The 288358-nt window shown below is 46.4% G+C and overlaps 1 protein-coding gene across 3 annotated transcripts; it reads right to left on the bottom strand.

Moving 5' to 3' along the window:
• Positions 1–97273: 97273 nt before the first annotated feature.
• DYRK1A (dual specificity tyrosine phosphorylation regulated kinase 1A) lies at positions 97274–252880 on the bottom strand. Of its 3 annotated transcripts, none has more exons than XM_063956566.1 (12): positions 252521–252880; positions 161215–161286; positions 110223–110422; positions 109563–109655; positions 108807–108995; positions 107390–107537; positions 106006–106292; positions 105736–105882; positions 104233–104373; positions 101088–101394; positions 98699–98823; positions 97274–97913 (listed from the first exon to the last, which is right to left on the bottom strand). In XM_063956566.1, exons 2-12 carry the CDS (start codon positions 161222–161224, stop codon positions 97296–97298), a joined length of 2265 nt encoding a protein of 754 aa, XP_063812636.1. In that variant the 5' UTR covers positions 161225–161286; positions 252521–252880; the 3' UTR covers positions 97274–97295. The 3 variants fall into 3 exon arrangements, with proteins under 3 accessions (XP_063812636.1, XP_063812637.1, XP_063812638.1); XM_063956567.1 differs by lacking the exon at positions 252521–252880 and adding an exon at positions 252234–252462; XM_063956568.1 differs by lacking the exon at positions 252521–252880 and adding an exon at positions 218811–218831.
• Positions 252881–288358: the final 35478 nt, after the last annotated feature.

Below are 288358 nucleotides of genomic sequence, written 5' to 3'. Positions count from 1 at the left end.
TATGTCTGTATAGGGTGTAATAGATGTATTACGATCATGTCCAGTGGTCAGGTCATGTTGGGGTGTAGTGTCCTATGTCTGTATAGGGTGTAATAGATGTATTATGGTCATGGCCAGTGGTCAGGTCATGTTGGGGTGTAATGTGCTATGTCTGTATAGGGTGTAATAGATGTATTATGGTCATGTGCAGAGGTCAGGTCATGTTGGGGGTGTAGAGTGCTATGTCTGTATGGGGTGTAATAGATGTATTATGGCCATGTCCAGGGGTCAGGTTATATTGGGGGTGTAGTGTGCTATGTCTGTTTAGGGTGTAATAGATGTATTATGGTCATGGCCAGTGGTCAGGTCATGTTGGGGGTGTAGTGTCCTATGTCTGTATAGGGTGTAATAGATATATTATGGTCATGTCCAGTGGTCAGGTCATGTTGGGGTTGTAGTGTACTACATCTGTATAGGGTGTAATAGATGTATTATGGTCATTGCCAGTGGCCAGGTCATGTTGGGGGTGTAGTGTCCTATGTCTGTATAGGGTGTAATAGATGTATTATGGCCATGGCCAGTGGTCAGGTCATGTTGGGGTGTAGTGTCCTATGTCTGTATAGGGTGTAATAGATGTATTATAATCATGTCCAGTGGTCAGGTCACGTTGGGGGTGTAGTGTCCTATGTCTGTATAGGGTGTAATGGATGTATTATGATCATGTCCAGCGGTCAGGTCATGTTGGGGGTGTAGTGTCCTATGTCTGTATAAGGTGTAATAGATGTATTATGGTCATGTACAGTGGTCAGGTTATGTTAGGGTGTAGTGTCCTATGTCTGTATAGGGTGCAATAGATGTATTATGGTCATATCCAGTGGTCAGGTCATGTTAGGGTGTAGTGTCCTATGTCTGTATAGGGTGTAATAGATGTATTATTGTCATGTCCAGGGGTCAGGTCATGTTAGGGTGTAGTGTCCTATGTCTGTATAGGGTGTAATAGATGTATTATGGTCATGTCCAGTGGTCAGGTTATGTTGGGGGTGTAGTGTCCTATGTCTGTATATAGGGTGTAATAGATGTATTATGGTCACGGCCAGCGGTCAGGTCATGTTGGGGTGTAGTGTCCTATGTCTGTATAGGGTGTAATAGATGTATTATGGTCATGTCCAGTGGTCAGGTCATGTTGGGAGTGTAGCGTCATATGTTTGTATAGGGTGTAATCGATGTATTATGGTCATGGCCAGTGGTCAGGTCATGTTGGAGGTGTAGTGTCCTATGTCTTTATAGGGTGTAATAGATGTATTATGATCATGTCCAGCGGTCAGGTCATGTTGGGTGTGTAGTGTCCTAGGTCTCTATAGGGTGTAATAGATGTATTATGGCCATGGCCAGTGGTCAGGTCATGTTGGGGGTGTAGGGTCCTATGTCTGTATAGGGTGTAATAGATGTATTATGGTCATGTCCAGTGGTCAGGTCATGTTGGGGTGTAGTGTCCTATGTCTGTATAGGGTGTAATAGATGTATTATGGTCATGGCCAGTGGTCAGGTCATGTTGGAGGTGTAGTGTCCTATGTCTGTATAAAGTGTAATAGATGTATTATGGTCATGTCCAGTGGTCAGGTCATGTTGGGTGTGTAGTGTCCTAGGTCTCTATAGGGTGTAATAGATGTATTATGGCCATGGCCAGTGGTCAGGTCATGTGGTGGGTGTAGTGTCCTATGTCTGTATAGGGTGTAATAGAAGTATTATGGCCATGGCCAGTGGTCAGGTCATGTTGGGGTGTAGTGTCCTATGTCTGTATAGGGTGCAATAGATGTATTATGGTCATATCCAGTGGTCAGGTCATGTTAGGGTGTAGTGTCCTATGTCTGTATAGGGTGTAATAGATGTATTATTGTCATGTCCAGGGGTCAGGTCATGTTAGGGTGTAGTGTCCTATGTCTGTATAGGGTGTAATAGATGTATTATGGTCATGTCCAGTGGTCAGGTTATGTTGGGGGTGTAGTGTCCTATGTCTGTATATAGGGTGTAATAGATGTATTATGGTCATGGCCAGCGGTCAGGTCATGTTGGGGTGTAGTGTCCTATGTCTGTATAGGGTGTAATAGATGTATTATGGTCATGTCCAGTGGTCAGGTCATGTTGGGAGTGTAGCGTCATATGTTTGTATAGGGTGTAATAGATGTATTATGGTCATGGCCAGTGGTCAGGTCATGTTGGAGGTGTAGTGTCCTATGTCTTTATAGGGTGTAATAGATGTATTATGATCATGTCCAGCGGTCAGGTCATGTTGGGTGTGTAGTGTCCTAGGTCTCTATAGGGTGTAATAGATGTATTATGGCCATGGCCAGTGGTCAGGTCATGTTGGGGGTGTAGGGTCCTATGTCTGTATAGGGTGTAATAGATGTATTATGGTCATGTCCAGTGGTCAGGTCATGTTGGGGTGTAGTGTCCTATGTCTGTATAGGGTGTAATAGATGTATTATGGTCATGGCCAGTGGTCAGGTCATGTTGGAGGTGTAGTGTCCTATGTCTGTATAGAGTGTAATAGATGTATTATGGGTCATGTCCAGTGGTCAGGTCATGTTGGGTGTGTAGTGTCCTAGGTCTCTATAGGGTGTAATAGATGTATTATGGCCATGGCCAGTGGTCAGGTCATGTTGTGGGTGTAGTGTCCTATGTCTGTATAGGGTGTAATAGATGTATTATGGCCATGGCCAGTGGTCAGGTCATGTTGGGGTGTAGTGTCCCATATCTGTATAGGGTGTAATAGATGTATTATGGTCATGTCCAGTAGTCAGGTCATGTTCGGGGCATAGTGTCCTATGTCTGTATAGTGTGTAATAGATGTATTATGATCATGGCCAGTGGTCAGGTCATGTTGGGGTTGTAGTGTACTACATCTGTATAGGGTGCAATAGATGTATTATGGTTATGTCCAGTGGTCAGGTCATGTTGGGGGTGTAGTGTCCTATGTCTGAATAGGGTGTAATAGATGTATTATGGTCATGTCCAGTGGTCAGGTCATGTTGGGGGTGTAGTGTCCTATGTCTGTATAGGGTGTAATAGATGTATTATGGTTATGTATAGTGGTCAGGTCATGTTGGGGGTGTAGCAATGTTACTGCCGTCTCGGTAAATCCATACACATTTACATTTCTACCAACGGCGGGCTCTGAGAGACACATCAATATATTACACCGCCGGACAGATTGATAGCATTTCAACACATTTATAAGAGTGACTGCCTGTATTTAACAGTACCGGCATAGGCTAAATTTATAACATAGTGTGAGTTACACACAAGTGAATCTGTATGACGGTATATGCTGAGAAACGTGACAGTCAGTATTAAAATACCCATGTATGTACACATTCAAGATTATTATAAATCTATAATTAACTCAAGTAGGCTTCCATGCATGTGTTAAATGACATTCGCATAGAGAGATCGCTGGCTGCTTGTAGTGAACTACTGGTGTCCGGGCAGAATTAGACACACCAATAATTACTGATGGCGGGTGCTTTATTATACAACATTGCCTGATATAAATGTGTTATTTTGGTGACTATTCATACCTAACCGCCTGGATAGATGAATGTTTACACCACAGTGTGGGATACATACAAGCGGATCCAGGATGATTTATGCTTACTGACGTTGAGAGACGTGATACATAATAACAGTGGCCGCACATTTGAGACTATTATAATAACCTTATAATTAGTGATGAGCGGATTCGGTTTTACTCAGTTCTCAAAACGGCATCTTATTGGCTATCCAAAACACGTGACATCCGTGAGCCAATAAGATGCCGTTTTGAGAACCGAGTAAAACCGAATCCGCTCATCACTACCTATAATATGCCTAGGTGGGTTTGATATATCTTAAGGCTCAAATGATATATTATAATATTTGACAATCACCCATAAATGATAACAGTAGGTGGGTTATTATATCTTCAATGAATGTGTGATAATACATACAAACATACTCTACATTACTTCAGTTAACTATGGGGGTCATTCCGACCCAATCGCTCACTGCAGTATGTCGCAGCGCAGCGATCAGGTCGGAACTACGCATGCGCCGGTGTCACAGTGCGCCGATGCATGGCAGCTTTCGTTGCCTAGCGATCGCCTCTCAGACAGAGGCGGTCGCTGGGCGGGAGGGGGCTGAATGGCGGCGTTAAGCCGCCGTTTAGGGGGAGCGGTCCGGCCAACGCAGGCATGGCCAGACCATTGGGGGGGCATGCCGCGGCGGCTGCGTGACGTCTCACGCAGCTGCTGCGGCCAGCGGCGGTAACAATTCACTTCCGGCTAGCCGCAGAAGCTGCACTGGCGGGGGTGAGGGGGGGGGGGGGGGCGCTGACATGCAGGGCAGGCTAGCCCTGTGCTGGGCGTCCCCCGCATGTCAGGGAAGATGATCGTAGCTGTGCTAAATATAGCACAGCTACGATCAACTCGGAATGACCCCCTATATACGCGAATATACGTCTAGAGAGCCTCAGGGGTACGCAGTGCCCACGATTTCAGTCGGGAACATACCCAACGGTGTTAATATTAGGTCCCTATGAAATGTGATTAGATTCAAATGAGGAGGGGACCAATAATGTCTGCTGGATGGTGAAAACATATACATCCTACTGTGTGCATCAGCATATATGTCATACGTTGAAATGAAATTCAATCATCACCACTGACATTTTATTTGTATTAATTGAGAAGGCTCTATCCAACAGTGTATAACTGTATCAATAAATAAATTCAAGGTACCGTACATGAGAATACAGTATATACAATTGGGATACACACTATCGGTTGCAGACATGGAAATTAGTTGTGCCTGAGTCACAAGGGAATAATTATATGTAGGTGATGCGCACACCTCCATTGTGTCTCCCATATGACAATAGATGGCAGGCACAACAAGGAACATTGAGGTTTCTCTATTAAACAAATAGAAATCCATATCAGCTTAGCACCGATACAAATGTATCCTTTCTTAGTAACAGAAATTGTTACAGCATCTAATTCTATTCTATCCTAGTCACATTATACATACTCTCAATGGGAGAGTAAATACAGAACACACAAGAACAGTGGTTTAGCTTTTTAACTCACATCTTATTAGTACACTGGTTCATATTTTTCACAATCTTCACTTGCACATATTTCGTAAGCTATTAATGTATATTTAACAAAAGTTATATTTTAATCGATTAATGGTCATCTACCTTCTGGATGATGACTTAAAGTAATTTAAGTGAAACAACCTGTGTGTACCCTAAACAAGGAATACTCTCTCTTTTTCTGTTAATGCTGTATGTCAAACTATATTCCAGGAACACCCCCCGATGAATATATTGTGATATTTGATTTCTTTTACAAACGGGGAAAGGGCTGTTACACCCAACAAATTATAAAATCTTATTGCACGTCTGTGCGACGCTTATATATCTCTCTAGGGTGTAATACATGTATTATGGTCATGTCCAGGGGTCAGGTCATGTTGGGGGCATAGTGTCCTATGTCTGTATAGGGTGTAATAGATGTATTATGGCAGAGCCGGCCATAGGCATAGGCAAACTAGGCAATTGCATAGGGTATTTGATATGCCTAGGGGCATCAGCAGCTTCTGCTGATTAAAATGATATGCGGCATGCCTATATTCTGTGTGTAGCATTTCATATGCAGATACAGCCACAGTCTCACACAGTATATAGGCATGCTGCATATCATTGTAATCAGCAGAAGCTGCTTGTGCATCCTAGCCACATAGTAATGCAAATAAGATGCATTTTCATTAAAAAAATGTGCCCGACGTTAGCATTGAGGCAAGATTTATGAGGACACATCTGTATCCAAGCAGAGGCAGAGGTCACAGTGTTAGTTGCAGTGTGAGTGCTGTGTGCATGTGAGTGGGTTGGTTGTGCAGTAGTGTTCGGAATATGTGTACGGAGCATTATGTGTGTCATGTAAAAATGCATTAATAATGTGCAACATATGTGTAAGGGGCACTATGTGTGTCATTATGTGTATAAGGGCATTAATAATGTGCGGAATATGTGTAACAGGGTACTACTGTATGTGTGTCATTATGTGTATAGGGGCGCTAATAATGTGCAGCAAATGTGTAGGGGGGCACTATGTGTGTCATTATGTGTATAAGAGCATTAATAATGTGCAGCATATGTGTAAGGGACATTATGTGTAAAAGGGCATTAATAAAGGCTGTCACAATGTGTAAGGCGCATTATGTTTATAAGGACATTAATAATGTGTCTCATATGTGTAAGGGGCATTACTGTGTGGCATTATGTGTATAAGGTGCTCTACTATGTGGCATTGCATATAGAAAGGGCACTACTGTGTCGTGTAATGTGAATAAAGAGCATAAGGGTGTGGTGTAATGTGAATAAGGAGCAATTCAGTGTGATGTAATATTAATAAGGGGCTCTACTGTGAGGAGTAACATTTAAAAGGTAAAGTGATACTACTGTGGGATATTATATGAATTATGGATACTATTGCATGATCAAATGTGAATAAAGTTGCAGTACTGTGTGGCGTAATTGGAATTGGGGTTACTATTGTGTGGCCAGGCCCCTTGCCAGCAAAAACACACCCCTTTTTGGGCTGTGCGCCAGATGTGTGAACTGTTCCTATTTAAAATATAGGGGGTACAAACACCAAAATAAGGACTGCTATGGATGAGGGGTGGTGGTGCTAGGAAAGAGATGAAATGTCAGAGGCGGAACCAGCGGTGGTGCTAGGGGGCACCAGCCAAAATAATGCCTAGGGCATCATATTGGTTAGGGCCGGCTCTGTATTATGGTCATGTCCAGTGGTCAGGTCATGTTGGGGGTGTAGTGTCCTATGTCTGTACAGGGTGTAATAGATGTATTATGGTCATGGCCAGGGATCAGGTCATGTTGGGGGTGTAGTGTCCTATGTCTGTTTAGGGTGTAATAGATGTATTATGGTCATGTCCAGTGGTCAGGTCATGTTGGAGGTGTAGTGTCCTATGTCTGTATAGGGTGTAATAGATGTATTATGGTCATGTATAGTGGTCAGGTCATGTTGGGTGTGTAGTGTACTACATCTGTATAGGGTGTAATAGATGTATTATGGTCATGTCCAGTGGTCAGGTCATGATGAGGGTGTAGTGTCCTATGTCTGTATAGGGTGTAATAGATGTATTATGGTCATGCCCAGTGGTCAAGTCATGTTGGGGGTGTAGTGTCTTATGTCTGTATAGGGTGTAATAGATGTATTATGGTCATGGCGAGTGGTCAGGTCATGTTGGGGTGTAGTTTCCTATGTCTGTATAGGGTGTAATAGATGTATTATGATCATGTCCAGTGGTCAGGTCATGTTGGGGGTGTAGTGTCCTATGGGGGTGATTCCGAGTTGTTCGCTCGCTAGCTGCTTTTAGCAGCATTGCACACGCTAAGCCGCCGCCCTCTGGGAGTGTATCTTAGTATAGCAGAATTGCGAACGAAAGATTCGTAGAATAGTGAAAAGAAATTTCTTCGCAGTTTCTGAGTAGCTCCAGACCTACTCACAAATAGCGATCAGCTCAGGCCGTTTCGTTCCTGGTTTGACGTCACACACATGCCCAGCGTCCGGCCAGCCACTCCCCCATTTCTCCAGACACTCCCGCGTTTTTCCCTGGCACGCCTGCGTTTTTCCACACACTCCCAGAAAACGGCCAGTTTCCGCCCAGAAACACCCACTTCCTGTCAATCACACTCCAATCACTTCAACGATGAAAAATCTTCGTTCGGGCGTGAGTATATCTACTAAGTTTTGTGCTAAAATACTAACCGCATGCGCACTGCGAACCATGCGCATGTGCATTTTTGCCTTAATCGCTCCGTTGCGAAAATCGGCAACGAGCGAACAACTCGGAATGACCCCCTATGTCTGTATATTGTGTAATAGATGTATTGTGGTCATGGCCAGTGGTCAGGTCATGTTGGGGGTGTAGTGTCCTATGTCTGTATAGGGTGTAATAGATGTATTATGGTCATGTCCAGTGGTCAGGTCATGTTGGGGGTGTAGTGTCCTATGTCTGTATAGAGTGTAATAGATGTAGTATGGTCATGTCCAGTGGTCAGGTCATGTTGGGGGTGTAGTATCCTATTTCTGTACAGGGTGTAATAGATGTATTATGGTCATGGCCAGTGGTCAGGTCATGTTGGTGGTGTAGTGTCCTATGTCTGTATAGGGTGTAATAGATGTATTATGGTCATGGCCAGGGATCAGGTCATGTTGGGGGTGTAGTGTCCTATGTCTGTATAGGGTGTAATAGATGTATTACGATCATGTCCAGTGGTCAGGTCATGTTGGGGGTGTAGTGTCCTATGTCTGTATAGCGTGTAATAGATGTATTATGGTCATGGCCAGTGGTCAGGTCATGTTGGGGGTGTAGTGTCCTGTGTCTGTATAGGGTGTAATAGATATATTATGGTCATGGCCAGTGGTCAGGTCATGTTGTGGTGTAGTGTCTTATGTCTGTATAAGGTGTAATAGATGTATTATGGTCATGGCCAGTGGTCAGGTCATGTTGGGGGTGTAGTGTCCTATGTCTGTATAGAGTGTAATAGATGTATTATGGTAATGGCCAGTTGTCAGGTCATGTTGGTGTTGTAGTGTCCTATGTCTGTATAGAGTGTAATAGATGTATTATGGTCATGGCCAGTGGTCAGGTCATGTTGGGAGTGTAGTGTCCTATGTCTGTATAGAGTGTAATAGATGTATTATGATCATGTCCAGTGGTCAGGTCATGTTGGGGGTGTAGTGTTCTATGTATCTATAGGGTGTAATAGATGTATTATGGTCATGTCCAGTGGTCAGGTCATGTTGGGGGTGTAGTGTCCTATGTCTGTATAGGGTGTAATAGATGTATTATGGTCATTGCCAGTGGTCAGGTCATGTTGGGGGTGTAGTGTCCTATGTCTATATAGGGTGTAATAGATGTATTATGGTCATGTCCAGCGGTAAGGTCATGTTGGGGGTGTAGTGTCCTATGTCTGTATAGGGTATAATAGATGTATTATGGTCATGTCCAGTGGTCAGGTCATGTTGGGGGTGTAGTGTCCTATGTCTGTATAGAGTGTAATAGATGTATTATGGTCATGGCCAGAGGTCAGGTCATGTTGGGGGTGTAGTGTCCTATGTCTGTATAGGGTGTAATAGATGTATTATGATAATGTCCAGTGGTCAGGTCATGTTGGGGGTGTAGTGTCTTATGTCTGTATAGGGTGTAATAGATGTATTATGGTCATGGCCAGTGGTTAGGTCATGTTGGGGGTGTAGTGTCCTATGTCTGTATAGGGTGTAATAGATGTATTATGGTCATGGCCAGTGGTCAGGTCATGTTGGGTGTGTAGTGTCCTATGTCTGTATAGGGTGTAACAAATGTATTATGGTCATGGCCAGCGGTCAGGTCATGTTGGGGGTATAGTGTCCTATGTCTGTATAGGGTGTAATAGATGTATTATGGTCATGGCCAGGGATCAGGTCATGTTGGGGGTGTAGTGTCCTATGTCTGTATAGGGTGTAATAGATGTATTACGATCATGTCCAGTGGTCAGGTCATGTTGGGGGTGTAGTGTCTTATGTCTGTATAGCGTGTAATAGATGTATTATGGTCATGGCCAGTGGTCAGGTCATGTTGGGGGTGTAGTGTCATGTGTCTGTATAGGGTGTAATAGATATATTATGGTCATGGCCAGTGGTCAGGTCATGTTGGGGTGTAGTGTCTTATGTCTGTATAAGGTGTAATAGATGTATTATGGTCATGGTCAGTGGTCAGGTCATGTTGGGGGTGTAGTGTCCTATGTCTGTATAGAGTGTAATAGATGTATTATGGTAATGGCCAGTTGTCAGGTCATGTTGGTGTTGTAGTGTCCTATGTCTGTATAGAGTGTAATAGATGTATTATGGTCATGGCCAGTGGTCAGGTCATGTTGGGAGTGTAGTGTCCTATGTCTGTATAGAGTGTAATAGATGTATTATGATCATGTCCAGTGGTCAGGTCATGTTGGGGGTGTAGTGTCCTATGTATCTATAGGGTGTAATAGATGTATTATGGTCATGTCCAGTGGTCAGGTCATGTTGGGGGTGTAGTGTCCTATGTCTGTATAGGGTGTAATAGATGTATTATGGTCATTGCCAGTGGTCAGGTCATGTTGGGGGTGTAGTGTCCTATGTCTATATAGGGTGTAATAGATGTATTATGGTCATGTCCAGCGGTCAGGTCATGTTGGGGGTGTAGTGTCCTATGTCTGTATAGGGTATAATAGATGTATTATGGTCATGTCCAGTGGTCAGGTCATGTTGGGGGTGTAGTGTCCTATGTCTGTATAGAGTGTAATAGATGTATTATGGTCATGGCCAGAGGTCAGGTCATGTTGGGGGTGTAGTGTCCTATGTCTGTATAGGGTGTAATAGATGTATTATGATAATGTCCAGTGGTCAGGTCATGTTGGGGGTGTAGTGTCTTATGTCTGTATAGGGTGTAATAGATGTATTATGGTCATGGCCAGTGGTTAGGTCATGTTGGGGGTGTAGTGTCCTATGTCTGTATAGGGTGTAATAGATGTATTATGGTCATGGCCAGTGGTCAGGTCATGTTGGGTGTGTAGTGTCCTATGTCTGTATAGGGTGTAACAAATGTATTATGGTCATGGCCAGCGGTCAGGTCATGTTGGGGGTATAGTGTCCTATGTCTGTATAGGGTGTAATAGATGTATTATGATAATGTCCAGTGGTCAGGTCATGTTGGGGGTGTAGTGTCTTATGTCTGTATAGGGTGTAATAGATGTATTATGGTCATGGCCAGTGGTTAGGTCATGTTGGGGGTGTAGTGTCCTATGTCTGTATAGGGTGTAATAGATGTATTATGGTCATGGCCAGTGGTCAGGTCATGTTGGGTGTGTAGTGTCCTATGTCTGTATAGGGTGTAACAAATGTATTATGGTCATGGCCAGCGGTCAGGTCATGTTGGGGGTATAGTGTCCTATGTCTGTATAGGGTGTAATAGATGTATTATGGTCATGGCCAGTGGTCATGTCATGTTGGGTGAGTAGTGTCCTATGTCTGTATAGGGTGTAATAGATGTATTATGGTCATGGCCAGTGGTCAGGTCATGTTGGGTGAGTAGTGTCCTATGTCTGTATAGGGTGTAATAGATGTATTATGGTCATGGCCAGTGGTCAGGTTATGTTCGGGTGTAGTGTCCTATGTCTGTATAGTGTGTAATAGAAGTATTATGGTCATGTCCAGCGGTCAGGTCATGTTGGGTGAGTAGTGTCCTATGTCTGTATAGGGTGTAATAGATGTATTATGGTCATGTCCAGCGTTCAGGTCATGTTGGGGGTATAGTGTCCTATGTCTGTATACAGTGTAATAGAATATTATTATGATCACGTCCAGTGCGGAGGTCATGCTGGGTAAGAGAGATGTCTGTACAGAGCGTTCCGCGCACAGCTCACACAGATCACCTGCCCAACAGCAAAGTGTTATTAAATTCTTTTCCATTGCTGGCGTGTCGGCATAAGAAAGCCCTGGCACAATGACAGCAGTTCCAGCCTCCCGGGCAGCGCAGTGAAATGTAATCACAACCCTCCAGTAAGCTGCTTCCATACACAGTGTGCCAGGATCAGCACTCACTCCTGTAATCCCCATGGCTCTGCTGGAGTCCCAATCACTCCACACAGTGACAATCTACATATCAAGTGATTTCTTTGGGGTGAGCTTATGCAGAAATATCAGTGACTTGCAGAATGGTTTCTCTCGTCGCCGCAGAAAGACATCCCTGTAATAAATGCCGGGAGTTTGTGCTCTTTAACACTTTCCTAATGAGGAACCTCTTCCTGCTTATTCTAACCACAGGCAGCGTCGCTTGACACACGATTAAACCCTGTTATAATTCAAAATAACTACAGACTCAAACTCTGAGGGGAAGATCTGTAATTCATGTTATTTTATGCTGCAATAGGGGGTGACTGCAACAAAGAATTAGGTCTGCTCTGTTAGCAGCCAGAATTAGCTGGAGGTTTCATGTTCGTTATTTTCTATAATATCTGCACATTAACTACTTAGTGGCAGAGTGGCAGAGCTTGGGTTTTATTTTAAATATTTTTATTTATCCTAATTATTTCCTGTAATAACATATAATAAAAAAACTGAGTGTTTAATTTAATGTAACTGATGCAATAAATAATAAATGTTGAAACAGTAGGGAAGAAATAAGCCTGATATATCTGCTGAGGTACCTTCTAAGTACATTCCGGGAATACTTGTCTTTGCTGAAAATCCTCTGAAAGCTTTTTTCTGAATATATGCCATTTCCGTTTTATTTCCTGTTATCATTATTATTATTTTATGTATTTGAGGTACTGGGATGCATTCACTATAGCGACAATCGCAATGTTGACAGTCACTGCCACCGCAAGCTATTGCTGCCTGCATCAGGGTCTGAGTCTGGCTGCTGCTTAGGTGGACCTCTGCTTGACCCTGGAACTGGCTCCGGATCTCCATTGTCACCTAAGTTGTCTGCATTCAGAGCACAGGCAAGTGGGGCAACCACGCCACCATCTATACCAGCAGGGCCCAGCTGCATGTCCATACCTCCTCTTGGACTTTGCACCTTACTAGCCCTTAATCACCCTCTTGGTCTCAACGTCAGGACTTTGACTCTGCCTTCCAGGTCTTCCCACTATAATGATCAATGGAGCCACTTACAACTTCTTATCCACATCTCCATCAGCTGCTGACCCAAGTCCTTTGACTAGTATGACTAACATCTATCCTTCCCTACCACTACCTGGACTTTCCATTCTCCTTCTCCACTGCTCCCCTCCCTGCTTGTATCTGGTTTTGTATTTCTCCTATGACATATTATTTTTCCAATACTTACTATTGATTTGTTGAATTCCACCATAGTTGATCATGCCCAATGTATTTCTTATCCTCCCTCACTGTAGCCTATGTAGTGTGCCCAAGATGGCTGCCTCTCTTGGTATGATTGAGGGAGGGATGAACAACATGTGGAGATGATTCTGTGGGTTTTGGCTATTTAGCATCTTACTTTTTACCTTGCAGTTCCCCAATGTGTATCACATCTCCAGGGATTGGTTATCCCACCCACTATAACCTATGTGGTGCACCCAAGATGGCTGCCCAGCCTGATATCCTTGTGGATGGGCCGAACGATCCCTGTATTATAAATGTATAAATATGTAATGATTTTGTGGGTATTGATTTATTTTTATCATCAATAGTTTTTAGAAAGTTTTTGCAAAAAGAAATATAGAAGGGAAGGGGTACATAATGGAAAAAGCGAGGGGAAGGGAGGGAATCGTAAATCCCAATTGGTAAATACAATAATAGTAGAAATACAGTTCACAGTGGCAAACAAAGGCACAAAGTAGAAAATACAAAGAAGGCCAGCATTAAAGGCATAATCTTAACAGTAGTAATACCCAAGAGAAGGTTCATGGACTCCCAAGGGGCATCATGGCACCTTCTCCATGTGTGACAAATTCATGCCATTTAAACCATTTTACCAAGAGGGAGAAGGCAGAGCTTGAGCATGGTATTCCGCAAGTTTCCCTTTGGAAAAAGCATAGTGAATGCTGTACAGCATTCAAATCACAAATCTTTCTGGGTGAAGGATGAGAATAGAGATGTGCCAATCCTCCCACTTGACAAGAAGATGTGACTTACAGTCATTGTGTCCTGTACTTGAAGAGCTTTCTTCGCCCTTAAAATAGCCTCGATGTCGGTTATCAGCAGGGAACTTGTAGGCAGAAACAAATATCCTTGGTGACTGCCAGCCGAGAAGGTATTAGGGCATCTAAAGGTTATCCTCTGGAGGAGACAGAGCCATCTTAGTCTTTATCATTATAATTTACAATGAACATCTAAGAAACTTTAGTCCATAATTCATAATTGCAGAGTTCTTTATATGAAGCTATGACCAGCAGGAATAATTCCAGGACACGTGGAGCTTAAATGCTAGTCACTGCAGACCAAAGTAAGAACACTGTAGTATCTTCTGGTGTTATGGCCATATATAATAGTCATCATGTTTGATATGGATCTTTTAGTAAGTTGATGCTCTGTTGTAAAATTATATTGCTGGTATGTTCCCAAAAAGATATATTAATTTGAAGAATTATACTTTTATCTCAGATTGAGTTTTATACTTTACATCTTTTTTATTTTAAACTGCATGGCTTGCAACCTATTGTGTTCCATGTTATACTATTTTTACTGTACGAAAATTGATAGCTTTCTGTCCTTGTACTGCAATAGTAGAAGTGGTGGCAGTCATGAGTGGTGTGGGGGTGTAAATCAGCTAATCTGTAGTCTATAGATAGGGGGATGTAAAACATCCCACGTCAGGTGAGCACAGGTGGGGCGTGTCCTTTGCAGTTGGTTTTCAGTGGGGACAAAATTTTAACGTCACACCTCTGATATCATGATATTTTGGTGCTCAGTGGTGAAAAATAGGATAATAAAGTGTCATTTCTTAGCATTCTTACCATGACAGAGGGGCACAATTATGAAGCAGAAATATGTGCTGAGGAATAGATTATGCACAAAGTGCCTGTAATTTTCTCGATATGTTTAAAAAATGATGAAGATAAAGAAAATCCTGTTAGCTCCAGTGCAAAAAGTAGAAGTTTCCTATCAGCGCTACCATAGAGTTTGATGGTGGCCATACAGCATCACTTTAACGTTTCTCCAGGCAGTTAGAAAGTGTACAAAGTTTTTTTTTACTTATGTCCAGCTTCCTGGCTCTCTCACTCCATGCAATGGTTCCAGTCAAGATGCCCTAATTGTGGTGGGCAGTTGGGAGCTACATTTCTGTGCACCTACAGGCTACAGTATCATTGTGGGTGCAGTCTGCACTTATGCTGTCTAACGGGACAGCTACTCCCCTCGCATGATTCCACTCCCACATCTGGCTGTATGGTGGCTTTCACACTACTGGTCCACGTCTTTTTATTTTGACCAAGCCTACTGGCCACCCCAACAATGTGAGACCACTTTAAAAATATTCTCCAGAGCCACTTTAAATTCCCAGTCTGCCCCTGCTGTCCACACTATCCACTTTCCAGCCCCACACCCAATACATGTTTTGCTTCCAACTGTTGAGGTGTGAATGTGACAACATGATGTAGAGGACAAGAACAGAGCAGTCACACGGATCCTGGTCTTGGACTGAGAAGCGAAGACAAACAGAAACAAATCAAAGAAGCTAAGGAACAAAGCGGTTATGTTCTTCAACAGAGAGGTCAATGTTTCAGTATTGTACAGTATTTATTAAAAGGTTCTCTCTGTATTGTATGTTTGTCACTAGAATGCTTGTTGCATTGTCTATAACTAAAATGCTTCTTGTATTGCACAGAGGTCACTCGAGTGCGCCATGTATTGCATGTATGTACCAATTAAGCTATTCATTTGCGTACTGTATATCAGTCACTAGTACGAACTCTGTATTGTAAGATCACTACTTTGTTTCTTTATTGTACAGTTGAGACCAGGATGCTCTCTGTATTGGGTCCATTCCCACTGCCATCTATAAAAAGAAACAAAACACAAAACTGGGTTATGGTAATCAGAGCTCCACAGGAGCATAAGGCCTATGTCTCGTAGCAGAGAGGTTTTCCAGCCTGCTCTCGAACATGTGATGTCATGCTAAAGGGGAAGGGTCACCAGGACCAGGAAGTAGAGTAGAGCCTGCAGTAGCGCTACAGGATGCAAGGTGTGTTCCAGGCATCCTGTAAGCCAAATGCAGGTACCATGGGGCAGTGACAGTACCACTAGTTATGGCCCTGTAATTGCCTTGAGGATTATCTGACTATGATTGTGTTTCAATTATATATCTTTGACATAACATCTTTCACATATTTAATTAAAACAGTGGATATGAAAAAAAAAAAACCATACACACCAACATCAGTAGAGTGTGTTACAAAATGTCAACAACAAAATGTTGACCTGATGTATTTAAATACTGTAACATAGACTGTTGATACTGTGCTTGTCGCCATAATGACATTATGTCATTGGTGACATTCTAAATGTTGACGCTCAGACCTTGTCAACTAGTGATGGCCATCAAATTCTGTACCATCATTGATCAATGGTTTTAAACCCTTGGTAGAAACCAGAGAAGGTTCAACCATCGACGGCTAAGTGCTGTGCATGAGTAGACCTTGACCACTATCAAATCGGTGGCACAAAAAACCTTTACATTAGCCACAAACCATCGATGGTTGATGGCCATATCTACTGTTGACATTCTGAATATTAAAATAATGAGTGATAAATCCATTCCTATTTTGCTACACTGACCCCTTGCTTGTGATAGCTCTCCTTACACAGACAATGAAATAACATCTCTTAAGTCCATCTTTCTGTTTGATTTACTGATCAAATTCTGAAAGCCAACCTAAAACAAGGTAATGGGAGCTTGAACTCATGGGCAATATAATGCACAGCACCTATTGAAGATTCCGGTGTTCAGGACAGGAAATAAGTTGGAACCACAATATTCATTCTTATGAGGATGCCATTTTAATAGCCTATAATTGCCTTAAAAAGTATGGATCGTATAGTGGTATAAGTGTTTTTTTTCTCTAGTGAGACCTTCAGGAACTGAAAGCACAGAAGATGATCTCTCTTGTCTTTACCTTAAACTAGCATTGGGAACAGAAGCAAGGTGATAGACAGCTAAGTAATTCATATGAACACAACATGCCACCATGCTTACAATGCTGCTTAAGATAAGTTGCTCACCCTGCCTTCAAAACTGGCACTGGTCTACTTATAATGACCATCAAAATGATACAACTAGTAAAGGGACCCAGCATATGGGGTCACCACGGTCCACCCATGCTCTGTCCTGTGGCTATCCGCGTCCGGCTACTTCTCTGCCCACTCCCATCCCCCAAACCACCCCCTCACTGCTCATCTACCCAATTTGTCCCACAATGCCCATTGCTCTGTACACCCAGCTCCTTCTGTACCTGCTCCCTCTTTGCCCCCTCCTCCCCAAACTTGCCCACGCTCCACCCGGCCGTGGCTGCATACTTATCCCTTTGCCACGCTCATGTCAGCATTTGATGGAGGAGGCGTATCAAACTTTAGAGAGAAAAAGAGGAAAAGTTGCCATAGCAAACATCAGCTTCTAGCTATCATTTATCTATCACAGTCTATAAAATGACAGGTAGGATGTGATAGGTTGCTATGGACAACTTCTCCCCTTCTTATCTTTCCCAAATGTTTGAATCAACTTCTCCAATGTAACAAAGGTCTTAAATATATAGCGAATGTGTAATACCAGTTATATTGTATAACACTGACCTTTCTTACTGGAAGCTGCCATGACAGGATGGATGGATGGATGGATGGATGGATGGATGGATGGATGGATGGATGGATGGATGGATGGATGGATGGATGGATGGATGGATGGATGGATGGATAGATAGATAGATAGATAGATAGATAGATAGATACAGGATTGGACTGGCCCACAGAAGTACAGGGGAAACCACCGGTGGGCCCTCTTCTAGGAATCAGGTTCCAGACTGTGTGTTGTTACTAATCTAGTACATTATCTTGTATATCTTGTATATATTTATCTAGGGGACCAACACTTGCAAAATGGTTCAGGTAAACCAATGTGGTGGCTGGGCACACCCCCTCTAGAGACTGGCCACACCCCTAAACATGGGCCCCTACCACTGCATTCCCCCGGTGGGCCCTATATGCCCCAGTCCGACACTAGATAGATAGATAGATAGATAGATACTGACAAAGAAAATGAGGTGTGTGTGTGTGTGTGTGTGTGTGTGTGTGTGTGTGTGTGTGTGTGTGTGTGTGTGTGTGTGTGTGTGTGTGTGTGTGTGTGTGTGTGTGTGTGTGTGTGTGTGTGTGTGTACATGTGATAGGAAAATATGGCAGGGACTGATGTGAATGACCAAAGCATTGTGGAATATTACTGTGCTATACAAATAACTGGTAACAGATAGAATGAGAAATGGACAGATAAACCTTTCCCGGTTACCATGATCAGGAAGACATCCGCGATTGGTTGTAATAGTGTAATTAATCTTGTCCTCAAACAGATCCTGGTTACAGACATTACAGCAATAGCTCATTGCCTGCAGCAGTAATTACCCTGCACTTAACAGGAAATGCCAAAAGCTCACACAAAGGACAGAGACAGGGCGCTCTCCTAGCAACGGAAACACTCACTTTACAGTTCTAAGCTCATCATTTTTACATTTATATTTGAAGTATACGGAGCCTTCTCTGTTCCTAGAATAGCAGCTGAACGAGTAGGGATGAAGGTAAATTTGCATACTAAAAATAGAATTTCACTGTCAAGTAGAAATTTTAAACCGGGAAAATCAGCCTATATTTAGGCAATATCATTTTGCGAATTAAAGTATCGGTAAACTCCAAAGGTAGAATCTTTTTTTTTTTTTTTTTTGTCAGATGTCCTGAACATTTTGCAGCATGAAAATGAAAAAAAAAATAGTCCATTTATTATTCATATTTTGTGAACATGTGATGGGTATTTTTATTATACTGTATACGTGTCTGACCTTGTAATTAAATAAAATTTATTAAAAAAACTACATTAAAAAATCAAATAACATCACTGGTGCGATCCTCTTTACCTGATTGACAGGCAGAAGCGGTCGTGGAGCATACGAATGGCGTTAGTACGCCGTTGACAGGGCGTGGTCTGGATAACAGAGGCATGCCTGTACCAGCCACAGTGACCCGGAACGCGTCAAGTAGCGGCCTGCCAGTGTGCAGGAGCTGCGCTGGCAGGTAGCAACTCGCTAGGTACAAAAGCATTGCCGCTGTGCAATGCTTTTTTTACCTGAGCATGGGGGTGTCCTGCATGATATGTGGGGTGGACTAGCCCTGTGCTGGGCGTCCCCCCGCATGTCAGAATAAATGATCGTAGATGTGCTAAATTTAGCACATCTACAATCAGATCTGAATGACCCCCTCAGTAGCATGCTACTTACCACTGCATAGCAGAAATATCCCACATGACTGCTTTTTTGAAGATGCTGTGACCCAGGCATATAGCCATCACAATTTGGCCCTTGTCAAACTTGCTGAGAACCTTACGCTTGCTTATATTTACTGCTTCTAACACTTTCTGCGGGATGTAATGGTGTTTTTTTAAAGCGTCATTTACCAGGCAAAATGAAAATGATGTCTTGTAAATAACTGCCGCTTTTTTAAAAAATCAGAGTTCGGTCATCATCTCACACCTCCGGTAAACTTGGAAGCCATTACATCCCGCCGCATATCTTCAAGCACTGACTGCTCACTAGCTGCCTATTATATACCACACTTTATAGGTACCATTGTAACAAAGTATACATATATATATATATATATATATATATATATATACTGTAAGTGGTTAAATCAATATTTGGTGTGATCACTCTGTGGGGTATATTTACTAACATTCGTAATTCTCCCGATTTGGTGGGAGAATAATCACGAATGACATCGAAAGTGTAAAACTGCAACTTTTTGAATTTATTACGACTAATTTACTAAGCTGCCGTATTCTGCATTTTCGGGTTTTGCGATGTCGATGTCATTCGTTTTTTTAGGCAGTGTTTTACGTGAGTGACTTGTAAAACACTGCCGACTTTAATACAATGAATCTCGGACGGATCTGAGAGATCCGTGCTGGGCTTCATTGTGCACTTTGTTTAATCCATTGTAACCAATGGTGGGAACTTTCTGCTCAGCGGTTGACCGAAAGTGACCTCACCGCTGACCACAAAGTTCCCACCATTGGTTACAATGGAGCGCATAGGCGCTACATTGTAACACTGCCGTGTGCCGCCTGTCAGACAGTACAGGGGCACACAGCCGATCAGGAGGGTGCTACAACGTGGCGCTCCCTGATTGGCTGAAGAAACCCACTTAGACATCAGTCAGAGTGGGTTTCTGGCATTCGGGGAAAGGGGACCCATGTGAAAACATGGGTCCCCTTTCAGTGCGTGGCTCGGGTCTCCGTTTTATTTTTTTTAATCAAGTACGTGGATTGCAAAAGGATTATCCGAGGAGCCTGGTACCCTGGATCTGGTGAGTATAATTTATTCAACAGGTACCCCATGGATTCTACTGGAGAAGAGGACCGACCTGCGTGTGAACATAAGGTAAGTATGTATGTATGTTTGTGTGGATGGATGTAATAAAACTTTACTTTCAAGGTGTGTGCGTATTGTCTTTTTTTGGGTATTTTTTTAGTAGTAGTACTACAGGTACCAGCGGGCCCGTTTTTCCGCCGCATGCTGGTACTTGTGGTTCTCCAAGTACCAGCATGTGGGGGAGGCTTGCTGGGCCTTGTAGTACTGCTACTAAAAACAATATCTTACACTTTTACAAAAAGGCTATCAGCCCCCCATCCGCAGCCCATTGGATGGGGGGGACAGCCTCGGGCTTCACCCCTGGCCTTTGGGTGGCTGGGGGGGGGGGACCCCTTGATTGAAGGGGTCCCCACTCCCCCAGGGTACCCCGGCCAGGGGTGACTAGTTGGATATTTGATGCCACGGCCGCAGGGCACGGTATAAAAGTGACCCCCGGCTGTGGCATTATCTGTCCAGCTAGTGGAGCCCGGTGCTGGTTTTAAAAATACGGGGGACCCCTACGCTTTTTGTCCCCCGTATTTTTGGAAACAGGACCAGGCGCAGAGCCCGATGCTGGTTGCTTAAATATGGGGGAACCCCTGTCCATTTTTTTCCCATATTTCTGCAACCAGGATCGGCTCAAAGAGCCCGAGGCTGGTTTGCCTTAGGAGGGGGGACCCCACGCAATTTTTTTTTAACAAATTAACACTTTCCCACCCCTTCCCACTGATATACATGCACGGATCTCATGGATCCGTGCATGCCTATCCAATCACGGCTCAAAAAAGCAGGTCTGTTTTTTTTTAGCACTTTTTTACGAGTTGTATTTTTTCACGGCAGTGTTTTTTTTTTTTTTTTGCTTTGCACTTCTTAGTAAATGACCGAGATTCATACTTAAACAGCCGCGTTTTGACCGATGGTGTATTCATTCGTATTTTTTTTGTTGGACTTGCAAAAAAATACGAATGGCCTCATCACTGCCGTGATTTCTGCTTAGTAAATTACCGAGATGACACTTTGAAGAAAAAATGGCATCTCGGACAAAATCGGGACCTTAGTAAATATACCCCTTTGTCTTTAAAACAGTATAAATTCTTCTAGGTACACTTGCACACAGTTTTTGAAGGAACTCGGCAGGGAGGTTGTTCCAAACATCTTGGAGAACTAACCACAGATCTTCTGTGGATGTAGGCTTGCTCATATCCTTTTGTCTCTTCATGTAATCCCAGACAGACTCGATGTTGAGATCAGGGCTCTGTGGGGTCCATATCATCACTTGCAGGACTCCATGTTCTTTACACTGAAGATAGTTCTTAATGACATTGGCTGTATGTTTGGGGTCATTGTCCTGCTGCAGAATAAATTTGGAGCCAATCAGACGTCTCCCTGATTGTATTGCACGATGGATAAGTACCTGCCTGTGTTTCTCAGTATTGAAGCACAGAGAAACGGGCAACACTGAGGACCATAGATGCAGTGCTCGGCCAAGGAAACTTAGGGGATGATTCAGACCTGATCATAGATGAGCTAAATTTAGCACATTTACGATCAGTTTCTCTGACATGCAGGGGAACGACCAGCACCGGGCTAGTCCGCCCCACATGTCAGGCCCTACCACTACCCCCCCCCCCCCCCACACACACACACACACACACACAGGTGCGAAAGAATCACACGGCGGCGATGCTTTCACATCCACCAAGCAGCTCCCTACCTGCGCAGCCTAGCTGCGCTGGCAGGTGGCTACCTGCCGTGTTCTGGGTTGCAGCGGCTGCGTGTGACATAATGCAGCCACTGTGGCCCACCTCAGCAATGGTCTAGACATGTCTGCATTGTCCAGACCACGCCCCACCAATGGCGTTCTAACGCCATTGCGACCACCTCTGTCCGTCAATCAGGCAGAGGTGATCGCAGCCCTGAGAGGCTTTCGCATCTCACTGGGCCTCACGGGGTGCACGAGCGCACTCCCCAAAGGGCTTCAGACTGCGATTGCTGCTGTTGCAGTGATCGGGTCTGAATTAGACCCCTAGTGCATCAGATGGAAGACACATAATGCTTACTTCCCTTCGAAATTGGAAGATGTCCAGCAGTGCCACAAGCTCAGAACTGGCAGAAACCAGTGGTATCCAGGTATACCTATCTTTGATTCAGAGAAGTCTGTCCAGAAGTGGTCTTCATGGAAGAAATGCACCCTAAAATCCATACCTTCAACGTGGAAATAAGGCCAAGCAGTTCAACTATGTGCGAAAACATAGGAACTGGGGTGTAGAAAAATGTCAGCAGGTGCTCTGGACTGATGAGTCAAAATTTTAAATATTTGGCTGTAACAAAAAGCAGTTTGTTCACCAAAGGGTTGGACAGCGGCACAGTAATGAGTATCTGAAGGCAACAGCGAAGCATGGTGGAAGTTCCTTGAAAGTTTTGGGCTGCATTTCAGCAAATGGAGCTGGGGATTTGTTCAGGATTAATGGTGTCCTCAATGACGAGAAATACAGGCAGATACTTATTCATCATTCAATACCATCAGAGTCTGATTGGCTCCAAATGTATTAAACGGGGCAACAAGCCCAGATATATTTATTATGCAGGACAACAACCCCAGACATACAGGCAATGTCATTAAGTACTATTTTCAGAGTAAAGAAGAACAAGGATTACTGGAAACGATTATATGGTCCCACAGAGCCCTGATCTTAACATCATTGAGTTTGTCTGGGACTACATGAATAGACAATAGGATTAAAACAATTCCACATCCACAGATATATGGCTAGTTGTCCAAGATATTTGGAACAGCCTCCCTGCTGAGTCCTTTCAAAAACTGTGTGCAACTTACCTCAACATTTCAGTATCTTTTGACTTTTGAAAGAAGTACAGGACAAAACATAAAAGTCCTTCCCCTTATACATGAAATAACCCCATAAAGATGGGGCAATTGTCGGTCGACATCTGATGACATAACATACAGTAGCAACAAGTGTGATATCAGCAGCCTCAGGATAGTTGCCACCACAACACTATGCAAGTTGTATACTGGCAATATACAGTAAAAAAAATTCTCCACATATATACAGTACATCTGGAAAGTATTCACAGCGCTTCAGTTTTTCTGCATTTTGTTATGTTACAGCCTTATTCCAAAATGGAACAAGTTAATTTTTTCTCTCAAAGATCTACACACACTACCCCATAATGACAACTTGAAAAAAGTTTTTTTTAGATTTTTGCTAATTTATTAAAAATTAAAAAGTAATTATTAATTATTATTATTAATTTATTTTTACTTATTTATTAAAAATGAAAAAAACGAAGAAATCACATGTCTCATGTGCATCCTGTTTCCACTGATCATCCTTGAGATGTTCCTACAGCTTAATTGGAGTCCATGATTTGGAAAGGCACACAGCTGTCTATATAATGTATACCACACTTGACAGTGCATGTCTGAGCACAAACCAAGCGTGAAATCAAAGGAATTGTCTGTAGAGCTCTGAGACAGGATTGTCTCAAGGCACAAATCTAGGGAAGGGTATAGAAAAATATCTGCTGCTTTGAAGGTCCCAATAAGCACAGTGGCCTCCATCATCGTAAATGGAAAAAGTTCGGAACCACCAGGACTCTTCCTAGAGCTGGCCAGCTGTCTAAACTGAGCAATCAGGGGAAAAGGGCCCTAGTCAGGGAGGTGGCCAAGAACCCAATGGTCACTCTGTCAGAGTTACAGCATTCCTCTGTGGAGAGAGGAGAACCTTCCAGAAGGACAACCATCCCTGCAGCAATCCACAAATCAGGCCTGTATAGTAGAGTGGCCAGATGGAAGCCACTCCTTAGTAAAAAGCACATGGTAGCTAGCCTGGAGTTTGCCAAAATGCACCTGAAGGACTCTTAGACCATGAGATACAAAATTCTCTGGTCTGATGAGACAAAGATTGAACTCTTTGGCGTGAATGCCAGGCATCATGTTTGGAGGAAACCAGGCACCGCTCATCACTAGGTCAATACCATCTCTACAGTGAAGCATGTTGGTAGCAGCATCATGCTGTGGGGATGTTTTTCAGCGTCAGGATCTGGGAGACTAGTCAGGATAGAGGGAAAGATGAATGCAGCAATGTACAGAGACATCCTGGATGAAAACCTGCTCCAGAGCGCTCTTGACCTCAGACTGGGGCGATGGTTCATCTTTCAACAGGACAACAACCCTAAGCGCACAGCCAAGATATCAACAGAGTGGCTTCAGGACAACTCTGTGAATGTCCTTGAGTGGTCCATTCAGAGCCCAGACTTGAATCTGATTGAACATCTCTGGAGAGATCTGAAAATTACCATGTACCAACGCTTCCCATCCAACCTGATGGAGCTTGAGAGGTGCTGCAAAGAGTAATGGGCAAAACTGCCCAAAGATAGATGTGCCAAGCTTATGGCATCATATTAAAAAACATTTGTGGCTGTACAAAGGCTGTGATTACTTATGTACATGGGATTTCCTAGTTTTCTAGTTTTAATAAATTTGTAAAAATAAAAAATAAAACTTTTTTCATGTTGTCATTATGGGGTATTGTGTGTAGAATTTTGAGGGAAAAATTAATTTATTCAATTTTGGAATAAGGCTGTAACACAACAAAATGTGGAAAAAGTGAAGCGCTGTGAATACTTTCTGGATGCACTGTAAATACATTGTCACTTAATAGAAGAGTTAGTATACCAGAGCATATAAAACAAGCAGCAAAAATTGCACAATCCTTATAATAAACATGCTAATGGCAAATATTTAATGGCTGCACAGTATTTAGCTCATAAATCCATTTTGATTCAGCCTGCAATAATGTTCCAGCTCTGACTCCCCTGCCTGATATTTTCCTGAATATGGTCTATCATTTTATACCGTAAAGTAATTGAATTATGTCTAAATTCTCTAAAGTGCCTAGTGACAGGTTGCACGCTGCACTTTCCCTCTAAAGCTGATCTGATGGAAGACCAGTGAATGGCCATACGTTCTCTAAATTTAAGTATTGTATCCCTTACTATAAGAGTCCGGAAGGACATCTTATAATGTAGACAACAAATTGACTTTTAAACTTAAGCATATGCCTAATATTATATCTTCTCCCAGATTGCCGATGTACAAAAGTGCCCCAAATTTCAAGGAAGACACATGTTGAACACCTTAGGCATTTATACTTCAGTTGTTTTTTTGTTGTTAAAAAATGAGAAGCACCTGGAGATTTATGGTCACTGATATCCGTATGCACCAACCAATTTTTTCTGCATTTATAACACGGAAGTAGCAAAGAATTGCTTATCAGCGACAGAATTAATAAGGGGATAAAAACAGTTAGCAGTAAGGGTTAACTTTTTGCTGGAGGAGGTATAATTATTTACCCATACTACATAATTCTTTAATGATTTATGTTTTAGTTTAAGTCTTCTATCAACAACTTGTATGAATTTCCACTCTGTAAAATGTATCCGTCAAACTATTAATTTGCTGTTCTTCCACTCGGTCATTACATATTATATGGACCCTGAAAAATTGGGAATATGGTAGACTCCTTTTAAGAATACAGGATAATTACTAGACGCCAAAAATAGGTTATTACTCTCTTGTCTGCTTTTGATAAATAGAGGTATTCATTTCCCATCACATACTATTACGATCATGTCCAAATAATGTACCTCCATATTGCTAATGTCAAAAGTAATTTTGGTATTGGCTTCCTGTAAGTTCAACTCCTGCATCATATGTCATGATGTCATCCGCACTCAGATCGCTAGCTAAAATGGATGGTCATGACGGGTGATGTTTGCGGGTAACCTTATTACTAAAAACACAAATCCTGCCACCAGCAACAGTTAGACTGGGAGATGCACTTCCCACAGCAGTTCTTCGGTTCCGCTTTACCAGAAAAATATACCTCTCAATCAGTAGTTTATGGCATTAGGAGGTAGTGAGTGTAAAAATCCCAGATTATCAGAACTAAAAATTAGGTTTTAATCTTAAATTTTCACTTCAAAGTTTATGAACACAAAAAGTTACAAAAATTATAATAATTAGTAAAAGTTCACATAGTTATTATCTATTTCAAGAAAGAAAAAAAAAGGAGAAAACAGTTCAGATCACCTGGACAGGGTTAAACACTGGCGGAAGTGAGGACTCTTCTGAAAGTTATGATGCATTCTGACCGTTTGGTCTCCTCATGAAAATGTACTCTGGCTGATCCCTGGACTCAGCTCATATACTAGTTGGACCTCTGTTACACAGGGAAAGCTTCCCTCCTCTGGTTTGAGAGTATTGAGGGAGGGGAAAGTTTGGCTCTATAATGCGGGTCTCCCTGGTCAGAAAGGAGATTTAACACCTACTTAGACACAGTGTCTTCTCTGGCCTGTATGCATGACCTCCTGCTGTCCAACAAACAGACCTCTGTCCAAATAGCTATATGCCTTAGATCAGCATCTCAACACAGACTAAATACACACATTGAACATGTAAGGGCCTGGCTATTCAATCCAGATGACATACTCCCAAGCAGTTATTACAAACATGAATCATCCTGCAGCTCAAATTTTAAGTGTAAGTGGGTCCCCATTATCACGTGAAGAAATTACAGATTTGACCCTGTCCATACCAGAAACACATCATTAATGTGACATGTAAAAATTGTATTTTTTAACTCACCATAAAATCCCATCCTCGAAGTCTATCTCGGGGATACCATTACTCTGGGTTATGTATCTGACCTACGGGAACCTTGCACTATACCTTCCTCAGTCTATATTTAGCAAAGCCATCTGGAGGACGAAAGATACTAAAACACACAATCCACAATGATAATGTGCAAAGAAACTGGTACAAAGCAGACAAATAGGGAGGGACCTAAGTGTCCCCCCAGATGTGCTTCAAGGAAGGAATTTTAAGTTGAGTAAAATATCCAAATTCCTCTATCATCAATCTGGGGGACGCCAATACTCTGGCATCTCCCAAAGCAAAAAAGTATGGAAGCAATAACATTTTGTAAAGGTGTGTGCAGATGTCCAGGTATTTGCCCTGCACAACTGTTTTGCAGATGCACCATGTCACACAGCCCAGGAAGCACCAACAGCATGAGTTGAGTTAGCTCGAATGGAGTAAGGTACAGTCATATTTGAAGACACATGGGCCTGACAAATGGTTGAAGTGACCCATCTAGCAATAGATGCCTTAAAGGCTGGCCATCCACATTTTAATGCAACTACCAATACAAACAAGGAACCGTACGTTGAAGAGACATCATACGTTCCAACTGATTACATTAGGAATTGACTACATCTAAGAGAGATAAAGGTGAACCATCTTCAGAGACTGATGCCTGCTTAAATGCTGGAAGGACAATTTAGCTTGTTCATGTGATATTTGGACACTACCTTCGATATAAAAGACTGTTTTGTGCACAAAACCACTTTATCTGAATGGAAAATAATCAGTGGAGGATTAAAAGAAAGAGCTGCCAGATCTGAAACACTTCTGGCTGAGGAAGTAGCTAAAAGAAAAACCACCTTCAATGTAAGGTAACACAAATCAACTGACTCAAGAGGCTCAAAAGAGGCATTCTGTAAAGTCTCCAAGACTAATTTTAAGTCCCACCTGAGAACTGGGTGAACATAAAGAGGTTGAATGCATAAATCACCCTGGAGGAAAGTATGTACCTCCAGAATGTAATCCAACCTCCATTGAAAAAGGATAGATAAGGCTGATTTCTGACACTTAAGAGACAACAAGCAAAAACCCTTAGGCAAACTTTAGTTGAGAAAAGATAAAATTCGAGAGACACAAAAAATCTCTGATTGCCATTTATGACACTCAGACCTGGAAATATATTTTTTCCCATGCATAATGATACATCCTTAATGTAACTGGCTTTCTGTCCTGAATCATGGTTTCCACTACCTTACAGAAAAACCCTTTAGCTCACAGAATGTTGGATTCAATAACCAAGCCGTCAAATTCAATCGATCCAAACTGAGGTGAAGACATGGCCCTTAATGAAGAACATCTGGGTGTAATGGAAGATGGATTGGGTCCTCGGCCAATATGTGCTAAAGAATGGTGAACCATTGATGGTGCGACCAGTATGGTGCTATGACAATGACTGGCCGAACTTCCTGATGAATTCACTGAATCACCCAAGGAAGCATGGGCAGAGGAGAAAAGATGTATCCTAGCTGGCATGTCCAGGGGTTTGTTATGGCATCCACTAGAAATGCCTTTGGATCAATTGACCGAGCCTCACATACCAGAAGCTTCTTGTTCAGATGTGAGGCCATGGGGTTGATGTCTGGTAACCCCTGTCAAAGTCGGAAAAATATCATGCTACACCGTTGCCATATATTCACCCCATGCGCTTGCCCGCTGCACGTGCACATTCTCTCCCGTGCGTGCACATATTCGCAGTTGCGTGACGGCGCCTCCAAATAGTATGTTTTATAGGTAATGTTCCCCTTAATAATAACTGTAAGTTTGTTTATTGTAACTGGTCCCTGGACAGAGGAATTCCCCTTTGCATGATACGAAGGGTCAGATAGGGTCTGAGCGGTGGTGTTTGGTACCTAACTAAAGAACATTTTATTAGGAACAATCCAGTGCTGGTTAGGTAAAGATTAATCGCTCCTGCGTATAGTTATGTCTATTAGTAGTTTCTGGACATTTACTATATTTGCGGTTCATTATCCATGCGGCGGGAATCTTGAGATTCCCTCCCACCTGAGCAGTTCGATATAGTCACAGCCCACCTGTTCAAACCAACCTATGACCTTTTGTTTTAATGCGGAGAGACATTCTTGTGTCCAATGAACAATAAGATTGTAGGACCCTTTGTAGTGCACTGTATATTGTGTATATAAGGGTCACTGTCCCCAGACCGGCCAGTACGCTCTCTCATCAACATTTATCTCTGATAATTGGAGGACTGGATCCGGTTGCGCTAGCGCGTGTTCCCCGTATGGTATGTTTCTCTGTGGCCACTTTGTTCCCATGTAATGTTAGCCGTTCATTCTTAGTCTATGTATTTGTGTTTGCGATTGTGCCGCTATTGTATATTCACGTGTAGTTATTCTGTTAGATATTTATGTTAGCCTGTAGTGTATGAACTGTTAACTGTTTTCCCCTTTCTACATAGCTAAATATTGTTAGTAAAGGTGTTGGAACCTTAGCAAGGTATTGCGTGTTTATTACATTGCTGAGGGTAATCGGAGCGTCTCAATCGCTCAAGCAGCTTTTATATTAGCAAGGTTAAGCAGCGTTATATCGCTACAGTATTTCAGTAATAAGGTTTACAGTACAAACTCAATCTTTCAGTGTGTTGCATACAAGGTTTACTGAGTGTCATCCCGTGAGCGTCTGCGCCGCTCGTGTTCCCCTCGTGGTCACGAGCGTCCGCTACGCTATTTGCGTAGCATTACGGTAGTCGGCCGCCTATAGCGTGCTCGACACCAAGCGTTAAGCTGTGAGCGAGCGTGCCGCATGTGCATCTCGACCACGGCTAAGCGTCTGCTACGCTAAGTGCGTACCCTTACGGTACCCCATACGCCAATTGCGTACTGAGTCTCTTACCCATATATATAGAATGTTATAAGGTAATAAATCGGCATTATCAATTGGGGCCTCGTCCGTCCTCCACATATCCGCACTAGCGAACACAGACTTTATCTGTCAGCAAAGGGCGGGAAAGCAGTATCCTTTCGTATCCGTATTGGCGGTGAGGGATACAGTGGTGCTGACTAGATAAGCGTCTGTTACGCTACGCTGTAGAAGTGCTGGGGTGGAATCCGGAACCGGAAGGTAGGAAGGTAAGAACAATACGCTATTATCTTTTAAAACTGTTTATTTCTGTTTTGCGTACGCACGCACGCACGCACACACCTGCATTTCTTTTCATTTGTACATTGTTACATCTCACTCTCTTGTTGCCATTAGAATCGATTATTAGACACGTGCTGAGGAAATCTGGTGCTATTTAGTTGAGATTATAAAGGATAATTTTTAAGGGAATAATTGTAAAGGACACGCACACAGCATAGCAGATACTGTGTGGTGTACGGTAAGCGATTACAGTTGAACATCGTTTACATTTATAGAAACGTGTTAGTTGTGTATCTGTGGACATATCTGGCCTGCGTACACGTGTCCCTAACAAAGGGTGGGACTAGCGTACGTGACGCGAGGGTCGACGCACGGAGCGTATATTATGCAACGGAGCGTACGGATACGCCCACCGAAACTCAAATCACACAATAGCATTGTTTTGGTGTGGGCGGTATAGTATAGCCACCTGATAATAGCACAGGTTTGTTCAGTTTCCAAAAAAAGCTTAGTTAAAAGAGAACCTTTTTCTATTTGCAATACTCAGGGATTGGACTACTGCCTGTATGAAAGGAATTTCTGTACAGAAAGATCAGTGTGCATATGAGTGAATAGGAGTGAGTGTGGAAATAAAGGTATTATTTTGTGAACCCAGAAATCGGGATCCCGTCAGAGACCACATCAGGTGAGTGGACACTTGGTGGCGTGGGACTGGCTTGCCCGTGTTAACATTATATAAGGTAAAAGGAGCAAGTAGTATCCGCAGACAAAAGGACTGCGAAGGTTTAAGCGCAGCCCGGGGGGTTTTGCATAGTACCCATATAGATAAGTTGAGCTCCGGCTGAAGGTTTCGCAGCCTAAACAACCGATTCCGTTGGTCGTACAGCGTATAAATATTAAGTTACTTATGCGCAGTGCGACTGGACCGCACGTAATTGTGTGCATTAGTTTGTTACCTTGATACCCATTAAAATTTACTGTGGGATCATAAACGCTATTTGTACATTCTAACGTGATTTGTGTAGGTTTTTGTTATTTTAAGGGAGTTTCGCTGTTCACTCAGGAAATCTCCAACAACCAATACTTACTGGGGAGGGTAGCATACTCCCACACGCCCCAGTAAATAGAGGTTACAAACAGATCCCGCAAATTGGGTACGACCAGTGGTGGGCACATTGCTGGAACTCGTATTGGCCAATTGGGGCGTAAAGTGAGTGAAGGCACTAGTTGAACTTTCACCGTCGCCTTACCACGGGCAACTTGGTTTGTTTTGTAAGAATTCGCTGAGACAGCAATATCTGCAAACAATGGGGGCCAATTGCTCAAAGAAGGGACGTCCAACAAGGGTTCACGTTGGTATTTGTTGGCCCAAAGGGTCAGCACGGTATATAATGTGTGAAAAATACGGATCACACACCCAGGTATTATGCAAAGAATGGGAACGAATGACAGAGGATGATGGGGAACAGTTTCCCCGGGTAGGCAGTTTGAACCCTGAGATATTGCAAACTCTAAGAAGAAGGATAGGTCTAATAAAATCTGCAAAGCAGAGGATTAGACATTACGATTGTTTACAGGTATGGCAACAGGAAAGTGAAATACAACAGGAATTAGCTCAGAAAGTAAATTCGAATCCTGATAGAAGTCTGATAGCAACGGCACCACCACCGTATATAGTAGGGGAAAAAGTGGCTGCAGAGAATGGCATGCGGGTGTTCGATAAGGGTGCACTTAACCAATGTAGTAGCGATAGGAATAAAATGAAAGTTAATGCAAATGTTGATACTAACGCTAACCCATGCAAGTTGTATCCCATTTTAAACTTCCCCCAGGAATACGACCAGGAAGATGAGCCCACTACGATTTCAGCTCTCTCTCTAGCGGCCACCATAAACGATACTCCAGTGGGCACCGCCCAACCAGTAAGAGTGGTATCAAGGGCCCATAGTTCAGGGACAGGTTGCCTTATTGACAGATGGGAAGGACCATATCAAGTCTTATTGACCAGCACAACAGCATTGAAGGTTGCCGAGAGAGAGACTTGGGTCCATTCGTCTCATTGTAAAAAGGTCACTGACCCAGAGAGGTCCCGTGATAAAGAACAGATGGTAGAGGTCGTATCACTAGAGTGTCTGTTCAGGGAAGATTGAGACGACACCTGAGCGCTGAGAATAATAAGACCGGAGGCGTTTGTCGAGCCAGATTTCTTTTCCCCATTTGTTATTTTCTCCAGTTCCCATCTCCCTCCTATTTCCCTTCCCCCTTCTTATTTTTCTCCTTTACTCCTCTAAGATGGACTTGCCCCAAGAGACTGTGATCCGGATTTTCCTGTTGACCATGATGTTGACCAGAGCAGTCTGTTTCGGTGAAAGTACCATGGAGGTCGAGGAAGGATCGGGAATGGGTTTCCGATGACCAGGATGGAGGCGTAAATTTCCAAGAGCAACATAATCTCCGAGTAAAGGCGAGTATCAGAAAACGATCTGGTAGCATTGACAATAGAAGGAATTGTGAAGGATTGTTAGCTGAAGAGAACTGCATCTGTAAGCATTGTGACAATATAGTTGAGGATGGGTGCATCAAGAAATGCCAGTCCAGTTTTAATGTCCACATGGACCGGCATCCATTGAGTGACTATCACTCCTTAGTGGGTAAAGTGTTAAACCAGACAGACTGTTGGGTATGCTCTCAAGTACCTCAAGGTCATAGCAAATCAGGACTAGTACCATTCCCTTTAACTGTAGGAGAGGTACTTGAGCTAAGTGGTGGGAGGCCGGTGGACAAGAGGTTTAATATCTCTAGTCCTCCTAGTTTGAAGCTCCACCAATATCATGTGGATAGGTCCTTAGTATGCTTTAACATTTCCAATCCCCGAAAGCCGGGAAATTGGGAAGTGTCATGGAGTAATCAAACCATGACTTTTTCATACAGAGCCGACAGAATGCCCATAGACACAGAACTTATACGCCAGATAGCCGACCATGGAAGATTTTTCCGGTATAGGTACACTCTAGGAAGTAGGACCATGCGAGTTGGAGAAGTATCACCAGGATACTGTGCACATATCGTACAACCTGATAAGTGTACTAGACAGATGGGAGAGTTAGGGTTAGGAGATTTCACATGGAAAATTTGTAACATGGTAATGTCATACTCCGTCCCATATGTTCTCCCCGATGATGCATATTTCATATGCGGGAGAAAGGCGTATAAGTGGCTTGCCCCAAACTCAGAGGGATTGTGTTACATTGGAAAAGTACTGCCTGAAGTAATGACTGTAACCCATAACAAAATGAAAGATATTCACCGCAGTGCCCAAGCTCCTTATACTCACACTCATTATGAGCACATCGTTAAACGGCACCTGATAGAGAGGACAGAGCATTCGGCCTCTGATCTGATCCATGAATCCACCGGGATTCAATTCCTACTCGCGTTAGATATCACTCGTACCGCCAGAGGAGTGATAAATTATAAATATATATCTGCGCTTGCAAATTTGTTAGACAATATCACCGAAATGTATGACGACACGATCAGGTACACTGGGAAAGAGTTACAAGCCTACAAAACAGAACTGGTTCAGCATAGGATGATTCTCAATTACCTCACAGCTGTGACAGGCGGGTATTGTGTTACCCTAGCAACTCAATATGGAATAAAGTGCTGCACGTACATTACAAACAGCACTGAGGACCCGGCCGAGGTCATAAACCAAAAGATGGATGACATTTTACAATTAAAGTGGGAGTTCCGAAGGAGACATAATCTCACTCTCGCCGCTGTGGGCAATGAGCTGACCAGTTGGGTGTCATGGTTGAACCCACAAAATTGGTTCTCGGGCTTAGGAGAATGGGCCCAAGGTATTATTATGGATGTAGGGAAATTTCTTTTGTGTATTCTGGGAGTCGTCATATTTGTTGGCCTGATATTTAGATGCGTTCAGGCTTTGGCGAAGTGTAAAGGTAATACCAGAGTGATGAGTCTGAGGAGCGAGGACACTGTAATAACAACAACTAATTTGATTTATGACCCAACGATAGAGACAATGTTGTGATGAAAATGTGATTCCACGGTCCGTTTCTTTCACCCGTTTCTCCTTTGTTTTCCTCCAAGGTACAAAGACATCCGCTTGGAAGAAGAATTCAACAACCTCTTTTATACAGACCATTGATGAACTATGCTACAAGCCCCCAATATCCCTAGTGACTTTAACTTTTACGATAGCCCAATACTTTAGAGACTGTAATTTTATGGACAATGGAACAACGTTTGCTCGCTATTTATAGCAAAAGCACAGAGAGACATCAGACAACATGTACATCAAGACAAGACATCAGACAAGACCTCAATCGGCGAATGCATATTAAACTCACATAGTTTATGACTGCATTTATAATAATTGCTTCTTATCTTCACCTCTACAACCTTCAGGTAATGACACACATAGTCGATAGGGAATATAGACACAGATATCAGCACTCACATATCCCCCCATTCATGTATCATCAACTAAATGTGCTCCCCCATTTGTTGCAACCAAAAGCTGAAAAGAGCTCGGTAAAGTTTGACAGCCCATCCACAGACCCTTAATACGGGATAAGAAGGATTCAAATGTATACTTCGCAATACCTCGAAGCTTAATTTAAAACACGTACGGCACGATGATACATGACCCCTCAAACATGGATTCATACACACATGCTTCTACTATCTCACTAGGTCATACCTTTTTCCCACCTTCTCCTCTCCTCCCTTTACCCAATCATAAAAAGGTATTTACATGATGACATATATTTTTTCTTTTTTTGAACTGTTTTAGGAAGTGGCAGTTATTGATGACTGCCAAAGGGTGGACTGTCAAAGTCGGAAAAATATCATGCTACACGTTGCCATATATTCACCCCATGCGCTTGCCCGCTGCACGTGCACATTCTCTCCCGTGCGTGCACATATTCGCAGTTGCGTGACGGCGCCTCCACGGCCATGCGCTTTAGCGCGTGGTATGTGCATTTACAGTAGAGTTTGTGTGCGTCTAGCGGGCGACTCAATCGTTACATAATAAATCCAAATAGTATGTTTTATAGGTAATGTTCCCCTTAATAATAACTGTAAGTTTGTTTATTGTAACTGGTCCCTGGACAGAGGAATTCCCCTTTGCATGATACGAAGGGTCAGATAGGGTCTGAGCGGTGGTGTTTGGTACCTAACTAAAGAACATTTTATTAGAAACAATCCAGTGCTGGTTAGGTAAAGATTAATCGCTCCTGCGTATAGTTATGTCTATTAGTAGTTTCTGGACATTTACTATATTTGCGGTTCATTATCCATGCGGCGGGAATCTTGAGATTCCCTCCCACCTAAGCAGTTCGATATAGTCACAGCCCACCTGTTCAAACCAACCTATGACCTTTTGTTTTAATGCGGAGAGACATTCTTGTGTCCAATGAACAATAAGATTGTAGGACCCTTTGTAGTGCACTGTATATTGTGTATATAAGGGTCACTGTCCCCAGACCGGCCAGTACTCTCTCTCATCAACATTTATCTCTGATAATTGGAGGACTGGATCCGGTTGCGCTAGCGAGTGTTCCCCGTATGGTATGTTTCTCTGTGGCCACTTTGTTACCCATGTAATGTTAGCCGTTCATTCTTAGTCTATGTATTTGTGTTTGCGATTTGTGTTTGCTATTGTATATTCACGTGTAGTTATTCTGTTAGATATTTATGTTAGCCTGTAGTGTATGAACTGTTAACTGTTTTCCCCTTTCTACATAGCTAAATATTGTTAGTAAAGGTGTTGGAACCTTAGCAAGGTATTGCGTGTTTATTACATTGCTGAGGGTAATCGGAGCGTCTCAATCGCTCAAGCAGCTTTTATATTAGCAAGGTTAAGCAGCGTTATATCGCTACAGTATTTCAGTAATAAGGTTTACAGTACAAACTCAATCTTTCAGTGTGTTGCATACAAGGTTTACTGAGTGTCATCCCGTGAGCGTCTGCGCCGCTCGTGTTCCCCTCGTGGTCACGAGCGTCCGCTATGCTATTTGCATAGCATTACGGTAGTCGGCCGCCTATAGCGTGCTCGACACCAAGCGTTAAGCTGTGAGCGAGCGTGCCGCATGTGCGTCTCGACCACGGCTAAGCGTCTGCTACGCTAAGTGCGTACCCTTACGGTACCCCATACGCCAATTGCGTACTGAGTCTCTTACCCATATATATAGAATGCTATAAGGTAATAAATCGGCATTATCACCCCCATCTGGAAAAAAATCTCCAGAACACCACCTATGAATGTAATTCCCATTCTCCGAGGTGTATCTTGTGGCAACTTAGGAAAGTCTGCCTCCCAATTGTCCACCACTGGAATGTAAAATCTAGAGATTGCTGAAATCCAAATATCTGCCCAACTAAGGATGTGATAAACATCCTGCATTAACCGTCAGCTCCTTGTGCCACCTTGCTTGTTGATATAATCCACTGCCGTGGTATTGTCCATCTGAATCTGCACAGGTAAGTTCTGCAGAAAGTACTGGACATTTATCAATGTCAAACAAATTGCCCTCAATTCCAAAATGTTGCTGGGAAGTGTGGCTTCCTGAATTAACCATTGCCCTTGAAAATGTATGTTCTGTACCATGCGCCCCAGTAAGATTGGAATCTGTGGTAGCCCAATTCCAGATTGTCATCAGGAACCACTTGTTAAATTTGTACTGTCTAACCACCAATGCAGTGACTGATCAGTTTGTGTTGATAGTGTGAACATCTGATGTCAGTTTAGAGAACACATGGCTGTATACTGATAACAATCAGATTGGCTTTAGACATAACTTAGCTACTTTATGGTATAAAAAAATAGACCATATTCTGGAAAAAAGGAGGAAGGGAGACAGAGCTGAAACATTATTGCAGACTTAATCAAAATGATTTATGAGCTAGATACTGTGCAGACATTTGGTCTAAATGATCATTTGTAGTTAACACGTTTATTATAAGGATCGGGCTTTGTGCAATAGTTTCTCTTCATTTTATATGCTCTAGTACAGTAAGCCTATTAAGTGATTCTATTTTTATATATGTGGAGAATTTCTACTGCATATTGACAATATACAACTTTGCACAGCGCTGGGTTTGGGGATTAATATACTTATTTATGTTACTATAGCAACTGGCCTGAGGCTGCTGTCACACTCGCTGCACCATGATGATGTCAGATGCAGACCATACCGACGGCTGCACCAGTTTTATGTGGTGTTATATATGTATAAAGTTCTTTATGTTTTGTCTAATGCTTCTGCCAAAATTGGAAATATACTGAAATGTTAAAATACATCTAAGTCTTCTCACCTGTTATTTCTGTGTCTATTTGTGAGTGCCACCTTTGCCACTAAGACTATTTTATTTTTTATGTAAGGCTCCTGTATTTTATTTATATACTTCCTTTGAAATATGGAGTGCCAAGCAGGTGTACTGATTATATATAATTTGTTTAAGATGGTCCTCTTCTCCTCGCCAAATTATCAGAAGATTGTCGATGTAGTGGGTGTATAAGATAAGTTGACTAGTCATACTCTGCTCTGAAAAAAAGAACAGTTTCTCCTAGTGGAATGTTGTACTAATAAACTGCAATAGTTTATTGTTTTTTTAAGACCGGATGAGTGCCACCTTTCCTTTACAGGATATTGGTATTGTATATACACTTTTTTGGAGGGCACCCCGGCATTGCCACTTCTACATGTAAATATATATATATATAAATATATATATATAATTAAGTGAAATAAAAAAGTGCCTGCTAGTGTGGTGTACAAAGTGAATATAAAGAATAAATATAGAAGAGGATGTTAGAATCAGTTAAGTTTTGATCTGTGTTTCTTTAGTCTCATGATACTTTTATTATACAGTGTACATGAAAAAGAAAGTGATAAGAAACATGGGGGGTAATTCCAAGTTGATCGCAGCAGGAAATTTTTTAGCAGTTGGGCAAAACCATGTGCACTGCAGGGGAGGCATATATAACATGTGCGGAGAGAGTTAGATTTGGGTGTGGTGTGTTCAATCTGCAATCTAAATTGCAGTGTAAAAATAAAGCAGCCAGTATTTACCCTGCACAGAAACAAAATAACCCACCCAAATCTAACCCTCTCTGCAAATGTTATATATTTGCCCAACTGCTAAAAAAAATTCCTGCTGCGATCAACTTGGAATTACCCCCATGGTGTGTACTGTTTTATAAAACATTAGGATGTCATAAATAGGAACTGTGTTAAAACAATATGAACTTTTGCACAGTTGGAGAGAAGTTTTCAATATAAAAATAAAAAACACAGGTTTAATTCCAAGTGATAAAAAAAGAGGTATCATATAATATCAAGTGGATGAAGTCCACAACATAGGAGGAAATGCATTAAAACCTGTGTGTTTGGATCCCTGATATAGACAGAAAAGCTTATATTCGTTTTTTTATCTTGTACATTTGATACCTACTATTTATCACTTGGAAATAAATCTGTTTTTATATTTAAAAAAAACTGTCTCCAAGCATTAAAAGCCGTTATATTTATATTCAAATGCTAAGTGATTCTGACAGAGATCTTCTTTATTAATTCTTTATATTCACTTTGTACACCACATTAGCAGAAACTTTTTTTATTTCATATATTTGTTTAATCATTTGTGTGTTTAACCTACATATAACTATGTATTATATTTGAGCTGCTAATTATGCGACAGATGAGGAGTGTGAACATTTTTTGTGCACCAAGTGTTCGCAGTGTTCACATATACCAGTGATTCTATTTCCTTATTTTTTAAATAAATAAGTATATTCCATTTACAAAGACAGACACAGTAACCACTATCAATATCAAGAAATATTTTTGCCAAGTTTGAATTATATAAAAAACAAAAAACTGCTCGAATATAGAGGAAATGCTTACGTATTACCCTATTTTTTAAAAATAAATAAAAAATAATTGTATAGAAAATGGCACTCACATCCATTTACACAATAGTGTCAGATTATTTAAAAATAGAACACTTCCCACACTTAGCACAAGAGGCTGAAATTAATGTTTGACATAAGTGTGTAGATTTACAGAAACAATAATTGAATATGTACAAAGTATATTTATATGCTTTTGGTGTGGTACATGACTTTGGAGCATTCTGACTCTGCAATGTTCTAACATCAAATGGAAGCCTGACTGCACATAACAGCAGTTACAAACCCGTTTACAGCTCTGATGTTGCCTAAACAAATAGCAGTGATTAAATATTCCAATCATTTACCATAACAAAATACTTATCATGAAATGGGAAAACACAGCTGATGACAGAAAGAGGTTTTAGAGCTCCTGAAATTTGAATGTCAAGAATATTTATATGCTTTTGGTGTGGTACATGACTTTGGAGCATTCTGACTGCAACGTTCTTACATCAAATGGTACCTTTACAGCACATAACAGCAGCTACAAACCTGTTCACAGATCTGATGTTGCCTAAACAAATAGAAGTGATTAAATATACCAAGCATTTACCATAACAAAATACTTTAAATCAAATGGGAACCACAGAGCTGATGACAGAAAGAGGTTTTAGAGCTCCTGAATTTGAATATAATCTCTTATAACAGGAGGTTTGAAGATAGAAAAATAGGTGATATGTCACTAATGCACACAAATTGTGGCATAATGTTAAAACAATAGTAGATCCAAAGTAGCTCCTAAATGCACTGGCTGAACTTTCAAACAGATTAATCCACCTAGGCAAGTCAGGTATGTTAAGTATGCTAAAATCCTAAAGTATGCCACTGTATTTGCAAAATTCTGTGTAAAATACTGCAAGGACTGCATCATCTGCCTGAAGAGTAATCCAGGTAGACCAATACACAGAGAACCTTCTCATCTACTACCTATGAAAATGACTATTCAAGTTAAACAGATTAACTGTTTATAGTTCTATCCTATAGCTTTAGACATATAGTAAAACAAAGAAGTTGATGTTGGAAACTGTGTTTAGGTAAGAAACACTCCAATTTATTTCCTCTAATCAAGCGCCTTGAGTCCTGTTGGAGAAAGAGTGCTATATAAATAAAATTATTATTACCAAAATTACTTGACTTGTGAGAAAATCTAGTAGAAAGGATGAAGGATAAAATGAGACATTTAAATTAAGTTGGCCAGTTACTTAACAAAACAACTGTGTTATCTGCACTTTTTTGAGACACATGTCCTGATGAAAAGGCTGAAAGCCTTGAAACGTTGAGGACATATTATATGGCTATAATGTATTATTATTTTTTTAATAACATGTTTTTACTGAAAACCGTGGAGTCCCTCTAATTTACTTCTGGAGGGATTTGCTTGACTTTGTGTAATATACATGCCTAGAATTACTTCCAGAAGGGCACCCCAGCATCATATGTTCATACAGAGTGCCAATCCATCAGTGTGTATGTATATATATATATATATATATATATATACACAAACAGAAATCAGTCATTTGCGCTATAATCCTTGGATATCCAGAATAGTGTCCAAATGCGTTTCAATCCCCTCCGTGCCACCGGAGCAAAGTAGAAACTGGTAAACAAATTGGAGAGCGCAAATGAGTAATAAAAAGTATATAGTTTTACTTGTAAATTCTGCTTATACTTTTTATTACTCATTTGCGCTCTCCAATTTGTTTACCAATATATATATATATATATATATATACATATATACAGGTTGAGTATCCCATATCCATATATTCCGAAATACGGACTTTTTTGAGTGAGAGTGAGATAGTGAAATCTTTGTTTTTTGATGGCTCAATGTACACAAACTTTGTTTAATACACAAAGTTATTAATAATATTGTATTAAATGACCTTCAGGCTGTGTATACAAGGTGTATATGAAACATAATTGAATTGTGTGAATGTAGACACACTTTGTTTAATGCACAAAGTTATAAAAAATATTGGCAAAAATTACCTTCAGGCTGTGTGTATAAGGTGTATATGAAACATAAATGCATTCTGTGCTTAGATTTAGGTCCCATCACCATGATATCTCATTATGGTATCTAATTATTCCAAAATACGGAAAAATCCGTTATCCAAAATACCTCTGGTCCCAAGCGTTTTGGATAAGGGATACTCAACCTGTATATATATATATATATATATATATATATATATATATAGAACATGTATAATCCTGCACTTGCATCAAGAAAAATGACAACAGTGGGGTGCTCCTAGTGGGGTTCTCCAATGTCAGGTAGGCCCACAATATTCAAACAAGCGTCCAGAGATTTGGAGGTGCACTCATCCAATAAATGATATTCAGCGACTTTTCTTTATTCACAATATCTTTATTAGTAGAAATTCGGCCTATTTGGTCGACGTTTCGATCCTCAGTTGTAGGATCTTTATCAAGACAAGCTTCACTTTGTAAACAATGCTCAAAAGCATCATATATTGATTATCGACTAAATAAATATATGAGGTTCAGACAGTAACAAGGCTGCATGGCTAGTAAGGCCACATGCAGAGGTAGATTATGTGTGGTTATAAAACTCACACTAATGGAGACAGCTTAGACAACTCAGTAGTTCACGATGGTGGTCAGGTCCTCACAGCCTAAGCATGCGCACAGCGTCTATTCACTAGACAGAGGGAGAGGGGGCATGCCAGCAGCTCACAGAGCGCTGGGCATGCTCTCAAAGTGACAAAAACAAGGGGGTGGCTCACAATCGTGGCACTCCCACAAAGCCACTCCCCTTTCCTGAGGTTACACCTCCTTAATTCATGGCGGAGCATGGCTACGCCGCACCAATGTCCCTCCTCCTGCAACACCAAAGTTGGGAGGTATGATAGATATATATATATATAGATATATATTTTATATGTAGCAAGCAATACCACCATATCATGATGAATGAAAGTTGTGGCTAGATAAATACTACACTTTACCACCAAATATGTATTATGCATATTGTACTGATGGCTCCCTGATTGGTAGTTTGCAGTTTTATTGCCAGTTTGATCCCAAAAATTAGTTTGCAATCTAGTAAAGACTTACACTGGACCCCACAGAAATCTGCACCAGGGTACTGAAGGAGGTATACCAGCAGCCTTAAGCATGCTAAAGATCATATTCAACATGATACTATACAACAGCCTATGTTGGAACTTTCACTTCATGGACAACAGATTATTAACTATAGATTTATAGCAAAGCTTATTATTGATAAACATAACTAAAATCTATAACCAGACATTAAAATCAACAGGACAGAGTATTCCTCTACAGGAATCAGCAAATGAGAGGGTATTGTATGGTGTAAAAAGACGCATCTTAAAATGTAGTTTTGTAAAGATAATAACACCATCCGGATGGGGTGGATCTTGGGAATATTGCATACTGGTGCATTTCCTGTACATAGGGGTTGTTTAGCAGTACAAGCTCTGTGGGGTGTAATACAAATGGAACTCAGAGTAATATCACCATCAGATTATTTCTCATTGGGTAACAGAAACCAATCAACAGCCTACACAATGGTCATTGTAGACAGACTTGTCCTGTGTATTTTGCTTGGGATTGACTGCATTATTACTTGTGTTTGTGTTACGTTTTTATTTGTCCAGCAAAATTGTTATAATTAGAGGATGTGAAAAAGCAAACTATAGTAAACCTCTCAATCTTTTCACTGAGAGAGTGAAAGGACAACTACTCCTACATTGGTGTTGATAAAAAAAATATGGGCCCTCATTCCGAGTTGTTCGCTCGTTCTTTTTCATCGCATCGCAGTGAAAATCCGCTTAGTACGCATGCGCAAAGTTCGCACTGCGACTGCGCCAAGTAACTTTACTATGAAGAAAGTATTTTTACTCACGGCTTTTTCTTCGCTCCGGCGATCGTAATGTGATTGACAGGAAATGGGTGTTACTGGGCGGAAACACGGCGTTTCAGGGGCGTGTGGCTGAAAACGCTACCGTTTCCGGAAAAAACGCAGGAGTGGCCGGAGAAACGGTGGGAGTGCCTGGGCGAACGCTGGGTGTGTTTGTGACGTCAACCAGGAACGACAAGCACTGAACTGATCGCACAGGCAGAGTAAGTCTGGAGCTACTCTGAAACTGCTAAGTAGTTAGTAATCGCAATATTGCGAATACATCGGTCGCAATTTTAAGAAGCTAAGATTCACTCCCAGTAGGCGGCGGCTTAGCGTGTGTAACTCTGCTAAATTCGCCTTGCGACCGATCAACTCGGAATGAGGGCCCTGGTTAGAAGAGTCCATGTAGTGTTTTGCTTGGTAATATGGCTTTTCCAGTCCAGTGCAGTGAGTAATAGCTATTAGGTCATGTACAGAGTCTTTGCTGCCCTTAGTTAAACATTTTCCTAATTCTCTCCAGTTCTGACCACAGCATATTAACAAAAAGTTATTTCAAATATTAAGAAGTAACTTGAACCTGTTGACACTAAAGTGGGAGTTATTTGTGTGAGAATAGACTCATCAGAGGGAGGATTCATCCGAATTTTATCATCATAAATATTTACAATGTCATACATTCTACATATTGCAGATGCCGATCAAAAATGCAATTATGCGGACATCGATGATCTGTAGTCCGCTGGTGAAACCATCACATTACAGTATGCAAAAAATCTCAGACTTGCCGATCTAGTAATTTTTTTTGTCGGAATCTGCAAAATCGAGAACATCCAGCATGTTGGATTTCCCCAATCCCCTGATGCCTGTGCCCCTATAGACAAGAGAGTTGCATCCAGCTCTATTGTTGGAGCGAACTTTTTCAATTATTAAGAAGATTGTCTGAGACCAGTGAGTGTATCTGTCATGGGCCGTGTCTCCGGGAACATCCGGTCATTGCTAGGCAACCAGGACGCTTGCGTCCTTCTGCCCCGGCCACCGGCTCCATGGCAACTTGGATGGTGAGCCGATGCAGCGGGCGGGGGAAACTTCCGCCCGGTGGCTTAGGTGAGTTGCCTGGTTACGCAGACGCCAGGCACTCACAAGAGAGCAGGACGAGAAGTGGGGCAGATGCATGAATTCGGAATCAAGGGGAGGCTTGTTTTCACTGAAATGCAGATTGACTCAGGCACCCTTTATCTTCCTGGTCTGCCTCTCTTTGCTGGTCATAGTCCCTGGCTGCAGCGGGAGACCTTGTCTGTTGGTTTTAGTACTAACACGTGGATTCCGCTTCCTGGTTATCTTATGATCGTCCTCTGCACAGTTCCTGTGTGCAGCCCTGTCAGTTTCATAATCTATCATGTTGATTATTTGTAATCTCCGCTAATCTTACCCTTTGTCTATTAATTATAGTTTCACATGCTTTTTCTGTGTTCTCATTCTCCTGTACTCCCAGTTCCAATATTTTCACCTGCTGGTTCAGAGCTTTCACTGTTGAGAGCTCTTATTTCCTCATTACATTCTAGTCCATATTACTCCTGCGTCATCTTAGTCTGAGACACTCTTGTCTTTATATCTTTGGATCTTCCGGTTTTCCCCGACACTGTAGTGCATTCTCTTGTCTTTTATTTTGTGCTCTTCTTTGGGTCTTTTTTTTATCGGCATTGATTCGGGTCAATCGGGGTTAAGCTACTACCAGCAGTGGCGTAAGTCCTGGTGGCATCCCGGTAGGCACATCACACCTTACGGGAAAAGCGGCTATTATAGGCAAGATGACCTGCTGGTGAGTTCTGCAAGTCTTAAGCCGGGGTGTACAAGGTCACTGCCCAGAAGATCGCCAGAAACCACAGCCTCCTCGGAAAGAAGATTCTTCAGTTGTAACAGTATCCTGTGAGCATACAGCTGCTTTACAGATGGCTAACTTTTCACAAAATTATTTATTATTTATTAGCAGTTTCTTATATAGCGCAGCATATTCCGTTGCGCTTTACAATTAGAACAACAATTATAGAACAAAACTGGGCAAAGACAGACAGAGGTAGGAAGGCCCTGCTCGCAAGCTTACAATCTATAGGGAAATAGGCATTGATACACAAGGATAGATGCTACCTGTTACATAATGGTTCCCCAGGTTGCTAGGTTCTTAATGGGTTGTATGATATGATCACCCAACAATGTTGGAAGACAAAATGTGAGTTTATGTGGACTGTACAGAGGGGATGTAACTTGATAGGGAAGATGTGAAGGTTATGTGTGTGGGTCTGAAATTTGGTAGGCTTGTCAGAAGAGATGAGTTTTCAGAGAACGTTTAAAGGTTTGGAGACTAGAGGAGAGTCTTATTGTGCGTGGGAGGGCATTCCACAGAGTGGGTGAAGCCCGGGTAAAGTCCTGTAATTTTGAGTGGGAACAGGTAATACATGTGGATGAGAGACACAGATCTTGTACAGAGCGGAGAGGTCTGGTAGGGAGATATTTTGAGATGAGTGAGGAGATGTATGATGGTGCAGTTTGGTTAATAGCCTTGTATGTAAGTAAAAGTATTTTATATTTGACACGGTAGAATACCGGTAACCAATGGAGGGACTGACAGAGCGGATCAGCAGATGAAGAACATCTGGTGAGGAAGATTAGCCTCGCAGCTGCATTTAAAATGGATTGAAGTGGTGATAGCCTATGTTTGGGAAGACCAGTAAGGAGACTATTACAATAATCAATGCGGGAGATGATGAGTGCATGGATTAGAGTTTTTGCAGTGTCTTGTGTAAGATAAGGGCGTATTTTGGATATGTTTTTAAGGTGCATGTAACATGATTTAGAGACAGATTGAATGTGTGGAACAAAGGACAGTTCAGAGTCAAGGGTGACACCTAGGCAACGAGCTTGTGGGGTGGGGTGGATAGTTGCATTGTCAACAGTTATAGAGATATTAGGTTGGTAACTACTCTTAGCTGGTGGGAAAATAATTAATTCGGTTTTGGAAATGTTGAGATTGAGGTGGCGAGATGACATCCAGGATGAAATGGCAGACAGGCATCCAGTGACACGAGCCAATACTGGTGGTGACAAATCTGGGGAGGATAGGTAGATTTGAGTATCATCAGCATACAAATGATACTGAAATCCAAAGGAGCTGATTAGTTTACCAAGAGAGGAGGTATAGATTGAGAAAAGCAGAGGACCTAAGACTGAGCCTTGCGGTACACCAACTGATAGAGGTAGAGAAGAGGAGGTAGAATCAGAGAAGTGAACACTGAAAGAGCGATTAGATAGGTAGGATGAGAACCAAGAAAGGGCTGTGTCCTGAAGACCTAGGGATTGCAGTGTTTGTATGAGAAGAGAGTGGTCAACAGTGTCAAAAGCAGCAGAGAGATCTAGAAGAATAAGTAGTGTATAATGGCCTTTTGATCTAGCAGTGACTAGATCATTCACTACTTTGGTCAGTGCCGTCTCTGTGGAGTAGGCTGTTGTACAGGCATTAGATTTTTTTTGTCCACTGCCTCGTCCCCATCTGCTCTCTGCTGTGCTCCACAAAAAGAGATCTTTGTGATGATGTACATTTTATGTCTTCATATGTACAAAGAGTTATGTATGTTTTTCTGCAAATGTTCCACATTAAATCAAATTGTCTAGGTATTTCCTCAGATTCTTCACGCTTGTTACTAGAGGAATTCCTTTCTGAATGAAAAAGTACATTTTCTACATCAAAGCTGTACATACAAATTGTCCCTTAAATTGATATTAAATGTTGATTTGGGATGCTGGCAGTAGGTATTCTAACCCTCTCCCTAACACCGCCCACCCCCCTTTCCTAGCCCACACACAGCCTAACCCTCCCTGGCATACTTATGATCAGGATGTAGACAGACCATAGGCGTTTCTATAATGGGTGCAGTGTGTGCAGTGCACACTGGCTCCTGAATCCAGGGGAGCCCACACTGCACCCATAGAATATACTTAGCCCTTCCGAGTCCCGCGACAGAGGTCCTGCTGTGTGGGCACAGATCACTCTGAAATGGCCGCTGCATTATGCCAGAGTCTACTGCAGCCAGAGAGGAGAGGGCCCATGATGGAGGCTGCACGCAGGTACCCTCCTGTCTTAAAATGCCCCTGAGACAGACGGTATTCCGGAACTGGCATTGTGTTCAATTTCAGGATCAGGCGTCGGACTTCTGACCAGTGTTGGTATTCCGACTGCCGGCATCCCGAATGCTGTTATGCTAACTGTATGCCATTGATTTATTTTCTTAAGTTTTTGAATTGAGTGAATTATACTTAATTTTGTGTAAAAAAAACAGCTATCAAATTTAATTTTCCCAAATCACCTACTCTCGAGATATAGAATTGGATGACATTTTAAGACATTCCTAATATAGGGGCTTACTGTAGAAAAAACAAACTGCAACTTAAAGAAACTAAGGACAGATGACACAGGAGAATAGGAGCAATACATAGCACCCAGGGGGGTTGTCTTACATACCCGTCTATCTTAGAATTAACCTACTATTAGCCCTTTGATAAAGTTACGTTTGTAATGAAATGCGTTAGTGGACACCTTAAACACTGCTCTAGTATTGCTTCACCGCTAATTGGATATTTGAACTAACTCTACATCCGGTAATGTTATCAAGTGGAAAATTTCTGTCCTGATCACGGTAAGAGCCGAGTTGGGTCTCCGCTCATGGACTCCGATTGATCTGCACTTGTCAACACCGGGCTCTGGATACTTGCCAACCCTTCAACATACTTCAGCCAGCTGTGCTATTATCATGCTGGTGAGCTCCATGCAAACTAACCTATTAAGCATACAGAGTGTGGGCTCGCAACTCCGCTTTGATTTTCTGGTGTGACTGTGCTCACTACAAATATACTGTGGTGTCATTGAACGGTTTGGATGAAATGGAGAGCAAAAGAAACCAATTCTGTTGTAATAACATTTTGCAGACTCACTTCTGGTGATCTAGTTTGTGGAACATGTATTTGCAAATGGGAATATGCTGTGACTGTCAGGTCCATAAACATTGGGACATCAACACAATTCTCATATTTTGGGCTCTATACACCACCACAATGGATTTGAAATGAAACAAACAAGATGTGCTTTAACCGCAGACGTTCCGCTTTAATTTGAGGGTATTTACATCCAAATCAGGTGAACGGTGTAGGAATTACAACAGTTTCTATATGTGCCTCCCACTTTTTAAGGGACCAAAAGTAATGGGCCAAACTAAACAATCCTAAATCAAACTTTCACTTTTTAATACTTTGTTGCAAATCCTTTGCAGTCAATTACAGCCTGAAGTCTGGAACGCATAGACATCACCAGACGCGGGGTTTCATCCCTGGTGATGCTCTGCCAGGCCTCTACTGCAAATGTCTTCAGTTCCTGCTTATTCTTGGGGCATTTTCCCGTCAGTTTTGTCTTCAAGTGAAATGCATGCTCAATCGGATTCAGGTCAGGTAATTGACTTGGCCATTGCATAACATTCCACTTATTGCCTTAATAAACTCTATGGTTGCTTTCGCAGTATGCTTCGGGGTCATTGTCCATCTGCACTGTGAAGCGCCGTCCAATGAGTTCTGAAGCATTTAACTGAATATGAGCAGATAATATTGCCCGAAACACTTCAGAATTCATCCTGCTGCTTTTGTCAGCAGTCACATTATCAATAAATACAAGGGAACCAGTTCCATTGGCAGCCATACATGCCCACGCCATGATACTACCACTACCATGCTTCACTGAAGAGGTAGTAGGTTTTGGATCATGAGCAGTTCCTTTCCTTCTCCATACTCTTCTCTTCCCATCACTCTGGTACAAGTTGATCTTTGTCTCGTCTGTCCATAGGATGTTGTTCCAGAACTGTAAAGGCTTTTATAGATGTTGTCTGGCAAACTCTAATCTGGTCTTCCTGTTTTTGGCTCACCAATGGTTTACATCTTGTGGTGATCCCTTTATATTCACACTTGTGAAGTCTTCTCTTGATTGTTGACTTTGACACATATACAGCTACCTCCTGGAGATAGTTCTTGATCTGGGCAACTGTTGTGAAGGGGTTTATCTTCACCAGGAAAATAATTCTTCTGTCATCCACCATAATTGTTTTCCGTGGTCTTCCGAGTCTTTTGGTGTTGCTGAGCTTTCCGGTGCATTCTTTCTTTTTAAGAATGTTCCAAACAGTTGATTTGGCCACACCTAATGTTTTCGCTGTCTCTCTGATGGGTTTGTTTTCATTTTTCAGCCTAATGATGGCTTGCAACACTGATAGTGGCAGCTCTTTGGATCTCATATTGAGAGTCGACAGGAACAGATTCCAAATGCAAATGTCACACCTGGAATCTACTCCAGACCTTTTACCTGCTTCATTGATGATGAAATAATGAGGGAATAGCCCACTCCTGTCCATGAAATAGCTCTCTTGACTCGATTGTCCCATTACTTTTGGTCCCTTAAAAAGTGGGAGGCACATATAGAACCCGTTGTAATTCCTACACCGTTCACCTGATTTGGATGTAAATACCCTCATATTAAAGCAGAACGTGTGCAGTTAAAGCACATCTTGTTTGTTTCATTTCAAATCCATTGTGGTGGTGTATAGAGCCCAAAATATGAGAATTGTGTCAATCTCCCAATATTTATGGACCTGACTGTAATATGCTGCTGTGATTTAGCTTGAGCATTTAAGCAAGTTTATTATATGCTGAATCGTCTAGTAACAAAAGGAGCAGTGTATCAATCTTAAAATCACCTTTTTTTTTTTTTTTACTAGTGTGTTACATTGTTATAAGTCTGATTATAATACCAACCATTAATGTTGTGGCTACATAATGCTTCATGTTTACTGATTGCAACTTGTCATCAATGTATGTAATGTGGACATTTTTTAACAGTCTTTTTAGTACATTAACTTGTTTTCAACATTTTATTAAAACCATTATTTGAATCATCTGTTTTTGCATATTTTTTTATTTACAGCATGGATTTTTTTCTTTTAGTTGCTATTATAAGCCCTGGCATGGAGTACTAAGGGAGAAATAAAAGAGTACTTAAGGAGAAAATATATTTAACTAGAAAACAGAAGCTTATATTCTGTTTGGAGTAAAAAAGACAAAATCCTTTGTTCAGAGATTCTAAATAATTCTTTCAACTTCTATGAGGAATATTCCTATATTTTCTAAGATATTTAGGTTTCAATGTTATTTTATTCTTGTCTTGTAAACATTTAATTACTGTATGCAATTGTATATGAAGTGGCAAAGTAAATGACTTCCCATATGCCTTAGGAAAAGAATTAATCTATCTTCACTGCTGGCAGGCTGTAGGGTGGTGTTGAATGCAGCATGGCTCCATTCCCCATCCCTGCCGGCATCAGCAAGTGTGTATGTCGCTGACGGCATTGCATCGTTTGCGAGTCATCTAGAGCACAGGTTCTCAAACTCGGTCCTCAGGACCCCACACAGTGCATGTTTTGCAGGTCTCCTCACAGAATCACAAGTGAAATAATTACTCCACCTGTGGACCTTTTAAAATGTGTCAGTGAGTAATTAATACACCTGTGCACTTGCTGGGTTACCTGCAAACATGCACTGTGTGGGGTCCTGAGAACCGAGTTTGAGAACCACTGATCTAGAGCAGTGGTTCTCTACCTCGGTCCTTAAGTACCCCCAACAGGTCATGTTTTCCAGGTCTCCTCATAGGATTGCAAGTGAAATAATTTGCTCCACCTGTGGGTCTTTTAAAATGTGTCAGTGAGTAATGAATGTGCACCAACTAGGTGACCTGGAAAACATGAACTGTTGGGGGTACTTGAAGACCGAGGTTGAGAATCACTGATCTAGTGTGTACCCACCTTAAGTCAAGATTGCCTGTCACACATTTAAATATAAATGGCACAGTGTTGAATAACAATATAAACTTGCCTCAAACACCAACCAGTTCTATGAGTTGTTGACTTCATACTGGCGAACTCTAAAAGAAAATCTTTTCAGCTGGTACAAATGCTCTGCTCTTGAACCTCAGTTAATTTAGTAATGCAGTTATCTATGCTGCATTAAATAAATGGATTAAAAGGTTATTACTAAATCTAAAATAATTCAGGGAACCGCAATAGTACATTACACGGTAAATTCACATTTTGTACTTCATGGAAGGTAACTACGTGCTAGAGCCGGTCACCAGTCTTCTTTTCAATTCTGTCAGATCAAATATAATTAGCTAATAAGACAAAGTGCAATGTACACATTGTGTAAAAATATCAATATTTTTGCTAAACACTGGTGACAAACATAAGCTATTGGCTTACATCAATAAATTATACTTAATTTGTCCAGGAGGGTGTAGTATGGTATGTCGGCGGCTGGGATCCCGGCAGCCAGCATACTGGTGTCGGGATCTCGATCGCCAGCATACCGACAGCTGGGCGAGCGCAAATGAGCCCTTTGCGGGCTTGCTACACTAGCCACGCTGCGGGCACGGTGGAGCACCACGCTATTTATTCTCCCTCCAGGGAAGTCGTGGACCCCAAGAGGAAGAATAGTTGTCGGTATGAAGGGTGTTGGGATTCCCGGTATACTGAGCGCTGGGATCCCAACAGCCGGCATACTGAATACCACCCCTCCAGCATACTGTCTACAGGTCTGATGTTGTGGAAAGGATCCAGAGTTTCTAGGTCTTTACCGCACTGCAATGGGAATGATACAGGAGCAGTGCTAAGAAGGAAAAAGAAACAACATACAAATGGTTGTCTTGCAGGCTCCTATGTAAGAAATACTGTACTTTACACAGACCATGATACTTAAACATAGGAACCAATCCAACAAAAAGATGGATAGCGCAAATTCACTCTTATTTTAGGGTTAAATCTTTGCAGAGGTTTAGTAAATAACTAAATACTGCTTTTATCATAACCTTTTAAAGTACAACAAAACTGTAAATAAACTGATTATGATACATTGATCAAATAAGAAACAGGTTTTGTGTAGCAATTGCAAATACATATATAATGTTTTTCATACCATGACAGTGGGTCAGATATTGAAACGGAGGTTTAGTGGTCATTTGACAGAGCTACTGCGGAAAGCCAGAGTAAGATTGATCACTCCAATTATATATGAAAATGTTGCTTTCTTTCAGTTTACTTGACCTTCATTGTAACATTAATTATGCAAATGTGGTGAGAGCTTCCAACTACAAAAAACTAACAAATATGGAAGCCACCATACCGCACCAAACGCAACTACAATCCATCTTTGCTGCAGTACACTAAATAACCATGCAGCAGGTAATCTTAAGACTGCATGTTAGATGCCACTTTGCAGATACATTTTGAAGTCAATTTAATAATAAATTAGATAAAATATCATCATGAAACTATTAAATGTTACAATGCACCTGTCACTTAGACTCAGTTTAAATGACAATTTAGTGGTTTGAACCAATGAAATCACAAGAATGTAGCATATTGTATGTATTCCAAGAAACAATGACTTCAAGGAGTCCCAAAGTGACCCAGTGATGTCACATGTGCCCAGTAAGCGTTTATAATACATTCACCATGTCACACGCCAGAGGCGGCGTTCGCCGCGCTTACCCCTGCGTGCCTGCTGGTCTGTGTTGCGGCCTCCACCATCGGTGAGCCACGGGCTCCGGCGTCTGGCTGGCGCGGCTCCCGGCGGTTCTCCAGGGCAGGGGCACCGCCATGACACCCGGCATCACGTGGGCGGGGGGCAGGTGACGTCATCAGACTGTTCCGCCAATCCAGCGGTGGTGGGAGATTCAAAGTCAGACGCCGGACAGAGCCTCGGCGCCTGAGTATCGTCTTTCCCCTGAAGTGGATGCCAGTGCTCTTGTTCCCGGCGAGAATCTCTGAAGCTGTACTCCAGTGTCTCCGGCATTTCCAGGTGCCAGTTCGCTGCACAGGTTCCAGCGTTCCCAGCGGCTGGTGTGTCTCTCTGCGGTCCAGTCACCAGTGCTCCTAGGAATCAGCGTGGGCTGTGGGCCCTAGTCACCGTTCTCAAGTTCTACAAATCATCAGCGTCACAGTCACCGTTCACAAGTTCCACGAATCATCAGCGTCTTAAACCACTGCACTTAAGTTCTTCAAATCATCAGCGTCTCAGTCACCGTTCTCAAGTTCTACAAATCATCAGCGTCTTAAACCACTGCACTTAAGTTCTTCAAATCACCAGCATCTTAATCTACGTTCACAAGTTCTTTAAGTCATCTGTGTCTTTAACCACCGTTTACAAGTTCTTCTAATCATCAGTGTCTTTTGAAACATCGCTCACAATTTCTTCAGTCACCAGTATCTTTAACATTGCTCACAAACCCTTCAATGGGCCTGGACATTCCCTCATAAGTTCCCTTTATGCTTTTTGACTTTGAGTTGTTCTTTTCCTGCAATAAAGCTCTTCAATATTTCACCAAACCTTACTGTCAGAGTCCTGTATGAGGAGATCCTATATCAGGCCACCCCTGTTCCGGCCCAGTTGTGGTTCTTCTTCCCAACCATCGGAAGAATCCCGGAGTTCACAACACCCTCAATCTAGGTCAGTGACAGTATACTCAGGCCCCATGGACCCGGGGAATCGGAACCCAGAGGCAAGCACCATGCAGGACCTGGTTTCCCGAGTACAGAGTCAGGAAGCAGCACAGAATCAGGTGATGCATTATCTCCAGGAATTATCTGGCCGGCTGGATCAAATCCAAACTTCTCTGGCTTCAGTGGTTTCAGCTCCAGTTCCAGTATCCACTCCAGTGGTTGTCTCTAGCAATGTTCCGTTCTCGTCTGGAACCAGGTCACGCCTTCAGCTTCCTGCTCCTCCTCGTTATAACGGGAATCCAAAGAATTGCCGAGGTTTCCTCAATCAGTGTGAGGTACATTTCGAACTCCTTTCACATAACTTTCCTACTGATCGGTCTAAAGTGGCATACATTATCTCTTTGCTTGAGGGTTCAGCGTTGGAGTGGGTGTCAGAGTTATGGGAGCGATCAGATCCGTTGGTTTCTAGTTATAACAACTTCATCACGTCCTTCTGAAGGATCTTTGATGAGCCCGGCAGGACGACCGCTGCCTCTGCTGACTTGCTCTGTGTTCGACAAGGCTCTCGTTCAGTGGGACAGTATGTGATTCATTTTCAAACCATAGCTTCAGAACTGTGCTAGAATAATAATGCCCTTCGGGCTGCTTTTTGGAATGGGCTCTCGGATCGTTTAAAGAACGAGTTGATCACTAGAGATCTGTCAGATTCCTTGGAACAGTTGATCTCACTCTGTGTAAAGGTGGATCTTCGCATGCAGGAACGAGGTGGTGAACGTAGTCGGTCAGATTGGTCAAGATTCCGATCTCTTCCGTCTAAGCAAACAGTTATTCAGAGTCCAGACGAACCCATGCAGATTAATCGGTCTCGGCTGTCCCCAGAAGAACGTCAGCGTCGTCGTGAGGGTAGACTCTGCCTCTACTGTGGAGCTGCGGATCATTTCCTCAAGTTTTGCAAGTCTCGCCCGGGAAACGGGCAGTACTAGCTTGTTCTGGAGAAGTCGAGCTATAGGGGTTTCTTCTCAATCTTTTCCGGCAGTGGACTGTTTACTCTCTGTGTCTCTGTTTTCTGAGTCAGTAGTCAAAACCGTTAAGGCACTGTTGGACTCAGGGGCTGCAGGGAATTTTATTTCCCTTTCCTGTGCCTAGAATCTGGGTTTACGGTTACGGTCGGTCGAACGACCTATTACGTTGTCTGCTATTAATGGTACCCAAATTTCTAATGGTCTGATTTCAAGTTGTACAATGCCAATCAAGCTGCAAGTGGGAGCTTTGCATCAAGAACATCTGGAGTTCCTTGTGATTCGGAAGATGCCTACGATCTCGTTCTTGGTCTTCCTTGGCACAAGCTTCACAACCCTCACGTCGACTGGAGGTCGACACAGATAATTTCTTGGAGTCCATTTTGTCATTCAAATTGTCTCACTTCTGTCTACCCGCTCCGTGCATCTTCCAAGTCGGATGAAGGGCTTATTCCAGAGGCTTATCGGGAGTTTTCAGATGTGTTCTCGGAACAGGCGGCCGATCAATTGCCACCGCATAGACCCTGGGACTGTCCTATTGAGCTCATTCCGGGGGAAATGCCACCTCAGGGTCGCACTTATCCTTTATCTGTACCCAAGACTCAAGCTATGTCGGAATATATCAAGTCTAATCTGCAGAAAGGATTCATCCGCCCCTCTACTTCCCCGGCGGGAGCAGGTTTCTTTTTTGTGAAGAAAAAGGACGGAGGCCTGAGGCCATGTATCGACTATCGTGGTCTAAACGATGTCACCATTAAGAATAAGTATCCTTTGCCGCTCATCACGGAGCTTTTTGATAGAGTTCGCGGAGCCCGAGTCTTCACCAAGCTCGATTTAAGGGGAGCTTATAATTTGATACGTATCCGACAGGGGGACGAATGGAAGACGGCCTTCAATACTAGGGACGGGCATTATGAATATATGGTAATGCCATTCGGCCTCAGCAACGCCCCCGCCGTCTTCCAGGGATTCAGTAATGAAATCTTTCGGGATATGTTATACCTAAATGTAGTGGTATATTTGGATGACATTCTGATATTTTCTAAGAATCTCACTGAGCACAGAGTACAGGTTAAAGAGGTACTTCGATTGCGAGAAAATCATCTATACGGCAAGATTTCCAAGTGTACCTTTGAGGTCCCTTCTATCCCATTTCTTGGATACATCATTTCGGGCACAGAGCTTCGTATGGATCCGGAGAAACTCTCTGCCATTCGGGACTGGACAGCCTCTTTCCTTGAAAGCGGTGCAACAATTTCTGGGGTTTGCAAATTACTACCGGAAATTCATAAAGGGTTTCTCTACCATTGTGGCGCCTATTACTGCCCTAACCAAGAAGGGGGCAGACCCAAGCCATTGGTCCTCTGAAGCTGTAGCAGTGTTCGCTCAGTTGAAGGCAGCCTTTATGACCGCTCCAGTACTTCAGCAACCAGACTTTTTAAAACCATTCTTTTTGGAGGTTGATGCTTCTACGGTAGGCATTGGTGCCGTGCTTTCGCAGTATGCTCCAGATGGGAAGTTACATCCATGTAGTTTCCATTCTCGCAAGTTCTCTCCTGCTGAACGAAATTACACCATTGGAGACAAAGAGCTTTAGGCAACAAAATCTGCCTTGGAAGAATGGAGATATCTTTTGGAAGGTGCTAAACACCTAATTACGATTTTCACTGATCACAAGAATTTGCTGTATCTCAAGACGGCCCAGTGCTTGAATCCCCGTCAAGCTAGATGGGCGCTCTTCTTTGCCCGATTTTCGTTTGTCATTAAGTACCGGGCTGGAACTTTTAACACCAAGGCTGATGCCCTATCCCGTTCCTTAACGGCTTCGGATGAGGAGAATTCCGTTGAAAAGGCTTTGATTCTCAGTCCAGTTTCTATTTCAGCGGCTCCCACCGCGTTGGGCCCTCCTCCTGGAAGAATGTCTGTGCCAGCTAAATTTCGACCAAGATTGTTGCAGTGGGCTCACATTTCCAAGTTTTCCGGTCATCCTGGAGTACAAAAGATGTGGGAATTTCTACATAGGTCTTATTGGTGGGACACTATGAAGAAGGATGTTCAAGATTATGTCAACTCATGTCCTCAATGTGCTCAGCACAAAATTCTTCGTCTGCCTCCTGCGGGGTTGCTGCACCCATTGTCCATTCCTAAGAGGCCTTGGACCCATATCTCTATGGACTTTGTTACTGAACTGCCCCTCTCTAAGGGTCATAACACCGTCTGGGTAATTATTGACCGTTTCTCTAAGATGGCACATTTTGTTCCGTTGACCGGGTTACCATCAGCTTCTAAGTTGGCTTTGTTATTTATCCGGGAACACTTCCGCCTGCACGGGTTACCTCTGGAAATAGTCTCTGACCGGGGGGTACAGTTTACTGCAAGATTCTGGAGAGCCCTCTGTACGCCTTACAAATAAAACTCAAGTTTTCATCCGCTTACCATCCACAAACCAATGGGCAAACTGAACGCGTCAATCAAGATTTAGAGACTTTTCTCCGTGTTTACCTCTCCCCCTCGCAAGATAATTGGGTGGAGCTGTTGCCTTGGGCCGAGTTTGCCCATAATCATCTATACTACTCTTCGACTGGTGAGTCTCCATTTTTTATTAATTATGGATTTCATCCCCAAGTTCCAGAATTACCCATTTGTCCTCCGGAAGAAGTTCCTGCTGCAGCCTCTACGCTCCGGCACTTCAGTCAAATCTGGAGTCGAGTTCATGCTAACCTCAAGAGAGTCTCCGGCCGCTATAAGTTCTTTGCGGATAGGAAGCGACGGGCAGCTCCTCAATACAAGGTTGGTGACAGTGTATGGCTCTCTACCCGCAATCTCTGTTTAAAGGCGCCCACTATGAAATTCGCTCCGAGGTTCATTGGTCCTTACCCCGTGTTACAAGTCCTGAATCCGGTTGTTTGCAAATTGGGATTGCCTTCCCATCTCCGGATACCAAATTCCTTTCATGTCTCTCTTCTTCGCCCTCTTGTTTTGATCCGGTTTCTTTCCAAATCCCCAAGGCCAACCTCTGCAGAGGCTGAAGATGGTACGGACTTTGAAATCAAAGCTATTCTTGACTCTCGCTATCTTCACAAGAATCTACAGTATTTGGTGGAATGGAAAGGTTTTGGCCCGAGGAAAGGAGCTGGGTCAAGGCTACTGAAGTTACGGCTCCCCGACTGGTGCGGATCTTCCATTCCAGACATCCAACAAAACCTGGAAAGTGTCCAGGGGCCACTCCTGGAGGAGGGGGTACTGTCACACGCCAGAGGCGGCGTTCGCCGCGCTTACCCCTGCGTGCCTGCTGGTCTGTGTTGCGGCCTCCGCCTTCGGTGGGCCACGGGCTCCGGCATCTGGCTGGCGCGGCTCCCGGCTGTTCTCCAGGGCAGGGGCGCCGCCATGACACCCGGCATCACGTGGGCGGGGGGGCAGGTGATGTCATCAGACTGTTCCGCCAATCCAGCGGTGGCGGGAGATTCAAAGTCAGATGCCGGACAGAGCCTCGGCGCCTGAGTATCGTCTTTCCCCTGAAGTGGATGCCAGCGCTCTTGTTCCCGGCGAGAATCTCTGAAGCTGTACTCCAGCGTCTCCGGCATTTCCAGGTGCCAGTTCGCTGCACAGGTTCCAGCGTTCCCAGCGGCTGGTGTCTCTCTCTGCGGTCCAGTCACCAGTGCTCCTAGGAATCAGCGTGGGCTGTGGGCCCTAGTCACCATTCTCAAGTTCTACAAATCATCAGCGTCACAGTCACCGTTCACAAGTTCCACGAATCATCAGCGTCTTAAACCACTGCACTTAAGTTCTTCAAATCATCAGCGTCTCATTCACCGTTCTCAAGTTCTACAAATCATCAGCGTCACAGTCACCGTTCACAAGTTCCACGAATCATCAGCGTCTTAAACCACTGCACTTAAGTTCTTCAAATCATCAGCGTCTCATTCACCGTTCTCAAGTTCTTCAGATCATCAGCGTCTCAGTCACCGTTCTCAAGTTCTACAAATCATCAGCGTCTTAAACCACTGCACTTAAGTTCTTCAAATCACCAGCGTCTTAATCTACGTTCACAAGTTCTTTAAGTCATCTGTGTCTTTAACCACCATTTACAAGTTCTTCTAATCATCAGTGTCTTTTGAAACATCGCTCACAATTTCTTCAGTCACCAGTATCTTTAACATTGCTCACAAACCCTTCAATGGACCTGGACCTCATAAGTTCCCTTTATGCTTTTTGACTTTGAGTTGTTCTTTTCCTGCAATAAAGCTCTTCAATATTTCACCAAACCTTACTGTCAGAGTCCTGTATGAGGAGATCCTATATCAGGCCACCCCTGCTCCGGCCTAGTTGTGGTTCTTCTTCCCAACCATCGGAAGAATCCCCGAGTTCACAACACCCTCAATCTAGGTCAGTGACACACCATATAGTTCATATTTTGTTTAGCGAATAAACACGAGTGCCGATGAAAATGGTATTCAACAGTATAAGTAGTTTTGGAAAGTTTAAATTTGATTGTAATCTGTTGCCTTCATTTCTGCGATCCGAAGGACAGGTAGGGATGACCATCGGTGGGTTTTCCATTGATGGTCACCATTGATGGTACAATTGATGGATAACCTTTATGGTGTAAAACCATCTGTAAGGGAATCACTGATGGTTTTACCAATCGATGGTCACCCCTGCATTACTGTAAAATTAACTGCGAGTTAATCAGAGCCTGGGGGCATGGCTTCGCCATTGTCAGGTCTAAGATCCGTGCCATGACACTTTCAGGGGAACATTTTTTTCGGTAGCATTGAACCATCGATGGCGGGAAACCATCTGGTTCAACCCTATCGATGGTAAAATAAACGTTATGGTAAGAACTTACCATTGATAACGGTATTTCTCCTAAATCCACAGGTTCCACAGGATAACAATGGGATATGATGGAGCGACAGCGGATTGGCACCAAACGATCAAAAGCTTTCAGGCCTCCCAGGAAGCAACGGGCCCGTCCATAGATCTCCGACCACTGGCTCAGGCAAATCAGTTATATTCCAAAGCACTAGGCAGGAGCATCATGTAGAGCCCTAATCAGGCGAGAAGAACACACATGCACACCCTTCCACACAAGGAAGAGGTTAGTGAGTAGAAGGATCCTCAAATCAGGTGCGTCAGGGTGGGATCCCTGTGGAACCTGTGGACTTAAGAGAAATACTGTTATCAACGGTAAGTTCTTAACATAACGTATATTTATCCGGCAGGGTCCACAGGTTATCCACAGGATAACAATAAGATTTCCCAAAGCAATTTAGTGGTGGGGACGCTCCTGATTGGACAGGAGAACCTTGCGCCCGAATTCAGCGTCATGAGAGGCAAAAGTATCCAAGGAATAATGTCTAATGAATGTGTTAATGGAAGACCATGTGGCTGCCTTACATATCTGTTCTGCTGAAGCACCATGTTGTGCTGCCCATGAAGGACCTACCTTACGTGTAGTGAGCAGAGACATTAGCCAGAACAGGGAGATCAGCACGAGAATTTGCTTCTGAAATCGTCATTCGAAGCCATCTTGCCAGCGTCTGTTTAGTAGCAGGCCATCCTCTCTTGTGAAATCCGTAGAGAATGGAGAATCTGTCTTTCTGATGGCACTGGTACGATCCACATAGATCCTTAATGCCTGGACCACGTCCAGCGACGCATCTCCCGCAGAAAGCCCGATACCTGAAAAGCCGGGACTACAATTTCTTCATTTAGGTGGAATTTAGACACCACCTTAGGAAGATATCCAGACCTAGTTCTAAGAACTGCTTTATCTGGATAAAAAAAATCAGAAAAGGAGAACGACATGACACCACTCCTAAATCTGACACTCTTCTAGCTGATGCCATAGTTAGTAGAAAGAGAACTTGAGCTGTCAACCATTTAAGAGCCACTTTATTAAGTGGTTCAAACGGAGCAACTTGCAAAGCTTTGAGGACTAGACTTAAGTCCCAAGATGCTGTGGGAGGAACAAAAATAGGATTTTAATTACCTACAGGTAAATCCTTTTCTCGTAGTCCGTAGAGGATGCTGGGGTCCACTTTAGTACCATGGGGTATGGACAGTTCTGCAGGAGCCTTCGGCACTTTAAGACTTTTCAACAGTGTGAACTGGCTCCTCCCTCTATGCCCCTCCTCCAGACCTCAGTATAGGAACTGTGCCCGAGGAGACGGACAACTTCGAGAGAAGAATTTACATTAAGCTAGTGGCGAGATTCACACCAGCTCACACCTTACAAACCATGCCACACAACATGGCAATCAACATAAACCATGCCAACGCACATGAATAATGTAACAGCAACGGCTGTATAACGGCAGAACACATGAAAACCTGTGTAAAAGACAAAACATAATGCAGGAAAAAAGGAGCACTGGGTGGGCGCCCAGCATCCTCTGCGGACTACGAGAAAAGGATTTACCGGTAGGTAATTAAAATCCTATATCCTCTTACGTCCTAGAGGATGCTGGGGTCTACTTTAGTACCATGGGGATATACCAAAACTCCCAGTACGGGCAGGAAAGTGCTAATGTTCCTGCAGAACTGACTGACCAAAACGAAGGTGTCAAACCTGTAAAACTTAGCAAATGTGTTTGCACCCGACCAAGTAGCTGCTCGGCAAATCTGCAATGCCGAGACACCCTGGGCAGCTGCCCAGGACGAACCCACTTTCCTTGTAGAGTGGGCCTTCACCGAACTCGGTAACGGCAATCCTGCCGTGGAATGAGCGTGCTGAATGGTACCTCTGATCCAGCGCGCAATAGTCTGCTTAGAAGCAGGAGACCTAATCTTGTTGGAGTCATAAAGGACAAACAAAGCTTCCATTTTCCTAATCTGAGCCGTTCTTGCAACATAAATCCTCAACGCTCTGACGTCATCCAAGGACTTTGGAACGGCTGAGGTGTCAGAAGCCACTGGCACCACCACCGGTTAATTGATATGGAAAGAAGACACAACCTTTGGAAGAAAATGCTGACGCTTCCGCAGTTCAGCCCTATCTTCATGAAAAATCAAATAACAATGACAAAGACTTTTCAGTTGAAATGCGTTGGTGGTTAAGGAGGTACACCCCGATACCCAGGAGATCAGTACCTAGGAGTGTGGGAGTCCGGATTTACCGCACCCCAGGTCTGTGTTTTTTACAACTACCTCCCAGTATTGGGATGTTTCCCTCCATTGTATGCATAGTGATCTATGTCTTAAAAAACTTTTAGATGTTTTAAAAACGTTTTCTGTAATAAATGGATATAATAAGAATTTACTTACCGATAATTCTATTTCTCGTAGTCCGTAGTGGATGCTGGGGACTCCGTAAGGACCATGGGGAATAGCGGCTCCGCAGGAGACTGGGCACATCTAAAGAAAGCTTTAGGACTATCTGGTGTGCACTGGCTCCTCCCCCTATGACCCTCCTCCAAGCCTCAGTTAAGATACTGTGCCCGGACGAGCGTACACAATAAGGAAGGATTTTGAATCCCGGGTAAGACTCATACCAGCCACACCAATCACACCGTACAACTTGTGATCTGAACCCAGTTAACAGCATGATAACAGAGGAGCCTCTAGAAAAGATGGCTCACTACAGCAATAACCCGATTTTTTGGTAACAATAACTATGTACCAGTATTGCAGACAATCCGCACTTGGGATGGGCGCCCAGCATCCACTACGGACTACGAGAAATAGAATTATCGGTAAGTAAATTCTTATTTTCTCTAACGTCCTAAGTGGATGCTGGGGACTCCGTAAGGACCATGGGGATTATACCAAAGCTCCCAAACGGGCGGGAGAGTGCGGATGACTCTGCAGCACCAAATGAGAGAACTCCAGGTCCTCCTCAGCCAGGGTATCAATTTTGTAGAATTTTACAAACGTATTTGCTCCTGACCAAGTAGCTGCTCGGCAAAGTTGTAAAGCCGAGACCCCTCGGGCAGCCGCCCAAGATGAGCCCACCTTCCTTGTGGAGTGGGCATTTACAGATTTTTGGCTGTGGCAGGCCTGCCACAGAATGTGCAAGCTGAATTGTACTACAAATCCAACGAGCAATAGTCTGCTTAGAAGCAGGAGCACCCAGCTTGTTGGGTGCATACAGGATAAACAGCGATTCAGTTTTCCTGACTCCAGACGTCTTGGAAACATATATTTTCAGGGCCCTGACAACGTCTAGCAACTTGGAGTCCTCCAAGTCCCTAGTAGCCGCAGGCACCACAATAGGTTGGTTCAGGTGAAACGCTGAAACCACCTTAGGGAGAAACTGAGGACGAGTCCTCAATTCCGCCCTGTCCGAATGGAAAATCAGATAAGGGCTTTTACAGGATAAAGCCGCCAATTCTGACACGCGCCTGGCCCAGGCCAGGGCCAACAGCATGACCACTTTCCATGTGAGATATTTTAACTCCACAGATTTAAGTGGTTCAAACCAATGTGACTTTTGGAACCCAAAAACTACATTGAGATCCCAAAGTGCCACTGGAGGCACAAAAGGAGGCTGTATATGCAGTACCCCTTTTACAAACGTCTGAACTTCAGGGACTGAAGCTAGTTCTTTTTGGAAGAAAATTGACAGGGCCGAAATTTGAACCTTAATGGACCCCAATTTCAGGCCCATAGACACTCCTGTTTGCAGGAAATGTAGGAATCGACCCAGTTGAATTTCCTCCGTCGGGCCTTACTGCCTCGCACCACGCAACATATTTTCGCCAAATGCGGTGATAATGTTTTGCGGTTACATCCTTCCTGGCTTTGATCAGGATAGGGATGACTTCATCCGGAATGCCTTTTTTCCTTCAGGATCCGGCGTTCAACCGCCATGCCGTCAAACGCAGCCGCGGTAAGTCTTGGAACAGACAGGGTCCTTGCTGGAGCAGGTCCCTTCTTAGAGGTAGAGGCCACGGATCCTCCGTGAGCATCTCTTGAAGTTCCGGTTACCAAGTCCTTCTTGGCCAATCCGGAGCCACGAATATAGTGCTTACTCCTCTCCATCTTATCAATCTCAGTACCTTGGGTATGAGAGGCAGAGGAGGGAACACATACACTGACTGGTACACCCACGGTGTTACCAGAGCGTCTACAGCTATTGCCTGAGGGTCCCTTGACCTGGCGCAATACCTGTCGAGTTTTTCCCAACGGATTATAATCATGTGGAAGACTTCTGGGTGAAGTCCCCACTCTCCCGGGTGGAGGTCGTGCTGAGGAAGTCTGCTTCCCAGTTGTCCACTCCCGGAATGAATACTGCTGACAGTGCTATCACATGATTTTCCGCCCAGCGAAGAATCCTTGCAGCTTCTGCCATTGCCCTCCTGCTTCTTGTGCCACCCTGTCTGTTTACGTGGGTGACTGCCGTGATGTTGTCCGACTGGATCAACACCGGCTGACCTTGAAGCAGAGGTCTTGCTAAGCTTAGAGCATTGTAAATGGCCCTTAGCTTCAGGATATTTATGTGAAGTGATGTCTCCAGGCTTGACCATAAGCCCTGGATATTCCTTCCCTGTGTGACTGCTCCCCAGCCTCGCAGGCTGGCATCCGTGGTCACCAGGACCCAGTCCTGAATGCCGAATCTGCGGCCCTCTAGAAGATGAGCACTCTGCAACCACCACAGGAGGGACACCCTTGTCCTTGGTGACAGGGTTATCCGCTGATGCATCTGAAGATGCGACCCGGACCATTTGTCCAGCAGGTCCCACTGGAATGTTCTTGCGTGGAATCTGCCGAATGGGATTGCTTCGTAGGAAGCCACCATTTTACCCAGAACCCTTGTGCATTGATGCACTGAAACTTGGCTCGGTTTTAGGAGGTTCCTGACTAGCTCGGATAACTCCCTGGCTTTCTCCTCCGGGAGAAACACCTTTTTCTGGACTGTGTCCAGGATCATCCCTAGGAACAGAAGACAAGTCGTCGGAACCAGCTGCGATTTTGGAATATTGAGAATCCAATCGTGCTGCCGCAACACTACCTGAGATAGTGCTACACCGACCTCCAACTGTTCCCTGGATCTTACCCTTATCAGGGAATCGTCCAAGTAAGGGATAACTAAAATTCCCTTCCTTCGAAGGAATATCATCATTTCGGCCATTACCTTGGTAAAGACCCGGGGTGCCGTGGACCATCCATACGGCAGCGTCTGAACTGATAGTGACAGTTCTGTACCATAAACCTGAGGTACCCTTGATGAGAAGGGTAAATTTTGACATGAAGGTAAGCATTCTTGATGTCCCGAGACATCATGTAGTCCCCTTCTTCCAGGTTCGCAATCACTGCTCTGAGTGACTCAATCTTGAATTTGAACCTCTGTATGTAAGTGTTCAAAGATTTTAGATTTAGAATCGGTCTCACCGAGCCGTCCGGCTTCGGTACCACAACAGTGTGGAATAATACCCCGTTCCCTGTTGCAGGAGGGGTACCTTGATTATCACCTGCTGGGAATACAGCTTGTGAATGGCTTCCAAAACTGTCTCCCTGTCAGAAGGAGACATCGGTAAAGCCGACTTTAGGAAACGGCGAGGGGGAGACGTCTCGAATTCTAATTTGTACCCCTGAGATATCACCTGAAGGATCCAGGGGTCTACTTGCGAGTGAGCCCACTGCGCGCTGAAATTCATTGAGACGGGCCCCCCACCGTGCCTGATTCTGCTTGTAAAGCCCCAGCGTTATACTGAGGGCTTGGCAGAGGCGGGAGAGGGTTTCTGTTCCTGGGAACTGGCTGATTTCTGCAGCCTTTTTCCTCTCCCTCTGTCACGGGGCAGAAATGAGGAACCTTTTGCCCGCTTGTCCACGAAAAGACTGCGCCTGATAATACGGCGTCTTCTCATGTTGAGAGGCGACCTGGGGTACAAACGTGGATTTCCCAGCTGTTGCCGTGGCCACCAGGTCTGAAAGACCGACCCCAAATAACTCCTCCCTTTAATAAGGCAATACTTCCAAATGCCGTTTGGAATACGCATCACCTGACCACTGACGTGTCCATAACCTTCTACTGGTAGAAATGGACAACGCACTTAGACTTGATGCCAGTCGGCAAATATTCCGCTGTGCATCACGCATATATAGAAATGCATCTTTTAAATGCTCTATAGGCAAAAATATACTGTCCCTATCTAGGGTATCAATATTTTTAGTCAGGGAATCCGACCACGCCAACCCAGCACTGCACATCCAGGCTGAGGCGATTGCTGGTCGCAGTATAACACCAGTATGTGTGTAAATACATTTTAGGATACCCTCCTGCTTTCTATCAGCAGGATCCTTAAGGGCGGCCATCTCAGGAGAGGGTAGAGCCCTTACAAGCGTGTGAGCGCTTTATCCACCCTAGGGGGTGTTTCCCAACGCACCCTAACCTCTGGCAGGAAAGAATATAATGCCAATAACATTTTAGAAATTATCAGTTGTTATCGGGGGAAAACCACGCATCATCACACACCTCATTTAATTTCTCAGATTCAGGAAAACTACAGGTAGTTTTTCCTCACCGAACATAATACCCCTTTTTGGTGGTACTCGTATTATCAGAAATGTGTAAAACATTTTTCATTGCCTCAATCATGTAACGTGTGGCCCTACTGGAAGTCACATTTGTCTCTTCACCGTCGACACTGGAGTCAGTATCCGTGTCGGCGTCTATATCTGCCATCAGAGGTAACGGGCGCTTTAGAGCCCCTGACGGCCTATGAGACGTCTGGACAGGCCCAAGCTGAGTAGCCGGCTGTCTCATGTCAACCACTGTCTTTTATACAGAGCTGACACTGTCACGTAATTCCTTCCAACAGTTCATCCACTCAGGTGTCGACCCCCTAGGGGGTGACATCACTATTACAGGCAATCTGCTCCGTCTCCACATCATTTTTCTCCTCATACATGTCGACACAAACGTACCGACATATAGCACACACACAGGGAATGCTCTGATAGAGGACAGGACCCCACTAGCCCTTTGGGGAGACAGAGGGAGAGTTTGCCAGCACACACCAGAGCGCTATATATATACAGGGATAACCTTATATAAGTGTTTTTCCCCTTATAGCTGCTGTATCTTTAATACTGCGCATAATTAGTGCCCCCCTTCTCTTTTTTAACCCTTTCTGTAGTGTAGTGACTGCAGGGGAGAGACAGGGAGCTTCCCTCCAACGGAGCTGTGAGGGAAAATGGCGCCAGTGTGCTGAGGAGATAGGCTCCGCCCCCTTATCGGCGGCCTTATCTCCCGTTTTTCTATGTATTCTGGCAGGGGTTAAATGCATCCATATAGCCCAGGAGCTATGTGATGCATTTTTTGCCATCCAAGGTGTTTTTTATTGCGTCTCAGGGCGCCCCCCCCCCCCCAGCGCCCTGCACCCTCAGTGACCGGAGTGTGAAGTGTGCTGAGAGCAATGGCGCACAGCTGCAGTGCTGTGCGCTACCTTGTTGAAGACAGGACCTCTTCTGCCTTCTGGCTCTGTAAGGGGGCCGGCGGCGCGGCTCTGGGACCCATCCAGGCTGGGCCTGTGATCGTCCCTCTGGAGCTAATGTCCAGTAGCCTAAGAAGCCCAATCCACTCTGCACGCAGGTGAGTTCGCTTCTTCTCCCCTTAGTCCCTCGATGCAGTGAGCCTGTTGCCAGCAGGTCTCACTGAAAATAAAAAACCTAAACTAAAACTTTCACTAAGAAGCTCAGGAGAGCCCCTAGTGTGCACCCTTCTCGTTCGGGCACAAAGATCTAACTGAGGCTTGGAGGAGGGTCATAGGGGGAGGAGCCAGTGCACACCAGATAGTCCTAAAGCTTTCTTTAGATGTGCCCAGTCTCCTGCGGAGCCGCTATTCCCCATGGTCCTTACGGAGTCCCCAGCATCCACTTAGGACGTTAGAGAAATTATCATAAAACCTTCTTCTTTGTGCGTTTTATGTATCTTGTGGTCTTCGGTAGAGAAGTAGTGGACTATTCTCTAAAGAAACCTAGATGTGCCTTTACAACATCTGCAGAACGTGAGTTTGTGGTACGCATTACCCCCATATTATTTGAACCTTTGAAAGATACCTTTATAGGAGCATTTCATTTGTATTTATTTAAGTTCGGTACGTTCCTGATTAAAAATAGGATTTACATCGCCATCTTTTCAGACGGCAGTATATCGAACGTATTACACCATTGGGGTTTCCACACCCTTCTGTTCTTCTTTATTTTATGAGGGGAAACTGAAAAGAAAGAAGATCGACAGAATTCATTCCATTTATGGAGAAAGATACCTTAATGGACACTTTGCGCACATTGTACATGTGAGTACGGTGCGTACCTATAAGGAACTCTCCAATTACGCATTTACGATATACATCTGTCAACTACCGTCATTTGAGACTCTCAAACACCATTCACCCTGAATTAACTAAACTGTTGGTGGCTTTCTTTTTTGGGTTTTGAAGTTTGGGACTTCTAAACTACTTTTTGACAAACCATCATTATTCTTATTTGAGGACTTGCGGATAGCACAGCAGAAGGCGGACTCTTGTATTTGTTTTATGATTGTTTTGGTGGAGATAGAGTGACATCTCCTTGGATGCCCTCACCGCAGCTATCTGTGGGCGCAGTAGATACTCGACTTCCATTGTATGTATAAATCCGCAATGCTCTGACGTCATCCAAGGACTTTGGAACGGCTGAGGTGTCAGAAGCCACTGGCACCACCACCGGTTGGTTGATATGGAAAGAAGACACAACCTTTGGAAGAAAATGCTGACGCGTCCGCAGTTCAGCCCTATCTTCATGAAAAATAAAATAAGGACTCTTGAGAGACAGAGCCTCTAACTCAGACACTCGTCTGCCAGATGCCAAGGCCAACAGCATGACCACTTTCCAAGTGAGAAACTTCAACTCCACATCTTGCAGAGGCTCAAACCAGTCCGATTTAAGAAACTGCAACACCACATGAAGATCCATGGTGCCACAGGAGGCACAAAGGGAGGTTGAATGCTCAGAACTCCTTTCACGAACGTCTGAACCTCAGGAAGGGAAACCAATTGTTTCTGCAAGAAAATGGATAAAGACAAAATTTGGACCTTGATCGACCCTAGTCTCAAGCCAGCATCCACACCCGCCTGTAGAAATAGGAGAAGACGTCCTAATTGAAACTCCACTGCAGGAAACTTCTTGGATTCACACCAAGAAAGATATTTTCTCCAAATACTATGGTAATGCTTGGACGTTACCCCTTTCGTGGCCAGAATAAGTGTGGGAATGACTTCATTGGGAATACCCTTACGGGCTAGGATCCGGTGCTCAACAGCCATGCCGTCAAACGTAGCCACGGTAAGTCTTGATAAACTAACGGCCCTTGCTGAAGCAGGTCCTCGCGAAGAGGGAGGGGCCAAGGATCTTACAGCAGTAACTCCTGAAGATCTGGATACCAAGTTCTCCTTGGCCAGTCTGGGGCAATGAGAATTGCCAGAACCCTTGTTCTTCTGACGATCTTTAGAATTTTTGGTATTAGCGGAAGTGGAGGGAACAGATACACTGACTGGAACACCCACTGGGTCACCAGTGCATCCACTGCTACAGCTTGTGGGTCTCTGACCTGGAACAATATTTCTGAAGCTTCTTGTTGAGACGAGATGCCATCATGTCTATATGAGAAACGCCCCAACGATCTGCTATCTCTGCAAAGACTTCTGGGAGGAGTCTCCATTCTCCTGGATGGAGATCGTGTCTGCTGAGGAAGTCCGCTTCCCAGTTGTCCACTCCCGGAATGAAAATTGCTGACAGAGCTCTTGCATGTCTTTCTGCCCAGAGGAGTATTTTTGTCACCTCTGCCATTGCCGCTCAGCTTTTCATTCCTCCCTGATGGTTTATGTAAGCTACTGCGGTTACATTGTCCGACTGGATCTGTACGGGACGATCTTGAAGAAGATGCGCCGCTTGAAGAAGGCTGTTGTACACAGCTCTCAACTCCAGAATGTTTATATGAAGAAGCATTTCTTGACTTGACCATCTTCCTTGGAAGCTTTCCCCTTGCGTGACTGCTTCCCAACCTCGGAGACTTGCATCTGTGGTCACCAGGATCCAGGACTGAATCCCGAACCTGCGTCCCTCCAGGAGGTGAGAACTCTGTAGCCACCACAGGAGCGAAATTCTGGCTTTTGTCGACAGGATTATCCTCTGATGCATGTGTAGATGCGATCCTGACCACTTGTCTAGTAGGTCCCACTGGAAAACCCTGGCATGGAATCGCCCATATTGTAGAGCTTTGTAATCCGCTACCATCTTTTAGGTTTAAAATCGGTCTGACCAAGCCGTCCGGCTTCAGAACCACAAACAGACTTGAGAAAAAAAACTTTTTCCTGTTGTGGTACAGGAACTAAGAAAATTACTGTCTTGACGTCATTTCTGTATTGCGTTCAGTACTTTTGACCTGTCCGGGACAGCAACTGGCAAGGCTGATTTGAAAAATTGGCATGGGGGAAGGTCTGGAAATTCGAGCTTGTAACCTTGGGATACTATCTGTAATATCCAAGGATCCAGATCTGAGTGAACCCAGACTTGGCTGAAGAACAGTAGACGTGCCCCCCACCCGATCGCACTCCCGCAGGGGAGCTCCAGCGTCATGCTGTGGTTTTAGCAGAAGTAGTTGTGGACTTCTGCTCCTGCGAGCCTGATGGTGTTGCAGGTTTCCAACCTCTTCCCCGCCCTCTTCCTGCAAAGAAGAGGGTACCTTTTGCTTTTTTGTATTTGTTGGCCCGAAAGGACTGCATCGTATGAGAATGATACCCTTTTCTAGGTGGAGCAGGTGTGAAAGGCAGAAATGCCGACTTGCATTATGCAGTTGTTGAAATCATGGCATCCAGCTTTTCTCCAAAGAGGGCCTCCCCATTGTAAGGGAGCGCCTCAATATTCTTCTTTGATTCCGCATCAGCATTCCATTGGCGGATCCGTAGTGCCCTGCGGGCCGAAATCGCCATAGCAGAGGATCTTGAACCCAGCAAACCAATATCCTTCATGGCTTCAACTAAGTAACCGGCAGCATCTTTGATATGGCCGAGAATTAGGACCAACTCATCCTTGTCAACTGTGTCTATATTCACTAACAAGTTGTCTGACCATTTTTCCACAGCGTTACCCACCCACGCACAAGCAATGGTGGGCCTGAGCAACGTTCCGTTAGCCGTGTAGATGGACTTTAAGGTAGCCTCTAATTTACGGTCAGCAGGGTCCTTTAAGGAAGCTGACCCTGGGGCAGGCAAAATGATCTTTTTAGACAGCCTGGAAACTGAGGTGTCTACCATTGGAGGTGATTCCCATTTGCGCCTGTCTTCCTCAGGGAAAGGGTACGCTGCATTATTTGGGCCAGAGACCTTTTCTAGGAACTGGATGGGACCAGAGTAGATGATATGGAGGAATCAGCAAACAGTGCATCCTCCACAGACTGTCTCCAATATATAGTCTGTTGAGACTCAGAGAATTTCTGTGCAAGCATGGATATATTACTCTGCAACTTTCTCACCCACTCCGGCTCCTTCTGAGAGGGAAGAGATACCATATTACCCTCTTGTGCATCTAAAATGGGTTCTTCCGGAGAACCCCTCCCCCTAACCGATGTCTGACATGTTATAATCGTGTACACACACACCCCTATCCCACAGGAGAGCTAACGGGTACAGACACACACTGATATCTGTCAGAGAAGCACAGAGGGATTTGCCAGCCCACACACTGTGCCCTATATGAATGTGCAAATAACACAATTACAGCGCATATACCAATGCCTTCTGGGCCAAGCCGGAGCTATTAGAATCACGGCACCCTTTGCTTGCTTTATTTTCCACACCACCCTGGGTAACAGAGTGTTCGGGGGAAACAGATATGCCAGATGAAAGTCCCATTACACTGACAAGGCGTCCACAAAGCTTGCTTTGGGATCCTTTGTTCTTGACCCGTATGTGGGCACTTTGTTGTTCAGATGGGATGCCATGAGATCCATCTCTGGCAATCCCCACTTGTCTACTAGAGTCTGAAAGATCTCCGGGTGTAGAGCCCATTCGCTTGCCTGAATGGCGTTTCGACTGAGAAAGTCCGCTTCCCAGTTTAGGACTACCGGAACGAATACTGCGGACAAGGCTGTGAGATGGAGTTCTGCCCATTTTAGAATGTGACTAACCTCCTTCATTGCTGTTTAGCTGCGGGTTTTTCCATGATGGTTGAGGTACGCCACTGCCGTTGCATTGTCCGAGCGGATCTGGACCGGTTTTCCTTGAAGAGTGCCCTTTGCCTGAATCAGTGCCATGTATATGGCCCAGAGTTCTAACAGGTTTATTGGCAGGCAACTTTCTTCTGTGGTCCATTGTCCCTGGAACCATAATTTTCCAGACACTGCTCCCCAGCCCTGAAAACTGGCATCTGTTGTCAGGATCTCCCAATCTGATATTTAAAAGGGTCTACCCTTGTCTAGATGGGATGTCTGTAGCCACCAGGCTAATGACTTTCTTACCTTTACTGGAAGTACCATCGTCTGTTTCTTTATTGTCTGATGTACTCCATTCCATCTGGCCAGAATCAGACGCCGCAGAGGCCTCAAGTGGAATTGCGCATACTCCACCATGTCGAATGTTGACAACATCAAACCTATTACTCGCATTGCTGCATGAATTTAAACTGTTTGACTGTGTAATAACTCCTGAATCTTTGACTGTACCTAGGATATCTTGTTCCGAGGTAACATTACCTTCTGTAGACTTGAATCCAGTACAGCCCCCAAGTGAGTCATACGTTGTGATGGAACCAGAGTGCCCAATTTATGAGCCACCCGTGCCTCTGCAGACATGTTATTATCTGTTGGAGATGGCACAGGAGCAATTCCTGTGATTGTGCCAGGATTAACAGGTCGTTGAGGTATGGAAAGATTCTTATCCCCTGCTTGCCATAACCACCATGATCTTGGTAAAAACTCTGGGTGCTGTGGCTAACCCAAAGGGCAGGGCCTGGAACTGAAAATGCTGCTGGAAGATAGCAAACCTGAGATAACACTGATGGGACAGTGCTATAGGAACATGTAGGTATGCATCCTGTATATCCAGGGATACCATATAATCCCCTGGCTCCATGGCCAAAATTATGGAGCGTAAGGTCTCCATGTGGAATTTCGGCACCCAAATATATTTGTTTAGCCTTTTGAGATTGAGAATGGGCCGAAATGACCCATTTGGCTTCTGAACCAAAAATAGGTTGGAGTAAAAACCCAGCCCCCGTTGTGCCGGGGGTACTGGAATGACTACTCCTGACTGAAGCAATTTCTGAACTGCTTCTTGCAAAGCCTTGGCCTTTGTCTCTACCCGAGACGGGCTGGTGCAGAAGAACCTTCGAGGAGGATGCATCTTGAAGGGGAAAACATAACCTAGAGATACCGCTTCTTGCACCCAGGCATCTGTTGTGCAAACTGAAGAAGCCGGCCCCCTACCCTGGGCTCCCCCAGGTGGAGGCCCGCACCATCAGGCTGATGGCTTATCATCTGGTTTGGAAGCTGGCCCTCTGGTAGCCCAATGCTTTTTTTATTTACCAAACTTATTGCATTGGGGCTGTTTGTGATCAGTTTTTCTCTTTGGTTTTCCTTGAAACCGAAAGGGCCGGAAGCTTGGACCCCTAGGTTTGGGGCTGTATGTGGAAGGAAACTTGACCTTCTTGGAGTCTGCTTCTGACTCCAGAATATCTGTCAATTCTTTACCAAGCAGAATATTTCCCAAAAAAGGCAAAGATTCCAAAACTTTCTTGGATTCTGAATCAGCTTTCCATGTACGTAACCAAACTGCTCTGCGAGCAGCTATCGTTGCGGCTGATGCCCTAGAAGTAATAGTACCCATATCTAATGCAGCTTCTTCCAAGAATACTGCTGCTCGTTTAATATGGGCTATATAAGATTTTTGCTCTCTAGAAGCTGATGAAAAATCACTTTCCAATGCATCAGCCCAGGCAGTCACTGCCTTTGCTATCCAAGCTGAAGCCACAGCTGGCCTTATGACTGCTCCAGACAGGGAAAATAGTTTTTAGAAAACCATCCACTTACCTATCTGTGACATAATTTAAAGATGTTGATGGCAAAGGCAATATAGATTTTCGCACTAATCGAATCACGTGTGTATCTACCTTAGGAGCTACCTCCCTTTTTAAACAGTCCCCAGCTGGAAAAGGATAATTTGAATCCCATTTTTTGGGAATTCTATATTTCTTGTTGGGTGTTGCCCAAGCCTCTTCCATAATTTCCGTCAGCTGGTCTGACCATGGAAACTCAGTTTTTACTGTTTTGGGACGTTTAAACACAGGTGCCTTGGTTTTTAACACAGGCTCTGTAGAATCATCTAAGGACAGAATGACCTTCATCGCTCTAATTAATTCAGCTACATCCACTGGGCTGAGAACTTCTTCCTCATCTTCGTATATTGAAGTAGAGTAAATAGAGCTTTCATCATCCAATGAATCATCATGTGTAGCCTGTGAAGGTGAAGATTTACTTACCATCGGTTTAACAGCTTGTTTCATTTGAGAAGCTGCTGGGGGAAATATGCCGTAAGTAGGGAGCTGCATGTATGGGTACCCTATACCTGGTACCGAAGCTGTAGGAATTATCCGTTCAGCTATACTGGACAAAGTCTGTGCAAAACATCGCCCAAGGTGGATCCATCTGTACCTGATGATGTACATGGATCTGCCTTGTGTTCTGCTGAAAAGCAAAACAATTCGCACATAAACTATCCTGAACCAGATCCTGAGAGGATAATACAGTTTTGCAAGACAAACATGATGAGTGTTGCCGCAAGTGTACCTTCGTCACCTTTGCCGCTCTTAGACATGATAAATAATCAGCACTTTCATAGTATACTACATAATTTGTGACTGTCATCACTTTAACCTTCTAAAGTGATATCAATCTGACCCTACCCATGCACCAGCATTGAGGATCAGAAGAAAAAAACTGACAAACATATATTAAAGTCATCAATCACACTAGCAGTCACATTATATATTAGTCATATGAGCATATCAACTACAAACACTTTTTTAAAGTATGTATGCGAACATTTACTGAATCCTGTATAAACAGATCTAACGTATTCTGACGCAATGCAAAAAAGACCACAGTAAATGTACACAGATTCATATGCAATAGGCACTTAACTATTCGTACTTGACAAAGTAGATAGAAATTTAGTGCTGTATAGCCCGTACTCAGTAGAGTGACATACAGAGATACTCACCTCGCTTCCAGTGATCGATCAGTATGTTAGCAAACACTGAGTGGATCCAGACACTACTAGCGTACACTGCCGCTCCAGGAACCTATAGCGGATACAGACGTTCCGTGAACACAGACGCAGTGATCACACAGCCGCCTATGCTGCGACCGGATCTCTTGTGGTAGCGCTTAGTGAACACTGATGCAGCGGCCTATGCTGCGACCGAGTCCCCTCTGGTAGCGTCCGAGACGGAAGCGAGGAAACAGTTCATGGCGGGAGACTCGACGGAAACTGGTTATGAACCGGGGGGAGGGGCGACCAGGAGAGCGTCTGACTCCCCACCGCTGACATCAACCCTAGGGATCATAGCCTCATACTATTCCTGGTGCCTCTGATCCCTAAGGCCTAGCGCTGGAGCACCCGTGGTGCTGTTTGGTAGTCTCTGTTTGGGAGGTAGTCTCCTCCCAAAACAGTGTGGCTGTGTCCGTATTCCATCTACTAAACGGAATCGATGCCTTACCTTCCCTCGATGCTCCAGCCACAGCCTGGTTACGTCTGATGGACCTGCTAGTATATCCGACACAGACGCCCGCCGAAACAGCACTGTACTCATGGGTAAGCGTTGTTGCGATCCGCTGGAGACTTGTTGGAGCTACTCTTTCCAATATGCGTATAAGACGCTGTTTGGAAAGATCACTCAAAAAAAACCGTAAGACTGTAAAAATAAAATAAAAAAGCTTGGGCTGCTAGTGAAACAGCAGCCCTCTGACCATGGTCCGGCTCCTGCCACACCAAACAAAAAACTGATTTGCCTGAGCCAGTGGGCGGGGATATATGGATGGGCCCGTTGCATCCTGGGAGGCCTGAAAGCTTTTGACCATTTGGTGCCAATCCGCTGTCGCTCCATGATATCGTCATATTGTTATCCTGTGGATAACCTGTGGACCCTGCCAGAGAAAGTAATCATCATTGGTCATAGACAGTCGATGATTTCAAATCATCGATGGACATCCCTAAGGCCAGGGGCTCAAGTATTTGAACAACAAGCAGAGACCTCCACTAATGTAAAATGATCATTGATGCCAGCTGCTTCAGCAAGAGAACAGAAAAGGTCATTACAATAATTAAATTTGAGCTTTAATACACATGGGCTGACTCTAGGTAGAACATCAAAAAAGTGCAATTAATTTTGAGCCTTGCTAAAACCATGCCGGACTGCAGGTGTGAGAGATGTAAACAGGGGATTTTGGTACTTACCGGTAAATTCTTTTCTCCGATTCCACAGGGGACACTGGAACTACTACACTGGAGTATAGCGACATGGTTAGTGGTTGCTAGGCACTATAATAATTTGGAAGTGTTAAGCTCCTCCCCCACTACTACCCATAAGCCCTTCAGTTAGGAAATTGTAGACCGGGAGGAGAAGGAGAATAGTAGGATTAAAGAATGGAGAGTCACATAATAATAACATGTCAGAGACCTAAAACAAAAAATAAGATTTTACTCACCGGTAAATCTATTTCTCGTAGTCCGTAGTGGATGCTGGGTACTCCGTAAGGACCATGGGGAATAGCGGGCTCCGCAGGAGACTGGGCACTTCTTTAAAGAAAAGATTAGGTACTACATCTGGTGTGCACTGGCTCCTCCCTCTATGCCCCTCCTCCAGACCTCAGTTAGGGAAACTGTGCCCGGAAGAGCTGACATTACAAGGAAAGGATTTGGAATCCAGGGTAAGACTCATACCAGCCACACCAATCACACCGTACAACTCGTGATAACTATACCCAGTTAACAGTATGAACAACAACTGAGCCTCATTAAACTGATGGCTCAGAACAAAAAACCCTATAGTTAAGCAATAACTATATACAAGTATTGCAGAATTCCACACTTGGGACGGGCTCCCAGCATCCACTACGGACTACGAGAAATAGATTTACCGGTGAGTAAAATCTTATTTTCTCTGACGTCCTAGTGGATGCTGGGTACTCCGTAAGGACCATGGTGATTATACCAAAGCTCCCAAACGGGCGGTAGAGTGCGGATGACTCTGCAGCACGAATGAGCAAACTCAAGGTCCTCCTCAGCCAGGGTATCAAACCTGTAGAATTTTGCAAACGTGTTTGATCCCGACCAGGTAGCAGCTCGGCAAAGTTGTAAAGCCGAGACCCCTCGGGCAGCCGCCCAAGAAGAGCCCACCTTCCTCGTGGAATGGGCTTTGACTGATTTAGGATGCGGCAGTCCAGCCGCTGAATGTGCAAGGTGAATCGTGCTACAGATCCAGCGAGCAATAGTCTGCTTAGAAGCAGGAGCACCCAGCTTGTTGGGTGCATGCAGGATAAACAGCGAGTCAGTTTTTCTGACTCTAGCCGTCCTGGAAACATAGATTTTCAGGGCCCGGACTACATCCAGCAACTTGGAAGCCTCCAAGTCCCGTGTAGCCGCAGGCACCACAATAGGTTGGTTCAAATGAAACGCTGACACCACCTTAGGGAGAAATTGGGGACGAGTCCTCAATTCTGCCCTGTCCATATGGAAGATCAGATAGGGGCTTTTACATGACAAAGCCGCCAATTCTGACACACGCCTAGCCGAAGCCAAGGCCAAAAGCATGACCACTTTCCACGTGAGATATTTCAACTCCACGGTCTGAAGTGGCTCAAACCAATGTGATTTTAGGAAATCCAACACAACGTTGAGATCCCAAGGTGCCACTGGAGGCACAAAAGGGGGCTGAATATGCAGCACTCCCTTAACAAACGTCTGAACTTCAGGCAGTGAAGCCAGTTCTTTTTGAAAGAAAATAGACAGGGCCGAAATCTGGACTTTAATGGATCCCAATTTTAGGCCCATAGTCACTCCTGACTGTAGGAAGTGCAGAAATCGACCCAGCTGAAATTCTTCTGTTGGGGCCTTCATAGCCTCACACCAAGCAACATATTTTCGCCATATGCGGTGATAATGTTTTGCTGTCACATCCTTCCTAGCTTTTATCAGCGTAGGAATGACTTCAACCGGAATGCCCTTTTCCATCAGGATCCGGCGTTCAACCGCCATGCCGTCAAACGCAGCCGCGGTAAGTCTTGGAACAGACAGGGCCCCTGCTGTAGCAGGTCCTGTCTGAGAGGCAGAGGCCAAGGGTCCTCTGAGATCATTTCTTGTAGTTCCGGGTACCAAGTCCTTCTTGGCCAATCTGGAACGATGAGTATAGTTCTTACTCCTCTCTTTCTTATTATCCTCAGTACCTTTGGTATGAGAGGAAGAGGAGGGAACACATAAACCGACTGGTACACCCACGGTGTCACTAGAGCGTCCACAGCTATCGCCTGAGGGTCCCTTGACCTGGCGCAATATCTTTTTAGCTTTTTGTTGAGGTGGGACGCCATCATGTCCACCTGTGGCCTTTCCCAACGATTTACAATCAGCTGGAAGACTTCTGGATGAAGTCCCCACTCTCCCGGGTGGAGGTCGTGCCTGCTGAGGAAGTCTGCTTCCCAGTTGTCCACTCCCGGAATGAACACTGCTGACAGTGCTATCACGTGATTTTCCGCCCATCGGAGAATCCTTGTGGCTTCTGCCATCGCCATTCTGCTTCTTGTGCCGCCCTGTCGGTTTACATGGGCGACCGCCGTGATGTTGTCTGACTGAATCAGCACCGGCTGGTTTTGAAGCAGGGGTTTTGCCTGACTTAGGGCATTGTAAATGGCCCTTAGTTCCAGAATATTTATGTGTAGGGAAGCCTCCTGACTCGACCATTGTCCTTGGAAGTTTCTTCCCTGAGTGACTGCCCCCCAACCTCGGAGGCTTGCATCCGTGGTCACCAGGACCCAGTCCTGTATGCCGAATCTGCGGCCCTCGAGAAGATGAGCACTCTGCAGCCACCACAGCAGAGACACCCTGGCCCTCGGGGATAGGGTGATCAGTCGATGCATCTGAAGATGCGATCCGGACCACTTGTCTAACAGATCCCACTGAAAGATCCTTGCATGGAACCTGCCGAATGGAATTGCCTCGTAAGAAGCTACCATCTTTCCCAGGACTCGCGTGCAGTGATGCACCGACACCTGTTTTGGTTTTAGGAGGTCTCTGACCAGAGATGACAACTCCTTGGCCTTCTCCTCCGGGAGAAACACCTTCTTCTGTTCTGTGTCCAGAATCATACCCAGGAACAGCAGACGCGTCGTAGGAACCAGCTGCGACTTTGGGATATTCAGAATCCAGCCGTGCTGTTGTAGCACTTCCTGAGATAGTGCTACTCTGACCAACAACTGCTCCCTGGACCTCGCCTTTATAAGGAGATCGTCCAAGTACGGGATAATTATAACTCCCTTCTTTCAAAGGAGTATCATCATTTCGGCCATTACTTTGGTAAATACCCTCGGTGCCGTGGACAGACCAAACGGCAACGTCTGGAATTGGTAATGGCAGTCCTGTACCACAAAACGGAGGTACACCTGGTGAGGTGGATAAATGGGGACATGCAGGTAAGCATCCTTGATGTCCAGTGATACCATGTAATCCCCCTCTTCCAGGCTTGCAATAACCGCCCTGAGCGATTCCATTTTGAACTTGAACTTCCTTATATAAGTGTTCAAGGATTTCAAATTTAGAATGGGTCTCACCGAACCGTCAGGTTTCGGTACCACAAACATTGTGGAATAGTAACCCCGTCCCTGTTGAAGGAGGGGAACTTTGATTATCACCTGCTGGAGGTACAGCTTGTGAATTGCCGCCAGTACTACCTCCCTGTCCTGGGGAGTAGCTGGCAAGGCTGATTTGAGGTAACGGCGAGGGGGAGACGTCTCGAACTCCAGCTTGTATCCCTGAGATACCACTTGTAGAACCCAGAGATCCACCTGTGAGCGAACCCACTGGTCGCTGAAGTTCCGGAGACGGGCCCCCACCGCACCTGGCTCCACATGTGGAGCCCCAGCGTCATGCGGTGGACTTAGTAGAAGCAGGGGAGGATTTTTGTTCTTGGGAACTGGCTGTATGGTGCAGCTTTTTCCCTCTACCCCTGCCTCTGGGCAGAAAGGACGCACCTCTAACCCGCTTGCCTTTCTGAGGCCGAAAGGACTGTACTTGATAATACGGTGCTTTCTTAGGCTGTGAGGGAACCTGAGGTAAAAAAAGTCGACTTCCCAGCTGTTGCTGTGGATACGAGGTCCGAAAGACCGTCCCCAAACAATTCCTCACCCTTATAAGGCAAAATTTCCATGTGCCTTTTAGAATCAGCATCACCTGTCCACAGCCGAGTCCATAATACTCTCCTGGCAGAAATGGACATTGCATTAATTCTAGATGCCAGCAGGCAAATGTCCCTCTGTGCATCACTCATATATAAGACTACGTCTTTAATATGCTCTATGGTTAGCAATATAGTGTCCCTGTCAAGGGAATCAATGTTATCAGACAGGGAATCAGACCACGCTGCTGCAGCACTACACATCCATGCTGAAGCAATAGCAGGTCTCAGTATAGTACCTGAGTGTGTATACACAGACTTCAGGATAGCCTCCTGCTTTCTATCTACAGGCTCCTTTAAGGCGGCCGTATCCTGAGACAGCAGTGCCACCTTTTTTGATAAGCGTGTGAGCGCCTTGTCCACCTTAGGGGATGTCTCCCAGCGTAACCTATCCGTTGGCGGGAAAGGGTACGCCATTAGTAACCGCTTAGAAATTACTAGTTTCTTATCTGGGGAACCCCACGCTTCTTCACACAATTCATTTAACTCATCAGATGGGGGAAAAGTCACGGGCTGCTTTTTCTCCCCAAACATAATACCCTTTTTTGTGGTAACCGGGTTAATGTCAGAAATGTGCAACACATTTTACATTGCCGTAATCATGCATCGGATGGCCCTAGTGGATTGTATATTTGTCTCATCCTCGTCGACACTGGAGTCAGACTCCGTGTCGACATCTGTGTCTGCCATCTGATGTAGCGGGCGTTTTTGAGCCCCTGACGGCCTCTGAGATGCCTGGGCAGGCGCGGGCTGAGATGCCGGCTGTCCCAAAGCTGCGTCATCGAACCTTTTATGCAAGGAGTTGACACTGTCGGTTAATACCTTCCACATATCCATCCACTCAGGTGTCGGCCCCGCAGGGGGCGACATCACACTTATCGGCACCTGCTCCGCCTCCATGTAAGCGTCCTCATCAAACATGTCGAGACAGCCGTACCGACACACCGCACACACACACAGGGAATGCTCTGACTGAGGACAGGACCCCACAAAGTCCTTTGGCGAGACAGAGAGAGAGTATGCCAGCACACACCAGAGCGCTATATAACAGAGGGATAGACACTATACACAAAGTGAATTTTCCCCCTATAGCTGCTTATATCACAATTTGCGCCTAAATTTATGTGCCCCCCCTCTCTTTTTTACCCATTCTGTAGTGTATACTGCAGGGGAGAGCCTGGGGAGCGTCCTTCCAGCGGAGCTGTGAAGAGAAAATGGCGCTGGCTGTGCTGAGGGAGATAGCCCCGCCCCTTCAACGGCGGGCTTCTCCCGCTATTTATAACGTTAATGGCGGGGGTTTCTGCACATATACAGTGTTAAACACTGTATTATGTGCTTTTTATTGCCAAAAGGTATATTAATTGCAGCCCAGGGCGCCCCCCCCCCCCCCCCCCACCCCCAGCGCCCTGCACCCACCAGTGACCGGAGCGTGTGGTGTGCTGTGGGAGCAATGGCGCACAGCTGCAGTGCTGTGTGCTACCTTATTGAAGACCGAAGTCTTCAGCCGCCGATTTCCTCCGGTTTCTTCCGTCTTCTGGCTCTGCAATGGGGACGGCGGCGTGGCTCCGGGAACGGACTATCGAGGTCGAGCCCTGTGTTCGATCCCTCTGGAGCTAATGGTGTCCAGTAGCCTAGAAGCACAAGCTAGCTGCAAGCAGGTAGGTTTGCTTCTCTCCCCTAAGTCCCACGTAGCAGTGAGTCTGTTGCCAGCGGATCTCACTGAAAATAACAAACCTAACAAACACTTTTCTTTTTAGTGAACTCAGGAGAGCCCACTAAGTGCATCCAGCTCAGGCCGGGCACAGATTCTAACTGAGGTCTGGAGGAGGGGCATAGAGGGAGGAGCCAGTGCACACCAGATGTAGTACCTAATCTTTTCTTTAAAGAAGTGCCCAGTCTCCTGCGGAGCCCGCTATTCCCCATGGTCCTTACGGAGTACCCAGCATCCACTAGGACGTCAGAGAAAACTAAATACAAACAGGTAAGTGAAACAGTGTGGAGGTGGGCATCCAGTGTCCCCTGTGGAATCAGAGAAAAGGATTTGCTGGTAAGTACCAAAGACCCATTTTCTCTTTCATCCACTAGGGGACATTGGAACTACTACACTGGGGACGTCCCAAAGTTTCCCCACTGGGTGGGAGATCTCTGGGGAACCTGCAAAACAAGCTGACCAAAGCTTGAGGCCAAAGCCACAAAAGTGTCAAACTTGTAGAACTTGACAAAAGTATTTACCAAGAACCATGTGGCTACCCAGCAGAGTTGCATTGTGGATGCTGCATTTCATGTAAACCCCCATGAGGTATGGGGGTTTGCAGGAAAGCGCCCCCAATTCAAAAGACATAGCAAACCGAAGCCAACGCCAAAAGAAGACCTGTCTTTCATGATAAATACTTTATGTCCACCTCTGCCAACGGTTCAAAGATGGAAGACTGAAGGAAAGCTAGCACCAGATTAAAGTCCCACAGCTGGCTGTAATCTGAGCACTCCCTGAAGCAGGTAGAAGGGCTAGTCTACGAAGGAAAAACAATTGACAGGAGACCAGCATCCAGCCCATCTTGTATAAAGAGTAAAAGTAGGGAAAGACTAAATGTTCTGGATGGAAAACCCTTTCTGTCACACCATGCTACATTAGAACGCCAGATGCAGTAATAATGCTCAGCTGTGACAAGTTTTCTTGCATGTAGCATAGTGGGAATGACTGCTTCTGGAATTCACCTGTGTCTTAATAAAGCGGGCTCAACAGCTACCTCGTTAAATGTAGTCACGCTAAGTTGGGGTGCACGAACAGGCCCTGTTGCAGAAGATCCAGACGAAGTGGTGCGGTCCAAAGTTCATTCGCCAGTAGCATTCGAAGGTCTGAGAACCAACTTTGCCGATCACAGGCTGGAGCAATGAGAATGACTGACTCGCATTTTATGTGCCTGAGGAAGACATGAAATTGGTGGAAGTAGGTAGACTAGATCGTAAGGCCAGGTAACTGTGCGAGTGTCCACTTACTCCACTGCTGTTGGATCTCTTGTTCTTGACACATAACTTGGTAATTGATGGTTCAGCCGTGATGCAATAAGATCTGAGAACATCCCCACTGTTAAACTAGGGCCTGAAATACTTCTAGTTGCAGTGCCTATTCTCCAGGATGAAGGTCCTGGCGGCTGAGGTAGTCCACCTCCCAGTTGTCCATTCCTGGAATCAACACTGCTCAGAGGACTTTAGAATCCGCATTACCATGCACTGCGAGTTCCTCCTTGTCTGTTGATATATGCGACTGCTGTCATGTTGTCTGACTGCACTATCACTTGTTGAGAACGAAGTACAGTAGATGAGCAGCCTGTAAGCAATGCATTGTAAATCGCTCTGAGTTCCAATACATTTATGGGCAACCTGCTTTCTTGATTTGATCAATGTCCCTAGAAATGAGAGTCTAGGACTACTGCTCCCCATCCTCTTAGACTCACATTGGTCAGAATAATCTATTTCCAAATTCCGAACCTTTGACCTGCTGTCAGGTTGTTGATCTGAAGCCACCAAATGAGAAGACAACTGGGCCGTCCGATGCAGTTGTAGGTGAGAACCTAACCATTTTGAGAGCAGGTCTAGTTGAAATGGTCTGGAATGGAAGCGGCCTAATTGTAGGGCCTCAAAGGCAGCCATCTTCCTTAAAAGGCGAATGCAAAGATACCCTCTTCGGCTTGAAAACCATCTGACAAATGTCGTGTGCCTTGTTTCCCAGCAGAAACACGTTGTAACTTTGTATCTAAGATCAATTCCAAAAATAGAAGTCTTTGAGATGGTAAAAGGTTTGACTTGTTGAAATTGATTATTCATCCGTGTTGTATCAGTGTCTGGTACATCAGTAGGGCCTGCTCCAAAAGAATGGTTTCTGATGGTGCCATGAGTACTAGGTCGGCTATGTACGGAACTATGGTGAAATCCAAGGACCTAAGGTGTGCAATTATGACCTTGGTGAAGACACTGGGTGCTGGCGATAAGCCGAATGGCAGTGCCCCAAACTGATAATGATCCTGTAAAATTGCAAACCATAGGAACAACCGATGCAGTACCCAAACCGGGATGTGGAGATAAGCATCTTAGAAATACATGGAAATTAAGTACTCCGCTGGTTCTAAGTTCGCAATTCCTATCTCAATCGATTACATTTTGAATTGATAAAATGTGAGGTACTGGTTTAAGGACTTCCAAGTTTAGGATCGGTCTTAGTGATCTATCCGGTTTTGGCATTGCAAACAGGTTGGAGTAGTACCCCCGACCTCTTTGATGTATCGGAACAGGTATCAAAACCTCCGTTAGAAGGGACTGAATCACCTCCTGCTGTCCGGTTCTGGGAAACCGGCAGAGCCGTAGTAAAGAACCGGTCTGGCGGAGAAACTGCAAATTCTATTTTGTAACCTGTTAAAACTACAAATGGTGAATCCACGGATCTGCGAAGTCTGTCTCCAATTCTGCTGAAATGTCTGCAGCCGAGCAACCACCTGAGCCCCCTTCCCAAGTGGGCCAGGAGACCGTCATGCTACCTGTTTTTTTCAACTGACTTAGCATCCTGATGGCGTGCAGCAGCTTGTGGGCGACCTCTACCTCTGACTTGTGTGGTAGCACCCATGCTTCTGCCTCGAAAGAACTGCGCAGAGGACTGAAAAGAGGGATTGCATGTAGCCCTGTCTGGTAGGCGGAGCAGATGATGGTAAAAATTTAGACTTACCACCAGTGGCTTGGTAGATCCATTTATCCAAGTCAAGACCAAACAGAATTTCGCCTGTGAACAGCCCGTTTGGACTTTGGATCCACCTGACAGGAGCGAAACCAAAGCACTCTACAAACTGCAATAGCAGTCCTTATGTCCTTAGTGGCTTCTCCCAAATAATTTGCCAACTCACAAATGTGTTCAGCTAGTACTTGGAGTCCAGCCCTCGGAGTACCAGAGTCTAGTCCCTCTATCAACTGTTCTGCCCATTCCCCACTGCTCTGATCACCCACACACTCACAAGAGCTGGTCTGAGCTGAGCACCTGCAGCAGTATACATGATCTTAAGCATTGTTTCCAGTTTGCGTACCGAAGGGTCCTTAAGTGAAGTCGCTCCCGGAACAGGAAGAGTTGCCTTTTGTAACAATCTGGAAACAGATGCATCCAATAGGAGGGGGGAGTCTCCCACTTTTCCATCATGGGAGACTGAAAAGGGAAGATACACAAACAAGAAATTTGAAACACTGTCATACACCACGAGCGCTAAAACAGGATATCACCATAACGTTCCTTTTTGGGCCAGAAGATAGGTTCTATTCTTCTGAGTAGAATCTTCAATTTAATTCAATACAATATGGAGTTTCTCGAATGTTGATATCATAAAAGACAAAAATGGCGAGAACAGACCAATGTGTAGTACATACAATCAAGATTTGTTTTCATTCGTATAGTGTCATTAGATGGATAACACAAATTAAAAACGTACCCCACTAGTATTACACAATTAGGATATAGACCACCTCAAAATTTCTTTTTTAGGGGTCGATTACTTTTTCTATTTATATAGCCTCCCAAATGGTGCAATAGAGTCTCAATCAAGCTAGGGAAGGCCTTGTAACAGTTTTCTGGAAAAAGGCGAGTGATGCGTGTGATGCGTACCCCAACACTCACACTCTATGTGCTGATGACAAACGTATAAAGGTATCTTTCACTCTCTCAACCATAGAAGTAATCCACTGATCGCGTACCACAACTCACGATTTAAGGGACTTTATAACTCCTATAAAGGTATCTTTGGATATCTCCTCGGAGATCTCGATTAGAAGTCTCTGATGTAGTCTCCAGATATCGGTCACATGGGAAAAATAAAGAACAACCAATGTGTAGGAAGTTCCACTATTCTCAATGTAGTATGTAGGGTATCTCTAATGAATATTTAAATAGACATGGAGCGTACCCCACTTACACATGTATAGGGAACTCTAAACATATAATGGTATCTTTTCTGGTCAAACATACACCGATTTGAAACAAGATTTCAGGGATAAACGGTCAATGCGTACCCCAACACTCACACTCAGGAGGCAGGTTAAAAAGCTTATAAAGGTATCTTTTTCTTCTCTAGAAATCAATGGATAATTATTCAATTTGGCGTACCCCAACTCACAGTTTAGTATGATTGAAGACTCCTATCAAGGTATCTTTAGACTCCCAGTAGAGGATGAGGTTTGTGTATTGAATCAGGTTTAGTTCCATTAACCCCAGAAAGAGGAAAAAATAGCAGGGCTCATACCGGAGTTGGTAAAAAAAGAGTTTACAGATTTTATTTCACAATACAGGTGGAAAACTATATGCAGGAACAAACCCGCATGGTGATAATACAAGAAAAAATATGGATATAAAATTTAAATAAAAACGGCAGAGAGAGATGATCAAATCTTGCGAAGAAAAAAATCAACAATTTAAAAATGTAAAAAGTATCAGAAAATCCGGATAAAAATGGCTACTCACACTCCAGTTTGTCTGGAGTGTGAGTAGCCATTTTTATCCGGATTTTCTGATACTTTTTACATCTTCGCAAGATTTGATCATCTCTCTCTGCCGTTTTTATTTAAATTTTATATCCATATTTTTTCTTGTATTATCACCATGCGGGTTTGTTCCTGCATATAGTTTTCCACCTGTATTGTGAAATAAAATCTGTAAACTCTTTTTTTACCAACTCCGGTATGAGCCCTGCTATTTTTTCTTCTTTCTGGGGTTAATGGAACTAAACCTGATTCAATACACAAACCTCATCCTCTACTGGGAGTCTAAAGATACCTTGATAGGAGTCTTCAATCATACTAAACTGTGAGTTGGGGTACGCCAAATTGAATAATTATCCATTGATTTCTAGAGAAGAAAAAGATACCTTTATAAGCTTTTTAACCTGCCTCCTGAGTGTGAGTGTTGGGGTACGCATTGACCGTTTATCCCTGAACTCGTTTCAAATCGGTGTATGTTTGACCAGAAAAGATACCATTATATGTTTAGAGTTCCCTATACATGTGTAAGTGGGGTACGCTCCATGTCTATTTAAATATTCATTAGAGATACCCTACATACTACATTGAGAATAGTGGAACTTCCTACACATTGGTTGTTCTTTATTTTTCCCATGTGACCGATATCTGGAGACTACATCAGAGACTTCTAATCGAGATCTCCGAGGAGATATCCAAAGATACCTTTATAGGAGTTATAAAGTCCCTTAAATCGTGAGTTGTGGTACGCGATCAGTGGATTACTTCTATGGTTGAGAGAGTGAAAGATACCTTTATACGTTTGTCATCAGCACATAGAGTGTGAGTGTTGGGGTACGCATCACACGCATCACTCGCCTTTTTCCAGAAAACTGTTACAAGGCCTTCCCTAGCTTGATTGAGACTCTATTGCACCATTTGGGAGGCTATATAAATAGAAAAAGTAATCGACCCCTAAAAAAGAAATTTTGAGGTGGTCTATATCCTAATTGTGTAATACTAGTGGGGTACGTTTTTAATTTGTGTTATCCATCTAATGACACTATACGAATGAAAACAAATCTTGATTGTATGTACTACACATTGGTCTGTTCTCGCCATTTTTGTCTTTTATGATATCAACATTCGAGAAACTCCATATTGTATTGAATTAAATTGAAGATTCTACTCAGAAGAATAGAACCTATCTTCTGGCCCAAAAAGGAACGTTATGGTGATATCCTGTTTTAGCGCTTGTGGTGTATGACAGTGTTTCAAATTTCTTGTTTGTGTATTTTCGATCTAAATGTGGTGACATTTATTTAGAAACCTGTTACATCTGAGCAGTTTAGCGCCAGCTGAACCACCCCACAATTCTTGTCTGAAAAGGGAAGATGTAGAGGAATCTCCTGGGGACTTGGAAATGGTTTCCATGCTGTTGCCAGGTGGTCATGCATCTGTGGTGAAAAGGTAAAGACAATAGATGATTTTGCTGCTTACCGAATAATTGGAATTCCCGAGATTCAGGTACTGGCTCCTCCGGGAATCTAAGTACCTGTCTCACTGCAGTAATCAATGGCTCAACTCCATGTGTACTGGTTTCAGACACTTGTGCTGGATTTCCAGACTTTCCTCCCATTCAACTTCCTCCGCCTCCTCATGCAGAAAGTGTTCCTCGTCCGACTCACCAGACTGAAGAACAGTAGGTAGTGGACACTTTTGTCTAAGGGAAAGAACTGGTGGAGATCTATTAGAAGACCCCATAAAATTCACAAGTAGACTTCACCAAACCTTTTGCCCAGGCTGGTTCAGTCCTAAGGGCTCGGATAATTCTGAAGACAAAAGTAGCCATAGTTTCGGCCACGGACGAAGCCCAGATAGGGGCCGGGGAAAAATCCACAATGTAATCAGTGCCTGCCGTATTATAAGACTCACACAGTGTGGACTTCCCTTCAGGATTTGTCAGAGTAAATTTGGTACAGCATTTTGTTCAAACAAACAGCTTCTGAGAAGCCTTGGCGTTTGACCTGACAGTCATTGTAACACACTCACACAGGTAGCAATTTACAGTGAAGAGTGAGAAATAGTTAAAGACCAGAAGGTTATGTGAAATAGAGGGAGAGATCACACAAAGCCCTGCCAATAAAGGATATGTTGCCTCCACCAGACAGTACAACCCACCAGTGAATGCACAGCCCTTTGGAAGAATTGTAGATAGGATATCTACTTGTGGCAGGACAATCCCTTTTAGACTGCAGCCTTGTATTGGTCGCAGTGCTTGGTCTCTTCTTAAAATGGCACCCTGCAGTAGGGATGGCCATCGACCATCCCTAAGCATCGATGGTTTCCCTCCATCAATTGCATGGCAAAACCAAATATATATATATTTTTTAACTACAGATGAAGCCAAGCTAGTCGTGTCTCCGTCTGTGACTAGGTCTATCATTGAGTGCGTCCACACACGCCCGTGACGGAGACATGCCCCATTCACTTGATTAGTGAGCATCTACGTCCATGCGTGCGGAAAGAGACGCTCTGAATGGGGGCGTCTCTGTGCACTCCCGGCGTGACTAGGCGGACGGATCGCCTAGTCACGCCAGGAGTGCACATTTGCGATGGAGCTGCCTCAGATGAGCACGGCTCCATCTGTAGGTGTCCAGACAGAGCATAGCTCCACCCACGTAGTCACACCCCAGGCCATGATTGGCTCACTCAATACTAAAAGTAGGGGGTTACTATTGATGGCTGAAACCATCAATGGTTCCCTTACAGATGGTTTCCCACCATTGAGGTATCCATCAGTGGTACCATAAATGGTAACTATCGATGGATAACCCACCGATGGCCATCTCAAACCTGTAGTGAGTAGAAAAACAGGCATAGTGAGGGAGAACCAATGAGGAGCCAGCTGGGACAGAGACAAGCCTGCATTGGCTGAGGTGCCAGTAAGTAAATCTGCACCGTGTATGCTCCACCCCCTCCTCTCCAGTGTAAAGTGGCCACCACGCTATTAAAAACCAGCACCCCACTTTTTTAGTTTACATTACAGTGATGCGTTGGTTAAAATGTGCAGTAGCGATGTATGCCCGCATGTCTGATGTGCACTGCCGCATTAGACAGTAGCACTGAGCCAGACTATGTGAGCTCGCAAGGGGAGAGGAGGGGGAGGAAGTGGGCGGCTGAAGTGCCTCTGTTCTCTGTATGTATGTATGTATGTATGTATGTATGTATGTATGTATATATATATATATATATATATATACACACACACACAGTGTATATATCAGTGATCGCGCTGAGCCAAAAAAAAGAGTGGGTCCTAAGGACCCCTCATTTTCAAAAAATGGGGTCCTATCAGACTTTTCCTGGGTCCCATCAGAATGAAAGGGGGGAGAAACGGAACAGAGTGTGAAAGAGGGAGACGGAGAGTGAGGGGGGAGACGGAGAGCGAGAGGGGAGACGGAGAGTGAGAGACAGAGAGCGAGGGTGAGACGGAGTACGAGGGGGGAGACGGAGAGCGAGTGAGGGGGGAGACGGAGAGGGGGTTAATAGAGGGGAGACAGGGATAGGGGGGCAGAGAGAGAAGGGGGAGATGGAGAGAGAGAAGAGGGAGACAGACAGAGGGCGGATGGAAAGAGGGGGGGGAATGGATAGTGAGGTCACAGGGACAGAGAGGGGGAAGACAGAGCGGAGGGGGAGTCAGAGAGAGAGGGGATACGGAGAGAGGGAGATGGATAGAGGGGGATACATGGAGAGAAGGGGAGACGGAGAGAGGGGGGCAGAGTGAGGGAGTGACCGAGAGAGAGGCTGAGCAGCACTTTCCACTTGTACTACAATAGTATTGCTTTTCCTGCATGGCATCAGTAGCGCTTACCATCAGGGGCTTACTGTGCATGGAGATGGCCTCTGCATCCCTCCCATGAACTTTTGGCGCCGGTGACGATCAGCTATGTGTCCGTGTCAACAGCAATAGAGGGAGGGACTTGGAATAGTTAAACAAGTCGGGCACATGCAGGCTAGCATTTGAGTCTGGGGTGGAGGAGCTGAGAGGAGAGGTGAGAGCGTCTCCTCCTCCCCACTCCGGCCGAGAGACGGGACCCGAATCATTCATTGTGCAGTGGCCGTCTTAATGCACAGGGCTCTGGTGGTAGGCAGACAGGTGCAGCGCTGGTGGCGGCATTAGTTAGTGTAACGCCGGCAGCTCGGGTCCCTGAACCAGCCCCCACCGCGGGAACAGTTAGCCCCCCTGCCGCTGCTGATTTTAACAGCTCAGAGCTAAATCTGCATCAACACCCGGAGCTGGCCGCGGGATCACGGAGTACAAAATAACATCAACTTAAAATCTAAAGAATGCTGGAGCACCATCCAGCATGACCAACTCCCAAGGGCACATTTTTCTAACTGGGGGCTGATGGGTAGTAGCGGGGGGGAAGGAGCTTCTCACTTCTAAATTATTATAGTGCCCAGCTCTCACCCGCCACAACTCTATACCCCAGTGTCTCAAGTAGTTCTAGTGTACCCTAGTGGATGAAACAGAAATGTGTAAAGATTTCGAAGAGAGACGGAACATGCCCAAACCTGAATCTAGATTGCAGTGTGAAAATAAAGAAACCCAGCATTTGTGACTACATGCAAAAGCGCCAGTATTTACCCTGCATGCAAAATATAGATCATCTTTGGACCCCTTGCATTTTGTTTGGTTTGTCCAGGTGTAAAGTCACTTGCTTTGTTTTGTTCCCAACACAGAATGAGTCCCACAGTCTCAAGGTTTGAAAGACATCAGCGCTGTCTGTAGGTGGGGATGACAGATAAACGTCAACACCCGTCACCAACACAGTGGGCGCGACCATACTTGTGGGCTAAAGCCATATTCATGAAAATATTAGGAATGGACTAGTCACCAGTGATATCAAGGTGGAACTTTTTTACATAACTATGCAATGTCACCAGTCACTAGTCAATTCCAGCTTGGCGGCATTCACTGCGTGTAGGTGACTGAATAAATGTTCAGCAGAATGTTTTGCTAGTGTGTTTTGCTCACTGCTGTCTCTTCCTCAGGCTGCATGAACCACAACTTTTTGTGGAAGGCAGCGTGATATCATTTTACGTCTCCTTAAACTCTTCAAACCTTTGCTTTAGTCTAGATATATGGTGGTGGTGAGTGGGGGTGGCCTTGTGTCTCGCATTAAAATGACATCATTCTGCTTTCCAGGTCCCAATGCTTACTCTGCGAGGTCAAGGAGTAGTGAAGAAAACACAGTTGAGGAATAAACTGTACACTTATTTATTAAGCTGCTTTTATATACAGATTAAAAGGGAGTATGACAAAATACATTTTGTGGTGAACGTAATCCTTAAATCTACATTAAAGAATACAAAAATATGCCACTTTCCCAATGGCAAAAGCAATTGCCACGCAATTCCATTCCAAGGATTACAAACGTAATAATTTTGTGATACCTTTTAAAACACCAGAAAAAAAAATGACCTTCAATTTGGACACCTGCAAGTACTGAACTCTGATTCAGCAGACTAATAAAATCTAGAACACCTGTTGTTTATTTTCTTCCTCGCGAAATAATCCCTTTCCCCTCCCCCTTACAAAATACGATATTATTCAATTTTGCTATGGTCAGGGTATGTGACAAAACCATGAGAAGCTGTACTTGTAATGGGTGCTATCATGCCTGAAAATAACATGGTGTCCTGGACACGTCAAGTGCTCAGTGTGGTTTTAACTATAGCAAATAATTCATTGATAACGTAACATTGAAGTAAAGCTGGCTTTGGCATTCTATATACATATATTTATATATATATGTGAAGAACTAAGAAATATATTCTTTTAGAGATCTCCTTTCTGATGAGCAAAATATACGCTGTATATATTCGGTTTTATTCCATATAAATATATTTCAGATTTGTGTGTCAACAAATGGGCACGTCAACGTCTCTACTTGTCTACTGTTGTGAAATTGATGCTAAGTCAACTTTCAGTAAGGCAAAATAAAGGCAAACTTCTTGTAACCTAGCCAGCATCCTCAATATAAGATTGTAGCATTTCTACTAGACCAAGACATCACCACCAAAACCTACCCAGGCCTTCACTGAGCAACTGAAAATAAAGGCATTTGTGAGTAATCTAACTGACAGAGCACATCTCTTTAAAAAAAAAAAAAAAAATGTAGGTATTAAAAAAAAATATATATATATATATATATATTTTTTTTTTTTTTTGTACTGTATAGTGAAAAGATCAGTCCCAAGCCACCTTGTAGTAGAATTAGCTATACATCAATCGGAAATTCATGCCCCTCTCGACATTTTAAGTTTCACTTTAGACACAGGCTACAAAATGTTGCAGAAAAAAGAACTAACTGCATAGAAGTTTCATAAATTAAAAAAAAAAATGCAAAAGTAAAGAGTCTGAGCAGAAATTATTCAACTGTTTATCATACATAAGACTGCATGACTATAATACAAAGGGCGTTTCTTTTGTCATTTAACGTTACAATATACACAGCAAGTCCGGACTAGATCGTACAATCTGAACACAGGTATAGGTACCTTTTTTCCATGCTGTTTCTTTACAATGCACAGACGTCCTGTAACCAAACTGTGTAGTAAAGCAGACAAAACTGGACTGTAGCGTGAAAGCAGGGGAAGTGCAAGGAGTCAGTGGGGATGGAGAAATGCCATGTGTCTCTTAAAGCTGCCTACACACAATGGAGCCAATCATTTTATGGCCTGAAGCTACAGCCAATCAATTTCATATTTCCCTATTGAATTGATTAGCTTGAGTCTCTTGATATTGGTTCAATTCCCTACATAGATGCCCTGCAATGGCGCAGTCATTGGTATTTCATTAAAAAATAAAAGCTTCCAGATTATGCAGACTTGATCCTTTACCTTTACCAAATAACTTTATTAAAAATAGTATGGAAAAGCTAGAATCGCCAGATTTAAACAAAAACCTTTAAGTTAAAAAAGCAATATACAAATTTCTAAATATATATATATATATATATACCAAGCGTTGGGTCCACACTCACGTTCTCAAATTTCTTGCTGGGGTGCCTTCCAAAACTGGGGATCTAATTAGAATCACCAGTGTAATACACAGACGAAGAGAAATGGGAGCACTCACCAGTCTTCATTAGAGCAGAAGTTTTATTGTAAATTCATACCAGACAGAGCATCGACGTTTCGGTCCTCATCCTGACAAAGGTCCAAGTGAGGACCGAAACGTCGATGCTCTGTCTGGTATGAATTTACAATAAAACTTCTGCTCTAATGAAGACTGGTGAGTGCTCCCATTTCTCTTCGTCTGTATATATATATATAAAATTTGTTTAATGTTTTGTCTAATGGGATGTATACATTGGCGCACAGACCTTAAGACGACTTTTAACATGCACTTGCTTTAGGAATTAACCACTGAGCATTACCCCTGCCCAAACCTATCGCGGCACCTTAGAGCTCTAACCCAATATTGTCAGTATTTTCCATTTATGTTTGTCTAATGCAAGCATTAAGGAAAGTATATAGAAATTATTTATGCTTTACAGTGACCACTGTTTGACTTCTTTGCTCTGCAATCTCTTTCTCTCCTCCTACAGCCCACCTGTTAATCTTACTGAAGTGCAATAATACTCCCCCAATGAAACCACTGGGGAGTATGCTGTACAGGCACGGGATGTGTGAAATAATGGTCATCACAGTTTGCCGTCACTCATGGGAGGAAAGAAAGCGCACAGACAGGTTTAGAAAGAACCGAAAATATAAATGAGAGCAGACAAAGATAACCCGAGTTTGCTCAAGGCATATACAAGGCGATTCAATTGTTTGTTTTCGAGTCCGGTCTCCTGTCTAAATTGATGCTAGATCGGCGGGCGATTTATTTTTGTTTGTGCTAATGTGCTGCAAAAACAGCTAAACCCACCAAAAGTTCTGGGCTTGACTAAAAATGTTCTGTTTGGGCGCCGAAACAGCTGGCCTTTCCCACAGTTCAACCCTCCACCTCCGGGGGCTGAGAGATGAAATGCCGCTGTCAGCAGCTGTTCACGCCCAAACAGAGCAACAATAGAATTGCTCTGTCAGGTTCTCGGCACTGACAGCTGCTTGTGAAAACAACTGAATTACCCCCATAGAGAGGGATACCATAGAAACGAGTGGCATATACTTTCCCTTGCACTAAGTAAATATAGACAATGAGATTAGTCCACTGGAAACTGCATATGCAGTATTTTCAATGTGTTTGTGCTACACTGTGAGCAAGAGCCATTGTCACAGGGATTATTGATATCATAAGGGCGGTTTTTCTCAGGTGACCCCCTTCGAGCATCGTAATATAAATGGACCCATGTATGCATGTAATAAATAAAGGTTACAAATTATATTCAGGTAGATTCTAATTTATGGGGCATAATCCGACTGGAATAGTCTTTATATGAAAAATGTGTTAATAAAGTACAAATAGATTCAATACATGTCGGGTGCTTTCCGACGGAAAGGATCCGACAATTCGGTATTCAATTTTTTTTAAAGTCGGATTGACATTATCGAAAACAAGGCTAAAAACTGTTGGATTTGGTATCAAATAGGACAAAACACGTGGATCCGTGGCTAATCCACCGATCCACGTGTTTTCCGATAAGTCGGAATTGCCGACCTGTCGGAAAAACAGCAGCCCAATTGAATAGGTTGGAACACTATTCAACCTAAAAAAGTCGGAAACTGCCGTCTTTTTTCCGAAAAGACGGCAGTTCCGACTTGAATTGAAGATACCCCGTAATGGTCAAATACATACCCTGTATAAATGTGATAAATAAGAAAGGTTTGAATTTAGCGTACCTGTATACTGCACTTAGGGTCCTCCCATCAAAGTTGTGTTGTTTTTACAACTGGGACCAGCCTAAACGCCATATACAGAGTCATGTTGTTTTCAGATGTGGGAGTTCCCTAGAAGCTAAATTCAAACATTTCATGCTTTTATGTGCATCTGATCAGAGAACCTATTCTTATAGCGTTTCATTGGGTATTTAAAATCTTTATACTTAGGTCTGTATTTTGCATCACTTAAAAGTTTTTGTTTAATATCGGTAACCAGTCAGTTCCCTTACTGCCGCCACATAATTAAAAAAAAAAAAAAAAAAGATTCAAAAAGGATAGAATTTTTTAGCCAATAAACCTCTGATTTGATTTAGAGCTGTGACCACATTTAGACTGTTGTGGCGACAACAAAATCAAGTTGTGTTTTCACGTTCACTAGATAAAAGAACTAAAGATTTAGCTAATAGTATGAAAACAGATCCAGTTTTGTTTACGCTCTTACTATAGCCATAATTTTTTCAACTGATATTTAAAACCGGTCTAGTTACACCTTGTGTCAAAGTGCAGAACTGCTACATTATTGGTTACAGACATCTATGTGCTATAAAAACAGCTTTGGTACAATAAATTATCAAAAAAAAAAAAAAGTGTTTTTTTTTGTAAAATTCACAGCATAATTGTGAGGCAAAAATAAGCAGTCACATAAAATTCTGCATTTCTTTTTTTGTTTGTTTAAAAAAAAACATGTTCAAGATGAACAGAAGACATCTTTGTGCAGAAGTAATGGTGGAGATACCACGTGCTGAAAAAAAAAAAAAAAAAAAAAAAAGTAAAAAAAAAAATGGAACATGAAAATGGAGAGCGAAATAATGAAGCAGGAAGGGACACAGGTGTAGCTATTTCCATCAACGCAAACCACTACTTCTGTGACCTTCAACCATTAAGGAAGTCAGCTTTCTGACACACGCAAAGTGACCTTGAAAAACTACAATTAGTGGGTCACAAAAAAAGTCAATTTTTTTGTTTTAAATAAAGGCCTCTTGAATTACCCCATTCTGTTTTTCAGCATTAAGGACTGTCTGCAAAAAACATATCCAAAAGTGATTGCATCTGAAACGGCAGGCTCTTCTAACTTAGAGTCCAATTCCATAAGGCCAAAGGTTATCCCAAAGACCAACACTTAGACCTCCCCAGGACTGGCCATAACTGACCGCTTGATTGCTTTTCAGTGCACCTTATAATGAGACGGGTTGAATTTTCAGGTTTAGCTGACTGGTCTTCAACTTGCAAGACCCACAAATTCCCATTAAATGGCTGCTTTGATTCCCAGATTCACACTAGGAGTAGATGGTAACCGCCACTTTGCAATGTTGACTGTTCAGTACGACAACAAGTTAACCATCCCTTTAAAATGATACCTATAGTTTTGTCAAAGGTCCCTCCTACTTACAGTACTGCATGTCTGTGCCCACAATTTGTTGGACATATAAAGCCCCAAAAAGGACTTTTTAATTTTTTTATTTTTATAATGTTGCTTTTATCATGTTGGCAACTGACTATGTTCAGTATAACTTACTATGGTTAAAATATATAAATATATATATGTATGTACAAATACATATATAATTTTTATAAAATAATTGCAATAAGAGTGTACAGAGTTAAATGGGGAAAGGGGGGGGGGGGGGGTGGAGATTAGGAGAAAAAGGAGAGGCGATAACCTCGGAGCTTTCCAATAAGGTGGATTTGGACATAGCTCTAAAAAAATAAAAATAGTTTCAACTTCATTGTCCCTTTGCAATCATTTCAAGTTTAAAAAAATAGTCAGCTATTCCCTGTTGTAGCGGTTAAGTGTGTTTATCTCCTTCTGATTAAAGCAGCTTTTGCACTTTGTTTTTTTTTTCTTTTGTTTTTTTTTTGAAAAACAAAAAAAACAAAAACAAACAAAACGCAAAAACAAACAAAAAAATAAAACACCACGTCTTAAAAATAAAGAAAATAGGAAGAGGAAAAAATAAAATAAAAAACACACAAAAAAAAAAAACAATCCTAAATTGAATTTAGTCACGAGCTAGCCACAGGACTTTGCTGAACACAAACTCCTGTCATGGGAGACTCTTCTCTATCAATTCCTTGCCTCATTGTCAGATGTCCCTCATTTACATAGTGGGCAGGGCCTGTATTCGCAGAATATTGGTACGCTGGGTGGCCGGCAATGCCAGTCTCTTGGCGAGGATTTGAATAGACTGTTAAATTAACATCCATAGTTCCATTCTGTCCAAAGTCCAAGGTGTTAGCAGCCATGGGGCGATTTTGGTAGGCCTGATTGCCTTGGTTGCCAGTAGACGAGGAAGATGTTGAGGAAGAAGTAGTTGAGGAAGACAAGGATGTCATGGAGTGGTGGCTATGCCCAACATCCATAGAATCTTGGGTGGAGGAGCTATTTGACGGAGAGTTGTAGATCCTGGGCCTCGTCCGGCTACCCAATGATTGCTGTCCATGGTGGTGGTGGTGATGAAGATGGTGGTGATGGTGAGAACTATTCCCATGATGATGCGGTACATTTTGTTGTGAAGGGGGGACATGAAATGTAGTTTCTTGGACTGGGTGAGTTTCTATGGTGACTTGTGTGGGGGCTTCAGTGACAGTCCAACCCACCGGTGGAGGAAACGGTTGTCGAACCTGGAAAACAATGAAATGCATAAAAGCAGGTTCTAGTACATAAACCATAAAGAAATATCTATAATCGAACTGTATCACACACACACACACACACACACACACACAAAAAACAAAACAAAACGCATCATGCTGGTATTTTTGGATGTTTGATGCAAATTTCAGAGGAAAAATTTATTTTTCTATAATTAGCCAAGTTCAATAATTCTGTAATAAAATAAATTTTACACATTCAATGTAGTCAATATTTACCCATTTTTGGTGTGCATGGTGCTATTAACCTGCTATATATGAATGTTCTAAGACAGAGTGTCACTGCGGAGTGTAAGGGCAGGTTGTGCTATCACCTAGTGCCCACATATAGTTATGTCACATACTAGGGATGATCAGTAAAACCTACGGTTTGAGGTCAGGTCACTGCACATGGATCTTCAGTTCTCTGTGAACCTGCATTTAATTGCATTGGCCACAGATTGAGATGAAACAGCACCTCTAGTGGCCACATTATCATATTACACACAAAGGTGCAATGCTTTTCTTTTGCCAAACATTACATGCGACTCGCAAGAGGTGACTGAAAACTGAACACTTCTCTTCCCTCTGAAGTGTTTTTTGGACTCGTATCCCTTTTGGCCTCTGTGAATTCCCTGTTGCTACTGAGTAATAGAACGTTTCGCCCTGTGTGCTTCTGATGGTGTGAAAGAGACTGCTACACTCTCACAGCGACTACTCATCCTCCTGGAAAGAAGATGCTTGTAAGGAGTGATTAGCCAGTGACGGCAGCTCACCTGAGGACTGTGTGTCTCACAATCCATAGCTTGAACAGCAGCAGTAAAATGTCCTCCGCTATGTCTATGTTGGTGAGTAGGATCAGACCTTGCTCTTCCACTGTTACTTGTCCCAGAGGAGCCACCTTATAAATGAGAAAAGATTTATAATGCATCATATACTATTATAAATACACAATTAAAATGAAATGTGCTTTCATTGATGACAAGACAGATACAGGCTGCTTTCATGGTCACACTGATAGCATGGGTTCCACATAGGGGGGGCATTTAGGAAAATTGCTGCCAATTTTAGTGCAGTTTAGAAAACCTCTGGTTGCTACGATTTTCCGTTCTGCACAGTAATTTGTGAACCAGTTTGTCAGTGTAACTATGATTTCCATGGGGCAAGGTAACCTTTAAAATCTTGCAGAGGAGAGATCAGTATTCAATACTGTATGTGTTGCGTACGGCTAGTGTCAAAACAGGTTGCAGCTGCTCCCTGATATCTTGCTCATCCGTACGTGCCTAGTGTTGGACCAGCAGCCAATCACTCCATCAGAACGTTGTGTCCTGCCAGTGTGCAGTCGGATAGCGAAAGGACGGAGCTCTCTGACAGGACAGGGTAATGGTGTGAGGCTGTCAAACTGAAAAGTATATTTCCATATCTGCGTTTGCCAAACCAGCAGGATGTTTGTCTATGCATATACCTGTGCAACTGTTTTTTGCATTATACACGGCGGCCACAAATATGTTTGGCCTATTCAGAGCCATCTTTAGCTCGATCTAACAAATAATGTCACGAAATGTCTCCTAATTAGGGGATGCGGTCAATATGCCGCCGGCCGGAATCCCGGCGGTCGAAATACCGACGCCGGAATCCCGACCGCCACAATCCCGACATATTCTCCCTCCGTGGGTGTCCACGACACCCATAGAGGGAGAATATAATAGTGTGCCGAGCGTAGCGAGGCACCGTGCCCGTAGCGTGGCGAGCGAAGCGAGCCCGCAAGGGGCTGCGTTCCGCTCGCCACCCCTGTCGGGATTGTGTGGTCGGGATTCCGGCGTCGGTATTTCGACCGCCGGGATTCCGTCCGGCGGCATTTAGTACTGATCCCCTAATTAGGACTACAAAAAAAGTTTAGGGTATAAAAAAGTTTTTCATTTTTCTGACCACTACAGCTATAGCATTACTATGTGCTTCTGGTTATATTACACTGCTTTTCATTTCAAATTTTCCTTCATTTCTGTGCTTAGTATTTGTTATTACATTTCATTCTTAATGACATTTCACGACCAATGTTTGTTGCTATTTAAATCACTATTTACCATATTCATTATTACCTTTGGTCTTCCAATCGTTTTCTTTATCCTTTACAACAGCCTCTAGGTGTTCTGTTATTCTATTCCTAGTTCCAATATACATTGCATGCAGAACTCTACAACTCTTTGCTGAGTATCAACCACAAACTCTGTAGAATGCCCTCCCACGCACAATAAGACCCGCCTCTAGTCTCCAAACGTTCCCTGAAAACTCATCTCTTCAGACAAGTCTACCAAATTCCAGACCCACCCACATAACCGTCAATGCTTCCGTATCCAATTACATCCTATCTGTACAGCACACACAACCTCACATATTTTGTCCTCCAACATTGCTGGGTGATCATATCATACAACCCATTAAGAACCTAGCATTCTGGTGGACCATTATGCAATAGGTAGCATCTATCCTTCTGTATCAATGCCTATTTCCCTATAGATTGTAAGCTTACGAGCAGGGCCCTCCTACCTCTATGTCTGTCTGTCATTAACCAATTTTGTTCTATTACTGTTGTTCTAATTGTAAAGCGCAACGGAATATGCTGCGCTATATAAGAAACTGCTAATAATAAATAATCCTCCCTTTCTTTCATCTTTATTACGTTCATTTCTCCTAATCTTCGTACTTAGGCCCAGATTCATCAAGCCCTGGAGAGTGATAAATTGCACGGTGATAAAGTACCAACCAATCAGCTCCACTTAACTGTAATTTTTTCAAACCCAGCATGTAACATGGCAGTTAGGAGCCGATTGGTTGGTACTTTATCACCGTGCAATTGATCCCTCTTCAAGGCTTGATAAATCGGAGCTTTACTCAGCAACTTTCACGTCAGTCCTCCATAACTCCCTTTTCTTCTCATTGCCCTAATCATTGACAACATTCCACTGCTTTTCCTCACTAACCACATACGTACCCCACCACTCCTCCTATCCTGTGTGCCATACCACCCCCGGACATTCCGCTACTCCACGCAGCATCTTTATGTAACCAACAGATACACACATTACATGTGCCAAGTTACACTATGCATCGTTAAACAACCATTACTTTTTATAAAGCGTGCAGGCACTACAGTTATTAGGTTACCTGAGCTCGATGATGTGCTTGAGGTGGTTCCTGATGACTGTGACTGCTCCATAGCTGGGCTTGTAGATACACTATTACTTGTATTTGTACCTTCGTCAGCAGTCTTCTTAAAGAAACTATGTTGCAGGGCATAGTATGGTTGGATCCGGGTCTTGGGATCGTAATCTAACATCCTTAAAATCAGGTCCTTAAACTTTAAATAGTCCGCTACAGTGTGACCTGATTCCCCCGCTCGCCGACCTCCTGGTCCTCCAGTCTCCACTCCAATTAGGATATGAAGTTTTCTGGTTCCTGCTGGTTTGTACTCCTACAGGGACAAGGCAATAGGAATAAATGCAACACAACGTGTATTCCACGTCTTCATAGAACTCAGGACTGTAAATAACCAACCATGGGAGTTCATCTGCACCAGAAAACGAAGAATCCTGTAGGTACGTGATCTTTAGTCAGTACTAGCAGATATACCAGCTGAGAGAGTAACAAGACACTCAGGACTTGCTGAAATCATTGCTCTGACTCACAGGGTTAGCATGAGCTTGTTGTAACCTTGGGACAACTTACATGGTCACCCTGTGATCAAGGCGTCAAGTCTAGATTGCAAGCTCTCCTGTGCGCGTGAACTGTGCACGAACAATTTTGCACTGTACTGTATTGGATGGTATTCACTATACAACAAAGGAAGTAATACTGCAGACTTTAGCAACAATGGGGACGATTCAATTAGCATCGCGGGGATGTAGCTCCTAGGTACCTGGAGCTTTTCAATTCCTCCCACGGTAAACCCGCAACTAGCAGATATTTTTTTACATCCTCCTGAGGGTAGGAGCAGAAACCAGTGTTAACTAGTGCCTTGGGGCTTACCTGCGCGGTAACATCTTCGCACCCCGCACTTCTACCTGGAAATGCGGTTTACTGCGACTAAGCACCGGCCATTAGACTTGGTAAAGTGCACCACCCAAGCTAAGTGCCGGACGTGATGCCGTCAACTGAATAGCTCCCGGAACTTAACCCAGGGGGTACATCCCTGCAATGCTAATACAGTCCATCTGTTTCAGACCATGCAATGTCTGATACAGAGAGAATGAAAACAACGAGGGATCAGATACAGAAAGCAATATACTACTACGTCTTCCGCTCATTGGGGGTGATTCCGAGTTGTTCGCTAGCTAGCTGCTTTTAGCAGCATTGCACACGCTAGGCCGCCGCCCTCTGGGAGTGTATCTTAGCTTAGCAGAATTGCGAACGAAAGATTAGCATAATTGCGAATAGAAATTCTTAGCAATTTCTGAGTAGCTCCAGACCTACTCACAGATTGCGATCAGCTCAGGCCGTTTCGTTCCTGGTTTGACGTCACACACACGCCCAGCGTTCGGCCAGCCACTCCCCCGTTTCTCCAGACACTCCCGCGTTTTTCCCTGACACGCCTGCGTTTTTTAGCACACTCCCAGAAAACGGCCAGTTTCCGCCCAGAAACACCCACTTCCTGTCAATCACACTCCGATCACTTCAACGATGAAAAATCTTCGTTCGGGCGTGAGTAAATCTACTAAGTTTTGTGTTAAAATACTTAGCGCATGCGCACTGCGCACCATGCGTATTTTAGCCTTAATCGCTCCGTTGCGAAAATCGGCAACGAGCGATCAACTCGGAATGACCCCCATTACTCTGTGGAAAGTGTTAATTAGAAGCTCAGTGTTACCATGTTCAAATACTATTAGTAAAGAGGTCTGAACCACAATCAGGATACTAGACTGTTTGTTCCATAGGATAATTCCATTCTGCTTTATATTTAAGACAAGCCACCCAAACTCTCCAAGTGTAATCCTTCCCATGGGGTACACATTAAGGGGCTAATTCAGACCTGATCAGCTTCCCTGACATGCGGGGGGACGCCCAGCACAGGGCTAGTCCGCCCCGCCTGTCAGTCCCTGCCCCGTCGCACAAGGACAAAAGCATTGCACAGCGGTGATGCTTTTGTACTTGAAGAGTAGCTCCCTGGCAGCGCAGCTCCTGCGCGGTGGCAGGGAGCTTCCAGTTGCTGTGCTAGGCGTAGCGGCTGCATGTGACGTCATGCAGCTGCCACTGCCTGCCCCCCGCACAGTCCGGGCACGCCTGAGTTGCCCGGAGCGCGCCCCCTAAATGGCGGTCAAGCGCCGCCAGCCCGCCCCCTCCCGCCCAGCGACAGTCTCTGCCTGTCAATCAGACAAAGGAGATCGCAGGGCTAAGACAGCAGTCGGCTGTCTGGCATGCGCCGGCGCGCATGCGCAGTCCAGACCCGATTGCTGCTGTGCGTTTTTGCGCAGTTCAGACCTGATTGCTGCTGTGCGAAAACGCGCAGCGCCAACCAGGTCTGAATTAGGCCCTATGTGCAATGACTACGTAGAGCAGAGAATCACGAGTGACAAAGCAGAGACTGATGCAGAGGACCTGACCAATAGCGCAGTATTGGGGAAAAGGAAAAGTGGACCATAAAATAGTCATTCCCATAGATTAGCAGGGATCACGCTGGAAAATCCCATTACAGGTTGTGTGGCTAGGATTATCTGCAGCTTCACTCTTCTATGGGTCATTGGCCATGTGACAAGGAAGCCGCTGGAATCACACACAGGTCTATCAGTAAGTGGGATACTGCGCACAAACAACTTGGGTCGAGTCACGTGTGCCACAGCAAGCCTATGCGACTTTGAACTGCACAAGCGATTCACATGCATCTCAGCCGATTCCAACAAAAAGTGCGTTACTGAGTGCAACTGGATGCTGTCACTAATCCGCTGTTCTGTTCGGAGATGCCCAGTGCACGCCACGTTATGGGGGGATGGTCACACAGGTCATACGTTCACAATAGGCGCTCGGAATTGCAACCGGATTACGTGCAACTCAGAATCAGACCCATTGTGTTCAAGGACAGAATAAAGATTAATCTATTCCAAGACTATTAAAGTCTATTCTGACCAGGGGCACAAAGCTCAGAGAGAAGCTCAGCATCAGCCTGGGTCTACTCTAGGTATAAGGATACCTTCAGCATCTCCACAGTGTCTCTGTTCCTCAGCGCAACGGTTGAGAAATGCGTCATCTTATGCACATCTGCACCCTAAGAAACCAGATTTCAGACACGGCAAGGGTGCATTGACAGTGGCAGAATTACCTTTTTCCCGTCTTTGGTCTTCTTTAAGTTCCAAGTGCCATCTGGCGTCTTTTCGAAGAACTTTCTGGCTTTTGGTGCTTGGTCGAGGATGTGAGCAGTTGGTATCCCTAAAACTTCCACAATTTTGTTCATCTGGTCGACCTATCAAGAGATGCACAACTGAGCCACAATTCCAGTCACACTAGTCATATGGATGTATTGTCATTAACGGAAAGACATTTACAGGAACACACAATTTGCCATCATCTCTCTAAGATCTTGACATTCCCAAACCACAGTCCACTGGAGAGCGTTGGAAACCAGCTTTGAAATACAGGATGGGTAACAGTAATGGAGTAACTAATACCATCATTCACTAATTTTTTAAGCAATACACATATCCTAATGACTTTTGCTTTTTAAATGAAGTAAAAAAAAAAAAAATATGGTGCTTTGAGTTCAGTACAAAACAAACAAAAAACTGGAGGTTTGCTAAAGTGCTGCATAGTAAACAAACACCAAAAGGGCCCTACACACAGCGCGATCCACCGTTGAGCTGCCCGACGGCGGATACGGCCGACTCGGCGGCAGTGAAGTTACTTCACTCTCCCCGTCACTCGGCTCCATAGCAGTGCAGGCAAATATGGACGAGATCGTCCATACTGGCCTGCATGCACAAGCGATGGGGGACCAGCGATGAACGAGCGCGGGGCCGCGCATCGTTCGTCGCTGGTGCCTCCACACTGAAAGATATGAACAGTATCTCGTTCATTAATGAACGAGATCGTTCATATCTTTCAGTCATATCGCCCACTGTGCAGGGCCTATAAGACTTTACCTCTAGATGCATGAAAAACAATATTTATGGCACGGCTAGGGTAATCCAAATAGAATTTTAATACCAATAGGTTGCTTGTGTCTATGGTTTGTAGAATCAAAATGTTTTTACATTATTGAACAGCCCTCAACTCCACACTCTGCCTTAAAGCCCACATTCAGGCCCTCACCCAGTCTTGTCACATCCACCTTCGTATTATCTTCAGGATTTGCCCCTTTCCTCCCCCGGAGGCTACAAAGACCCACATTCACTACACTGTTCATCCCTCAGTTGGACTATTGTAACCTCCTCTTATTTGGCCTTCTAGACTTCCACTACTTTCAACTGTAATCCACCCTTAATGCTGCTCTCCAGCTCATCATCTTCTCCAACTGCTCAATCGTCTCACTGCCAGGTACTAATCAGGCTCCCTTACCCTTAACATATTTATTACCAGTTATTTATATAGCGCACACATATTCTGCAGCGCTTTACGGAGACTATTTGCCCATTCACATCGTCGTCCTTCCCCCTCTTCCCCTAATTTACATCTCTGGCCTCATCTCCCAACAGGTCTAGTTACGGCCCTGGGAACCAGTGACAGCGCCGACTTATGTCACCAATTCCTACCTCACCGATTAAGTATACAATTAGAAAATATTCAATTAAATAATGAAGCAACTGATAGTTGTGAACATTCTTCTTACTTCATTGGCTCCACTGAAGAGCGGCTCTCCAGTATGCATTTCTACCAAAATGCACCCAAGGGACCACATGTCAATCGCAAGGTCATAAGGCATTCCCAGCAAAACCTCTGGAGACCGATAAAAACGAGACTGAATATACTGGTATATCTGAAGGAGTAAAAAAAAAAAAGAGAGACATAAATAAGGCTGATGGCGGGCTTTAAAAACTAGCGATAAGTCTGCACTGGAACACGGCACATTAGACGCTGTAATGGCGCGTTAAACTCTTACCCTCTGCCCCAGCTGGCACGAGCTTCCAAAATCAACAATCTTGATGGCACTGCGCTTGGGATTGCACAGAAGGATATTCTCAGGCTTCAGGTCACAGTGAATGATACTAAGTTCGGGAGTCGCCAGGAATAGGAGTGCGGTGCACATCTGCTGGGCAAACTTTCGCGTGAGGTTCAGAGATACGCCGCGGAAGTTGGTGTTGCGCAGTAAGTCGTAGAGGTTGTAGGAGAGCATTTCGAAAACGAGGCAGAGGTGGTTTCTGAACATAAAGTGGCGCTTCAAATGCACTGCAGGACAGGGGAGAAGAAAACTGCATTAGTTAATGCTCTACATAACAAAGATTGGATATCACCCTTAATGTGTCCAGGCAGAGTTACTTATTTCCTTTGCGGATTAAATAACAGAAACCTCTATGTTCTTACACCCCACGTCCAGAACAGAAATAAGTAGTCCTATACGCGGGTCTAGGTCGACAATGTTTAGGCCAACCACTATAGGTCGACAGTCACTAGGTCGACAGGGTCAGAAGGTCGACATGAGTTTATGTTTTTTCGGTGTCGTTTTCTTCGTAGAGTGACAGGGAACCCCAATTAGTGCACCACGTCCCCTCGCATGGCAAGCGAGGTGCCTTCGCTCCGCTACCGCTTCGCTCGGCACAGATTGCCGTTCCAATCGTAGACCACGTGGATCGTTAAGTATGAAAAAGTAAAAAAAATATACATTTTTTTTATAAAAAAAACTCATGTCGACCTTTTGACCTGTCGACCTAGAACATGTCGACCTTCTGACCGTGTCGACCTATAGTGGTCGACCTAAACATTGTCGACCTAGACACTGTCAATCTTCAGACTGGATCCCCTATACGCAGAGAGAACAAAATCATACTTAACTCTGCATCATAAACATAAAAGCCCTCACGGGAGATCAGTCAGGGAATTGGCAAATTACAGCATGCAAAAAAATACCAGACTGGTGGATCCCGATCATTTTTTGGGTAGAATCAGCCAATCAGAGGATTTCCAACGTGTTGGATTTCCCCCGATCCCTGGTCCCACGCATTGAAAGAATGGGGAACTGCCCCCAATGGACAAAAAATAAATAATGAACAATAAGAAAGAAATAAACAAACAATGAACGGAAAGCATCTAGAAAACAAAAAAACAGTAGAACTGCAAAAAGTATTGTATTCTGTATCAACAAATCAGACTTTGGCTTTCATTTTCTAACCTGCAATAGAAAAATAGGAGTTTGAGTCTGACTGGCCGATATCGGTTACACCAGACTGCATAAATATACTGCATAGTATATACAATCACCCCCCTCACCCCAAGGAAAGAGTGGTCATAAACAGGTGGAGTAATAGCTCAGATGAAAGCAGCTTTACCAATATAGTATTTCATCTCTGTATCATGTTTGTTCATCAGCTCGAGAAGTCGGACTTCAATCTGCGCCTGATTTAGGAAAGCTTTCTTGTTCTTTATAATTTTAATTGCCACCCACTCCTGCTCGGCGCGATCGTACGCCTTTACAACCTAGAACAAAGAACAACGCCACCGTTACTATGCAGAACGCTACAGGTGCAAATTACGCTACTTTGCAAATGTTGTTGACAGACGGACTGTAAACGGACACCTAATAATCATCATCATCATCATCATCATCATATCATGGCATGCGTGGATGCATCAGTTTAACTGCAATGACTATCAGATCCTTGGAATTATATCTTCTACGCGGGATGCTGATGGTCATGTGAGGAACGCCGGAATCCCGACACCACTTGGAACCCCGGCGCCGGAACATCGACCACCGGCATCTGAAGTCAAGTATGTCACTGTTAGGTATTAGAGGGGGTGTTAGCCGTAGCCTACCCCCCGTGTATTAGCCGTAGCCGCCGGTGTATTAGCCTTAGTCGCCACTGCCGGTGTCTTAGCCCTAGCCGCCACCCCAGTCAGGTTAGGAGGACAGGTAAAATAATTACTCAGTCCCGTCGCCATTCTCAATAACTGCAGGGCATGAGATGTGCGGTATTAATCAACTGCATTATACAATGCATAAGCTCTGTACTGTCTGGCAGATTGCTGCTGAATTATATAAAGTATTAAAGGGAGCTGTCCCCATTCAGATAACATTAATACAATCCCTTGCACCTGCCCTTTATGCAACATTCATCATATATCCTGCTTTACTGCTCCTGCTTCCTTCACAACAGTCTTTATATAATCGGGGCACAGTCCTTTATGGAGGCTGTCCAGCTCTGTTGATACAACTGTATCTAATACTCAGAGTAGAATCCTAGAAAGGACACAATTCTGCACAGATCATACAAAGCCTTTGATGAAGAACACAACAGGAAGTCAGTACGCTGAAGCAATGTATTTAGTAAAAGCTGCAGAGTCATGTGAACACCAGTCATTTAGCAAGCTGTCTAAGGGGGGAAATCTCTTAATATTTAGATGGCGCACACATATTCTGCATCGCTTTCCAGAGAATATTTGACATTTCATGTAAACAGCAATCATCAATCAGAGGCTTCTAGGTGCGACCCGGAAGTAAATTCCCAGGTCGCACCATTTAAACTTAAGCCGGGTTGTCTACCCGGGATGAGAGTCCCAGGAAAAACCCTGGTCACCCGTGTTGGTGGCTTCCAGACAAACGTGAGACCCGGGTAGTATGAGTGAGCCGGGCTACAACTGAGCCAGGCTTGTTCACCAAGTACATGAACGACTGGTCACATTAGTGCAGGGTTTATGTTTGCACACCATTGTTCAACAAGCGCATGAGTCATGATCCGTTCCTACCTGGCCAAAGGAACCTTTTCCAATCAAAGAGTCGATTTCATAGCGGTCCATCCACTTCTCGCCATTTTTCACGATGTAATCGTAGTTGTCATCATCGTAACCGTCGTTGTAAACCTTCCTCTCCTTCTTATGACTGGAGTCATCTCCCTGTCCTTGCTGATGCCGCCGTTTCTTTTTTGCATAGTAGACCTAGAAAGATCAAAACGCGTTGTGAGGTAATGCAAAAAACATGGGGCAACCGTAGCGCAAAAACACATGGGGCAACCGTAGCGCAAAAACACATGGGGCAACCGTAGCGCAAAAACACATGGGGCAACCGTAGCGCAAAAACAATAAACGCGGGGCAACCTCAGCGCAATAAACGCGGGGCAACCTCAGCGCAATAAACGCGGGGCAACCTCAGCGCAATAAACGCGGGGCAACCTCAGCGCAATAAACGCGGGGCAACCTCAGCGCAATAAACGCGGGGCAACCTCAGCGCAATAAACGCGGGGCAACTTCAGCGCAATAAACGCGGGGCAACCTCAGCGCAATAAACGCGGGGCAACCTCAGCGCAATAAACGCGGGGCAACTTCAGCGCAATAAACGCGGGGCAACTTCAACGCAATAAACGCGGGGCAACTTCAGCGCAATAAACGCGGGGCACAGACAGAACACACCCTAGGTTCAAGTGTTTTAGAAGAGAGCAAATAAATAAAAAGCATTTACTGGAATTTCCTCATCCAAGCCGGAGAGCTGCAGTATAAAGGTCTCACCTCATTAATATGTTTGTATGTTTTGATCAAGTCAATTGACAGTTTCCGTAAAGGTGCTGCCGTCGGATCACGAAAGGTTTGGGGCATCCGCCGCTGCAGAAAGACAAAGTACATTGCTTCAACTCAAATGATAACAAAGACATCCGTACACAGACTGTACACCCACGGCGGCATTAATAGCCTCTTTTAATGAGCTCCCTTTAAAACAAAAGTGGAGGCAGTGATTGGTGGCTGAGCCAGCATTCACCAGCAGTCGGTCACCGGCTCCTAGAGAATGGATAGCCTGCAATCTGAAAAATATTAATTTAGCCCAACACATCACCACTTCCGTTAATAGACTCAAACAGTTACTGCCACATATTTCTGGCCAACCTCTGTGGTTCTGAAATCAACGTTGATCATTGCTTTTCAAGGCTGAGATTTCAGAACCGCTGACGTCAGTAAAGATGGCAGTGGAGGCTGGGAGTGTAAAGAAGAAATCATGCTATATTCCACCAATGGCAGAGAATGTTCTTCAGCTACCGCTAACATCACATACATCCTACTTGGGAAGAGCTAGGCATGGATTTGTTATTTGCAAACCTGGCCTATTAAGCTTCGTTTAGCATATTAAGCTTCTGTTGTGATTAGCAGAACAGAGCGTTGATGCGTAACTCCCACCTGGTTAGCCAGCGGTTGCTGAATCTGGTCATTGTAAGATAAGGCAGATACTTGTTGGTCATTTAGGTTCTGCTGGCGCCGGTCGCCGTACTGCTGATGCGAGTGCGGCATCTGTCCAGCCATCTGCAGACCGGCAGCATGGAATGAAAATGAGGGTGCAAGCCGTACAGACGACGGTTTGCATGCTGAAGTCTCTCCTCCTGAAAAAGAGAAGAGAGAGTTTTAAAAACTAAATACATACTCGCACCTGTATAACGCACATTACATGTTCATTAATTTAATAAAACAAATTCCTTATTCAATTACACAACAAGCTAAACTGTTAATCTGGTACCAGGTTCCCACACCGGTAATCCGGCTAACACCAAAACACATGGCACAACATGGTCCATTCACATCACTTATCCGGCAATACACATATCGGAAGCATTACTTGTTTTAGATCAAGGTTTGTTTGTCTTCTCGAATGATCCAGCCAATACTATCATTTTGTGTTTACTCCAATGTTATTTGCTTCCAACACAGAGCAAAGAGGTCAATCTAAAGGTGAAATAAAAAAAAAGAAAAAAAAAAAAAAGAAAGCACCACCGATATGCTACTGGATACTTACTGCCTGGCTATCGTACGTACCTTAAACCTAGACTATGAAAACATAGGATACAATACATTGATTTGATGGCAGTTTATCAACCAGACACTAGATGGCGCTATAAGACATCTTATAAGAAATTTAAGAGAGCAGCAAGTTTTGAAAATGTGTGGGAAAGAAATCTCAGAAATGCTTCTCCTATTCGGAACAAGATAGATAGATTGATTTGACTGATTAGATAGATAGCTAGATACATCCAATCTCACACTCCTCTTCGTCCACTTTGCCCCACAAATGAATGGCCCCTTTCCTCAACTCATTACTTCCTCCCACCTCCAAGATTTTGCCTGTACTGCTACTTACCTCTGGAACTCTCTCCCTCTCTACAAAATCTCTCAAGACCCACTTCTTTATTAAAGCCTTCCAGCTATCATTCTAGCCTGCTGCTACCTGCTCCTCGTTCACTTTCTCTCCCCTCTGTATCCCCAGTCTGTCACTCCCCTTCAGAATGTAAATTCTCACGAACAAGACCCTCTTTCCTCATGTGCTTTTACTTCCCTCATTTATACCATTGTCTCCTCCCCACTGCCTACGACGACCCAAAAGGGCCCTACACATTAGGCCAGGTGCCCGACGGTCGCCCCGGTGACGGGGGGGGGGGGGGTTTAGTGACAGGAGGAGTGAGGTTTCTTCACTCCCCTGTTACCCAGCTCCAAAGCAGTACATGCTAATATGGACGAGATTGTCCATATTGGCCTGCATGTATAAGCGACCCGGGGCACCAGCGATGAACGAGCGCGGGGCCGAGCATCATTCATCGTTGGTGCCTACACACTGAACGATATGAACGAGTTTTTGTTCATTAATGAACGAGAACGTTCATATCATTCAGTGAAACGTTCATATCGTTCAGTGAAATTGCCTAATGTGTAGGGCATAAAAGCCTCTGGGTTCTCCTGCTTATCTGGGTATTATGAATGTTTATAGGCAATGTCCATGCAGGGCCATCTTAACGGCACTGTAGGTCCAGGGCAAAGCAATGCACTGGGGTCTCTGTAAAGTGCTGCAAGACCCCTTATGGCACCATATAAAGAATAATAATCTACATTACAGTTTTGCAAGCTAAAAGAAATATGTATTAGGTTGCTATGGGTTACAGTACATCATCTGTGTGCCAACAGCAGTCCTTGATAAACGTAATCATTTATCAGCCTGTAACAGGGTAGCTGACTGCACTCGGGTCCCATTTCAAAAGGAGATTTTAGGAATGTAACGGAACAAGCCCATCACAGCGAAATCATCGCCACTTGCGCCCATTAGTCTGGGGCCATAGAAACGGGACACAAAGGCTGTGCGCCCGCATACTGTACAAGATCCAAGGGGACGGGATTACCTGTGGGGAGTCACAAGTCTTAGCATGACCTGTCTGAGTGACTGTGCTTGCTGGGATGTAGTGCCACACAATGCCTAGACCGGCTGCAATCTCATGGAATCAGGGGGATTATGTCACATGCACTAAAGCTTGGTCACCATTACATTCAATAGAGTGAAGGCAGCAGATCGTGGGCCAAATGCATAAAGCCTTAAAAAGTGATATCGTGGAGACGGATGAAGAGTGATAAAGTAGCAGCCAATCAGCTTCCTAACCGCAATGTCAGAGGCTGTCTTTGAAAAATGACAGGTATGAGCTGGTTGGCTGGTACTGTCTCTCTCCATCAGTCTCCACTTTATCACTTTTTAAGGCATTTACATTTGGGCCTATGTCCTTACAGTTTCCCTAGGTCTGCAATAGTATGACCAGGAATACTGCAACAAACTGATGCAATAGTAGACAAGTGAAATCTTATGTAGGGCGGCATGACCGGGGGAGGGGGGGAGGGGGGGGGGGGGAATTAGCAGCTATGGCTGCGTGGTGCTGTAGTTGTTTCTCCAGCCCCTAGCGGCCACAAGCATTGCAGATATTTCCTATTAACCCCCAAGAGTGATGTTGGGTGACCGCAAGAAGCGGTGGATGTGTGCAGTTACACACCGCCTCTAACTGAATACTGGCCTACGGTTTCCTGCTGGGTCTGACTGTGTGCAGGGAAAACACCAGACGAGCTTCTCCTCCAGGGGGTCAGGTTCCGGACTATCAGTAACTTGGTGGAGCAGGACCATGGGTGAACTTGGGTTTATGGAAACGACACCAATATTAGTTCTCCTGCCAATCAAAGCGGGCTGTCCTGACACACCCCTGTATATAAATGGGCTCTGTTCTTTGCTATATTGTATGTAAAGCTATGTCCTCTCTAATCCTAAAGCTATGTCCTCTCTTGGGAAGAGAAGAACTAGAGGCCTCAACAAGCTATGAGTACACTGAAGGTGTAACACAACAACCAAATACACCTGTGCCACACAACACGTCCAAAACCTCCAATCACTCACATGAGGCACCAAAGTATAGATCCAGGGGAAAAGGTAGAGACGTACGAACCACAACTGAAAGCCAAACCCTCTGCATGCCGCATACAGTAGCATTCATTCCAATGGGAGTACTCCTGAATAATCCACCAGGGAGACAATTTACCGCACCGGCCTTCTCGTTTACCGTATAAAAGTAGAAAATAATGTGCGTTGGTTTCCTGCAGTTTTTCTGAACTCACCTCCTCTTAACAACTACAATACCTGCATTATGTCCTCAGTATCTGTGTCAGAGAGGCACTATTTGTCCTTGGGATTGGCGTGCACAGCTTCAATACCACATCACTAAACCATTTAACAAAGAAAAAACCTGCAGATTTCCCCCTCCATCCTAGATACAGCCACGTTATTGGAGGTTGCTACATCGACAACCGTACTCTATTATAGGAAAGAGAGCAAACCCCCCCCCCCCCCCCTTCCGCCCAACAAGCGTCAATTATTAATCCCACAGAACAGGGCAAAAGGGGAGAGGAAATGAGAATTGGGACCGTCTGCATTATCACAGGCAGCGAGAACAGCTGATAAGTGAATGGCAACTTTTTTCCTCAAATCTATTTCTGACCTTTAACTAGTAGATTGGGACGTCCCACGGAACCATTTTTACATATAAAAAGAATGACACCCCTCTTATAATCCGATTTGAACAGAACACATTCAGCGGCTTACCCGACTGTTCAGCCCGGAGTTATGGGTCAATGGGATCCGGCAAAGCAATAAGTGGGATCATTTATTAAGTGGGGAACGCTAAAGACACCAGGACTGGAAAACACGTTCTAGGTTAAAGGCGGCATTTTGTGGCATCTTAACACCTCAGCCTTGAACCAACCACTGAAACTTTTAAAAATGCAAGGCAATCGTAGAACAAACAATAATTTGGTGTGTTGTGGACTTGGCTATGCCCTCTGCACACTTCCATATTTCTGTGAAAGTCTGTGGCTAAGCATTGTATCAGTGGATGCACTTGCCCATTATCAGCAATATCAGATATTACCTGATCATGAACAGTCTATGCATTATCAGGGCCAGGCAAGGTACCACACTCCTTTACAGTCTTTGCATAGTATAACGGAAGGAGGAAAAAAAATCCAGAAAACTTTGCCATTAGGGAAACCAGATTTACAGCCAGAGCGGACTGTTAGGGGTTACTATTATAAATTATATGGGTGTGGTATGAAAAGGCGGCAGTCAGACTGTCGACATAGCTTTAGGTAGTCATTCATAAATGTCAACATGGTTAAAAATGTCAACAAACTTTTTTTGCTTAATTCAGCCTAACCCTAACAATAACATAAACATTGTATTGTCGTCATTTTGGTGTCAACATAAGATGTTCACATTATGTACGTCGACAGAGAACCTAACGACATAGACCCAAAACCCATTTATGTACGCAGCGCCTCCAATTTATGCAGCGCTGTACAGAGAATCTTGGTTATTCATACCAGCCCCTTCCCCTTTGGAGCTTACAATCTACAGTCACGAACACACAAGCATGCACACACACACACACACACTAACCTACCAGTATGTTTTTGGAGTGTCGGTAAACCCATGATAACACAAAGCACATGCAAACTCCACTCATATAAGTCCCTGCTTGAGAAACAAACTCATGGCCTCAATGCTAATAGACAAAAATGCTAACCACTATGCCACTGTGCTGCCGGGTTTCCAGATGACTGGTGCAGTGAAACACTGTCCTAAAGTAACATATGTATTTGGTCCTGTAACGATCCACTGATCTGAATATTACGCCATCCTGCAACTTGATTTCCAAGTGAAATAAACCAGAGTCCGATTTGCTGACACGTGTAAGTTGGTCTGGCTGCATGGAGCTCAGGGCCAAGCACCCGGACCTCTTCCAGCATCATAGGAGGTCTTTGGTCTTCTGATCCTAGGGACCAATGGTCTTCTGATGATGATCCAATGCATTCTAAATGGGTTATCATAAGGTGAGGTGGTCATTCTGATGGCCACACACGGATACTGGGCCCAGTGCCTGATACCCCAGCATGCGGCCAGTATCGGAGCTCTTGCCTGGATGATGCTTCCACCCAAGCTTCCTCTTTAGATCTGGCTTCTATCAGGACACTAGAGAGGTGGGATGTGTCCATTCAACGACTGGATCTTGCCAGCGTGATCGGATACGTGGGAAACACAATGAAAATCTAGGATCTGAACTTAGTAGCGTAAAAGACCAAACGTTGGTGAAGCCAAGAGCGAAACGCAACCTTGTTTCATGGCATTTCACCTACACGGGCTCTTCCCACTGGGACCTTGCAATATGGTGCCCCGTGTACATATAGAAAGCTGCGCACCTGCTGCACACAAACGTTCCCTGGCGAGTGTGCATTACAGATTTCAGCAAGCACTCGGCTTACACAGCAGGTTTCAGGAAACCAGAGTCTCCAGATGTTGCTGTACTTATTACAGCACGACGCTGTGGGACTACAAGTCCCAGCACCCTGAGACTCACAGTACTATAGGCCACCTATTAGAGAGCACTGCAAACAGGGGGCCTTGGTCCAGACGCAGATCATTGCTTAGGAAGGGGAATATACTGTAAGTATGTGTATAATATATATATATATATATATATATATATATATATATATATACACACACACACATACACACACACACACACATACATACACCCACTCACATTAACACTTGTCCAGCATGAACCCCCCCCCACACACACACACACACACACACACACACACACACACACACACACACACACTCTCTCTTCATGCCTCTGATGGAGTTAAGTGCACAGAAAAAGAAATAACTAACCAAGGAAAGGGTTTGGGCAGGGAAAAGCATGTGACTGCGGACTAAAATTATCCGCCGGAGTCACCCCCAGTGCCCACCTGTTGCGGTGACACCAGCACATGCCTGGGCTGAATATTTTTAGAATGCAGGAACACGTTCCAGGTCATGCACCAAGCACTGATCACTGGGATGTGCAGATCAGCTTCAGCAGCACCTCTGCTGCATTCCATGGCATGCAATACCCACCACCATGCATGCTCATATTCCAGCACAGGACAACTCACTCACACCCCCAAAAAAATATGCAAAAAGAAAAAAAATTATATATATATATATATATATATATATATATATATATATTATTGTATATGGGATTAATAACAGCAGTGCATAGGTCTAAGTGGATTCGGGATAAAGGTATTTAAGATGTCCAGTTACATCCCTCTTTCTACTTTGCTCTCCCCAGAATGTGTGCCTGCCTGCAGTGAGCAGGAGCTGCTGCAGATCATTAAATACTCGTTTGTCAACGTCTCTGGCCAGGCAACACAATGCAGGAGCACAGGCGCCGGCCTCCCCAGCAACAGCGGCTAATTAGCATAGCCTGCCACTCTCACGGCACGGCCTGATTGGACGGGGCTCCGGCATCGGCGGGCCAATCGAGACGGCCCTATGCAAATCGACTTGCTGCGAGTTGCCAGGGCAGAGCCGCTTCCCGGCTGCCCAATAGGAAAACAAAACAATAAACAAGAAATGAAAATTGAGCATTGTCACATTTTTTTTTTTGTGAAGTTTGTCGTTAACACTTTTAAGTTTAATCTGGCGAGGGCGGGCGCAGGAAAAAAAAAAAAAAGAGGGGGGCATGGAGGAAGGGGGGGGGGGGGGGGGGTCAGTTGCAACTGATAGGAGATTATATATATATACTCATGCTTGTGCTGTTGCAAGCCATTGGAAAAGGGCAGGGCAATGCAGTGATGATACTGGGGGATTTACAGATAAATCCTGCAGCACTTAGCTGGACATGATGTTGGAGTCACAGAGACTATGCATTGGCTGGGGTGGGGGGGATTCAGTCCCCAGCCTTGTACCTGACATAGGGAATGTCCCTATTCAGCAATAGTGCACTGGGTGCTGGGGCTGCAGCCTTGCTATCTGCTGCTATACTACAGGCTCAGCTCACCGGGATAGAACAGGAATATTATACAGCAAATATTAGGAACAGGTCACCATGGGACTTGTAGTGCATCACGCTGATGTGCATCCAGGAGGTTCTAATCACTAGGAGTGTAAGCTCTTTGGGCAAGGCCTGATGTGAACGTCAAAAATATTCTCTGTAAAGCGCTGCGGCGTATGTGTGCGCTATACTGTACAGATAACCGTTAATAAATAAGCTCCGTCGGTACATTTGGCTGCCGACACAGAGTGACACTTCCACCACCAACCTTGTCAAAGGGAAACCCAAACTATAGTCAGGTTACGGGTTTTCAACTGTAAATGGGGGAATGTGTTCTGAAGCCTAAAAATGGCCTACAGCCTATGCTCCGTGACGGTTGTGTAACTACAAGTCCCAGCGTGGCTATAACTCCTGATGTGAAATTTATACCAGGTCAAAATTATTAATCTGCGTAAGAAACCTTCATAGAAGGTGCGGTGGCACAGAGGTTAGCATTACCACTGCCTAGGGCTAACACATGGGTCTTCAACCTACGGCCCTCCAGCTGCTATGGAACTACACATCCCAGCATGCCCTGCATCAGTTTTAGCATGCCGTAATAGCAAAACGGTGGAAGAGCATGCTGGGATGTGTAGTTCCACAGCAGTTGGAGGGCCGCAGGTTGAAGACCTATGGTATGTGTGTGGTAGAGAATTTAGATTGTGAGCTCTGCCGGGAGAATTTATTAAATATTTTTTGTAAAGTTTGGGGAGGATAATGAAAGGCCTCCTACTAAGTGTAATACTTTTATATCCAATATATAATATTCTACCAGAAAACACGCAGTGGAACCCAGAAGAAACCCGAATCTCCCCCCTCCTCCCAGTAGTGTAAAGGGCCCCATACGCTTGAACGATAATGCCCGATTTCATCCAATTTCTGCCCGATATATCGGATGAAATCGGGCATTTTGGAGGCGTTTCCGATACGATCTGCGTTCCCGTTAGCATCGGATCCACCAAATTGACCGTGCTGCACTAGCGCTCATGTCCGACCCCGCAGGTATGGCTGGTATCGCCCAAGATACACTGTAGGCCGCCCGGGAGGCTGCCGGGGTGATCGCCCGCGACATGACGGTCGGACATGTCGCATAAGTGTATGGGGCCCTTCAAGCTATAGAACTGGATGTAAATCTCATCGCCTTGCAGTACATCCATTAACACCATGGCTTGGAACTGGATTCAGAACCCACATCTCTCACACAGAAGTCGCTCACATTGTGACCCGGGCAACACACAGCTGGTAACGCGGTTTTACACTGCAAGCCTGACGGGCTCAAGGTCATGTTATCGCTGGCAGACGAAGAGTTAAGTGGTCACATAAGCACAATGCATGTCACCCGTCAGATGTTCTACAGAGAGACTGGAGATTGCTGCTGTTTCCTCTAGCAGCTGACAGCCCCAGATCTCCTGCTGCTTACAGAGAGGAATCCCAGCAGCTGCTCAATGAGGAGAACCCCGGCTCCCATCTGACCCATCAAAGTGAGCCCTGTGCAGCCCAGATCCTCTGCATGGGGAGCTCACAGAAATAGATAGATAGATAGATAGATAGATAGATAGATAGATAGATAGATAGATAGATAGATAGACAGACAGACAGACAGACAGACAGACAGACCTGGGTTGGAATCGGTATCTGACCATTTCACCATCACTGCTTTACACAAGGTCACAGTGAAACACCAACTAAAGTGTCTATGTACTAAGCATTGGTGTGAGAGAAGTAGAGAGAGAGAAAGTACCGACCAACCAGCGCCTAACTGCCATGTTACAAGCGGTGTTTGAAAAATGACAGCCAGGAGCTGATTGGCTGGTACTTCTATGTCTCTATTGGCTGGTATTAGTTCTAACCAAGGCTTGGTACATAGACCCCTTAACCCCCGGAAGGTATGTCCGGCTGCGCAGTCCTCTGTCCTGGGATGTTACTAGCTGCTAGCTCCTATCCGGCCATTGCTGGCAGATTCACATTTGAGATGAGCCTAGACCGAGGTAATATAAGTAGCTTATGCCCAATATGGAGCCTGTCTCTATAGGATACGGGTTCCAGGGAACTGCCCATCAGATTGCCATATGCAGCAGACAAAACAAGCGTTCCATATAGGTCAGTGGGGAAGGCTGGGCTTTACCGCTGCTGCCAGGAAATCCTGTGATGTCATAACAGTGACATCATCAGTGATTTGACATCTGGTAGGAAAACCCATAGACATATCCCCACACGTGTCAGCACCAACAGATCTGGTGTATGCTGGTTGGGACAGTGACAGAGTTGTTAGATGACCTCGGATATAGTTGACACTGAAGTAATGAGTGCTGGCAGCGGGAGAGGCCAGAGCCAGGAGAACTTCGTTAAAGCTATGTAAGAAAACACACACAAAAAAGTGCAAAACAAATATAAAAAGGACCAAAGTAAAATAAACAAACCATCGCTTCCTTCCCAGACCCTTAATTGCCATCATACCTTCCATAAAATACACAGATATCCCTAAGCGTAGGAGAATTCGATCATTTTTAGGGTCATGTTTTGGAGTTCCCCCACTTGCCAGGAGTCTTCTTGTGGTTTACTTTATTTAACCCAAAGTGTCTCTGAGAGATGCACTTAGTAACATATGTATTTGGGAATGATACCCAAGGGAAGCGGACCGTCAAAACAAGAGAGAATCATTTAGTAGTTTACAAAAGTATCTCATAATCACTTTGCAGTTTAATGCGCAGAAAAGGGCAGAATGCGGTACAGTAGTGACAATATCAAGCACCCTGGTCAGAAATGAGTAACCGTATTACTGCAAGCATGCATATACAGCTTCTGCCATAACACTTGCAGCACCCTTCCATTGGGATAAGTATGATTTGCCCATGGACGGTATGTCGGCTGTCAGTATACGGACAGTGGCATCCCAACCATCAGATTCCCGACAGCCCCCCCATTAAGGCCCCTATCCCTCACCTTTTCCCTACCCCAACCCTCCCTTCCCCACTGCCTAAACCTAATCCTCCCCGCTTGATGCCTAACCCCCCCCCCCCCTCTAACTGCCTAAACTTAACACCCCCACCCCTCCCCCCCAACCCCCGGTCTCTAAGCCTAATGTTCCCATCCCTACTCCCTTACGCTAACCCCCCTTTCTCCTGCCTAAACCTAACCTACACCCCCTCCCCCTGCACGGCAGGACGCTATTCCCGCTGTGAGGACGATCGGGATGCCGGCTGTCGGTAATGTGACGCTGGCATCCCAGGCGACGTCAGTATGTAGACGCCGGCATTGTGTCCTCCTTCGCGATCCTGGTGTCGGTATATTTGACTGCCGGGATCTCATCCGTCGGGAAGCTAACTGAATCCCCTTCCATTAACCTCCCACTTATACTAAATGTATTATCACTGCCTTAAGATATTACAACAAGTAATGTTCAGATATAAACGGTTTTAAAGTCAGAACTTTATCCCATTTGTTATTTTACGTTGTTCCACTGCTATTAGCTCCTGAAAGCGATGTGGGACCTGGAAAGACTTGTTTCTTGATAACGTAAAAGGCTTCCATACATCTATGAGGCGATTCCCCGTCCCTGCAGGAATCCGCTATCCGCCAACAGGATTCACCAATCGGCAGCGATCGATGATCCGTTATCCATTGGGGAATCGGGGACATTAACCATAATCATCGGGGGATCTGGCCATCGCCTCAATACATCGCTGGTGTATGGAGGCCGTGAGTCTTTCACAGTAAAGTTATTTAAATTCATTCATTTAATCAACATTCATTGATTGCATCAAATCTTACACTATTTTCCATGCATTTACCGTGTTTGCATTGTTTTTATTTATTCAATTATTTTTTCACATTTCTATAACCTCCTTTTCTCTTCATAATATTCATTATTTTTTTAAATTCAATATTCATTTCTATTTGCTATGATTAAAACGGTATAATCATATTGTTAGTTATTATTTTCAGTACCCAGTTCAGGTATTTATCCGCATCACCAGCACCATGCAATAATAAGAATTTACTTACCGATAATTCTATTTCTCGGAGTCCGTAGTGGATGCTGGGGTTCCTGAAAAGACCATGGGGAATAGCGGCTCCGCAGGAGACAGGGCACAAAAGTAAAGCTTTCCGATCAGGTGGTGTGCACTGGCTCCTCCCCCTATGACCCTCCTCCAAGCCAGTTAGGTACTGTGCCCGGACGAGCGTACACAATAAGGGAGGAATTTTGAATCCCGGGTAAGACTCATACCAGCCACACCAATCACACCGTACAACTTGTGATCTAAACCCAGTTAACAGTATGATAACAGCGGAGCCTCTGAAAAGATGGCTCACAACAATAATAACCCGATTTTTGTAACTATGTACAAGTATTGCAGATAATCCGCACTTGGGATGGGCGCCCAGCATCCACTACGGACTCCGAGAAATAGAATTATCGGTAAGTAAATTCTTATTTTCTCTATCGTCCTAGTGGATGCTGGGGTTCCTGAAAAGACCATGGGGATTATACCAAAGCTCCCAAACGGGCGGGAGAGTGCGGATGACTCTGCAGCACCGAATGAGAGAACTCCAGGTCCTCCTTAGCCAGGGTATCAAATTTGTAGAATTTAGCAAACGTGTTTGCCCCTGACCAAGTAGCTGCTCGGCAAAGTTGTAAAGCCGAGACCCCTCGGGCGGCCGCCCAAGATGAGCCCACCTTCCTTGTGGAATGGGCCTTCACATATTTTGGCTGTGGCAGGCCTGCCACAGAATGTGCAAGCTGAATTGTATTACACATCCAACTAGCAATAGTCCGCTTAGAAGCAAGAGCACCCAGTTTGTTGGGTGCATACAGGATAACAGCAAGTCAGTTTTCCTGACTCCAGCCGTCCTGGAACATATTTTCAGGGCCCTGACAACATCTAGCAACTTGGAGTCCTCCAAGTCCCTAGTAGGTGCAAGGCACCACAATAAGCTGGTTCAGGTGAAACACTGACACCACCTTAGGGAGAGAACTGGGGACGAGTCCGCAGCTCTGCCCTGTCCGAATGGACAAACAGATATGGGCTTTTTTTGAGAAAAAAAAAAAACCACCAATTTGACACTCGCCTGGTCCAGGCCAGGGCCAAGAGCATGGTCACTTTTCATGTGAGATGCTTCAAATCCACAGATTTGACTGGTTGTAAACCAATGTGATTTGAGGAATCCCAGAACTACGTTGAGATCCCACAGTGCCACTGGAGGCACAAAAGGGGGTTGTATATGCAATACTCCCTTGACAAACTTCTGGACTTCAGGAACTGAAGCCAATTATTTCTGGAAGAAAATCGACAGGGCCGAAATTTGAACCTTAATGGACCCCAATTTGAGGCCCATAGACACTCCTGTTTGCAGGAAATGCAGGAAACGACCGAGTTGAAATTTCTTTGTGGGGCCTTCCTGGCCTCACACCACGCAACATATTTTCGCCACCTTTGGTGATAATGTTGTGCGGTCACCTCCTTTCTGGCTTTGACCAGGGTAGGAATGACCTCTTCCGGAATGCCTTTTTCCTTTAGGATCCGGCTTTCCACCGCCATGCCGACAAACGCAGCCGCGGTAAGTCTTGGAACAGACATGGTACTTGCTGAAGCAAGTCCCTTCTTAGCGGCAGAGGCCATAAGACCTCTGTAAGCATCTCTTGAAGTTCCGGGTACCAAGTCCTTCTTGGCCAATCCGGAGCCATGAGTATAGTTCTTACTCCTCTACGTCTTATAATTCTCAGTACCTTAGGTATGAGAAGTAGAGGAGGGAACACATACACCGACTGGTACACCCACGGTGTTACCAGAACGTCCACAGCTATTGCCTGAGGGTCTCTTGACCTGGCGCAATACCTGTCCCGTTTTTTGTTCAGACGGGACGCCATCATGTCCACCTTTGGTATTTCCCAACGGTTTACAATCATGTGGAAAAAACTTCCCGATGAAGTTTCCACTCTCCCGGGTGGAGGTCGTGCCCGCTGAGGAAGTCTGCTTCCCAGCTTCCATTCCCGGGATGAAACACTGCTGACAGTGCTATCACATGATTTTCCGCCCAGCGAAAAGTCCTTGCAGTTTTTGCCATTGCCCTCCTGCTTCTTGTGTCGCCCTGTCTGTTTACGTGGGCGACTGCCGTGATGTTTTTCCCACTGGATCAATACCGGCTGACCTTGAAGCAGAGGTCTTGCTAAGCTTAGAGCATTATAAATTTACCCTTAGCTCCAGTATATTTATGTGGAGAAAAGTCTCCAGACTTGATCACACTCCCTGGAAATTTTTTCCTTGTGTGACTGCTCCCCAGCCTCTCGGGCTGGGCTCCGTGGTCACCAGCATCCAATCCTGAATGCCGAATCTGCGGCCCTCTAGAAGATGAGCACTCTATAACCACCACAGGAGAGACACCCTTGTCCTTGGATATAGGGTTATCCGCTGATGCATCTGAAGATGCGATCCGGACCATTTGTCCAGCAGATCCCACTGAAAAGTTCTTGCGTGAAATCTGCCGAATGGAATTGCTTCGTAGGAAGCCACCATTTTTACCAGGACCCTTGTGCAATGATGCACTGTTTTTAGGAGGTTCCTGACTAGCTCGGATAACTCCCTGGCTTTCTCTTCCGGGAGAAACACCTTTTTCTGGACTGTGTCCAGAATCATCCCTAGGCACAGCAGACGTGTCGTCGGGATCAGCTGCGATTTTGGAATATTTAGAATCCACCCGTGCTGTTGTAGCAGTATCCGAGATAGTGCTACTCCGACCTCCCACTGTTCCCTGGACTATGCCCTTATCAGGAGATCGTCCAAGTAAGGGATAATTAAGACGCCTTTCCTTCGAAGAAGAATCATCATTTCGGCCATTACCTTGGTAAAGACCCGGGGTGCCGTGGACAATCCAAACGGCAGCGTCTGAAACTGATAGTGACAGTTCTGCACCACGAACCTGAGGTACCCTTAGTGAGAAGGGCAAATTTGGGACATAGAGGTAAGCATCCCTGATGTCCCGGGACACTATATAGTCCCCTTCTTCCTGGTTCGTTATCACTGCTCTGAGTGACTCCATCTTGATTTGAACCTTTGTAAGTGTTCAAAAAAAAAAATTTTTAGAATAAGTCTCACCTAGCCTTCTGGCTTCAGTACCACAATATAGTGTGGAATAATACCCCTTTTCTTGTAGTAGGAGGGGTAATTTAATTATCACCTGCTGGGAATACAGCTTGTGAATTTTTTCCCATACTGCCTCCTTGTCGGAGGGAGACCTTGGTAAAGCAGACTTCAGGAGCCTGCGAAGGGGAAACGTCTCGACATTCCAATCTGTACCCCCGGGATACTACTTGTAGGATCCAGGGGTCCTGTACGGTCTCAGCGCCATGCTGAGAACTTGTCAGAAGCGGTGGAACGCTTCTGTTCCTGGGAATGGGCTGCCTGCTGCAGTCTTCTTCCCTTTCCTCTATCCCTGGGCAGATATGATCTTATAGGGACGAGAGGACTGAGGCTGAAAAGACGGTGTCTTTTTCTGCAGAGATGTGACTTAGGGTAAAAAACGGTGGATTTTCCAGCAGTTGCCGTGGCCACCAGGTCCGATGGACCGACCCCAAATAACTCCTCTTCCTTTATACGGCAATACACCCTTGTGCCGTTTGGAATCTGCATCACCTGACCACTGTCGTGTCCATAACATCTTCTGGCAGTTATGGACATCGCATTTACTCTTGATGCCAGAGTGCAAATATCCCTCTGTGCATCTCGCATATATAGAAATGCATCCTTTAAATGCTCTATAGTCAATAAAATACTGTCCCTGTCAAGGGTAACAATATTTTTAGTCAGGGAATCCGACCAAGCCACCCCAGCTCTGCACATCCAGGCTGAGGCGATCGCTGGTCGCAGTATAACACCAGTATGTGTGTATATACTTTTTATGATATTTTCCAGCCTCCTGTCAGCTGGTCCTTGAGGACGGCCCTATCTATAGACGGTACCGCCACTTGTTTTGATAAGCGTGTGAGCGCCTTATCCACCTTAAGGGGTGTTTCCCAACGCGCCCTAACTTCTGGCGGGAAAGGGTATACCGCCCATAATTTTCTATCGGGGGGAACCCACGCATCATCACACACTTTATTTAATTTATCTGATTCAGGAAAAACTATGGTAGTTTTTTCACATCCCACATAATACCCTCTTTTGTGGTACTTGTAGTATCAGAAATATGTAACACCTCCTTCATTGCCTTTAACGTGTGGCCCTAATAAGGAATACGTTTGTTTATTCACCGTCGACACTGGATTCAGTGTCCCTGTCTGTGTCTGTGTCGACCGACTAAAGTAAACGGGCGTTTTAAAACCCCTGACGGTGTTTTTGAGACGTCTGGACCGGTACTAATTGTTTGTCGGCCGTCTCATGTCGTCAACCGACCTTGCAGCGTGTTGACATTATCACGTAATTTCCTAAATAAGCCATCCATTCCGGTGTCGACTCCCTAGAGAGTGACATCACCATTACAGGCAATTGCTCCGCCTCCTCACCAACATCGTCCTCCTACATGTCGACACACACGTACCGACACACAGCACACACACAGGGAATGCTCTGATAGAGGACAGGACCCACTAGCCCTTTGGAGAGAGAGAGGGAGAGTTTGCCAGCACACACCAAAAACGCTATAATTATATAGGGACAACCTTATATAAGTGTTTTCCCTTATAGCATCTTAATATATAAGCATATCGCCAAATTAGTGCCCCCCCTCTCTGTTTTAACCCTGTTTCTGTAGTGCAGTGCAGGGGAGAGCCTGGGAGCCTTCCCTCCAGCCTTTCTGTGAGGGAAAATGGCGCTGTGTGCTGAGGAGATAGGCCCCGCCCCTTTTTCGGCGGCCTCGTCTCCCGCTCTTAACGGATTCTGGCAGGGGTTAAATATCTCCATATAGCCTCCGGAGGCTATATGTGAGGTATTTTTAGCCAAAATAGGTATTCATTTGCCTCCCAGGGCGCCCCCCTCCCAGCGCCCTGCACCCTCAGTGACTGCCGTGTGAAGTGTGCTGAGAGGAAAATGGCGCACAGCTGCAGTGCTGTGCGCTACCTTTAGAAGACTGAGGAGTCTTCTGCCGCCGATTCTGGACCTCTTCTTACTTCAGCATCTGCAAGGGGGCCGGCGGCAAGGCTCCGGTGACCATCCAGGCTGTACCTGTGATCGTCCCTCTGGAGCTAATGTCCAGTAGCCAAGAAGCCAATCCATCCTGCACGCAGGTGAGTTCACTTCTTCTCCCCTAAGTCCCTCGTTGCAGTGATCCTGTTGCCAGCAGGACTCACTGTAAAATAAAAAACCTAAGCTAAACTTTTCTAAGCAGCTCTTTAGGAGAGCCACCTAGATTGCACCCTTCTCGGCCGGGCACAAAAATCTAACTGGCTTGGAGGAGGGTCATAGGGGGAGGAGCCAGTGCACACCACCTGATCGGAAAGCTTTACTTTTGTGCCCTGTCTCCTGCGGAGCCGCTATTCCCCATGGTCTTTTCAGGAACCCCAGCATCCACTAGGACGATAGAGAAAAGGGGTTACCCACGGCACATAACTCGGCGCACAGCTCGCTAAATATCCATCTGGACTCACGTACGGATATCCTTAAAACCTGGACTGTAATGGCGAAGTTTGGGAAACTCTGGCTTAATGTAAGGCGCCTTCTGTCTCCATAATGCTATAGACCAGGGTTTCCTAACGCCGATCCTCAGGAACCCCAAACAATGCATGCTTTATACACCTCCTCAGTATCACAAGGGAACTAATTAGTGCCACCTGTGGATCCATTACAATGTGTCTACAAGTAATGAATACACCTGTGCACCAGCTAGGAGATCTAGAAAACATGCTCTGTTAGGGGTCCCTGAGGACTGTACTAGGGAAACACTGAAACGGACCTTACTACTGCTTTCCATGCCATAGAGGCACACATACTACACAAGTGTATATGTCAAAGTCAGGCTACAGGTTTTAACATTCTCCTTTCCAAAATCCAGAAAACATTGCAAGAGAGCTCAAGGGCATCCCAAAGGCACTCCACGCAAGACCAATCTGCCCCAAACGCCACAGATCCTGCAGAGCAACATCCCTGACATCAGAATAATATTTAACCTTGAACTTAACCTTAATCAAAAATGGGTTCTCGTTTGCGTCAAGTGTTAAATACCAATCGTTTAAAGAAGATAAAGTGGTAAAACATTGTTAATTACACTCATCTGGAATCCTCTTTCACATTTGAAATTTATTTTCTTAATAAAAAAAAGAAAAAGAAAAAAACACTATATTATATACGTAGACAGACCAAAAAAATGAGAAAGCGCTATTCACATTTGATGTGGATTTTATTTATCCTTAAAAATCAATTTTCACTAAAAAGCACATAGTATATATTCAATTTAAATGCCGGCCGGCAATGCACAAACAGTAAATATAAAAATATTACAATAAACTCAGTAATAATAATCTAGATATGTCCTTTCACCTATATATTGTAAGTTCAGTGACTCTGACTTACAATCTGTCTATATTATGACAGAGATTCACATGCATACAATGTATCCACCTTAGAAGCTTCTCATGTTAATATGTTGTTACTATTATAGCCAGGCAATTGCTGGCTATAATAGTAACAACATATTAACATGAGAAGCTTCTAAGGTGGATACATTGTATGCATGTGAATCTCTGTCATAATATAGACAGATTGTAAGTCAGAGTCACTGAACTTATAATATATAGGTGAAAGGACATATCTAGATTATTATTACTGAGTTTATTGTAATATTTTTATATTTACTGTTTGTGCATTGCCGGCCGGCATTTAAATTGAATATATACTATGTGCTTTTTAGTGAAAATTGATTTTTAAGGATAAATAAAATCCACATCAAATGTGAATAGCGCTTTCTCATTTTTTTGGTCTGTCTGTTTCTATTTCAGGGGCGAAATACCAATTGCCCCTGAGAGAGCTGCTTACGCACTTGTTTAAATCATAGCGCCTGGAATTTTTACATATTATATACGTGTGTGTGTGTTGTGAGTGTATGTATGTATGTATGTATGTATGTATGTATGTATGTATGTACATACAGGGTATAATGGGTTTCAAAGGCTGCGTGTATAGAGTGAGATGTATGTTGAGCCAATTTTGCAACATGCGTATATCGTTTTGAGGGGTGTCAACTCTGACGTTAACAATTTGTGCAATACGAGTTGATTTTACCACTCAATCCAATTCCAAACGTCATCTCATAGCTCATCTCACGTTAGTTCTGCAGTGCGGAATCTATACGAAGTGCGAGAAAGTGCCGGGAAACTGTCCTGAACTCAGAAAGAGTGGTAAATAGAAAAGAAAAACAGCCACAAAAGGAGACTGTAGGAGACTCTTAGGGTGATATATTCAATTGTGGTAAGCCCCGGCAGCCGCTAAATGGTGCCCAACGGAGTAATTCAATTGTTGCTCCGTTCGGGCACAATGGCTGCCGACGCCTGTATTTCAGATCGCACCCCCCCAGGGGTGGCGAGCTTAAATGAGCAAAGTGACCCGTTTGGGCACCCAAACTGCACTTTTCACGATTGCACCCGGCATGCTAAACCCGACCTCTATGGGTGCAATCGCCGCAAAGAAAACCCCACAAAATTGATTTGCACCATGCGATCTCCCATCACTTTAGATGGGTGATCGGGCTCGCAAAACAGTATCACCCTTAGTGTTGAATACTACATTTATTTATTAATACAATATAACCAGCAATTTTATTTCAGCTAATACATGTACATTTTTATGCATATAGGGGTATATTCAATTGAAGTTGGATCCATTCCGACATTCATTTGTCAGAATGGGTCTGACCTGGGCTATTCAATGACATCTCAATTCCACTTTTAAAAAAATTGAATTGAGATGCGGGAGGGGAGACGGGGGAGAGCCGCGGGCAGACGGGGGAGAGCAGCGCTACAGCAGCGGCTATATATCCACTGCTGTAGCGCTGCTCTCCCCTATCTGCCCGCTGCCCCCCCGTCTCTCTGCCCCTCGCCGTCCCTCCTCTCCCGCTCACGGCAGCATCCACCCGGCTCCAGCAATCGAGGTCTCGCTTGCTGGAGCCGGGTGGACGCTGCTGTGAGCGGCGGCTGTGACATCCTCCAGCGCTGTTGTCCCCGACGCGGCTCTCACCGTCTCACTTTGACTTTTTTTAAAAGTCGAATTGAGATGGTCGAAAAGGGAGAAAAAACCTGTCGGTTTTGGCCCAGTTTTCGACACAAGCGCGTGGACCAGCAGCTATTCCGCCGATCCACGTGTTTTTTGACAAGTCGAATTCCTCGACTTGTCAAAAAATTTGGGGTAAGACTGAATAGGTCGGAACCCCTTCCGACGTAAAAAAGTCGAAAACTGCAGTCTTTTCCACAGACGGCAGCTTTCGACTTCAATTGAATATATCCCATAGTGTGTTTTGCAAGTGTTTATATAAAAACGAGGAAAAACAAAGGAGAAAACCACCTGCAACTTAAATAAAAACGGTTCCAAAAATAAAACTTGTCCCATCCCTACAGCATACATGTTTCACATCATTCACACCTGTTTCTGCTTTATCAGAGTGAATAACATGGTAATGAGGGGTTTATTGTGCTTCCATTTCACTATTTAAAAGACATTATAATTCCTTAGGAGGTGAGTACCATGCATTTCCCTATATCCTGGCACTTTTACACTAAAGTGACTTGTAAACAGTTATTCCCAGATGTGAACTAAAGATCACAATCTCTCTCTCCAAATGAATGCCAGTCACCTAATTCACGGCTAATAGAATCTGCCCGTGAGCTGGTCAGTGTACGGGTGCAGCAGTGTCTCACAGGTGAGAACACTCCGTGCTCACAGATCTCACAGGTGAGAACACTCCGTGCTCACAGATCTCACAGGTGAGAACACTCCGTGCTCACAGATCTCACAGGTGAGAACACTCCGTGCTCACAGATCTCACAGGTGAGAACACTCCGTGCTCACAGATCTCACAGGTGAGAACACTCCGTGCTCACAGATCTCACAGGTGAGAACACTCCGTGCTCACAGATCTCACAGGTGAGAACACTCCGTGCTCACAGATCTCACAGGTGAGAACACTCCGTGCTCACAGATCTCACAGGTGAGAACACTCCGATCTCACAGGTGAGAACACTCCGTGCTCACAGATCTCACAGGTGAGAACACTCCGTGCTCACAGATCTCACAGGTGAGAACACTCCGTGCTCACAGATCTCACAGGTGAGAACACTCCGTGCTGGCACCCAGGCAATGTTTGGACCCAACTCAAACTCAATACCAACTTTTGCAATATGCCATTTTAATCTACTGCTCTATGCACTATAGGACAGAATACTTGCCACGTATACATGGCTTATAGTTTGAATCAAGTGGAATAAACTGCTACAACCAGGACTAATTTAATGCTTTTACTAAATCTGGAGATTTTTTTTATTGTCATATTTCTCAGTGTATACATATTACATATTTCTGTTAACATTTCTATTTGGTGTATGTTATCTGTAGTAAAACATCTCTAAAAATAAAATAAGATTTTACTTACCAGTAAATCTATTTCTCGTAGTCCGTAGTAAGGACCATGGGAATAGACGGGCTCCGCAGGAGACATGGGCACTTTAAGAAAGAATTTAGGTTCTGGTGTGCACTGGCTCCGCCCTCTATGCCCCTCCTCCAGACCTCAGTTAGAGAAACTGTGCCCAGAAGAGCTGACAGTACAAGGAAAGGATTTTGGTAATCCAGGGCAAGATTCATACCAGCCACACCAATCACACCGTATAACTTGTGAAAACAACCAGTTAACAGTATGACAAACAACAGAGCATCAGGTCAAACCCTGATGCAACCATAACATAACCCTTATTGAAGCAATAACTATATACAAGCATTGCAGAAGAAGTCTGTACTTGGGTGGTCATTCAGAGTTGTTCGCTCGGTAATTTTCTTCGCATCGCAGCGATTTTCCGCTAATTACGCATGCGCAATGTTCGCACTGCGACTGCGCCAAGTAAATTTGCTATGAAGTTTGGTATTTTACTCACGGCATTACAAGGTTTTTTCTTCGTTCTGGAGATCGGAGTGTGATTGACAGGAAGTGGGTGTTTCTGGGCGGAAACTGGCCGTTTTATGGGAGTGTGTGAAAAAACGCTACAGTTTCTGGGAAAAACGCGGGAGTGGCTGGAGAAACGGAGGAGTGTCTGGGCGAACGCTGGGTGTGTTTGTGACGTCAAACCAGGAACGACAAGCACTGAACTGATCGCACTGGAAGAGTAAGTCTCGAGCTACTCAGAAACTGCACAGAGAAGTCTTTTCGCAATATTGCGAATCTTTCGTTCGCAATTTTGCTAAGCTAAGATTCACTCCCAGTAGGCGGCAGCTTAGCGTGTGCAATGCTGCTAAAAGCAGCTTGCGAGCGAACAACTCGGAATGAGGGCCTTGGGACGGGCGCCCAGCATCCACTACGGACTACGAGAATTAGATTTACAGGTAAGTAAAATCTTATTTTCTCTAACGTCCTAGTGGGTGCTGGGGACTCCGTAAGGACCATGGGGATTATACCAAAGCTCCCAAACGGGCGGGAGAGTGCGGATGACTCTACAGCACCGATTGACCAAACAAGAGGTCCTCCTCAGCCAGGGTATCAAACTTGTAGAACTTTGAAAAAGTGTTTGAACCTGACCAAGTAGCCGCTCGGCAAAGTTGTAATGCCGAGACCCCTCGGGCAGCCGCCCAAGAAGAGCCCACCTTCCTAGTGGAATGGGCCTTAACTGATTTTGGCAGCGGCAATCCAGCCGCAGAATGAGCCTACTGAATCGTGTTACAGATCCAGCGAGCAATAGTTTGCTTTGAAGCAGGAGCACCAAGCTTGTTGGATGCATACAGGATAAACAACGACTCTGTTTTCCTGACCCTAGCCGTTCTGGCTACATAAACCTTCAAAGCCCTGACCACATCAAGCAACTCGGAATCCTCCAAGTCAGTAGTAGCTACAGGCACCACAATAGGTTGGTTTATATGAAAAGATGAAACCACTTTCGGCAGAAATTGTGGACGGGTCCGCAATTCTGCTCTATTCACATGAAAAACCAGATAGGGGATTTTATATGACAAAGCCGCCAACTCTGACACACGCCTAGCCGAAGCCAAGGCTAATAGCATGACCACCTTCCACGTGAGATATTTCAACTTCACCGTTTTAAGTGGTTCAAACCAGTGGGATTTCAGGAAACTTAACACCCACTGGTTTGAGATCCCAAGGTGCCATTGGAGGCACAAAAGGAGGCTGAATATGCAGCACCCCCTTTACAAACGTCTGAACTTCAGGTAGAAAAGCCAACTCCTTTTGAAAGAAAATGGATAGGGCCGAAATCTGGCCCTTAATGGATCCCAATTTTAGGCACAAATTCACTCCGGACTGTAGGAAGTGAAGGAAACGGCCCAGCTGGAAATCCTCCGTAGGAGCATTCCTGGCCTCACACCAAGCAACATATTTTCGCCATATACGGTGATAATGTTGAGCGGTCACGTCCTTCCTAGCCTTTATCAGCGTAGGAATGACCTCATCCGGAATGCCTTTCTCTGCTAGGATCCGGCGTTCAACCGCCATGCCGTCAAACGCAGCCGCGGTAAGTCTTGGAACAGACAGGGCCCCTGTTGCAACAAGTCCTATCTTAGAGGAAGAGGCCACGGGTCCTCTGTGAGCATTTCTTGCAGATCTGGATACCAAGTCCTTCGTGGCCAATCTGGAGCAATGAGGATTGTTCTCACTCCTCTTTTTCTTATTATCCTCAGCACCTTGGGTATGAGAGGAAGAGGAGGAAATACATAGACCGACTGGAACACCCACGGTGTCACCAGGGCGTCCACAGCTATCGCCTGAGGGTCTCTTGACCTGGCGCAATACCTCTGTAGCTTTTTGTTGAGGCGGGATGCCATCATGTCCACCTGTGGCAGTGCCCACCGACTTGTAATCTGTGCGAAGACTTCCTGATGAAGTCCCCACTCTCCCGGGTGGAGGTCGTGTCTGCTTCCCAGTTGTCCACTTCCGGGATGAACACTGCTGACAGGGCGCTTACGTGATTCTCCGCCCAGCGAAGAATTCTGGTGGCTTCCGCCATCGCCACCCTGCTCCTTGTCGGTTTACATGAGCCACTGCGGTGATGTTGTCTGACTGAATCAGAACTGGTTGGTCGCGAAGCAGGGTCTCCGCTTGACGTAGGGTGTTGTACATGGCCCTTAGTTCCAGGATGTTGATGTGAAGGCAAGTCTCTTGACTTGACCACAGACCTTGGAAATTTCTTCCCTGTGTGACTGCTCCCCAACCTTGGAGGCTTGCGTCCGTGGTCACCAGGACCCAGTCCTTAATGCCGAATCTGCGGCCCTCGAGAAGGTGAGCGCTCTGCAGCCACCACAGGAGTGACACCCTGGCCCTGGGGGATAGGGTGATTAACTGATGCATCTGAAGATGTGATCCGGACCACTTGTCCAGTAAGTCCCATTGAAAGGTCCTCACATGGAACCTGCCGAAGGAAATGGCCTTGTATGATGCCACCATCTTTCCCAGGACTCGGGTGCAGTGATGTACTGACACCTGTTTTGGTTTTAATAGGTTCCTGACCAGTGTCATGAGTTCCTGAGCTTTCTCTATCGGGAGATAAACCCTTTTCTGGTCTGTGACTAGAATCATGCCCAGGAAAGGCAGACGAGTCGTAGGAACAAACTGCGACTTTGGAATATTCAGAATCCAGCCGTGTTGCCGTAACACTTTCAGAGAAAGTGCGACGCTGTTCAGCAACTGCTCTCTTGATCTCGCTTTTATGAGATCGTCCAAGTACGGGATAATGGTGAACCCTTGCTTCCGCAGGAGTACCATCATTTCCGCCATTACCTTGGTAAATATTCTCGGTGCCGTGGAGAGACCAAACGGCAACGTCTGAAATTGGTAATGACAATCCTGTACCACAAATCTGAGGTACGCCTGATGAGGTGGATAAATGGGGACATGAAGGTATGCATCCTTTATGTCCAGAGACACCATAAAATACCCCCCTTCCAGGCTTGCGATGACCGCTCTCAGCGATTCCATCTTGAACTTGAACCTTTTCAGGTATATGTTCAGGGATTTTAAATTCCATATGGGTCTGACCGAACCGTCCGGTTTCGGGACTACAAACATGGTCGAATAATAACCCCTTCCCTGTTGAAGGAGGAGAACCTTGACCACCACCTGTTGAAGATACAATTTGTGAATTGCAGTTAACACTATTTCCCTCTCGTGGGGGGAAGCTGGTAGGGCCGATTTGAGGTATCGGTGAGGGGGCATCTCTTCGAATTCCAGCTTGTATCCCTGAGACACAATTTCTATCGCCCAGGGATCCACCTGGGAGTGAACCCACTTGTGGCTGAAATTTCGAAGACGTGCCCCCACCGGGCCTAGCTCCGCCTGTGGAGCCCCAGCGTCATGCAGTGAATTTTGTAGAGGCCGGGGAGGACTTCTGTTCCTGGGAACTAGCTGTGTTGTGCAGCTTCTTACCTCTGCCCCTGCCTCTGGCAAGAAAGGACGCACCTCGGACTTTCTTGTTTCTTTGTGATCGAAAGGACTGCATTTGATAATACGGTGCCTTCTTAGGCTGTAAGGGAATAAAAGGCAAAATATGTGACTTTCCAGCTGTAGCTGTGGAGACCAGGTCCGAGAGACCCTCCCCAAACAATTCCTCACCCTTTTAAGGTAAAACCTCCATATGCCTTTTTGAGTCGGCATCACCTGTCCATTGCCGAGTCCACAGGACCCTTCTGGCAGAAATCGACATAGCATTTATTCTAGAACCCAGTAGACTAATGTCTCTTTGAGCATCTCTCATATATAGGACAGCGTCTTTAATATGCCCCAGGGTCAACAATACAGTATCCTTGTCTAAGGTATCAATTTCCTCAGATAAGGTATCCGTCCATGCTGCTACAGCACTACACACCCAGGCCGACGCGATTGCCGGCCTCAGTAAGGTACCAGAATGTGTATAAATGGACTTCAGGGTAACCTCCTGTTTGCGATCCGCAGCATCTTTGAGGGTAGCCGTATCCTGTGACGGCAGGGCTACCTTCTTGGATAAGCGTGTCAAAGCTTTGTCCACCCTAGGGGAGGATTCCCAGCGTAACCTGTCCGTTGGCGGGAAAGGATACGCCATAAGAATCCTTTTGGAAATCTGCAGTTTTTTATCTGGAGATTCCCAAGCCTTTTCACATAACTCATTTAGCTCGTGTGAGGGGGGAAAGGTTACCTCCGGCTTCTTTTCCCCATACATATGCACCCTCTTGTCAGGGACTGGGGTTTCCTCTGTGATGTGCGACACATCCTTAATTGCTATAATCATATAACGGATGGATTTAGCAAATTTTGGCTGTAACTTTGCATAATCGTAATCGACACTGGAGTCAGAATCCATGTCGGTATCTGTGTCAACAGTTTGGGATGGTGGGCGCTTCTGAGACCCTGACGGCCTCTGCGACATAGGATCAGGCACGGGTTGGGACCCTGACTGTTCCGAGGCTTCAGCTTTTTCTAACTTTTTATGCAAGGAATTAACATTATCATTTAAAACCTTCCACATATCCATCCAATCAGGTGTCGGCGCCGTCGGCGGAGACACCACATTCATTTGCTCCCGCTCTGCTTCCACATAGCCTTCCTCATCAGACATGTCGACACAAGCGTACCAACACACCATACACACAGGGAATGCCCTCTCTGAAGACAGTTCCCCCACAAGGCCCTTTGGAGAGACAGAGAGAGAGTATGCCAGCACACACCCCAGCGCTATAAACCCAGGAATAACACAGTAACTTAATGTTAACCCAGTAGCTGCTGTTTATATTGCTTTTTGCGCCTAATTATGTGCCCCCCCTCTCTTTTTACCCTCTTCTACCTGCAGGGGAGAGCCTGGGGAGCTGCTCTTTTACCTGCTCTCTGCAGGGGAGAGCCTGGGGAGCTTCCTCTCAGTGGAGCTGTGGAGAAAAAATGGCGCTGGTGAGTGCTGAGGAAGAAGCCCCGCCCCCTCGGCGGCGGGCTTCTGTCCCGCTTAAATATGCAATTTTTTGGCGGGGGCTCATACATATATACAGTGCCCAGCTGTATATATGCTTAACTTTGCCAAAAGAGGTCCCAAATGCTGCCCAGGGCACCCCCCCCTGCGCCCTGCACCCTAACAGTGACCGGAGTATGTGTAGGTGTGTGGAGCAATGGCGCACAGCTGCAGTGCTGTGCGTTACCTCAGTGGAGAACACGGAGTCTTCTGCCGCCTGTGAAGTCTTCTTTGCTTCTCATAGTCACCCGGCTTCTGTCTTCCGGCTCTGCGAGGGGGACGGCGGCGCGGCTCCGGGACCGGACGGCGAGGGTGAGATCCTGCGTACCGATCCCTCTGGAGCTAATGGTGTCCAGTAGCCTAAGAAGCAGGACCTAGCTTCAGAGAGTAGGGCTGCTTCTCTCCCCTCTGTCCCACGATGCAGGGAGTCTGTTGCCAGCATCTCCCTGAAAATAAAAAACCTAACAAAATACTTTCTATCAGTAAACTCAGGAGAGCTCACTGAAAAGCACCCAGCTCGTCTGGGCACAGTATCAAACTGAGGTCTGGAGGAGGGGCATAGAGGGAGGAGCCAGTGCACACCAGAACCTAAAGTCTTTCTTAAAGTGCCCATGTCTCCTGCGGAGCCCGTCTATTCCCATGGTCCTTACGGAGTGTCAAAGTCAGAAAAATATCTCTATGCACACTGCCATATTTGCACCTCACGCTGGTCCGCGCTGCGCATGCGTGCGCTTTCCCGTGATAGCGCATACCCGCTGATGCGTGCACCCGCTCGCATCGGTATGCGTATTTACGGTAAAGAGTATGTAGTCGTAGCGTGCGACCCAATCGTTACATATTTCCACAATTAACGTAGTTTATAGATCATGGTCCCTTTGATAGATTCTGAAAGTTTGGTTAATATAGAATGTCCCTGAACGGAGGAATCCCTCTTTGTATTGTAGGAAGGGTCTAACAGGAGTCATACAGTAGTGTTTGGTACCCATCGGAAGAGGATTTAAATAGCAATATTCCGGTGTTGGTTTGGAGCGTATTAATCGCTCGTGCGAATAGTTATGGACATAAGGAGTTTATGTCCATTACTATTATTTACTCTTACTCAGGTATGCGGCGGGAAACCCAGTTTCCCACCCACCTGAGCTGTTTGAAATCGTCACAGCCCACCTGTATGAATTACCCAATGACCTTTTGTTATGATGCGAAGCCGAATTCCTGTGTCCAATGGACGACAAGATTGTAGGGACCATTGGATTGCATTGTGTGTGGAGCATAAAAGACGGGCCTGTGGCATCCAGCTTTCACTTCTCATCAAACGGTTCTCATTGCTGATAATCGGGAAGCTGGATGTCCAGAAGCGCTTGCGATCGCTACCCTTGTGCGTAAGTTTTTCTCCGTGATCATATTGTCTTACTGTGAGCCATTTCTCTCGTCTCTATCTCTCTCTCTCTCTCTACTCTTTCTCTCGTATTTTCCCTTGATTAGATTGTATTGTATTTTATTGTATTTATAGTGTAGTTATTTGGTTAGGAAGTCTCTGTTATATTGTAGTGTATCATTTGTACTGTGATTCTTTTTTTACAAGTATATTAGTTATAATACATTTAATAGGCTTTGGACCCTAAACAAGTATCTGTGTATTTTCTCATAGTGTTAAGTGTTCACAGAGCGTCGGTGACGCTAAAGCAGCTTTGTAGTTAATCAGGTTACACCAGGTTGCACTTACACACTGTCTCTACATAAAGGTATACTGTGTATCTCATTGTTATAGGTATAGATATCAAGGTATAGCGTTGTGAGCGTTTGCGCCGCTGGTGATCTCCTCGTGGTCTCGAGCGTCCGCTACGCCATAGCGAATCGTTACGTTTGCCTGTAGCCAATAGTGTGCCAGACTGTGATCTCTGGGCCGTGAGCGAACGCGACGCTTGAGCGTCTCGCCTACGGCTGAGCGATCGTTACGCAAGTAGCGTACCCTTACGGTACTTCTTACGTAGTCAGCGTATAGTGTTCTTAGACCTCTTAAAGGGATATTTATACGATAAATAGATTCAGCTTTATCAATTGGCGGCTCGTCCTGTCCTTCACATATCTGCACTAGGTAGATCAGCAGACATTATCCCCCAGCAAAGGGTGGGAGGTTGTCTCGCAGTGCTGACGGGATAAGCGTCTGCTTCTCTTAGATAAAGAGTGCTGAAGGAATCCGGGAACCGGAGGTAAGAACAAAACGCTTGTGTCTTTTAAAACTGTTTATTTGTCTTCTGTCTTGCGTACACACGCACGCATACATATATCTGCATTTCTTTTTCATTTTCGTATATCACTATCCTGTTTGCCAATTTTATAGTTGATAGAAAAGTGCTAAAAGAGACTTGCTGTTATTTTATAGTTTAAGAATAGAGGTAATAGTTAAAAGTGTAGAGAAACACACAGGTTTGCCTGGGAGATAAGGCAAAGCCAGTGGGGTACGCGGTAGATGATCAGGGATCGTCTACATTGATAAAAGTACATTGTGTTACGGTGGATCTTTGCATTGCGTACACGTGTCTCTAACAAAGACTAGCGTACGCAATCCAAAGGCCGACGCACGCAGCGTACATTACGCAACGGAGCGTCCGGTTACGCCCACGTAGCTCAAATCACGAAAAGTTGAATTTTAGCGCAAAGCGATAATTAACGCAAAGGCGATAGTTAGCGCTAAGCGGTAAATAGCGCAAAAGGCGATAAATAACGCAAGTCTATTTTTGGAAAATCTGAAATTTAGTTTAACAGATCCTGCTCCTAATTGGTAACACAGCTGGGCTGAAGAAAATTTCTGCGCAGAAATAGATATAGAAACGAAAGTATACATGTGTTGAGTGAGTGTGTTTTTTTATCACATAAGAGGTTGAACCAAAAAGAAATCGGGTACTCGTAAGGGACATACGTGTAAGTGACATATACGGTGGCTAGGGAGGCATCCCTGGTTAAACATAATATTTGAGCATTAGAGTATAGCGGACCAGTACAAGACCAGGAGGTCAGACCAGGAGGTCGTACAGACAAGACCAGGAGGTCATAAGGAGACAAAGAGGTCCGCTATAAAGGTAAGAGGCACAACCCCGGGGGTTGGTGCAGAACCCATATAGGCCATATAAGCTCTGGCTGAAGGAATTCGCAGCCGAAATTTTCGATTCCACTGATCTCTCAGTACATAACAGGTAGTGTTTATGTACTGAACGATTGTACCGCACGTCATTGTGTGCATTAGTAAACCTGACTAGTATCATTTTGCGTACAAAAGTCATAAACGCTAGTTGTACATTCTGACGTGATTTGTGTAATTTTTTATTTTTGAAGGGAAGTTCGCTGGTCACTCAGGAACTATCTAACAACCCCACCTTTACTGGAAAGAGTAAGTGTCCTGCGGGTAACCCTCATATGTTCCAGTAAACAGAAGGTTTCTGGTAGGGCCCTGTATCGAGTACGCCAGCACCATATCGGTGTGATCAGGTCGTATTGGTCGAGGTGGGCGAGTGAGTGGGGTACTCGGTAAACCGCCACCGCCGGCCTATTTTGAATAATTTGGTTTGCTGTAAGGGTTCGCTGAAGACCGTGATATAAAGATCAAAGGAGTAGTAAGCAACACCTGCAGATTATGGGGGCCAGTTGTTCAGGTAGGGGGCGATCAACCTCGGTTCGGGTTGATTCAGAGAACCGACCAGTCGGGTCGGCAAGGTACATCATGTGTGAGAAATACGGAAGTCACACAGAGGTTTTATGTGATGAATGGGAGAGAATGACTGTACAAGACAGGGAGAAATTCCCAAGAATAGGTAGCTTCAGTCCAGAAGTGTTACAAAATTTAAGGAGGAGGATATGTCTCATAAAATCAACAAAGAGACGAATCCAGCATCATGATTATTTACAGTTATGGCAACAGGAAGGTGAGATACAGAGAGGTTTGGCTCTGGCGGCGGGATCTGGGGCAGTCAGGAAACTGATAGCCACAGCCCCGCCTCCACCATACATTGCAGGAGAGAAGTTGATTGCGGAGAAAAACGCACCGGGGTGTAAAACACAAACTCTTAGCAACCCTGTAAATGTTAATGATGTTAACCAAGTAACCCATGCAATTATTGACCCGTGCAAGTTGTACCCTGTTCTGAACTTTCCTCAGGAGTGTGATCAAGAAGACGATTCGGCAACAATTTCAGCGCTCTCTCTAGCGGCCACCATATCAGAAACCACAGTAGGAACTGCACCACTCACGAGATTAGTGAAGGCCCCTAGCGGAGGGATAGGTGAGGTCGTGTCAACGGGTAAGTACGGCACCATGCATTATACCGAAACAATTTCACCACAAGTTGTAGAATCTACACAGAATGAGGTTGTTAGAGTTAACCCTGTTAGAGTAATAGCAGTTCCCAATGGGAAAACAGATGTATCAGGAGCCACTCCCATAAGGAACATTGCCATGTACACACCATTTTCCCGAATGGAATTAAGAACCATAGTGTCCGAATTTCCTGACCCCAGGAAAGACTTAGTTGCTAGCCAAAAATACATCAGGGATCTAGGGAACACTGTAGAGCCCAACAACAAAGATTGGCAGATACTGCTAAGAGCTTGTTTACCTTCAAATGTCGACTCAGTTCAATTCTTGGCTGATTGTGGACTAGATAAAGATGTACCGCTTTCAGATGTGTACAACAAAGATAACGTAAAAAGGATAAATTTACAGCTAAAGGAGTATTTCCCAGCCGTTGTTAAATGGAACAAAATATTCTCCATTAGACAAAAAGAGTCCGAAACGGCAGCAGAATATTTTCACCGGGCACTATTAGAAATGGCAAAATACACTGGTATAGAAGACATTAGGACCAACCCAAACCATCAAGAAGTAGCAGTATCTGTACTGATGGATGGTTTAAAGGAAACATTAAAGGCTAGGGTACAGACCACGCAACCATGTTGGCGAGGTCTGTCAGTGTCCACTTTGAGAGAGGCTGCTATTGATCACGACAGAAACATCACCAGGCACAGAGAATCGCAAAGTGATAAGTTAATGTCAGTAAGTATACAGGCGCTGACCACAAAGCAGCCTGCGTATGTACCATCGAATCCTGTAAGTAAGTCAACTGAAATAACTTGTTATTCCTGTAACAGACAGGGACACTATGCACGAGACTGTAGAATAAAGAGTGTACAAAGATCTTTTCAACCCCCTAGACAACGACACAACACAAGACATTGGGAGCAGGGTCCACAGAGGCGGAGTTTTGAGCCACATACAGGGGAAACAAAAAGATACCCCCCGAACAGAGATTGGCATGCCTCTGGTAGTTCCCAGCTAACTCCCTCACAAGTAGTTGCTGCCAGCGGGATTCAGGGAGGTCAGCATACCCAATAGGGGTGTGGCCATACCTGTAATCTGCAGCCGGTTAAATTGATTGCCAGTCTTGGAAGTGAACCAGAGATTGCAATCAATGTAGCTGGTAAAACTTTAAACTTTCTTGTAGACACAGGGGCGGCCAAGTCAGTGATAAATTCGACAGTGGGCATGAGAACCACTGGTAGGACAATTCCGGCCATGGGAGTAACAGGAGTAGTCCAGCATTACCCTGTTAGCAAACCAGCCGAGATTACAATAGGGCCTTTGCATACCAAGCATTCCTTCTTGCTGGCTGCATCGGCACCAACCAATCTCCTGGGAAGAGACTTACTATGTAAAATGGGGTGCGTCATTTATTGTACTTCTGAAGGTGTATTCTTGGACATACCTGAGAATCACGCTCAGGAAGTACGAGACATGTTAGACTCCCCATCAAAATTAATGTCACATTCCATTATGACAAATAGGAATCCATCCCAAGTAGAAGAGATGACATCTCAAATACCAGAGTCACTTTGGACAAAAGACGGACAGGACACTGGATTAATGGCAAACGTAGCTCCAGTAGTTGTACAAGTAAAAGATGGTAGGATAGCTCCAAAAATCCCACAGTATCCTCTGAAGCCAGAGGTGGAGTTAGGAGTTTTCCCAGTAATAGAGCGCTTGCTACAACAGGGCATTCTGGTAAGAACGTCCAGCACTGCCAATAGTCCCATCTTCCCTGTTAAAAAGAGTGGGGGGAGGGGTTACAGGCTAGTGCAGGATCTAAGGGGGATTAACAAAATAGTTGAGAGTCAGTTCCCCGTAGTGCCAAATCCAGCTGTCATCCTAATGCAAATTCCTCCCACTGCCAAATTTTTCACTGTTATTGACCTCTGCTCCGCTTTCTTTTCGGTACCTCTGCACCCTGACAGCCAATATTTGTTTGCATTCACATACAGAGGAGTCCAATACACGTGGACTCGACTACCCCAAGGTTTCATAGATAGTCCAAGTATATTTTCTCAGGCTTTGCATGATTGTTTACAGTCTTTCCAACCAGAGAGTGGATCAGTATTGATACAGTATGTGGATGATTTATTACTGTGTTCAGATTCACTGGAAGCATCCCTGAAGGATACGAAACAGCTCCTGTTTCATCTTTCAGACACAGGACATAAGGTTTCCAAAGACAAGTTGCAATTATGCCAAACTAAGGTAAAATATTTGGGACACTGTCTAACACAAGGACTGAGACACCTGACCGCTGATAGAATCCAAGCAATTAGAGACATGACACTGCCACAAACCCAGCAACAGATCAGAACGTTTTTAGGAATGTGTGGGTATTGCCGTAATTGGATCCCAGGGTTTTCCATATTGGCGTTACCTTTGCAGGTAATGGTCTCCTCAAACAAACCTGATAGGATTTCGCATACTGACGAATCCGAAACAGCATTTGAGAGACTCAAACAGTGCCTAACGCAGGCGCCAGCACTAGGTATGCCAGACTATGGGAAACCCTTTGAACTATACGGAACAGAAAGTGCTGGTTGCGCAGCAGGTGTACTAACCCAAAAACACGGTGATGCCAGCAGGCCAGTTGCATACTACAGCGCTCAGCTAGACACGGTAGCGCGATCCCTCCCCACATGCTTGCGAAGCGTTGCTGCAATAGCATTGCTAGTAACAAAAAGCGAAGATGTCGTGCTAGGCCACAACCTCACAATCCATACACCACATGCAGTGTCAGCCTTATTGAATTCTGCCCAAACCAGACACGTCTCATCAGCGAGGTTTACAAGATGGGAATTGGCACTAATGGCCCCAGTAAACATCACCATAAGGAGATGCAGTGCATTAAATCCTGCAACATATCTCCCAGGTGTGCCTGGTCACGCACAAAGGGTGGAAGGTGAGAGTGCTGGGGAAGGAGGATTTAATACAAAGGAAGATACACATGATTGTATGGAATATTTGACCCAAAATTTTACCGCAAGGCCTGACATCAGTGACAATCCACTGGAAGATGCAGAACTCACGTTCTACACGGACGGTAGTTGTCACAGACAGTCAGACTCGGGAGACTTGTGTACTGGATACGCAGTCGTAGATGACCAAGACACCATAGAAGCGGAACCGCTAGGCCCACCTCACTCAGCCCAGGTTGCTGAACTGGTCGCCCTAACCAGAGCATGTGAATTGGCTAAGGGTAAGTCAGCCAATATCTACACCGATTCTAGATACGCATTCGGGGTAGTCCATGATTTCGGAGCCCTATGGCGCCTCAGAAATTTCATGACGGCAGCTGGTACACCGATAGCGCATGCAGCTCACATAAAAAGGCTTCTAACAGCGATACAGGAACCCGACAGAGTGGCTGTTATCAAATGTAAAGCACATACATATAGTCAAGACCCAGTATCACTTGGTAACAGCCGAGCAGACGAAGCTGCTAAGTTAGCAGCTGCTACCCCCATACCGACAGACACCACACAACTGATGGTATTCAATACCATCAACACACAGAAGTTGTGTGAAATGCAGAATTTGTGTTCCGCACAGGAAAGAGCAGTCTGGAAGGCAAAGGGATATGGCCAGGAGTCCTCAGGGCTCTGGACGGATGGACATGGTAAACCAGTGGCCCCCAGGACATATCTTCCATGTCTGGCTGAAGCAGCTCACGGGCTGACTCATCTAGGCAAGGAGGGAATGTGCAAATTGGTAAGAGCATACTGGTGCGCCCCAGGATTCTCCTCTCATGCGAGTAAAAGAGCAATGTCATGCCTTACCTGTCTGAGAAAGAATATTGGAAAGGCAATACCTACAGAACCATCCCATATCCCACCTGCCGGCGGCCCTTTTCAGGTAATACAAATTGACTTCATTCAATTACCCCCATGTCGAAATTTGAAATATGTACTTGTTTGTATAGATGTTTTCTCGAATTGGGTCGAAGCATTTCCAGCGGCTACAAATACCGCTATGTTTACAGCTAAGAAAATTGTGCAGGAATTTGTATGTAGATATGGTATCCCTAGAATAATCGAAAGTGATAGGGGTACCCATTTTACAGGTGATGTCTTTCAAGGAATGTGTAAGTTGATGGGAATTGATAGCAAGCTGCACACTCCGTACCGTCCACAGGCGAGTGCGAAGGTCGAAAGAGTGAACAGCACTATTAAAAATAAATTGAGTAAAGTAATGGCAGAGACAGGATTGACATGGCCAGAAGCTTTACCCATTGTTTTGTATAGCATCAGAACCACTCCCAGGTCCCCTCTTAATCTGTCCCCTTTTGAAATCTTGTTTGGTCGACAACCGCATGTCATGATTAACCCTCAGGATGATTTGAAATGTAACAATGAAGTAACTGTAAAGTACTTAATTAACATGAGTAAACAGTTGAGGAATCAAAATGAGAATCTGAAGTTGGTGATTCCTTATCTACCTGATAGTAATTGTCATGACATTGAACCTGGGGATTATGTAATGATACGAAATTTTCTACGCTCAGGTTGTCTTATTGATAGATGGGAAGGACCATACCAGGTCTTATTGACTAGCACCACAGCATTGAAGGTTGCTGAGAGAGACTTGGGTCCATTCATCCCACTGCAAGAAGGTTGCTGATCCAGAGAAGTCCCGTGATAAGGAACAGACGGTAGAGGTTGTATCACTGGAGTGTCTGTTCCAGGAGGACTGAGGCGGCACCTGAGCCTTGAAGACCGAAAGCAGTTGTCGACTCCCCAATCCCTTTTATTGTTTTTCTCCACTTCCCATCCCCTCTCCCTTGAAATTTCTTTTTCCCCCTTCTCATTTTTCTCCATTTCCTCCTCAAAGATGGACTTGCCCCAAGAGACTGTGATCCGGATTTTCCTGTTGACCATGATGTTGACCAGAGCAGTCTGTTCCGGCGAGAGTACCATGGAGGTCGAGAGAGGTTCTGGAATGGGTTCCGATTATGATGATGAAGGCGTAGTTTTCCAAGATCAACCTAACCAACAAGCAAAGGCGAGTATCAGAAAACGATCCGATAGAAGAAATTGTGATGGATTGTTAGCTGAAGAAAACTGTATCTGTAGGCTCTGTGACAATTTGGTTGAGGATGGGTGCATAAAGAAATGCCAATCCAGTTTTAATATCCATATGGACCGGCATCCATTGAGTGATTATCACTCCTTAGTGGGTAATGTATTAAACAAAACAGATTGTTGGGTATGCTCTCAAGTACCTCAGGGTCATAGCAAATCAGGGCTAGTACCATTTCCTTTAACGATAGGGGAGGTACTTGAGTTAAATGGTGGGAGACCGGTGGACAGGAGGTTTAATATCTCCAGCCCTCCTAGTTTGAAGCTCCACCAATACCATGTGGATAGGTCCCTCTTATGTTTCAACATCTCCAATCCCCGACAGCCGGGAAATTGGGAAGTGTCATGGAGCAACCTGACCATGACCTTCTCGCATAGAGCAGATAGAATGCCTACAGATACAGAGCTTGTACGCCACATAGCCAGTAGAGGAAAATCTTTCAGGTATAGATATACCTTAGGAAATAGGATTACTAAAGTTGGAGAAGTATCACCAGGATACTGTGCACATATCGTACAACCTGATACGTGCATTAAGCAGATGGAAGAATTAGGGCTAGGAGATTTCACCTGGAAGGTGTGTAATATGGTAATGTCCTACTCCGTCCCATATGTTCTCCCCGATGATGCATATTTCATATGCGGGAGAAAGGCGTACAAGTGGCTTGCCCCAAACTCTGAAGGATTGTGTTATATTGGAAGAGTATTGCCTGAAGTAATGACTGTAACACATGATAAAATGAAAGACATACACCGTGGTGCCCAAGCTCCTTATACTCACACTCATTACGAGCACCGAGTTAAAAGACACCTGTCAGAAAGGTTAGAGCATCCGGCCTCTGATCTGATCCATGAATCCACCGGGATTCAGGTTCTGGTGGCGTTAGATTTCACTCGCACCGCTCGAGGAGTGATGAATTATAGATACATCTCTGCGCTTGCAAATTTGTTAGATAATATCACTGAAATGTATGATGACACGTTTAGATACACTGGAAGAGAACTCCAAGCTTATAAAACAGAACTGGTACAGCATAGAATGGTTCTTAATTACCTCACAGCAGTGACAGGCGGATATTGTGTTACATTGGCAACACAGTACGGCGTGAAGTGTTGCACGTACATCACAAATAGCACCGAGGATCCGGTCGAGGTCATAGACCAAAAGATGGACGATATTCTCCAATTGAAGTGGGAATTTCGCCGAAAACACAATCTCACTCTTGCTGCTGTAGGTAATGAGCTGACTGGTTGGGTGTCATGGTTGAACCCGCGAAATTGGTTCTCCGGTTTAGGAGACTGGGCTCAAGGAGTCATAATGGATGTTGGAAAGTTTCTCCTATGTATTTTAGGTGTTGTTATATCTATTGGATTGATATTTAGATGCGGGCAGGCTTTAATGAGGTGCAAACAAAGTACAAGAGTGATGAGTTTGAGGAGTGAGGAAACTGTAATTAACCTGGATTTGATTTATGACCCAATGATAGAAACCAGGATGTGATGAAAATGCGATTATACGGTCCGTTTCTTTCACCTGTTTTTCTGCTTTTCTCCAAGATAAAAAGACCCCCTTGGACGAGGAAGTTGACGAGACGCTATACAGACAACGGATGGACAAAAGAAAGAGTTTTGACCACTTGAGAAATGGACACTTGATGAACTTTGCCATGGATCCCCAGTTTCCCTAGTATTTTTAAACTCACGCTAGCCCAACATTTTTTGTAAATCTGATGGCACTGACAAAGCTTGTTGCTCATGCCTAAGGAGCAAAACAGCGCAAAGAAGACGACTTTCAACTGATACCGAACAAAACTTCGACGACAGATGTACATTTACCTGACATAGAATATCATTGCATTTTCCATAAGTGTTCTTCATCTTCATCTCTACAACCCTCAGGTAATAACACACATAGTATAGGGAATACAGGCACAGATATCAGCAATCACATATTCCCCCATTCATGTATCATCAACTAAAATGTGCTCCCCATTTTGTTCAAAAAAAAAAAAAAAACCGAAAAGAGCTCGGTAAAGTTTGACAGCCCATCCATAGACCTGTACCACAGGATAAGAAGGAATTCAAATGTATACTTCGCAATACCTCGAAGCTTGATTTACAACACGTACGGCACGATGATACATGACCCCCCAAACATGGACTCATACACACATGCTTCTGCTATCTCACTAGGTCATACCCTCTTCACACCTACTCCTCTCTCCTCCCCTACCCAACCATGGAAATGAATTAACCCCTGACATATATTTTTCTCCTTTTGAAATGTTTTAGAAGGTGGCAGTTATTATTGACTGCCAAAGGGTGGACTGTCAAAGTCAGAAAAATATCTCTATGCACACTGCCATATTTGCACCTCACGCTGGTCCGCGCTGCGCATGCGTGCGCTTTCCCGTGATAGCGCATACCCGCTGATGCGTGCACCCCCTCGCATCGGTATGCGTATTTACGGTAAAGAGTATGTAGTCGTAGCGTGCGACCCAATCGTTACATATTTCCACAATTAACGTAGTTTATAGATCATGGTCCCTTTGATAGATTCTGAAAGTTTGGTTAATATAGAATGTCCCTGAACGGAGGAATCCCTCTTTGTATTGTAGGAAGGGTCTAACAGGAGTCATACAGTAGTGTTTGGTACCCATCGGAAGAGGATTTAAATAGCAATATTCCGGTGTTGGTTTGGAGCGTATTAATCGCTCGTGCGAATAGTTATGGACATAAGGAGTTTATGTCCATTACTATTATTTACTCTTAACTCAGGTATGCGGCGGGAAACCCAGTTTCCCACCCACCTGAGCTGTTTGAAATCGTCACAGCCCACCTGTATGAATTACCCAATGACCTTTTGTTATGATGCGAAGCCGAATTCCTGTGTCCAATGGACGACAAGATTGTAGGGACCATTGGATTGCATTGTGTGTGGAGCATAAAAGACGGGCCTGTGGCATCCAGCTTTCACTTCTCATCAAACGGTTCTCATTGCTGATAATCGGGAAGCTGGATGTCCAGAAGCGCTTGCGATCGCTACCCTTGTGCGTAAGTTTTTCTCCGTGATCATATTGTCTTACTGTGAGCCATTTCTCTCGTCTCTATCTCTCTCTCTCTCTCTACTCTTTCTCTCGTATTTTCCCTTGATTAGATTGTATTGTATTTTATTGTATTTATAGTGTAGTTATTTGGTTAGGAAGTCTCTGTTATATTGTAGTGTATCATTTGTACTGTGATTCTTTTTTTACAAGTATATTAGTTATAATACATTTAATAGGCTTTGGACCCTAAACAAGTATCTGTGTATTTTCTCATAGTGTTAAGTGTTCACAGAGCGTCGGTGACGCTAAAGCAGCTTTGTAGTTAATCAGGTTACACCAGGTTGCACTTACACACTGTCTCTACATAAAGGTATACTGTGTATCTCATTGTTATAGGTATAGATATCAAGGTATAGCGTTGTGAGCGTCTGCGCCGCTGGTGATCTCCTCGTGGTCTCGAGCGTCCGCTACGCCATAGCGAATCGTTACGTTTGCCTGTAGCCAATAGTGTGCCAGACTGTGATCTCTGGGCCGTGAGCGAACGCGACGCTTGAGCGTCTCGCCTACGGCTGAGCGATCGTTACGCAAGTAGCGTACCCTTACGGTACTTCTTACGTAGTCAGCGTATAGTGTTCTTAGACCTCTTAAAGGGATATTTATACGATAAATAGATTCAGCTTTATCAGGAGTCCCCAGCATCCACTAGGACGTTAGAGAAATATACTTTTCAATATTTCTCACGGTTAATTTTCTTATATATCGGCCTTATGTCTAGGAAAAGCCCCCACCCATTTCCACTCACAGCTCTCACTGGCTTTCTGACAGGACACTGCCCCCTGCCATCTCCACTCACAGCTCTCACTGGCTTTCTGGCAGGACTCTGCCCCCTGCCACCTCCTCTCACAGCTCTCACTGGCTTTCTGACAGGACTCTGCCCCCTGCCACCTCCTCTCACTGGCTTTCTGACAGGACTCTGCCACCTCCACTCACAGCTCTCACTGGCTTTCTGACAGGACTCTGCCACCTCCACTAACAGCTCTCACTGGCTTTCTGACAGGACTCTGCCCCCTGCCATCTCCACTCACAGCTCTCACTGGCTTTCTGGCAGGACTCTGCCCCCTGCCACCTCCTCTCACAGCTCTCACTGGCTTTCTGACAGGACTCTGCCCCCTGCCATCTCCACTCACAGCTCTCACTGGCTTTCTGGCAGGACTCTGCCCCCTGCCACCTCCTCTCACAGCTCTCACTGGCTTTCTGACAGGACTCGGCCCCCTGCCACCTCCTCTCACAGCTCTCACTGGCTTTCTGACAGCACTCTGCCCCCTGCCATCTCCACTCGCAGCTCTCAATTGCTTTCTGACAGGACACTGCCCTCTGCCACCTCCCCTCACAGTTCTCACTGGCTGCCTGCCATGTCACAGCCTTCAGTCACCTCCCACCTCCTCTGAAACTACCCCTTGCCACCTTCTCTCGCAGCACTCAGTGGCTGCACCCCCCCCCCCCCCCGTCATTCACAGATCTCACTGGCTGACTGCCAGGTCACAGAGCTCCCTGCCACCTCTACTCACAGCTCTCACTGGCTGCCTGAAAGTACACAACCCCTTACCAGCTCCCATCACAGCTCTCACTGGCGGTCTGCCAGGTCACAGCCTTCTGTCACCTCCCACCTACTCTGAAACTATCCCTTGCTACCTTCTCTTGCAGCTCTCAGTGGCTGCCTGCCCCTGCCATTCACAGATCTCACTGGCTGACTGCCAGGTCACAGCGCTCCCTGCCACCTCTCCGCACAGCTCTCACTGGCTGCCTGAAAGTACACAACCCCTTACCAGCTCCCATCACAGCTCTCACTGGATGCTTTGAAAGTACACTGTCCCCAGCCTCTTCTACCTCCCAGCTGGCACTGACAAGTGGAAAGAGATGGGGGGGGGGGGGGGAGAGGAAGAAAAAAATGAAAAAGATCAGTAACACTTGCCACTACAGCTAGCAGACCCAGCGAATGACAGGTCCATTATACTAGTTTTACATAATTTGAGTCATTGTTGAGAATGTATGGATCTAAGTCTGCAAATGGTATGTTTTCCAAATCCGTTAATCAGGATCAAAAAGATATTGGAGGAGCGGTGGGGGGGGGGGGGGGGATTTTATATAGATACAGTAGACGGATAGAAATGTTTTATTACCCAACACCAGTGGGAGTCAGATGGGCTCCTCTTTCTCATTATATTAGATCTACTATAAGTTAAATAAAATGGCAATAAAGAAACGCTGTAGCTGACTCGGGTATCCTAGGCAAAGCTCCAGACCTGAAGTAGTGATGTAAATGTCATGGATAATAAAGAAGTTGCTATTACCTTAATATTGTTATGGCTTTATGAACATAAGATCCCTGTCTGGCACAACATACTAGAGCGATATTGGCACGATTTTCTGTAACGCATTGTATGCCCGATTGCACACTCCCGCGAGTCACATGCAACATCTTCTGGTCAGCCGTACTACACGGCCAACCAGACGATATCGTGCGGGGCCTGGTGTATTGTAGTGAAGGACAGATGTCGTTCTGTCCTTCATTACATCGGGCAGTGTGTACTTGCCATTTTGCATGGTCCAGTACCACAGGAATTCGTCCGATCATTGGCAAGATTGCCGGCCGGCCAGATGTGTACCCAGGCTTACCGTGTCAACTCCCAGCTACTTTTCCTCCACAAAGGGCGGGGTGTGGATGAGTCATACAATGCTGAATGCTCCTCACTACTGTCCACTCTGGTCACACTCTACTATAAATGACACAGGAAGTTGTGCTAGAAACAGGTAAAACGTGTGCTGCAGAATGCTCGCTGAACGCTTTGACGTGCGCCATTGTGGGAATACGCGGAACGTTTAGCATGTGTTGAACAAATGTGAATCATTGAAAGGGACCAAAAGCACTTTAATAGACTTTGGGGTCGATTCAATTCGGCAATTTATGAATAGCGCCGGGAATTAGCTCCCAACGCTATTCAATTCAGCTCCAGTTAAGTCGGCGATGGCCCGTTCTCGCCAACTAAACAGGTTGAATTGTCGGGAGAACGGGCATTCTCCGACTTAACTCCCCGGCGCGAGGCTGATTCCCGACAGAATCAGCCTCTTGCTGGCCGCGAGGCAGCACTTTTGTCGGGTTTCTTCTCTCATCCCCCGGGGATGAGAGAAGAATTCCCGACAATTGCGGGTAACTAGCAGCTGAATTGAATAGCGTCGGGAGCGAATTCCCGGCGCTATTCATAAGTTGCCGAATTGAATCGACCCCATGGAAATCACATGCAGAGAAATAAGGGACTCTACGGACAATTTACTAATTGAATTACGTGAAAATAAACCTCTGATAATTAGAGAAGACTTTATCTTTAGTAAATCTTAAATAAAATCCTTCCTCCCCCCCATGACTCACTTCCTCTCCCCGATCCCTCTACAGCCAAACTAAAATTAACAGTATCAGGATGGGAAGAGAGTGATCACATTCAGAGACACACGAGAAACGTTTAATATGTTGAACTCGCACCAATTAACAGGCTCCTGGTATTTGCAGTCACATGTGCGACACCGTTCTACCCAACAATTGGGCTATATTTAGAAGGTCTATTCCTGTTTCAGCTATTTGTGTGCGACTCACAACAGCGTGAAGACACAGACGCGTGAACATTCAACTACAGGTTGTGAAATATAAACAAATCTTCTTAAAGAGAAGCACTCGATAGCCTGATGATCCCAGACCCGACGCACATGAACCGCCTCGTTTTACGTCGTATCCCAGTTCATCTGTCCGTGCAAACAGTTGTTATTTTTTTCCATGTAAGTATATAATGGCGTTGTGTTTGTGCAGTTGTACGGCAGTGTGTCTGTATAAATCAGTATTAATGCAGGAAATTGCTAAAGGGGTGCGTGCTACTCCATGTATATAGTAAGAGAATACAGACATCTCGTGTGTGTGAATGTGGTACGGCGCCTGTGGCCCCCGTACGACAAGGGCAAAGCTATGAAACAATGGAAGTCAATCACACATATGGAGAAATATTATATAATAAGCGAGGACCATATAGAAAGCAATGCAAATAATCATAAATGCAGCAGCTGTCTCGTACATAAGAACGCCAATGTGCTGCGTTGGGAGAGATCCACCCGTTCACTCCTGGTTTCTGGTGTACCGGCCACTGGCACACAAATGCCATCGGCAATACCAAGCCACAACCAAAGTTTGAAAAGCATCAATAAGTCATTTGGCCAGATGAAAGTATTTCAGACTACTTCTCATCTGTTGCTAAATAACTTTATCCTGGCACAGTTATACGGTTATATACAGAGCCGGCCCTAACCAATATGATACCCTAGGCAAGATTTTAGCTGGAGCCCCCTAGCACCACCGCTAGTTTCCGCCTCTGACCATGCACCATCTCCCCTCACCCATAGCAGTCCTCATTTTGCTGCTCCTACCTCCTATATTTTAAATAGGAACAGTGCGCAACCCAAAAAGGGGCGCGTTCTTGCTGGGAAGGGGCCTGGCCACACAATACTACCCCCAATTCAAATTACATCACACAGTAGTGCAACTTCATTCACATTTTATCATGCGATAGTGTCCCTAATTCATGTTACATCACACAGTAGTACCGCTTTACCTTATATATGTTACTCCTCACAGTAGTGCCCCTTATTCATATTACATCACACTGAATTGCTCCTTATTTCACATTACATCACACTGAATTGCTCCTTATTCATATTACACCACACCATATTGATTATTATTCACATTAGACCACACAGTAGTGCCCTTTTTATACGTTACACAACACAGTAGAGCACCTTATACACATAATGCCACACATTAGTAATGCATTTATACACTTAATACCACAGAGCAATGCCCCTTACACATAGGACACACATTATTTATGTCCATATAAACATAATGAGGTTTATACAATATGCCAACCTTTATTAATGACCTTATACACATAACGTCCCTTACACATATGCCAAACACTATTGCACAACCAACCTACCCACATACAGAGCTCACACAGCTGCTAACACTGTGACCTCTGCCTCTGCTTGGATACAGATGTGTCCTTATACATCTTGCCTCAATGCGCCATGCAGCAGGAGATGCCTGGCGTGAGTCAGCTGGCAGATCAGCTAACGCTGGGTGCCTTTTTTGCCGAAAATGCATCTTATTTGCATTGCTATGTGGCTAGGATGCACAAGCAGCTTCTGATGATTTAAAGGATATGCAGCATGCCTATATTCTGTGTGCGACTGTGGCTGTATCTGCATATGAAGTGCTACATTACAGTGATTTCCAGGAATACACTGTAACGTAGCATTTTGTATGCAGATGCAGCCGCAATCACACACAGAATATAGGCATGCCGCATGTCATTTTAATTTGCTTATGCCCTAGGTATTTGCCTGGTTTGCCTATGCCTAAGGCCAGCTCTGGTTTTATTTATATTTATATATATATATATATATTATAAAATCATGAAATATCAATATTCAATTCCTTGTCCTGTGCCACAGAGCATTGCTGCGATGCCCTGCTGCACACGTATCAGACAATTACGGTAATGGAGAGTTCCTGGAAAACTTGCAATATCGGCAGATGCAATGAAGTTCGAGTTCAGCGGCTGTGCAGTATGCCGGACGAACTCGGACGTCTTTTTAAAGGGGAAATCATGTACAAGGAATGGTTAAGCCTTGTACACGATTGCCCCTTTAAAAAAAAAAAAACACGCCCGAGTTCGGCCGGCATTCCGCATGTCGGACAAACCCGGATATGCCTTGTAAATGACTGCCCCTTTAAAAAAACATCCAAAAGGTCGACTTGAAAATGTCGACATTATTTTTTTAGGTTTAAGTGTACCGCTTCACTCTATGCTTTTGACCATGTTGACCTAAGGCATGTCAGCCAATAGTGGTCGACCTATTCATGTCGACCTAAAGAGCGGAACCAGTATAAGCACAGGTCTCTACAGCTGTTGGCTCCTGGCTATCAGTCATTCCTGGGTTCCGCACAATCCCAGCATACCGCAGTTACTGTGACACGTTATTATAGAATAGCGCATTATATCCAGGCACGGATACACAGAGCCAGGACCTGTAGCATAAACCAAGGTCAGAAAGGGTTTTAGATACCAGTCATCTATCTGTATTACACGTGTATAACAGCACTGTATTCTCAGCAGGTAAACGGGATGCAGTTGAAATGCCAGGATCCCGGTGTTCAGGATACCGGCGCTGAAATCTCGCCAGCCAACACTGCCGCCAGCTGGAATCCAGGAGCACCAGGCCTATTCCCACTTGTGGGTGTCCACAACACCCATATAGATTCTGTGGCAAGCTCAGCGAGCCCGCCCGCAAGGTGACTCTTAGCGCTCGCCCTGCTACCGGCATTCTGGCGGGAGGGATGCTGCTGACGGGATATTGGCAGCCGGCATCCCGTCCGCCAGCAATTCGTATGTAATCCAGGTAAGCTGCCTTCTGTGTGTTATCCAGCAGGGCTCACAGATGTCTGTGCACCGGCGTCCACGTGCATTTTATAAAGGAGAGTTTTCAGCTATATTTTATTTCATTTATTACACTTTTGCATTTCTCAGTTTGAAGGATCACTAAACAAAATAATTACACATGGTCAGAAATGAACTGTGCGGGTAACATGTATTGCTCACTGTTACCTTGATATTATAATGCAGCTCTGAATAAAACCCCCAATATAAACAGCTGGAAAAGGGTCTTCAAGGGATGTCCTAAAGTAGAAAATGCAGCCTTTAGATTTAATGCGACACTGCGGCTCCCAACCATGGAGGTCATTCCGAGTTGTTCGCTCGCAAGGCGATTTTAGCAGTATTGCACACGCTAAGCCGCCGCCTACTGGGAGTGAATCTTAGCTTCTTAAAATTGCGAACGATGTATTCGCAATATTGCGATTACAAACTTCTTAACAGTTTCAGAGTAGCTTCAGACTTACTCGGCATCTGCGATCAGTTCAGTGCTTGTCGTTCCTGGGTTGACGTCACAAACACTCCCAGCGTTCGCCCAGACACTCCTCCGTTTCTCCAGCCACTCCCGCGTTTTTTCCGGAAACAATAGCGTTTTTTCCCACACGCCCATAAAACGGCCTGTTTCCGCCCAGTAACACCCATTTCCTGTCAATCACATTACGATCGCCGGAGCGAAGAAAAAGCCGTGAGTAAAAATACTATCTTCATTGCAAAATTACTTGGCGCAGTCGCAGTGCGGACATTACGCATGCGCACTAAGCGGAAAATCACTGCGATGCGATGAAATTTACCGAGCGAACGACTCGGAATGAGGGCCCATGTGTAGAAATCAACCAATATAACAATGCAATACTTATACAGCAAGTCTACAAAGCGGTCACTCTAACACTGCCTACTCCGAGCACTTCCTCCCTCCTGACAGGAGAGCAGTGGCAGAGGGGTGAAGGAGAGTGACAGAGGAGAAAGAACTTTATACTAGTTCAGTGGTATACATAGCCTTCATTAAAATTTGTTGTGATAAGTAAATCACTGTCCATCTCATATGGTGTTCCCCTTGTCCAGTCCTGACTGGTCTCCACAAATGCGCAGCTCAGTGCGAAACGCGCTTTAAACAGCGATTTACAAATTCAGCTTCTATCAATCGCAAGGTATATCCCAGGCACGTCTGAAATCTCAAAATGGCTTATATACTGTTCTGTAAGTAGTTCCAATAGTAAATATAACCAAGCCTGCTGTTTAATAACATGCTTCAAGCGTGACCCCAGACCTTACAGTGTGCATCTCCTGCTGGTCCGTTTGTCCCCAGGTCTGAAGTGGGTAGGGACAGGAAAGCTGTAGCTAATCAGATTATTTCCGGATATTCGTGTGCCGATCTGTAGGACGACGTCACCTGGTACCACCGAATGGTACGACCTTCGTACAACTTACTAGTTACATTTTCAAGCTGCCGTTTACTTTCTGCATGCAGTTTGGATGGTTTGTCCAGTTCTCATAAATAGCACCAGTGACCTCCGAAGGCATTGGTTTCCTCTAACCTAGCCAAAGCCAGTCTTGTGAGAACATAGACCGGTGCTACGTCTTTCCAATAACCGTTGCTCTTAAAGGCCCTACACACTGGCAAGTAATTCTGCACGATATGAACGTTCTCGTTCATTAATGAACGAGAACTCGTTCATATCGTGCAGTGTGTAGGCACAAACGATGAACGATGCGCGGCCCCGCGCTTGTTAATCATTGGTGCCCCGTCGCTTGTGCATGTAGGCCAATATGGACGAGATTGTCCACATTAGCATGCAGTGCTATGGAGCCGGGTGACGGGGGGAGTGAAGAAACTTACCTCCCCCCGTCGCCGGGTCGCCCGTTGGCCGTATCCGCCGTTTGGCAGCTCGGTGGCGGATCTGCCAGTGTGTAGGGCCCATTACACATTACTAATAGTGACACAGCAATAACCACATAACGTAACAACTCTCACCGCCTCATCCAACGCACACTCTAAATGCACCATCTAACGCCGATCACATAGACCACCAGTGGCCAAATGCTGGCCTATCGGAAAACACTTGTTGTCAAATCTGCCCAATCACAATGTCCCATGGTTTGCTGCAAGCTACTTGCAGGTGATTGAACCACCTTGGGAGGGGGGTATAAAACTCCAGACACTAACGCTATGTGATGTTCTGGAAAGGCACATCATAACAATTCCCTAGCACCCCATGTCAGCACAGCTGTAACAGGCCAATAACTGCGCAGCCATGGCACATTGCGCCAAACTGAATTCTACAATTAAAACAACTTTAACAAACTTTCACTTTGTTGGAAAAAACCCCAAACAATTTGGTAGAAATTAAAATATATCAAGAGACAAATTTCTATACACACAGATACAAGTTTACCAGTCAGAAGCGAAGAGGCGGGCGTGACGGATACAGCAGGCCAGCGAGAGAGCGCCATAGACACACATTCAGATTTAAGGTCCAACAGATAAGGATTGTACACGCGGCCAAGAAGCATTCACCTGCTTGTACTGCAGAGCGGAGTAGCCCAGTCCACAAACAAGGCAACCCGAAAACACAAAAAGCGTCACACGACCCACTTTATACAGTATGATCGCAGGCTGTGCTATATGGAACGTGGTAAAGATACCAACACCCGTGAAAATGTCGACGTCGGAATACCAACAGAGTCAGGAGACTGACACTGGAATGCTGACAGCTGGCATTCCGATTCCGTAAGTATAGCAGGTAGGTTTGGGGGGGGGGGGGGGGGGGGGTTTAGGTACCACGGAGGGGGGGGGGGGTTAGGTACCACGGAGGAAGGGGGGGGCCGGGGGGGTCCTGTATCCAAAATGCATTAGTTAAGAAGTATTTTTGGACACCAGATGTTTCCATATTTTAGGACTGTATAGCCAAACCTATGGATAGGTCCTTAAGGAATGGATCGTCCCAAAGTATTATGCGGTTTAGGTGACACAGTAGGTACCAGAGGCAGATATGGGCAAGGAATAATAGTAGTCAAAATATAAAAGAGCAAGAAAAATATTCCCAGCCCATTCTTCCCATGGCACAGGCATTTAAGCAAATTCAGTATGTATAAAGAAAAGATAAAGAAAAGCTTAACGTTAGGGGATTCCATTATACTGATAATGCCACAGATCGGCCGGGCACACCTCACGCTGGCGGTACACCTACAGACAGTCACCAAGGGGATGCACAGTACAGAGTTCGGGGTGAGGTGAGAGCCAGGGTATAGTAGTAACCACTTAGATCAGCGATAGGCAATACGACCTGACAAGTGGCTGCACATTAGCTCTGCGGCTCACATTACATTATTACACCAACTAAGTATTCACACAGCCCCGACAGCTGACTAGTGACAAGCCATCGCTACCCATCCAAGACCTGACCCCGGCACACAGGACTGAGAGCACTCTGACATCAGAAAGGGTACAGAGGACCGCAATGTATCTTCTAGGAATCTGGGGCTACCTGACCATGCACAACTAACTAGCGTTCTACACATTTATAAGACGCCAAGGATAAAGCACTCCGTGACCGCTACCATCTCACGGCTGTCATTGCCAGTGTCTGTAATCTTCTTCTTTCTCAGCTTAAACCATTATAGCTCACACAGAGCAGGACTGCCAGACCCCTGTGTAGATGTAGGGCCCATACAGACAGAAGAGGGAATGGGCAGACCATGGTGTAGTGTATATTTACAGGACTACAGCAAGGCCTGGTGGTGTTCTGGTCACCGCAGACTGAATGAAGCCAACGCGCATCTCTGCTGCAGATCACTTAAGGTGCGTACCCACGGAGCGGTGTTAGGCTAATTTCTAAGCAATCTGACTAAATTGCTTAGAAATTAGTTGAACATCGCTCCGTGTAGCGGTGCGGCCCCGCGCGTCGCTATCGCCGGTGCTAGATTGGCCTGCAAGCATAATCTAGCAGGTTGCTCATTTCACCACTGGGTGAAATGAGCGTTCTCCCCGCACCTCGCTCAGCGCATCGCGCCGTGCTGAGCGGGGAGAGAGATGTGTGCTGAGCGGTCTGTGCTAGATCACTCAGCACACATCTCTGGGGAAATCTCCCCGTCAGTACAGCCCATTAGGGTCAGGTGGGAATGGATCAAATCGATTCATTCAGTTATGCAACTATAGTCAAACAAATGTCAACTTAATCCTTTTTCTGACTTCATACAAGAAACGCAGTCTGTAAAACTCAAGCAATCTTTCATAGACCATCAAAAAAACAAAAGCCACCAATAATGCAGTTAGTAGCGCACTCTGATGCTTTTAACGGTAGCGCTAATCCAGCTTCAAAAGCGCCCAAGTCTAATTTTTATACTATATATATATATATATATATATATCTATCTATATATATATCTATCTATATATCTATATATCTATATATATATATATATATATATATATATATAGTTATTTATTATCATAGCTATAAGACACTTTGGGGTTTATTTACTACGCCTTGAATGGAGATAAGGGGCAGATGTATTAATAAGCCTGGATAAGTGATAAAGCTGTGATAAGTGGAAGGTGATAACGCACCAGCCAGTCAGCTCCTAACTGTCAATTTACATATTGGAGCTGATTGGCTGGTGCGTTATCACCTTGCACTTATCACTGCTTTATCACTTCTCCAGGCTTAATACATTTGCCTCCAAAGTAGCAGCCAATCAGCTCCTACCTGCCATGTCACGGGCTGGTTTGAAAAATGACAGTTAGGAAGTGGTTAGCCGGTGCTTTATCTCCATCCAATCTGCTCATGCTCAAGCGCTGAGAACGCCCGATGACAGGGTCATAACGTAAATCAACTGTTGAGAATGTCCACTAAGAGCTTGGGATACTGTTACTGGGGCCGCCACGTAGGTCATATATAAAGCAGCGGATGTAATCACTCTACCTTGAAATCATTAATTTCAGACAGGAAATCTAAGAGCACGTCACGCTGATTAAAGCATTTTTTTAAATACATTGCGAAAAAGCTCAGACGTGTCCTCTGTTTAAAACCCATTATGGGGTACATTCAATTGCTGTCGAAACTGCCGTCTTGTCGGAAAGACGTCAGTTTTCGACTTTTTCGAGTCGGAAGGGGTTCCGACCTATTTAATCCCCAGGTTTTTTCCCCGACAAATTGGGGAATTCAACTTGTCGGAGAGCACGTGGATCCGTGGAATAGCCGCCGATCCGCGTGCTTCTGTCAGTAACGGGACCATATTCGATAGGTTTTGGTCCCGTTTCCGACAATCTCAATCCGACTTTAAAGAAAGTCGGATTGAGGTGAGGAGATGGGGGAGCGGGGCAGGCAGCTACCTTATGCCGGGCGTCCCCCGGCCAGGCACCTCTCCCCAGCCGGCTCTGGGCTACACGGCTGAGTGCCGTGATGTGCTGCTTCCTCCAGCAGTTCCCTGTGATGTTAGACACGGGGAGCTGCTGACAGCAGCAGCATGAACGCCGGCCAAATCAGACAGTCGGATTTGGCCACTCAATTGAATAGGGCTTGTCGGATCCATTCTGACAAATGCATGTCGGAATGGATCCGACAGTAATTGAATATACCCGGTCACATGGTGCCTTGTGAGTGTTTAGCTTTTCCAGATGTGAAAAAAAAAAAAAAAGCTTCAGACACTGGAAAAGCTCCGGCATGAATGATATCCTCACACGTCTATGTTCCGCCTTCAACCATTAAGCAGACATGTTTTCAGGTTGTCTGACACCGTGAAAAGGCAGAGCGTGTTTATTAGTACATATGGATGGAGACATTGAGGCACACTTTGAATATTAGGGCTACAGAATGAATAAACCACATTTACCTGTATGCATCGTCTTCTTTCAAGTCTCATATCCTGTGAATGGAGGGGAGAGTCCAGCAGGAAACCGCAATGCTGGAAAAGAGAACAGTACATCACGGTCATTATCGTCATCTGCGCCCTAAACGATTATTTCCCAGATCTGGGACAACTATTACAAAGTTTGATTGTTTACCTACAATGACACTGTGCATGCGTGCAAGTAAGGCTGGCAAACAATAGAATGTACTTTCCATGAACTTGATAAACATACAAATCATTTTGCTTTGTCAATTTCAATTTGTGTGAATGGTAGAGTTCACAGAACGAGATGGGCTGCCCTCGGCTGAAGCTGTCCTCTTACAGGGATACAGTCAAGTCAGTTACGGTCTAGACAGGATCTGATACCAGCACCTTATTGCCTGCAAACCCCCAAATATATCAGCGCCTAACGCTACTTATAAGACACTGGAAGCACGCACAAGGGACTAGTGGGAAATTCCACAACATTTCCACTACGAAGCGGTTACAGCAATAAGAAGGGTGGTTGGATATTTGTCCATCTCCCAGGCTCCTTATTCCATAGCTCTAAGTCAGTGGTGAATAAGGATAACACATAGGGGGGTATTCAATTAGCCGCAAAATAGCGGCACCATTTTGCGCAAATTTTTCGCGTGGCAGTCGGACGTAAATTGCAGTGAAAACGGATTTTTGCGGGTATGTGCGCACCCGTTTTTCGACCTATTCAATTCCAAACGTGTTTCACACAAAAATTCTTGCAGTGAAAAGTGAAGGTGAAAATGGGGAAATCAGCCTATACCCTAAAAAATGCTTAACTAACATAGGATAACAGGAGAGAAGTTTATTAGAGATCACATAAAAAAGTTTTTGGGGACTTAAAGTGTGTGAAATGGATGTTATATGCATTTTTTTTTAAGATGAAAACAAATTATAGAAAGCTTTTTTGTGCAAAATAAATGCGCTCATTAAATTTGGGATACATGGAAATGGCTATAAGTATATATTTGGTTCATTTTAGAGTACTTAAAAAAAAAAAAAAAAGGGAAACAGACCAATTACTCCCACCTGCAAGCCTAAAAACACCCGTCCCACACCATGAACCCTAGTATCCATCACTTTGAACTTTTTCACCCCAAAAATTACATGTTATTATTGGGAAAGTAAAAATAATTAAAAACTGCAACGTGCCAAATTAGTCCTTAAACGGGGGTGTCCCAGGGGTTCTGTACCATAGCCAAACATTTTTAGCTTAAAATAGGGATTTTTTTCCCCAACTTTTCACCTGCTCAGAGTAGGTGAAGTGAAATTTGCGAAAAAATGTTCACCAATAAATTTTCCTGGATAATTCAATAGACTGTAATCGCAATTTGCGGGAAGAGTCAGTTTTTTGCATGAAATGTCCGTTATCGTGGCTAATTGAATACCCCTTTAAGAAATTGTTTAAATCACTGTTCATGCAACTACCATTTTATATAGTATGTGTTACCTAGAAGACTAATCACTTGGACCCATGAAACATTAGCCACCTTCGCAATGACCCCTACTCTTTTTCACTGCAGACAGTGCAGAGTGATACAAGATAGGATTCTTCCAATATAAACAGCTTCTGTAATATGTGTCTCCTCTCTTATTGGCTGCCTCCAGTGTGTGTAGGTGGCAGGTCCACTGTGACGAACACTGTGGTGGTCTGTTTAGGCGCAACATGCGCAATGTGCATGAGCACCCAAAACAAATTGAATTGTGAAAATTGTTTGGGCATCTAAACAGTCCCAAAACAATTGAATCAGCCCCCAGAATTCAATTGCATCGCACTCGATCTCCCAACTAACGTGACGGGAGTTCGTAGGGTGAGATTCAATTGATCGTTTTTAGCGCGACTATCACACCCATAGGTCGTGTTTAGCTGCGTAAAGTGGCTAATCCTGATCAAACTATTGGGTGTGATGCGAAAAGTCCCGTTTGGGCGCAGTAACAGGTCACTTTTTGTGCATTTCAGCTCGCCACCCCCTGGGGCAGACAGCTTGCACACAGTACTGGGCAGACACTTTCCAGTGTAATGTCAGGTTAATATTGAACAGTGCATTTTATCTTCATGGTTTGCATATGCGAATTCTAAATGTTGGGAGTTAGTGACCGTTTAATCGATATACCCTAAGTCAGTGCTGGGAAGTCTGCCAGGATGTGCATTACAGGGGTAATTGGCGGATGGTATGGCCAAATTACCATATTGGGAACCCAGACAACAAACAAAACATTAAGCCCATTCAGTTTGTACAAAAAGTTACACTACATAATCAGCATAAACAGCAATATACACCTTGGGGGTCGATTCAATTCAGTGCGAATTGAATAGCGTCGGGAAGTCGGAGCAATGCTGTTTGCACAGCGCTAGAGAACAATACAGCATTGACGCCCTAGTTTTGTCGGAGATAACATCTCACCGAATTGAATAGCTCCGGGTGCTCCCTCCTGGTGTTATTTAGTTGTCGCTCAATTGAATCGAACTCCAAAAGAGGTCCATCACCACCACTATATGGAGCAGTGTATACCGAGAGCTTGGCATCACTCTAATACACTATCATTCCCAGTATGTACAATAGGGCCCATTACAATACAAGCAGCGTATACAAGCAGCTTACACAGAGTGTACTGGTGTGGATTAATTGATCGACAATGTCTAGGTAGACAATCAATAGGTTGACACCACATGGTCGATATGCATTAAGTCGAGAGTATCAAAAGGTCGACAAATGAATGAAAACTGTTGAGACAAAAACGGTTGACACCTTTTTTTTGTTCTATTATCAGTTAATCCTCACCCTATCTAGTGCCCAACCCAAACCGTCCTCTCCCGCAGCCTAACTCTACCAATCCTCCTTGGTGCCTAACACTAACCTCCAACAGCCTAAGCCTCCCCCTACTGCCTAACCCTAACCGTCCTCTACTGTAGTCTAACCCTAACCCTAGTGCCTAACTCTAACCGTGCCGTCCAGCAGCCTAACCCTAATCCTCCCCCTAGTGCCTTACCGTAACCACTCTCTCCCGTAGCCTAACCCTACCCCTAATGCGCAACCTTAACCATCCCCTCCCGCAGCCTAACCCTAAAGCTCCCCCTAGTGTCCAACCCTAACCTCCCCTCCCGCAGCCTAATCCTAACCCTTCCCCCTCTCCCTCAGTCTAACCCAACCCTTAGTACCAAACTAACCATCCCCTTCCCTTCCCTAGCCTAACCCTCCCCCTAGTGTCCAACCCTAAACTATCCCCCTTGGTGGCTAACTCTAAAAATGCCCTCCGGCAGCCTAAACCTAATCGTCCCCTCCCACACCCGACTCTAACCCTAACCCTCTCCTCCTGCTCAACAACCCTCCCCTCCTGCAGCCTAACCATAACCGTACCCCATGATGCCCAACTCTAACCGTGTCCTCCGGCAGCCTAACCCTACCCCCCTCCCCCCTCCACCCAACCACCATCACCTCTACTGTCCAACCCTAACAATTTTGAAAAAACACGTGTTGACCTGTTGAATCTGTCAACCGTAAGCATGTCGACCTAGACATTGACGATCTTCCAATCGGATACCTACAATACATAAAACATTTAGGGCGGAATTCAATTGTTTTTCAGCTGGCAGCCAGTAGATGGCGCCCACACAGAGTTATTCAATTGTAGCTCCGTTCAGACATGATGGCATGCCGATGCATGTCAGCTCGCACCCACCCACCACCCCCAGGGGGACTGGCAGGCTGAAATAAGTAACCCTTTTGGGCGCCCAAACTTTTCGCGATCACGCCCAGCACTTTGATCGGTTTAGCTTTACACAACTAAATCTGACTTCTGTGGGCGTAAATGATATCCCTTTTCCACCACTAAGCACGGGTCACAGCCGGGAGCCTGACACGGGTGCTACCCGGCTGCGGCCCGTGCTCAGCCCCCTTTCCCACTGCGCTCACCAACGCGGCATATTGCTGGGTTGGTGACGCTGCTAGCGACGCGGCAGGGGCGGCCCTGGGAGATCACATGATCTCCCAGCGCCGCCCTTCCATAGACTGAACGGGAGCCGTGTCGCATCGACATGGCTTCCATTTACACTGCACAGCTTACCGAGTTGAACTCGTGTTCAACCCAGTAAGCTACCCGGGTAGGATTCCCGGAACACTTGATCCGGGTTGACCCTTTTCCACTAGCAAAAAACACGGGTATATGCGCGCCCCCGTGCATTTACCAGTGTTTTTTGAGCTAGTGGAAAAGGGGTATAAGAGATACAATTGAGTATCGCCCCCACGATCACCTGTCACTTTACACGGGCGCGAAAATCTATAAAATATAACCCACAGCAGCTAAAAACATTATTATACAAGCAGCAGATACGGTATGCCAGAAGTAGCACGGTATCCGGTCACATGGTTAACATTTACAATATCGACACTGTTCACGTTGATAGGCCCCAGGTCGACATCCTTGGAATGTCAGCAAGTTCACAATGTCGACATAGTAGCACATAATTGACTATAACATGCTAAACAAGAAAACAACAATTACTGTATATGAAAGCTAGGAGTCCAGGACACCCCACTAGCTGCACATGGAATATGCCATTGCTACAAAATTACAGCCAAGTTTACATATAATTTAAAACAAGAGACAATGTGGCAGATGCCCATATACACTGCAGAAGCGCATATAGTTGAAAACATCTCTAGGATGTATCCTGCTCTGCGACCGTGTCATGCACCAGATCTACTTACAGCACAGCAAGTCAGGAGCACAAGAAAAGTTCTCAAACATCGGTTTACACTGTGAATAACAAGTTCTCTATTCGGTCTGATTCAAACAAAAACAACATCTGTAATACAGCCGGTAGAACGCTCCTTCTCACTGGAAGTACAAATACGGAATCCTGAAATGCGGTGACACAACCACATAACATAGCATGCACGCAGCTCCTATCAGCTTCACAGGGAGGAAGGGGATGTAGTCATGTGACCGCTGGTCACAATACCGGCAGCTACATCCCGCCCCCTCACGATCGGCATGCCGACCAACAGGGACTAATCCGTCCACGACACCCATAGAGTGGGAACAGAACCTGTGGCAAGGGGCTTCACTGCGGTCGCTCAACCCCCACCCCCGCCGGCAACCTAACAGCCGGGATCTCGACGTCTGTATTGTGACCGGTCACACATACCCAACCTGGAGGAAGGCCTTATAAAGAGGGTGACCTGGTGGAATGAAGACACTAATGCACCTCTACACCGTACACACTTGCATCACATCTACAATTATGACTGAGGTACTAATTAAGTCACCTGTGCTCAGGCATGGATATCCTTCAAACCTGGACTGCTAGGGTGCCTTGAGGGCCGCGTGTGGGAGCCCCTGAGCTAGAGGATAAGCCAGATAAGGGGGAAGACAGAAACCACCCCCTCCCTCCATTGCTTTCTCTCACCTTTGCTCTCATGTTGTGTTTATGTTGGGATACGGTCGTTAGGTAGACACTCATTAGGTCGACCACTGAAGGTCGACATTGCCCTTAGGTCGACATGCACTAGGGCGACGTGACAAAAGATCGACATGAGTTTTTCACATTTGTTTTAATGGTTTTGATTTTTTTCATACTTAACGATCCACGTGGACTACGATTTGAACGGTAACCTTGCCCGAAGCATGGCGAGAGAAGCAAGCCATGCGAGGGAACACCGTGCACTAATTGGGGTTCCCCATCACTTTATGGAGAAAACGACACGAAAAACCGTCAAAAACCTCATGTCGACCTTTTGACTTAGTTCATGTTGACCTAACGGCCATATCGACCTAATGCATGTCGACCTAAGGGCAATGTCGACCTTCAGTGGTTGACCTAATGAGTGTGGACCCAAGTTGAGTCGACCCATACCGTTTCTGTTATATGTCACACATATAGGTACGCGGGGACAGCCTCAGTCCTGCTAATCTGTGCATCAATGACATAGCACTGTTCTACTGATCCCGCTTATATTACTGCAGAGCTGTGTGCATTCCCGCAGTATACAGGGGTCCTGTGATCCACACAAGCAGTTCCGCTCTTCTAGATGACAGGGATGTGAGCGCATTACATGTAATCAATCACATGCAGTGGGTGATATGATGAAGCATTTTAGTGGGAATAAGAAAACACAAGAGCAGGAAAAAATAGAATCTAGGAGGCCGTCACGCACATCAATGGACCACTGTGACCGTCAGCCGACAGAGCGCCCGCCGACACATCGAGCACTTTCCAAAAACAGCAAAGATAGTCAACAGTACTAAATGCTGGCGATGTATCTACGTAGAGTGTGGGATTTGCACCAGCACAGAACTACACTACTCCATCATATTATCCTCCACTTACAAATATAGATATATATACACACACACCTGCAGACACTGTACAGAGTCTGCCAGTACAACAGTTTCATTAGAACGGGATCAGTACGTGAAGCTGACTGAAGGAATACCGACCGCAGAGAAGCACCCCCCCCCCCCCACCCGCTGCCTAACCCTAACCTCCCCTTAGCGCATAACCCTAACCCTTCCTATCTGCAGCCTAACCACCGGAGGGAGTTCATATCCCCCCCGCCCTGCTTACCACCTCAGCGGAACAACCTGTAACAGAGAATCATGGATGCGATGAGCAGTTTCGGACCATCGCATCTCATCTACCTACGTCACAGGTTTTCCCTCGCACCCCAATATTGCGTCGCCCCTACCATAACTGGACGCTGTGTGTGCAGCCAGGCATCGCGGCAAACTGCGCACATTTCTTTTCCCTCATTGATGTTTGATGCCAGCATTACTACACGGAGACTATCACAAGAAGCTGCAACTAAGAGGTGATCAACATACCCAAATGTGCGTTTCCTTTCATCAACAGTACAAACTCTTTCCTAATGAATTTAAACACAAAAGAAGTAGGGACTCGTAAATGTACATACAGAAAATATGCACTGGTCAAACTATTTCATGTACTGCGACTACAGCAAAGTCCTAAACACCAAGGGGTCAATTCAATTTGCCGACAGTTGAATAGCGCCGGGAATTAGCTCCCGTTGCTATTCAATTGTGCTCATGTTAAGTCGGCGAATGCTCGTTCTCCCGGACTTAACAGGTTGATTTGTTGGGAGAACGGGCATTCTCCAACTTAACTGCGATGCTGATTCCCGCGCCAGCACTTTTGTCGGATTTCTGCTTGCAACCCCCCGGGGAGGGGGGGGGGGGGGGGGAGAATTCCCGACAAGTGTCATTTGGTGCTGTATTGAATAGCACCGGGAGCTAATTCCCGGCGCTACTCAACTGTCGGCATATTGAATTGACCCTAAAGGGAGAGAATGAAGTTCAGCAGAAGTGGCTTGATGGTATCGGGATCCAGGCACCTGGAAGGTAAGTATGCTAATCTACTCGCCCTGCCCCTCCAACCGCAGCCTGACCCTGAGGATTCCTGGGATACTTGCGCTCGGGATGCCGGCAGTTGGTATTCCGGTACCAGCATGTTGATCCATGTCGAGATCCCAATGTCAGCTTTCCGACCAGTGTCGATATTCTGACCGCCAGCATCGGAAATGCTAGTAAGCTGACCGGATCCCAGTTGGAGGTGCTTATTGGTGCTGCTTACATGGAAGCACTAATACCCCTTTCACATCGCAAACCCGGGTCAGATCTGGGATTTGAACACGGCTCGGCTCCAGCTCGGCTCTGACCCGGGTAAGAGACGTTCACATCACAATATTGACCTGGGTTATTCCCGGGTTATTGCCGTGTTGGTGTCTTTTTGCTCAACCCGGGTCACCCATGTTAAAACCAGTGTGATGTCATTTTAAAAGGACTTGATTGGTTCCCAATTTTCAACAAGAAAGGGAGGGGGCTGGGGAATGCTCACAGTGCAGCAATCATGGCCGACAGAGCCCATCCCAGCATAGAGCCTCATTAACCTTGTGAAATTGTTTCCCGAGTGCCTTCAACTTATTGACCACCTGCTGTTGGAACCTAATAAACCCTGATGCCGCAAGCATTTTACTGATGTTGCGATATGTTATCGCATCCCTGACTGCACCCGTTATCTGCCTACGTATTTCTTCTTCACCCCTGATCTGCAGCAACTCCCTGACTTCCTCATCACTCCAGTTTGCCATGGCTAATGAGGTCCAAAGGAGTGCAGAACTAGGTCCAAAGGAGTGCAGAACTAAGGTCCAAAGGAGTGCAGAAACTAAGGTCCAAAGGAGTGCAGAAACTAAGGTCCAAAAGGAGTGCAGAAACTAAGGTCCAAAAGGAGTGCAGAAACTAAGGTCCAAAGGAGTGCAGAAACTAAGGTCCAAAGGAGTGCAGAAACTAAGGTCCAAAGGAGTGCAGAAACTAAGGTCCAAAGGAGTGCAGAAACTAAGGTCCAAAGGAGTGCAGTAACTAAGGCCCTCATTCCGAGTTGTTCGCTCGCTAGCCGCTTTTCGCAGCAGTGCACACGCTAAGCCGCCGCCCTCTGGGAGTGAATCTTAGCTTAGCAGAATTGCGAACAAAGTATTCGCAATATTGCGAAAAGATTTTTCTTTGCAGTTTCTGAGTAGCTCGAGACTTACTCTTCCAGTGCGATCAGTTCAGTGCTCGTCGTTCCTGGTTTGACGTCACAAACACACCCAGCGTTCGCCCAGACACTCCCCCGTTTCTCCAGTCACTCCCGCGTTTTTCCCAGAAACGGCAGCGTTTTTTCACACACTCCCATAAAACGGCCAGTTTCTGCCCAGAAACACCCACTTCCTGTCAATCACATTACGAACACCAGAACGAAGAAAAAACCTCGTAATGCCGTGAGTAAAAAACCAAACTTCTTAGCAAATTTACTTGGCGCAGCCGCAGCGCGAACATTGCGCATGCGCAGTTAGCGGAAAATCGCACCGATGCGAAGGAAAAGAACGAGCGAACAACTCGGAATGAGGGCCTAAGGTCCAAAGGAGTGCAGAAACTAAGGTCCAAAGGAGTGCAGAACTAAGGTCCAAAGGAGTGCAGAACTAAGGTCCAAAGGAGTGCAGAACTAAGGTCCAAAGGAGTGCAGAACTAAGGTCCAAAGGAGTGCAGAACTAAGGTCCAAAGGAGTGCAGAACTAAGGTCCAAAGGAGTGCAGAACTAAGGTCCAAAGGAGTGCAGAACTGTGCAGCTTGCTTTCCAACACGTGTGCTCACAGTACAGTGCAGTACAGTAAACAGACCTCAGCTGACTGGAAACAGCCAATCAGCGCTATTTCTTCAGAGCCAGGTCGAATACCCAGGGACTGTAGCTTTTTAGTGCACAATAATCCGGGTCCGACATGTGTTCAACCCTTCTTTTAACCCGGGTTGAAATACCGGGCTGGACGTCTCGGGATATTCAGTTTGGCGCTTTCACACCGCACCTCGACCCGGGTCAACTTGGCAACAACCCGGTAAAAAGCCAGGTTATTTTGGTGATGTGAAAGGGGTATAATATGGGAATGCAGCAGGAGGAGTCATGCCTCCTGCATGAATTACTGGGTATAGCTGTGTCCTGGGACACCATCACATGTACTACAAAGAGCCAGGAATTCTCTTCCCTCCGACAGAGATCCTGGCCTCACCACTCCCCTACAATGTCGCCACCCCCATCAGCATCAGACTGTCAATCACTGCCAGTCGGATGCCGCTCTGCGTCCTACATCGCACTCATACTGCACGTGCACTCTAATAATAAAGTATTAATAATCTGTACTTTGCGACATGAAATGCACCTCCAACCACATCTCAATAACCCAATGTGCGGCAGTGCCCGGCGGCACACACATTGCCCAATTACACCAGTCCTGGCATTGCACATTTTCTTGTGCGCCTCCATGGGGTGCGAGGCAAAACTTCCAATGTAGATGGTTGAGTTTTACCGTTCCGGAATGGCGCATCTTGGCCAGTGCACTGAACTGAAAAAATAGTTATAAACAGATCAGTATACACCAAAAAGAAAATCCACAGAATTAGATCAGCTGCAGCTGTTGTGGAGCTACAAGTCCCAGCATGCCCTTACAGCCTGTGACTCAAAACGAGACTTGTAGTTCCGCAGCAGCTGGGCAGCCATAGGTTTCCAAATCGGCTATCATGTATCATGACAGAACAGCATCTCTGTGAATGCACATACCCAGCAGGTGTATGGAGAGATGGAGGGGCGCAGAGATTTGCTGCTGAACTGCATCCTGGGGATGAATGGTCTATGAATCATCACTTGTCTCTGTTCAATAGGTGACCTATATAAGAGATGTAACACTCCAAATGCACAGAGCCACAACTGACGCTCAGGCACAGACCAACAGTGACACAGCATTACAGGTGCTGGACAGCTCAAATAAAGGATTCTCTATATTGTAACCGTCACCAAGAGGGTTCCGGTATGAATGGTCGACCATGTTATGGTCGACCACTATTGGTCGACATTGACATAGTCGACATGGACACATGGTCGACACATGAAAAGGTCGACACGAGTTTAACTTTTTTTGGTGTCGTTTTTTGCGTAAAGTGACTGGGAACCCCAATTAGTGCACCGCGTCCGCTCGCCATGCTTCGGGCATGGTGCCTTCGCTTGGCACAGATTACCGTTCCAATCGTAGTCCACGTGGATCGTAAAGTATGGAAAAGTTCCCCAAAAGAAAAAAAAGTTAAAAAATGCATGTCGACCTTTTCATGTGTCGACCATGTGTCCATGTTGACCATGTCAATGTCGACCAATAGTGGTCGACCTAATAACTGTCGACCATCTGAACGGATACCCACCAAGAGACCATTTCCGTTGCATGGCAGGACCTGGGCCTCACAAACAGACACCGATTGGAAGCTCTCGATATTACACATTTTCTAGGGACACACATGAAGCACACTATATGGACAAAAGTATTAGGACACACCTGTTAATTACTGAATTCAGGTGTTTCAATCAGGTTCACTACGATATGCCGGCGGTCGGGCACCCGGCGACCAGCATACCGACGCCGGGAGGCCGACCGCCGGCTTACCGACAGTGTGGCGAGCGCAAATGAGCCCCTTGCGGGCTCGCTGCGCTCGCCACGCTACGGGCACGGTGGCGCGCTATTTTATTCTCCCTCTAGGGGGGTCGTGGACCCCCACGAGGGAGAATAAGTGTCGGTATGCCGGCTGTCGGGCTCCCGGCGCCGGTATGCTGGTCGCCAGGAGGCCGACCGTCGGCATACTGAAGACCACCCGTTTCAATCAGACCCGTGTATAAAATCAAGCACCTAGCCATGCAGTCTCCACTTGCAAACATGTGTGATACAAAATGGGTCGTTCTGAAGAGCTCAGGAACTTCAAGCGCGGTATGATGATAGGATGCCACCTTTGCAATAAGACGGTCCGTGAAGTTTCCTCCCTGCTGGACATTCCACGGTCATCTGTAAGTGATATTATTAGAAAGTGGAAGCGTTTAGGAACAACAGTAACTCAGCCCATGAAGCGGAAGGCCACGTAAAATCACAGAGCGGGGTCAATGACTGCTAAGGTGCACGGTGCGTAAAAGTCACCAACGCTCTGTGGATTCCACAGCTGAAGAATTCCAGACTTTCACTGGCATTAATGTACGCACAAAAACTGTACGGCGGGAGGATAATGGAATGGGTTTCCATGGCCGCGCAGCTGCATGCAAGCCTCACATCACCAAGTCCACTAAAAAGCATCGGGTGGAGTAGTGTAAAGCACATCGACACTGGGCTGTGGAGCAGTGGAAACGTGTTCTGTGGCGTGACGAATCACGCTTCTCTGTTTGGCAGTCAGATGGGCGAGTCTGAGTTTGGCAGATGCTGGGGAAAACGTTACCTGCCTGACTGCATTATGCCAACTGTGAAGTTTGGTGGAGGAGGGGAAATGGTATGGGACTGTTTTTCAGAGTTTGGGCTAGGCCCCTTATTTCCAGTGAAGGACAATCTTAATGCTCCAGCATACCAAGACATTTTGGACAATGCTATGCTTCCATCTTTGTGGCAACCGTTTGGGGAAGGCCCTTTTCTATTCCAACATGACTGTGCACAAAGCAAGGATTAGAAAGACATGATTTGAGGAATTCGGTGGTCCGTACAGAGCCCTGACCTCTACTCCATCGAGCACCTTTGGGAGGAACTGGAATGGAGATTGTGAGCCAGGCCTACTCATCCAACATCAGTGCCTGACCTCATAAATGCTCTACAGAATGAATGGGCACAAATTACCAAAGAAACACTCCAAAATCTTGTGGAAAGCCTTCCAAGATGAGAGGAAGCCGTTATAGCTGCAAAAGGGGGGCCAACTCCATATTAAAGTAAATGTATTTGAATACAATATCACTACAGTCCCTGTTGGTGTAATGGTCAGGCGTCCGAATACTTTTTTCCATATAGTACGTGTGTATATGAGCTTAGCACATTTAACATAAAGGATGAACGTATGTCAGTCAAACACAAATACAATAAACTTCTGCAATATACTAATACTACAAGAATTAGTAAGCATGGGAGTACAGTCCAGCACATACTATACCGCACAAATAAAATAAGAAGGCAAGTTTGGAAACCTCTACAAATACTTAATTACCCAACTAAGTGAGACTTTAACAAATCCACTCCCCTTTATCCTGAAGTAGCCAAACAGGCATGGAAATCCTGCAGGCGGATGGTAGACAAAAACTGCTGCACACAAGTCAGGGGTTCCAGAACTTCCCGGATTGTGGGGTTCCAGCATGGCCGATAGGAGGTTGAAGTGATATTTTAAAGGTCTACAATAACTCTATGTGGCCAATTGTATTGTCCTGGCTGCCAAAATTCCACAAATACACACCATCGTCTGCAAACTATGAAAAGACCAAACAAAAAACACACAGATGGATACATTACTGTGCCTCCGCTTCTTGGTGTGCTTTGCTTAAACGCAGCAAGCCGCAGTGGCAATTTACCATTCCCCTCCTCCTCCTCGGGCTTGACAACCACAAAAGTAAAACTTTTATGGGTACTCTCTGCAGATCTCACATATATACTTACTCCAAAATCTAACAAGTGGTTAGGATAGAGAAGTCACAACCATCTACAGCTAAATCATACCAAGGAGTAAAACACTTTTCTTTTTTTGCGTGGCTGTACGTAATGTGCGCCCGTCAGACCTATTTAACTGTTCCTATTGGTGGGCATGAATGTATGGCGATTTTGCAGACTCCTGAAGTGGCACACAGAAATTGCAGAAAATTCCTAACCAGGACTTTACCTGCACTACGTAGATAAACCTGCATTACAAAGCATCAGGGCATGATAAGAAATGCATTACATCCTCCTCGGCAGAAACAACGGAATAGGGCCGACGGGCGCCCATTACTTCTCAACGCCCAAAACACAATTAAATTCCCCCCCAAAAAAAAACTGTATGTAGGTTTCTGTTGTAACCTGGCAACAAAAAACTAAGATACTGGTGAATTAAAAATGCCTAAAGATCAGTGATTTCAGTAGCTTACTTAAAATCATTTTAAGACTGGTACGAAAAGATACATTTATATATAAATTTATATATATATATAATTTTTATTTAAAAGTAAAAAAGAAAAAGAAAAAAGGGTGTTCACAAGTAAAATTCATCCGTGTCTTTCCAAGCCAGAAAATGTTCCCCTGTTGCTACAAATTGTTCACATGTACCGAGGAGACAGCTGAAGGGATATGAAAGCGCTGTATGTTTCCATGGCAACATAAGATCAGGATGCCGGTGGAACATACACACTGTATCAAATAATAGCAAAACTTACCAACGCCGTTGCCTGGACCATTGTCCTGAACCAGTGTTAGAAAGAGAAGGGTTTCCGCTCAGGTTACCCAAACAGAAGATTTTCTGTTTAGATGAGCTTGTGCATTCATGGACAACCCTTATTAGAAGCTGCTCGCAAATAAAAACATACATAAAAAAATAAATAAATCATCAACTAGTATGCTGTAAAGTTGTCCATACATAGGTAAATCTGGCTCCCCAAGCGTCCAGTGTGGCCACCCAACATGTCACGGATCTTCCTCTTACGTTCCTGACCCCTGGAGCCAAATGTTCCGACAGCAGCAAGGGTCTTCAGATGTAATGTACCACAATGCTAGACGGGTGGGTCGTGAGTGGTTGGGAGTTGTTTTACAGTAGGATCCATCACAGTTACACCCAGGGACTGATCCCTCACTTAGGGGTAAATTTACTAAAGCTTCTGAAACAGAGAATTGGTGATGTTGCCCAAAGCAACCAACCAGACGATGTCCATCAGTTTTAGTAAGTTTACCCATTAGTCTGATCTACAAAAGCACTTTCAAAGAAGATCTATCTTCCAACAATGACCCATAGCATACAGCATATGGCACACTGGCATGGCAGAACATAAAGGTTAATGTCCTCAGATCTGTGGAGCATCTGCGGCAACATTTAACCGCTATCCACCAACATTCACCATCCAACCAGCCAAGAAGAAACCGCTCAAATTCCAGAGTCTAGACGAGCAAAACTTCTGCTGGGTACACACCTGGTCAACTTGTCTGCCAACCGATTGGTAAAGCTGTACACACTTATCAATCTGACGCCTGATAGGTCTGGCCAGCTGGGTGGGAATTTCAATTTGCCCCCCAATTGTGTTGTCAATGTTAGTCGGCCGTACACAGCGCCACATGTACCGATATATCTGTACACACGAGATGAGGCACTATATGACGATGTGTGTGTGTGTGTGTGTGTGTGTGTGTGTGTGTGTGTGTGTGTGTGTGTGTGTGTATATATGTATTAGTATAGTGTGTACCCAACATTAGACACTTAACCAAATATCACAAAGCTATAATTGCTGACAAAAGGTGGCTACTTCTCCAATTATTTATTTTCGTGCTTTAGTTCCTAATTAATTCTGACAAATGGCTAGACCAGGCCTGGCCAACCTGTGGCTCTCCAGCTGCTGTGAAACTACACATCCCAGCATGCCCTGCCACAGTTTTAGCATTCTATAATAGCAAAACTGTGGGAGGGCAAGCTGGGACGTGTAGTTTCACAACAGCTGGAGAGCCACAGGTTGGCCAGGCCCGGGCTAGACTGAAATTTTTGGGAGGCACTACAAGTTATAACACAGTAATATGTGTAAACAGTGTTCAATCAAGCACCCTGTACCTGTCACTAACTATGCAGATCCTCTTTCCTGCCTGGGGTGTTGCTCTCTGCTCTGGTGCTTCTAGCACACTCTGGTCTTTATATCAGCACTGAGATACAGACCAGAGTGTGCCAGAAGCACCAGAGCAGAGCGACACCCCAGGCAGGAAAGAGGAACTTCACAGGTTGTGACAGATGCAGGCGGCTAGAATGAACACAGTGAAAAAGCCCAAGGGGGTGAATAACATTTATAGCCATAGTACCCTAAAAAAGGGATACTCAGAAAAGCAGGGTGTTAGAGACCACAAGTACAACTCCACACTTCCCCTAGATATCCCGGAAGCCATAAGCCAACAAGAGTGGAAAAAATAGACATGATGGCCTCTCTTCTCAACAAGAAGCTTCGGCGGTATTGTTCCAGGTCAAGAGACCCGCAAGCCGTGGCGGTGGACGCCCTAGTGACTCCGTGGGTGTTCTAGTCGGTGTATGTGTTTCCTCCACTTCCACTCATTCCAAGAGTTCTAAAACTGATAAGGAGAACAAGAGTTCAGGCAATCCTCATTGCTCCGGACTGGCCAATAAGGGCTTGGTGTGCGTATCTTCTGGATCTACTGCTAGAAGAGCCGAGGCCTCTTCCTCTTCGGGAGGACCTGCTGCAGCAGGGGCCATTCGCTTATCAAGACTTACCGCGGCTACGTTTGACGTCATGGAGGTTGAACGCCAGATATTAGCTCAGAAGGGCATTCCGAACAAGGTTATTCCTACCCTGATACAGGCTAGGAAAGGAGTAACGTCTATTGTATTTGGAAAAAATATGTATCTTAGTGCGAGTCCAAGAAGTTTCCTACGGTGGAGTTTCAACTGGGACGGTTTCTCCTCTTCCTGCAAGCAGGTGTGGATATGGGCCTGAGGTTAGGATCCGTAAAGGTCCAGATTTCGGCCCTATTCATTTTCTTCCAGAAACAGTTAGCTTCCCTCTCTGAGGTTCAGACTTTTCTAAAAAGGGTTCTGCACATCCAGCCTCCATTTGTGCCGCCTACAGCGCCATGGGATCTTAACGTGGTGTTACAGTTCCTCCAATCAGATTGGTTCAAACCTCTACAGGAGGTTGAGGTCAAGTTTCTCACGTGGAAGGCTGTCACTTTGTTGGCCTTAGCTTCTGCTAGGCGTGTGTCGAAATTGGGGGTTTTGTCTTGTAAGAGCTCCTACTTGATCTTCCATGAAAATAGAGCTAAGCTCTGGACACGTCAGCAGTTCCTTCCGAAGGTTGTGTCGGCATTTCATATCAACCAACCTATTGTGGTGCCAGTTGCTACTGACTCCCCAAAGTCCTTGGATGTTGTTAGGGCTCTGAAAATCTATGTGACGAGGACTGCTCTTCACAGAAAATCGGACTCTCTGTTTGTACTGTATTGAAAATTGGGTGTCCTGCTTCTAAGCAGACGATCTCTCGCTGGATCAGGTTCACTATCCAGCATGCGTATTCTACGGCAGGTTTGCCATGTCCTATGTCTCTTAAGGCCCACTCTACTCACAAGGTGGGTTCTTCCTGGGCGGCTGCCCGAGGTGTCTCGGCTTTACAACTTTGCAGAGCGGCTACTTGGTCTGGGTCGAACACGTTTGCAAAGTTCTACAAGTTTGATACTTTGGCCTCTGAGGACCTGAAGTTTGGTCGTTCAGTTCTGCAGGAGCCTCCACGCTCTCCCTCCCGTTCTGGGAGCTTTGGTACATCCCCATGGAACTAATGTGGACCCCAGCATCCTCTAGGATGTAAGAGAAAATAGGATATTAATTACCTACTGGTAAATCCTTTTCTCGTAGTCCGTAGAGGATGCTGGCCGCCCGCCCAGCGCTTCGTGATCCTACAGTGGTTACCAGTACTGCTTATTTCTTGGTCAAGTACTGTTTGGTTACTTGGTTAAGTAATATTGTTCTGCCATTGCTGATTTTTCAAGCTGGTTAGCTTGGTTTGCCTTGTATGTGTGAGCTGGTGTGAATCTCACCACTATCTGTGTAATATCCTTCTCTCGAAGTTGTTCGTCTCCTCGGGCACAGTTTCTAGACTGAGTCTGGTAGGAGGGGCATGGAGGGAGGAGCCAGCCCACACTCTCAAACTCTTAAAGTGCCAGTGGCTCCTAGTGGACCTGTCTATACCCCATGGTACTAATGTGGACTCCAGTATCCTCTACGGACTACGAGAAAAGGATTTACCGGTAGGTAAATTAAAATACTATTTTTATCCATCCTCTAGGACGTAAGAGAAGAGAAAATAAAATAAAAAAACAGAAAAAAAGATGCAACCATCGACACACACAAAAGAAAAAAAAGAAAAGGTCAGAAAGTGGAAAATAAATATAACTGGTGCCCATATGGTCCCGGCATTTTAGTCGGCATTACAAATACTGCTTTCATCCCCTGCCAGAGTGCCAGGCCAAAGACAAAAGTGATTTGTGCCCTTTGGTGTCAATGCACCGGACCTCAGTTGGATTTTGTCTGCTATGTTTACTGACCCTTTCTACTAGCCGCAGCCTCACTGGAGTAATATGAGAAGATATTTTCAGACTAAGAGTAGTCTACATACATGTGTGTAAAATACATACATACATACATAGGTATTGCGTTAGACGCGGCACTCACTGGACTTGTAAAGAAATAAACACACTGTACTACTACCGTACAGTACCAATGTTTCAGAAATGTAATCCTTCATCAGAGTACTCTCTGATGAAGGATTAAAACTCTGAAACATGGGTACTGTACGGCGGTAGTACAGTGTGTTTATTTCTTTACAAGTCCAGTGAGAGCCGCCTCTGTCGCAATACCTATCTGAGTTATTGAGGATGGCACCGGGGCCACTCTATGGATTGTTGTAAGTGCCGGGAATTGCTGCTTCATACATACATACATACATACATACATACATACATACATACATACACATAAAAACAAACGTTTATTAAAGATCCAGGGTCTAGCGCTTTCAGGGGCAAAGCCCCTTCCTCAGGGCCACAGTTAGAACCACCTGGTTTGTTTGTTCAAACTGTGGTCCTGAAGAAGTGTGGTCCCCAAAAGTGCTAGACCCTGGATCTTTAATAAACGTTTGTTTGTTTGTTTGTTTATACAAGTCTCATGAGTGCGGGTTTATTGCTGGAGCTACATACAATTGATTTGAATTGTGCACCGGGAGCCATGTACGAATTACTGAGAGTGCAGACTGAGGTTGGAGGACAGATAGATAGATAGATAGATAGATAGATAGATAGATAGATAGATAGATAAACATAAAATGTACAGTGCATCAAGAAAGAGAAGTGAAGAGTCATCTTACGTATCTCCTCGATCTCTCCCTAGCCCAGTTCTCTCCCCACAGTGTGCAGTGGTATAGTTATCCTAAGTACTGGTGTACCATTGTATTGGTTACTCACTGTATGGAGCTGCCGACACTTTGTAGCACCATATTAAGAAAACCTATATACAGCCAATATCACGATACTTCAAGTCAATTCCTTTAACTTTCCATAAGGCAGTCACTGAGAACGGAGGCCTTACACAAGGAGTGAGTGCAGCAATAACTGGATTCCATGAACAGTGAGAATGAAAGGAAACAACTCCAAGAACAATGGGCCTAATTCAGACCTGATTGCTAGGCTGCGTTTTTGTACAGCCTGCGATCAGGTCTGACCTGCGCATGCGGCGCGTTGGTCCGCAGCGCCGGGGAGCGGCGGGATGGTGCGAGAAAAGCGATTGCACGGGCGATCGCAAGGTCACTGACAGGAAGAGGCCGTTTGTGGGTGGCAACTGGCCATTTTGTCCGGAAAAACGCAGGAGGGACCAGGTGTTTGGAGGGAGGGTTTCTGACGTCCGCTCCGGTCCCAATCATCGCACTGGAAGAGTAAGCCCTTGTCTGTGCAGTCTGCACATGCGATCGCACCCCTGCACAGCGATTTCCCCCTCCCCCTGTAGGCGGCGACTACCTGATCGCAGGGATGCAAAAAACGCACCCTAGCGATCGGGTCTGAATAAGGCCCATAAATAAGAGTATGTGAAACTTAAAACGAACCCTTTGCAAAGAAGGCAAAAGTTTGTTCAGTAGATAAACATATATACAGTGATGTAACGCAATACTATGAGGAACAGGGACGGGGACAAGTGATCCTGTGACACATGCTGTCATCTAGTCAACAAAACACAGATCTGAAGCCAATTTAGCATTACACGTTACTGACAAAGTGACTGGGCGCTCTGTGTGCTGGCCAACTGGGCCATGGACTGACATAAAGGTAACGGTGTAATCCTCACGTATGGTTTGTAACCTGCACAACTTGGTACACATACTGTGCTCATGGTGCCGGCGAGTTGTAGAAAATAACCCATAACAACCAGATTCCTTTAATATAGTTTAGCAAATGAAGCAGACATAAAACCAGAGCATTACATGAATTAAAGATTTCAATTCTATAAGCCAACTACAGGTTGAGTATCCCACATCCAAAATGCTTGGGACCAGAAGTATTTTGGATACCGGATTTTTCCGGATTTTGGAATATATCATGGTGATGGGACCCAAGTCTAAGCACAGAATGCATTTATGTTTCATATACACCTTATACACAGCGTGAAGGTAACTTTAGCCAATATTTTTAATAACTGTGAATTAAACAAAGTGTGTGTACACTGAGCCATCAGAAAATAAAAGGTTTCACCATATCAGCCTCACTCAAAAAATTCTGTATCAGTGATCACAAAAACTTGCGCTATGGCGCGTATTTTACCCAGAAACAGCGACCTGGGACCCACGTTTAGAAGATGAGCGGGTCCCACAGGACGCGCTCATCTGGGTCTGTGTGTGGCATCGCGCTAGCCAGTCAGAGGACACAGGAGGTGACTAGCTGTTTCCTCAGCCAATCACCTCCTGTAGCGGTGGCGCAGACAGGGTCAGCGTGCAGCTGGGAGGAGCAGCCAATCACAGCCTGCGGTGTCTCCCGCCAGCACCATGAATCTGTGCGGCAGCGCCGACAGACTGGACCCGCTCCACCTCCAATATGTATAACGTGCTCTGCCTGGCGTGCGCAATATGTATAAAGTGCTCTGCCTGGCGGACGCGATATGTATAACGTGCTCTGCCTGGCGGGCGCAATATGTATAACGTGCTCTGCCTGGCGGACGCGATATGTATAACGTGCTCTGCCTGGCGGGCGCAATATGTATAACGTGCTCTGCCTGGCGGGCGCAATATGTATAACGTGCTCTGCCTGGCGGGCGCAATATGTATAACGTGATCTGCCTGGCGGGCGCAATATGTATAACGTGATCTGCCTTGCGGGCACAATATGTATAACGTGATCTGCCTGGCGGGGGTAATATGTATAACGTGATCTGCCTGGCGGGGGCAATATGTATAACGTGATCTGCCTGGCAGGGGCAATATGTATAACGTGATCTGCCTGGCGGGGGCAATATGTATAACGTGATCTGCCTGGCAGGGGCAATATGTATAACGTGCTCTGCCTGGCGGACGCGATATGTATAACGTGCTCTGCCTTGCGGGCACAATATGTATAACGTGATCTGCCTGGCAGGGGCAATATGTATAACGTGATCTGCCTGGCAGGGGCAATATGTATAACGTGATCTGCCTGGCAGGGGCAATATGTATAACGTGATCTGCCTGGCGGGGGCAATATGTATAACGTGATCTGCCTGGCGGGGGCAATATGTATAACGTGATCTGCCTGGCGGGGGCAATATTTATAACGTGATCTGCCTGGCGGGCGCAATATGTAGAACGTGCTCTGCCTTGCGGGCACAATATGTATAACGTGATCTGCCTGGCAGGGGCAATATGTATAACGTGATCTGCCTGGCGGGGGCAATATGTATAACGTGATCTGCCTGGCGGGGGCAATATGTATAACGTGATCTGCCTGGCGGGCGCAATATGTAGAACGTGATCTGCCTGGCGGGCGCAATATGTAGAACGTGATCTGCCTGGCGGGCGCAATATGTAGAACGTGCTCTGCCTTGCGGGCACAATATGTATAACGTGATCTGCCTGGCAGGGGCAATATGTATAACGTGATCTGCCTGGCGGGGGCAATATGTATAACGTGATCTGCCTGGCAGGGGCAATATGTATAACGTGCTCTGCCTGGCGGACGCGATATGTATAACGTGCTCTGCCTTGCGGGCACAATATGTATAACGTGATCTGCCTGGCAGGGGCAATATGTATAACGTGATCTGCCTGGCAGGGGCAATATGTATAACGTGATCTGCCTGGCAGGGGCAATATGTATAACGTGATCTGCCTGGCGGGGGCAATATGTATAACGTGATCTGCCTGGCGGGGGCAATATGTATAACGTGATCTGCCTGGCGGGGGCAATATTTATAACGTGATCTGCCTGGCGGGCGCAATATGTAGAACGTGCTCTGCCTTGCGGGCACAATATGTATAACGTGATCTGCCTGGCAGGGGCAATATGTATAACGTGATCTGCCTGGCGGGGGCAATATGTATAACGTGATCTGCCTGGCGGGGGCAATATGTATAACGTGATCTGCCTGGCGGGCGCAATATGTAGAACGTGATCTGCCTGGCGGGCGCAATATGTAGAACGTGCTCTGCCTTGCGGGCACAATATGTATAACGTGATCTGCCTGGCAGGGGCAATATGTATAACGTGATCTGCCTGGCAGGGGCAATATGTATAACGTGATCTGCCTGGCGGGGGCAATATGTATAACGTGATCTGCCTGGCAGGGACAATATGTATAACGTGCTTTGCTTGGCGCAATATGTATAACGCGCTCTGCCTGGCGCAAAGAGTATAATGTGCTCTGCCTGGCGCAGTGTGTATAGGAGGTTCTACCTGATGGAACGTGTATAAGCTGCCCTACTGTGTGGTGTAATGTGTATTGCCACTATTATGTGGCCACGCCCCTACCCCACGACGCAACGGCCCTAAATTTTTGATGTGCGCCTTCTGCGCAAACTGTCCGTGCTTTAGCATGTACGAAGGGGAGCACCAATTCGCTTTCTGCCTTAGGGCTCCAAAATGTCTAGTTACAGCTCTGGTGCGGAGGGTCCTGTATGCTACACAGCCCAGCAGCATAGTCACCCCATCCTACCCCTTTCAACACTTTGTAGTGTCCAAATTAAGTCTGTGTTTTTATATTTTTATAATAAGATTAATAAAAACCTTCATTCCTATGGGACCCAGAAAAGGACAGGCAGGACCCCAATTTTTAAAAGTGAGGGGTCCCGGGAACCCACTTTTTTTTTAAAATATTCTATATTTCGGAATATTTCGGAATATTTGGATATGGGATACTCAACCTGTGTAAGCGTAAAGCACAGTGTACCAAACACGCCAACTGTAAACGTAAAGTATGGTGTACCAAACACGCCACCTGTAAACGTAAAGCATGGTGTACCAAACACACCACCTGTAAACGTAAAGTATGGTGTACCAAACACGCCACCTGTAAACGTAAAGCATGGTGTACCAAACACACCACCTGTAAACGTAAAGCATGGTGTACCAAACACGCCACCTGTAAACGTAAAGCATGGTGTACCAAACACACCACCTGTAAACGTAAAGTATGGTGTACTAAAAACACACCACCTGTAAACGTAAAGTATGGTGTACTAAAAACACACCACCTGTAAACGTAAAGCACGGTGTACCAAACACGCCAACTGTAAACGTAAAGCAGGGTGTACCAAACACACCAACTGTAAACGTAAAGCAGGGTGTACCAAACACGCCAACTGTAAACGTAAAGCAGGGTGTACCAAACACGCCAACTGTAAACGTAAAGCAGGGTGTACCAAACACACCAACTGTAAACGTAAAGCAGGGTGTACCAAACACGCCAACTGTAAACGTAAAGCAGGGTGTACCAAACACACCAACTGTAAACGTAAAGCAGGGTGTACCAAACACACCAACTGTAAACGTAAAGCAGGGTGTACCAAACACACCAACTGTAAACGTAAAGCAGAGTGTACCAAACACGCCAACTGTAAACGTAAAGCATGGTGTACCAAACACGCCAACTGTAAACAAAGTACAGTGTACCAAACACGCCAACTGTAAACATAAAGTACAGTGTACCAAACACACCAATGCTAAACGTTAAGTACAGTGTACCAAACAAACCAACTATAAACGTAAAGTACAGAAGTATAACATACGTATTCCCAGCGAACAGGATGCCGGCTGTTAATATCCTGACAGCAGCATCCTGCCCGCCAGAATGCCGGCAGCGGGGAGAGCGCAAAGAATCCCCTTGCGGGCTCGGTTCTATTCCCGCTCTATGGGTGTGGTGGACAGCCACAAGTGGGAAAAGCCCTTTGCACCGGGATTCCGGCTGGTGGCATTGTCGGCTATCGGGATTCCAGTGTCGGTATCTTGACCACAGGGATCCCGCCAGCTGGTAAATTAACTGCATCCCCATAGGACATCTCTTACGCTACTGAAACTGTTACTATAGCAAATAAAGTATCAGATTTCATTGGGTCGCAAAATACTAAGAAGCTGTGTGATTGCTAATTAACTGAACATAGTAAACGCTTTTTACATTGTGTCAGTGTATACAGCAGTTTCCCACCCCAATATTAAATATCCCCAAAAGGCCAAATTTCAAAGTTACTAGCACGTGGGTGAACTTACTAAATTATCTCCATTACCTTCAAATTCTAAACACTCAGCCCACAATTCTTATAATCTGATCCCTAACAAAGCTCTTACATTCTATACTGTATACTTTATTAAAGTTTTGTTTGTTTTTTGCAGTAAACCTAAACTTGATGCCAGCTAACGTGAGGAGGTCAATACAGGCATTAAATACCCAAAGGGAAAGTTACTAGATTCTTAAATATAAATCTGGTGGCTCTTTGGCCATGACCATTATAGGGGTGCGGCAATGTACATTTGTGTGTTAATAGAGTGTGGAGCACAAGCCTGCCACAGAAACAGGACTGCAACACGTCATTACACGCTAGTCATACGGTGCCGCGTAGACACAGATCACAGACATACGTGGTTTGGACAAGGAGATATACTTATAATGGGTGTGGTTCGTTTTATTGACAGTATCTAGGTCGACAATGTTTAGGTCGACCACTATAGGTCGACAGTCACTAGGTCGACATGGATGGAATGTCGACAGGGTTTCTAGGTCGACGGGTCTAAAGGTCGACATGAGGAATTTTTTTTTTTTGGGTGTCGTTTTCTTCGTAAAGTGACCGGGATCCCAAATTAGTGCACCGCTTCGCTCGCCATGCTTCGGGCATGGTGCCTTTGCTCCGCTACCGCTTGGCACACTTTACCGTTCCAATCGTAGTCCACGTGGATCGTTAAGTATGAAAAAATCCAAAAAAAAATTTGAAAAACTCATGTCGACCTTTAGACCTGTCGACCTAGCACATGTCGACCTAGCAACCCTGTTGACCTTCCATACATGTCGACCTAGTGACTGTCGACCTATAGTGGTCGACCTAAACATTGTCGATCTTCAGACCGGATCCCACTTATAATAGCATGAGTGAATATGTAACAATGAAGGTGTATAAGGATTTACTTATATTCTGTCATTTCAGCAAACTAGCAGCCCCCAATACCAGCTATACACTGCAACTATACATAGCAGATGGACAATCCCACTGCACAGTGATACCACTGTCAGACGTACATTGAACAAAGATAAACCTCACCATAGAACTATGGTGGGAAATAGGAGATTTCATCACAGCTCCCTAAAACTATCCGCACTTATTCCAAATAACAGGATGGTGCATAACTTGTGCACTTTGCTGGTGTTATACGAAGCCACGTTGTACACTGTCAGCATATTGGGAAACATGGTTGTGTATTCCTGGCGTTCTGTAATACAGAAGAGCTTTGCACAGCACTGGACGCAAGCAGTCAGCAATAAGCGGTGTGTCCCTATCCCAGGGCAACTGTAGTACTGTTGCCAACGAAAAAAATATATGGGTAAAAATAAAGGAGACGGCTAGAAAGAAGTATATTTAGCAAAAGTTGCAGGAGGGTATGCACAAGCCAATAAGTGAAAGTGATCTGGAAGTTAGGCCCCCTTTCAAGGGTTATTAGATACACTGCTTATTACATCATCTGAATGCGGTTTAGTGATTTGCTTCTTGAAAACATAACAAAACAGCAGCAATCTGATACCACAGCCGGCCAGGCAAACGGCAGCGCCGTCCTAGTAATTAAAGCACACAGTATATTCAAGAAGCGGTAAACAGACTTAAAAGTAGCTCTCCGATGGATCTCTTAGTCAACAGCCACTGATATAGCCGTATGTGCAAGTCCATAGCTCACATCGGCCTGCCATATAAGGGACGGTGAGATTTAAGGTTTCCTTGAAATCTATTTCCACATCAATTCAAAAACACAAATGAAATGGTAAACACAGGCGTTAAATGATGCAGGTAAATACTGCATTAAATTCAGGAAACCTCAGTTACCCACGGTGATCTCAGACTCACAAGTAATGTGGCAAAATAAATAAATACATATAACAAAAAGTATTATGACAGTGATTGTACCTGTAGGAGCTCAAATGTGGAAAATCCCATTGATTAAAAGAAATGATCAACCAATTAAAATATAATCACACGGGGAAATGGGATCTCTACTAAACTTGGGAAAGTTCTAGATTAAACGGTTTAATTCTGAATACAGTGTGTGACTAAAAACCCCACTTGCGTGGCTAGTTTGATCTAGCACAGAGAAAATCTAACCGTATAAAGTTGTATATAGACTTCATGAACATTTATTTCCCAATCACTAAACCGCTCAGCCAGTAACATTAAGGGGTCTAACATCCGGCAAACCCTCACATTCCCAAATGGCTATATAATCATGGCTGCTATATAGTCATGGAGAAGCCAGAAGCAACCAGGAGTAGTGTACAACTGGCGCTCGTGGCTGCCTATAACCTGGGGAAGACAGAAGCCACCAGTAGTAGTGTACAACAGACACTCGTGGCTAGCTATAACCTGGAGAAACCAGAAGTCACCAGGAGATGTGTACAACAGACACTCGTGGCTACCTATAACCTGGAGAATTCAGAAGCCACCAGATTTCAACAACAAGCGCTCGTGGCTACCTATAACCTGTAGAAACCAGAAGCCACAAGAAGTAGTGTACAACAGACACTCGTGGCTACCTATAACCTGGAGAAACCAGTAGCGACCAGGGGGTAGTGTATAGCAGGCGCTCGTAGTTACCCATAACCTGGAGAAGCCAGAAGCCACCAGAAGTAGTGTACAACAGACACTTGTGACTACCTATAACCTGGAGAAACCAGAAGCCACCAGGAGATGGGTACAACAGACACTCATGGCTACCTATAACCTGGAGAATTCAGAAGCCACCAGATGTCAACAAGTGCTCGTGGCTACCTATAACCTGGAGAAACCAGAAGCCACCAGAAGTAGTGTACAACAGACACTTGTGACTACCTATAACCTGGAGAAACCAGAAGCCACCAGGAGATGGGTACAACAGACACTCATGGCTACCTATAACCTGGAGAATTCAGAAGCCACCAGATGTCAACAAGTGCTCGTGGCTACCTATAACCTGGAGAAACCAGAAGCCACAAGAAGTAGTGTACAACAGACACTTGTGGCTACCTATAACCTGGAGAAGCCAGAAGCCACCAGGGAGTAGTGTATAGCAGGCGCTCGTGGCTACCTATAACCTGGAGAAAACAGAAGTCACCAGGAGTAGGGTACAACTGGCGCTCGTGGCTACCTATAACCTGGAGAATTCAGAAGCCACCAGATGTCAACAACAAGTGCTCGTGGCTACCTATAACCTGGAGAAACCAGAAGCCACAAGAAGTAGTGTACAACAGACACTTGTGGCTACCTATAACCTGGAGAAGCCAGAAGCCACCAGGGAGTAGTGTATAGCAGGCGCTCGTGGCTACCTATAACCTGGAGAAAACAGAAGTCACCAGGAGTAGGGTACAACTGGCGCTCGTGGCTACCTATAACCTGGAGAATTCAGAAGCCACCAGATGTCAACAACAAGTGCTCGTGGCTACCTATAACCTGGAGAAACCAGAAGCCAGCCACAAGAAGTAGTGTACAACAGACACTTGTGGCTACCTATAAACTGGAGAAGCCAGAAGCCACCAGGGAGTAGTGTATAACAGGCGCTCGTGGCTACCTATAACCTGGAGAAAACAGAAGTCACCAGGAGTAGGGTACAACTGGCGCTCGTGGCTACCTATAACCTGGAGAAGACAGAAGCCACCAGGAGATGTGTATAAAAAGGTGTTCCTGACTACATGCAGAATATTTGCAAAGTTTCAATGACCAAATCTTCTTTCAAAAAAATAAGAATTTACTTACCGATAATTCTATTTCTCGTAGTCCGTAGTGGATGCTGGGGACTCCGTAAGGACCATGGGGAATAGCGGCTCCGCAGGAGACTGGGCACAAAAGTAAAGCTTTAGGACTACCTGGTGTGCACTGGCTCCTCCCCCTATGACCCTCCTCCAAGCCTCAGTTAGGATACTGTGCCCGGACGAGCGTACACAATAAGGAAGGATTTTGAATCCCGGGTAAGACTCATACCAGCCACACCAATCACACCGTATAACTTGTGATCTGAACCCAGTTAACAGTATGATAACAGAGGAGCCTCTAGAAAAGATGGCTCACTACAACAATAACCCGATTTAGTTAACAATAACTATGTACAAGTATTGCAGACAATCCGCACTTGGGATGGGCGCCCAGCATCCACTACGGACTACGAAAAATAGAATTATCGGTAAGTAAATTCTTATTTTCTCTGACGTCCTAGTGGATGCTGGGAACTCCGTAAGGACCATGGAGATTATACCAAAGCTCCCAAACGGGCGGGAGAGTGCGGATGACTCTGCAGCACCGAATGAGAGAACTCCAGGTCCTCCTCAGCCAGGGTATCAAATTTGTCGAATTTAGCAAACGTGTTTGCCCCTGACCAAGTAGCTGCTCGGCAAAGTTGTAAAGCCGAGACCCCTCGGGCAGCCGCCCAAGATGAGCCCACTTTCCGTGTGGAATGGGCTTTTACAGATTTTGGCTGTGGCAGGCCTGCCACAGAATGTGCAAGCTGAATTGTACTACAAATCCAACGAGCAATAGTCTGCTTAGAAGCAGGAGCACCCAGCTTGTTGGGTGCATACAGGATAAACAGCGAGTCAGATTTTCTGACTCCAGCCGTCTTGGAAACATATATTTTCAGGGCCCTGACAACGTCTAGCAACTTGGAGTCCTCCAAGTCCCTAGTAGCCGCAGGCACCACAATAGGTTGGTTCAGGTGAAACGCTGAAACCACCTTAGGGAGAAACCGAGGACGAGTCCTCAATTCTGCCCTGTCCGTATGGAAAATCAGATAAGGGCTTTTACAGAATAAAGCCGCCAATTCTGACACGCGCCTGGCCCAGGCCAGGGCCAACATCTTTAAGTGGTTCAAACCAATGTGACTTTTGGAACCCAAAAACTACATTGAGATCCCAAGGTGCCACTGGAGGCACAAAAGGAGGCTGTATATGCAGTACCCCTTTTACAAACGTCTGCACTTCAGGGACTGAAGCTAGTTCTTTCTGGAAGAAAATTGACAGGGCCGACATTTTAACCTTAATGGACCCCAATTTCAGGCCCATAGACACTCCTGTTTGCAGGAAATGTAGGAATCGACCCAGTTGAAATTCCTCCGTCGGGCCTTACTGGCCTCGCACCACGCAACATATTTTCGCCAAATGCGGTGATAATGTTTTGCGGTTACATCCTTCCTGGCTTTGATCAGGATAGGGATGACTTCATCCGGAATGCCTTTTTCCTTCAGGATCCGGCGTTCAACCGCCATGCTGTCAAACGCAGCCGCGGTAAGTCTTGGAACAGACAGGGTCCTTGCTGAAGCAGGTCCCTTCTTAGAGGTAGAGGCCACGGATCCTCCGTGAGCCTCTCTTGAAATTCCGGGTACCAAGTCCTTCTTGGCCAATCCGGAGCCACGAATATAGTGCTTACTCCTCTCCATCTTATAATTCTCAGTACCTTGGGTATGAGAGGCAGAGGAGGGAACCCATACACTGACTGGTACACCCACGGTGTTACCAGAGCGTCTACAGCTATTGCCTGAGGGTCCCTTGACCTGGCGCAATACCTGTCGAGTTTTTTGTTGAGGCGGGACGCCATCATGTCCACCTTTGGTTCATGTGGAAGACTTCTGGGTGAAGTCCCCATTCTCCCGGGTGGAGGTCGTGTCTGCTGAGGAAGTCTGCTTCCCAGTTGTCCACTCCCGGAATGAATACTGCTGACAGTGCTATCACATGATTTTCCGCCCAGCGAAGAATCCTTGCAGCTTCTGCCATTGACTGCTTCTTGTGCCACCCTGTCTGTTTACGTGGGTGACTGCCGTGATGTTGTCCGACTGGATCAACCCGGCTGACCTTGAAGCAGAGGTCTTGCTAAGCTTAGAGCATTGTAAATGGCTCTTAGCACCAGGATATTTATGTGAAGTGATGTCTCCAGGCTTGACCATAAGCCCTGGAAATTTCTTCCCTGTGTGACTGCTCCCCAGCCTCGCAGGCTGGCATCCGTGGTCACCAGGACCCAGTCCTGAATGCCGAATCTGCGGCCCTCTAGAAGATGAGCACTCTGCAACCACCACAGGAGGGACACCCTTGTCCTTGGTGACCGGGTTATCCGCTGATGCATCTGAAGATGCAACCCCGACCATTTGTCCAGCAGGTCCCACTGGAAAGTTCTTGCGTGGAATCTGCCAAATGGGCTTGCTTCGTAGGAAGCCACCATTTTTCCCAGAACCCTTGTGCATTGATGCACTGAGACTTGGCTCGGTTTTAGGAGGTTCCTGACTAGCTCGGATAACTCCCTGGCTTTCTTCTCCGGGAGAAACACCTTTTTCTGGACTGTGTCCAGAATCATCCCTAGGAACAGAAGACGAGTCGTCGGAACCAGCTGCGATTTTGGAATATTGAGAATCCAACCGTGCTGTCGCAACACTACCTGAGATAGTGCTACACCGACCTCCAACTGTTCCCTGGATCTTACCCTTATCAGGAGATCGTCCAAGTAAGGGATAACTAAAACTCCCTTCCTTCGAAGGAGTATCATCATTTCGGCCATTACCTTGGTAAAGACCCGGGGTGCCGTGGACCATCCAACGGCAGCGTCTGAAACTGATAGTGACAGTTCTGTACCACAAACCTGAGGTACCCTTGGTGAGAAGAGTAAATTGGGACATGAAGGTAAGCATCCTTGATGTCCAGAGACACCATGTAGTCCCCTTCTCTTGAATTTGAACCTCTGTATGTAAGTGTTCAAAGATTTTAGATTTAAAATCGGTCTCACCGAGCCGTCCGGCTTCGGTACCACAACAGTGTGGAATAATACCCCTTTCCCTGTTGCAGGAGGGGTACCTTGATTATCACCTGCTGGGAATACAGCTTGTGAATGGCTTCCAAAACTGCCTCCCTGTCTGCTTGTAAAGCCCCAGCGTCATGCTGAGGGCTTGGCAGAGGCGGGAGAGGGCTTCTGTTCCTGGGAACTGGCTGATTTCTGCAGCCTTTTTCCTCTCCCTCTGTCACGGGGCAGAAATGAGGAACCTTTTGCCCACTTGCCCTTATGGGAACGAAAGGACTGCGCCTGATAATACGGCGTCTTCTTATGTCGAGAGGCGACCTGGGGTAAAAACGTGTATTTCCCAGCTGTTGCCGTGGCCACCAGGTATGAAAGACCGACCCCAAATAACTCCTCCCCTTTAGAAGGCAATACTTCCATATGCCATTTGGAATCCGCATCACCTGACCACTGTCGTGTCCATAACCCTCTTCTGGCAGAAATGGACAGAGCACTTACTCTTGATGCCAGTCGGCAAATATCCCGCTGTGCATCACACATATATAGAAATGCATCTTTTAAATGCTCTATAGGCAATAATATACTGTCCCTATCTAGGGTATCAATATTTTCAGTCAGGGAATCCGACCACGCCAACCCAGCACTGCACATCCAGGCTGAGGCGATTGCTGGTCGCAGTATAACACCAGTATGTTGTGTAAATACATTTTAGGATACCCTCCTGCTTTCTATCAGCAGGATCCTTAAGGGCGGCCATCTCAGGAGAGGGTAGAGCCCCTGTTTTGACAAGCGTGTGAGCGCTTTATCCACCCTAGGGGGTGTTTCCCAACGCACCCTAACCTCTGGCGGGAAAGGATATAATGCCAATAACTGTTTAGAAATGATCAGTTTTTTTATCGGGGGAAACCCACGCTTCATCACACACCTCATTTAATTTCTCAGATTCAGGAAAACTACAGGTAGTTTTTCCTCACCGAACATAATACCCCTATTGGTGTAAAACATTTTTCATTGCCTCAATCATGTAACGTGTGGCCCTACTGGAAGTCATATTTGTCTCTTCACCGTCGACACTGGAGTCAGTATCCGTGTCGGCGTCTGTATTTGCCATCTGAGGTAACGGGCGCTTTAGAGTCCCTGACGGCCTATGAGACGTCTGGACAGGCACAAGATGAGTAGCCGGCTGTCTCATGTCAATCACTGTCTTTTGTAAAGAGCTGACACTGTCATGTAATTCCTTCCAACAGTTTTCCACTCAGGTGTCGACCCCCTAGGGGGTGACATCCCTATTACAGGCAATTTGCTTCGCCTCCACATCATTTTCCTCTTCATACATGTCGACACAAACGTACCGACACACAGCACACACACAGGGAATGCTCTGATAGAGGACAGGACCCCACTAGCCCTTTGGGGAGACAGAGGGAGAGTATGCCAGCACACACCAGAGCGCTATATATATACAGGGATAACCTTATATAAGTGTTTTTCCCCTTATAGCTGCTGTATTGTTTATACTGCGCCTAATTAGTGCCCCCCTCTCTTTTTTAACCCTTTCTGTAGTGTAGTGACTGCAGGGGAGAGCTAGGGAGCTTCCCTCCAACGGAGCTGTGAGGGAAAATGGCGCCAGTGTGCTGAGGAGATAGGCTCCGCCCCCTTCTCGGCTGCCTTTTTTCCCGTTTTTCAGTGTAATCTGGCAGGGGTTAAAAATAAGATTTTACTTACCGATAAATCTATTTCTCGGAGTCCGTAGTGGATGCTGGGGTTCCTGAAAGGACCATGGGGAATAGCGGCTCCGCAGGAGACAGGGCACAAAAAGTAAAGCTTTTCCGATCAGGTGGTGTGCACTGGCTCCTCCCCCTATGACCCTCCTCCAGACTCCAGTTAGGTACTGTGCCCGGACGAGCGTACACAATAAGGGAGGATTTTGAATCCCGGGTAAGACTCATACCAGCCACACCAATCACACCGTACAACTTGTGATCTAAACCCAGTTAACAGTATGATAACAGCGGAGCCTCTGAAAGATGGCTTCCTTTAACAATAACCCGAATTAGTTAACAATAACTATGTACAACTTATGCAGATAATCCGCACTTGGGATGGGCGCCCAGCATCCACTACGGACTCCGAGAAATAGATTTATCGGTAAGTAAAATCTTATTTTCTCTATCGTCCTAGTGGATGCTGGGGTTCCTGAAAGGACCATGGGGATTATACCAAAGCTCCCAAACGGGCGGGAGAGTGCGGATGACTCTGCAGCACCGAATGAGAGAACTCCAGGTCCTCCTTAGCCAGAGTATCAAATTTGTAAAATTTTACAAACGTGTTCTCCCCTGACCACGTAGCTGCTCGGCAAAGTTGTAACGCCGAGACCCCTCGGGCAGCCGCCCAAGATGAGCCCACCTTCCTTGTGGAGTGGGCCTTTACAGATTTAGGCTGTGGCAAGCCTGCCACAGAATGTGCAAGTTGGATTGTGCTACAGATCCAACGAGCAATCGTCTGCTTAGACGCAGGAGCACCCATCTTGTTGGGTGCATACAATATAAACAACGAGTCAGATTTTCTGACTCCAGCTGTCCTTGCAATATATATTTTTAATGCTCTGACAACGTCCAGTAACTTGGAGTCCTCCAAGTCACTTGTAGCCGCAGGCACTACAATAGGCTGGTTCAGATGAAATGCTGACACCACCTTAGGGAGAAAATGCGGACGAGTCCGCAGTTCTGCCCTGTCCGAATGGAAAATCAGATATGGGCTTTTGTAAGATAAAGCTGCCAATTCTGACACTCTCCTGGCAGAAGCCAGGGCTAGAAGCATGGTCACTTTCCATGTGAGATATTTCAAATCCACCTTTTTTAGTGGTTCAAACCAATGAGATTTTAGGAAGTCCAAAACCACATTTAGATCCCACGGTGCCACTGGAGGCACCACAGGAGGCTGTATATGCAGCACTCCCTTAACAAAGGTCTGGACTTCAGGGACTGAAGCCAATTCTTTTTGAAAGAAAATCGACAGGGCCGAAATTTGAACCTTAATAGATCCCAATTTGAGACCCATTGACAATCCTGATTGCAGGAAATGTAGGAATCGACCCAGTTGAAATTCCTCCGTCGGAGCACTCCGATCTTCGCACCACGCAACATATTTTCGCCAAATTCGGTGATAATGTTGCACGGTTACTTCCTTCCTTGCTTTAATCAAAGTAGGAATGACTTCTTCCGGCATGCCTCTTTCCTTTAGGATCCGGCGTTCAACCGCCATGCCGTCAAACGCAGCCGCGGTAAGTCTTGAAACAGACAGGGACCCTGCTGAAGCAAGTCCCTCCTTAGAGGTAGAGGCCACGGATCTTCCGTGATCATCTCTTGAAGTTCCGGGTACCAAGTCCTCCTTGGCCAATTCGGAACCACTAGTATCGTTCTTACGCCTCTTTGCCGTATAATTCTCAATACTTTTGGTATGAGAGGCAGAGGAGGAAACACATACACCGACTGGTACACCCAAGGCGTTACCAGCGCGTCCACAGCTATTGCCTGCGGATCTCTTGACCTGGCGCAATACCTGTCCAGTTTTTTGTTGAGGCGAGACGCCATCATGTCCACCATTGGTCTTTCCCAACGGGTTACCAGCATGTGGAAGACTTCTGGATGAAGTCCCCACTCTCCCGGGTGAAGATCGTGTCTGCTGAGGAAGTCTGCTTCCCAGTTGTCCACTCCCGGGATGAACACTGCTGACAGTGCTATCACATGATTCTCTGCCCAGCGAAGAATCCTTGCAGCTTCTGCCATTGCCCTCCTGCTTCTTGTGCCGCCCTGTCTGTTCACATGGGCGACTGCCGTGATGTTGTCCGACTGGATCAATACCGGTTTTCCCTGAAGCAGAGGTTCTGCCTGGTTTAGAGCATTGTATATTGCTCTTAGTTCCAGAATGTTTATGTGAAGAGACGTTTCCAGGCTCGTCCATACTCCCTGGAAGTTTCTTCCTTGTGTGACTGCTCCCCAGCCTCTCAGGCTGGCGTCCGTGGTCACCAGGATCCAATCCTGTATGCCGAATCTGCGGCCCTCCAATAGATGAGCACTCTGCAACCACCACAGAAGAGACACCCTTGTCCTTGGAGACAGGGTTATCCGTAGGTGCATCTGAAGATGCGACCCTGACCATTTGTCCAACAGATCCCTTTGGAAAATTCTTGCGTGGAATCTGCCGAATGGAATCGCTTCGTAAGAAGCCACCATTTTTCCCAGGACTCTTGTGCATTGATGTACAGACACCTTTCCTGGTTTTAGGAGGTTCCTGACAAGCTCGGATAACTCCTTGGCTTTTTCCTCCGGGAGAAAAACCTTTTTCTGAACCGTGTCCAGAATCATCCCTAGGAACAGCAGACGAGTTGTCGGCATTAACTGGGATTTTGGAATATTCAGAATCCACCCGTGCTGTTTTAGCACTTCTTGAGACAGTGCTAATCCCATCTCTAGCTGTTCTCTGGACCTCGCCCTTATTAGGAGATCGTCCAAGTATGGGATAATTAATACGCCTTTTCTTCGAAGAAGAATCATCATCTCGGCCATTACCTTTGTAAAGATCCGAGGTGCCGTGGACAATCCGAACGGCAGCGTCTGAAACTGATAGTGACAGTTTTGTACAACGAACCTGAGGTACCCCTGGTGTGAGGGGTAAATTGGAACGTGGAGATACGCATCCTTGATGTCCAAGGATACCATAAAGTCCCCCTCTTCCAGGTTCGCTATCACTGCTCTGAGTGACTCCATTTTGAACTTGAACTTCTTTATGTACAGGTTCAAGGACTTCAGATTTAGAATAGGCCTTACCGAGCCATCCGGCTTCGGTACCACAAAAAGAGTGGAATAATACCCCTTCCCTTGTTGCAGAAGAGGTACCTTGACTATCACCTGCTGAGAGTACAGCTTGTGAATGGCTTCCAACACCGTCTCCCTTTCGGAGGGGGACGTTGGTAAAGCAGACCTCAGGAAACGGCGAGGTGGATCTGTCTCTAATTCCAACCTGTATCCCTGAGATATTATCTGCAGGATCCAGGGATCTACTTGCGAGTGAGCCCACTGCGCGCTGTAATTTTTGAGACGACCGCCCACCGTCCCCGAGTCCGCTTGAGAAGCCCCAGCGTCATGCTGAGGCTTTTGTAGAAGCCGGGGAGGGCTTCTGATCCTGGGAAGGAGCTGCGTGTTGCTGTCTCTTCCCTCGACCTTTGCCTCGTGGCAAATATGAATAGCCCTTTGCTCTCTTATTTTTAAAGGAACGAAAGGGCTGCGGTTGAAAAGTCGGTGCCTTTTTCTGTTGGGGAGTGACTTGAGGTAGAAAGGTGGATTTCCCGGCTGTAGCCGTGGCCACCAAATCTGATAGACCGACTCCAAATAACTCCTCCCCCTTATACGGCAAAACTTCCATATGCCGTTTTGAATCCGCATCGCCTGTCCACTGTCGCGTCCATAAAGGTCTTCTGGCCGAAATGGACATAGCACTTACCCGTGATGCCAGTGTGCATATATCCCTCTGTGCATCACGCATATAAAGAAATGCATCCTTTATTTGTTCTAACGACAGTAAAATATTGTCCCTGTCCAGGGTATCAATATTTTCAATCAGGGATTCTGACCAAACTACCCCCGCACTGCCCATCCAGGCAGTTGCTACAGCTGGTCGTAGTATAACACCTGCATGTGTGTATATACTTTTTTGGATATTTTCCATCCTCCTATCTGATGGATCTTTAAGTGCGGCCGTCTCAGGAGAGGGTAACGCCACTTGTTTAGATAAGCGTGTTAGCGCCTTGTCCACCCTAGGAGGTGTTTCCCAGCGCTCCCTAACCTCTGGCGGGAAAGGGTATAATGCCAATAATTTCTTTGAAATTATCAGCTTTTTATCAGGGGCAACCCACGCTTCATTACACACGTCATTTAGTTCTTCTGATTCAGGAAAAACTATAGGTAGTTTTTTCATACCCCACATAATACCCTGTTTAGTGGTACCTGTAGTATCAGCTAAATGTAACGCCTCCTTCATTGCCAAAATCATATAACGTGTGGCCCTACTGGAAAATACGGTTGATTCGTCACCGTCACCACTGGAGTCATCGCCTGTGTCTGGGTCTGTGTCGACCGACTGAGGCAAAGGGCGTTTCACAGCCCCTGACGGTGTTTGAGTCGCCTGGACAGGCACTAATTGATTGTCCGGCCGTCTCATGTCGTCAAACGACTGCTTTAGCGTGTTGACACTATCCCGTAGTTCCATAAATAAAGGCATCCATTCTGGTGTCGACCCCCTAGGAGGTGACATCCCCCTATTTGGCAATTGCTCCGCCTCCACACCAATATCGTCCTCATACATGTCGACACACACGTACCGACACACAGCAGACACACAGGGAATGCTCCTAATGAAGACAGGACCCACTAGCCCTTTGGGGAGACAGAGGGAGAGTTTGCCAGCACACACCAAAAGCGCTATATATATATCAGGGATAGCCTTATAATAAGTGCTCCCCTATAGCTGCTTTGTTATATAAAAATATCGCCATAAATTTGCCCCCCCTCTCTGTTTTACCCTGTTTCTGTAGTGCAGTGCAGGGGAGAGACCTGGGAGCCGTCCTGACCAGCGGAGCTGTGAGAGGAAATGGCGCCGTGTGCTGAGGAGATAGGCCCCGCCCCTTTTCCGGCGGGCTCGTCTCCCGCTATTTTGAGAAATCAGGCAGGGGTTAAATATCTCCATATAGCCTCTAGGGCTATATGTGAGGTATTTTTAGCCTTTATAGGTACTCATTTTGCCTCCCAGGGCGCCCCCCTCCCAGCGCCCTGCACCCTCAGTGACTGCCGTGTGAAGTGTGCTGAGAGGAAAATGGCGCACAGCTGCAGTGCTGTGCGCTACCTTTAGAAGACTGCAGGAGTCTTCAGCCGCCGATTCTGGACCTCTTCTGTCTTCAGCATCTGCAAGGGGGCCGGCGGCGCGGCTCCGGTGACCATCCAGGCTGTACCTGTGATCGTCCCTCTGGAGCTTGATGTCCAGTAGCCAAGAAGCCAATCCATCCTGCACGCAGGTGAGTTGACTCCTTCTCCCCTCAGTCCCTCGCTGCAGTGATCCTGTTGCCAGCAGGAATCACTGTAACATAAAAAACCTAGCTAAACTTTCTCTAAGCAGCTCTTTAGGAGAGCCACCTAGATTGCACCCTTCTCGGCCGGGCACAAAAATCTAACTGGAGTCTGGAGGAGGGTCATAGGGGGAGGAGCCAGTGCACACCACCTGATCGGAAAAGCTTTACTTTTTGTGCCCTGTCTCCTGCGGAGCCGCTATTCCCCATGGTCCTTTCAGGAACCCCAGCATCCACTAGGACGATAGAGAAATTCATCCATATAGCCCTGGGGGCTATATGTGATGTATTTTCGCCAGCCAAGGTGTTTTTATTGCTGCTCAGGGCGCCCCCCCCCTAGCGCCCTGCACCCTCAGTGACCGAAGTGTGAAGTGTGCTGAGGAGCAATGGCGCACAGCTGCAGTGCTGTGCGCTACCTTGGTGAAGACAGGATGTCTTCTGCCGCCGATTTTCCGGACCTCTTCTGCTTTCTGGCTCTGTAAGGGGGCCGGCGGCGCGGCTCTGGGACCGGACTCCATGGCTGGGCCTGTGTTCGATCCCTCTGGAGCTAATGGTGTCCAGTAGCCTAAGAAGCCCAATCCACTCTGCACGCAGGTGAGTTCGCTTCTTCTCCCCTTAGTCCCTCGATGCAGTGAGCCTGTTGCCAGCAGGTCTCACTGAAAATAAAAAACCTAAAACTAAACTTTTCACTAAGCAGCTCAGGAGAGCCCCTAGTGTGCACCCTTCTCGTTCGGGCACAAAAATCTAACTGAGGCTTGGAGGAGGGTCATAGGGGGAGGAGCCAGTGCACACCAGGTAGTCCTAAAGCTTTACTTTTGTGCCCAGTCTCCTGCGGAGCCGCTATTCCCCATGGTCCTTACGGAGTTCCCAGCATCCACTAGGACGTCAGAGAAATTACTTTTCTTGTATCAGTGAAGGCATATAGACATATATTGTAAAGCGCAACTGTATATGCTAGGGCTATATATATATATATATATATATATATATATATATATATATATATATATATCTAGCTATATATATCACTTTTCAGTGTCTAGTTAACACGCGCTTCTCTTTATACTTTAAGTTTCCCAGACGCCACCATTACAGTCCAGGTTTTAAGGATATCCATACTTAAGTCCAGATGGTTAAATCACATTGACTGTACCAATTAAGTTACCTGTGCACAAACTTGGATATCCTTAAGACCTGCACTGTAATGGCAGAGCTTGGGAAACTATGTTAAGAAGATCAGATCATAAAGAATTACTTTTCAATTAAGCTATTGTCTCACTCTGAAATAATAGAACGCACTAAGTCTTCAATGCAAGGATGAAGCCATTATAGAACATTAGTATAACGCATTGGGGCTTCTAGAACCATCAAACTCCAGGGCTGGAAAGAGATACTTCTCTGCTATATTAGTTGTTTCTAAAGTACTTTTCCGCCACTAGAACCAGCCATGTGCATTCAGAATACGAGGGTCTGTAGGCCGCACTGTTTAAAAGTTTGGAAGAAGACAGCCGCATCTCCCGTGCATGCTACCGTTACAATAGGATTAATTGGCAAAAGTACATGAGAAGCACACGGGAAATGCATTAAAAAAAAACGACATGCGCCCGTTATCATGCCATGTACCCACAAGCCCAGTGTGGGAGAGAGATCTTACACAGGGTTTCAGTAGCACTTAGTGATAACATTCCACCCCAGCACAGGTGTGAAAGAACAGTTTTAGGAGTTAACCAATGTACTGACATAACAGGCCGCAGATTATTTTTGCGCAGCCATGGCTGATCAACGTAAAAATAGAGTGCATCCGGAAAGCATACACAGCGCTTCACTTTTTCCATATTTTCTTATGCTACGTAGCATAACAAAGTGTGGAAAAAGTGAAGCGCTGTGAATACTTTCTGGATGCACTCTATTTTCACATTGATCAGCCATGGCCGCTGGAGGGAATAAATTCATTTTTTCCCTCAAAATTCTACACATAATACCCCATAATGACAACGTGAAAAAAGTTTGAGATTTTTGCAAACGTATTAAAAATAAAAAACTAAGAAATCACATGTAAATAATACCCCTTTTCCACTAGCTCAAAAAACACGGGTAAATGCACGGGGGCGCGCATTTACCCCTGTTTTTTGCAAGTGGAAAAGGGTAAACCCGGATCAAGTGATCCGGGAATCCTACCCTGGTAGCTAGCCGGGTTGAACACGTGTTCAACCCGGCTAGCTGTCTAGTGTGAACGGGAGCCGTGTCGAGGTGACACGGCTCCCGTTCACAGTGCATAGGGAAGGCGGCGCTGGGAGATCATGTGATCTCCCTGCGCCGCCCCTGCCGTGTCACTAGAAGCGTCACCAACCCGGCATTTGCCGGGTTGTGACTGCTAATGGGAAAGGGACCGAGCACGGGTCGAAGCAGGGGGCAGCTACCGTGTCAGGCTCCCGGCTGCGACCCGTGCTCGTTAGTGGAAAAGGGGTATCAGTATTCACAAAATTGAGCTTAGGTGTATCCTGTTTCCACTGATCATCTTTGAGATGTTCCTACAGCTTAATTGGAGTCCACCTTTGGTAAATTCAGTTGATTGGACATGATTTGGAAAGGCACACAGCTGTCTATATAAAGGTCCCACACTTGACAGGGCATGTCTGAGCACAAACCAAGCAGGAAGTCAAAGGAATTGTCTGTAGACCTCCGAGACAGGATTGTCTTGAGGCACAAATCTGGGGAAGGGTACAGAATAATGGCCCTCATTCCGAGTTGTTCGCTAGCTGCTTTTAGCAGCATTGCACACGCTAAGCCGCCGCCCTCTGGGAGTGAATCTTAGCATAGCAGAATTGCGAACGAAAGATTAGCAGAATTGCGAATAGAAAATTCTTAGCAGTTTCTGAGTAGCTCCTGACTTACACAGCAATTGCGATCAGTTCAGTCAGTTTCGTTCCTGGGTTGACGTCACAAACACACCCAGCGTTCGCCCAGACACTCCCCCGTTTCTTCAGACACTCCCGCATTTTTCCCAGAAACGCCAGCGTTTTTTCGCACACGCCCAGAAAACAGCCAGTTTCCGCCCAGAAACACCCACTTCCTGTCAATCACACTCCGATCACCAGAACGATGAAAAATCCTCGTTATGCCGTGAGTAAAATACCTTACTTTTGTTTAAAATAACTAAGCGCATGCGCTCTGCGAACCTTGCGCATGCGCAGTAAGCGACTAATCGCAATATAGAGAAAATCGGCAACTAGCGAACAACTCGGAATGACCACCAATATCTGCTGCTTTGAAGGTCCAGTGAGCACAGTGGCCTCCATCATCCGTAAATGGAAGAAGTTCGGAACCACCAGGACTCTTCCTAAAGCTGGCCGGCTATCTAAACTGAGTGATTGGGTGAGAATGGCCCTAGTCAGGGAGGTCACTCTGTCAGAACTACAGCATTCCTCTGTGGAGAAAGGAGAACCTTCCAGAAGGACAACCATCTCTGTAGCAATCCACCAATCAGGCCTGTATGGTAGAGTGGCCAGACGGAAGCCACTCCTTAGTTAAAAGCACATGGCAGCCCTCCTGGAGTTCGCCAAAATGCACCTGAAGGACTCTCAGATCATGAGAAACAAAAAATACTCTGATGAGACGAAGATTGAACTCTTTGGCGTGAATGCCAAGCATCATGTTTGGAGGTAACCAGGCACCGTTCATCACCAGGCCAACACCATCTCTACAGTGAAGCATGGTATTGGTGGCATCATGCTGTGGGGATGCTTTTCAGGGGCAGGAACTGGGAGCCTAGTCGGGATAGAGGGAAAAGATGAATGCAGCAATGTACAGAGACATCCTGGATGAAAACCTGCTCCAGAGCGCTCGACCTCAGAAATGGGCGACGGTTCATCTCTCAGCAGGACAACAACCATAAGCACACAGCCAAGATAACAAAGGAGTGGCTTCAGGACAACTCTGTGAATGTCCTTGAGTGGCCCAGCCAGAGCCCAGACTTGAATCCGATTGAACATCTCTGGAGAGATCTGAAAATGGCTGTGTATCGATGCTAAGGCTGAGCAAAGGCTGTGAATACTTATTTACATGAAATTTCTCAGCTTTTTTTTTTTAATAAATTTGTAAAAATCTCAAAAAACTTTTTTTCACGTTGTCATTATGGGGTATTGTGTGGAGAATTTTGGAGGGAAACAAATGAATTTATTCTATTTTGGAATAAGGCTGTAACATAACAAAATGTGGAAAAAGTGAAGCACTGTGAATACTTTCCGGATGCACTGTATCCACAAAAATACTTCCTACTCCCAGCATAATGGCGGACTCAGGCACAGCTGGTGTGTCACGGTTGTTGGTACTTGTGGAACTGGACGAGGTCTATTAGCTAGTTAGCTGGAGTCACGAGGACGGAATAGAGCGGGCTTGATATATGACCTGCTCATACAGGCGTGGCAGTTTCGGCTAAGTCTATGGCTGGCCACAGGTGTTTGTACAACTACGGGGAACTAGAACACTGGTGCAATGATAGTTGAGTGACACTTGTGGTAGAAATTGATAGCTGGAAGCTGGGACTGAACCAGCAGTTCAGGATAGCTGGAAGCTGGGATTGAACCAGCAGTACAGGATAGCTGGGATTGAACCAGCAGTACAGGATAGCTGGAAGCTGGGATTGAACCAGCAGTACAGGATAGCTGGAAGCTAGGATTGAACAAACAGTACAGGATAGCTGGAAGCTAGGATTGAACCAACAGTACAGGATAGCTGGGATTGAACCAGCAGTACAGGATAGCTGGGATTGAACCAGCAGTACAGGATAGCTGGAAGCTAGGATTGAACCAACAGTACAGGATAGCTGGGATTGAACTAGCAGTACAGGATAGCTGGAAACTGGGATTGAACCAGCAGTACAGGATAGCTGGAAGCTAGGATTGAACCAACAGTACAGGATAGCTGGAAGCTAGGATTGAACCAACAGTACAGGATAGCTGGGATTGAACCAGCAGTACAGGATAGCTGGAAGCTAGGATTGAACCAACAGTACAGGATAGCTGGGATTGAACTAGCAGTACAGGATAGCTGGAAACTGGGATTGAACCAGCAGTACAGGATAGCTGGAAGCTAGGATTGAACCAACAGTACAGGATAGCTGGAAGCTAGGATTGAACCAACAGTACAGGATAGCTGGAAGCTAGGATTGAATCAACAGTACAGGATAGCTGGGATTGAACCAGCAGTACAGGATAGCTGGAAGCTGGGATTGAACCAGCAGTACAGGATAGCTGGAAGCTAGGATTGAACCAACAGTACAGGATAGCTGGATAGCTGGAATTAAACCAGCAGTTCAGAATAGCTGGAATTGAACCAGCAGTACAGGATAGCTGGATAGGCTACTCAGTGATGCAGGCTTGCAGATTTACTGGAGATTGTATTGACCAGCGTTGCAGGTATACCGGAGATAGGATAACCAGCGATGCAGGCTTGCAGATATCCTGGAGAGGAGATCAACAGCGGTGCAGGTTTGCAGATATCCTAGAGATAGGAGTCAGGAAGTGCTGAAGTTGGTAATGCACTGTCTCTTTAAGCAGGAGATTGCAGGAGCTCTCTACAGGCTTGAGGACAACAAAGCACGGACAGCTTCCCAGTGCTTGGAGCTGGAATATATACCCCTTGCTCTCTGGTGATAGGCTGAAGGGATCACGTCAGGAAACCCAACCTGGTTGGAGAGTTCTCTGCAGAGTCAGCTGATCAGGAAGTAACATGCAGTACTCCGGGCTAGGCTTCAGAGTGGACTGAGGCCTATCAGGCCGAGAAGGAGCCGAAGCCTTACTATCAAGAAATGGATGCTGTGACTGACAGCACGGGATGCCGGATGGACCAGCGAATGGCGGACAGCGCTTTGGACTGCGCCGCAGGTAAGTCAAAGTGTGAATGGGAAGCTCTGTAAACCTTTGTGTTGTGACATGGTGGAGGGACCAAAGTAATATGATGGACATGGAGCCAGTAAGTCCTACTAGACTTTACAATCTCTTAGCGCTCCCAGATCAAAGCTTTCCGCCACTGTCAGGGCAGCAAGGCCCAGCGTTCTGAGTGTGGACGGGCCCTGCATGCATACCGCATAAAGGACCTACTTCAGATCTGATCACTGTTGTGTGAAATTGCACAGCGTACGATTATCAAACGACTGCACGTGTATACGGCTCATAGTGCGCATGCTCGAAGCAAAACTGCGAAAAAATCCTGCTTCTTTTTTGATCACTAGGCGAACGCAGGCTGATTGACAGGAAGCGGGCGTTTGGGGGGTGGAAACTGTCCGCTTTCTGGGAGTGCCTGGAAAAACACAGGCATTACCAAGCGTTTTCAGGGAGGGTGTGTGACGTCAGCTCCGGCCCCGATCAGCCTGTTTCTTTTGCACTGTAGGAATAAGTCCTAGGCTACGCACAGACTGGAAAAATCATTCGATGGTGAGCGAGTTGCGAACGGATTTGCAGCTGACCGGCGTTTACAAAGCTTTTCACGCGGCGTACGCAGACTTGCACGGGGCGGTAATTCACTCTGTCTGGGCGGCGACTATCCGATCGTAAACCTCTGCAAATTCGTAGAGGTGTGATCAGGTCTGAATCAGGCCCAACGTTTTGTAGGTTAAGCAAAAATATTCAACATGGTGCTCTTGGTGGGGGAGGGGGGGGCACATCATTGGGAAAAAGTTTTCCATTGTTTTGGTAACGTTTTATTAAAGCGACTACCGCTACAGCGGGGAAGGGATCACTGCAGTTACACTCCCAAACCTAACCATTAGTGTAAAGTGCCTTCAATCACACAGAGCTGTGAGTGTCTGCCATAGAAGAGACAGCGATCCCCGATTTAGTAATGACATTTCCTAAAGTTTTCTGTGAGTTAATCTGCTATAAAAGCATCCTCAAAACCAAGGCAACAAAACAGGTATTGCTATAGCTACAGTGAGGGAGGGGACTTCTATTTCTGCGCGTGGCAGCTGCACTGTCACTATGCTGCTGCCTTATGCAGGGTTTATTTTAATTGAGGATTTTACTGTGCTAGATTTCAGAAGCAAGCAATAGATAGATACATACATATAGGTATACACAAACACATCATTGTGGTTATTCTCTGGTTCTTAGTAGCCAAGGAGCTGTCCAGCTCTAAATACTTAAAGGTCACAGCCAAGTTGTGCAAAACGCAGTCCACGAGCTGCAATAGTTGCTGGTCCGTCATCCCCCGCCACTCCAAACAGCCGCCAAGCACTCCGGAACTTGTCACAAAGAATGCCAATGACCCGCCGGCCTTTGGTACTCCCCTACCATATCTGGGCTGGGCACTACCGGAACCCTCCCAGCATACAATGGCCCAGAGCGTGGATCTCAGATGCGAGTGAGCTCTCAGGCAGTGCGCAGGGAAGGAGATACTGCACAAACAATACCTTGCGGGAAGCCCTCCACAGTTCTCCAGGCGATGCCAGGTAGCCACCCCCCTTCCCCCCCCCCCCCCCCCCCATCTGAAACAATTGCCCACTTCTGGTTAGAGGCTCCATCCAACCCTACTTTTGTAGGTCTAAAACAAGGGAAATTTCTCATCCAAGAATATGTATTGTGTAATTAATGCTGATGATAGGGGAAGGAAGACAATACTGGTTTTCTCACACTGGCACTATAGCATGTAAGAGGAATGTAGCATTATGGGAACGGGTACCACTAATGTATAATTACCAGTACCCAGCATCTACCAAACATCCAGGTATGCTCACACGTCAAGCAAAACAGCATCATTAGCTCCGGAACAGTAAAATAATGTCAACCCGACCGTGATAGAAAAATCCAAAAGGAATAAAGGCCTAATTCAGATCTGATCGCAGCAGCAAATTTGTTAGCAGTTGGGCAAAACCATGAGCACTGCAGGTGGGGCAGATGCAACATGCAGAGAGAGTTAGATTTGGGTGGGGTGTGTTCAATCTGAAATCTAAACTGCAGTGTAAAAATAAAGCAGCCAGTATTTACCCTGCACAGAAACAAAATAACCCACCCAAATCTAACTCTCTGCACGTTACATCTGCCCCACCTGCAGAAACACATGGTTTTTCCCATTATGTAACAAATTTGCTGCTGCCATCAGATCTGAATTAGGTCCTAAGTACTGCAGCGCAGCACCAGTATCACACACACAAAGGGATATTCAATTACCTGGACATGCTGTTGGCATTATTTTAATTAGCGGCGATTAATTAGCGGCGATAAGCCGGCGCGTTCCACAGCTTATCAGGGATTGTTTCACCTGCAAAAATCCCCGATAACGGCCCGGTTTTCATCCAAAAAAACGGGGCTATTTTACACGTAAACACAGAGGTTTCACTGAACCTGTGTGTTTTCGGGTGAAAATGCACTTTTTATTGGCCGATTAAATCAAAAAGCCCGAACACAAAACCTGATGAAACATCAAGAGGGATGAAACATCCAGAGTTTTTACTATATCTTAGCAGGGGTAATTGAATATCCCTAACAGACTGGTGCAGCCTATGTTTGCATCTAATTCAATATACTTCAACATGTTGCTGAAAAAAAAAAATTTATGGAAAAAAACACATTTACTGCAGAAAATAAGATTTTACTTACCAATAAATCTATTTCTCGTAGTCCGTAGTGGATGCTGGGGACTCCGTCAGGACCATGGGGAATAGCGGCTCCGCAGGAGACAGGGCACAAAAGTAAAAGCTTTAGGATCAGGTGGTGTGCACTGGCTCCTCCCCCTATGACCCTCCTCCAAGCCTCAGTTAGGATACTGTGCCCGGACGAGCGTACACAATAAGGAAGGATTTTGAATCCCGGGTAAGACTCATACCAGCCACACCAATCACACTGTACAACCTGTGATCTGAACCCAGTTTACAGCATGATAACAGCGGAGCCTCTGAAAAGATGGCTCACAACAATAATAACCCGATTTTTGTAACAATAACTATGTACAAGTATTGCAGACAATCCGCACTTGGGATGGGCGCCCAGCATCCACTACGGACTACGAGAAATAGATTTATCGGTAAGTAAAATCTTATTTTCTCTGACGTCCTAGTGGATGCTGGGGACTCCGTCAGGACCATGGGGATTATACCAAAGCTCCCAAACGGGCGGGAGAGTGCGGATGACTCTGCAGCACCGAATGAGAGAACTCCAGGTCCTCTTTAGCCAGGGTATCAAATTTGTAGAATTTTACAAACGTGTTCTCCCCCGACCACGTAGCTGCTCGGCAGAGTTGTAATGCCGAGACCCCTCGGGCAGCCGCCCAGGATGAGCCCACCTTCCTTGTGGAATGGGCCTTGACAGATTTAGGCTGTGGCAGGCCTGCCACAGAATGTGCAAGTTGAAATGTGCTACAAATCCAACGAGCAATCGTCTGCTTAGAAGCAAGAGCACCCAGTTTGTTGGGTGCATACAGGATAACAGCGAGTCAGTTTTCCTGACTCCAGCCGTCCTGGAAACCTATATTTTCAGGGCCCTGACAACATCTAGCAACTTGGAGTCCTCCAAGTCCCTAGTAGCCGCAGGTACCACAATAAGCTGGTTCAGGTGAAACGCTGACACCACCTTAGGAAGAAACTGGGGACGAGTCCGCAGCTCTGCCCTGTCCGAATGGACAATCAGATATGGCTTTTGTGAGACAAAGCCGCCAATTCTGACACTCGCCTGGCCGAGGCCAGGGCCAACAGCATGGTCACTTTTCATGTGAGATATTTCAAATCCACAGATTTGAGCGGTTTAAAATAAGAATTTACTTACCGATAATTCTATTTCTCGGAGTCCGTAGTGGATGCTGGGGTTCCTGAAAGGACCATGGGGAATAGCGGCTCCGCAGGAGACAGGGCACAAAAAAGTAAAGCTTTTACCAGATCAGGTGGTGTGCACTGGCTCCTCCCCCTATGACCCTCCTCCAGACTCCAGTTAGGTACTGTGCCCGGACGAGCGTACACAATAAGGGAGGCAATTTGAATCCCGGGTAAGACTCATACCAGCCACACCAATCACACCGTACAACTTGTGATCTAAACCCAGTTAACAGTATGATAACAGAAAGAGCCTCTTAAAGATGGCTCCTTAACAATATAACCCGAATTTGTTAACAATAACTATGTACAGTATTGCAGATAATCCGCACTTGGGATGGGCGCCCAGCATCCACTACGGACTCCGAGAAATAGAATTATCGGTAAGTAAATTCTTATTTTCTCTATCGTCCTAAGTGGATGCTGGGGTTCCTGAAAGGACCATGGGGATTATACCAAAGCTCCCAAACGGGCGGGAGAGTGCGGATGACTCTGCAGCACCGAATGAGAGAATTCCAAGTCCTCTTTTGCCAGGGTATCAAATTTGTAGAATTTTACAAACGTGTTTTCCCCCGACCACGTAGCTGCTCGACAGAATTGTAATGCCGAGACCCCTCGGGCAGCCGCCCAAGATGAGCCCACCTTCCTTGTGGAATGGGCCTTAACAGATTTAGGCTGTGGCAGGCCTGCCACAGAATGAGCAAGTTGAATTGTGTTACAAATCCAACGAGCAATCGTCTGCTTAGAAGCAAGGGCACCCAACTTGTTGGGTGCATATAGTATCAACAGCGAGTCAGATTTTCTGACTTCAGCCGTCCTTGAAATGTATATTTTTAAGGCTCTGACAACGTCCAACAACTTGGAGTCCTCCAAGTCGCCAGTGGCCGCAGGCACCACAATAGGTTGGTTCAGGTGAAACGCTGATACCACCTTAGGGAGAAAATGCGGACGAGTCCTCAGTTCTGCCCTATCCGAATGGAAGATTAGATAAGGGCTTTTATAAGATAAAGCCGCCAATTTAGATACTCTCCTGGCGGAAGCCAGGGCCAGTAACATAGTCACTTTCCATGTGAGATATTTAAAATCCACCTTTTTCAATGGTTCAAACCAATGGGATTTGAGGAAATCTAAAACTACATTTAGATCCCACGGTGCCACCGGAGGCACCACAGGAGGCTGTATATGCAGTACTCCTTTAACAAAAGTCTGTACCTCAGGAACTGAGGCCAATTCTTTTTGGAAGAATATTGACAGGGCCGAAATTTGAACCTTAATAGATCTCAATTTGAGACCCATAGACAATCCTGATTGTAGGAAATGTAGGAAACGACCCAGTTGAAATTCCTCCGTCGGAACACTCCGATCCTCGCACCACGCGACATATTTTCGCCAAATGCGGTGATAATGTTTCGCGGTGACTTCCTTCCTTGCCTTAATCAAGGTAGGAATGACTTCTTCTGGAATGCCTTTCCCTTTTAGGATCTGGCGTTCAACCGCCATGCCGTCAAACGCAGCCGCGGTAAGTCTTGAAAAAGACAGGGACCCTGTTGTAGCAGGTCCCTTCTCAGAAGTAGAGGGCACGGGTCGTCCGTGACCAACTCTTGAAGTTCCGGGTACCAAGTCCTTCTTGGCCAATCCGGAGCCACTAGTATTGTTCTTACTCCTCCTCACCGTATAATCTTCAATACCTTTGGTATGAGAGGCAGAGGAGGAAACACATATACTGATTTGTACACCCAAGGTGTTACCAGTGCGTCCACAGCTATTGCCTGTGGATCTCTTGACCTGGCGCAATACTTGTCCAGTTTCTTGTTGAGGCGAGACGCCATCATGTCTACCATTGGTCTTTCCCAACAGTTTATTAGCATGTGGAAGACTTCTGGATGAAGACCCCCCTCTCCCGGGTGAATATCGTGTCTGCTGAGGAAGTCTGCTTCCCAGTTGTCCACGCCCGGGAAGAACACTGCTGACAGTGCTATTACGTGATTCTCCGCCCAGCGAAGAATCTTGGCAGCTTCTGCCATTGCACTCCTGCTTCTTGTGCCGCCCTGTCTGTTTACATGGGCGACCGCCGTGATGTTGTCCGACTGAATCAACACCGGTTTTCCTTGCAGGAGTGGTTCCGCCTGGCTTAGAGCATTTTAGATTGCTCTTAGTACCAGAATGTTTATGTGAAGAGACTTTTCCAGGTTCGTCCATACCCCCTGGAAGTTTCTTCCTTGTGTGACTGCTCCCCAACCTCTCAGGCTGGCGTCCGTGGTCACCAGGATCAAATCCTGTATGCCGAATCTGCGGCCCTCCAATAGATGAGCCTTTTGCAACCACCACAGAAGATATACCCTTGTCCTTGGCGACAGGGTTATTCGCAGGTGCATCTGAGGATGCGACCCTGACCATTTGTCCAACAGATCCCTTTGGAAAATTCTTGCATGGAATCTGCCGAATGGAATTGCTTCGTAAAAAGCCACCATTTTTCCCAGGACTCTTGTGCATTGATGTACAGACACCTTTCCTGGTTTTAGGAGGTTCCTGACAGGTCGGATAACTCCTTGGCTTTTTCCTCGGGAAGAAAAACCTTTTTCTGAACCGTGTCCAGAATCATCCCTAGGAACAGCAGACGTATCGTCGGAAAACAGCTGCGATTCTTGGAATATTTAGAATCCAGTCGTGCCGTCGAAGAACTACTTTAGATAGTGCTCTTCCGACCTCCAACTGTTCTCTGGAACTTGCCCTTTTTAGGTCGTGCAAGTAAGGGATAATTTAGATGCCTTTTTTCTTTGAAGAAACATCTTTTCGGCCATTACCTTGGTAAAAAGGCCCGGGGTGCCGTGGATAATTCAAACGGCATCGTCTGAAACTGATATTGACAGTTCTGTACCACGAACCAGAGGTACCCTTGATGAGAAGGACAAAATTTGGACATGGAGGTAATCCTTGATGTCCAGGGACACCATATAGTCCCCTTTTTTCCGGTTCGCTATCACTGCTCTGAGTGACTTTATCTCGATTTGAACCTTTTATGTAAGTGTTCAAAACATTTTAGATTTAGACTATGTGTCACCAAGCCGTCTGGCTTCAGTACCACAATATAGTGTGGAAAAATAATACCCTTTTCCTTGTCGTAGGAGGGGTACTTTGATTATCACCTGCTGGATATACCGCTTGTGAATTGTTTCCAATGCTGCCTCCCTGTCGGAGGGAGCCGTTGGTAAAGCAGACTTCAGGAACCTGCGAGGAGAAGATGTCTCGACTCTCCAATCTTTACCCCTGGGATAATACTCGTACGATCTAGGGGTCAACTTGCGAGTGATCCCACTGCGCCCTGAGACTCTTGAGACTACCCCCCCACCTTGAGTCCGCTTGCACGGCCCCAGCGTCATGCTGAGGACTTGGCAGACGCGGTGGAGGGCTTCTTTTCCTGGGAAAGGGCTGCCTGCTGCAGTCTACTTCCCTTACCTCTATGTCTGGGCAGATATGACTGGCCTTTTGCCTGCATGCCCTCATGGGAAAGGAAAGATTGAGGCTGAAAAGACGGTGTCTTTTTTAGCTGAGATGTAACTTGGGGTAAAAAAGGTTGGATTTCCCAGCTGTTGCTGTGGTCCCCAGGTCCGATGGACCGACCCCCAAATAACTCCTTCCCTTTATACAGCAATACTTCCATCTGCCGTATGGGATCTGTATCACCTGACCACTGTCGTGTCCCTGACATCTTCTGGGAGATATGGACAACGCACTTATCTTGATGCCAGAGAGCAAATATCCCTCTGTGCATCTCACATACATATATATAGAATGCATCCTATTAAATGCTCTACATGAATAAAATATTTTCAGTCAGGGAATCCGACCAAGCCAACCCAGCACTGCATCTCCAGGCTGATGGCGATCGCTGGTCGCAGTATAACCACCGTATGTGTGTATATACTTTTTAGGATATTTTTCCAGCTTCCTATCAGCTGGCTCCTTGAGGGCGGCCGTATCTGGAGACGGTAACGCCACTTGATAAGCGTGTGAGCGCCTTATCACCCTAAGGGGTGTTTCCCAACGTACCCTAATTTCTGGCGGGAAAGGGTATAACGCCAATATTTGCTATCGGGGTAACCCTACGCATCATCACACACTTCATTTTATTTTATCTGATTCAGGAAAAACTACAGGTAGTTTTTTCCACTCCCACATAATACCCTTTCTTGTGGTACTTGTAGTATCAGAAACACGTAACACCTCCTTCATTGCCCTTAACGTGTGGCCCTAATGAGAAATACGTTTGTTTATTCACCGTCGACACTGTATTCAGTGTCCGTGTCTGTGTCTGTGTCGACCGACTGAGGTAAATGGGCGTTTTTAAAAACCCCTGACGGTGTTTCTGAGCCGCCTGGACCGGTCCTAATAGATTGTCGGCCGTCTCATGTCGTCAACCGACCTTGCAGCGTGTTGACATTCTCACGTAATTCTCTAAATAAGCCATCCATTCCGGTGTCGACTCCCTAGAGAGTGACATCACCATTACAGGCAATTTCTCCGCCTCCTCACCAACATCGTCCTCATACATGTCGACACACGTGCCGACACACAGCACACACACCGGGAATGCTCTGACAGAGGACAGGACCCACTAGCCCTTTGGGGAGACAGAGGGAGAGTCTGCCAGCACACACCAAAAACGCTATAATTATATAGGGACAACCTTATATAAGTGTTTCTCCCTTATAGCATCTTTTATATATATACAATATCGCCAAAATCAGTGCCCCCCCTCTCTGTTTTAACCCTGTTTCTGTAGTGCAGTGCAGGGGAGAGCCTGGGAGCCTTCTCTCCAGCTTTTCTGTGAGAGAAAATGGCGCTGTGTGCTGAGGAGATAGGCCCCGCCCCTTTTACGGCGGGCTCGTCTCCCGCTATTTTTGAAGTTAGGCAGGGGTTAAATATCTCCATATAGCCTCTGTGGGCTATATGTGAGGTATTTTTTGCCTCTAATAAGGTTTTTATTTGCCTCTCAGAGCGCCCCCCCCAGCGCTCTGCACCCTCAGTGACTGTTGTGTGAAGTGTGCTGAGAGGAAAATGGCGCACAGCTGCAGTGCTGTGCGCTACCTTTATGAAGACTCAGGAGTCTTCAGCCGCCGATTTTGGACCTCTTCTCTCTTCAGCGTCTGCAAGGGGGCCGGCGGCGCGGCTCCGGTGACCATCCAGGCTGTACCTGTGATCGTCCCTCTGGAGCTAGTGTCCAGTAGCCAAGCAGCAAATCCACTCTGCACGCAGGTGAGTTCACTACTTCTCCCCTAAGTCCCTCGTTGCAGTGATCCTGTTGCCAGCAGGACTCACTGTAAAGTAAAAAACCTAAGCTAAACTTTCTCTAAGCAGCTCTTTAGGAGAGCCACCTAGATTGCACCCTTCTCGTTCGGGCACAAAATCTAACTGGAGTCTGGAGGAGGGTCATAGGGGGAGGAGCCAGTGCACACCACCTGATCTGGTAAAAGCTTTACTTTTTTGTGCCCTGTCTCCTGCGGAGCCGCTATTCCCCATGGTCCTTTCAGGAACCCCAGCATCCACTTAGGACGATAGAGAAAATGTGATTTGAGGAATCCCAGAACTACGTTGAGATCCCACAGTGCCACTGGAGGCACAAAAAGGGGGTTGTATATGCAATACTCCCTTGACAAACTTCTGGACTTCAGGAACTGAAGCCAATTATTTCTGGAAGAAAATTGACAGGGCCGAAATTTGAACCTTAATGGACCCCAATTTGAGGCCCATAGACACTCCTGTTTGCAGGAAATGCAGGAATCGACCGAGTTGAAATTTCTTCGTGGGGCCTTCCTGGCCTCACACCACGCCACATATTTTCGCCACATGTGGTGATAATGTTTTGCGGTCACCTCCTTCCTGGCTTTGACCAGGGTAGGAATGACCTCTTCCGGAATGCCTTTTTCCCTTAGGATCTGGCGTTCCACCGCCATGCCGTCAAACGCAGCCGCGGTAAGTCTTGGAACAGACCTGGTACTTGCTGAAGCAAGTCCCTTCTTAGCGGCAGAGGCCATGAGTCCTCTGTGAGCATTTCTTGAAGTTCCGGGTGCCACGTCCTTCTTGGCCAATCCGAAGCCACGAGTATAGTTCTTACTCCTCTACGTCTTATAATTCTCAGTACCTTGGTTATGAGAAGCAGAGGAGGGAACACATACACCGACTGGTACACCCACGGTGTTACCAGAACGTCCACAGATATTGCTTGAGGGTCTCTTGACCTGGCGCAATACCTGTCCAGTTTTTTGTTCAGGCGGGACGCCATCATGTCCACCTTTGGTCTTTCCCAACGGTTCACAATCATGTGGCATACTTCCCGATGAAGTCCCCACTCTCCCGGGTGGAGGTCGTGCCTGCTGAGGAAGTCTGCTTCCCAGTTGTCCACTCCCGGAATGAACACTGCTGACAGTGCTATCACATGATTTTTCGCCCAGCGAAGAATCCTTGCAGTTTCTGCCATTGCCCTCCTGCTTCTTGTGCCGCCCTGTCTGTTTACGTGGGCGACTGCCGTGATGTTGTCCCACTGGATCAATACCGGCTGACCTTGAAGCAGAGGTCTTGCTAAGCTTAGAACATTGTAAATTGCCCTTAGCTCCAGTATATTTATGTGGAGAGAAGTCTCCAGACTTGATCACACTCCCTGGAAATTTTTTCCCTGTGTGACTGCTCCCCAGCCTCTCAGGCTGGCATCCGTGGTCACCAGGACCCTGTCCTGAATGCCGAATCTGCGGCCCTTTAGTAGATGAGCACTCTGCAGCCACCGCAGAAGAAACACCCTTGTCCTTGGAGACAGGGTTATCCGCTGATGCATCTGAAGATGCGATCCGGACCATTTTTCCAGCAGATCCCACTGAAAAGTTCTTGCGTGAAATCTACCGAATGGAATCGCTTCGTAAGAAGCCACCATTTTTTCCCAGGACCCTTGTGCAATGATGCACTGACACTTTTCCTGGTTTTAGGAGGTTCCTGACTAGCTCGGATAACTCCCTGGCTTTCTTCTCCGGGAGAAACACCTTTTTCTGGACTGTGTCCAGAATCATCCCTAGGAACAGCAGACGTGTCGTCGGAAACAGCTGCGGTTTTGGAATATTTAGAATCCACCCGTGCCGTCGTAGAACTACTTGAGATAGTGCTACTCCGACCTCCAACTGTTCTCTGGACCTTGCCCCTATCAGGAGATCGTCCATTTTCTTTGAAGAAGAATCATCATTTCGGCCATTACCTTGGTAAGGACCCGGGGTGCCGTGGACAATCCAACCGGCAGCGTCTGAAACGGATAGTGACAGTTCTGTACCACGAACCTGAGGTACCCTTGGTGAGAAGGGCAAATTGGGACATGGAGGTAAGCATCCCTGATGTCCCGGGACTCCATATAGTCCCCTTCTTCCTGGTTCGCTATCACTGCTCTGAGTGACTCCATCTTGATTTGAACCTTTGTATGTAAGTGTTCAACTATTTCAGATTTAGAATAGGTCTCACCGAGCCGTCTGGCTTCAGTACCACAATATAGTGTGGAATAATACCCCTTTCCTTGTTGTAGGAGGGGTACTTTGATTATCACCTGCTGGGAATACAGCTTGTGAATTGTTTCCACTACTGCCTCCCTGTCGGAGGGAGACGTTGGTAAAGCAGACTTCAGGAACCTGCGAGGGGGAGACGTCTCGAATTTCCAATCTGTACCCCTGGGATACTACTTGTAGGATCCAGGGGTCCACTTGCGAGTGAGCCCACTGCGTGCTGAAACTCTTGAGACGACCCCCCCCCACCGCACCTGAGTCCGCTTGTACGGCCCCAGCTTCATGCTGAGGACTTGGCAGAAGCGGTGGAGGGCTTCTGTTTCTGGGAATGGGCTGCCTGCTGCAGTCTTCTTCCCTTTCCTCTATCCCATGGCAGATATGACTGGCCTTTTGCCCGCTTGCCCTTATGGGGACGAAAGGACTGAGGCTGAAAAGACGTTGTCTTTTTCTCCTTTATACGGCAATACTTCCATGTGCCGTTTGGAATCTGCATCACCTGACCACTGTCGTGTCCATAAACAACTTCTGGCAGATATGGACATCGCACTTACTCTTGATGCCAGAGTGCAAATATCCCTCTGTGCATCTCGCATATATAGAAATGCATCCTTTAAATGCTCTATAGTCAATAAAATACTGTCCCTGTCAAGGGTATCAATATTTTCAGTCAGGGAATCCGACCAAGCCACCCCAGCGCTGCACATCCAGGCTGAGGCGATCGCTGGTCGCAGTATAACACCAGTATGTGTGTATATACTTTTTAGGATATTTTCCAGCCTCCTATCAGCTGGCTCCTTGAGGGCGGCCCTATCTGGAGACGGTACCGCCACTTGTTTTGATAAGCGTGTGAGCGCCTTATCCACCCTAAGGGGTGTTTCCCAACGCGCCCTAACTTCTGGCGGGAAAGGGTATACCGCCAATAATTTTCTATCGGGGGAAACCCACGCATCATCACACACTTCATTTAATTTATCTGATTCAGGAAAAACTACAGGTAGTTTTTTCACACTCCACATAATACCCTTTGTTGTGGTACTTGTAGTATCAGAAATATGTAACACCTCCTTCATTGCCCTTAACAAGTAACGTGTGGCCCTAAAGGAAAATACGTTTGTTTCTTCACCGTCGACACTGGAGTCAGTGTCCGTGTCTGTGTCGACCGACTGAGGTAAAAGGACGTTTTAACGCCCCTGACGGTGTTTGAGACGCCTGGACAGGTACTAATTGGTTTGCCGGCCGTCTCATGTCGTCACCCGACCTTGCAGCGTGTTGACATTATCACGTAATTCCTTAAATAAGCCATCCATTCCGGTGTCGACTCCCTAGAGAGTGACATCACCATTACAGGCAATTGCTCCGCCTCCTCACCAACATCGTCCTCATACATGTCGACACACACGTACCGACACACAGCACACACACAGGGAATGCTCTGATAGAGGACAGGACCCCACTAGCCCTTTGGGGAGACAGAGGGAGAGTTTGCCAGCACACACCAAAAACGCTATAATTATACAGGGACAACCTTTATATAAGTGTTTTTCCCTTATAGCATTTTAATATATATAGTCATATCGCCAAATAAGTGCCCCCCCTCTCTGTTTTAACCCTGTTTCTGTAGTGCAGTGCAGGGGAGAGCCTGGGAGCCTTCCCACCAGCATTTCTGTGAGGGAAAATGGCGCTGTGTGCTGAGGAGAATAGGCCCCGCCCCCTTTTCGGCGGGCTTCTTCTCCCGTTTTTCTGAGACCTGGCAGGGGTTAAATACATCCATATAGCCCCCAGGGGCTATATGTGATGTATTTTTAGCCAGAATAAGGTACTATCATTGCTGCCCAGGGCGCCCCCCCCAGCGCCCTGCACCCTCAGTGACCGCTGCTATGAAGTGTGCTGACAACAATGGCGCACAGCTGCAGTGCTGTGCGCTACCTTATGAAGACTGAAAAGTCTTCTGCCGCCGGTTTCTGGACCTCTTCACTTTTCGGCATCTGCAAGGGGGTCGGCGGCGCGGCTCCGGGACGAACCCCAGGGTGAGACCTGTGTTCCGACTCCCTCTGGAGCTAATGGTGTCCAGTAGCCTAAGAAGCCAATCCATCCTGCACGCAGGTGAGTTCACTTCTCTCCCCTAAGTCCCTCGATGCAGTGAGCCTGTTGCCAGCAGGACTCACTGAAAATAAAAAACCTAACAAAACTTTTACTCTAAGCAGCTCTTTAGGAGAGCCACCTAGATTGCACCCTTCTCGGCCGGGCACAAAATTCTAACTGAGGCTTGGAGGAGGGTCATAGGGGGAGGAGCCAGTGCACACCACCTGATCCTAAAGCTTTTACTTTTGTGCCCTGTCTCCTGCGGAGCCGCTATTCCCCATGGTCCTGACGGAGTCCCCAGCATCCACTAGGACGTCAGAGAAAATACATTTAGATCACCTCCACCATCGTATAAACAGCTATGAACAGCTTTATGACTATACAATCACCTGTTAGGGCCAGGGGGGTGGAGAGTTCTTGTTAGGCACTAGGAGGAAGGGGTTAGAGTTAGGCACTAGGAGGGAGTTTGGCCGTAGCAAACAGCCCCAGAGGGTTAAGGTAGGGAAAGGGAGAGTGGTAGAATACTTACCCCCGTCCGGTGTCGGGAAGTCGCTGTCAGTCATCCGACCGCCGGCATTTCATATCCAACCCCCTACAGGAGATGTCAGGAAATTCAGTAATCAATAACAAAAAAAAGGATTTTAATACCTACCGGTAAATCCTTTTCTCTTAGTCCGTAGAGGATGCTGGGGATGCTTCAAGAACCATGGGGTATGGGCGGGATCCGCAGGAGACATGGGCACACTATAAGACTTTAAATGGGTGTGAACTGGCTCCTCCCTCTATGCCCCTCCTCCATACTCCAGTTATAGGAACTGTGGCCAGGGAGACGGACATTTCGAGAAAAATGATTTATTTAATTATTTTAAACTAAGGCGAGATACATACCAGCTCACACCTCTAACACGCCGTACAACATGGCATTCATCAACAACGCATGCAACGGCATGACCAACAACAGTCACAGATTGACTGAACTCAACATGAGCGTAACTATAACCAAACTGCAGATACAGCCCGCACTGGGACGGGCGTCCAGCATCCTCTACGGACTAAGAGAAAAGGATTTACCGGTAGGTATTAAAATCCTATTTTCTCATACGTCCTAGAGGATGCTGGGGATGCTTCAAGAACCATGGGGATTATACCAAAGCTCTAGAACGGGCGGGAGAATGTGGATGACTCTGCAGCACCGATTGATCAAACAAGAGGTCCTCCTCAGCCAGGGTATCAAACTTGCAAAACTTCACAAAGGTGTTTGAACCCGACCAAGCAGCAGCTCGGCAAAGTTGTAACGCCGAGACTTCCCGGGCAGCCGCCCAGGATGAGCCCACCTTTCTGGTAGAATGGGCTTTCACCGATTTCGGTAACAGCAATCCTGTTGTAGAATGAGCCTGCTGAATCGTATTAAAAATCCAGCGCGCAATAGTCTGCTTAGAAGCAGGAGCCCCAATCTTGTTGGGAGCCCACAGGACAAACAGAGCCTCTGTTTTCCTAATCTGCACCGTTCTGGCGAAATAGATCTTCAAAGCTCTGACCACATTCAGAGACTTTGACTCCGCCAAGGCGTCAGTAGCCACTGGCACCACAATTGGCTGGTTAACATGAAATGATGAAACCACTTTTGGCAGAAATTGCTGACGAGTTCTCAACTCCGCTCTATCAGCATGGAAAATCAAACAGGGGCTTTTGTGAGACAAAGCCGCCAACTCACTCGCCTTGCAGACGCCAAAAACATGACCACTTTCCAAGTAAGGAATTTTAACTTGACCTTGCGCAAAGGTTCAAACCAATGTGATTGCAAGAATTGCAGCACCACATTAAGGTCCCAAGGTGCCACTGGGGGCACAAAGGGAGGTTGGATGTGCAGCACATCTTTTACAAAGGTCTGAACTTCTGGAAGGGAGGCCAATTCTTTTTGAAAAAAGATCAACAAGGCCGAAATCTGTACTTTAATTGAGCCTAACTTTAGGCCCGCATCCACACCTGCTTGTAGGAAATGGAGCAAACGCCCCAGGTGAAATTCTTCCGTAGGAGCCTTCTTGGATTCCCACCAAGACACACATTTTCTCCAAATACGGTGGTAATGCTTCGCCGTTACTTCTTTCCTAGCCTGAAGTAGTGTAGGAATGACTTCACTGGGAATACCCTTTCGGGCTAGGATTTGGCGTTCAACCGCCACGCCGTCAAACGCAGCCGCGGTAAATCCTGATACACGCACGGCCCCTGTTGTAACAGGTCCTCCCGAAGAGGAAGAGGCCAGGGATCTTCTATGAGCAACTCATGAAGATCTGGATACCAGGCCCTTTTTGGCCAATCTGGAACAATGAGGATCGCCTGAACCCTTGTTCTTATAATTTTTATCACCTTTGGAATGAGTGGAAGTGGAGGGAACACATAGACCGACTGAAACACCCACGGTGTCACTAGGGCGTCCACCGCTATCGCCTGAGGGTCCCTTGACCTGGAACAATATATCGCTGAAGTTTCTTGTTGAGGCGGGACGCCATCATGTCCACTTGAGGAACTCCCCAACGACTTGTCACTTCTCCAAAGACCTCTTGATGAAGACCCCACTCTCCGGGATGGAGATCGTGTCTGCTGAGGAAGTCTGCTTCCCAGTTGTCCACTCCTGGAATGAAGACCGCTGCCAGAGCGCTGGCATGTCTTTCCGCCCAGCGAAGAATCTTCGTGGCCTCGACCATCGCCACTCTGCTCTTTGTACCGCCTTGGTGGTTTATGTACGCCACTGCTGTCACGTTGTCTGACTGAATCAAGACCGGCAGACCTCGAAGAAGATGTTCTGCTTGCAGAATGCCGTTGTGGATGGCTCTTAATTCCAGAATGTTTATGTGTAGACAAGCTTCCTGGCTTGACCACTTTCCCTGAAAGTTTCTTCCCTGTGTGACTGCTCCCCAGCCTCGGAGGCTTGCATCTGTGGTCAACAGGATCCAATCCTGAATCCCGAACCTATGTCCCTCCAGAAGGTGAGAACTGTGCAGCCACCACAGAAGGGAAAATTCTGGTCATGGGAGACAGAATTATTTTCCGGTGCATGTCCAGGTGAGACCCGAACCACTGGTCCAGCAGGTTCCACTGAAACACCCTGGCATGGAACCTGCCATACGGCCTTGTAGGCCGCCACCATCTTCCCCAGCAACCGAGTGCAGTGAAGAACTGACACCTTTGCCGGTTTTAGAATCTGTTTTACCATGTTCTGTATTTCCAGAGCTTTTTCCACTGGAAGAAAAACTCTCAGCAATTCTGTATCCAGAATCATACCCAGGAACGACAGCCGTGTCGTTGGATCCAACTGTGATTTTGGCAAATTTAGGAGCCAACCGTGTTGTTGCAGAATAGTCAGTGAAAGAGCAACATTCTTCAACAATTGCTCCTTGGACCTCGCCTTTATGAGGAGATTGTCCAAGTACGGGATAATTGTGATTCCCTGCTTGCGCAGGAGAACCATCATTTCCGCCATTACTTTGGTGAAAATCCTCGGAGCCGTCGACAGACCAAACGGCAACGTCTGAAATTGGTAATGACAATCCTGCACAGCAAATCTCAGGTAAGCCTGATGTGGAGGATATATGGGGACATGTAAGTAGGCATCTTTTATGTCGACCGACACCATAAAATCCCCCTCCTCCAGACTGGAGATCACTGCTCGTAGAGACTCCATCTTGAACTTGAATTTCTTCAGAAAGAAATTGAGGGATTTTAGGTTTAGAATCGGTCTGACTGAGCCATCCGGCTTCGGGACCACGAACAGGCTCGAATAAAAACCTTCCCCCTGTTGAGACGGGGGTACCGTAACAATCACTTGATTTTGACACCACTTTAGTATCGCAGCGCTTACTATCTCCCTTTCTGGAAGAAAAGCTGACAAGGCCGATTTGAAAAATCGGTGAGGGGGCACGTCTTGAAACTCTAACTTGTACCCTTGGGTTACTATGTCTACTATTCAAGGATCCAGGTCCGAGTGCACCCAAACCTGACTGAAGAGTTTGAGACAATCCCCCACTGGAGCGGACTCCCGCAGAGGAGCCCCAGCGTCATGCTGTGGATTTTGTAGAAGCCGGAGAGGACTTCTGCTCCTGGGAACGTGCCACAGCCTGTGACCCTTTTCCCCGTCCACTCCCCCTCGCAGCAAGGAAGGAGGACCCACGTCCTTTTTTGAATTTATTGGGCCGAAAGGACTGCATCTGATAGTGAGGCGATATCTTCTGCTGTACAGGGACATAAGGTAAAAATGAAGACTTACCCGCGGTAGCCAGAGACACTAGGTCAGTGAGGCCGTCGCCAAACAAGACCCTACCGTTAAACGGAAGAGACTCCATCGCCTTCTTAGAGTCAGCATCAGCATTCCATTGATGTATCCACAACGCTCTCCTTGCTGAGACCGCCATGGCATTGGCCCTTGAACCCAAAGGCCAATATCCCTTACAGCTTCTTTTAAATATGCTGCAGCGTCACTGATGTGACCCAGAGTCAAAATCACACTATCCCTGTCTAGGGAATCTACCTCAGATGACAAGTTATCTGCCCACCGTTCAATAGCGCTACTCACCCATGCCGCAGCAACGGCAGGCCTGAGTAGCGACCCCGTAGTGACATAAATAGATTTCAGTGTATTTTCCTACTTACGATCCGCAGGATCCTTTAGAGCTGCCGTGTCAGGGGACGGAAGCGCCACCTTTTTGGATAGACGCGATAAAGCTTTGTCTACCGTGGGGATTGACTCCCACCTTTCCCTGTCCCCAGAAGGGAACGGATATGCCACTGGAATTCTTTTGGGAACATGTATCCTTTTGTCAGGATTTTCCCAAGCTTTATCAAAAAGTGCATTCAGCTCATGAGAGGGAGGAAACGTTACCTCAGGTTTCTTTCCTTTATACATACAGACCCTAGTATCAGGAACAGTGGGGTCCTCAGTGATATGTAAAAATAAGATTTTACTCACCGGTAAATCTATTTCTCGTAGTCCTTAGTGGATGCTGGGAACTCCGTAAGGACCATAGGGAATAGCGGCTCCGCAGGAGTCTGGGCACAACTGAAGAAAGCTTTAGGACTACCTGGTGTGCACTGGCTCCTCCCTCTATGACCCTCCTCCAGACCTCAGTTAGGATACTGTGCCCGGAAGAGCTGACACAATAAGGAAAGGATTTGGAATCCCGGGTAAGACTCATACCAGCCACACCAATCACACCGTATAACTCGTGATATTATACCCAGTTAACAGTATGAAATATATCTGAGCCTCACTAACAGATGGCTCATAACAATAACCCTTTAGTTAGGCAATAACTATATACAAGTATTGCAGACAATCCGCACTTGGGACGGGCGCCCAGCATCCACTACGGACTACGAGAAATAGATTTACCGGTGAGTAAAATCTTATTTTCTCCGACGTCCTAGTGGATGCTGGGAACTCCGTAAGGACCATGGGGATTATACCAAAGCTCCCAAACGGGCGGGAGAGTGTGGATGACTCTGTAGCACCGAATGAGCAAACTCAAGGTCCTCCTCAGCCAGGGTATCAAACTTGTATACTTTTGCAAAAATGTTTGAACCCGACCAAGTAACAGCTCGGCAAAGTTGTAAAGCCGAGACCCCTCGGGCAGCCGCCCAAGAAGAGCCCACTTTCCTCGTGGAATGGGCTTTTACAGATTTAGGGTGCGGCAGTCCAGCCGCAGAATGTGCAAGTTGAATCGTGCTACAGATCCAGCGAGCAATAGTCTGCTTAGAAGCAGGAGCACCCAGCTTGTTGGGTGCATACAGGATAAATAGCGAGTCAGTTTTCCTGACTCCAGCCGTCCTGGAAACATATATTTTACGGGCCCTGACTACGTCCAGTAACTTGGAGTCCTCCAAGCCCCACGTAGCCGCAGGCACCACAATAGGTTGGTTCACATGAACAGCTGATACCACCTTAGGAAGGAATTGGGAACGAGTCCTCAATTCCGCCCTATCCATATGAAAATCAGATAAGGGCTTTTGCATGACAAAACCGCCAATTCTGATACACGCCTGGCCGACGCCAAGGCAAACAGCATGACCACTTTCCACGTGAGGTATTTTAGCTCTACGGATTTAAGTGGCTCAACCCAATGCGACTTCAGGAAATCCAACTCTACGTTGAGATCCCACGGTGCCACTAGAGGCACAAACGGGGGCTGAATATGCAGCACTCCCTTAACAAAAGTCTGAACTTCAGGCAGTGAAGCCAGTTCTTTTTGGAAGAAAATGTACAGAGCCGAAATCTGGACCTTAACGTAACCCAATTTTAGGCCCATAGTCACTCCTGACAGTAGGAAGTGCAGAAATCGACCCAGTTGAAATTCCTCCGTTGGGGCCTTCCTGGCCTCACACCAAGCAACATATTTTTGCCATATGCGGTGATAATATTTTGCGATCACATCTTTCCTAGCCTTAATCAGCGTAGGAATGACTTCCTCCGGAATGCCTTTTTCCTTTAGGATCCGGTGTTCAACCGCCATGCCGTCAAACACAGCCGTGGTAAGTCTTGGAACAGGCAGGGCCCCTGCTGCAGCAGGTCCTGTCTGAGCGGCAGAGGCCATGGGTCCTCTGAGATCATTTCTTGAAGTTCTGGGTACCAAGCTCTTCTTGGCCAATCCGGAACCACGAGTATAGTTCTTACTCCTCTCCTTCTTAGTATTCTCAATACCTTGGGTATGAGAGGCAAAGGAAGGAACACATACACCGACTGGTACACCCACGGTGTTACCAGAGCGTCCACAGCTATCGCCTGAGGGTCCCTTGACCTGGCGCAATATCTTTTTAGCTTTTTGTTGAGGCGGGACGCCATCATGTCCACCTGTGGCCTTTCCCAATGGTGTACAATCATTTTGAAGACTTTTGGATGAAGTCCCCACTCTCCCGGGTGGAGGTCGTGCCTGCTGAGAAAGTCTGCTTCCCAGTTGTCCACTCCGGGAATGAACACTGCTGACAGTGCTAACACATGATTTTCCGCCCATCGGAAAATCCTTGTGGCTTCTGCCATCACCATCCTGCTTCTTGTGCCGCCCTGCTGGTTTACATGGGCGACCGCCGTGATGTTGTCTGACTGGATCAGCACCGGCTGGTGTTGAAGCAGGGGTCTAGCCTGACTTAGGGCATTGTGAATGGCCCTTAGTCCCAGAATATTTATGTGTAGGGAAGTCTCCTGACTTGACCATAGTCCTTGGAAGTTTCTTCCCTGTGACACTGCCCCCCAGCCTCGAAGGCTGGCATCTGTGGTTACCAGGACCCAGTCCTGTATGCCGAATCTGCGCCCCTCTAGAAGATGAGCTCTCTGCAGCCACCACAACAGCGACACCCTGGCCCTTGGAGACAGGGTTATCAGCCGATGCATCTGAAGATGCAACCCGGACCACTTGTCCAACAGATCCCACTAGAAGATCCTTGCATGGAACCTACCGAATGGAATTTCTTCGTAAGAAGCTACCATCTTTCCCAGGACTCGCATGCATTTATGCACCGACACCTGTATTTGTATTAGGAGGTCTCCGATTAGAGATGACAACTCCTTGGCCTTCTCCTCCGGGAGAAACCCTTTTTCCTGTTCTGTGTCAAGAACCATACCCAGGAACAGTAGACGCGTCGTAGGAACCAGCTGCGACTTTGGACTATTCAGAATCCAGCCGCGCTGTTGTAGCACTTCACGAGATAGTGCTACTCCGACGAACAACTGCTCCCTGGACCTCGCCTTTATATTGAGATCGTCCAAGTACGGGATAATTATAACTCCCTTTTTTTGAGGGAGTAACATCATTTCGGCCATTACCTTGGTAAATACCCTCGGTGCTGGGGACAGACCAACGGCAACGTCTGGAATTGGTAATGACAGTCCTGTACCACAATTTTGAGGTACTACTGGTGAGAAGAGTAAATGGGGACATGCAGGTAAGCATCCTTGATGTCCAGTGATACCATGTAATCCCCTTCGTCCAGGCTTGCAATAACCGCCCTGAGCTATTCCATTTTGAACTTGAACCTTCGTATATAAGTGTTCAAGGATTTCAATTTTAGAATGGGTCTCACCGAACCGTCTGGTTTCGGTACCACAAACATTGTGGAATAGTAACCCCGGCCTTGTTGAAGGAGGGGTACCGTGATTATCACCTGCTGGAAGTACAGCTTGTGAATTGCCGCCAGTACTACCTCTCCTCGAGGGCAGCAGGCAAGGCTGATTTGAGGTAACGGCGAGGGGGAGTCGGCCCGAAACTCCAGCTTGTATCCCTGTGATACTACTTGCAGAACCCAGGGATCCACCTGTGAGCGAGCCCACTGGTCGCTGAAGTTCCCGAGACGCGCCCCCACCGCACCTGGCTCCACCTGTGGAGCCCCAGCGTCATGGGGTGGACTCAGAGGAAGCGGGGGAAGATTTTTGATCCTGGGAACTGGCTGTCTGGTGCAGCTTTTTCCCTCTTCCCTTGTCTCTATGCAGAAAGGAAGCGCCTTTAACCCACTTAAAGGACTGTACCTTATAATACGGTGCTTTCTTAGGCTGTGAGGAAACTTGAGGTAAAAAAAATTCTTTCCCAGCTGTTGCTGTGGATACGAGGTCCCAGAGACCATCCCCAAACAATTCCTCACCCTTATAAGGCAGAATCTTCATGCGCCTTCTAAAGTCAGCATCGCCTGTCCACTGCCGGGTCCCTAATACCCTCCTGGCAGAATGGACATTGCATTAATTCTGGATGCCAGCCGGCAAATATCCCTCTGTGCATCCCTCATATATAAGACAACATCTTTAATATGCTCTATGGTTAGCAAATAGTATCCCTGTCCTAACAGGGTAATAGACCACGCTGCAGCAGCACTATCCATGCTGAGGCAACTGCAGGTCTCAGTATAGTACCTGAGTGTGTATATACAGACTTCAGGATAGCCTCCTGCTTTTTATCAGCAGGCTCCTTCAAAGTGGCCGTATTCTAAGACGGCAGTGCCACCTTTTTTGACAAACGTGTGAGCGCCTTATCCACCCTAGGGGATATCTCCCAACGTGACCTATCCTCTGGCGGGAAAGGGTACGCCATCAGTAACTTTTTAGAAATTACCAGTTTCTTATCGGGGGAACCCACGCTTCTTCACACACTTCATTCACTCATCTGATGGGGGAACAAAACACTGTCTGCTTTTTCTCCCCAAACATAAAACCCCTTTTTTGTGGTACCTAGATTAATGTCAGAAATGTGTAACACATTTTTCATTGCCGAGATCATGCAACGGATGTTCCTAGTGGATTGTGTATATGTCTCAACCTCGTCGACACTGGAGTCAGACTCCGTGTCGACATCTGTGTCTGCCATCTGAGGTAGCAGGCGTTTTTGAGCCCCTGATGGCCTTTGAGACGCCTGGGCAGGCACGGGCTGAGAAGCCGGCTGTCCCACAGCTGTTACGTCATCCAGCCTTTTATGTAAGGAGTTGACACTGTCGGTTAATACCTACCACCTATCCATCCACTCTGGTGTCGGCCCCACAGGGGGCGACATCACATTTATCGGCATCTGCTCCGCCTCCAGATAAGCCTCCTCATCAACCATGTCGACACAGCCGTACAGACACATCGCGCACACACACAGGGAATGCTCTGACTGAAGACAGGACCCCACAAAGTCCTTTGGGGAGACAGAGAGAGAGTATGCCAGCACACACCAGAGCGCTATATAATGCAGGGATTCACACTACCCACAGTGATTTTTCCCTTATAGCTGCTATAATACACAGATTTGCGCCTAAATTTAGTCCCCCCCCCCTCTTTTTAACCCTTTGAGCTTGAAAACTACAGGGGAGAGCCTGGGGAGCTGTCTTCCAGCTGCACTGTGAAGAGAAAATGGCGCCAGTGTGCTGAGGAAGATAGCCCCGCCCCTTTTTCGGCTGACTTTCTCCCGCTTTTTTATGGATCCTGGCAGGGGTATTTTTCACATAAATAGCCTCTGGGACTATATATTGTGATTATTTTGCCAGCCAAGGTGTTAATATTGCTGCTCAGGGCGCGCGCCCCCCCCCCCCCCCAGCGCCCTGCACCCATCAGTGACCGGAGTGTGAGGTGTGCATGAGGAGCAATGGCGAACAGCTGCAGTGCTGTGCGCTACCTTGTTGAAGACCGAAGTCTTCTGCCGCCGATTTTCAGGACCGTCTTCATGCTTCTGGCTCTGTAAGGGGAACGGCGGCGCGGCTCAGGGACAGGACGATCGAGGTCGGGCCCTGTGTTCGATCCCTCTGGAGCTAATGGTGTCCAGTAGCCTTAGAAGCCCAAGCTAGCTGCAAGCAGGTAGGTTCGCTTCTTCTCCCCTTAGTCCCTCGTAGCAGTGAGTCTGTTGCCAGCAGATCTCACTGAAAATAAAAAACCTAAAATATACTTTCTTTTCTAGGAGCTCAGGAGAGCCCCTAGTGTGCATCCAGCTCAGCCGGGCACAAGATTCTAACTGAGGTCTGGAGGAGGGTCATAGAGGGAGGAGCCAGTGCACACCAGGTAGTCCTAAAGCTTTCTTTAGTTGTGCCCAGTCTCCTGCGGAGCCGCTATTGCCTATGGTCCTTACGGAGTTCCCAGCATCCACTAGGACGTCAGAGAAACATCTTTTATCGCCACAATCATGTACTGAATACTCTTTGCCAGTTTTGGATGTAATCTGGCATCACTATAGTCGACACTGGGATCAGAGTCCGTGTCGGTATCTGCTATCTGGGTAAATGGCAGTTTCTGTGACCCCGAAGGAGCCTGGGCCTGTGACAAAGCATCTTCCATGGATTTCTTCCATGTCTGGTTCTTAGACTCAGATTTATCAAATCTCTTAGCTAACTTAGTCACATTTGCATTTAAAACACTTAACATAGTCACCCAATCATCTGTAGGCGGTGCCGACATTGTCACTCTCACAGAATTGTCTGTCCCCACTCCAGCCTCCTCCTGGGAAGAGCATTCAGCCTCAGACATGTCGACACACACACACGTACCGACACAACCACACTGTGGCTATAGGAGACAGACCCACACTAAAGCCTGCCAGAGAGAGACAGAGAGAGTTCTGCCAGCTCACACCCAGCGCCTATCCCGGTACTGAGGCCAGTAATAAGACTGACCAGACCTGCTAGCACTTTTTTCATATAAAATAAATCACCAAATTTCCAGCACCCTGTTGCTTGGACAGTGTGGAGGTCAGGGCCAGCGTCTCTGCAGCCTTCTGTGAAGAGAAAAAATGGCGCTGGTCAGAGCTGTGCGGGCTAAGCCCCGCCCACTACATGGCGCGCTTCCGTCCCACTCAAAATCTTTACACTGGCGGGGGTCCCTTAACTAGTGCCTGGGCACTGTTAACTTCTATGCCAGTGCTGTCTGAGGTCCCCCCATGCTGCCCCCCCTGCGCCCTGCACCCTGAGAGTGCCGTGATCTGTGTGGGAGCATGGCACGCTGTGCGGTACCTCAGACGCGTCTTCTGCCGTCACTTAAGTCTTCTGTTCTTCACATACTCACCCGGCTTCAATCTTATGGCTCTGTGAGGGGGGTGATGGCGCGGCTCCGGGAACAAGCAGCTAGGCGTACCAAGTGATCGAACCCTCTGTAGCTAATGGTGTCCAGTAGCCTAAGAAGCAGAGCCCTTGAACTCTTAAGAAGTAGGTCTGCTTCTCTCCCCTCACTCCCACGATGCAGGGAGCCTGTAGCCAGCAGGTCTCCCTGAAAATAACAAACCTAATAAAGTCTTTTCCTGAGAAACTCAGGAGAGCTCCTCAGTGTGCATCCAGTCTCACTGGGCACAGAATCTAACTGGAGTCTGGAGGAGGGGCATAGAGGGAGGAGCCAGTTCACACTCATTCAAAGTCTTATAGTGTGCCCATGTCTCCTGCGGATCCCGTCTATACCCCATGGTTCTTGAAGCATCCCCAGCATCCTCTAGGACGTATGAGAAAGTTTAGGTGCTAGCAGCAATTGTATCATAACTATGTGAGTGCATGTATATAGCAGTAAAGGGCCCCATACACTAGGACGATTTTACACGATTTCATACAATTCCAATATATCCGTCTGATATATTGTATGAAATAGTGTACAATCGTATGTGTTTTACATCGTATCCAATCTGATGCGCGTCCCCGTGGCTGTCGGATAGGTTTCCCTAGGTCGTTGGTGCTGCACTAATGATATATCGGAATTGGATGGAATCGGATGAAAAAAGTGTGTTTTTTGTGCATGTGATATATCGCATGCGATGTATCACAGGGAAGTGTGACTGCCATTCTCAGGACACTCCCAGCCCCCGTAGCCCTCTATCCAGCCCATCAGATATATCTCATGGTACAATTGCATGCCGTACGATATATCGCATGCGATGTATAGCGGCTTCATCAATCACGTGCGATATAACTTATGCAAAAACAGCACAAAAGTACCAAAATCGTATGGAATCACTCCCGGGAAGGTCCCGGGGGAGTTCAAGGGAAATTACATCCGACTTCAGCCTCAGACATATCGTTGTAGTGTATGGGGCCCTTAAGGGGTCTGAAAGCCACATGCAGTTATTTTCCCAGTATGATCGTCCTTCTAATTACTTCAACCCACAAAAGATGAGCAAAAGGCATATACTGTAGGCCAGGGGCGGAGAACCTTTGACCCTCCAGCTGTTTAACTACATATACCAGCATGCCCTGTTACAGTTTGCCATTTCACCATACTAAATGTGTTGCAGAGCATGCTGGGATGTATAGTTCAACCACAGCTGGAGGGCCGCAGGTTCCCCACCCCTGCTGTAGGCCAATATAAATGTACCAGGGTCATCCATTATTGGATTGTTATAGTTAGTCATCAGGAGGACTATCTGAAAGTTTATTCACTGTTTGGCCTGTGTGTAGACCTCATCTTACTGCTCTGATCTCATAATGTGAACCACTGCTAGAAAGCTTTTGCAAAGTAAGAGCACGAGTAACCATTCTGGACTGCCCAAAATAATAAGCTGGTACCCCCAGCACTCTATATAATAAAGTAGCCTACGACCAAAAATGTAAAACAACTTTTTGTAAATCTATATAACCTTGTGTCATTCGGCAATTTTTATCTGGCAGCAAAAGCTGCTGATGTGCCAATGCACTATAAAAAGGCAACAGGGCTGCTGTATTCCAGTATCAAGCACTGGCATCACTGGTAAGAGGGGAGAAGGATCTTAACGGTCCAGGATACCCTAGAAATGAGTCAGAGAAGAAGGGGAGTCCATTGTATTAAATATATAATAAGAATTTACTTACCGATAATTCTATTTCTCGTAGTCCGTAGTGGATGCTGGGGACTCCATAAGGACCATGGGGAATAGCGGCTCCGCAAGAGACTGGGCACAAAAGTAAAGCTTTAGAACTACCTGGTGTGCACTGGCTCCTCCCCCCATGACCCTCCTCCAACCCTCAGTTAGGATACTGTGCCCGGACGAGCGTACACAATAAGGAAGGATTTTGAATCCCGGGTAAGACTCATACCAGCCACACCAATCACACCGTACAACTCGTGATCTAAACCCAGTTAACAGCATGATAACAGAGGAGCCTCTAGAAAAGATGGCTCACTACAGCAATAACCCGATTTTTTGGTAACAATAACTATGTACCAGTATTGCAGACAATCCGCACTTGGGATGGGCGCCCAGCATCCACTACGGACTACGAGAAATAGAATTATCGGTAAGTAAATTCTTATTTTCTCTAACGTCCTAAGTGGATGCTGGGGACTCCGTAAGGACCATGGGGATTATACCAAAGCTCCCAAACGGGCGGGAGAGTGCGGATGACTCTGCAGCACCAAATGAGAGAACTCCAGGTCCTCCTCAGCCAGGGTATCAATTTTGTAGAATTTTACAAACGTATTTGCTCCTGACCAAGTAGCTGCTCGGCAAAGTTGTAAAGCCGAGACCCCTCGGGCAGCCGCCCAAGATGAGCCCACCTTCCTTGTGGAGTGGGCATTTACAGATTTTTGGCTGTGGCAGGCCTGCCACAGAATGTGCAAGCTGAATTGTACTACAAATCCAACGAGCAATAGTCTGCTTAGAAGCAGGAGCACCCAGCTTGTTGGGTGCATACAGGATAAACAGCGAGTCAGATTTTCTGACTCCAGCCGTCCTGGAACATATATTTTCAGGGCCCTGACAACGTCTAGCAACTTAGAGTCCTCCAAGTCCCTAGTAGCCGCAGGCACCACAATAGGTTGGTTCAGGTGAAACGCTGAAACCACCTTAGGGAGAAACTGAGGACGAATCCTCAATTCCGCCCTGTCCGAATGGAAAATCAGATAAGGGCTTTTACAGGATCAAGCCGCCAATTCTGACACGCGCCTGGCCCAGGCCAGGGCCAACAGCATGACCACTTTCCATGTGAGATATTTTAACTCCACAGATTTAAGTGGTTCAAACCAATGTGACTTTTGGAACCCAAAAACTACATTGAGATCCCAAGGTGCCACTGGAGGCACAAAAGGAGGCTGTATATGCAGTACCCCTTTTACAAACGTCTGAACTTCAGGGACTGAAGCTAGTTCTTTTTGGAAGAAAATTGACAGGGCCGAAATTTGAACCTTAATGGACCCCAATTTCAGGCCCATAGACACTCCTGTTTGCAGGAAATGTAGGAATCGACCCAGTTGAATTTCCTCCGTCGGGCCTTACTGGCCTCGCACCACGCAACATATTTTCGCCAAATGCGGTGATAATGTTTTGCGGTTACATCCTTCCTGGCTTTGATCAGGATAGGGATGACTTCATCCGGAATGCCTTATTTCCTTCAGGATCCGGCGTTCAACCGCCATGCCGTCAAACGCAGCCGCGGTAAGTCTTGGAACAGACAGGGTCCTTGCTGGAGCAGGTCCCTTCTTAGAGGTAGAGGCCACGGATCCTCCGTGAGCATCTCTTGAAGTTCCGGTTACCAAGTCCTTCTTGGCCAATCCGGAGCCACGAATATAGTGTTTACTCCTCTCCATCTTATCAATCTCAGTACCTTGGGTATGAGAGGCAGAGGAGGGAACACATACACTGACTGGTACACCCACGGTGTTACCAGAGCGTCTACAGCTATTGCCTGAGGGTCCCTTGACCTGTCGCAATACCTGTCGAGTTTTTCCCAACGGTTTATAATCATGTGGAAGACTTCTGGGTGAAGTCCCCACTCTCCCAGGTGGAGGTCGTGTCTGCTGAGGAAGTCTGCTTCCCAGTTGTCCACTCCCGGAATGAATACTGCTGACAGTGCTATCACATGATTTTCCGCCCAGCGAAGAATCCTTGCAGCTTCTGCCATTGCCCTCCTGCTTCTTGTGCCACCCTGTCTGTTTACGTGGGTGACTGCCGTGATGTTGTCCGACTGGATCAACACCGGCTGACCTTGAAGCAGAGGTCTTGCTAAGCTTAGAGCATTGTAAATGGCCCTTAGCTTCAGGATATTTATGTGAAGTGATGTCTCCAGGCTTGACCATAAGCCCTGGAAATTCCTTCCCTGTGTGACTGCTCCCCAGCCTCGCAGGCTGGCATCCGTGGTCACCAGGACCCAGTCCTGAATGCCGAATCTGCGGCCCTCTAGAAGATGAGCACTCTGCAACCACCACAGGAGGGACACCCTTGTCCTTGGTGACAGGGTTATCCGCTGATGCATCTGAAGATGCGACCCGGACCATTTGTCCAGCAGGTCCCACTGGAAAGTTCTTGCGTGGAATCTGCCGAATGGGATTGCTTCGTAGGAAGCCACCATTTTACCCAGAACCCTTGTGCATTGATGCACTGAGAGTTGGCTCGGTTTTAGGAGGTTCCTGACTAGCTCGGATAACTCCCTGGCTTTCTCCTCCGGGAGAAATACCTTTTTCTGGACTGTGTCCAGGATCATCCCTAGGAACAGAAGACGAGTCGTCGGAACCAGCTGCGATTTTGGAATATTGAGAATCCAATCGTGCTGCCGCAACACTACCTGAGATAGTGCTACACCGACCTCCAACTGTTCCCTGGATCTTACCCTTATCAGGGAATCGTCCAAGTAAGGGATAACTAAAATTCCCTTCCTTCGAAGGAATATCATCATTTCGGCCATTACCTTGGTAAAGACCCGGGGTGCCGTGGACCATCCATACGGCAGCGTCTGAACTGATAGTGACAGTTCTGTACCATAAACCTGAGGTACCCTTGGTGAGAAGGGTAAATTGGGACATGAAGGTAAGCATCCTTGATGTCCCGAGACATCATGTAGTCCCCTTCTTCCAGGTTCGCAATCACTGCTCTGAGTGACTCAATCTTGAATTTGAACCTCTGTATGTAAGTGTTCAAAGATTTTAGATTTAGAATCGGTCTCACCGAGCCGTCCGGCTTCGGTACCACAACAGTGTGGAATAATATCCCGTTCCCTGTTGCAGGAGGGGTACCTTGATTATCACCTGCTGGGAATACAGCTTGTGAATGGCTTCCAAAACGGTCTCCCTGTCAGAAGGAGACATCGGTAAAACCGACTTTAGGAAACGGCGAGGGGGAGACGTCTCGAATTCCAATTTGTACCCCTGAGATATCACCTGAAGGATCCAGGGGTCTACTTGCGAGTGAGCCCACTGCGCGCTGAAATTCATTGAGACGGGCCCCCCACCGTGCCTGATTCTGCTTGTAAAGCCCCAGCGTCATACTGAGGGCTTGGCAGAGGCGGGAGAGGGTTTCTGTTCCTGGGAACTGGCTGATTTCTGCAGCCTTTTTCCTCTCCCTCTGTCACGGGGCAGAAATGAGGAACCTTTTGCCCGCTTGTCCACGAAAAGACTGCGCCTGATAATACGGCGTCTTCTCATGTTGAGAGGCGACCTGGGGTACAAACGTGGATTTCCCAGCTGTTGCCCTGGCCACCAGGTCTGAAAGACCGACCCCAAATAACTCCTCCCCTTAATAAGGCAATAATTCCAAATGCCGTTTGGAATCCGCATCACCTGACCACTGTCGTGTCCATAACCCTCTACTGGTAGAAATGGACAACGCACTTAGACTTGATGCCAGTCGGCAAATATTCCGCTGTGCATCACGCATATATAGAAATGCATCTTTTAAATGCTCTATAGGCAGAAATATACTGTCCCTATTAGGGTATCAATATTTTCAGTCAGGGAATCCGACCACGCCAACCCAGCACTGCACATCCAGGCTGAGGCGATTGCTGGTCGCAGTATAACACCAGTATGTGTGTAAATACCTTTTAGGATGCCCTCCTGCTTTCTATCAGCAGGATCCTTAAGGGCGGCCATCTCAGGAGAGGGTAGAGCCCTTGTTCTTACAAGCGTGTGAGCGCTTTATCCACCCTAGGGGGTGTTTCCCAACGCACCCTAACCTCTGGCGGGAAAGGATATAATGCCAATAACATTTTAGAAATTATCAGTTGTTATCGGGGGAAAACCACGCATCATCACACACCTCATTTAATTTCTCAGATTCAGGAAAACTACAGGTAGTTTTTCCTCACCGAACATAATACCCCTTTTTGGTGGTACTCGTATTATCAGAAATGTGTAAAACATTTTTCATTGCCTCAATCATGTAACGTGTGGCCCTACTGGAAGTCACATTTGTCTCTTCACCGTCGACACTGGAGTCAGTATCCGTGTCGGCGTCTATATCTGCCATCTGAGGTAACGGGCGCTTTAGAGCCCCTGACGGCCTATGAGACGTCTGGACAGGCACAAGCTGAGTAGCCGGCTGTCTCATGTCAACCACTGTCTTTTATACAGAGCTGACACTGTCACGTAATTCCTTCCAACAGTTCATCCACTCAGGTGTCGACCCCCTAGGGGGTGACATCACTATTACAGGCAATCTGCTCCGTCTCCACATCATTTTTCTCCTCATACATGTCGACACAAACGTACCGACATACAGCACACACACAGGGAATGCTCTGATAGAGGACAGGACCCCACTAGCCCTTTGGGGAGACAGAGGGAGAGTTTGCCAGCACACACCAGAGCGCTATATATATATATATATATATATATATATATATATATATACACACACAGGGATAACCTTATATAAGTGTTTTTCCCCTTATAGCTGCTGTATCTTTAATACTGCGCGTAATTAGTGCCCCCCCCTCTCTTTTTTAACCCTTTCTGTAGTGTAGTGACTGCAGGGAAGAGCCAGGGAGCTTCCCTCCAACGGAGCTGTGAGGGAAAATGGCGCCAGTGTGCTGAGGAGATAGGCTCCGCCCCCTTCTCGGCGGCCTTATCTCCCGTTTTTCTATGTATTCTGGCAGGGGTTAAATGCATCCATATAGCCCAGGAGCTATATGTGATGCATTTTTTTGCCATCCAAGGTGTTTTTATTGCGTCTCAGGGCGCCCCCCCAGCGCCCTGCACCCTCAGTGACCGGAGTGTGAAGTGTGCTGAGAGCAATGGCGCACAGCTGCAGTGCTGTGCGCTACCTTGTTGAAGACAGGACGTCTTCTGCCGCCGATTTTCCGGACCTCTTCTGTCTTCTGGCTCTGTAAGGGGGCCGGCGGCGCGGCTCTGGGACCCATCCATGGCTGGGCCTGTGATCGTCCCTCTGGAGCTAATGTCCAGTAGCCTAAGAAGCCCAATCCACTCTGCACGCAGGTGAGTTCGCTTCTTCTCCCCTTAGTCCCTCGATGCAGTGAGCCTGTTGCCAGCAGGTCTCACTGAAAATAAAAAACCTAAAACTAAACTTTTCACTAAGCAGCTCAGGAGAGCCACCTAGTGTGCACCCTTCTCGTTCGGGCACAAAAATCTAACTGAGGCTTGGAGGAGGGTCATGGGGGGAGGAGCCAGTGCACACCAGGTAGTTCTAAAGCTTTACTTTTGTGCCCAGTCTCCTGCGGAGCCGCTATTCCCCGTGGTCCTTACGGAGTCCCCAGCATCCACTTAGGACGTTAGAGAAATAAAATCAAACCTTCCTTTTAGGAAAGGTTATTGAGAAAGTGGTTGCAGCTCAACTGGGAACCCACCTGACAACCCATGATATTTATAATCCATTCCCATCGGGATTCAGGAGAAGACATAGCACTGAAACAGCCCTGGTGTGTTCGGTCAAATGATCTTCTGATGGTAAGAGACAGATGTGACTGTTCAATCTTAATCCTTCTGGATCTCTCTGCAGTATTTGATATCATGAGATTCTGATTGAGCGCCTGAAAAATTGTGAACTGGACGGCACAGTCCTTAGCTGGTTCAAATCCTCTCTCATCGGCAGGTCACAAAGAGTTTCGCCTGGAGTATACTCATCATCACCAATGCCACTACCAGACGCCATGGCCTGGTCTATTACTGCTATGCAGATGATACACAACTGTACCTGTCCTTTGGTCCGGGTACTAAGTACCCAATAATACCCCTAAATGGCTGTCTAGCAGAGCTCCAGGAGTGGATGAGTGCCAGTTGGCTGCGACTGAATCCTGATAAAACAGAAGTCCTTATGGTATCAAAAGGAAGAGACTGTAGCCTAGCCAACCAATTGGACTTACACTTGGGAACTCAGAATTACAAAACACTGATCATGTACGGAATCTTGGTGTTGTCCTGGATGGAGGCTTGACACTTAAACATCAGCTATCAGCTACAATTAAATCCTCGATCTTGCATCTGAGGAACATACAAAAAAAAAAACAGCACTTCATTCCCTCTGAAGAGCTGGCAAAAGTCATACATGCATTTGTACCATCTCGGTTAGACTACTGCAATGCCCTCTACCTTGGTCTCCCAGCAAAAGAATTGCACCGCTTACAGCTGGTACAAAACGCAGCGGCCATGCTGTTACCCAACCAGGCCCGTTCCAGCCACATAACACCAATCCTCTACTCCCTTCACTGGCTGCCTATATGACAGCAAATTGTTTTCAAGATTGGCTTACTGGCTTTCAAAGCTCTTCATGACCAGGGCCCAAGGTACCGGAAGCAGCTTCTGACCCCATACTGCCCCACTCGATTACTGCAATCTGTAGATGAAGGACTATTAGCAGTACCTAGAATCTCCCATAATTCATCTGGGGGGCGAGCTTTTAGCTATGCGGCTGATTCTTTGGAACTCGCTTTCCCGCACAGTTTGAGGCCCGCACTCTAGAATTTTTCAAAAACAGACTCAATACTTTTCTGTTTACTCAGCATTTCCGTAATGTCGCTTTAAAATTACTACTACTACTACTTCTACTTTAAAAAAACTGGAACACATAAGTATAAAAGCCATACATAGACAGCCAATAAGCTAAATCTTTCAAGGAATAAGGAAAATATTAATCCACTTACATCACTAAAAATAAGTGCACCACCTGGACAAGGTATGTTGGAAGTAACTGCACTGGGAACAATCTGTCCAATACTACCACTGGCACACAACTCATATTGGACTAATATCAATCTATATTCACAGGATTTATTTAATTCTGTCTTGTAAAGTTTTTCTTGCGTCCTGTTCTATGCATTTTATGGACCTTACCAGATTTACTAAGATCATTCTGAAAGGGAATGGCTACAAAGCCGAACACAATACTGGGAAGCATCCTGTTAGTAAGGTATAACTTTAAAAGTAGACAAACACGCGTGTCGGGGAAAGGGCTCCGATATTTCTACTCTTTGAAAATACTTTTTTAAGCAGACACAAAAAAAAATAAAAAGTTTGTTTAATTTAAAGAGTGGCAATTTAAGGGTCTAGGTCAGGCATGTCCAAACTGCGGCCCTCCAGCTGTTGAGAAACTACATATCCCAGCATGCCCTCCCAACAACTGAACCACTTGCGTTTACAACGAATTTAGAAGTTTTCCTCAGAGTAAACCCACTAGCTGGAACTTCTTCAGGCTACACATACATTGGAGTTTGTGTTAACATACTAAAAGGCATAGACACCGCAAGAGTTTGAAGTGTGCTTATCATGCCTTTTAAACAGGTATGTGACAAAATAAACAATTTTGTTTAAAGACATACCTATTTGGAAATGCACATAAGCAATTTTACAATCAATTCTCAAAGCTGGGATGTTCTGTAGCTCCCGGGTTAAATATATGGAGCTATTGAATTAGCTACATAATTGGGAATCTGCAGCTGCACAAGGCCTGTTCTAGGCATGTGCGGAACGGGCCTTGCGATCTCGCCAGCACTTCCTCTCTGCCGGTGCCTGATTGACAGGCAGCGACATTGAATGGTGGGCAAGGATCAGGAGGCGGCCTGCGTTCCCAGAAACAGGGGGTGCGTTGCCCCCATTTTCTAGGAGTGGAGAGCCATGCAGATTTCCTGGCCTTGCAACCCGCGCTTCCATTGTTCAGATGAGTAAATTGGCGCTTACTCAGCTGGCCATCTGCATGGAAAATTGCGACATCGGTGACCGTACTGGGATCGCAGCAACATGCAGGAAGAGTCTCTTCTACTGACAAGTCTCCTGCATGCCCCTCCTGGAGATCGGACGAAAATACAATGTTGCTTGCATGCAGCATTACATTTCTGTCCATCTCTGAATCAGGCCCTCAGTTTGGTACAATGGGGTCAATTCTATTCAGCGACAGTTGAATAGCGCCAGGAGTTAGCTCCCGTCGCTATTCAATTCAGCTCATGTTACGTCGGCGAAGGCCCATTCTCGCCGACTTAACAGGTTGAATTGTGGGGAGAACGGGCATTCTCCGTCTTAACTCCCCGCCGCGATGCTGATTCCCGGCAGAATCAGCCTCGAGGCAGTACTTTTGTCGGTTTTCCTTTCTCATCCCCCGAGGGTGAGAGAAGAATTCCCGACAATTGGTGTCACTTGCCGCTGTATTGAATAGTGCCGGGAGCTAACTACCAGCGCTATTCAACTGTCGCTGAATAGAATTGACCCCAATGACTTTTACTTTATCTTCTGTTCCCATGTGCCGAACACATTTATTTTAGAAATATTGAATTTCAATGGTGTGTTGTTCATGGCCCAACCAGTAACATGCGGGCCAGGAGGTAAGAGTGGAATAACTCAATCTCATTTCTTTTAATTTACAATTCATAGAAATATGAATGCCAAGACTAATACAGCATCGCTACACTTACATGAGTCTGGATTACATTATAACAACCTTATTAACTGTATACGCCAGTGATAGGCAGTCTTATACACGTGAGGATCCGCAGGGGCGGTCCTTTATAACTACAAAGAGCAGAACATTACCCTTCAGCTTAGTAAGAAGTTAAAACAACAGGGTCGATTCAATTCAGCAACAGTTGAATAGCGCCGGGAATTAGCTCCTGACGCTATTCAATACAGCGACTAGTTACCCTCAATTGTCGGGAATTCTTCTGTCACCCCCAGGGGGTGAGAGAAGAAAACCGACAAAAGGGCTGCCGCGCGGCCGGCGCGAGGCTGATTCTGTCGGGAATCAGCATCGCCGCGGGTAGTTAAGTCGGAGAATGCCCGTTCTCCTGACAAAACAACCTGTTAAGTCCGCGAGTACGGGCATTCGCCGACTTAACTTTAGCTGAATTGAATAGCGTCGGGAGCTAATTCCCGGCGCTATTCAACTGTTGCTGAATTGACTTGACCCCAATGCATTTAATCAGAGACACTTATCTGTAGTAACATAATGAACATTTTTAACAAGTGTTACAAGCTGTTACAAACAGATCTGAAGAAGTTGGAACCACAAGTGAAGGCTCCAAGGGTTGCCCATTGCATATCTCTGGCTTATAAATTTGCATTGGACACTAATCTAGGGGGATGCAGTAACAATACCGCTAGTCGGGATCCCGGACATCACAATGCCGACGCTGTAATGGTGAAATACCGCCGCCGGAACCCTGGCACCACAGGATTTTCTCCCTCTATGGGTGTCCACAACACCCATAGATGTAGAATATAACCTGCAGCGCAGCAAGCCCGCAAGGGGCTTTCTAGCGCTCACCCTGCTGCCGGCATACCAGTGGCCAGGATCCCGATGTCGGTATACTGACGGCTGGGATCCCGGCCGCCGGTTTTTCATGCTGATCCCGATCTAGGATACACTGCCACTTCCCATTAAAAAATTAACAACTTGAAAAAATAAGATTTTAAACCTACCGGTAAATCTTTTTCTCCTAGTCCGTAGAGGATGCTGGGGACTCCGTAAGGACCATGGGGATAGACGGGCTCCGCAGGAGACATGGGCACTAAGAAAGAACTTTAGGTATGGGTGTGCACTGGCTCCTCCCTCTATGCCCCTCCTCCAGACCTCAGTTAGAGAAACTGTGCCCAGAGGACACGGTCAGTACGAGGAAAGGATTTTGTTAATCCAAGGGCAAGATTCATACCAGCCCACACCATTCACACAGTATAACTAGGGATATACGAACCAGTTAACAGTATGAAACAACACTGCATCAGACCGAGACTGACCAAAACTGTAACATAACCCTTATGTAAGCAAAAACTATATACAAGTCTTACAGAAGTAGTCCGCACTTGGGACGGGTGCCCAGCATCCTCTACGCACTAGGAGAAAAAGATTTACCGGTAGGTTTAAAATCTTATTTTCTCTTACGTCCTAGAAGATGCTGGGGACTCCGTAAGGACCATGGGGATTATACCAAAGCTCCCAAACGGGCGGGAGAGTGCGGATGACTCTGCAGCACCCATTGAGCAAACATGAGGTCCTCCTCAGCCAGGGTATCAAACTTGTAGAACTTTGCAAAGGTGTTTGAACCCGACCAAGTAGCAGCTCGGCACAATTGCAATGCCGAGACCCCTCGGGCAGCCACCCAAGAAGAGCCCACCTTCCTAGTGGAATGGGCCTTAATCGATTTTGGTAACGGCAATCCAGCCGTTGAATGAGCCTGCTGAATTGTGTTACATATCCAGCGAGCAATAGTCTGCTTTGAAGCAGGAGCGCCAACATTGTTGGCAGCATACAGGACAAACAGTGCTTCTGTTTTTCTGACCCTAGCCGTTCTGGCTACGTAAATTTTCAAAGCCCTGACCACATCAAGGGACTCTGAATCCTCCAAGTCTCGCGTAGCCACAGGCACCACAATCGGTTGGTTCATATGAAAAGATGAAACCACCTTAGGCAAGAATTGAGGACGGGTCCGCAATTTCGCTCTATCCATATGGACAATCAGATAGGGCTTTTAGTGATAAAAGCCTCCAATTCCGAAACTCGCCTAGCCGAAGCCAAGGCTAACAACATGACCACCTTCCAGGTGAAATATTTCAACACCACTGACTTAAGTGGTTCAAACCGATGAGACTTAAGGAACCGTAACACCACGTTAAGGTCCCAAGGCGCCACCGGCGGTACAAAAGGAGGCTAAAAATGCAGTACTCCCTACACAAACGTTTGTACTTCAGGAAGAGAAGCCAAATCTTTTTGGAAGAAATTGGATAAGGCCGAAATTTGAACCTTTATCGATCCTAATTTTAGGCCCAAGTTCACTCCAGTTTGAAGGAAGTGAAGCAGACAGCCCAAAAGGAATTCCTCCGTAGAGCATTCCTGGCCTCACATCAGGAAACATATTTTTGCCATATTCGGTGATAATGTTTCAATGTCACTTCCTTCCTAGCCTTAATTAGGGTAGGAATGACCTCCTCCGGAATAACCATTACCGCTAGGATCCTGCGTTGAACCGCCATGCCGTCAAACGCAGCCGCGGTAAGTCTGGGAACAGACAGGGCCCCTGCTGCAGCAGGTCCTGTCTTAGACGAAGAGGTCACGGATTCTCTGTGAGCTTTTCCTGCAGATCTGGTCCTCCGTGTCCAATCTGGAACAATGAGAATTGGTCTCACTCCTCTTTTTCTTATTATCCTCAACCCCATGGGTATGAGAGGAAGAGGAGTAAACACAGAAACTGACCGGAGCACCCACGGTGTCACTAGGGCGTCCACAGCTTACTGCCTGAGGGTCTCCTGACCTGGCGCAATAACTCTGCGGCTTTGTGTTGAGGCGGGACGCCATCATGTTTATCAGTGGCAGTCTCCACCGAATTGCAATCTGTGCCAAGACTTCCTGATGAAGTCCCCACTCTCCAGGACGTAGGTCGTGTCCGCTGAGGAAGTCTGCTTCCCAGTGGTCCACTCCCGGAATGAACACTGCTGACAGTGCGCTTACATGATTCTCCGCCCAGCGAAGAATTCTGGTGGCTTCCGCCATCGCCACTCTGCTCCTTGTGCCGCCTTGGCGGTTTACATGAGCTACCGCGGTGACGTTGTCCGACTGGATCAGAACCGGTTGGTCGCGAAGTAAGGTCTCCGCCTGACGTAGGGCGTTGTATATGGCCCTTAGTTCCAAGAAGTGAAGACAAGTCTCTTGACTTGACCAAAGACCTTGGACATTGTATTTTTCCCTGTGTGACTGCTCCCCAACCTCGGAGGCTCGCGTCCGTGGTCACCAGGATCCAGTCCTGAATGCCGATCCTGCGGCCCTATAGAAGGTGAGCATCTTGCAGCCACCACAGGAGAGAGATACCCTGGCCCTGGGGGAGAGGGTGATCAACTGATGAATCTGTAGATGTGACCCGGACCACTTGTCCAGTAGGTCCCATTTGAAAGACCTCGCATGGAACCTGCTGAAGGGAATGATTGTCCCCGGACTCGGGTGCAGCGATGCCGACACCTGTCTTGGTTTCAAAAAGTTCCTGACCAGAGTCATGAGTTCCTGGGCCTTCTCTATCTGAAGGTAAACCCCTTTCTGGTCCGTATCCAGAATCCTATCCAAGAAGGGCAGACTAGTCATAGGAACCAACTGTGACTTCCGGATATTGAGAAACTAGCAGTGTTGCTGTGACACCTTCAGCGAAAGTGACACACTGTTCAACAACTGCTCTTTTGATCTCGCCTCATAGGAGATCGTCCAAGTATGGGATAACTGTGACTCCTTGCTTGCGTAGGAGCACCATCATTTCTGCCAATTACCCTGAAATTGGTAATGACAATACTGTACCGCAATTGTCAGGTACGCCTGATGGGGTGGATAAATGGGAACATGAAGGTATGCAGCCTTTATGTCTAGATACACCATCAAATCCCCCCTTTCCAGGCTGGCCATGATCGCTCTGAGCGATTCCACTTTAATTTTGAACCTTTTCTATTATGGGTTCAGAGGTTTTAATTTTAAATAGGTCTGACCGAACCGTACGTATTCGGGACTACAGCCAAGGTTGAGTAATAGCCCCTTCCTTGTTGCAGGAGGAGAACCTTGAGCACCACCTGTTGGAGATACAATGTGTGAATTGTATTTAATATAACTCCCCTTCTGGGGGAGAAGCCGGTAGGTCCGATAAGGAAAAACCGGCGAGGAGGCACCTTTCGAATTCCTTTGTAACCTTGAGAACAATTTTCATTGCCCCGGGATCCACCTGTGAGTGAACTCAGATGTGACTGAAGAGTCAAATACGCGCTCCCCCTGGGACGGACTCCCTTAGCGGAGCTCCCGCATCCTGCGGTGGATGTAGTAGAGGCCGGGGAGGACTTCTGTTCCTGGGAACTAGCTGTGCCCCGTGCCCTACCTCTGGTAAGAAAGGACGCTCCTCATACTTTTTTGTTATTCTGCGACCGAAAGGACTGCATTTGATAATGTCGTGCTTTCTTAGTCTGTGAGGGAATATAAGGCAAAATATCAGAATTACCAGCTATAGCTGTGGAGACCAGGTCCGAGAGCCCTTCTCCACACAATTCCTCAGCCTTGTGAGGTAAACCCTCCATATGCCTCTTTTAGTCGGCATCACCTGTCCATTGCATGTTCCACAGGACAAGTCTAGCAGAAATCAACATAGCGTTGACTCTAGAACCCAGTAGACTAACGTCTCTTTGGGCATGTCTTATATATATATATATATATATATATATATATATATATATATATATATATATATATATGCCAACATCTTTTACACACACACACACACACACATATATATATATATATATATATATATATATATATATATATATATATATATATATATATATATACATACATACATACATACATACATACATACATACATACACACACACACTAGGGGCATCCTTATCTAGGGTTTCAAACTCCGCTGATAAGGTATCTGACTACGCTGCTACAGCGCTATAAACCCATGCCGACCCAATCGCCGGTCTGAGTAGTGTACCAGAATGTGTGTAAATGGACTTCAAAGTACTTTTACTGCATGCTATCTGCAGGATCCCTGAAGATAGCTGTTAAGTCAGCGCTACCTTTTTGGTTAAACGTGTCAATGCCTTGTACACCCTAGGGGAAGATTCCCATCGTATCCTGGCCCCATTAGGGAAAGGATACTCCCTTAGAATTCTTTTTGGGAAGCTGCAGCTTCTTGTCTGGAGATTCCCGCTCTTTTTCTTCATGAGAGGAGGGAAATTTACCTCAGCTCTCTTCCCCTTAAACATTGTACCCTCGTGTCAGGGACAGATGAGTCATCAGTGATATGCAAAACATCTTTTATTACAATAATCATATATTGAATACTTTTCTGCCAGTCTTGGCTGTACTTTGCATTAACGTAGTCGACATTGGAGTCAGACTCCATGTCGATATCAGTGTCTATTATTTTGGATAGTGAGCGTTGTGAGACTCTGAAAGTCTCTGTGACATAGGGACAGACATGGGTAGATTCCCTGTCTGTTCTCTAATCTTTTGTGTAATAAATTCATCTTAGCCCTTAATTTCACATATCCCATCAGGCGTCGGCGTTGTCGACGGAGACACCACACACACACACACACACATTTGCTCCATCTCCTCCATAGGAGAGCCTTTTACCTCAGACATGTCGACACACACGTACCGACACATCACACACTCAGGGAATGCTCTTCTGAAGACAGTTCCCCCACAAGGCACTTTGGAGAGACAGAGAGAGTATGCCAGCACACACCCCAGCGCAATATGACCCAGGAAAAAAACAGCAATTTAATGTTTACCCCGTAGCGCTGTTATTAATATCTGCGCCGAATTATGTGCCCCCCTCTTCTTTAAAACCCTCTTTTCTACCGTGGTATAAGCAGGGGAGAGTCCGGGGAGCTTCATCTCAGCGGTGCTGTGGAGAAAAACATGGCGCTGGTGAGTGCTGAGGGAGAAGCCCCGCCCCCTCGGCAGCGGGCTTCAGTCCCGCTAAAAGTGTAAAATTGGCGGGGGCTCATGCATATATACAGTGTCCAGCTGTATATATGCTCTCTTTTGCCAAATAAGAGGTTTATATTGCTGCCCAGGGCGCCCCCCCCTGCGCCCTGCACCCTTACAGTGACCGGAGTATGTGAGGTGTGTGGGAGCAATGGCGCACAGCTGCCGTGCTGCGAGTTACCTCAGTGAAGCTCACAAAGTCTTCTGCCGCCTTTTGAAGCCTTCTTTCTCATACTCACCCGGCTTCTTTCTTCTGGCTCTGTGAGGAGGACGGCGGCGCGGCTCTGGGACGAACGTCCAGGGCGAACCTGTGTACCGACTCCCTCTGGAGCTAATGGTGTCCAGTAGCCTAAGAAGCAGAGCCTATCATTTAAGTAGGTCTGCTCCCCTCTCCTCAGTTCCTCGATGCAGGGAGTCTGTTGCTAGCAGTGCTCCCTGAAAATAAAAAACCTAACAAATATACTTTCTTAGCAGGAAACTCAGGAGAGCTCCCTGCAGTGCACCCATCTGCCTCTGGGCACAGTCTCAAACTGAGGTCTGGAGGAGGGGCATAGAGGGAGGAGCCAGTGCACACCCAGAGTCAAGTTCTTTCTTAAAGTGCCCATGTCTCCTGCGGAGCCCGTCTATTCCTCATGGTCCTTACGGAGTCCCCAGCATCCTCTAGGACGTTAAAGAAATCTGTGTTACGGAATATTCCGCATTTCGGAATATTTGGATATGGGATACTCAACCTGTAGTAAGAAATTGGGGCGATTATCAACATAACCCAATGTGAGATGCGATAGTTCACATGGTCACTGTATGTTATAGTTAAATATAGAAGAGACTCAATTGGTGATTATTATTATTATTACATTTTATTTATAGGGCGCCACAAGTGTTTCGCAGCGCCGTACAAAGGACAGTACAGGGAGACAAAACTTAGCATAACAGTAAATAAATAACAAAAATGGAGTGCAGGTAACAAAGAGCAACACAGTTCTCAAAACATAATACAGCTTAGATGAAAGTAGCGAAGGAGTAATCATTGTACTACTTGGGGCTGGCGGCCATAGATAGAGATGAGCCTTTACCAGCAGGAGAGAAAGCAGGTAAAGATGGTCGCTGAGTGAAATATGTCAAGAAGAGGGTTTAGACAAGAGGAAAGAGGGCCCTGCTCTGAAGAGCTAACAATCTAGTGGGGAGGGGCAACAGACAGATGACATGAGGTGCAAGCAAGCAGGTAGAAGCCTGATGGTGGTATGCGAGCAAAGCAGAGATGTCCAAGGCATGGGGCAGGGGGATGGAGGAGCAGCCTAAGGACTAGGTTATGCATTGCAGGGGTACGCTTTGATAAATAGGTGTGTTTTCAATGCCCGTTTGAAGCTTTGCAAGGTCGGGGAGAGTCTAATGGAGCGGGGGAGCGCATTCCACTGAAGGGGTGCAGCACGGGCAAAATCCTGAACTCGTGCATGGGAAGCAGTGACCAAGGCAGAGGAGAGGCGACGGTCATCAGCCGACCGTAGTAGGCGGGAGGGAGTATGAAGGGAGAGGAGGTTGGAGATGTAGGGAGCAGTGGAATTAGAGATGGCCTTGTATGTGAGGGTGAGGAGTTTGAAGAGGATTCTGTAGGGGAATGGGAGCCAGTGTAGATTTTGTTGAAGGGGAGTGACAGATGTGGAGCGGCGGGAGAGGAAGATGAGCCTAGCTGCAGAGTTGAGGACAGATTGGAGGGGAGCGATGTGGGAGCAAGTGAGGCCAGTGAGGAGCACATTGCAGTAGTCAAGTCGTGAGATGACCAGTGAGTGGATGATAAGTTTAGTTGCACTCTGGGAGAGAAATGGCCTGATGCGAGCAATGTTGCGTAGCTGGAACCGACAAGATTGCGCCAGAGCTTGGATGTAGGGTGCAAAGGAGAGGGAGGAGTCAAGAGTGACGCCCAGGCAGCGGAGTTGGGGAACGGATGAGATGATAGTGTTGTCAACAGTGATAGAGATATTTGTAGGGGGTGTTGCTCTGGCTGGGGGAAAGATAATAAGTTCAGTTTTATCCATGTTGAGCTTCAGGGAGCGCTCAGACATCCAGGAGGAGATGGCAGAGAGGCAGCTGGAGACCTGAGAGAGGACAGAGGGGGACAGATCAGGACAGGAGAGGTAGAGTTGTGTGTCATCAGCATAGAGGTGGTATTGAAGGCCAAATGAGTTAATGATCGCACCCAGGGAAGAGGTGTAGAGGGAGAACAGAAGGGGGCCTAGGACAGAACCCTGAGGGACACCAACAGGAAGGATGGAAGGGTGTGAGGTGGTTCCGGAGGCAGACACAGAGAAGGAGCGGTTAGTGAAGTATGAGGTAAACCAGTCAAGGACGGTGCTAGAGAGACCAACATTTTGGAGTGTGCGGAGGAGGAAAGGGTGATCCACGGTGTCAAAGGCAGCAGAGAGGTCCAGAAGGATGAGCAAAGAGAAGTGGCCCTTGGATTTGGCCGAAAGCAGGTCACTGGTGACTTTCACCAGGGCAGTCTCGGTGGAGTGGAGTGGGCAAAAGCCACATTGTAGTGGATCAAGGATGGAGTGGTCAGAGAGGTAGCTTGTGAGACGGCTGTAGACCAGTCGTTCAAGTAGTTTGGAGGCAAAAGGGAGAAGAGAGATGGGGCGGTAGCTAGTGAGTGATGAAGTGTCGAGGTTGGCTTTTTTGAGAATAGGGGACTCCAGAGCACCAGGTTATGATATATTACATCAACTGAGATAAATCGGTACAAACCAACAGGAGAAAAAAAACTTCTTGTAAGCAAGTACAATAACCTGCGATACATGTGGCAAAACGTATATACATAAAATGTTACACTGGTAACAAAATGTACACACAAACAGAAATATCTATGGTGGCACTCAGTGCGGATGCACATTAACAATAACATCAGCTGTTGTGGGGTCGGGGTGACAGCCAGGAACCAACACAGATTATGTTCTCAGGACAACACGTTCTAGAACCTCAACTCCATCTTGAAATTGTTCATGAACTTATTCCACTAAACCCAAAGCCTTCAGTCTTCCCCCAGTAACCCCTCGGACTATGTTGACTCCGCTGTAAATGAACATGGCACAACTTCAGACATCATGGACCAGAACTATAGGAGCAATCTCATTAATGTATATGAACATCCAGCACCACTACTCATCATCAAACAGCAAAACATAAGGACTTCAGCACCAGATCGCTGTCACTTAAAAGACATTTCAGTAAAGGTGGTATCATAAAAGATAAGTGTTGATGACCATGCAAGCCCTGGATCATACATGTTCTATCTCCGAGTTATAGGTCCCTGTGACCATGCAAGTGTTCTAAATCACACATACATGTCCCATCTATGAGTTACAGGAGCATGTGACCATGCAAGTATTCTAAATCATACATGTTCCACCGGAGTGACAGGTCCCTGTGACTATGCAAGTTCTAAATCATACATACATGTACCACCTCATAACAAGTGTTATCATGTATGTCCCAGCTAGTAGCAAGTGACTGGACCCTGTGACCATGCAATCTCTTAATCATACATTTCCCAGCTCAGAGTAAGTGACAGGTCATTGTGATCTTGTAAGCCATGAATCATACATGTCCAAGCTCATAGCAAGTAACAGGACCTGTGAACATGCATCCTATATCATACATGTCCCAGCTCAGAGCAAGTGACAGGTCCCTGTGACCATGCATGTCCCAGCTCACAGTAGATGACAGGTCCCTGTGACCATGCATGTCCCAGCTCACAGTAGATGACAGGTCCCTGTGACCATGCATGTCCCAGCTCAGAGCAGCTGACCGGTCCCTGTGACCATGCATGTCCCAGCTCAGAGCAGCTGACCGGTCCCTGTGACCATGCATGTCCCAGCTCAGAGCAGCTGACCGGTCCCTGTGACCTTGCATGTCCCAGCTCACAGTAGATGACAGGTCCCTGTGACCATGCATGTCCCAGCTCACAGTAGATGACAGGTCCCTGTGACCATGCATGTCCCAGCTCAGAGCAGCTGACCGGTCCCTGTGACCATGCATGTCCCAGCTCAGATGACAGGACCCTGTAACCATGCATGTCCCAGCTCAGATGACAGGTCCCTGTGACCATGCATGTCCCAGCTCAGAGCAGCTGACCGGTCCCTGTGACCATGCATGTCCCAGCTCAGATGACAGGACCCTGTAACCATGCATGTCCCAGCTCAGATGACAGGTCCCTGTGACCATGCATGTCCCAGCTCAGATGACAGGACCCTGTAACCATGCATGTCCCAGCTCAGATGACAGGACCCTGTAACCATGCATGTCCCAGCTCAGATGACAGGACCCTGTAACCATGCATGTCCCATCTCAGATGACAGGACCCTGTAACCATGCATGTCCCATCTCAGATGACAGGACCCTGTAACCATGCATGTCCCAGCTCAGATGACAGGTCCCTGTGACCATGCATGTCCCAGCTCAGATGACAGGTCCCTGTGACCATGCATGTCCCAGCTCACAGCAGATGACAGGTCCCTGTGACCCCATGCATGTCCCAGCTCACAGTAGATGACCGGTCCCTATGACCATGCATGTCCCAGCTCACAGTAGATGAGCGGTCCCTGTGACCATGCATGTCCCAGCTCACAGCAGATGACAGGTCCCTGTGACCATGCAAGCCCTGATTACTACTTGTCCCAGGTCAGAACAAATGATAGGCCCTTTGATCATGCATGTCTCAGCTGAGAACAGATGACAGGTCCCTGTGACCATAGCCCTGGATCATACAAGTCCCAGCTCAGAGCAGATGACAGGTGGGCCCCACTGACGGCAGCAGACTGTATGACACATGAAACACTGTGCTGCTGCCTATACACAAGACGTAGATCAGTATTCCTAAACCTCACATGATTATCACCAGGTATATACCTATACAACACATACACATCCCAATAATAATCTACATCCCCACATATGCAGCTTACCCCTATACAGCAGGTACACAGATCACTGTACAGCACATATATCCTATGCTCAAAAGATATACACCTCCCTATATACAGTACATATATCCCTGCATACAATAGGTATACAGCACACAGATCCCTAAATTTAGTAAATGTATATAGCACAGATCCCTAATTATATATACAGTACATAGTAGGTATATAGCACATAGGACACCTATATACTACAGGTATTCAGCACACTGACCCCTATATACAGACGGTAGATCAATATATACTGCACATAGGATCCCTATATGTAACAGGTATACAGCAGGTAGATCACTATATACTGCTTATAGATCCCTAGAAACAGCAGATACATCCCTTTATACAGCAGGTATACAGCACACAGATCCCTATATACAGCAGGTATACAGCACACAGATCCCTATATACAGAACAGATACCTATACACAGCAAGTATATACAGCACATAGGACCCTACATACAGCAAGTATATACAGCACATAGGACCCTACATACAGCAGGTATACAGCACACAGATCCCTATATACATTACAGCAGGACCATACAGCACATAGGACCCCTGTATACAGCAGGTGATGTATATACAGCACATAGGACCCCTGTATACAACAGGTATACAGCAAACAGATCCCTATACACAGTACAGCAGGTATATGCAGCACACAGGACCCCTGTATACAGCAGGTGATGTATATACAGCAGATAGGAGCCCTGTATACAGCAGGTGAGGTATATACAGCAGATAGGAGCCCTGTATACAACAGGTATACAGCAAACAGATCCCTATACACAGTACAGCAGGTATATGCAGCACACAGGACCCCTGTATACAGTAGGTGAGGTATGTACAGCAGATAGGAGCCCTGTATACAGCAGGTGAGGTATATACAGCAGATAGGAGCCCTGTATACATACAGCACACATAGAGATAGATCCGTGTCCCCATCAGATGCGTTACCGGGGTCTCTCTCTCTCAGCTGAGGGACGCCGGGTACACCGGGGGCTTAGCCACACCCACACAGAATAATCATCCCCCCGGCCGGACCGGGCCCCCCGACAACAGTCCCCGTGCGGCGGCGGCGGAGGAGGAGGCCGGCGCCCTGCACCGATGCCGGGACTGGGAATGTCACCGTGCTGCGCGGGGAGAGAGTACCCCCGTGTCCGGGGAGGGAAGAGGGAGATTTGGGAGGGGGGATCCTTACCCTGCTCGTCTCCCCGCTATGCGCCGCTCCGGTCACAGCAGCACCGAGCACATAGCAGCGGATGGGTCACACGCTCCGGCTCCCCGCCCTCATCCCCGCACATATCCCGGTGCACGGCTCCCCGGCACTGCCGCTGCTCAGCTGCTGGGGGAGGCGGCGGCGGTTCCTCGGGTCCCGGCCGTGCAGGATGGATGGATGGATGGAGAGAGGCGGGGGGGTGAGAGAGGGGGGGGGGAGTCACAAAATGGCGCGCGTTTCCAAAGCTGCGGAGCAGGGGAGGGGGGAGAGCTGGGAAACCACCAGCAGCAACAGCTACGCCCCCGCCTCCCCCTCACACCGGAGCCCCGCACCGTAACAGCAGCGGCATCTCCTCCTCCTCATCATCACCGTGAGGGGGAGACTCTCGCCACATCACCACACACACACACCGAGCAGTCAGGCTGTACAGCTTTATTACACGCCCGGGCTCTCCGCACACGCATCACACTCTATGTACATCGGGCGGGAAGCCCCGGGGTGTGCTGAGGGGAGAACGGGGAAAAGAGAGAGAGAAAAAAACGAATAACAAAATGGCGGCGGGGTGAGCGCGTTGCCATGGCGACTGTCAATCAGCGCAAAGCCCCCGGATGCGCGCTGACGTCGGCAAATCGAGGTGGCGCTGCAGCGATCGCCCGTGACGTCCGCGGTCACGTGATAAGAGGGGAGGGGCTAGGGAGAGAGGAGGAGAGGGAAAAAAGCGATTGAAGAAAAAAACGTCTGGGGCGTAAGCTCTGCAGCTAATAAACATACTTACGTAAATATTGTGGTTATCGGACACGGACGGTGCGTGGTCGGTGGTTTGTGCAGAGTTTAATAAGTTTGTGTATATGTATTATATACATGTGAGTGGTTTTTTGTTAATGTATGTATATGCGTGTGTGTCCCATTTTTTATATATATATATATATATATATATCATACGTTTTACCTGTGAACGGGATGCTGGCTGTCAAAATCCCAACAGCGGTTTCCTGCACGCCAGAATGCCAGCAGTAGGGTGACCACTAAGGGTGGGAATAGACCTGGAGTGCTGGAATTCCGGCTGGTGGGATTTCGGCGCCGTGATCTTGACAGCCGTCATTCTAACTGCATCCCATATACACTGCTCAAAAAAATAAAGGGAACACTAAAATAACACATCCTAGATCTGAATGAATGAATATTCTTATTAAATACTTTGTTCTTTACATAGTTGAATGTGCCGTGCGTCATTGACTGGAAGAGATTCAATACCGGAAGTGATGCATCGCACCGGCCGCTGAAGATAAGGAAATACTAATAGCGGAATGCATATCGAATGAGGCTTGGAACGCATATATAACTTCCGGGAATGAATTCCCGGAAGTGAGGGTCTAATCACACAGCAATTAATCAATTTAAATGGGTATAAAAGACACATCGGCCACACAGCCTGTCATCTACTTCTTGAAAAAGGTCACTTTGGTGACCAAAACATGTTGGAGGTCTGATGACATGCTGTGAGGATTCTGCCTGAAACACCATTGACTACGTGTCCATTGAGGATTAAGCTCTGTGCAGTGGTGCCAGGCTACTCAGCCCGAGACATACTTGCCTACTCTCCCGGAATGGCCGGGAGGCTCCCGAAAATCGGGTGACCCTCCCAGCCCCACGGAAGAGCAGACAAGTCTCCCGACTTTTCACTGCCCTCCTGCCCGGCCGCCCACTTTGAGAGTAAAGTGGGCGGTCCGGACACTCGATGACGCGATTCAACAAGAATCGCGTCATCGTAGTCACGCCCCCTGCTGGAAAATGCCGGTTATAGCGGCATTGCAGAGCAGGGGGTGTGGCTTAAACGTGTTGTCACTGTAACTCCGCCCTCGTACCTCATCTGACCCGCCTCCACCACGCCCCCTCCTCTCATCATCGTACCGGACAGCCCCTCCACTGAGCCGACGTGGCAGCTCTCTCCCGGAGAGGGCTGCCAGAAAGTAGGTAACTATGGCCAGAGACTAACCATCAGCTATTATTAGCTAAGCCCACCGCACATCCTCATTTTGGTGAGATTATCAATTTCTCCTAGCACCAGTCACTTTAATTGTGGGTGAGAATGTTTTGTGGCTAAATACAGACATTTCTCATACGTCCTAGAGGATGCTGGGGTCATCACAAAATATCTCCCAACCCGACCTCTTTGCTCTTCACAAGACCTGCGTCTCTCATCCACACTCATTACTCGCTCCCACTCACGACTGCAGGACTTTCATCGGGCTGCACAATAAGACTCTCCTCTAGTCTCCAAACCTTCAAGCGTTCCCTGAAAACTCACCTCTTTAGGCAAGCGTATCAAATTCCAGAACCGCCCACATAACTTTCCTAAACCTTCCTATCAAATTGCATCCACTCTGTACAGTCCACACATATTCTCACATGTCTGCTCATTCTATGCAATAGATAGGCATATGTACACAAGGAAAGGTGCTATTTCCCTATAGATTGTAAGCTTGCGAGCAGGGCCTTCCTACCTCTATGACTGTTATCACCCAGTTTGTTATTGTTATTTCAAATTGTAAAGCGCAACGGAATTTTCTGCGCTATATAAGAAACTGTTAATAAATAAATTATAAATAATGAGGTATAGACGGGATCCGCAGGAGACATGGGCACTTTAAGACTTTAAAAGGGTGTGAACTGGCTCCTCCCTCTATGCCCCTCCTCCAGACTCCAGTTTTAGAATTGTGCGCAGGCAGACTGGATGCACTCTGAGGAGCTCTACAGAGTTTCTCTGAAAAAGACTTTTGTTAGGTTTTTTATTTTCAGGGAGACTGCTGGCAACAGTCTCCCTGCTTCGTGAGACTAAGGGGAGAGAAGTATGACCTACTTCCAGTGAGTTCAAAGGCTCTGCTTCTGGCTACAGGACACCATTAGCTCCTGAGGGTTTGATCGCTAGGTACGCCTAGATGCTCGTTCCCGGAGCCGGCCGTCACCCCCCTTACAGAGCCAGAAGTCAGAAGACAGGTGAGTAGAAGAAGATCAAGAAGACTTCAGTGACGGCATTCAGAGGTACTGCACAGTGATCGCACGCTGCGCGCCATGCTCCCAGACACACACAGCTGCACTACAGGGTGCAGGGCGCGGGGGTGGGGCGCCCTGGGCAGCAGAAAAGCCTCAAAATAATCTGGCAAGAGGGGACATAAGTGCCTAGGCACTGTCCTAACCCCCGCCAGTATAAATATATTTCTGCTGCGGGGTACACTGGGCTCCACAAGTCTGGACAATGGGGGTGTAGAGTAGGATCTTGATCCGAGGCACCAACAGGCTCAAAGCTTTGACTGTTCCCAGAATGCACAGCGCCGCCTCCTCTATAACCCCGCCTCCCTGCACAGGTGCTCAGTTTTTGTAGTTGGTGCTGCAGTAAGCAGGCACATAACAGAGGGGCTGCTCCAGGCAGCCCTAAGAAGAGATTTTTTTGAAGAAAAAAGTGAAGACTACAAGGGCAGCAGTGGTGGTAAATGTCAGAAGACATTCACTGCTGCAGCTCCAGCTCTCCCCAGCGGCGCTGTACACTCCCGAGCCCTGGTTGCCGGGTAACTACAGCAGGAGGCTCCGGTTTTCTTCACGTCAGGCACACACGATGGGGGCCCTCCGGGATCGCATGGCCGCGCTTCGGGAGGTGGTGAGTGGGTCCCGCTTGCGGGACCCGGTCTTTATCGCGTTCCGGCGCGGTCAGTGGGAGGCGGGTAACACTGTGGCAGTACAGGTGATCCGACTAGATCACCAGGGCATGGATGCCGGTCAGGTTTTCTCCCTAAACCATTTTCAGTAACCCACAGTACCCAGTGGTTTTGCCAGCAGGGGGATAAGGCTTAGACCTGAAGCCCCTCCCCCAGCCCCAGGGCGCCATTTCCCGCAAATGTTCCCGCCCTGGAGCTGCATATCTGTCTCTCCCTCACTCCCTGTCTGTGTCTGGGCGCCATTATCTCTCAGCTTCACTGTTCCTGGGACTGCTTGGGCAAATCCTCCTGTGTAAAGCCGCCTGGTTGTCAGTGCTGTGACTTTACATGACACTTAAGAATTCTACCTGCCTTTTTAGACAGTGCTAGTTAAGAAAGAGTGCATTTAGTCAGGGTTTTCTAGTACAATTACCCTGTGATATACATCCAGTTCTTACTGTGCAGTGTTATATCTATTGACTATATAGCTATATATATAAGCTAGTCCAGTGCAGTATTATTGTTAGTAATAACCTCTGCATTGTACAAACTGTGACTATCTGTGTGTGCATTAGATAGCTGAGTGGTGTCCATTTCGTGTCTTTCACTCAACTTGCTATCCCTATATTCTATAACCTGAGGGGGCTTGGTGCGTCAGGTTTTATATTGATATAGGATTTTCACAAAGATATACTTTAATACGTATTTCTCTTACGTCCTAGAGGATGCTGGGGACTCCGTAAGGACCATGGGGTATAGACGGGCTCCGCAGGAGACATGGGCACTATAAAGAAACTTTAGAATGGGTGTGCGCTGGCACCTCCCTCTATGCCCCTCCTCCAGACCTTAGTTAGTTCCTGTGCCCAGAGGAGACTGGGTGCATTACACAACAGGATCCCTGCATCGTGGGACTGAGGAGAGAGAAGCAGACCTACTTAACTGATAGGCTCTGCTTCTTAGGCTACTGGACACCATTAGCTCCAGAGGGAGTCGGAACGCAGGTCTCCCCTCGCCGTTCGTCCCAGAGCCGTGCCGCCGTCCTCCTCACAGAGCCGGAAGAAAGAAGCCGGGTGAGTATAAGAAGAAAGAAGACTTCAAAGGCGGCAGAAGACTTCAAATCTTCTCTGAGGTAACACGCAGCGGTAACGCTGCGCGCCATTGCTCCCACACACAACACACACTGCAGGCACGGATGGGTGCAGGGCGCAGGGGGGCTCCCTGGGCAGCAATATTACACCTCTAGGACTGGCTAGTACATATATAGGCTGCGGAGGCTATATATATTAAAGGGCCTTATTGGGGAACTGTCTCCATATAAATATATCCCTGTGTGTGGGGGGGTGTCGGTACGAGTGTGTCGGCATGTCTGAACCGGAAGGCTCATCTAAGGAGGAGGTGGAGCAGATGATTGTGGTGTCTCCGTCGGCAACGCCGACACCTGATTGGTTGGACATGTGGAATGTTTTAAATGCAAATGTGACTTTATTACATAAAAGGATGGACAAAGCAGAGTCCAGGGAAAAAGCAGGGAGTCAATCCATGGCTTTAGCTGTGTCACAGGGCCCTAAAGGGTCCCAAAAACGTCCTCTATCCCAAATAGCAGACACTGATACCGACACGGATTCTGACACTAGTGTCGACTACGATGATGCAAGGTTACACCCAAGGGTGGCCAAAAGTATTCATCATATGATTATTGCAATAAAAGATGTTTCTCTAACGTCCTAGTGGATGCTGGGAACTCCGTAAGGACCATGGGGAATAGCGGGCTCCGAAGGAGGCTGGGCACTCTAGAAAGATCTTAGACTACCTGGTGTGCACTGGCTCCTCCCACTATGACCCTCCTCCAAGCCTCAGTTAGATTTCGTGCCCGGCCGAGGTTGGATGCACACTAGGGGCTCTCCTGAGCTCTTAGAAAGTTATAGTCTTAGAATTTGTTATTTTCAGTGAGACCTGCTGGCAACAGGCTCACTGCAGCGAGGGACTAAGGGGAGAAGAAGCGAACTCGCCTGCTTGCAGCCGGATTGGGCTTCTTAGGTTACTGGACACCATTAGCTCCAGAGGGATCGACCGCAGGCCCAGCCTTGATGTTCGGTCCCGGAGCCGCGCCGCCGTCCCCCTTACAGAGCCAGAAGCAAGAAGATGGTCCGGAAAATCGGCGGCATGAAGACTCTGTCTTCACCAAGGTAGCGCACAGCACTGCAGCTGTGCGCCATTGCTCCTCTCACACACTTCACACTCCGGTCACTGAGGGTGCAGGGCGCTGGGGGGGGCGCCCTGAGGCAGCAATAAAAACACCTTGGCTGGCTAAAATACCTCAATATATGGCCCCAGGGGCTATATATGAGGTAAATACCCCTGCCAGAATTCCATAAAAAACGGGAGAATAGGCCGCGAAAAAGGGGCGGAGCCTATCTCCTCAGCACACTGGCGCCATTTTTCCCTCACAGCTCGGCTGGAGGGAAGCTCCCTGGCTCTTCCCTGCAATTCTACAGTACAGTAAGAGGGAAAAGAGAGGGGGGGCATTAAAATTGGCACTGTATACAGTATATTATATAAAAGCTATTAGGGACATAACTCAGTTAGTCCCTGTATATATATAGCGCTCTGGTGTGTGCTGGCATACTCTTACTCTGTCCCCCCAAAGGGCTTTTGTGGGTCCTGTCCTCGTTTAGAGCATTCCCTGTGTGTCTGCGGTGTGTCGGTACGGCTGTGTCGACATGTTGAATGAGGAGGCTTATATGGTGACAGAACAGAGGCCGATATATGTGATGTCGCCCCCTGTGGGGCCGACACCAGAGTGGATGGATAGGTGAAAGGTATTAACCGACAGTGTCAACTCCTTACATAAAAGGGTGGATGACGTAACAGCTGTGGGACAGCCGGCTTCGCAGCCCGCGCCTGCCCAGGCGTCTCAAAGGCCATCAGGGGCTCAAAAACGCCCGCTCTCTCAGATGGCAGACACAGATGTCGACACGGAGTCTGACTCCAGTGTCGACAAGGTGGAGACATATACACAATCCACTAGGAACATCCGTGATGTGATCCCGGCAATAAAAAATGTGTTATACATTTCTGACTTTAACCCAAGCACCTCTAAAAATGGGTTTTAGGTTTGGGGAGAAAAAACAGGCAGTGTTTTGTTCCCCCATCAGATGAATAAATGAAGTGTGTGAAAGCGTGGGTTCCCCCGTTAAGAAACTGGTAATTTATAAAAAGTTACTGATGGCGTACCCTTTCCCGCCAGGTGGATAAGTTACGCTGGGAGATATCCCCTAGGGTGGATAAGGCGCTCACACGTTTGTCAAAAAAGGTGGCACTGCCGTCTCAGGATACGGCCACTTTAATAGGTACCTGTTGATAAAAAACAGGAGGCTATCCTGAAGTCTGTATTTACACACTCAGGTACTAGACTGAGACCTGCAGATAGTGCTGCTGCAGCGTGGTCGGTGACCCTGTCAAACAGGGATACTAGTTGGAAAACATAAAAACATATTAAAGACGTCGTCTTATATATGGGGGATGCACAGAGGGATATTTTGCCGGCTGGCATCCAAAATAAATGTAATGTCCATTCTGTCAGGAGGGTATTAGAGACCTGTCACTGGACAGGTGATGCTGACTTAAAAAGCGCATAGAGAGCCTTATAAGGGTGAGGAATTATTTGGGGATGGTCTCTGGGACCTCGTATCCACAGCAACTGCTGGGAAGAAATAATTTTACCTCAGGTTTCCTCACAGACAAAGGTACAGTCCTTTCGGCTTCAGAAAAGCAAGCGGGTCAAATGGCGCTTCCTTTCTGTACAGAGACAAGGGTAGAGGGAAAAAAGCTGCACCAGTCAGCCTGTTCCCAGAATCAAGATTCTTCCCCCGCCTCCTGTGAGGCCACACCACGACGCGGGTGCTCCACAGGTGTAGCCAGGTACGGTGGGGGGCCGTCTCAAAAATTTCAGCAATTAGTGGGCTCGCTCACAGGTGGATCCCTGTTTCTTTCAAGTAGTATTTCAAGGGTACAAGCTGGAATTCGAGATGTCTCCCCCCAGCCGTTTCCTAAAATATGCCTTGCTGACAACTCCCTCAGGCAGGGAGGCTGTGCTAGAGGCAATTAATAAGCGGTATTCCCAGCAGGTAATACTCAAGGTGCCCCTACTTCAACAAGGACGGGGTTACTATTCCACACGGGTTGGGGTACCGAAACCGCATGGTTCGGTGTGACCCATTTTATATTTAAAATCCTTGAACACAAAAATTCAAGTTCAAGATGGAATCGCTCAGGGCGGTTATTCCAAGCTTGGACGAGGGGGATTACATGGTATCCTGGGACATCAAGGATGCTTACCTGCATGTCCCCATTTACCATCCTCGCCAGGAGTACCTCAGATTTGTGGTACAGGATTACCATTACCAAGTCCAGACACTGCCGTTTGGACTGTACATGGCACCGAGGGTGTTTTATCAAGGTAATGGCCGAAATGTTGATACTCCTTCAAAAAAAAGGGAGTTGTAATTATCCCGTACTTGGACAATCTCGTTATAAGGACGAGGTCCAAGGAGCAGTTGGTAGTCGGGGTAGCACTATTTTGGAAAGTGCTACAACAGCATGGTTGGATTCTAAACAGTCCAAAGTCACAGCTGGTTCCTATGACACGTCTACTGTTCCTGGGGATGGTTCTGGACATAAACCAGAAATAGTGTTTCTCCCGGAGGAGAAAGCCAAGGAGTTGTCATCTCTAGTCAGAGACCTCCTGAAGCCAAAATAGGTAGCGGTGCATCATTGCACGCGAGTCCTGGGAAAAATGGTAGCTTCCTACGAAGCAATCCCATTAGGCAGGTTCCATACAAGAACTTTTCAGAGGGACCTGTTGGACAAGTGGTCCGGATCGCATCTTCCGATGCATAGGCTGATAACCCTGTCTCCAAGGACCAGGGTATCTCTACTGTGGTGGCTGCAGAGTGCCCATCTTCAAGAGGGCCGCAGGTTCGGCATACAGGACTAGGTCCTAGTGACCATGGATTCCAGCCTTTGAGGCTGGGAGGCAGTCACACAGGGAAGAAATTTCCAGGGACTTTGGTCAAGTCAGGTTATTTCCCTACACATAAATATTCTGGACCTGAGGGCCATTTACAATGCCCTGAGGCCGGCAAGGCCTCTGCTTCAAAACCAGCCGGTACTGATCCAATCAGACAACATCACGGCAGTCGCCCATGTAAACCAACAGGGCGGCACAAGAAGCAGGATGGCGATGGCAGAAGCCACAAGGATTCTCAGATAGGCGGAAAATCATGTGTTAGCACTGTCAGCAGTGTTCATTCCCGGAGTGGACAACTGGGAAGCAGATCTTCTCAACAGACACGACCTCCACCCGGGAGAATGGGGACTTCCTCCAGAAGTCTTCCAATAGGATTGTACACCATTGGGAAAGGCCACAGGTGGACATGATGGCGTCCCGCCTCAACAAAAAGCTATAAAAGATATTGCACCGGGTCAAAGGACCCTCAGGCGATAGCTATGGACGCTCTGGTAACACCGTGGGTGTACCAGTCGGTTTATGTGTTCTCCCCTCTGCCTCTCATACCAAAGGTACTGAGAATAATAAGAAGGCGAGGAGTAAGAACGATACTCGTGGATGGCCAAGAAGAGCTTGGTACCCAGAACTTCAAGAATTTATATCAGAGGACCCATGGCCTCTGCCACTCAGACAGGACCTGCGGCAGCAGGGGCCCTGTCTGTTCCAAGATTTACCGCGGCTGCGTTTGTCGGCATGGCGGTTGAACGCCGGATCCTGAAGGAAAAGGGCATTCCGGAGGAAGTCATTCCTACGCTTACTAAAGCCAGGAAAGAGGTTACAGCAACTCATTATCACCGCATATGGCGAAAATATGTTGCATGGTGTGAGGCCGAAAGGGCCCCAACAGAGGAATTTCAACTAGGTCGATTTCTGCATTTCCTGCAAGCAGGAGTGACTATGGGCCTTAAATTGGGTTCCATTAAGGTACAGATCTCGGCTCTGTCGATTTTCTTTCAAAAAGAACTAGCTTCAGTACCTGAAGTTCAGACATTTATAAAAGGAGTGCTGCAGAGTCAGCCCCCGTTTGTGCCTCCTGTGGCACCTTGGGATCTCAACGTGGTGTTGAGTTTCTTAAAATCACATTGGTTTAAACCACTAAAAACCGTGGATCTGAAATATCTCACGTGGACGGTGGTTATGTTATTGGCCTTGGCTTCTGCCAGGCGAGTATCAAAGTTGGCGGCTTTGTCTTGTAAAAGCCCTTATTTGATTTTCCATATGGATAGGGCAGAATTGAGGACTCGTCCCCAGTTTCTCCCAAAGGTGGTGTCAGCGTTTCACCTGAACCAGCCTATTGTGGTGCCTAGGCTACTAGGGACTTGGAGGACTCCAAGTTGCTAGACGTTGTCAGGGCACTGAAAATATATGTTTCCAGAACGGCTAGAGTCAGAAAATCTGACTCGCTGTTTATCCTATATGCACCTAACAAGCTGGGTGCTCCTGCTTCTAAGCAGACTATTGCTCGTTGGATTTGTAGTACAATTCAGCTTGCACATACTGTGGCAGGCCTGCCACAGCCAAAATCTGTCAATGCCCATTCCACAAGGAAGGTGGGCTCATCTTGGGCGGCTGCCCGAGAGGTCTCGGCTTTACAATTTTGCCGAGCAGCTACTTGGTCAGGGGCAAACACGTTTGCAGAAATTCTACAAATTTGATACCCTGGCTGAGGAGGACCTGGAGTTCTCTCATTCAGTGCTGCAGAGTCATCCGCACTCTCCCGCCCGTTTGGGAGCTTTGGTATAATCCCCATGGTCCTTACGGAGTTCCCAGCATCCACTAGGACGTTAGAGAAAATAAGAATTTACTCACCGGTAATTCTATTTCTCGTAGTCCGTAGTGGATGCTGGGCGCCCATCCCAAGTGCGGTTTATCTGCAATACTTGTACATAGTTATGGTTAACTAAATCGGGTTATTGTTGAGCCATCTGTTGAGAGGCTCTATTGTTTCATACTGTTAACTGTGTTTCATATCACGAGTTGTACGGTGTGATTGGTGTGGCTGGTATGAGTCTTACCCGGGATTCAAAATCCTTCCTTATTGTGTACGCTCGTCCGGGCACAGTACCTAACTGAGGCTTGGAGGAGGGTCATAGTGGGAGGAGCCAGTGCACACCAGGTAGTCTAAGATCTTTCTAGAGTGCCCAGCCTCCTTCGGAGCCCGCTATTCCCCATGGTCCTTACGGAGTTCCCAGCATCCACTACGGACTACGAGAAATAGAATTACCGGTGAGTAAATTCTTATTTTTGCATATCAGAGTTGACCCCTCTGTCCCTGACACGAGGGTGCACATGTTTAAGGAAAAGAAACTTGAGGTAACCTTTCCCCCATCTCATGAGCTAAACGAGTTATTTGAAAAAGCTTGGGAAACTCCAGATAAAAAACTGCAGATTCCCAAGAGGATTCTTATGGCGTATCCTTTTCCTGCACGGGACAGGGTACGGTGGGAATCCTCGCCCAGGGTGGACAAGGCTTTAACGCGCTTGTCCAAGAAGGTGGCGCTACCGTCTCCAGACACGGCAGCCCTCAAGGATCCTGCTGATCGTAGACAGGAAACTACCTTAAAATCTATTTATACACATACAGGTGCTTTACTCGGGCCGGCAATAGCATCAAAATGGGTATGTAGCGCAGTTGCAGCTTGGACAGATACCTTGTCAGCTGACATTGATACCCTAGATAGGGATACCATTTTATTGACCTTAGGTCACATTAAAGACGCAGTCTTATATATGAGAGGCGCTCAGAGAGACGGGCTGCTAGATTCGAGAGCCAACGCCATGGCGATTTCGACTAGGCGAGCCTTGTGGACCCGCCAATGGACAGGTGATGCCGACTCAAAGAGGCATATGGAGGTTTTACCTTACATATATATTGGTAGATGCTCAATTAGCTTAGTGATATCATTCAGGTGCTCGAAAGGGAGGGGTATTTCTAGGCAAGAAAAAAAGGCATTTGTTTCCCCCAGCACCCTGAATGATAACCGTAACCAGATATAAATTCCACATAACAAGGGTGAGGTTTTATTTGGGGAAGGTCTCGCGGACCTGGTTTCCACAGCTACCGCGGGTAAATCTACTTTTTTGCCTTTTGTTCCCCCACAGCAAAAGAAAACTCCACAATATCAGATGCAGTCCTTTCGGTCGCATAAGTCCAGAAGAGGTCGGGGCTCATCCTTCCTCGCCAGAGGTAAGGGTAGAGGGAAAAGAACGCCTGCTACGGCTAGTTCCCAGGAGCAGAAGTCCTCCCCGGCTACCACTAAATCCACCGCATGACGCTGGGGCACCACTGAGGGAGTCCGCACCGGTGGGGGCACATCTACGACTCTTCAGCCAGGTCTGGGTTCTGTCAGACGTGGATCCTTGGGCGCTGGAAATTGTGTCCCAAGGCTACAAACTGGAATTCGAAGAGGTGCCTCCTCACCAATTTTTCTAGTCGGCCTTGCCAGCTGCGCCCCCAGAGAGGGAAATAGTGTTAGCTGCAATTCAAAAGCTGTGTCAACAGCAAGTGATTGTCAAGGTTCCCCTAGTCCAACAGGGGAAAGGGTACTATTCAACCCTGTTCGTGGTCCCGAAACCGGATGGCTCGGTCAGACCCATTTTAAATCTAAAATCCCTAAACCTGTACTTGTAAAAGTTAAAATTCAAGATGGAATCGCTCCTGGCAGTGATCTCCAGCCTGGAAGGGGGGGATTTTATGGTGTCACTAGACATAAAGGATGCATACCTTCATGTCCCCATATATCCTCCTCATCAGGAGTACCTGAGATTCGCTGTACAGGACTGTCATTACCAGTTTCAGACGTTGCCGTTTGGGCTTTCCACGGCCCCGAGGATTTTCACCAAGGTGATGGCGGAGATGATGGTGCTCCTGCGCAGGCAGGGAGTCACAATTATCCCGTACTTGGACGATCTCCTGATAAAAGCGAGATCGAGAGATCAATTGCTGAAAAGCGCGTCGCTCTCCCTGAGAGTGCTACAACAGCAGGGTTGGATTCTAAATCTGCCAAAGTCTCAATTGATCCCAACGACTCTTCTATCATTCCTAGGCATGATTCTGGACACGGAACAGAAGAGGGGTTTTCTCCCAATGAAAAAAAAGCCCAGGACCTCCAGAATATGGTCAGAGACCTGCTAAAACCAAAAAGAGTGTCTGTTCATCAATGCACTCGAGTTCTGGGAAAAATGGTGGCAGCCTACGAGGCCATCCCCTTCGGCAGGTTCCATGCGAGGACATTTCAGTGGGACCTTCTGGACAAGTGGTCCGGGTCCCATCCACAATTACATCAGAAGATAAGCCTGTCCCCCAGGGCCAGGGTGTCTCTCCTGTGGTGGCTGCAGAGTGCTCACCTTCTAGAGGGTAGCAGATACGGCATTCAAGACTGGGTTCTGATTACCACGGACGCGAGCCTCCGAGGATGGGGAGCAGTCACACAAGGAAGGAATTTTCAGGGACTATGGTCAAGCCAGGAGGCTTGTCTACACATCAACGTACTGGAATTGAGGGCCATATACAACGGCCTACGACAAGCGGAGAATCTTCTTCGCGACCTACCGGTTCTGATTCAATCAGACAACGTCACAGCCGTGGCTCATGTTAACCGCCAAGGCGGGACTAGGAGCAGAGTGGCAATGGCGGAAGCCACTAGGATTCTTCACTGGGCGGAAAATCACGTAAGCGATCTGTCAGCAGTCTTCATTCCGGGAGTGGACAATTGGGAAGCAGACTTCCTCAGCAGACACGATCTCCATCCAGGAGAGTGGGGACTTCATCAAGAAGTTTTTGCAGAGATAACAACATTGGGGACTTCCTCAAGTAGACATGATGGCGTCACGCCTCAACAAGAAGCTTCGGAGGTATTGTGCCAGGTCAAGGGACCCTCAGGCAGTAGCGGTGGACGCCCTGGTGACACCATGGGTGTTTCAGTCGGTCTATGTGTTCTCTCCTCTTCCTCTCATCTCAAAAATATTGAGAATCATAAGACGAAAAAGAGTGCAGACAATACTCATTGTTCCAGATTGGCCTCAAAGCAGAGCCGGCCCTAACCAATTTGATGCCCTAGGCAAAATTTTGGCTGGTGCCCCCTAGCACCACCGCTGGTTCCGCCTCTGACCTTGCACCTCTTTCCCAGCACCATCACCCCTCACCTATAGCAGTCCTTATTTTGGGGTTTGTACTCCCTATATTTTAAATAGGAACAGTTCGCATATTTGGCACATAGCCCAAAAAGGGGTGTGTTTTTGCTTGCAAGGGGCATGGCCACACAATATTAACACCAATTCCAATTACGCCACACAGTACTGCAACTTTATTCACACTTTATCTTGCGATAGTGTCCATAATTCATATTACATCCCACAGTAGTATCACTTTACCTTATAAACATTACTCCTCACAGTATAGCCCCTTATTCACATTACATCACACTGAATTGCTCCTTATTCACATTACACCACACCCTATTGCTCTTTATTCACATTAAATGACACAGTAGTGCCCTTTATATACGCAGCGTCACATAGTAGAGCACCTTATACACATAATACCACACATTAGTAATGCATTTATATACCTAATTCCACACAGTAATGTCCCTTACACATATGAGACACATTATTAATGTCCTTATAAACATAATGCGCCTTACACATTATGACAACCTTTATTAATGCCCTTTTACACATAATGTCCCTTACACATATGCCGCACATTATTAATGCCCTTATACACATAATGACACACATAGTGCCCCCTACACATTTGCTGCACATTATTAGTGCCCCTATACACATAATGACACACATAGTGCCCCTTACACATATGTTGCACATTATTAATGCATTTTTACATGACACACATAATGCTCGTTACACGTATTCCGAACACTACTGCACAACCAACCCACTCACATGCACACAGCACTCACACTGCCACTAACACTGTGACCTCTGCCTCTGCTTGGATACAGATGTGTCCTCATAAATCTTGCCTCAATGCTAACGTCGGGCACACCTTTTTTATGAAAATGCATCTTATTTGCATTGCTATGTGGCTAGGATGCACAAGCAGCTTCTGCTGATTACAATGATATGCAGCATGCCTATATACTGTGTGAGACTGTGGCTGCATCTGCATATGAAATGTTACACACAGAATATAGGCATGCCGCATATCATTTTAATCAGCAGAAGCTGCTGATGCCCCTAGGCATATCAAATGCCCTAGGCAATTGCCTAGTTTGCCTATGTCTATGGCCGGCTCTGCCTCAAAGGGCCTGGTATTCAGATCTTCAGGAAAAGCTCACAGAAGATCTGTGGCCTCTTCCTCTCAGGGAGGACCTGTTGCAGCAGGGGCCCTGCGTATTCCAAGACTTACCGCGGTTACGTTTGACGGCATGGCGGTTGAACACCGAATCCTAGCTGGGAAAGGTATTCTGGAAGAAGTCATCCCTACGCTGATAAAGACTAGGAAGGAGGTGACGGCGAAACATTATCACCGTATCTGGAGGAAGTATGTATCTTGGTGTGAAGCCAAGAATGCTCCTACGGAAGATTTCCATCTGGGCTGTTTTCTCCACTTTCTACAGACAGGAGTGGATATGGGCCTGAAGTTAGGCTCCATTAAGGTACAGATTTCGGCCCTATCTATTTCCTTTCAGAAGGAATTGGCTTCTCTCCCAGAAGTCCAGACTTTTGTAAAGGGAGTACTGCACATCCAGCCTCCTTTTGTGCCCCCAGTGGCACCATGGGACCTTAACGTGGTGTTACGGTTCCTAAACTCTCACTGGTTTGAACCGCTTCAGACGGTTGAATTAAAATTTCTCACTTGGAAGGTGGTCATGTTGTTGGCCTTGGCATCTGCGAGGCGGGTGTCCGAATAGGCGGCCTTGTCTCACAAGAGCCCCTATCTGATTTTCCATATGGATAGAGCGGAGTTGAGGACTCGTCCTCAATTTTTGCCCAAGGTGGTTTCATCATTTCATATGAACCAGCCTATTGTGATGCCTGTGGTTACGGGTGACTTGGAGGACTCCAACTCCCTGGATGTAGTCAAGGCCTTAAAAATCTATGTAGCCAGGACGGCTCGGGTTAGGAAAACAGAAGCACTGTTTGTCCTGTATGCAGCCAACAAACTTGGCGCTCCTGCTTCAAAGCAGACTATTGCTCGCTGGATCTGTAACACGATTCAGCTGTGCATTCTACGGCTGGATTGCCGTTACCAAATTCGGTAAAGGCCCATTCCACTAGGAAGGTGGGCTCTTCTTGGGCGGCTGCCCAAGGCGTCTCGGCTTTACAGCTTTGCCGAGCAGCTACCTGGTCGGGTTCAAACACTTTTGCAAAGTTCTATAAGTTTGATACCCTGGCTGATGAGGACCTTGCGTTTGCTCAGTCGGTGCTGCAGAGTCATCCGCACTCTCCCGCCCGGTCTGGAGCTTTGGTATAAGCCCCATGGTCCTTACGGAGTCCCCAGCATCCTCTAGGATGTAAGAGAAAATAAGATTTTAAACCTACCGGTAAATCTTTTTCTCATAGTCCGTAGAGGATGCTGGGCGCCCCCGTCCCAGTGCGGACTAAATTCTGCAAGACTTATATATAGTTATTGCTTACATAAGGGTTATGTTACAGTTGAAATCAGTCTTTGCCTGATACTGTTTTGTTCATACTGTTAACTGGTTGCGTATATTCCAGGTTATATGGTGTGGGCTGGTATGAATCTTGTCCTTGGCATAACAAAAATCCTTTCCTCGTACTGTCCGTCTCCTCTGGGCACAGTTCTCTAACTGAGGTCTGGAGGAGGGGCATACAGGGAGGAGCCAGTGCACACCCATTCTAAAGTTTCATTATAGTGCCCATGTCTCCTGCGGAGCCTGTCTATACCCCATGGTCCTTACGGAGTCCCCAGCATCCTCTACGGACTAGGAGAAAAAGATTTACCGTTAGGTTTAAAATCTTATTTCTCTTACGTCCTAGAGGATGCTGGGGATTCCGAAAGAACCATGGGGATAGACGGGCTCTGCAGGAGACATGGGCACTAAGAAAGAACTTTAGGTATGGGTGTGCACTGGATTCTCCCTCTATACCCCTCCTCCAGACCTCAGTTTATTACTGTGCCCAGAGGAGACTGGGTGCATTACAGGGAGCTCTCCTGAGTTTTCCTGAAAATAAAGTATTTTGTTAGGTTTTTTTATTTTCAGGGAGCCTGCTGGCAACAGACTCCCTGCACTGTGGGACTGAGGGGAGAGAAACAGACCTACTTTAATGTCAGGCTCTGTTTCTTAGGCTACTGGACACCATTAGCTCCAGAGGGAACGGAACGCAGGTCTCACCCCGCCGTTCGTCCCAGAGCCGCGCCGCCGTCCTCCTCGCAGAGCCGGAAGATAAAAGCCGGGTGAGTAGGTGAATAAAGAAGACTTCAGAGGTGGCAGTAGACTTCAGTACTTAATTGAGGTAACGCTGTGCGCCATTGCTCCCACACAGCACACACACGGCAGTCACTGTAAGGGTGCAGGGCGCAGGGGGGGCGCCCTGGGCAGCAATAAGGACCTCCATTCTGGCAAATAAAGGTATTATACAGGCTGGGCACTGTATAGAGGAGACCCCTGCCAGTTTTGAAAATTTTCAGCGGGACCGAAGCCCGCCGCTGAGGGGGCGGTGCTTGTTCCTCAGCACTCACCAGCGCCATTTTCTCCACAGCACACCGCTGAGAGGAAGCTCCCCGGACTCTCCCCTGCTTACCACGGTGAAAGAGGGTTTTAAAGAAGGGGGGGCACATAATTTGGCGCAAATACATTATAACAGTGCTATCTGGGTAAACATATTGTGTTTTTTTCCTGGGTCATTAGCGCTGGGTGTCTGCTGGCATACTCTCTCTCTGTCTCTCCAAAGGGCCTTGTGGGGGAACTGTCTTCAGAAAAGAGGATTCCCTGAGTGTGTGGTGTGTCGGTACACGTGTGTCGGCATGTCTGAGGCGGAAGGCTTTCCTAGGGAGGAGATGGAGCAAATGAATGTGGTGTCTCCGTCGGCAACACCGACACCTGACTGGGTGGATATGTGGAATGTTTTAAGTGCTAATGTGAATTTATTGCACAAAAGGTTGGACAAAGCTGAGTCCAGGGATTATGCAGAGAGTCAAGCCCTCCCTGCCCCTATATCGCAGGGACCCTCGGGGTCTCAAAAACGCCCACTATCCCAAATAGTAGACACTAATACTGTAGATGAAAGTACATTTACAGAGGAGAAGGTCCTAGCAGAACTTTCAATACTAAAAGTGGATAAATCAATGGGGCCAGATGGGATACACCCAAGGATACTCAAAGAGCTAAAAGATGTGCTGGTTACACCTTTAACAGAATTATTTAACCAGTCTCTAAGTACAGGTGCCATTCCAGAGGACTGGAAAAGAGCAAATGTAGTTCCGCTGCACAAGAGTGGAAGCAGGGAAGAAGCAGGCAACTACAGACCAGTAAGCCTTACATCAGTAGTGGGGAAAGTAATGGAAAAACTATTAAAAGAAAGAGTTGTGGAATATCTTAAATCAAACAACTTACAGGATCCAAAACAGCATGGATTTACTGGTGGGAGATCATGCCAAACAAATCTTATTGACTTTTTTGACTCTGTGACGAAAATAGTAGATCAAGGGGGAGCTGTAGATGTAGCATATTTAGACTTTAGTAAGGCATTTGACACTGTCCCACATCGCAGACTGCTAAATAAACTTGAAAGCGTGAGGGTGGATTATAAAATAGTTAAATGGATAAGAACCTGGTTGCAGGATAGGAAACAGACAGTTGTAGTTAATGGAGTGCAATCTATGGAGGGAAATGTTACCAGTGGAGTACCCCAGGGATCTGTACTTGGTCCAGTTCTCTTTAATATCTTTGTTGGTGACATTGCAAATGGTATTGAAGGGAAGGTATGCTTTTTTGCAGATGATACAAAGATATGCAACAGAGTAGACACACCGGGAGGGGTAAAACAAATGATTGATGACCTAGGTAGGCTTGAGAAATGGTCAAGAACGTGGCAACTACAGTTTAATGCTAAAAAATGCAAAATCATGCACTTGGGTCTCAAAAACCCAAAGGCTAAATATAGTATCAAGGGTACTGTAATGGAAACTACTGAGGAGGAAAGGGATTTAGGAGTCGCTATTTCAAGTGACTTGAAGACAGGAAAGTAATGCAACAAGGCAATGAGAAAGGCAAGTCAGATGCTTGGTTGCATAGGGAGAGGAATCAGTAGCAGGAAAAAAGAAGTGATAATGCCACTGTACAGGTCATTGGTACGGCCCCATCTGGAATACTGTGTCCAGTTCTGGAGACCATATCTCCAGAAAGATATAAATACATTAGAGAGTGTACAAAGAAGGGCAACTAAAATGGTGCATGGCCTACATCACAAAACTTACCCGGAAAGGCTAAAAGATCTTAACATGTATAGTTTGGTGGAGAGAAGGGAAAGGGGGGACATGATAGAAACTTTCAAATATATCAAGGGTCTTAACAGAGTTCAGGAGGGAAACATTCTTCAAAGGAAGAGAAGTATTAGAACTCGAGGACATACACTGAGACTGAAGGGGGGGAGGTTCAGGGGAAATGTAAGGAAAAATTACTTCACAGAAATGGTAGTGGATAAGTGGAATAGCCTCCCATCAGAGGTGGTAGAGGCTAAGACTGTAGACCAATTTAAACATGCTTGGGATAGGCATATGAATATCCTTACAAAGAATTAAGGTTCAAAAAGGGTTGCGATTACCTAAAGGATAAAAAAAAAATGGGGCAGACTAGATGGGCCAAGTGGTTCTTATCTGCCGTCAAATTCTATGTTTCTCTGACGTCCTAGTGGATGCTGGGTACTCCGTAAGGACCATGGGGTATAGACGGGCTCCGCAGGAGACTGGGCACTCTTAAAAGAAAGATTAGGTACTATATCTGGTGTGCACTGGCTCCTCCCTCTATGCCCCTCCTCCAGACCTCAGTTAGTATCTGTGCCCGGCCAGAGCTGGATGCACCCTAGGGGCTCTCCTGAGCTTCCTAGAAAAGAAAGTATTTGTTAGTTTTTTTATTTTCAGTGAGATCTGCTGGCAACAGACTCACTGCTACGTGGGACTGAGGGGAGAGAAGCGAACCTACCTGCTTGCAGCTAGCTTGGGCTTCTAAGGCTACTGGACACCATTAGCTCCAGAGGGATCGAACACAGGCCCAGTCCTCGGTCGTCCGGTCCCGGAGCCGCGCCGCCGTCCCCCTTGCAGAGCCAGAAGAACGAAGAGAAGTTGAAAATCGGCGGCTGAAGACTCCGGTCTTCATTAAGGTAGCGCACAGCACTGCAGCTGTGCGCCATTGCTCCCTTAGCACACCACACACTCCGGACACTGATGGGTGCAGGGCGATGGGGGGGGGCGCCCTGGGCAGCAATTAGATTACTTACTTGGCGAAAAGCACATAATACAGTCTGATAAACTGTATATGTGCATTAACCCCCGCCATTAAAGTACATAAAAGGACAGAAGCCCGCAGCTGAGGGGGCCGGGCCTTCTTCCTCAGCACACCGGCGCCATTTTCTCTTCACAGCTCAGCTGGAAGGAAGCTCCCGAGGCTCTCCCCTGCAGTATCCTGGTACACAAAGGGTAAAAAAGAGAGGGGGGGCACATAAATTTAGGCGCAAAACTGTGTATATAAGCTGCTATAGGGGAAAAATCACTCAGTATAGTGTACATCCCTGTATTATATAGCGCTGTGGTGTGTGCTGGCATACTCTCTCTCTGTCTCTCCAAAGGGCCTGGTGGGGGAACTGTCTTCAAATAGAGCATCCCCTGTGTGTGTGGTGTGTCGGTACGCGTGTGTCGACATGTCTGAGGTAAAAGGCTCCTCTAAGGAGGTGATAGAGCGGATAATAAGAATTTACTTACCGATAATTCTATTTCTCGGAGTCCGTAGTGGATGCTGGGGTTCCTGAAAGGACCATGGGGAATAGCGGCTCCGCAGGAGACAGGGCACAAAAAGTAAAGCTTTTAACCATGTGGTGTGTACTGGCTCCTCCCCCTGTGACCCTCCTCCAAGCCTCAGTTAGGTACTGTGCCCGGACGAGCGTACACAATAAGGAAGGATCTTGAATCCCGGGTAAGACTCATACCAGCCACACCAATCACACCGTACAACTTGTGATCTAAAACCCAGTTAACAGTATGATAACAGAGGAGCCTCTGAAAGATGGCTTCCTACAACAATAACCCGATGAAGGCAACAATAACTATGTACAATTATTGCAGATAATCCGCACTTGGGATGGGCGCCCAGCATCCACTACGGACTCCGAGAAATAGAATTATCGGTAAGTAAATTCTTATTTTCTCTATCGTCCTAGTGGATGCTGGGGTTCCTGAAAGGACCATGGGGATTATACCAAAGCTCCCAAACGGGCGGGAGAGTGCGGATGACTCTGCAACACCGAATGAGAGAACTCCAGGTCCTCTTTTGCCAGGGTATCAAATTTGTAGAATTTTACAAACGTGTTCTCCCCCGACCACGTAGCTGCTCGGCAGAGTTGTAATGCCGAGACCCCTCGGGCAGCCGCCCAAGATGAGCCCACCTTCCTTGTGGAATGGGCCTTAACAGATTTAGGCTGTGGCAGGCCTGCCACAGAATGTGCAAGTTGAATTGTGCTACAAATCCAACGAGCAATCGACTGCTTAGAAGCAGGAGCACCCAGCTTGTTGGGTGCATACAGTATAAACAGCGAGTCAGATTTTCTGACTCCAGCCGTCCATGAAATGTATATTTTTAAAGCTCTAACAACGTCCAACAACTTGGAGTCCTTCAAGTCGCTTGTAGCCGCAGGCACCACAATAGGCTGGTTCAGGTGAAACGCTGATACCACCTTAGGGAGAAAATGCGGACGCGTCCGCAGTTCTGCCCTATCCGAATGGAAAATTAGATATGGGCTTTTGTAAGATAAAGCCGCCAGTTCTGACACTCTCCTGGCTGAAGCCAGGGCTAGTAGCATGGACACTTTCCATGTGAGATATTTCAAATCCACCTTTTTTAGTGGTTCAAACCAATGGGATTTGAGGAAATCTAAAACTACGTTTAGATCCCACGGTGCCACCGGAGGCACTACAGGGGGCTGTTTACGCAGTACACCCTTAACAAAAGTCTGGACCTCAGGAACTGAGGCCAATTCTTTTTGGAAGAATATTGACAGGGCCGAAATTTGAACCTTAATAGATCCCAACTTGAGACCCATAGACAATCCTGATTGCAGGAAATGCAGGAATCGACCCAGTTGAAATTCCTCCGTCGGAGCACTCCGATCCTCGCACCACGCAACATATTTTCGCCAAATGCGGTGATAATGTTTCGCGGTTACTTCCTTCCTTGCTTTAATCAAAGTAGGAATGACTTCTTCCGGAATGCCTTTTCCCTTTAGGATCCGGCGTTCAACCGCCATGCCGTCAAACGCAGCCGCGGTAAGTCTTGAAACAGACAGGGACCTTGCTGAAGCAGGTCCCTTCTCAGAGGTAGAGGCCACGGATCGTCCGTGATCATCTCTTGAAGTTCCGGGTACCAAGTCCTTCTTGGCCAATCCGGAGCCACTAGTATCGTTCTTACTCCTCTTTTCCTTATAATTCTCAATACCTTTGGTATGAGAGGCAGAGGAGGAAACACATACACCGACTGGTACACCCAAGGCGTTACCAGCGCGTCCACAGCTATTGCCTGCGGGTCTCTTGACCTGGCGCAATACCTGTCCAGTTTTTTGTTGAGGCGAGACGCCATCATGTCCACCATTGGTCTTTCCCAACGGGTTACAAGCATGTGGAAAACTTCTGGATGAAGTCCCCACTCTCCCGGGTGAAGGTCGTGTCTGCTGAGGAAGTCTGCTTCCCAGTTGTCCACTCCCGGGATGAACACTGCTGACAGTGCCATCACATGATTCTCCGCCCAGCGAAGAATCCTCGCAGCTTCTGCCATTGCACTCCTGCTTCTTGTACCGCCCTGTCTGTTTACATGGGCGACTGCCGTGATGTTGTCCGACTGGATCAACACCGGTTTTCCTAGAAGCAGAGGTTCTGCCTGACTTAGAGCATTGTAGATTGCTCTTAGTTCCAGAATGTTTATGTGAAGAGACATCTCCAGGCTCGACCACACGCCCTGGAAGTTCCTTCCTTGTGTGACTGCTCCCCAGCCTCTCAGGCTGGCGTCCGTGGTCACCAGGATCCAATCCTGTATGCCGAATCTGCGGCCCTCCAATTGATGAGCGCTCTGCAACCACCACAGAAGAGATACCCTTGTCCTTGGAGACAGGGTTATCCGCCGGTGCATCTGAAGATGCGACCCTGACCATTTGTCGAGCAGATCCCTCTGGAAAATTCTTGCGTGGAATCTGCCGAATGGAATTGCTTCGTAAGAAGCCACCATTTTTCCCAGGACTCTTGTGCATTGATGTACAGACACCTTTCCTGGCTTTAGGAGGTTCCTGACAAGTTCGGATAACTCCTTGGCTTTTTCCTCCGGGAGAAATACCTTTTTCTGAACCGTGTCCAGAATCATCCCTAGGAACAGCAGACGTGTTGTCGGAATTAACTGGGATTTTGGAATATTCAAAATCCACCCGTGCTGTTTTAGCACTTCTTGAGACAGTGCTACTCCCATCTCTAGCTGTTCTCTTGACCTTGCCCTTATCAGGAGATCGTCCAAGTATGGGATAATTAACACGCCTTTTCTTCGAAGAAGAATCATCATCTCGGCCATTACTTTGGTAAAGACCCGAGGTGCCGTGGACAATCCAAACGGCAGTGTCTGAAACTGATAGTGACAGTTTTGTACGACGAACCTGAGGTACCCCTGGTGTGAGGGGTAAATTGGGACGTGGAGATACGCATCCTTGATGTCCAAGGATACCATAAAGTCCCCTTCTTCCAGGTTCGCTATCACCGCTCTTAGTGACTCCATCTTGAACTTGAACTTTTTTATGTACAGGTTCAGGGATTTCAGATTTAGAATAGGTCTTACCGAGCCGTCCGGCTTCGGTACCACAAATAGAGTGGAATAATACCCCTTTCCCTGTTGTAAAAGGGGTACTTTGACTATCACCTGCTGAGAGTACAGCTTGTGAATGGCTTCCAAGACCGTCACCCTGTCGGAGGGGGACGTTGGTAAAGCAGACTTCAGGAAACGGCGAGGTGGAGACGTCTCTAGTTCTAACCTGTACCCCTGAGATATTATCTGCAGGATCCAGGGATCTACCTGCGAGTGAGCCCACTGCGCGCTGAAATTCTTGAGACGACCCCCCACCACCCCCGAGTCCGCTTGAGAAGCCCCAGCGTCATGCTGAGGCTTTTGTAGAAGCGGGGGAGGGCTTCTGTTCCTGGGAAGGAGCTGCCTGTTGCTGTCTCTTCCCCTTTCCTCTGCCTCGTGGCAGATATGAATATCCCTTTGCTCTCTTGTTTTTAAAGGAACGAAAGGGCTGCGGTTGAAAAGTCGGTGTCTTTTTCTGTTGGGGAGTGACTTGAGGTAAAAAGGTGGATTTCCCGGCTGTAGCCGTGGCCACCAAATCCGATAGACCGACTCCAAATAACTCCTCCCCTTTATACGGCAAAACTTCCATATGCCGTTTTGAGTCCGCATCGCCTGACCACTGTCGCGTCCATAAACTTCTTCTGGCCGAAATGGACATAGCACTTACCCGTGATGCCAGCGTGCAGATATCCCTCTGTGCATCACGCATATAAAGAAATGCATCCTTTATTTGCTCCAAAGACAGTAAAACATTGTCCCTATCCAGGGTATCAATATTTTCAATCAGGGACTCTGACCAAGCTACTCCAGCACTGCACATCCAGGCTGTCGCTATAGCTGGTCGTAGTATAACACCTGTATGTGTGTATATACTTTTTTGGATATTTTCCATCCTCCTATCTGCTGGATCTTTAAGTGCGGCCGTCTCAGGAGAGGGTAACGCCACTTGTTTTGATAAGCGTGTGAGCGCCTTGTCCACCCTAGGAGGTGTTTCCCAGCGCGCCCTAACCTCTGGCGGGAAAGGGTATAAAGCCAATAACTTCTTTGAAATTAGCATTTTTTTTATCGGGGGCAACCCACGCTTCATCACACACCTCATTTAATTCTTCTGATTCAGGAAAAACTATAGGTAGTTTTTTCACACCCCACATAATACCCTGTTTAGTGGTACCTGTAGTATCAGCTATATGTAACGCCTCCTTCATTGCCAAAATCATATAACGTGTGGCCCTACTGGAAAATACGGTTGATTCGTCACCGTCACCACTGGAATCAGTGCCTGTGTCTGGGTCTGTGTCGACCGACTGAGGCAAAGGGCGTTTTACAGCCCCTGACGGTGTTTGAGGCGCCTGGACAGGCACTAATTGATTGTCCGGCCGTCTCATGTCGTCAAACGACTGCTTTAGCGTGTTGACACTATCCCGTAATTCCATAAATAAAGGCATCCATTCTGGTGTCGACCCCCTAGGAGGTGACATCCCCATATTTGGCAATTGCTCCGCCTCCACACCAATATCGTCCTCATACATGTCGACACACGCGTACCGACACACAGCAGACACACAGGGAATGCTCTAAACGAAGACAGGACCCCACTAGCCCTTTGGGGAGACAGAGGGAGAGTCTGCCAGCACACACCAAAAGCGCTATATATGACAGGGATAGCCTTATAATAAGTGCTCCCTATATAGCTGCGTTAAATATATATAATGCCACAATTTTGCCCCCCCTCTCTTGTTTTACCCTGTTTCTGTAGTGCAGTGCAGGGGAGAGACTGGGAGCCTTCCTGACCAGCGGAGCTGTGAAAGGAAAATGGCGCCGTGTGCTGAGGAGATAGGCCCCGCCCCTTTTTCGGCGGGCTCGTCTCCCGCTCTTCAATGGATTCAGGCAGGGGTTAAATATCTCCATATAGCCCCCGGAGGCTATATGTGAGGTATTTTATGCCTAAAAAAGGTTTCTCATTGCTGCCCAGGGCGCCCCCCCCCAGCGCCCTGCACCCTCAGTGACTGCCGTGTGAAGTGTGCTGGGAGCAATGGCGCACAGCTGCAGTGCTGTGCGCTACCTTAAGAAGACTGAGGAGTCTTCTGCCGCCGATTCTGGACCATCTTCTGTCTTCAGCATCTGCAAGGGGGCCGGCGGCGCGGCTCCGGTGACCCATCCAGGCTGTACCTGTGATCGTCCCTCTGGAGCTTGATGTCCAGTAGCCAAGAAGCCAATCCATCCTGCACGCAGGTGAGTTGACTCCTTCTCCCCTAAGTCCCTCGCTGCAGTGATCCTGTTGCCAGAAGGAATCACTGTAAAATAAAAAACCTAGCTAAACTTTTTCTAAGCAGCTCTTTAGGAGAGCCACCTAGATTGCACCCTTCTCGGCCGGGCACAAAAACCTAACTGAGGCTTGGAGGAGGGTCATAGGGGGAGGAGCCAGTACACACCACATGGTTAAAAGCTTTACTTTTTGTGCCCTGTCTCCTGCGGAGCCGCTATTCCCCATGGTCCTTTCAGGAACCCCAGCATCCACTAGGACGATAGAGAAAAGTGTGTGGGAGGGTGTCTCCGTCAACAACGCCGACACCTGTTTGGATATGTGTAAGTGCTGAGGTAAAATTATTGCACAAAAGGTTAGGGAACAGAAAGGAAATCTACCCTGGTCTGTCCCTATGTCACAGAGTCCTTCAGAGTCTCTCTATGTTCACTATCCAAAATAACAAAGTATCGACACTGAGTTTAACTCCACTGTCGACTACGATAATGCAAAGTTACAGCCAAGAGGGCTAAAAGATATTCAATATATGATTATTGGAATAAAAGATGATTTGCATATCACTGATGACTCATCTGTCCCTGACACGAGAGTACACATGTTAAGGGGAAGAATGCTGAGGTAAATTTCCCTCCTCTCATGAGGAAAAAGAGCGGGAATCTCCAGACAAGAGACGGCAGCTTCCCACAAGAGAATTCTCAGGCTGTATCCTTTCCCCACTAGGGCCAGGATGTGTTGAGAATCTTCCCCTTGGGTGTCCTGTTTTCACTAGCTATTCTCAGGGATCCTGCAGATAGCGTGCACATTCTAGTATACTACCCAGACCGGCGATTGTGTCGGCATGGGTTTATAGCGCTGTGGCAGCGTGGACAGGTACCTTATCAGCAGAGATTGAGACCCTAGTATGCATATAAATATTTTAATATGCTGTCTTAAGTGATAGATATATAATTATAAAGCATGCCCAAAGGGACATGAGTATACTGGGTCCTAGAGACAAAAGCTATGTCGATTTCTGCTTGACGTGTCCTGTAGAATATACATTGGACAGATGATGCCAACTTAAGAGGCATATGGAAGGCTGAGGATTGTGTGGAGAAAGGTTCTCGGGCCTGGTCTCCACAGTTATAGCTGGTAATTTTGATATTTTGCCTTATATTCCTGCACAGCCTAGGAAAGCACGACATTATTAAATGCAGCTTTTCGAATAAAGAAACAAGAAAGTCTGAGGTGCGTCCTTTCTTGTCAGAGCCGGGGGCAGAGGAAAGAAGCTGTACAACACAGCTAGTCCCCAGGAACAGAAGTCCTCCCCGGCCTCTACAAAAATCCACTGCATGTCGCTGGGGCTCCACAGGCGGAGCTAGGCCCGGTGGGGACACGCCTTCGTCAGTTCAGCCACAAGTGGGTTCACTCCGTGTTAGATCCCTGGGCAATAGAAATTGTATCGCAGAGATACAGGCTGGACTGTGAGAAGATGCCCCCTCACCGAGGACCCGGCGGGCTTCCCCCCAAGAGAGGGAGCCAGTGTTAACTGCAATTCGTAAATTGTATCTTCAACAGGTGGTGGTCAAGGGTCCCCTCCTTCAACAAGAGGGTGTTATTATTCGACCATGTTATAATCCCGAAACCAGACGGTTCGGTTAGACCCATATTGAATTAAAAACCTGAACATATACATGAAAAGGTTCAGGTTCAAGATGGAATCGCTAAGAGCGGTCATTGCATGCCTGAAATAATCGGGACATAAGGGATGCATACCTTCGTGTCCCCATTTATCCACCTCATCAGGCGTACCTCAGAATTGCGGTACGGGATTGTCATTACCAATTTCACCAAGGTAATGGCGGATATGATGGTGCTCCTGCGGAAGCAAGGTGTCACTATTATCACATACTTGGATGATCTCCTCATAAAAGCGAGATCAAGAGAGCAGTTGCTGGACAGCGTATCACCTTCTCTGGAAGTGAAACGGCAACACGACTGGATTCTATATATTCCAAAGTCGCAGTTGGTTCCTACAGCTTATCTGCCTCGCCTAGGCATGATCCTAGACACAGACCAGAAGAGGGTTTATCTCCCGATAGAGAGAGCTCAGGAGCTCATGACACTGGTCAGGAATCCATTGAAAACCAAAACAGGTGTCAGTGCATCACTGCACTCGAGTCCTGGGAAGGATGATGGCATCATACGAGGCCATCCCCTTCGGCTGGTTCCATGCAAGGACAATGGAACTTACTGGACAAGTGGTCCGGATCACATCTTCAGATGCATCGGTTAATCACCCTATCCCCCAGGGCCAGGGTGTCTCTCCTGTGGTGGCTGCGGAGGGCTCACCTTCTCGAGGGCCGCAGATTCGGCATTCAGGACTGGGTCCTGGTGACCACGGATGCAAGCCTCCGAGGGTGGGGGGCAGTTACACAGGGAAGAAAATTCCAAGGTTTGTGGTCAAGCCAACAGACTTGCCTTCACATCAATATCCTGGAACTAAGGGCCATATACAACGCCCTAAGTCAAGCGGAGTTCCTGCTTCGCGACCAACCGGTTCTGATCCAGTCAGACCGCAGGGGCTCATGTAAACCGCCAGGGCGGCACAAGGAGCAGGGTGGCGAGGGTAGAAGCCACCAGAATTCTTCGCTGGGCGGAGAATCAAGTAAGCGCACTGTCAGCAGTGTTCATTCCGGGAGTGGACACGACCTCCACCCGGGAAAGTGGTGACTTCATCAGGAAGTCTTCACGCAGTTTTGCAAATTGATGGAAACTGCCTCAGGTGGACTACATGGCGTCCCACCTCAATAAAAAGATAAAAAAGGTTTTACACTGGGTCAAGGGACTCTCAGGCGATAGCTGTGGTCGCATTAATAACACCGTGGGTGTTCCAGTCGGTCTATATATTCCCTCCTCTTCCTCTCAGACCCAAGGGCTGAGAATTGTAATAAACGGAGGAGTGTGAACAATATTCTTTGCTCCGGATTGGCCAAGAAGGACTCGGTACCCGGAACTGCAAGAAATGCTCTCAGAGGACCCATGGCCTCTGCCTCTCAGTCAGGACATGTTGCAACAGGGACCCTGTCTGATCCAAGACTTACCGCGGCTGCGTTGGACGGCATGGCGGTTGAACGCCGGATCCTAGAGGAAAAGTGCATTCCGGATGCAGTTATTCCTACGCTGATAAAGGCTAGGAAAGACGTGACAGCAAGACTTTTTCACTGTATATGGCGAAAATAGGTTGCTTGGTGTGTGGCCGGGAAGGCCCTACAGAGGAATTCCAGGGGGGTTGATTCCTGCACTTCCTACAGTCAGGAGTGACTATGGGCCTAAAATTAGGATCCATAAAGGCCAAGATTTCGGCCCTATCCCTTTTTCTCTCAAAAAGAACTGGCTTCACTGCCTGAAGTTCGGACGTTGTTACAGGGGTGCTGCATATTCAGCCCCTTTTGTGCCTCCAGTGGCACCTTGGGATCTTAACGTGTGTTGGATTCCTAAAATCCCACTGGTTTGAGCCACTTAAGACCGTGGAGCTAAAATATCTCACGTGAAAAGTGGTCATGCTTTTGGCCTTAGCTTGGACTAGGCGTGTGTCAGAATTGGCGGCTTTGTCATGTAAAAGCCCATATCTGATCTTCCATATGGAAAGGGCAGAATGGAGGACTCGTCCCCAATTTCTCCCTAAGGTGGTATCATCGTTTCATTTCAACCAACCTATTGTGGTGCCTGCGGCTACTCGTGACTTGGAGGATTCCAAGTTGCTGGACGTAGTCCGGGCCCTGAAACTTTATGTTTCCAGGACGGCTAGAGTCAGAAAAACTGACTCGCTATTTATCCTGCATGCACCCAACAAGCTGGGTGCTCCTGCTTCAAAGCAGACTATTGCTCGCTGGATCTGTAGCACCATTCAGCTTGCACATTTTGTGGCTGGACTGCCGCATCCTAAATCAGTAAAAGCCCATTCCACGAGGAAGGTGGGCTCTTCTTGGGCGGCTGCCCGAGGGGCCTCGGCTTTACAACTTTGCTGAGCTGCTACTTGGTCGGGTTCAAACACTTTTGCAAAATTCTACAAGTTTGATACCCTGGCTGAGGAGGACCTTGAGTTTGCTCATTCGGTGCTGCAGAGTCATCCGCACTCTCTCGCCCGTTTGGGAGCTTTGGTATAATCCCCATGGTCCTTACGGAGTACCCAGCATCCACTAGGACGTCAGAGAAAATAAGAATTTACTCACCGGTAATTCTATTTCTCGTAGTCCGTAGTGGATGCTGGGAGCCCGTCCCAAGTGCGGACTCTCTGCAATACATGTGTATAGTTATTGCTTAACTAAAGGGTTATTGTATAAGCCATCTGTTGAGAGAGGCTCAGTTATTGTTCATACTGTTAACTGGGTATAGTTATCACGAGTTGTACAGTGTGATTGGTGTGGCTGGTATGAGTCTTACCCTGGATTCCAAATCCTTTCCTAGTAATGTCAGCTCTTCCGGGCACAGTTTCCCTAACTGAGGTCTGGAGGAGGGGCATAGAGGGAGGAGCCAGTGCACACCAGATATAGTACCTAATCTTTCTTTTAAGAGTGCCCAGTCTCCTGCGGAGCCCGTCTATACCCTATGGTCCTTACGGAGTACCCAGCATCCACTACGGACTACGAGAAATAGAATTACCGGTGAGTAAATTCTTATTTTCTATGACACGGATTCTGACTCCAGTGTCGACTACGATGATGCAAAGTTACAGCCAAAATTGGCTAAAAGTGTTCAATATATGATTATTGCAATAAAGGATGTTTTGCATATCACAGAGGAACCCCCTGTCCCTGACACGAGGGTACACATGTATAAGGAAAAGAAACCTGAGGTAACCTTTCCCCCTTCTCATGAGCTGAACGAGTTATTTGAAAAAGCTTGGGAATCTCCAGACAAGAAACTGCAGATTCCCAAAAGGATTCTTATGGCGTATCCTTTTCCTGCACGGGACAGGGTACAGTGGGAATCCTCGCCCAGGGTGGACAAGGCTTTACTCACAGGTGGATCCCTGGGCAATAGAAATTGTTTCCCAGGGTTACAAGCTGGAATTCGAAGAGGTGCCTCCTCGACGTTTTTTTTGACCTGCTTCTCCCCCAGAAAGGGAGATAGTTTTAAATGCAATTCACAAATTGTGTCTTCAACAGGTAGTGGTCAAAGTTCCAATGATTCAACAAGGGAGGGGGTATTACTCAACCTTATTTGTAGTCCCGAAACCGGACGGTTCGGTCAGACCCATTTTAAATTTAAAATTCTTGAACCTATACTTGAAAATGTTCAAGTTCAAGATGGAATCGCTCAGAGCGGTCATCGCCAGCCTAGAAGGGGGGGATTTTATGGTATCCCTGGACATAAAGGATGCATACCTTCATGTTCCCATATATCCACCTCATCAGGCGTACCTGAGATTTGCGGTACAGGATTGTCATTACCAATTTCAGACGTTGCCGTTTGGGCTTTCCACGGCCCGAGGATTTTCACCAAGGTAATGGCGGAAATGATGGTGATCCTGCGCAAGCAGGGTGTCACAATTATCCCGTACTCGGACGATCTCCTCATAAAAGCGAGATCAAGAGAGCAGTTGTTGAACAGCGTATCACTTTCACTGAAGGTTGAAGGTGTTACAGCAACACGGCTGGATTCTCAATATCCCGAAGTGACAGTTCCTACGACTCGTTTTACATTCTTAGGCATGATTCTGGATACAGACCAGAAAAGGGTTTATCTTCCGATAGAAAAGGCCCAGGAACTCATGACTCTGGTCAGGGACCTATTGAAGCCAAAACAGGTGTCAGTGCATTACTGCACTCGAGTCCTGGGAAAGATGGTGGCATCTTGCGAGGCCATTCCCTTCGGCAGGTTCCATGCGAGGACCTTCCAATGGGACCTACTGGACAAGTGGTCCGGGTCACATCTACAGATTCATCAGTTGATCACCCTGTCCCCCAGAGCCAGGGTGTCTCTCCTGTGGTGGCTACAGAGTGCTCACCTTCTAGAGGGTCGCAGGTTCGCCATTCAGGACTGGATTCTGGTAACCACGGACGAGAGCCTCCGAGGTTGGGGAGCAGTCACACAGGGAAGAAACTTCCAAGGTCTTTGGTCAAGTCAAGAGACTTGTCTTCACATCAACGTCCTAGAGCTGAAGGCCATATACAACGCCCTTCGTCAAGCGGAGACTTTGCTTCGCGACCTACCGGTTCTGATCCAGTCAGACAACATCACCGCAGTGGCTCATGTAAACCGCCAAGGCGGCACAAGGAGCAGAGTGGCAATGGCGGAAGCCACGAGGATTCTTCGCTGGGCGGAAAATCATGTAGGCGCACTGTCAGCAGTGTTCATTCCGGGAGTGGACAACTGGGAAGCAGACTTCCTCAGCAGACACGATCTACATCCAGGAGAGTGGGGACTTCATCAGGAGGTCTTCGCAAAGATTGCAAGTCAGTGGGGACTGCCCCAGATAGACATGATGGCGTCCCGCCTCATCAAAAAACTACAGAGGTATTGCGCCAGGTCAAGAGACACTCAGGCAGTGTCAGTGGACGCCCTCGTGACACCGTGGGTGTTCCAGTCGGTCTATGTGTTTCCTCCTCTTCCTCTCATCCCCAAGGTGTTGAGAATAATAAGAAAAAGAGGGGTACAGACAATTCTCATTGTTCCAGATTGGCCACGAAGGGCCTGGTATCCGGATCTGCAGGAAATGCTCACAGAAGATCCGTGGCCTCTTCCTCTAAGACAGGACCTGTTACAACAGGGGCCCTGTCTGTTCCAAGACTTACCGCGGCTGCGTTTGACGGCATGGCGGTTGAACACCGGATCCTAGCGGAAAAGGGTATTCCGGATGAGGTCATTCCTACTCTGATATAGGCTAGGAAGGACGTGACAGCTAAACATTATCACCGTATATGGCGGAAGTATATTTCTTGGTGTGAGGCCAGGAATGCTCCTACGGAAGAATTCCATCTGGGCCGTTTCCTTCACTTCCTACAGACTGGAGTGAATTTGGGCCTAAAATTAGGCTCCATTAAGGTTCAGATTTCGGCCCTATCCATTTTCTTTCAGAAGGAATTAGCTTCTCTCCCAGAAGTACAGACTTTTGTGAAGGGAGTGCTGCATATTCAGCCTCCTTTTGTACCTCTGGTGGCGCCTTGGGACCTTAACGTGGTGTTGAGTTTCCTTAAGTCCCACTGGTGTGAACCACTTAAGGTGTGAACCACTTAAAACGGTGGAGTTAAAATATCTCACTTGGAAAGTGGTCATGTTGTTAGCCTTGGCTTCGGCTAGGCGAGTGTCGGAGTTGGCGGCTTTGTCTCATAAAAGCCCCTATCTAGTTTTCCATATGGATAGAGCGGAATTGCGGACCTGTCCTCAATTCTTGCCTAAGGTGGTTTCGTCTTTTCATATTAACCAACCTATTGTGGTGCCTGTGGCTATGCGAGACTTGGAGGATTCAGAGTCCCTCGATGTGGTCAGGGCTTTGAAAATTTACGTGGCCAGAACGGCTCGGGTCAGAAAAACAGAAGCACTGTTTGTCCTGTATGCAGCCAACAAGGTTGGCGCTCCTGCTTCGAAACAGACTATTGCTCGCTGGATCTGTAACACAATTCAGCAGGCTCATTCTACGGCTGAATTGCTGTTACCAAAATCGGTTAAGGACCATTCCACTAGGAAGGTGGGCTCTTCTTGGGCGGCTGCCCGAGGGATCTCGGCATTACAGCTGTGCCGAGCTGCTACTTGGTCGGGTTCAAACACCTTTGCAAAGTTCTACAAGTTTGATACCCTGGCTGAGGAGGACCTCATGTTTGCTCAATCGGTGCTGCAGAGTCATCCGCACTTTCCCGCCCGTTTGGGAGCTTTGGTATAATCCCCATGGTCCTTACGGAGTCCCCAGCATCCTCTAGGACGTAAGAGAAAATAAGATTTTAAACCTACCGGTAAATCTTTCTCTCCTAGTCCGTAGAGGATGCTGGGCGCCCGTCCCAAGTGCGGACTACTTCTGCAAGACTTGTATATAGTTTTGCTTACATAAGGGTTATGTTACAGTTTTCCTCAGTCTCGGACTGAGGCTGTGTTGTTTCATACTGTTAACTGGTTCGTATATCCCAGGTTATACGGTGTGAATGGTGTGGGCTGGTATGAATCCTGCCCTTGGATTAACAAAAATCCTTTCCTCGTGCTGTCCGTCTCCTCTGGGCACAGTTTCTCTAACTGAGGTCTGGAGGAGGGGCATAAAGGGAGGAGCCAGTGCACACCCATACCTAAAGTTCTTTCTTAGTGCCCATGTCTCCTGCGGAGCCTGTCTATCCCCATTGTCCTTACGGAGTCCCCAGCATCCTCTACGGACTAGGAGAAAAAGATTTACCGGTAGGTTTAAAATCTTATTTTTTTCTCTGTGATTTAGTCACCATATCTCTCCTTTATCTCTGCTAGTGCTGACTACACTGCGCAGGGGTTTGGGTAAGAGGTATTGTGCTGCTGCCAATTGTACTGTGTTACCTGATACTGCAAGTTATATCATGTCTGCTTCTGAGGGTAACGGTTCAGGGGCTGAACACACTGCCGGTGTTGCTGAAGCCACAGATCCCTATGAGGAGAATATAGCAGCTGTGGGATCTGGTTCTGGGGGCTCCTTGCCCCCCAGTGGGACTGTGGCAACGGAGGTACATAATGACCCACCGTGGGCCGCTTTTTCCACGCTTCTACATACGCTAGTTAATAAACTAACACCCCCTATGGGACCCCAATGCCGGTACAACCGTATGTGGTCCCTGTAGCTAACCCGCCGTGGGCGGACGATTTATCTGCTCAATTGAAGAAGTTGAACCAGTCCCTGACTACTAAAAAGTCTGACCATCGCTCGCCTAAGCCCAAGGGTTCCTCTAAGTGAGCGCTTGTCTCCTCACAATCCACTGCTGTCACTGACACCTCGTCTGATGAAGACGGCACTTACACTGACCCCACAGGTTCTGACTCAGATACTGCTGATGGGGAGGGTAGTTCACATGTGGATGTTCCTGATCTTTTGGAGGCTATTAAGTTAATTCTACAGATTACGGATGATCCCGAGCCATCCATCCCTCCTAAGAAACCAGATAGTTTCAAGCGTCAGAAGGTGGTTAAACAAGTTTTACCTCACTCTGATCACCTAGTGGATATACGTCAGGAACCCTGGAAAAACCCGGGTACGAAGTTTGTGCCTCAAAAGAAGTTGCTGGCTCGCTATCCCCTCGCACCAGAGCTGTCTAAGAATTGGGAAACGCCTCCTCCAGTAGACTCACATGTGGCTAGGATGGTGGTTTCCTCAGCTCTTCCTGTCACTACCGTCACGTCTCTAAAAGAGCCTACGGATAAACGTGTGGAGGGTTGTCTTAATGCGATTTACACCCTCATGGGTGCTGCACAAAGGCCAACTATTGCAGCAACATGGGCTGCAGAGGCTATTGAAGCATGGGCCTTGGAGTTTGAAGCTGAAATCTCTTCTGACCATGCAAGACAATGCTTATCATATATTGTCATAGCTTCTCGCTATATTAAAGAGGCGGCTTCTGATGCCGGTATCCTAGCAGCCAAGGCCTCTACTACGTCAGTCCTGGCTTTCCGGATATTGTGGCTGAGTTCCTGGTCTGTGGATCTGGACTCTAGAAAAACCCTGGAGGTACTCCCTTTCAAGGGAGATATTCTGTTTGGGGAGGACTTAAATAAGATAGTGGCTGACTTGGCTACTGCCAAAACTGCCTGTCTGCCAAGTACCGCTCCTTCTGTGTCGAAGGCTAAAGGTAC

This window comes from Pseudophryne corroboree, chromosome 2 (genome assembly GCF_028390025.1).
Source record: "Pseudophryne corroboree isolate aPseCor3 chromosome 2, aPseCor3.hap2, whole genome shotgun sequence".
NCBI lineage: Eukaryota > Metazoa > Chordata > Amphibia > Anura > Myobatrachidae > Pseudophryne > Pseudophryne corroboree.
The sequence above is the reverse complement of the archived record's forward strand: the minus strand, read 5'-3'. Positions and strand labels throughout refer to the sequence as shown.

What these genes read in the sequence shown, in the direction of transcription:
- DYRK1A (XM_063956566.1), bottom strand. An exon ending in AGAGATGAAATACTATATTG is followed by an intron (nt 106,293 to 107,389) that starts GTAAAGCTGCTT and finishes CCTGTCCTGCAG; the next exon opens with TGCATTTGAAGCGCCACTTT. An exon ending in AAGCACATCATCGAGCTCAG is followed by an intron (nt 98,824 to 101,087) that starts GTAACCTAATAA and finishes CTCATTTATAAG; the next exon opens with GTGGCTCCTCTGGGACAAGT.